General features: G+C 47.4%; 7 protein-coding genes across 20 annotated transcripts; 3 read left to right on the top strand and 4 right to left on the bottom strand.

Moving 5' to 3' along the window:
• Positions 1-19,095: 19,095 nt before the first annotated feature.
• Positions 19,096-38,949, bottom strand: CYP2W1 (cytochrome P450 family 2 subfamily W member 1; the record flags this gene model as incomplete). Its single annotated transcript, XM_082064673.1, has 18 exons — positions 19,096-19,286; positions 20,068-20,209; positions 20,754-20,938; positions 21,323-21,464; positions 22,445-22,618; positions 23,324-23,481; positions 23,571-23,720; positions 25,538-25,733; positions 28,339-28,563; positions 32,332-32,504; positions 32,894-33,035; positions 33,540-33,727; positions 34,271-34,412; positions 34,932-35,105; positions 35,658-35,818; positions 36,087-36,236; positions 36,405-36,567; positions 38,749-38,949. 18 exons carry the CDS (start codon positions 38,947-38,949, stop codon positions 19,096-19,098), a joined length of 3,057 nt encoding a protein of 1,018 aa, XP_081920799.1.
• A 7,278-nt stretch (positions 38,950-46,227) lies between these two features.
• On the top strand, positions 46,228-48,654 carry COX19 (cytochrome c oxidase assembly factor COX19). Of its 2 annotated transcripts, XM_082064602.1 has the most exons (4): positions 46,228-46,734; positions 46,830-46,941; positions 48,121-48,234; positions 48,428-48,654. In XM_082064602.1, the coding sequence occupies exons 1-3, from the start codon at positions 46,440-46,442 to the stop codon at positions 48,206-48,208; spliced, it is 495 nt and encodes a 164-aa protein (XP_081920728.1). In that variant the 5' UTR covers positions 46,228-46,439; the 3' UTR covers positions 48,209-48,234; positions 48,428-48,654. The 2 variants fall into 2 exon arrangements, 1 of the variants encoding a protein (XP_081920728.1); XR_014185314.1 differs by lacking the exons at positions 46,228-46,734; positions 46,830-46,941 and adding an exon at positions 46,962-47,509 and having other exon boundaries at positions 48,121-48,654.
• Positions 48,655-61,157: 12,503 nt separating this feature from the next.
• On the top strand, positions 61,158-114,357 carry ADAP1 (ArfGAP with dual PH domains 1). The gene is made up of 11 exons (XM_082064259.1): positions 61,158-61,489; positions 70,275-70,405; positions 71,999-72,090; positions 81,959-82,041; positions 104,305-104,417; positions 106,484-106,630; positions 109,445-109,528; positions 111,532-111,594; positions 111,986-112,057; positions 112,654-112,882; positions 113,083-114,357. Exons 1-11 carry the CDS (start codon positions 61,405-61,407, stop codon positions 113,109-113,111), a joined length of 1,128 nt encoding a protein of 375 aa, XP_081920385.1. The 5' UTR covers positions 61,158-61,404; the 3' UTR covers positions 113,112-114,357.
• Positions 114,358-115,497: 1,140 nt separating this feature from the next.
• On the bottom strand, positions 115,498-127,108 carry GET4 (guided entry of tail-anchored proteins factor 4). Of its 2 annotated transcripts, none has more exons than XM_082064359.1 (9): positions 126,833-127,108; positions 123,667-123,745; positions 123,165-123,246; positions 122,098-122,247; positions 120,376-120,514; positions 118,340-118,480; positions 118,181-118,256; positions 117,925-117,997; positions 115,498-116,837 (listed from the first exon to the last, which is right to left on the bottom strand). In XM_082064359.1, the coding sequence occupies exons 1-9, from the start codon at positions 126,988-126,990 to the stop codon at positions 116,749-116,751; spliced, it is 987 nt and encodes a 328-aa protein (XP_081920485.1). In that variant the 5' UTR covers positions 126,991-127,108; the 3' UTR covers positions 115,498-116,748. The 2 variants fall into 2 exon arrangements, with proteins under 2 accessions (XP_081920485.1, XP_081920486.1); XM_082064360.1 differs by having other exon boundaries at positions 120,376-120,469.
• Positions 127,109-127,735: 627 nt separating this feature from the next.
• Positions 127,736-158,374, bottom strand: SUN1 (Sad1 and UNC84 domain containing 1). Of its 11 annotated transcripts, XM_082064919.1 has the most exons (24): positions 157,035-157,090; positions 156,424-156,584; positions 150,174-150,270; positions 143,283-143,477; positions 142,765-142,952; positions 142,029-142,055; positions 141,742-141,936; positions 139,956-140,078; positions 138,893-138,976; positions 138,458-138,568; positions 136,978-137,076; positions 136,239-136,332; positions 136,071-136,126; positions 134,736-134,881; positions 134,367-134,591; positions 133,866-133,952; positions 133,465-133,508; positions 132,729-132,867; positions 132,055-132,309; positions 131,804-131,888; positions 131,272-131,387; positions 130,622-130,789; positions 129,816-129,908; positions 127,736-129,386 (listed from the first exon to the last, which is right to left on the bottom strand). In XM_082064919.1, exons 3-24 carry the CDS (start codon positions 150,248-150,250, stop codon positions 129,273-129,275), a joined length of 2,721 nt encoding a protein of 906 aa, XP_081921045.1. In that variant the 5' UTR covers positions 150,251-150,270; positions 156,424-156,584; positions 157,035-157,090; the 3' UTR covers positions 127,736-129,272. The 11 variants fall into 11 exon arrangements, with proteins under 11 accessions (XP_081921045.1, XP_081921049.1, XP_081921050.1 ...); XM_082064923.1 differs by lacking the exons at positions 156,424-156,584; positions 157,035-157,090 and adding an exon at positions 158,152-158,374; XM_082064924.1 differs by lacking the exon at positions 156,424-156,584 and having other exon boundaries at positions 157,035-157,085.
• A 5,385-nt stretch (positions 158,375-163,759) lies between these two features.
• On the bottom strand, positions 163,760-186,285 carry DNAAF5 (dynein axonemal assembly factor 5). The gene is made up of 13 exons (XM_082064875.1): positions 185,751-186,285; positions 184,695-184,879; positions 183,741-183,865; positions 183,212-183,327; positions 180,129-180,361; positions 178,561-178,773; positions 176,314-176,457; positions 172,587-172,755; positions 171,209-171,356; positions 168,191-168,341; positions 166,687-166,843; positions 165,055-165,246; positions 163,760-164,669 (listed from the first exon to the last, which is right to left on the bottom strand). The coding sequence occupies exons 1-13, from the start codon at positions 186,271-186,273 to the stop codon at positions 164,530-164,532; spliced, it is 2,496 nt and encodes an 831-aa protein (XP_081921001.1). The 5' UTR covers positions 186,274-186,285; the 3' UTR covers positions 163,760-164,529.
• A 2,413-nt stretch (positions 186,286-188,698) lies between these two features.
• Positions 188,699-277,008, top strand: PRKAR1B (protein kinase cAMP-dependent type I regulatory subunit beta). Of its 2 annotated transcripts, none has more exons than XM_082064833.1 (11): positions 188,699-188,811; positions 189,571-189,754; positions 198,138-198,308; positions 200,828-200,919; positions 239,409-239,470; positions 240,190-240,236; positions 246,646-246,804; positions 253,178-253,238; positions 257,261-257,382; positions 274,217-274,298; positions 274,723-277,008. In XM_082064833.1, exons 2-11 carry the CDS (start codon positions 189,578-189,580, stop codon positions 274,893-274,895), a joined length of 1,146 nt encoding a protein of 381 aa, XP_081920959.1. In that variant the 5' UTR covers positions 188,699-188,811; positions 189,571-189,577; the 3' UTR covers positions 274,896-277,008. The 2 variants fall into 2 exon arrangements, with proteins under 2 accessions (XP_081920959.1, XP_081920958.1); XM_082064832.1 differs by having other exon boundaries at positions 189,551-189,754.
• Positions 277,009-284,671: the final 7,663 nt, after the last annotated feature.

Raw genomic sequence — 284,671 nt, 5'->3', positions numbered from 1 at the left:
CTGCTGCTTCCTGCTCAGCTTTAATCTAGAGATTTACATTGCGTGATGATTAAGTAGAGCAAGATTTCCTCCGTCATGTATTTTAAATGATGTCTTTTAAATTGTGGAGTGTATAATCAGTTATTGAATTCCTGTAGCTGGTCGAAGCTGTGCAGGAAAACACATTCAGGCACTTTGTTCACTTTGTCATTTGGTCACGTAGAATTTGTAAATCTCAGCAGCAGCGTGTAGCTCAGACAGACAAATGGACACAGATAGGACAGAGTTGTATCTGTGCATCCATTTAAATCAGTCTACCGTGTTAATAAAAGCTGCATCCAAGGCTGGAAGTACCAGTGTGTGCAGACTGACAAATTACATCTCGTCTGCCTGCTCTAATTGTCTTCTAGTCGAGTTAATCTGTATTGTGTAGCTCTGGCTGGAGGAATCCGTATCCTGAGAGAATGCTGAAGTCAGGACTTCTGGGCAAAATAAAGGCACGTTAATTACTTAGAATTGCTTAAAGCTGGAACTCTGCCTCTAATGGAAGTACTAATTACTCAAAATTTGACAATGTACAAAGTTCCTTTTAATCTGGCTGCTGCTTGCTGTGGATTGTGTATCTTCTTGGTTCTCCGCTGTGTGCCCACAGTTTTAATTTGTTATCGCTGTTGTAAAATTGCAGGGTAAATGAATTCTCTGTTGTTAGTTGGAAGGGGCGTGCGGCACTTACTGAATGTGTGGGTTATTTCCTCAGTGCAGAACAGCTCAGCTGTGGTTCTGGTCATTTTAGAGCAGGGCGACTCCTGACTCATCTCCATCATTTCCAATAGCTCTGAAGTACATTGCTTTGCTTTGAGCTTGGGGATTTATTTTTTTAAACTTCTGCCACTAAGGCTGAGTTAAAATCTACTCACATTTCTGCAAATCAGTGTCAGAAAAATAATCATAAAAGAGATTTAAGTTGCAAAACCAAGTGCTTTGAAAATTAGAAAACATAAGTGTACGTTTAATTGTACTCCTTCACGCGTATGTAGTGCGATGTAACCCCTCATTATGTGGTTATGTTGGGTATAACTGATAAGTGGGTTATTCAGTGTTTTCCTGGCAGTTCTGTGCTATTCTTTTTCTCAAAATGTAGGTCTGCAAAGTGGTAACACAGAGAATACCTGTGCTGTGCGGGTTTGATCCTGCGCAGGAGGAATAAGCAGGAACTCTCCTGTTTGTTTGGTGTAGAAACTGGTCAGAGATGTTTCATCACAAATATTCCCTTTCAACCGCGTTTTAATGTTCTGATTCATTTACAGTCAAAATACTGAATTGATGTTACTTAATTTACACCCAGTTGTGTTGACATAAAACTTTCCAGTGGGTTTATTCTGGTTTAGCCTCTGGTTTCCTTTTATGTCTCCCTTTCTGTACAGCTGAATGAGCCGGTTATTTCTGTCCCCGCAAATAGGAATATTAGTTGTTTACAGTGATTCCAGTCATACAAGGACACAATTAAATGTCCTTGCCTTCGCAGGACAAGCTCGTTTTGGCAGTGATTTATAATTACGTTCTATATAAAATTCTTCATAAGAACATACAGAGTCAACAACTTCATACAGTCAAATATATTTTTGGTTTTGTTTTGGTTTTCGCTACCAGAAACAGCGAATACCAACCAACCCAAACTAATGGGTAACTGAACGGTGGGGGAAGGGCAAAGCAAAACAGTGGTTTATCTTTCTGTGTCACAACAAAGCTGAATAAGAAGCTTGTGCTGCTAAGAAAGTCACAGTGGAGTTTCGGACACAGGGAGGGCCCTTCACATACAAACAGCAGCAGTCACACAGCTGCCCTCACTGAGTCGGCTTTTCCCCCTACATGCAGAAAATTGTTGGCATTCCCCAACAAAACCCACAAAAACACCTACGTCGAGAAGTTAAATGGCTTTCAAAATCAAATGCTTAAAGGTCAAGAAATGCCACGTGTGTATAAATGGCCAGAAGAATTCAAATTCTACCTCTATGCGTCCGGCCTGGGGACGGGATGGAGGGGTGTTGTGTTAGAAACAAAGAAGCAAAAACCCCTACATGATGTGAGCGCACAGTTAAAGGTGACCAGATGCCCTTCTGTTCATAGGAAGCTGGAATTACATTTCCTGTTAGCTTTAGTTGTTCAGATTTGTTTAAAGGTTTGCTGCTAATTGAAATGTCGTGCAGCCCTTTGCTGCGCCAGCTTACATTTATTCTTCTCATGGTCCCACTTGTATATTATAAAATCGTCAGCCGTGGGACACAGGATCTGTCACTCTCATTTGCTTATAAATAGCAAGACCCGGCTACAGCACCGTGAAAATCCCCATTTGCTGGTGAGCTCCTTTGGACCCAAAGAAGGATGTGACACCGTGTTTCCCTGTACCGCTCTAGAGCTACAAGAGCCTTTGGCAGCGCCCTTTGTATCAGCCAGGCTTTCCTAAGCTCCATGAAATTGCCCGAATCCGGTACAATGATGCTGCTTATGGAATTTGCCAAGCGAGAGCAGCGTTTTCCGTGGGGCTGCGGGATCTCGGCTGCTTGGATGCTCGGCCCCCAGCTTAACACCTTCTGTCTGCAGCCGCTCGGGCTTGCGACCGTTTTGTTTGTCTGCTTTCTATGGGCTTAATTTGACCGAGCAAACTGTTTTAAAGCTATTTGTGCATATCAAAAGCTTAAGCTGCAGCAATAGTGTTTCTCTGGTAGCACAGATATGTGTAAATAGACTTTATGGATTTCACAGAGAACGTTCCCTTTGTTAGAAGCAGAAGCTCTTGCAGGATCTTGGGAAGGACGGACCAGCACCCTGAGTTACCTTGTTAAATCAGAGCGGTATTTCCGTGAGCTGTCACAAATACATGCTGGCAGATAGACACGAGGACAGACAGCCAAGAAACCATGTATGGGCATCACATACCCGAGGGCAAGGATGACAGCGGGGAATGCAACCTCCTGAAGCGGCCTGGTTAAGGCAAAGTGCCACCTGGCACAGATCCTGGCTGCCATAAGGTTAAAAATAACAAATAGTATCCCTATTACATAAGGAAATCTTTTGTCCTTGTTCAGTGGGGCGCTATGATCTGCTGACAAGAATAAACACGGAGCTCCTCTGAACTCTTCTTGTGGTTAGTGCTGAGGACAAAGCAGCTGGGACACCAGGGCTGGTTGTAGCCGGGCGCCGTGCACCAGCTGCTGACGTTGAGCAGGTGAGACCGGGGTGAAATTCCAGTGTCTGAGCCGGTTCGGCAGCAGCACCAAACCAGTTTACTGCACTGGTGACATCTCAGCCCCACGAAGGGCTTCTAGTCCCTTTTTGTGGTGATTGTGTTACTGTAACATAAATATCCACGTATCCAGAGCGGCCTGCAGACCCTCTGGGTGCTGCAGTCCCTTGGCCACATTGCTGCTTATTGCAATAAAACAGGTAATGGAGAAGCTGTTGAAGTAATTGCGGATGGACTTGAAACTCGGTCCAGAAATGCGATGTGTTTTCACCCCTCACCTCCCTGCAGGTCACTTCCGGGAAGGAAACACCTGCTTTGGTTTCTGTTAAAGAATTAATTTCAAATGATTGTAACACTCAAGTTTTCCTTTTTTTCCTGCAAATCACCTTCTTCTCCTTCTGATCACGCTCAACACGCGGTGCTGCCGGTGACGGAGCTGCACCCCATGTCCAAGCCAAATTCTCCTTTGGAGTGGCAGCTTTGAGAACTGTCAAAGGCAACACTTATTTCCAGTTTGACTGCACAGCTCTGCCTGTCTCTGTCGTCTCTTCGTAGGCGTTGAAGCCTTTCAGGTCAGCACAGCTGTTACTTGCTAACCCTTACCAAAATGTTTTGGAAGCTCGCAGTGCCTGTGTAAGCAGGAGTGTTCATGGGGAGATGGTCCTCATGCTTCCTCCTGGGTCCTCAGCTCTACTCACGCAGTCTCTGAGCACTCAACAAGCTGCTTCCACGATCCATCTTTTTGTGAATAAGTGGTTTCTGGTGCTTGCCGCTTCAGCTTGGAGAGCAGAAAGTATTGTGGATTTAAAGGTCTTGATATATTGTAGTCAAAAGAACCGAATTATCCTTAAAATTCACCCCAGTTTCCTTCAGGATGGCTCTGGATTTCCATCTCCATCAGCTCTTCCCTGACATGTCCCATCCAGCGAATTCCAACCTTACATCTGAACATACAACGTGCTGTTGTTTGGAAGAGATGATGCCCGTCCGAGCTTCATTCCAGGTGGTGTATGACCTGCGGAAACCAAGGGAGATGGCAGAGGTTGTTTAAGCACTTTTAAAACTGCCTTAGATGACTAAAAAGAAACCTTCAGACTGAAGGCCGTCAGTGCTCTGGTAACGCCCGTGAGCATCTGCCTTTCGTTTGGCTGCTGTAATACATGTTGCCGCTTTCCAGCATCACCTGTGCATTTCCCTTCCCTTCCTCCTTGGGCAGTGTCACCTTCAGGAGGATCGTCCTGTAGGCTGTCCCTTCATTTAATGAACACCTATGGCCAAATTACTGAGTTGCTAATGAGACCACCTCGCCTTTGTACACTTGGCTGTGAGGGGACAGTGTCACTTGGGGTGAGGGGACAGTGAAAAGCTGCTCTTAGAAACGACAGTCTCCTCGTAGTTTGCATAGGGCACACACCTCCATCAGAACTCCGTCTGTTGTCAGGTATTTTTGCTGTCAAAAAGAAGAAAACCTTTTCGATAATTTAATTTCCAGTGCTTTTAATGTGATTTTTAATCTCAGAGATGGAAAATCAGCAGTGAACAGACAGCTACATTATTAATATTGCACCAGCATCCTCCTTTCCTTCCTGTACAAGCAGATTATAACGCACTTGAACTGCTACATGGAAAAGTGCAGCTGACTGAATTGGCAGGAAAACAGCTCTTCAAAGTTAGGAAATGCAGCAGTTCACTCTTATTTCAAAATAGGCCGGGTTTAGCTATTTACCTTCTGAGTCTCTGATATTTAAATAAAACTCGTCCAAAATGATCACCTGTGCAGCAATATGGCATGAAACAGCTCGCTGCTCTTTATTATATCGCCTTATATTACTTTTCTTTTGAACAGCCAAACGTATGCGCACAGTATGTGGCAGGAAAACTACAGTGAACTTGACAATGATTTCCAGAGATCGGTTCAGTCCTAGGAAACAGTCATTGTGGGGTTTTCATTATTTTATTTTTTAAAAGGGGTTTCCCCTTTGTTTTCTAAATCCTTTTTTTTATTATTTCAGCTGTTTCTGGACAAAGGGAGGAAAAAACCTGACCGCAGAGAGATCAAGAGTACATCTTCCACGTTGTTTAAGGAGAAAATCCTGCCTCTTGTTGAATCGCCCCGTTAACACAGAGCAGCCGAGTGTCTGAGGTCTGAGATTGGGTTTGGTTTTGGAGGGGTCCCGGTGAAACCGTGGCAGGTGAGTCTGGGTTTGTGCTGTTCCCTGCAGGAGTCCCAGATGGTTCCTGCTCGGCGGGATGTGACAACCCCGTCCTCTGCAAACAGCACGTCCCGCCTGCTTTTCTGCTCTGCTCGTGCCCGCCTTCCCCTTCCTCGTTAAACGAACCGCGGTTCAGCCAGCAGGATGGATCAGTCAACCTTTATTTGCATCATCGCCGTGGCTGTGGGTCTTGTATCCCTCATAAAATTGCTTTAATGGGCACATTAAACTTTTGACCTGCTCTATGGCTGCGAGCCACTGGTGGTTGGAATCATCTGCAGGAATGTTTCCGAGGATGCTCGGTGGACTCGGGCTGGCAAAGGGAACCCAGCGCAGGGAATGGAGAACAGGGGCTTCAGGCATTTTAGACAAGACGCAAATTTCACCGTGACATTGAACTGTGTAAACGCTGATTGAAAACGGTGACTACAGCACGCGTGCCTTGCTGTCAGGGGCCGTATAAGCTGCTGATACTTGGGTTTTGTTGTTTTTATCCTGGGAACCGAAAGGTGTTTCCAGTTCAGCTGCCGACAGGAAGATCATTATCTGTCCCATGAAACTTTTTGCTGCAGAGGTTTGGAAAGGACAAAATACCGTGTCCTGCTGCTGCAGCCCCGTGGATTAAAATGTGCTGTAGCATTTCAGAGTGATTTTTTTAATATTTGAAAATGATAAAATAATTGTCTTGGAGGAAGGCAGACAGATGTCTCAGCTGGCTTATCTGGAAAATCTTGCAATTTCGCTCAGACGTGACCTTTACCTCGGCCATCTGATTCTGTGGTTCAACTAGATGATTATGGTGGGCACCAGCTTGACATACCCTTGAAATGGATTCAAAATCCGGCCCAAGCTGTTTTGTGGATAGAAGAAAGTAAAATGCTTATGGTCCTGTTCCTGATTGTCAGCATGCTAAGGCTATAATTCAAGTCATTAGGCTTAGTATATAAAACCCTTCGTAATCCAAGTCTTAAGAATCTGAAAGGTCACTTGTGGGCCGATAAGCCTGAATAGTCGATGTGACGAGCTAGTGGGGACTGTCTTGATCCTAAAGCACCTCTTAAAATAAATGCTCGTCTCTGCCCCAAAAGCATATGTACGTTATTTCAGCGTGATCCGAGAGGCTCTGCAAAGGATGAGCAGCTCCACTGTTGCACAACGTCATGCAATGCTGGATTTTTTGAAGTTATTTTAATAACTGGACTGAAGGAATAGACAGGAGGAGGCTGAAGGTTTGAAGACACACCCCTGTGCGGCTGTGGTGGTCCAGACCTCTGCTGCACACCGTCATCTCCAAGAACCCCCAAATCCTCCCCAAAATCTGCCAGCGCAGCTGCTCATGTAAATAAAATGAGCAAAGGTGGCTTAGATGACAGGAACAGTGGGGATCTGCTCGTCTCCTGGTCCTGGCGGCAGTGTCAGAGATCATTTGTACGAGAGAGGGCGTTCACACAAGTGACGGGCAGTGGGCGGGAGGAGAGGGTAACATCTGGCCAGAGGTGCAGCAGGCAGGGGCTGAGAGGATCCAGCGGATCCCAGGGAACCGTAGCCCAGCTGTGACCAACACACAGGGATGTGAACAGCAGCGGCTTTGCAGAGCAGCCCAGAAAGCGGTTTGGTACCCGGTGGGACACAGAGGGAGCCGCGGGGTAGTTCTGTGAGAGGGAAGGACCAGTGGCGATGAGGATCCCGGGAGGATGCAGCCACGGGCCGATGGGATCATCTGCAGGGTCAATTCCACGCGAGATCGAGCACGTGCTTTGCTATATCGCAATTAGGGAGCTCAGTCCTGTACCCACCTCCCTGACATCTCCTCAGGAAGAGAAATGGAGGACTGGGAGCACTTAACCATTATGGAGCCACTTGTAACATGCCCATGGGTGCTCCAGGTCCGCGCTGCTGTGCTGCGGGCGGTCGGACGCCAGCCGGGAGGAAGGCTGGATCACTTTGGTTTTCCTCTTTAGTATCTCCTTGCCTTTCAATTTGTTTGGTATTTGGAGTGATTTCATCTTGATATTGTATTTATTCAGCGGTGCTCTGGATATGGTTATTTTTGTGCCCTGAAGGGCCTACTTTTCCATTCCATGCTAACATATAACTTCCCTTACCGTCAAGGCATAGTGCTTGCATAAAGGAGCACGGAATAGCTAAACTGTGCTTAAATAGCTGCGACCCCTTGGCTTTCCTATATGAAATGATTATTAATACTTTGTCCTTGCCGTGTTTCATCGGAGGATGCTGCCACACAAGGCATAGCTGGGGACGTCTGATCATCCCTTTATTACAGAAGGGAAAAACAGAGGGAAAGAGATTAAAAGATTTGCCAGCAACACAGAGCAATCAGCGGCTGTGCTGAAAATAGAAACTAGGCTCCCGATTTCCATTCCCCAAATCTGGCCTCTAGACAACACGACTATATTAAAAATGTAAATGCAAATAGAGAAAATACTTCCTCTTTCAAACCTTCCCCACTAACATTTTGTGTCCTTTTGACTCTGTATTTCACAGAATAAGCCGGTAGCACTTGGATCGAAGACTCAGCAACCAGATGGGCTGCACTCCCTGGATATAGTGGAGGAAACTGGACTGAACCACCAAAACCTCAGAGTGACCAAAAAGCTCATGGCAGAAGGTGGGAGGAGGCTCGTGTCTATTTTGAGACAAAAAAGTATTCAGTAGCTGTAGGCCACTGTTCAAAATACTGTGATTACTGTATTTAAGGAAGCCAAAAGTGATACTGTTGTGACAGTCAGTCCCTCAGCCTTTGTGTCCTAGAAAATAATTCTCTCTCACAATGTACCACAGATATGAAATTGGCAGCTTAAGGGCGTGCAGGCGCTTTAACTGTTTGGTATTAGGTTTGCAGATGATGGGTAGGTCAAACACCATGGAGGTTTGAAATCCATAACCAAAGGGAGCAGTGAAGCGCGTGTCCCCGGGGCAGCGCGCAGCTGCGGGCCCTGGCTCGGCAAGCCGGACGTGCTGGCAATACCATTAATGGGCTCATTCCTTTGGGTTTATCCCAGATTTATTTCTGTTCCCATATTGTTCCTCTGTGCTGTAAACAGGCTTGATGATAAAAAAACAATAGCATGTGGATGCAACCCAACCAAACAGGCAGAGTAAGCGGCACGGGAGACACTGGGGTTAGAAACGCAGCCCTGAGTCATGCCAAAGAGCGTCTGTGTTAAAGGCTTTTGTAAGAAGCAGTTAGAAAGCCATCTCTTTTTAAAGACGCTTCCTTGTGCTCGTTATAGGGCCATAACGCTGCAGATTAGGGCTAAATCCTGCCGGTTTCGCTCTTGTGCATGTCTTTGTATGAGTAGGGTATGAGACGTAGCTGCGCTTGTTCAGAAAGGCCTGTGCTTTGGAGCTCGAGACTATTTTAATGGCTGGGAAAAGCCTGTTCGTAAAAGAACTTTTGTATCATCTTCACGCTCGTAGTTGATATGATAGAAGCAAAAAAGCAGTTTTCATTAGCAAAACTGTTGCTTTTTCCCTTTTTTGCCGGCTTGGGGGAGAGCAAAAGTTACACCGATGAAGACTGAACGTGATGCAGCTTTCAGTGCTCAGCCAGCAGCTTCTGAAGTGCAGCCACATTTTGTGAGGTCAAGATCACTGTAGCCACCGATACTGAATTTTTTTTACTGGTTCAAGACCATATGTCTCTGACCTAATTAGACTTTTACTGGCTGATGGTTTGTGGAGCAAACCTCTGAGGATTCTGTCTGGTTCCTGAAGAATCTCCAGCAATAGGGAGATGAGGTTGGCTGGCGCTGGAATCTTTTTTCAAGCCTGCAGGTTGGTAACTGTCCATGCTGTTAACCTGCTCAGGTAGTGCTGCTAAATTTTAACTTAAACTTACTAATTGGATTAAATATTAATCTGTACCCTCAAAAGGAGCGCGTGCCCCTCTGGCTCGTGATGCAGTGCAGTGGCACGATAGCGTGTCCAAAACCCACAGTTTGCAAATCCCTGAGATGCTTCCCGGGGAGGTCTGGGTTTGTTTAAATGGCTCTGGAATGGAGATGGGCTTGTTCCTCAGCGTTGCCGCTGCTGAGGCTACGGCTTTAAAACCACAGCCTGGAATTTTCAACTGCAAGCCCTGTTTCAGGTGCTCCATGGGTGATAAAACACCCAAATTGTGATAGATTGAGCTACTTTATTATCTGCTGGGGGCACGTTTACTGCGTTGCGCTTTTTCATATGCCCGTTAGTGACGACTGATTCTCCTTGTGTTTCCATCACTGTCTCATGTGGCCTTTAAATGAATCTTTTCCCTTCTCCATCTGGATTTTCCTTCTATAAAGCAGGGATAATGTCCTTTCTTTAGCTGGAGTGCATTTCACGTGCGACTGAAGGATGAGGTGCTGCTGCTGGAGAAGAGCGAGCATCCCTGCCGTGGATCCGAGAAATACGACGGGGCTTTTGAAAAGACAATCTGCACAGGATGGGAGAAGTTTGTATCCCACTTAACACCATTTAATCACTTTAACCTTCCTCTGGCAAGTGCCTGCCCTTCAGCTCTGAACACAAAACCCCAAACCTCTCCAAACCCGGTGAGAGCCGGTGCCCCCGGGCTCTGTTACGAGACACAAGTTTGGGACAGGCAGCTCCAACCTGGAAGCCAAATCGTGAGCGTGGATTAACAACTGAAAGGTGCTTGCTGGTTTTGGGGCCAGCCGCATTTTGGCTGTGCAAGGCACAGAGGCGTTTGGGTGGTGGGTTTGGGTGCCGGGGCTGCCCCGGCATCGCTGCGCCGGGCTGGCACGGCTGTGGGCACGTGTCAGTGAGCTGGAGAGAAAGGTCTGAGGCAGCTCGTGCTGCTTCAAAGGGCCGTTTGGGGGAACATGTATAACACAGCTTGCAAGAAAAATAAATGGAGGAGGGTTTAGTTTGTTCCTGTGGCCGCCTGCAAGCTGCGGCTGTGGAGCGGGGAAGGTGCTGCCGAGCCCACCCGTACGGGATCTGCCCCCCATGAGGGTCCTGCAGCCCCCACCGGATCCTACCTCCAAGAGCCAGGAAGGGACGTGAGTTTGTTAGTGCTGCCCACCAGCTGTGCGTGACAGGGCCTTGGAGAGCACATCCCAACTGTGTGCAGCTGCTCTGCGGGCTGGTGAAGGACATGGTGCTTCTCGAAACGGCCAGATGGTGCTTTGGGGAACAGGTTTACCCACCCGATAAATGTAGTCCTGAGATTTTGCAGGATCCCTCTCCTGCTGATTCCTGCACGAGCAGGGAGGGCTCGAGCAGCGTTGCTGTTCCCGAGGCCCCTCGTTATGCAAAGTTACAGCGGGATCATCCAGAAATGGTGATTGTCACAGTCTGAATTTTAAGCCCACCTGCCCATTGCTGGCTCCGAGGGCAGGTGTGGGGAGGTAGACCTTGCTTTCTGCTCTCTAGTCTGTCCAAGAGTGACTGGTTTGGAGGGCTCAATGTCCAAATAATTATCCACAGCCCAAGCGATTACTTTCTTTCCCAACTACAAATCCACGGGTGGTTCAGTCCAGGGCACTCTGTGTAAGGACTTTTCTTTCTGTGCTTCCCTTTTGTAATTTCCCCTGGGACGCGTGACATGACCCTGCCCTGGCTGGGGAGCTTTTGATTTATTTCTTCTTTTTCAGAGAGATCATTTACTTCTGGATAAAAATTGATTTTCGTTTTAATTTTTAACTTGAATCTCTTAGGTGAAAATGATTTTCTAGGCCGTCTGAGGTGCTGTTGTCTTTGCCCAGATTTGCCTCTTCCACAGTCGCTTCAGCCAGCGGGTAATGAGTAACCTGTCCTGGGCAGGCAGGGCACGGCCTGGGCTGCAAGGGGGGGAAGCTGATTCCTTCCTTTCCCTTCTCTTTGGGAATCATAAAGACATTTTTAGTGCCAGAGGGACATCTCCCTGCCTCTCGCCTTTGGTAATTCTTGCGGCGTGAGAGGACATGGTTCTGCTTGCTCCCTTTCTGCACGGAGCCCAAGACACCTCCACTCACACAAGCCATTGCCCAAGCAAGGAGGCCAGTGCGTGTATCCAGACTCCTGATCTCCTGCTTTTGCCGCAGATGCTGTTGTTTGTAGCGCGAGTGGGTTTGGGACGGGTGGCCGGGGGCTGGGTATGAGCTGAGATCGCGTCTTCTCCAGTCAGTCCGTGGCCTGATGGGTGGGAGTCCAGGTTTCTAATGCCTTCATATGTCCTTCCTTGGTGAATCATATTATATACACATATACTATACACCAAGATGCTGCAGGGAGTGGAGCATCTCCCATGTGAGGAAAGGCTGAGGGAGCTGGGGCTCTGGAGCTGGACAAGAGGACACTGAGGGGGGACTCATTCCTGGGGATCAATATGGAAAGGGGAGTGTCAGGAGGATGGAGCCAGGCTCTTCTGGTGACAACCAGTGATAGGACAAGGGGCAATGGGTACAAAGTGGAACACAAGAGGTTCCACTTAAATTTGAGAAGAAACTTGCTGGGGGTGAGGGTGGCAGAGCCTGGCCCAGGCTGCCCAGGGGGGTTGTGGAGTCTCCTTCTGTGCAGACATTCCAACCCGCCTGGACACCTTCCTGTGTAACCTCAGCTGGGTGTTCCTGCTCCATGGGGGGATTGCACTGGATGAGCTTTCCGGGTCCCTTCCAACCCCTGACATCCTGTGATTCTTCCACCTCTATAACCCGCTGGGCGTACCTGAGTCCAGCCAGCTCAGAAACACAGCAGTTTTATGGAAGCTGTTGGGTTAAACAGACCAGTGTTTATTTGCTTTGATTCCTCTTTCATTTAAGTGTCTTGGGGCTTTATCTCTGGCATCTCTCCATCCCTTCTGGCCACAGAAGGAGGAGGGTTGGCAACTCTTCAGCCACCCCAGCAGGACGTTCCACTCCCACTGGTGACTTCTGTGCTCTGGTTTTTCTTTCCTTCCAGATTTCAGAGAAATATGGCCCCATGTCCACTGTCCATTTGGGTGTCCAGGAGGTGCTGGTGCTCACTGGCCATGAAGCAGTAGAGGATGCCCTTCCGAACACAGTGGCCGCGTTTGTGGGCAGACCAGTTATACCCATGTTCTGTCACATCCAGCATGGGGACGGTACTCACAGGCTGAGAAGATAAGGGTGCGCTTGCTATGCTGTTTCTCAAATGTGTTGTTCCAATTGCAACAGAGAGTCTTGGTCTGCATCCTTACTGTCCGGGGCTACGTTTTGTGGGGCTTGGGGGAAATAGTTTCTTAAGAAACTGGGGATCTTCCTATTTGCGTTATCAGGTTTTTTTTGCTTTTAGTGGCATTTGGGTCACATTTCAAGAAGGTTTATTTTGCAGTGCAGAGGAAAGGAAATTCTTTTTCACAACATGAAGGCTGAGGCCCTTATGCAATCTCTGTCCTGCAGTTCCTGGGAGTTCGGACAAAGCGTGGATCACGCATGACTCATGATAAAGGCTGCAAGAGCTGGCGGGAGCGCAACAGCTCGGGCTGTTTGTACCTCAAACAATTACTTCTGTAAACAGATTTTTGGCATGTTTCTGAATCGCATGTTAAAAAGTAATACATTGCCCAAGAGTAGACATTGAAAAACAATGAAGGGAATAATCCAGGACTGAAAGGAAGAGATTTGGTGATCTAATATGTATATAATGCATACAGAGTGTGGGCTTGGTTAGTTTTTTTTTCATCTTGTTTTTAAAAGTGAGGCCCAGCGTGAGGAAGGGTCCAGTCTGCCGTCTGAAGATACAGACTGTGTTCAGCCCAGGAGCCCTCCTGGGAAGGAAGGAAGGAAGGGCTTCTGCATTGAACCCAGACACCTCCGCGGCCCCTCGGCTCAGCACGTTTTGTGGCTGGTGGGTGGCAAAGGTGCTGCCCGCCAGCCCTGTCCCCCTGTGGAAGACACTGTTCATCCTCTACAATGCCAGTTGTTCAGTGAGATCGTTTGTCCTGCCCATGGCAGGGACAGAGCGGTGTCATCGGCTCCGTGCCTTGCTCTCCCAAACAGCTGCGCTGGTTTTCCAAGGAAAAACAAGTCAGCCTGAGACAAATACCGTGCACAGGGGTTTTTACTGTGCATGGCTGCAAAGAGACAAAGCTATAAACAAGCCCAGCCCAGAGCTCGGGTGTGAACAGCACTGACTGTTCAAAATATTGTCTCCTGAACCTACCTGGGGTGGTGCTTTTCCAAACCAGCACCCCCAGAGCCCCTCAGTCCTCCCACAAGGAAGTCCTCTTCCAGGTTACAGAACACCTGCGCTCCCCGGCTCTGCGTTCTGGTGTTTTTGGGAAAATCCACGCTGCCCCAGCGGACGGGGCGCAGTCCCGCTCTAGGGGTGCTCTTTTCTCCACAGGAGCTCTGGAAGATGACACCAAAGCCACCATGTGGGATCTCAGCGTGGAGAAGCATCCTGGAGAAGAAAGGATGCTTGAGGAGCTTCCTTTTCTCGCTGAGCTGGTCAAACCCTTCAGAGGTGAGCTGGAGATGCCATCATGCTGCTGTACAAAACCACTGTGAAAACCTCTGGGTTGCTCCAGAAATTACCAATACAGTTATGATTTTCTTCCTTCCTAGATGGACCTTTCCAATTATGATTTTTGAATACGGCCCTCACCAACATCACCCTTGCTGTTCTCTTTGGGAGAAGGTTTAATTATGAAGACCCAACGTTTCTCACTCTGTTGAGACTCATAGATGAAGTTACGCACCTTCTTGGCTCTCTGTTCTTGCATGTAAGTTACCTCCTGTGTCGGGATATTCCAGAATCTCATAGCAGTTGGTAGATCAAGCAACCTTACTATTACTGGGTAGTTTTGGAGAATTTTTATGCTACTGAAATATAAGAATTAAAGATGTTTTTTGTTGGAGGGGACCTTCAAAGATCATCTGGTCCAACCCCCCACCAAGACAAGACTCTTTGTCTGGGGTTTTTCCTCCTGTTTAAAATCCGTTTGTGGAGGAGATCCAGCACCACGTGGCAGTGCTGGCTTGAGATGCTGATGTGACGGTGCCAGCAGAACTGATGCGCTTCATTCTCCTACGGCCAGCAGGTTCGGTAGCTGAGGCTTCCAGAGCGGTGGGACTCGGGGTGGGCAGTGCCCAGGAGCATCGCTGGAAATCCACAGAGTGCTATAGACTCGCTCTTTATTATTTTTAGCCACATTATTTTGCAAACTTTACAGTTGATGGTGAGTCGTAGCCTCCCATGAGGAAACAGACCCTAATGTAAGACTGGGATCTGGGCAGCCTTCTGTCTTTGGTTGGAGTGACATGGGGGGAATCAGGTACCTCTTGCAGGGCATGGCCAGAGTGTGTTTCTTTAAAAACATATCAGTGATAAAACTATTGAAATAATGACTTTATTTGTGCATGTGCAAAGAAAAATACACAGGCTCATTCCAGTTATTGTGTGAGCATCCCCAAAATAACTTCTTGTCTCAGGGACAATTGCATGTGTATTGGGGGGTTTTGGTCTCTTGCTGCAGTTTAAGAAACCAGGTGCAAAGTACGGAGCTGCAGACTCTATATACGCACCTCTCGTACCTCCTGTTGTGGCTTTAAATCAACACCTGCTCGACGGAGCTGCATCAATAGAGCATCGCAACGCAGAGGCTCCCACCTGAGCCAGGAGCTCGTGCTGAACTCAATCCCCATCACAAGGAACAGAGTTTTAGTTACTTGAGGTAATAACGTCATTCGAAAAGCTGTTAAAAATAACACCTGAATGAGAACTATTTACAATAGTTACAATTTACAATAGTACAGCATCCCTTTTCTTTTAATCTCTATGGCAGGTTTAGTTATTTGCAAAAAATAGCAAAAATGATAACCGCTTGGCAATAGTAAGAGATTTGTGGATCTTATTCTGCAGCCAGTTTATTTATAACATTGAGAAACGGTGTAAATAACCCCCCTGCACATAAAACGCAGCCGTTTATTGTGCTGTGAAATTTAACGATGCTGAGAACTGAGTGTAATTGATTTATAATTCATGCGAAAGCTAAAAATGATGATCTAACGACTTTAAAACATAAGTATTTTGGCTTGCTAAACAATTGGAGTTTTCTTTGTGTAATGCGTAACACTTTATCTTTTTGCTTTATTACCTCTTTAAATTGTAATTTCATTGTTTCCTGAGTTTACTATCACTTTCCTTTAATTGTATTTTTTAATTCTTGTGTATAGGCTGTGTCTAGACAAGTCTGATGGGCTCCATTCATTTCTGTGCAGAATTTGTAATAAGAGGAAGCATTCTTTTACATTAAAGTATTTTAGTTACCAAAAAAAGAGAAACTACAATCACATGTCATTTGGTTCCTCACATAAATGATTTTTCCATTATGATACTTGACTTTTCCAAGTTAATCGGTGACTTTAATTTTTTTCTGTGATTTTTTTCCCCAGTTTTTTAATTTCTACCCATTCCTTGGATTTCTCCTCAAACCTCACACAACCATCTGATCCCTGGGAGAGACCCTCGTCTGCTGTGCCATGGGGAGACTTCTGTTCGATTCTTCCAGGTTAATGGTGAGTAAATATCTTTGCTCCCAGGTGAATGCACCTTGCCTAGGGGTGCATGAAGTCTCAAGACTTAGCTCTGCCCTCTTTAAACAGCCTGAATTTGGGGCTGGCAGGGCTTTCAACCCAAATACGGACCACAGGGCTGGGCTGTGTGCGACTCAGAGGGGTCGGGGTGCCATCTTGTGGCAAAAAGCAAACAGAAATGATATTCCGCACGATGCTCACTGCTCTGGCCAGCGCGCAGAGGAGCTGCAGATACAAGGCAGCCCTTGTTTTACAAAGCTGTGTGGTTGCTGCACTCCTTGCACTTGGCCATTGCCCCTCCGAGAGCGGGAGCCCCTGGTGCCAGCACCGCGCGGCGCTGGGCTGGGGACGCAGTGTCACCTGTGGCGTGGGCCACAGACACAGCGTGAGCTGGATTTGTTCAGGTCTTACCCTAAAAATGCAGCCACCTGTCCTGCCCCAAGGTGTTTGCCTTTAATTCAGGTCAGCGTTTCGCAAGGCACAAACGTGTTGCAGCTATAGGGAAGACCCTCAGGGCCACTGAAATGGTGTTTCCACCCCTGAGAGCCAGTGTTTTCTCCTAGATAAATACGTAGCCGAGTCATAATCAATGTTCTGCCATCGTTTGGCTGTACAAATAAATGGCGGGCAGGCTCTTGCTTTTCCAAAGATTAATTCAGCAGCCTAATTCAGCATGTTGAGCAGTGATCACTTCCATCCACCTGCTAACACGGGCACAAGTAGGATACGCTTTCCAAAGGAATCAAAGAAACCTGTTTTCCTTGGGTGTTTGCACCTGGTAGCTCACGGCTCCTGTTGAGCACGAGGGTGGCACCGTGTGCTGCCCCTGGTCTGCCCTGCCTGCCCCGGTGCCCTGCAGAGGGTGATGTCCAGAACGAGCAGGCTCTGGAGGCTGCTGTGTGCCTAGCAAGGGATCCATCTCTCTTCTTCAAAGCCAAGAACCCAAGAGCCCACGGCAAGGGGTCAGATCTGAGATTCCACCAGTGAATTGGTGCAGATTTGAACCCGGCCCAGTTTTGTCTCCCGGAGCACTAGATTGTTATTGAAGTGCTGGAGCAGGTCCAGAGAAGAGCAACGAGACTGGTGAAGGGACATGAGCACAAGCCCTGTGGGGAGAGGCTGAGGGAGCTGGGCTTGTTTAGGCTGGAGAAGAGGAGGCTTAGGGGTGAGCTCAGCACTCTCTAGAACTACCTGAAGGGCAGTTCTAGCCAGGTGGGGATTGGGCTCTTCTCCCAGGCATCAGCAATAGGACAAGGGGCCATGGGCTTAAACTCTGCCAGGGGAAATTGAGGCTGGAGATTAGAAAGCAATTCTTTACGGAGAGAGTGGTCAGGCATTGGAATGGCTGCCCAGGGAGGTGCTGGACTCACCGGCCCTGGAGGTTTTTAAACTGAGATTGGACATGGCACTTAGTGCCATGATCTAGTAAACGGACTGAAGTTGGACCAAGGGTTGCACTTGATCTCTGAGGTCTTTTCCAGCCCAGTCAGTTCTGTGATTCTGTGATCATTGTCATACCTGTCTTTTGAATTCACGTTACTTTTGGAGGGGGCTGGAGCAGGAACAGTCCTGACCTCTCTGAAGCCAAATGCAAAAGCCTTTTTATTTCAGCAAGGCCAAGGCTTCCTTCATCCAGTTGATATGTGGTTTCTCCTCAGGTGCTTTACCTGCCTCTCCCTGCCTTCCCTGAAGAAGACCCCATCCCGCTGCCACCACTTCTCAAGTGCTTGGAGAAACCACTCTGCAGACATGGAGGGTCTCCTGTTAAGCTGGTTTTTACTGGGATAAAGGTATGCAGAACGTCTCACCTGTGACATGTAAGTAAAACAATATGATTTGTCACTCAGGACCGAAGATCTACCTTTCATGGCATTTGCTTTTGTGTGCAATGTGAAGTTGGGTGGCAGGCATATGAAATATATTGAAGGCATGGGATTAAAACTTTATTGGGTTCCCATGAAGAGGGAAACGAACAATATGATACAGCACATGATAAGAAAATGCAAATGGAGAAGTGGCAATTCACAGGCAGATAAACGGCTGACATATTGCCTGGGCTATACATCAACTGGAATAAGATTGCAGAATATGATGGCAGATGAGTGCTACAGACAAACAAAGCCAGATAAAGCTACAGAGGAAAGGAAAACAAGCAAAACCAGGTTTTATCTAATCCCTGATCCCAATTCTCCCCGCGTGTGTGCGCAATACAAGCCCTGTGAAATTAGACACCATTTGCAAGGAAATTGCATGGCTGGTTCCAATGGCCAGACCATCCCAAATACCAGAGTGACTGCTCATGTTGGCTCTTCACACCACCCGGGAGGTCTGAGGAGAGGAGCAGTGTTTGCTTCTATTTAACAGTGTCAGGAAAGACAGAGATCCGTAAAACTAGAAACGGGTCTAATTCATTTTCTGTATCATTAGCCTTGTATGACTGGTTGCTGGTAGGAGTCTCACGTGAACTTCTGCAGTGTTGAATAGGTGGTGACAGCACTTGCTTATCTAAACAGGTTTGCAGACTTTGGGGATCTTTCAGGATGCTGTTCCAAGGCAGAAATAACTTTGTCCTCAAATCACATGAATCGATCTGTTTTTTCACACAGTGTTTGACTTGCCTGCCTAGGCTGGTAGGATTTTGCTAGAAGCTATAGGTAATTAGAGAGCTTGGAAAAGTTCAGGAGGTCCCTATGGATGGTTCAAGTGTGTGACCCACAGTGTATTTCGGGCACGGAGTCTTTCCTCAGGATTTTGGGCATATTTCTGTGACATTATGAACTTTACTGCTTCGCCATGGGAACCTGGGTGTCACACCTGCTACTCATGGGCTGCATCCCCTCCACCAGACCACCTGCTCGGTCCTTTCATTGGCTCCATGCACCATCTGTCTTGAGAAGAAGCGTGTGTTTGTCAACCACCATCACGGTTTCTCATTGATCATATGTACCTCTTCACAGCACAGGAGCTAAGAGGGGCCAGCAACCTATGGGGCAGATGTAGCGGTGGAGTGGGAGTGGATGGAGACCGTGGGAAGGGAATGTGAACAAGGGGGATATGGGAAGATGGGGGGTGGCAAGTCCTAGCGTAGCTAAGTTGGGTCTAAGCAGCTTCCCCACTTGTTGGGTTGCTCTTCAGCAAGGCTGTGTTGCTGTGTTCATTCACGCAGGACAGCACAGGTTGCCTGAGGCTGAGGCCTTAATGTGAAAGTCGTTTGGGGGACGGTGAGGTCCAAATCAGACTCTGAAACTCCTGGTTGGGGTTGAAAAGTAAATGTCTGCAGCAACCCTACAAAGAAGACAAACAGCTCCATCTTGGCGAGGCTTTCTCCGATGCAGTTCCTCCGCCCTGCAATGAAAGCAGCGTGTTCACTTGATGGAGAGATCAAGCAAGAATACTTGCCATGGACACGTTAGCGTCTGAGATGCTGTAATGGAAGCAGGAGTGAAACCTGGAAACGCAGCAGGGCGGTTGGGAGCAGAGAGCCCGTGTTGCCGAAGGGAGCTGCCCCAGCCCGCTGTCAGTGCGCCTGCCTGTCTCTTTTGTCACACAGCCACCTGCAGCAGCGTGTCACACTGGGTTATTGTGCATTTAGGATGTACCCTCTCTTCTCCTTAGCTCTTCCAACCCCCTCAGCATCTTTAGCCCTTTATCTCTGAAAAGCAGCCTGATAGCAAAAAGCCACCTTCTCCCAAAGTAGAATGGTTTGTGATTTCCTTTTCCTGTGGAATTTATCCTAACATTCCTCTTGCCTCAAGACAGGACTTGAAGGTGCCTGGATTGTACCCTCACTTTCGGGAGAGCTCACAAAAGCCCATGCGTAGCTCTGCTGGCAGCCCCCCCAGTCCTGGCTGGTTACCCATCTACTCCTGGCATCTTGGAGGCATTTTTCTGCCTTCTTAGGGATGCATCGTATCTCTTTGTCCTCTCTCCTGCTGAACATTTGGGAACCAGCCCCTTCAGTGGTGGGAGAGGTGTGCTCTGAGGGCAGCCATTTGCCTGGATGCAGAATAATTGACTCCATTCAGTCACCTGGTTGCTTATTGACCAATGAAGATGCCATTAGTGTGTATTGTAATAAAATGGTCCTGCCATAGGCTCATCTCTGTGCAGATCAGCCTTTAGTTACCTGTGGAGAAGGGCAGGAAGGCCTCTCTCTTCACAAAATTCCCCTCAGCATCAAGGAAGTGGTTGGGGTTGAACTGATGTGGTGTCTCCCATTGTGTCTTATCCAGCAGCACTGAGGTGAGTGACGGGATCACAATTATACCCTGGGAAAAAAGTACATGAACGCACAAAAGATGGCAAAAGTGCTCTGGTTTTGTTCATTTTGTGACTCAGACTTGGGTGTCCCAGGAGATTTGGAGAGGGTTTTATCCCATTCACCGGTAGAGAGAGAAGTCAGTGCGGTTTTCCCAACAGTGCCAAGGGTTGAAGCCAAACCCCACATGCTGCTGTGAAAACCTGAAGCAGAGGGTCAGATCCTGTAAATTCCCTGGCAGATGCTTCACCGTGAAGATGGCATCAAGGAGGTAAACCAGGGTCACTCAAGGAGTGAGGAGTTCTGAGCATGAGGGAACTGAGTTGAGTCTTATAACACCAGTCTCATAGGCTCAACATAGTCGAACAAACTCAACTATGAAACAATAGTCCTACAATACCAGTCTCAGAGACTCAACATAGAAACTCTTCTGGGGATGGTTTTGGACACCTACTTTGGGCTTCTCTCCTATAATTCACTCCAAGAAACCGATCTCCAGTGGCACTGGTGAAAACGAGGAGGGCGATGGGCTCTGTGCTGGAGCAGTTACGTACCTTGGGGAGGAAGTAGCCCCTGAAGTGGGTGTCGACAGCGGTGCAGCGAGGAACGTGGGGCAGGAGGGTGATGAACCTCTGCACTTCGTGTAGCACCGCGTTGGTAAACGGCATGTTCTTCCGATCCTCGTACGTGGCCCAGCTTCCAGCTTTGACGTTTCTCCCAATCTCCTCCTGCACCTTTTCTGGAAGGAACAAACACAGTTGGATTCCAGCAAGGAAGCCAGTTCCTGATTCGCTTTTGGGAAAATCCTATTTTTCCAGAGTCTGGAGGGAGAGGATTCTTGAGACACCAGCCTGGGTTTCCCCACTCTGTTTTCTAGTCCAGGCACATGGATGGTTGTTTCCCCAGCATCACACTTCAATCTCCACTAATCCTCTCTCCCGGCAAGGCACGGGGACTATTTGGTTATGACTTTGACCAGCACTTAATTACATCAGGCGTTTGTAATAACAGAGAGATGAGGTTCACTTTTTAAGTCAAAAGTGCTGCTGTGGATCTGAGGCCAGGCCTCTCCCCTCCCCACACCAGCCGTGCCATGGATGGAGCGCGGCCAAAAGGTGCTCACTTTGGATCTCCGGGTATTTCATCATCAGCAGGATGGACCACTGCAGCGTCGTGGCTATGGTCTCCGTCCCCGCCATGACCAGGTCAAGTATGGATGCTATTAAGTTGTCATCATGGAAGAGACTGTCTTTCTTGTTTTTCTCCTTGAAAAACACAAGTGGTTAAGAAAATTCTTAAAACCATCAGTCTTAGTCTTCAGCAAGCTTGGAAAATACCGCGTAGCCTACCAAGCTGTTGGCTGTCATCTTGTGTTTGTGAACTAGGTGATAAAATAGGCCTGATCTTGAATGCACAGTGTTCACCAAAGACGGGAGCACCAAAGATGGGGGGTTTGGAGTGCAGTTTTGGTTCGGCGTCCATCTCCACCCAGAAGGAGACTGAATCCCGGGGCTGTTCAGGACACAACCTCACAGGTTTGGAAAGAGCCCAGTACGGGATATTCAGCTGATCCTGGCTCTGAGGGACTTGTCCTGCCCAAGAGCAGGTTTGAATCCCCAACAGCATTCAAAATGACCTTTCAGGCCATTTCTGCTGGGCTTTGGGACTGTACTGACCCTTCCTCCACACAGCTGGCTAGAAAGTGCCCAAGCTTGGCCCAGATCCGGTTGGAAAGATGAAAAAGCTCAGAGCCCAAATATTTTGTGTGGAGTGAAATCAACTGATGTGCAGAGTTGCCAAGTCTCTGCTTAAGTAAGATGCAGGGCAGGGCTAGGACTTGTACTGGTGATTTATCATTCAAGTACTTTAAGTGTATTATTCATCTTGGAGCAACAATATCAATGATTAATTGTTTTGTTGCCATAAAAAGAAAGGCAGAGTCAGCCTTCATGTGAATTCAGGCATTTTCTGCTAGGAACAAGGAGTCAATCTCACATTATTAGCACTGCTATTCCAAGAGTGGACTGAGACAGTGGCTTTCATATCTTAATTTTGATAGGAAAATCCCTGCAGTAAATTACACCAACTGTAAGAGGCTGGCATCTGATATCGGTATCACTAGAATAACATTGTGGATTTCAACAGCTTTATGTGAAGTGACTGAAATCAAGACTCAGCAACCGTATTAGCTAGAAAATGCAAAGGAGACATTGCAAACAGTCAGCAGAGCTAGGCGGTTCAATACCTCTTGTTGCTTGAATATCAGTGCATCGATGTAGCTCCTGACGCTGTTCTCGTTGACGTCCTCCCTGCTTGCCTTCATGTATTGCCTCAGAATGGCACGTACATCGTCTATTTTCCGAAGCATAATCTTGTGGGTTTTGAAAAGGAATCCAAGGAACGGGTAGAAATTGAAATACTAGTGAGGAATTAAAAAAGAGAAGCATTCAGGCCACGAAAATATCAACATGCTGAAATAGCCTCTTCCTAATGCACGACATCTCAGGTGAGTTTTGTGTTGTAGTAATATCTGAGCATCCCAGGGACTTCCCGGGCAGATTTTCAAGCTTTGAGCCTAATTACTACCTAATTTTAAGCATTTATGCTTGTCCATTTAAGCAATTATGCTTGTCCAGGAGCAGCCTGGGCAGCCCCCAGCAGAGCTGGAGCTCCAGCCCACCAGCCGTTTCAGAGCAGCGTGCGGCTTCTTCATGTTTTCCAGCATCACTAATGAAGGACCGGGTATGGAGCTTTGAAAACAAGCAGTTTTAATGTGGTCTGTAAGATCTCACTCACCTGGACATCAACACTGAATGTGGAGACAGAGAAAGCCTAGACGGTGAAATTATGTTGAAGAAGCCAAAAAATAAAACCTGTGGAGCTACAATAACCATAGTTCAGTCCTCATTTTAGCTTCAGTCAGATGTGCAGGATGGATCAATGGAGAGTAGGAAAGGGGAATCGCTTGTGGTGACCAAGGTGGCTTGTGGAACTGTCACATTCTAGGTGTAATGGCTGGCTCTGAACATTTGAAAACCGCAGAACAAAATCCTGTGTTTTGTGTGGTGCACAAGTGTAATGTGCCAGTGTAAAGAAAAGTTAATCAGTGGGACGCGTTACCTACGTTCAAATATGGTGATCCCAGAAGAATCATAACTTCATCTATGAGTCTTAAGAGAGTGAGAAACGTTGGGTCCTTGTAGTCAAACCTGTCCCCAAAGAGCAGGATGAAGGTGACGTTGATGGGAGCGCAGTTGAAGGACGGCAGGCTAAAAGGTTCCCCTGCAACGGGAGGGTGGAAGCGTTGGTGAGATGTGGCAGCAGCGGTGGCGTGTGTGAGGCCGCGCGGCGCCGCGGGGGTGCCAGCTCACCTTTGAACGACTTGATCATCTCAATAAGGAAGTGAAGCTCCTCGAAAATCCTCCCTTCCAGCATCTTCCTCCCCATGCCGAGGTTGCGCATGCTGGACACGGTGAATCTCCGGGTTGTTCTCCACAGCTCCCCGATGGAGAAGAACAAACCTGGGGAGGCCGGGGGACATCGCCGCTGGGCTCAAACACGGAGGAGTCCCACCGCACGAAACGAAACAGGGGACTGGAAGAGGAGGGGTCTCCACAAGGGCTTCTGCTGCCCAGTGTCCCGCAGATCTGGGGACTAAGGGTCTCCCGTTCCTGTGCGCCCCATCCCTCTATCCCCTCGCCTCTGTCCTCCCAGTCTCACTGAGCCCGTAGTTTGGGATAAACAAGCTCCAACCCACCCCAGCCCTCTCCTAAGTGCAAGATTAGCAGGTCTTGGCTTTCAGACCAGGACAGGTTGGCTGTAGAGCTGGGGAGGGATGTTGGTCTATGTCAATCATGCAACTTTTCTGACCCTGTTTGGTTGCAAGTCCAAGGCCTCAAGCAACAACCTTGTGTCTTTGAAGCTTCTTCCTTTCTCCCGTTCTAGTCATAAAGACGTTTTATCTATGTGGGATGGGATAATTCAGTCTCCTCAACCCCAGTCACTGCTGAAGTGTTTTACTGAGACTCCCAGCAATGCTGTATTTTCAGCAGTGGCAAAGCTACTGTCGTTTTGTGGCGGTCACTGAGCTCATGCCTCGATGATCACCAACAGCACCAAGCAAGGACGGGGATTTCATCCCGTCAGAGTGCTGCAAATAGTGAAAGAATTAACTATGTCACTAATGAAAAGGCTGACTGAGGTTGTGTCAGCCGAAGAGCTGGGTTCCAGCACTTCACGTCTTCATCTGGGCTGCGAGGCTTTTAATGCGTCCTGGTTTGGGTTTGTTGTTCAGGGGAAATACTATTTGAAAGCAACATAGTTTTGATTTGGAAAGCAAAGCTTCTTGCTCTGAAAATGTCAAAGCAAATTTTTAAACTTCTTTTCTAATTTTTATTTCCTGCAATTTCATCTAGATCATTTTCTGCAAACAATTTTGGAGTCAGCAAATCAGCAAGAAGTTTAATGGGAAAAGTCGCGGCCATTGTTACTTAACAGCTCCTATGGATTTACAGCTTCGGGTCACCTCTGTGTGGCTCAGACTCGGGCTGAGAGGTAAGTGTGAAAGGACTGATAGTGCAGTACTGACAGTCTCCCACGGGAATATTTGATGTGTCAATTGCCTCTGAAAAATGCTTTTCTCCCCATTGATTCCTTTTGCTTATGTAGCAATAAATTAATCTATTGATATTACGGCTAGATGATTCAATTTCTAATTGTAACCCAAACTTCAGCCTGTGGCCAGCATATAAAGACGCCTTTTGGATGCTCAAAGCTAAAGCCTCAGCTGAAGCAGAGGATGGAAAAACAAGGCAAAAAGGCCTCTGAAATACTAAGGGATGGAGACTTGCCTTGGAAAAACTACAAGCGTTTTCTGTGGGGTGTATTTTTAGGCTCAGCCTATTGCTTGTGCCTGAACCTGTTTCGCACTGGTCCACCCAAGAGGCAAAGCACGGGGCACCGATGGTGTCCAGAATTGTGGCACCCGGCAGTGGGAGAAAGGGAAAAACCCCACAGCTCCAAACAGCCAAACCAGTTAGTCCAAAGTCCCTGAAACCATGGGGAAGGTTTGTAAAAGCCGCTCTCATTGGCATGTTATGGAAATTAACCCCAGAATTGCCACGGTGCTTTTAAAAATCCCACTGCTTACCCTCGAATATTTAGGATATGGATCAGCTCTAAGTGCATTAGCAAAAATGATGGAAAGCCAGGAGGTATCGCATGCAAGTGAGGAAAGCCGAATGTTTTCTGTCGGTTTGGCTCCAGGAGGGTCCAAGGGGGATGTTTAAAAGCCAGGCTCCGGGATGCACGGTCAGGCTGGCCTAAGCGACGCTGTCACCCTCCCTCCCGCCCCCGCTCATCGCTCTAGTACCGTTTCCGTTCTGAATTTGGTCAAATATTGGGATGGATGGTCTGTCTACAAACTCCTCTGTGTAGTTCACAAGCGCGTCCCGCACAACTTCGTACCCGGTCAGGACCACAACTTTCTGGAACCCAAAGTGGAGGGTGAAGATGGGGCCATATTTTTCCGCAAGCTGCAAAAAGAGGCGAGCTGTGATGGTCAGGAAGAGAGGGAGGGAGCACGGGACGAGTGCCCGTTGCTTTCTGAAAGGACATTACGCCCTGGCGTCCTGCTGGGAACGGCTGCGGAGCCTGCAGAGCGGTGCCTGAGCGCTGGAGCTCAGCACAGGCAAACATGAGGCGTTTTTGTACAGATGCCTGACTGGCATCTGTATGGATTTTTGGGCTTCTTGCTATGAAAGAGCCCCCACCGTCATCAGCGCATTGCTAATCTGGTTTTGCTGTTAAGGAGAAAGTAAATGAAAAACAAACAGAAAAACCACGTTGAGTTAAAGACCAGACCTCAAATGGCAACACAAGGTGACAAACTGGAGAAAGGTGAAAACCAAGAAGACATTTCAGAGCAAATAATGCTGCTGCCACACAGGAAAGCATTGGTGCGATGCTCCTCTCGTACCAAAGCGCTTTGCAGCCCTGCAGACCAGAGGAGCCGTTTACCCCGTGCTGGGAATTTAGTTGGGTGACCACAAATAGCAAATCCATGCCCCTCTGCTCAGATCTGGCTTTGGTACCTACAGTTCAGCTGGGCCCAGGCAGGGAAACCCACAGCAGGAGGCTGCGCGAACCGCTGGCTGTCCCCAGCGCACACCAGGTGATGCTCGTTTTGCACTGAGAAGGCTCTGGATTTATCTTGGTCACGACACAGAGAGGCTCTTTCTCTGCCGTATAACCCAGGACGAGTTCTCTGCAGTTCCTCACCAAAGCTGTGCCTTGGTGGGTGGTTTTCAGGGGGCTGAAAAGTCCCTCCAGGAGCGTGCGGTCCCGCTGGGTGTCCTGTGCGTTCCCGGAGCCGCCGCGCTCTGCACAGGTCCCGCTCCTCTTTGCCGAGGAAAGGGCTCTGTGGCAGAGCGCAGCAAGCCGATGGGGGATATCCACGCTTCGTAAGGACCATCGTGTGCGTGCCCGCCGCTACACGCCTGCGTTTTACAGAGGTCAGGCTGCCTGGCCCCACAACCCTTGCCCAGGTGCCTCCTTGGTGCGGCACGGCAGGCTGCCCGCGCCTGCTCCCCCGCTGCGGCTGCATCTTGAAACAGCCCCTGGGGACAGCTGGGAAGGGTTTGGCCTGGGCTGCAGCGAGGCGATGGGAAGCCACAGTCCCACACAGGGTGTACGATGCCGCCTCAGCCCGTGCGGGGTCCACCTGCAGCTTCGGCAGCGGAGGGGGGACCCCAGCAGGGTCCCAGCCAATAAGTTGCTGGTGGCTGCTACTCAGTGCAATGGTGAATTTTTGCTCTCTGTGGGGTGAGATGGAGGGATAACCCCTCTGGAGTAACCCTGAAGTAAAAGCAAACATAGGCAACACCAAATATAGCCCAGCAGGTGATGAAAGCACGCGGAGGTAACTCCAAACCGCCGCTCAGCGGCTGCAGCTACACCTGCCCAGCCCCACTGGGTAAACTGACCCCAACCCTGACACTGCCCGTGACAACACCCGGTGCGGGGAGCGTCCTCACGGAGCTGCCGAGCTCCGGTGCCACCGGCGCCGTGTCGGCACCTGCTCGGGATCCGCCGCCGCCTGTTTGCTCCCCGCTGCCTGACCCGGTGGGTCCCGGGGCTGCTGTCTGCGCGGCGGCAGCGCCAGCACCGCGGCACAGCACCCCGGCACAGCACTGCGGCACAGCACCCCGGCACAGCACCGCGGCACAGCACCGCGGCACAGCACCCCGGCACAGCACTGCGGCACAGCACCCCGGCACAGCACCGCGGCACAGCACCCCGGCACAGCACCCCGGCACAGCACTGCGGCACAGCACCCCGGCACAGCACCCCGGCACAGCACCGCGGCACAGCACCGCGGCACAGCACCCCGGCACAGCACCCCGGCACAGCACCGCGGCACAGCACCGCGGCACAGCACCCCGGCACAGCACCGCGGCACAGCACCGCGGCACAGCACCGCGGCACAGCACCCCGGCACAGCACCGCGGCACAGCACCCCGGCACAGCACCGCGGGCTGCGCCAGCCGCCGCTCGCACCCGCGGCAGTTTGACAGAGGGGTAAGTCGTCTGAATTACGGGTTCATACAAGAGCGTACAGGTTATTCGTTCTGGATCCTTAGCGCAGCTTCTCCATCCCTCTCCCGTATTGCCGTCTAGATTTTAACATGTGTCCCGCTCATCCAGAGGGCAGTGGATTTTGCAACGGGGCATCTGCCCTCTCTGAAGCAGTTTTGGGATCTTGCCGGTTCTCCAGGGCGGAGGGGAGGGAAGCAATTTCATTTCACATTAGTTACATCCTAATGCCTTAAAAGATTTCTGGGTGTCCCGGCTGTCAAATTAATATTTCAAATCCCACAAGCATTATGTACTTCATGTACATCACCACAATTACATGAAGAAATCCCATATTACCCAGAGGTCTTTTTTTAATGGTTGTTCGCTCAGAAATGACATTGCATCAGCACAGGCATTGGCTAGAAGAAGCCCAGAAAAGTATTATAAAGCAATTTTCACACCTTTACAATTTAGTTGGAATTAAAAGAGACAAAGTTTCTCACTGATATATCCCAGGCAGCTTTCAAGTCTATGAGGGTCTGGGTTTGGGGGTTTTTGTCCTACCTTCATTAGTGATTTATCTTGCCTTCTAAGATCCACCAAGTGCAGGTTACCAATGATCGGAAGAGGAGTTGGACCAGGAGGAAATTTAAAAGCTGAATTTTTATAGCCAGCTGAAAAATAGAGTACGGCTAATAATACTGTTGCACACAGCAGGCAAATTAATGTAGGATCAGAGATATATGAAATTAAAAAAGACATTTTTCTAGTAATAATCTGGATTCGGGGCTTGGAAGCGACAGCAGCGCAGCGGCACCGCTCGGGTTCTGCCAGCTGGCGCTCTGTTTGCTCTCTGCGATTGCTACAAGCACTCGATTCTTATTAAGGTTTGTAGAGTACCTAAATAAATACTGCATACTCCACCCTCTTTAAACACCTCAGAGAATGTGGTCTAAGCAGTTTGCAAAGCCTGTCCAGAAGTAAAGAGAGTTTCAAGTTACAAACCCGTGCATGTGTGTGCAAGAACACACACATGGGAAAGGTGCTTGGCATTCCTCTGTAACCTCCTCCCCGGGACCTCAAGGTCCTTTATTCGCAGAACTATGACCCTCCAAACACTCCGCTGACACGGGGAAATAAAAAGGTGTATTTGAATGCTACTAGAAACCTCCAGATTCAGATTTGGGTAGGGTTTGAGTTCTCCGTGTTATTAGAGAGGAAAAATAGTATTGTTACGGGAGATTTTGGCTTTCTCGATGTCAAGTAGAGATCAAAGGTTGTTAATAATGGTGAAGCCCGTGTATCCCTGGGGCTTGTAGCCCACAAACTTCTTCATAAAGTCGGCTCTGAACTGCCCAGAAGGGATGTGAGTTCAGACCTCGTGTCTGAGGTTGAGGACATGTAACAGCTGGCCACAGAGCATTAGCTTGGATCGAGTGATCATGAGTGGGCTCATAAGTGGAATGGAAAGACAAAATTAGATTTGAAACTTCTGGGAGGATTCTTCATTTTGGAAGAGCAGCTTCTAAGAGACAGAGGGAAGAAGTTAATGAAGTTAATGAAGCCAGCGGCTTCGGAAGGCAACCAGGACAGGAGAATGGAATTATTTTAAGTCAAAGATACACAACACCTGGAGCTTGCATCCCTCAGAAAGGTTTAAATCCTGTACAGAAAGAATTGAAATCTACCTGGCTGAATAGTGGTTTTCAGGATATTGGAAATAAACAGCCAGTGGAACAAGATTGTTCAGGGGAAGAAAGAGCTCTCCTACGGGATCAGGAAGCGCGAGGCTGAAGGTGCATTTATCCAAAGGTTAGGTCATATAAAGGCCATTATTCAGCAAAAATGAGTCCTCTGCCTTGCAAATGCCAAGAAGCCGGGGAAGGAAGCGAACATAACGTGACGTGGGGCATCACTCTGGTTAGCCAGGAGCTGCCCGCGCGGTGCGGGATGCAGCGCAGCAGCCGCCCAGAAGCAGAAGCAGCGAGTGTGTTGCGACATTTCTGGGATTTTGTTTCTCTTTTCTTTGTTATTAGTTTCCAAGCAGTGGGCTGGAGGCAGCGTTTTCCCCCCGAGCACGCTGGCTGACTCAGCCTGCCTGGCTCAGCCCTGCCCGCACAGAGCACAAAGGCAGCGGGGCCGTGGAGACGGGCGGGAGGGATCGGGCAGGCGTGGGGTGCGCAGGGTGGGCTCTGCCATGGGAACTGCGATGGCACACGCAGAGTGTTTGTTCCTGCAGGGTTCTGTTCCACTGGCAGCATCCCGCAGCGCTACAGTTACGTGTTGCTGCCGCTCTCCTGGTATTTCATCCATGCCCTGGGAGTTGCTCAAATCATAAAAAGGCCTTTCAGAAAGCGACTTAAATTCTCTCTGAAAAGCCAAGGGGGAGTGTATTGTTGTTTGGTGTTTTTTTTAAAACCAGGCTCTGAGTGCAATGCATTAAAATGACAAAGGTAAGTCAAGCTCTTGTGATGACAAGAAATTCCTGTCTCAATAATGCGTCTGGTACGTGTTTCTGCAGCCGCGCGGCTACGTGCTCCCCGGGCTGAGCACACGGAGCGAGCACAGAGCAGCCGCCAGGCGCTGACCTGGGGCGGCCGGGCGTCCCCGTCCCTCATCCCGCGTGTCAACCCCCCGCCACAGCGTGTGAACCGGGCGGTGCTGGTGAGGACACAGAGCACGAGCATCCTCCATCACCCCGAGCACAGGCGGTGCTGGTGAGGACACGGAGCACGAGCATCCTCCATCACCCCGAGCGCAGGCGGTGCTGGTGAGGACACGGAGCACGAGCATCCTCCATCACCCCGAGCGCAGGCGGTGCTGGTGAGGACACGGAGCACGAGCATCCTCCATCACCCCGAGCGCAGGCGATGCTGGTGAGGACACGGAGCACAAGCATCCTCCATCACCCCGAGCGCAGGCGGTGCTGGTCAGCCAGCGGGGACAGCCGGCCGGCAGAGCACCAGCCCTGCATCCTTTACGTTAACGTAAATCCCCTCGAAATCTCTGTGCCTTCCCAGCCAGTCCCATTCTTGACCAGCGGTGCATCCAGGGCTGTAGCCTCAGGTAATTCCTGCTGCCTTTTAGTTTCTTGAGTTCCTTTTAAGCAGGTGGCACAGGAGTCGCTGTAGGAGGTCACATCAGAGCCACGTCCTGTCTCAGACAGCAGTTGTGATTTGTCCTGAGTTAGAAAGTGAGTTATTTCCTTTGAGCTGTTTGTGGCTATGGGCATCGCCCACTCTTTGCATTGCTGAACATGCCCTGGCTACATGTTGCCCAGGGATCCCTGTGCTCACCTCTCCAGTCTGAGTACACTGAAGGTGGTGCAGCCCGACTCTATCAGTTTGACCCAAAATCAACTTCATCCTGCAACACCAGATAAGGTCAACAGCAACAGAGCAAAATATTTATTTATTAAGTAGGAGATAAGGTCAGGCTTGCAGTAGTTAAACTGCAAATATATCAAGAGCCAAACAAACGTAAGCAAGTGTAGCAGCAAAGGCTTTCCTGTTACATGGCCTGTCAGGCAGACTCCTGGAGATGTATCCTGGATCCTGTACCCTTTGGTACAGTTGCTGTACAGTGTGATACCGGTACGAGGTACAGAACAACTGCTAGAGTGCTGCCTGTAGTTGTGTGAACTAAAGCCAGTGTGAAGAGTCTGTCTTGGCCAAAGACCGCCCCACTTTGTCACCCTTCATATTCTCTTCTTCCTTTCTTTCCTTGCATTTGCAGCACACTTTCTGTGGCTGGTGGTTTTCCGCCAGTTTAGGGATCTAAGATGGCTCGGTAAGGGATCAGACAAGTGCCAGAGCCAGCATGAAGCCAGGAGAGGAGAGGGAGTGGTAGAAAAGCCTTTCTGAGCAGCAGCAGCAAGCTGCTGGATTGGCCTCATCATAAATGGGCTCTTCAGCATAAAGTGCCAAGTGTGAGTTGGAACGAACCCATTTCCCAAACCACTTAGATGTTTTCTGATAACTGTCCTGTGCCTGGCTCTTGGCATCAGCCCATGTTACACCCTCATGTCTAGGACTCTGTAATAAAGATAAGGCAGGTTGTGTCACACAATGGAAGCTCAGTCTGGGGCTGAGCTGAACAACCGTCCTGGGGAGATTTCTAGATCCATTAAGTGTCTGTTGTCTCCATCTGGGCTATCAATAATCAGCTCTGCTATAGAGCTTGGTCTTTGAGCTGAGAAATACCCCGTGGAAGCTCTCAGGGACACCCTCTGATGGGTGACATCTACAGAGGAGGCTTGAAGACATTTCATTCTTTCGAACAGCCCTGAGAAGTGCATCTCTGATGTGCTGTTGCAGGAATGAATCACACTGATTCTGAGAGCGGTGCTCAGGGGGGTCCGAAGGGTTTGCGTTATACAGACACCACAAGAGCTGTTGGAAAGAATGGCATGAATGAGAGAAAACCAGCAGTGCCTGGTGCCTTCCTTCCCCTAAGGCTCAGGTACAGACAGCTTTTTTTCCCCTGTAACTAGACTTACTGCCAAGCTTGAAGCGTTCGCTACTCTAACTCCATGTTGTTTGATCATTCGTAGGGCACAGCACAAACCAGGTGAGGCATGGGGGTCAAGGTGAAGCCCACGTCAGCAGTGAGATCCAGCTCTGACTTATCCACTCCTGGAGCAGGTTGGAAAACAAACCTGCGGAGCAAGCCCGTGAAGAAGAGGAACAGCTCCATTTTGGCCAGTCCTTCTCCAGCGCAAGCCCTTCGTCCTGAAAACAACCAGGAGAGGAAATGGTCAGCACCATGACTGTTAGCGTTGATGTCTGAGACCTTCTCAGCTGGATGCGCAGTCCATAAGAGATGGCTGGTGAGGAAGAAAATGTTTCTTTCCTTCTCTCTGTATATTTGAGGTGCTACTGACTTGGTATCAAACCACACAGGAACCTGGAGGTATGTGAAATTATGTAGTGACTGTGGGTAAACCCGTGTCTCCCCAATCTCCCAAAGAAGAGGTGGTTACCTGCAGCGATGCTGTACAGGAGAAATGACCAGAAATCCCTTATCCTATGTTCTGTGTCCCCAACTTCTATACGTCCCTAGACTTGGGGGACACTGTGCCATTAGCCTAGCCCCAGGGGTGCACACATATCCCTCTCACCTATGGAGAATGGAATAAATGCCTCTCTCCTAACGAAGTTCCCGTTGGCATCCAGGAAGTGAGAAGGGTTGAACTGATCCGGGGTTTTCCAGTGTAACTCGTCCTTCAGAGCGGAGGTCAGCAGTGGAATAATCTCCGTACCCTGAAGGGGATCAGAGAAACTCATGGTAGCTGTTTGGAGCAGATCACTCTCCCAGTGGAGCCGGGCTGCTATCTTTTTGCTGATGTGAAGAGGCAAATAAGACAGAGCCACAGCAAATGGAACTGGGCGATGTTTCCCTGCCCCGCTGTGGCTCTGCCTGGTATCAGTGCCTGCTGCTCTCTTTATGGACCACAAACCACTCCTTTCTTACAGAGTCAGATTGTGCAAGAAAGATGCTGAAGTAGAGACTCCACATTTGACATAAGAGATTCAAACTAGTGATTTAATTAAAGTCTCTGGTTATTCTGGATTCAAATAGCTGTTACAGACCACGGTCCAGCGCACGTTTGTAACAGTTATCCTGGATCCGAGACAAGGGATCACATCATAGATTAAACCACACACATGGCGTCTTTAGATTTTTATATTTTTATATTTTCCTTCTTGTCTGCTTTAAAACTGTGAGAAATCTGTGAGGCATAAGCAGCCAGCCTGAGAGCTCACCTTAGGAATCACGTAACCTCGGAAATTCACATCAGCAGGAGTTGATCGTGATACGCTCATTGGGACGAGATTGGCAAACCTTTGTATTTCATGTATCACTGCGTCTGTATAAGGCATTTTTTTCCGGTCCTCCAACTTCGGCAGCTCTCCTGGTTCAATGACGTGGTTCATTTCTTCCTGAATCTTTCCTTGGAGGGAGGGAGGAAAGGATTAAGAAGCTGATAACCCTCTTATCTTGCAACTGAAATTGCCTCAGTTTGGCTAAGATGAAGTAAAGGGAAAACTTCAAGGGGTATTTAGGAAGAGCGGAAGGGGGTAAATCGGGGCATGGTGTGGTTCTTTCAGATTTGTTGTTGAGCCAAGGGAGCTTGAATAGAGTTACTACAGTTCACCCCATGCCCGATTCTGATTACACACCATTGTTACCCCACAGCCTTCAAGAGGAACCAGATCAGAATCAGCTCCTGAGACCTTCAGTGACGTCAGCCCATAGCCTGCGGGGAACAGCGACGGGGGAGCTTTGCTGTGACCGCAGACGGGCCCTTCGCCTCTCCCACTGCGCTGCGCTGGTTTATTGCAATCTAGCTGAATAAAATTCCTTCATAAAGCCAACGGCTGTTATCTCCCTGAGAGTACTCAGAATCATTACTCTAGACAACACCGAATGAGTTCCACCCCCTTCCACAACCAAAGCCTTAAGTATATTGTACAAGGGGACTTGTCAGCCTTACTCTGGATTTCCGGGTACTTCATCATCAGCAGCAGACCCCAGCGCACAGTCGTGGAAGTGGTCTCAGTCCCAGCGGCAAAGAGGTCCAGGGTTGAAAACAACAGGTTTCCATTGTCAAACATAGTGTGGGGTTTCTTTGATTCCTTCAAAACATACAGGTAATGGCCATAAGTTCTGCAGCAAGTGATAACAATATGTGACTGTGTTGTCAGCATTTTTATCGGTGTTTTAGCTTTTTGTGACTCCATATGCTTCAAGAAATGAAATGTTTTAAAATTTTAGCATTAGGGCCTGTGCTGTATGGAATTTGTCTGGTCCCAAGCAGTTGTACAATCACCAGGTCTAGATGTTAAGTTAGTTAAGATTCAGATACTGCAATGAAGTTTATCGCTGTACCATTCTTGCAGGAAGGTTTGGGATGATCTCCTCCTTACGTGTGCTGAGTGGTTACCTATTCCACCCGTGTGGGACATCTCGCCACCTCTAACCAGCAGTTTCGGTGGAGCTGTGGATCGAGTAGAGCACAGCTCGCCGTGAGTATGAGCTCTGACATACCCGCGCACTGCACAGCTTCTCTTTCCACTACTCCCAGCATCTCACAGATGGTAAGTCCTAAGTCAGAGCTAACAGAACAGAAAGACTTTGAGACTTCTTTAAAGTACCTGTTGTTGCTTCATCAGAAAGGCATCGACAAAGCCTGTTAAGTTATTTTCATTAAACTCCTTTTTGTGCTCCTGGAAAAGCTTCTGGAGAAAAGCGCTCAGTTCAGTGATGTTTTGTAGCACAGTCCTGGAAGCTCCAGAGAGGAATCCAAGCGATGGGTAGAAATTATATAACTGTGGAGCAAGAGAAGTCCTACAGTCAGTTGGCATTTTGAACACATACCGGTATCTCCGCTTACAGCCAGCACAGACCTCAGAAAGATAACTCCACTGGCATTCCAAGTAGAAGTTTTGTGTCAGGAAGGAACAGGCTTATATCAGCTGATCGTTTGCTAACATTGAGTTTCAGTGGCCAAAATAAAAGAAAAAGAAATTGGTCCAAGCTGGTTGTAGGAGAGGCAGAGCTAAGACAGTTACTGAAAGTGTAATACAAGGAGGGAGATTTGAGACTGCACTTCAGGGCTGATTTCTGATAGGAGAGATGTATTGTGCTTCTGCTCGTCAAAGCAGTTCCTTTGTAATTAATAACTTTCACAGAGTAAGCCCAGGGGCTGGGAGTCTGTGCTGTGGATACGGCACCACAGATGTGCTCAGTACAGGCCAGTTGACGATGCTCTTGTTCTCACCTTGAGAAGCAAGATGTGGGAGGCCAGGAGGGCAAACACGGGCAACTGGCTATCCCCCCAAAGACTAACTAAAAGCTAAAATACAAAATCAAGCTCTTACCAGCACCATAGGGGAGCCCAACAGCTTAACGTTTTCATTTAGCATCTTCAATAAAGTTAGAAAGACAGGATCATCATATTCAAACCTTTCTCCAAACAATATAGAGCAGATGACGTTGGATACAGCGTTGTTGAGTATCATCTTCGTATCAAATGGCTTCCCTGTGTTTCAGGCAATGAAAATAAACGATGATGTGATTATGGCTGTTTCAGCCCGGTTTTCTATGGAAATGTAGTCCTGAGCTCCCAAAGAAAAAACTCATAGCAGGGAGCCAGGTGTCAATGCTTTCAGGTCTCAGTTTAATAACCTACTTCAGCATACGGTGAACTTTAACCGTGAGATGCCGTTTGCTCTAAGTTAAACTTTCATTAATCTTTATTGTTCTGCTAGACACGTTTTTTGTCTCTGGATGAAATTCTTGACACTCACCGTGATAGGATTCAAAGTATTTAATGAGGGAGTTCACTTCCTCCAGGATTCGGACCTCAATGGTTCTCTTCCCCATTCCAAAATCTCGCAGTGTGGCCAAGGTGAATCTTCTCATAGTTTTCCATCGCTCTCCATGGCTGAATGCTATGCCTAAAATAAAGGTAAGTTTGTAAGGCATTCTTACACACTGGTGTGAAAGCTGCTTGATACAGCATTTCACAAACAAATAGCGGTCTGTAAGAGGATAATACTCTCAGCTGGAGGAATATAAGGTACATAGACAAACTACAAAAACTAACCAGCCAAAAGGTCATTTACCATTTCCTTGTGTCATTTGCCTAAATATGGGTATTTCTGCTCTCTCTCCAAATTCTTCAGCATGGTTTAGAAGAGCATCCTTGATGGTTTCATATCCAGCCAATACCACAGCTCTCCTGGGTCCAAAATGCACAGTGAAGACACTGCCATATATCTTGGAGAGCTGTCAAGGTGAAGAAATACGTTCATTCGAAAACAGATCTGGACCCAAAGGCTAGCGCTTGCCACCCTGGGTGGTTTCTAGCCCCAAAAGACCCTCCCAGCCCTGCCTGAAATCTCCAGGTGCTGCTGTAACACACCTAACGAGCAGCAGCTATCAGTCGCCAGCATCTCTGTGTGCACCCTGTTTGCACAACAAGGTGTCTGCTATCACCGCTCCTATCAGAGGAGAAGTCAATAAAATGCCACTGCATTCCTGCGGTGTTCTGCAGCAACAGGCCGGCGTAGCGATACGACCGTTCGGAGGCTGCTTAGAAAACGCTGCAGCGGGCAGGCCTGTTGATTTTAATGCTGCTGACCCGAGGCGAGCAGGTGTGCACACATCTTTGGGGCTGAAGCCACAAACACTACAAAAACAAAGCTAAACAATAACTCTTTCTTTCAGAACAGCACTTGTCTCTAATTATGGCAAGGTGGGTAGTGTTGCAGTCATTGCAAAGTTATTTGCTGGCCACCAGAAACTTGAATCCAACTAGGAAGCGTATTCTTGTAGATAATGTTACAGGAGCTCTAGGCTTTTATAGCAAATTAAATATGAATCATCTGTTACATAGACGGGTGGCTTTGACAATCTAATCATTCACTGGGTATTTTAGACTCCGTTTAAACACACTGCAAGACATCCACTCCAAATGTCTCCTTGTTTCCAACGTGCCTGGGTTACCATTTGCTATGCATTAGATACATACCGAAAATTGAATTTCAGATTAGAAGCAGCTCCTGTTATTACACCAGACAAATTGAATTTGTTTTCATCAAATGGTGGTTTGACGGCTTGGGAGATAATATTAACCCTGGCTCTTTCCTCCCCGGCAGGCCGCGGAGCGTGCGGCAGCGCCGGGGCAGCGAATCGCAGCTGTGTCCCAGCCTTCCTTCGGTCATTTCTTTGCGTTAGTATATCTTGGCATCAGCGCTGGTGTTTCTCCTCAACACACGCATTTGATGTGTCAGGCCTGGAGGCTGCTTGGCAGGTCACAGGAAATGAGTCTGGTGCCTTTGAGTGACACTTGTCTCACAAAATCCCCCAGTAGCATCAAAAATAGTTGCTCTTCTACACCGGCATTCTCAAACGTACCTATGGTCAGATGGGAGCTCAGGGCCAGGAGCCCATCAGAACTGTGCTCTGCACAACCCTCTGCACTGTAAATCAGGGCGGATGAACGCTGTGTGACTGCCATAGGAGTTCTGTGCTTTTGCAGCCCAGGATGCCCTTTCTTCTGTGACTAATTGCAGAATTTCAGTGACCGCGCTGTCCCATCACAGCAGCCCTTCAGGGACCTGAAGGAGTTCACTGGGGACTCGGTTTCTCCCGTGATAGTGTTGGGTACATACACAGAGTATGCAACAGGTCACTCACGGCACCTCAGCCATCTCTACAGCAACCAGAGGATTCACAATTAACTGTTCCCATCTCCCTATGGGAGCACAGCAGATACTTTCCAAAACAAACATTGCACCTGGCTTTATAATATTTAAGTATTTTTTTCCTCTTTTAGAAATAAAAGTATCTATGGAGCTGCATAAGGAAAAGCAATTTGTTTACCTAGATATGCAAAAGCCATGCATCAAGTCTTACATGACCCCGGCCAGCGTGTGTGCAGGGGAAGGGTTGGGGAGGCAGAGTGAAGCTTTGCATTGCAGAGATATAACAAGCTTTTGAAATAAACATGTGTATGAGCCCATTTCCTCTGCTGTGGGGATGATACCCTTCCTTCCTTTCTGCCTCCCTCTGTCCTTCCTTGCTCCCTTCCTGCCTCCCTTCAGTGGGAGAGCTCTCTTTCTTGATGGCAAACGGTCCTGATGTCTCAGCAGACTGGCCTAGCTTGGGTCTCCTACCTGCAGCCTCTGAACAGCTCGAAATACCAATAATATGGAGCTAATCGCAAAGCGTGGGTGTCTATGCTTGTGTGTATAAAGCAAAGAGCGTATTATATTTACATATATAAATACATCTCTGTGTGTGCATACCTCTCAAAGTGAAGTCACTCTGCCAGCCTGCCTATATGTCAAAAGTCTCATTTCTGCTCTGCACACAGTGCAAACACAATCGCGTCTCCATCTCCCGACGTATGTTTCTCGCTTCAGGAGCTGCGCGCTCCCCTCCTGCGTGCCGCGCAGGCCCTACCTCTGCCAGCGACTGGAACGGCTTCTTCAGGTCCACCACGTTCAGGTTCCCGATCAGAGGAAGAGGCCGTGGGCCGGGAGGCAGATTGCAAACCGGCTTCTTCGAGCTGGTAAGAAAGTAAAGGAGAGCGGCCAGCCCTGCTGCCAAATAAAACAGCAAGCTGGAGCCCACCATGTGCTGCAGCAAACTCTGTATGGCCATGGCTGAGCCAAGTGTGGCTATGAGCATCCTGGGGTCCCTTTATAGCCCTTCTGTCACTACCCAAACACGCCTTCAGGGGAAGTGGCTTCACACAGAGAAAAGGACTCTCAGGTCTTGTTTTCTTCCATTTAGACCAGATGTACATTTTTTTTCCTGCCAAATAAAGCACCTTATTTTATTCTGAAAAATGGATTACCTTAATCTGGAGCTCCTATTTCATCTACAACACTAGGCTGAGGTGTTTGTTTTCCAGTGAGAATCTGTGTTATGGGCATGTTGTGGTCTCTGTGATTTCAGGGGCAGAATTAAGGGACAGGACCCGCGCTGGATCGCTGTCATGGTGCCAGGTCACAGGGCTCCGCTGGACCACTGGTGATGCAATGGAGGAAGCAGGATGCAGGTGGGAAAGGCCACGACAATGCTTGGCCGCAGGGGCAGCTGGCAAGGAGCCCTTAGGGAAGACAAGGCTGAGCGAGGAGGTGCTGAACGGTGGTGGAATGACGTGCTAATTCAGGACTGCAGATGGGAGCAGGTCCACTTACAGGTAACGGCTCTGCTTCTCTTTGCTTTCTTGCCACTTCAATAAAATCACATCCTTGAGCAATGCAGTGTTTTCATTGCTGACACTGTTATTGATCTTTGTTCCCAAAATGCCCCTGAAACCACTTCAGCTGCTATTTTGCAGGTTGCTGTCCACAGAATGGATGTCCATCTGTGTCTCTGTGTTTGGTGACGACTTCTTCCCTGCCTGTCCGTGAGCAGACACATGCAATCTTCTAAGAGAAACCATCCCCTCCGGGCAGCACTCCTGCCTAGATTGGGAAAGAGATCCTGGATCTGTGTGAGCTGGGAGGAGCCGGATGGGGCTCTGCAGAGGGGGCGGCTGCCGGGCAGCTGTTTTGGGTGCCAGCAGGAGCAGGCGGCGGCAGCGCTGGCGCTCGGGTGCCGGCAGCGATGCCAGGGCAGGTCCTGCGAGCGCCCGCGTGCCCGGGCGGCAGCTCCCGGAGCCACCTGCACCTTCTGCATCCCTGGGGGGTGACAACAAGGCAGAAGCGATCGTGAACAGGAGGCCACGGTTTTAAATGGTGGCTCTGGAGCTAAGAAGCCAATTTGATGCTCTATCACATATTCTCAGTTGGGGATATTTTGCTCCCCAGTGGCAGATTCTGTCAGATTATTGGGCCGTGCTGCTGTTCAACCCTTTAGAAACCTTTAGTTTTAATAATACTTTTGCTAGAATCCTCCAAGGCTCCCAGGTGCAGGCTCCACTGATGGAAAAATGATGATTATTTATTAATAATAATAAAAGCGCATTAGCTGAAGGCAAGGGGAATCAATAAACTCTAACTAGATTGACATGAGAAAGGTGCCTGCATGTCTGCCTGTTCCCCAAGGCTCGTTATCAGCAGTGGAGTTTTGCACAAGGGGGAATTACTGCGTGCAGAAGACGACTAGGCAGGGTGGGCAAAGAAAGGAGGGAAATGGATGGTGATGTCCGTCTCAAAATTTGCTGTACAACTCTGAAGGTCTTGGTCTGTGCCCTTTTCTCTCAGAATTTCCAAGAATATCCTGTTCTGCCAGACTCTCCTCTGAGTAAATGGCGTGACCATTGGGACTATTGAGACAGAGATACAAGAACGAGAAGAAAACCCTACGTGGGCACAGTTGGGTACCGATGGAGGGGATTTATGTTACAGCCAGCAGTGCTCTGTTAGAGCAGAGCTGGCTACTGCCACAGCCAGCACGGGCACCTTCTCAAGGGCCTGCAGACTGTCTCAGGCTTCAAGTTGTACCTGCTGATAGTATAAGAGTGAAATCCTTTCTCGAGCAGTGAGCACATGGACTTGCAGCCTCCTGGAGTGATGCATTCACGGTGGGAAATGACAGATGTCTTCTCCAGTGGGAGGGATTCATTGCAGTTTTAAAGTAAAACTAACATGGTGTCCTCAGCTCCGTTTCTTCCTCCCATACCTTTGCTTCCAACACACAGTCCTGAGCGCCAGCTTGCAGGTGATACATCCCACACAGGACTGGAGAGAAAACCTTGGTCCCTGTTCAAGCGTCTTTGCCTTTCTACCAGCCCAAGCCTGAACCGATACCATCTTCAGGTAAGCAGATTTTGTGAGTGTGGCTCAGGGAAATAATCAGTTCCGCCTAGAAAATGAGCCTGTGCATTAAACAGCCACAGTCATCTAACTCCTGTGTGCTCCTCTGGAGAAGGACATATAATCTTCTAATGGGACACAGGTTAATAGCGCTACAGTAACAGTAGGATAATGCAGAGAAAGAGCTGTTATAAGGCCATAATTCAGTCAATGAGTCCTGATAACATAATAAACCATGAGAGTGAACACCAAGTGAGTGTGCGCCTTGCGAGGCTCTGCAACTGATTTACAACCTCTAGAGATGCCTATCAGCCCGTGCATTGTTATCAGGGACATATAAAGCATGAGCACACCCTATTAAACATTAACATTTTTAAAGACTCAGATGTGTTAAAGCACAGGCTGCTCCTTGCTAATGGATTTTGCTCACCTTGACAAAATAAATCAAAAGCTTTTTGACTTTGACCTCTTTTCATTTTTCATAATTATTGCATTGCTGTATTGGATTACACCCATTTCTTCCCATCCTGCAAATCAGTATTTCTGCAGGATCACTACAGGGTACTCATCAGTATTTCAAGTGTTCTCAGTGCTCATTTTGATACAAATAACTTGTACTGAATCTCTTTTCATTTATCTTTCATATCAGTGTGTGCGGCACATCTACTTTGGAAAGAAAAAGTCCTAAAAATAGTTTTAAAAATCATTATTTTACTGCAAATTTTCACTAAAAGATTCTTTCTTCTCCCCATATTCTGAGCTGGAGGATGGTATGTGACGGGTCCAGGCACTGGAACAAGAAAATCAAAAAGCTGACAGTATTTCCCACTCCCGTTCAACATTTACCCCTTTTAGCAGCAAACTGTTCTCAGAACTTTGTTGCTTTTAAAACCCTTGTTCTTGGACAGAATAGATGTCCTTCCTTTGTGAGTCTCACTCAGTGACCAAATACATGGGAGATCCTGGGATGTGGTGCTGGTTTTGTACTTTATAATATATATATCTATAAGAATATTTGCAAAAAATTCCACCGTGACTATAGGCAGAAGCACCATTTCCAGACCCCCACTTGGGCCAACAGGCCAAGGCAGCCGGACCAGGGAAGGTCGTGCTGAGGAGGTCACGATATGAAGAATCTCTCCTAAAAAAATACAGCTGAGCGGATCAAATGCCTCCACGTAGCTCCAAGGATCCTTCTGGGTCTCTCTCTTCAGTCTATCTCAACACAGTATTGCAAATACTACAGTACTCCAAGGGCAATTTGGGGCATATCACGAAGGATAATTAGTTGGTAGGTACCTAGAGAGCTGGGGTCCCAGCGTCTTATTTTTGGTCCCCCCCGTCTGGATGCAGGTAGAGACGTGGATTTAGATACACCAGAACTGCAATGAGCAATGTAAGAAAAGAGCAGCGCTGCCAATTCTGCCCCACTCCCCTCTAACCCGATGAGGCTTTGGCTTAGTCATAACAGCAAATGAGTTATCATTCTGTACATCTTTATAGAGCACATAAACATACTAAGGCCCTGACCTTACTGGCATGAAACTATGATTTCCCTGTAAGTGCAAAACAATAATCTTTCATTAATCATCCACAGCAGAAATCCCCGCTCCCCAGACTATTCTGGCAATATTCTGCATTTTTGCTTGTCTAGGAACCTGAATTAAAAGGGAGAAAAATGGTTTACAAGAGCCTGTGGCGGTGATGTAGCAAGAGCCCTTATGTAAGAGCCGGCCGGGCCAGGGTGAGGCGGGGAATGGGGGATCCTGGAAGGATGTTTCTCTGAGGCGTGTTCTGCGCCCGGGCTGGGAACAGCCGTCTCAAGGGCACAAATTCCAGCGTCTGAATGTGCTTGGTCTTGTTCAGCTGATTAATTTCTGACATCCCAAGTCAAGCTACAAAATCCCCCAGTACTTTACCCAAAGCCCTTCATGGCTTGTCGATAAAATACTTTCAAATTAAGTACCTGATAATTTGGATCTGTAGGCTCTTAAAAGATGCAACATGGCGAGAGAGAGAAAATAATGGAAGTCCTGGGCTTGACCCTGCCCATAACAAGGAATAAAGGTTCTGCTCTTACACATTATTCAATATGGTGTTTCCAAAATAATGCAAAGTGTGCAAAACCTCCCTCTGAAGACACATTTGCACAACTGACGGATAAGCACCAGCAGTGGAATAAGTTTTCGGTGTGATCTGACAACACTGTAAGAGAGCAAACATTTAAAAAATGTTACTTTAGTCCATGATTAATGACTCTCTAGTTTGTTATAATGACTAACAGCTCTGATTCAAGCAAAGGATTTCTTTTTTAAATCTATCAAGGTGTGTCGCTTGAAAAGGGAAGATCTGAGATTTTCCCTAGTTTGGGGAGCCTTCTAATTTCTGGAGAGGGCTCAGGACTCCAAACAAAAGATACTGTAAAACACTGGATGCTTTACAGTTTATCTGATCTCTCTTGTACAATGGGCACCTTCTTACTGAAAGAGCGATTCCAGACTTCCCCGGTGCCGAGAAAGTCTCACTCCTTTGAAAGACAATACGTGAAAAGCATTTAATTCTGTTTGTGGCGCTGCTCTTTGTGGCGCTGCTTTTATTGAGTTTGTTTGGAACTGGATGGCTTAATCTGCAAATGAGGTTTTCTTTTTCTTCACACTGATTATCTAACGGGGGTTGCATTTGATCTCCTTGGGAAAAACACATACTAAACTACTAAAGCACGTGTGTTAGATCGTAAGACAAACTGGACCTTTAAAGGAAACTCTAGAAGGTACTACTGACATTTGCAATGAAAAACATTAAATAAGCACAACCAAGCACCTGCTACTATACCTGACTTGGGGTAATTACAAAATTTAAGGTTCCAAAGAAGGGCACTAAGTTAATTAATAGGTAATCAAACATTTGGATATAATATAATACAGCAAACTGTCTTAGCCTTTGCATAACATTATCGCTGTCTGTTTGGGAATAATTCCACTGTGGAATCGCTGCGTATCTTTTTCCTTTGATTTCTTCCTTCATCACACAGGAATCAGCAGGTCAAGCACTGTGCCAGAAACTCAGGAACGTAATTCAAGTAGTTTTCTAACATCGAGTGCACAGTTGAACCCGTCCAGGTAACCCAAAGCTGCTTCTCTGCTGCTCCGTGCTCTGGGATCCAGGAGACAGTTTGCTGCGTATCTGTATGAAAGAGGAGCATCTCCCTTTTACTGTTAAGTGTGATAACGAAGTCAAGTGGAAAAGTGCTATTTACCATATAATAAAAAACCCAGCTATTGTTCATAGCCCTGAAAACATCATAATAAATAAAACCTCGTATTTCAGGCTGTGTAAACCAGTTGCTTATGTAATAGGACATGGTGTAATTTTCCATTTAGAATTTCAATACTGTAATAAGAAAGCAATCAAAGCGTGAACAAAGCGCACTTTAAATAGGGCTGCAGGTAATATTTCCATAATGCTGTCCTTAACAATTGCAGCCGTTGCTTTTTTTTTCCCCCAGCCTCAAATTCTTTCTACTTATCTCAGTCATTTAATTAAAGGAAAATCAACTTAAAAGAGATGAAAGACCATCTTAAACCAATTGCAGCTATGGGCAAGGAAGAAAAAAGGCTCCAACAGCGTAATCCACGGTTAACACTCGGGTGGGTTAAATTAACGTCATTTCTCATCCTGTTTTCGGGCTGAGATCTGAGGCTCTGCAGAGAGCGTGCTGGAAACCTGTGGGCAAAAGGGGTTTTGCCTTGGTTGTCTGTCCTGAGGATCTGGACGGTGACCATGTCCCAAGCACCTGCCGGTGACCACGTGGCTTTATCGGCCTCTATAAGTTGGGGAACGAGCTGTTGGAGAGCAGTATAGGAAAAGGGACCTGGGGGTCCTGGGGACAGCAGGGTGACCATGAGCCAGCACTGGGCCCTTGTGGCCAGGAAGCCAATGGTACCTGGGGTGGGTTAGAAGGGGGTGGTCAGTGGGTCAGAGAGGTTCTCCTGCCCCTCTGCTCTGCCCTGGGGAGACCACACCTGGAATCTTGTGTCCAGTTGTGGCCCCTCAGTTCCAGCAGGACAGGGAACTGCTGGAGAGAGTCCAGCGCAGCCACCAAGATGCTGCAGGGAGTGGAGCATCTCCCGTGTGAGGAAAGGCTGAGGGAGCTGGGGCTCTGGAGCTGGACAAGAGGACACTGAGGGGGGACTCATTCATGGGATCAATATGGAAAGGGGGAGTGTCAGGAGGATGGAGCCAGGCTCTTCTGGTGACAACCAGTGACAGGACAAGGGGCAATGGGTTCAAACTGGAACACAGGAGGCTCCATTTAGATTTTAGAAGAAACTTGTTCCCGGTGAGGGTGGCAGAGCCTGGCCCAGGCTGCCCAGGGGGGTTGTGGAGTCTCCTTCTGTGCAGACATTCCAACCCGCCTGGACACCTTCCTGTGTAACCTCAGCTGGGTGTTCCTGCTCCATGGGGGGATTGCACTGGATGAGCTTTCCAGGGCCCTTCAACCCCTGACACCCTGTGACTCTGTGATTCTCCGTGCCGCACAGCAGGAAACCGCCTGCTCGCCCGTCGCTTGCAGGAGGAGTAAAATAAATCAGAGCCGTCCATCAGGTGGGTGTTAAACCGCGAGGATTAACGAGGGATGAGCGCCCAGGCCGCTGCCGCCGCGGGCGGCTGACGGCAGAGTTCGGCGGGGCAGGGACGGCTCCTCCGACATCCGCCTGGATTTCCAAGGAAAGCCGATAGTTCCCGCAGGGGCGGCCCAGCCCTGCCTGCTGCTCCCGGGGCTCCGGGTCACACTGACAGCCCTAAAAAATGTGGTTTTTAAGCCAAGACCCAGCGCTCGGCAGCGACGGGCGAGGACCTCGCGCTTCGTGGCGGAGGGGAAAGGGCAGCCTGGGCTGGGAGGGGCGGCAGAGGCTCAGGTGAGGCTGCAGCTTGTGTAAACTATTTGCTGGCACCAGAATTTTGCTCCTTTTTCCTTCATTTCCAAACGAACACACTTAAGCGGACAAACCGTTTCTGCCAGCCCCTCAGCGGGCAGCTCCCCGTGACCACTGCTCTCCTTCCCGATGGAGAGGCTGGGGGTGAATCAGAAACCAACAGGGTTTTTATGAGAATAAGTCTCTTTATTTCGCACAGGTCGGTCGCACCCGGGGTGCGGGGGAACGGCCCCGCCGCGCGCAACATGGCGGCCAGCGGCGGCGTCTCCATGGCAACCCGCGTCCTGCGGCAGTGACGTCATCGCCCCGCCCTGCGGCGTTGCCGCGCCGATCCTGCTGTCCCCAGGACCCCCAGGTCCCTTTCCCCACAGCGCTCTCCAACAGCTCGTTCCCCAATTTATACTGGATCCCCCTCCGCTCCCGGCGCAGCGCTCGGCGCTCCGGTTCCATGGCGATGCCGATGCCGTTGCCACAGCGGCGTGGCCCCGCCTCCTCGGCGGGGCGGCCGCGGTCACGTGTTCCGCTCGATGCGCTCGGTGTTCGGCTCCCCCCCGCGGCCGCGGTCACGTGTTCCGCTCGATGCGCTCGGTGTTCGGCTCCCCCCCGCGGCCGCGCTGAGACCGGACGGACCGCGGGCCTGTCCCGTCCCCTTCCCGCCGCCATGTCCACCGCCATGAACTTCAGCGCCAAGAGCTTCAAGCCGCGGCCGCCGGACAAAGGCGCCTTCCCGCTGGATCACTTCGGTGCGGTAACGCGGCCCGGGCTCCCCCGCCCCGTCCCCTCGGCCGTCCCGGGGCCGCCGCGGCCCGGCGGTAGCGCGGCCCGCTGTGTGTTGCAGGGGAGTGCAGCGCCTTCAAGGAGCGGTTCATGGAGTGTCTGCGCGACAGCGGCTACGAGAGCGGGGCCTGCCGGCAGCGCGCCATGGCCTACCTGCAGTGCCGCATGGACAGGCGAGCGGGGCGGGCGGGGCCTCCTCCCCAGCAACGAGGGACAGGAGGAGGGGAGACGGCCTCAAGTGGCACCAGGGGGGTTTGAATGGGTATTAGGAAAATATTCTTCACAGAAAGGGCTGTGGGGCATTGAAGAGGCTGCCCAGGGCAGTGGTGGAGTCACCATCCCTGCAGGGGTTTAAAAGATGTACAGATGGGATTCTTAGCGACACGGTTCAGTGCTGGAGCTGGGTTATGGTTGGACTCGATGCTGAGGGTCTCACCCAACCTAAATGATTCTATGATTCGCTCCCCCTTTCCATACTGATCCCATGAGTGAGTCCCCCCTCAGTGTCCTCTTGTCCAGCTCCAGAGCCCCAGCTCCCTCAGCCTTTCCTCACACGGGAGATGCTCCACTCCCTGCAGCATCTTGGTGGCTGCGCTGGACTCTCTGCAGCAGTTCCCTGTCCTGCTGGAACTGAGGGGCCACAACTGGACACAAGATTCCAGGTGTGGTCTCCCCAGGGCAGAGCAGAGGGGCAGGAGAACCTCTCTGACCTACTGACCACCCCCTTCTAACCCACCCCAGGTCCCATTGGCTTCCTGGCCACAAGGGCCCTATGATTGGTTCAAGTGAAAAAAAGTGTTGGTGGTTGGTTTTCCAGGGGTGTTTGGGGTCTGGCGTCGCTTTGCGATGTTTCTGTTCTGTGGCGAGCCAGGGAGCCCATTGGGAAATGCACAAAGCCTGTTATTAGCTGCGCCTCATTCCGTTTGCATGCACTGCATGGGCTGGTGCTGGGGAGGGCTGCAAATGAAACAAGAAGTTGGAAAATCACCACAGCGAAGTAAAATGTCACCAGGAATGTTGCTGTAAGCAACGTCTCATTAAAAACCTGGCAAATGGGACAGGTAACATTTTAGAAAGCTCTCCTGCACTCTGTCAATTACAGATAACCAGGAGTCAGGTCAGTTCCTGAGGAAACTCTTCTTCAATATCAAGTATCAGGAAACAACAATTTTAATTGGAAAATATCCCTGAACGTTGCTTTCCCAAAACTGACATTTCTGAGGCTTTGCTCCATATGGACACCTTGTCCTTCTTTAGAGTAAATAATATGAAATGAAATAGAAAATACTGCTGTTTTCTTGGTTATAGACTGTGTTCTGAGTAATGTCTTTGTTTTATTGTTTTTAACTTAGGCAACTTATGGCTAACGAACCACTGGAAAAATTGGGATTTAAAGATCTGATAGATGAAAAATCAGAAGCAAAACCTGAGAAGTTGTAATGAAGAAAGACAACGTCCCTCCTCGTGTATGGAAAGCACAATTGTTACGTAGTACATATTGTACGTTCTGTTCCTAGTGCAATAGGAAGTGTTTCCTGAAGGAACTTCCCTTCAAAGGTTGATTTTCCTAACATAAGATATGGTTTTAAATGAGCAGAAGTTCTGCCTTTGTCTGTTTTCCACAAGTATTTGCTATCTATTTTCTTTTAATTTCTCTAGCCGGCTCTTAAAGATCCATGAGAACATTTTGCCCAGGAGAAAACAATTATTGCCCGAAATGTTTCTCATGTCTCTGTAAGAACAGTGAAGTCTTATTTTAAAACAAGACAAAAATACCCCTTTATTGTGTAGATCTGGAACTGTAGATTAATCTTATGTGGGCATTAATAATATGCTTGCAGCAATTGCTTGTCAGGTGGAAATAAAGCTATTGTGGCACTTGCAAATTGCTTCTTATCAAATGCTGGTGTTAATCTCCATGTTTGGGGTGGTTTCCTACTCACCCTGTATAGAAAACACTTGGGCACCTGGGTGGGGTTTTCAATCTTTTAACCTTCATAACTGGGAGAGTATTTCTAGGTCCCCACACTAGTCAGGTGGTGATCCTGCTTTTATTTACCATGCCAGCCGTGTTTATCTCCTGTATTTCACCATTTAACTGGGAGTCTTTAATTATGGATACATTCATTTCTAGAAGTAGAGCTACCATATGTTTTCTTAATATCTTTATAGCAAAATCGGTGTGGAGATGGGAACGGTATTCAGTTGTGTTCTAAGTAACTGAACTGTAGAAATAAACATGACGGGACTGTTTTATTCTTTTAAAACAAGTGTTTTACGTTAAAAAGCAGAGTAGAAAGCTAGCTAAGAAATACAGTATTTCACCTCAGAATGTATAGCTGCAGCCCATACATTAAGAAGGGAATGCAGCAGGCCATACAGTAGACGTGTGGTCAGGCCTTACAGGTGTTTGTGTAACTTACCATGAATTATCAGAGCCAGTGGTTTTTCTCTTGTATATACTAATACAAATGAGTCTTTCTTAATGCTGGGTTCATGCCAAAATAATTTTGCCTTTTAGCCCCTTAGAAATTTCTTTTAAGCAGACGATGAATTTGTGAATGGTGTGAATTGTGCGGATGTGTTTTTCTGTTTTCCACTCTGTTTCTTGCTGTGTCCTTGCTCTTTTTTTCTTTCTTTTTCTTTTAAAAGAAATTCAGATGTAGTGAATAATTTCTCTGTGCATCTGGTGCTCACGCTGCACACTTTCGGGTCCGGGCCTGCAGGCAGCGATACACACACTCTTTGCCAAGGTGGTTCTCCTGCACTTTCTCCTTTATTTGGCATGTTCTGTTGGATACATCTCACCTTTCCTGCTCTCTGCTATTACTCCTTTTGCTTCTGCTTCACTGTGTTCCACCGAGATCCAGGAAAGGGTAAAAGAACACTTTCTGCTCTTCATACTGATGGCTGGAGCCAGGATTTAAATTGTTGCTGAGGTCTAATCTGATTGAACAGACTGGAGATAGTGCAGAGCGGGTCCCTGTTTGAAAAGAATGTTCACCTGCTGCTGCATATTTTTATTCTGCTTCATTCTGCTGTTTAAATTATATCCGTTGAGATTAGTACATCTATAGAAGAGAAAGCAGAGGTTTTATTGTTGAAACAGATATTAAAAGACTTTGTGTTAAACCACTGAACAAGAGCTTTCTTTCAGTGATAACTGAGTAAGAATTATTAAAATAATCTCCAGCATCTTCAGAAGAAAGAAATCAAATTTCATGCTTCTGTGCTCCCTGGGCAGTGAGAGGTGAAGGGAAGCCCTGGTAGGTGTGAAAGAACCCACTGGCGGTGGTGGAATAACTGGGGCTGTTACTGTGGTGGCTTCGCCTTTGCGATGTTACTCTGCACACTCGTTTGGCCAGACAGTTACTTCATGAGTTGGACGCGTTTTCTCCTGAGACAGCGGATGGCGCCTCTCTCTTCCAGCTTATTTTAGGATAAAAGGTGAAGTTTTTCAAGTCTGGAGTGATTGAATTTTGACTGTTGAGCTGGTGCGATGGCTTCTGTTTCAATGAGCTGAGATTACACCCCGAAGGAGGGGACGCTGCAGACTCTGTTTATAGTGACCAAGGCCCAGATTTGGGACCTGCTGCAGGAGGGATGGTGGGAACAAAAGCGGTTTCGAAAAGCTCCACGGCGTTCCAAAGTGAATAGTGCTCTGTGCTGCTCGTGGGCCTGTGGCGTTACAGCGATGTTGCCAGCAGGACCCTGCGTTGCACGGACTGTGCTGCTGCGCCACCAAAACGGGCAGAGCACGCTCCATCCTTCACCAAGTGACCGCAGACATGATAATTGGCACCCGAACAGGGAACGCCTCTCACCAACCTGAGAGCAGCCTCCTCCTGCCCAGATCCACGGGCACGTTTCATCCCACCTCCCAGCACGGTGAGTCAGTGTCGCCGCGCTGTCCCCTTCGTGCTGGGACAAGAAAGGGGCTGTGTGTGGAGAGCCCAAAATTTGTGGAACTGGCAAAGGCACAGATCTGGCCGTAAGGCATTAGCTGGAAAGGGAATACGTGTAGTGGAGCTGTAAGGTGAGCTCGGAGCCTGTGAAGGCCACCGGTTGATCTTGATTAAGATCTGATTCAACTGAGAAATGGAAAAACAAGTCATTATTCAATCAGTGCCTGGAGTCAAACAATTTTTCCAACTTGCTCTATGGGACAAGTCCCTGCAATGCTGGAGTTGTCTGGGAGACATCCCAGAATGCTCTTGGATTTATTCCCACCAACGTGAAGATCGTTAATTAAAGCCTTTCCATGTAATCCTCTTTATTTTAGCTTTGTTTGCGGGATCCTGGTTTATGCTCCACTGAAATGACAGCGGCGTATAAGCCAAAGGGAAGCCGTAAGTTCTTGGTTATCTATCCTGTTCCTGTGCCAAGGAGGAACCTTTCCAGAAGCCAGACACCAAACTGGGAAAATGCGTGTTGTGGAAGCGCGGAGCTGAGGCGTGTGCGCTGCAGGGGCGGCGCTTGTCGGGGCAACGGCTTCTTTATGGAGCTGTTTGGAGCCGACGAGCGGCTCTGCTGCTGTGGCACCGGGAGCAAGGTAAGTCCTGCCCAAGCGCATTAATCTTCATGTGGGAAACGTGCCTGCGCCAGCGCTGCGGCGGAGCACCGCCTGCCGACCGCTGCTCCTGACCCGCCAGCGGGAGAAATGCTGCTGTTAAACGTGGCTGTGCTGGGCTGGATGTAAAACCGCCAGCCTGTGCAGGTGTGGAAGGGACAGCCCGGAGCAGGACGATGTGTTGACTGTGTTGAAGATCTATGTCAGCTGTTAACACCATAATAGAAATCGATAAGCGAGGGGGCTGTAGTCGTCTTTCCTGTAGTGTTTCTTCAGCAAAGGCTCTTCACACTGTAGCTCTAGGGACCCTCCTGCTTGGGACCCTGTCCCTGGAGGGCGCTGGATCAGCAGAGCTCTGCATGCCAGCACTTAGAGCTTTGCCCACGCATTCCCCCTTTCCTTGCTCAGATTAGGATCTATCCAACCACAAAGAGCTTAACCTTGATCACTGCGGTTAGTTACAGAAAGAACATTGCTGCAAGCCAACACTCGTTATGTCTTCCTGGGAGACCTTGAGCTCTAGGTGTATCTCTCCAAACAACCGCAACGACCTGCAGAACAAGGAAGAAAGGCTTTAATCAACATTTCCAAGGCTCTGAGCGTTTTTTCATCGAAAAGCCTGTACAAAGCCTCCTGTGCGTGTGCTGGAAGTGGGCCATGGTCCAAAGTCCTTTGCAGGAGCACGACGAGCCTGTGCCGCTGTGCTGAGGAAGGATTGCTGCTGCATCTGCAGCCTGGATGCGGGATACCAGCTGGTGCAGAAGGGTTGTGTCTGTAGGCACCCCTGAAGTGAATGTTTGGGGCTGTGCACAGGTTACACACAGCAGAGGCTGTAGCCAGCTGACCCCCGCGCTTGTTCTGCCCCCGAACCCTCTTCCGAAGTATCTCCCCAATTTGTCCTGCCCGCCTCAATGCCACAGATGTCTTTGTGGCTGAAAATCACACAGTGAGTAATCCCCCACTTGTTTTCCTTTGGAGACCACGGAGTTACTGACCTTTGCTGATGATTAATTGCCCTTGCAGCAGAAAACAAAATCGCTTTCACTTCCTGCTGCTTTTGTAGGTTGGGCTTAACCAGCGCTGACACTGGGAGGGCGCTGGGTCGGTTGGAGCAGCTCTTGCGTGTCACCCCGTTGCTGTCCCGCTCCGAGCGGGCCTGGGGAGCGCCGGGAGGCAGCGCCGTTCGCACCGAGCTGCTGGAACTGAACCTGGGTACTGCACCGATGCAGCTGGGATCGGAAAATACTGCAGGCAGGATGTGAGAGAAGAGCAGCAAAAGAAAGTACAAAATGTACGAAAAGCATCCATTCCTGCTGTGGGCTCTGAAAAGTGCTTTGGGTGTTCTGGTTCCACTGGAGAGCAGTGTGTTCCTACATTTCCAATCCGTGATTGTGGGAAGGGAATGGTGTTTCTGTTAGTACACGAGAGTGCGGGCTTTTCTGGTCACATATCCAGTGACCCCAAAGGAATTTAGTTACTTTTCTGCCTGGAGGAGCTGACTTGCAGAAGAGATCCTCCTGCTAAACTGGGTGTGTGCCATATTGTGTCAGTTTTCCCACAAAAATCAGAGCTCTGACTCATATTAATTAAAAAAACAAAGAGTGTTTGGAAGGGCACATACAAGGGTCCATTTCCCTGCCATGGAAATTGGATATTGATTAATCTTATTCTCGTTCTTTTTTCTTCTAATGATTCTGCTTCTGTGAGTAGCTGGCAACGTTGCATCTGTCAGGATGCCGCAGATTTTCTAGCTTACCAATTTCAAGACAAAATGCCTTCCTTGTGGAATGAAGGTGCCATATGGCTCGAAATGCATAATTGATCACTGCTCAAAATAGGAGCTTCATAGAAAGTCACCTAGAAGTCCAATCAATGTGTGTGCGCAGAGGAACTGATAGACTTTGATGCCTATTTTTTTGTTTCCTGGGACCGGTGATGGCACGGGGCAGATTTTTGTTGCTCTTCCTGGGGGCTCTGATGCTCGCGCTCTCTCTCTAGCACCACACGGGCTGTTTCAAAACTGGATTGTTTATTCCCATTATTCGAGGAGATCTTGGGACTTGGCGTGAGCAGGTGCATCAGTCTTACACTCGCTGATTCCTCCTGGCCTTGGTTGGGTGAAAAACACCCCGGCCAAGTCTGGCATTTACCAAATAGCTCAGGAAAGGCCGCAGTTACCTGTGTGAGTGTCGAATGGCTCAAGTGCATCTGCTGGGCTGAATCCAGTCCTTGCTGTCCCGAATCCAGTCCTTGCTGTCCCGAATCCAGTCCTTGCTGTCCCCCGCGTTCCCGCTCCCCAGCTGCCGGCCCAGCTCCCACACAGGGTGAGGCAGGTTCCCACCGACACGGGAGGGATGCTGTGGTCCATCTGGCTGTGTGTCCCGCTGCCTGGTAAAGAGCGATACCATAAAGCACCTGGTACTGTAGATGCTTTTCTGGTCAGGTCCTTATAGAAAACTCTGGTAGGAGCAGCGGTGGGAAGCAGCCCTGCAAAAAGAGAGCAGGGGGTGAAGAAATCAGGGAGATGGCTCAGCCTGACCCAGGCTTTTCACTTCATCTTGGTGGTTTTACAAAGCAGGCAGTGGGAGCCGTTTCTGCAGCCCCTTTGGGCAGCTGAGTCCTTTGACTGTTTTAATAACCTTCTAGGAGCTGAAGCATTTCTAGTTTCCTCAACGCCAGCAAGCCCTGCTCAGCAAGGACCTGCTCACACACCTGGGCTGATCTTGGTTGCAAAGCTGCTTCTTGGGGCAGCAGGTGGGAGGCAGGAGATGCTCTGCAGGACAGCTCCAGTTTGTTTGCTCTGTTTGCATTTCTCTGTTACCAAACTGCGTTCCGTATTTCAGCAGCCTTTGGGGGCACTGGGTGTCCCCTTAGCGGACAAGGCAGGAGAACAGCAGCGCTACAGAACCTGGGACACTGGACTGTCCTGAGAACTCGATGTGACGCCGTGCCTGCTCAGGTGAGCAATCCACAGTGGGGTTTTCCCTCTGGGTCGCTCCGGCAGCCCCATGGTAGCGTGGCTCGCTGGGGGGCTACAGGGATTTCACCGCACCGAGGAATCCAGGTTTTGGGTTGGCAGACCCACATGGGGAAAAAGATTCCTGCTGCCACTCAGAAATTGCAGAGAAGCTACAGATCAGATCAGTGCTGAGAAAATTGCTGGTAGCTCAGGACACCGAACCAAGCAGGAGCAAAACCCCCCATTGATAAATGAGCCTTCACCTCCCCATGAGCAAGTACCAAATAGGCAATCCCAGGGTGTCACGAGGCTGGCTGCTTCCATCGCCGGGGTTGCCTCCCTCGGCTTCTGCTCTGTAGTGTGGACGTGGGAGCTATGCCGTGCTGCCCGTGGGTTTAGCAGGCTGTCCTTAACCCTCGTCCTCGCCACCAGCGCTGCGACCCAGCCCCTGTTGTTCAGCACATCTCTGACACGCGTGTGCACGCTCGGAGCGGTTGCTAAGGCAGCATCAGTCTGCCCCCCTCTCTCTGCGTTCAGATTTCTATCTAATCTAAAGGTATATGTATATTTGGTCCATGCAGCCCAAGGCCAGGCTGGTATCTGTGTGGTGAGAGCACAGATGATGCCGCAGATCAGGTGTGAACGGTCTGTGTGCACAGACACCGGTGTGAATGGTGCAGGTGAGCAGAGCGTGGGGTTCAGTTCCCCCTCCCCAAACTGCGCTGCAGCATCCGGTGGAAATAGGGAATTTCCACGGCCACCTACAAGGCTGCAGCACGGAGACGGGCATCCCTGGCAGGAGATGTGGCCTGGCCTCCGTGCGCGTGTGCCCGTGCAGCACAGAGGTGTCACCAGAACCAGGTCACCGCGGGGCTTTGGCGACAGGGGACGTGTGAGTTCTCAGAACTGCTGAGTTCACCGGCTGCTGGTGGGTGAAAAACGAGAGTGCGTTTGGAACATCTACCTCCAACCCTTCAGCATGCACAGCAGGAGACGTGCAGGTGTGGTGGAAGGATCCGTTCTAGCAGAGAGATGTCTGGATTGATGGCTTTATTTCAGCTTATTTTAGCAAGTAATGGGCAGGTGGGGTGATGTTTATCACCAAAACCAGAGCTGGGTAGTACTTTAGATCACAGCTCTAATCGGCTGGACTGACTCAGACAGTAAATCACTTCAGCAGCACTAATAACACAGAGCGATGGGTGTAGTAAACCTCCTCTTGCAGCAATAACCTGCTCCTGCTGGTTCTTTGACTCAGGTTGGTGCTTTTGCGCTGGCTTATTTATTAAAACTCCTTCACAAAAGTCACCTGGGTGGTTGCTCTGCCTCCGCCATCGAAATGGCTGTTCCCTCGTCATTCCCCAACCTGGCTTGGGCTCTTTATATAGCCTGCAGTAAAATTGTTTATTTTTGTACCAATGTCTAAAGGTTTTTCAGCCACAGGAGTCTCATGATGTTGTTTTCATGGCTGCTGGAGCAGGGTTGCTCTGTTGTTGCTAGAAATAATTGCTGTTAATTAATTCTTTGCTGATTTTTCTTTGGCAAAGCACACTAAAATAAACAAATAAGTGAGCAGCACGCTCTGCATCTCGATGTCGTGGGAGCTTTTAGGAGGCATTCAGTGACATCCAGACAACCACATCGGCAGCCAGAGGAAGGGTCGGACATGGTCCTCAACTTTCTGCGGGGAAAGTTAATTGGGGGGAGGTTCAGTTACCACCTCCGGCTGTTCAGCAGCTCCCTCCAGGCCATCATTTCTCATCGCTTTCTAGAGAAAAACCACAGCTTTGTTTCCCTCTAATGCTTCATTCAGATCACAGCTGAGCAATGTTACAGAGAAGTGATGTGGTCTCAGATGTCTGAGCCAGACCAGCGGCTCAAGGCAGCAGCCTGTGACACGAGACCGGCTGCTGGGACCTATAATTGCACGGTTGTCTCTTTTCCTCTGTGTCCTTTTCAAATGACTTGGCTTCTTCCTGAGGGACTCGAGCTCTGCTGCAGAGGCTTCCAGAGCAGGAGCGTCAGGCCCCTGCTCGCTGCCCTGTGGTCCTGCCGGCAGCGTCTCCATCCGCGTCTCCATCGCCCGCTTGGCACGGGGTCCCTGGCAGCCGCCGGTTCCCAGGTTGGCCGCTCCCATCTCCACCCCGCAACGGGACCTCGCGCAGCCCCGTCTGCCGCTTGAACGTCTCCAAGCTGTTCCTGGAAGGATGAGACATTTGAGCCAGGAAGAGATTAAATTATTGGAACCGAGCAAAGGCAATTTCAACTGTAAGTGCTTGCCCTGCGGTGTGCGCGTCGAACCTGTCCCGCTGATGTCTCTGACTCAGACTGAATTGGTGGTGGCTCTGAATAAGCACTTTGACTTTTCTTGGAGGAGCTGATACCTGACGCGTGAATCTCTTCACGTGTATGTTGGCTTTCTCCATACAGAGCTTCCCCAGGTCTACGTCTTTTAATGAGCATAAATCAGAAAGAATGCTAAAAGCAGTCGTCTAGCACTGGTGCAGGTGGATTATTGACTTCATTTGTCTAATTTCATCTTGTCCGAGAGCAGAACAGAGCCTGTCATTAGGCTGTAGGAATCAGCATAGCTCCAGTTGGGTGCCTGGGAGCTGCCGTGGAGCCACTTCCCCCAGCCGCCCCTTCCACATCATGTTTTACATGGTCTGAAATGGGTTCAGTAGAGCAGCAACAGGACTGCTGCGTTGAGATTTTCCCATGTGCCGTAGAGCAAACGTACAAACATCCAGCATCCTCAAGCCATCGATTACTCCCGTGCTCTCCAGGATGTCCCCTGGCTCCCAACCACCCCATCAGAGCAACCAAGCAGCTCCTGCGACCGGGTCCTGATTTCCAGCCCAGGCCGTTGCTGCAGCAAGCCCAGCACAAACAGAACGGGCGTCCTGAGCGCACCACAGGTGGACTCAGAGGAGTGGTTGGAGCTCCTTTCCTTCCCTTTCCACTGCGGTGCGGCCAAAGAGAGCAGCTCTCAGCTCCAGGCTGCTGCACAGGCCTGAAAAATGGTGTTTAAATCCATCAGCAGAGAGATTTTGCTCTACACCCTTGTTTGTTCTCACTCTCCCCATCTCTCCTCTTATTTTCACACCAGTAACACTGGGCTTTGCAAGAGTTAACCACTATGCAAATGCAGTGAAAGCCTGGTCTGCAAATTACTCCGCAGCAAGGCACTTGTAGAGTTGTACAACACATTTTGTTCCTTGGGGGCAGGTGCAGGTGTTATTTCTGTTATTTCTGCAGCCTCGCATGGTTTTCTCTTGCATCATCCTCTTCCACTCGCCCGACACATGCTAACCATGCAGATGCAGTGTGTGCTTTGCCCCATCCTACAGGAGAAAATCCCACAGGGCCCATAAGGCAATTTGCTGAAAATCAGAGAAAGTTGGCTTTTTAGTTTAGGATTTTTAGTTGGATTTTCAGTTCAGGAGGTTTTCATTGTCCTGGTCTGAGCTCTCTGCTCTGCGGCATTCCTCCCTCCCAGCTGCAGCCACTCTTCATTTAACTGGTTAACCCAGAAGATAATCTTATTTTTAATTATTTTTTTTAAGAAAAACCTCTAGTATTTATTTTTCTTTCTTTCTTCTGAACAGGAAACCATAGTTCAGTGGAAACTTCAGCATGGGTGCGGGTGGCCAGCGCTGCGGCTGGTTCGCACGAAGCCCCGGCTGCAGGAGCCCCCCCCGCAGTGCTGGGGAGCCCGAGGGATCCAGCCCAGCCTCCCACTGCTCCAGAGAGTTTTGCTCGAATGCAGTTGCAGTGGCGTGAATTATTGATGCTTGTGTCCGGGTTTGCTGTTCACGCAGGAATTTGGAACGTTTCCCCACGTGATGCTGTGAATGTGCTCCTGGGTCGCATAAGGGGTTGAGTTTAACACCCTTTTGCTTGTGTGATTGTGACACTGATTTAGCCATTTCAGCACCGGGGATGCAAAATTAACTGAAAACCGGTGTAAGCAGCTCTTTCATAACGAAACAAGGCAGCCTGGGGGTGGAAGGAGCTAATATGGAGGGGCAAGGAGAAGGTGTCGTTGTGAATGGGCGTTTTCAGGGCGTCACGGCAAAGATGATGAGAAGATTTCCAGGAATTTCGGAGCATCCTTTGCCCCGACCTCGGCGTCTGGCACTGCCAGAGGCTGCCCTGCTGCCGATGAGCTCAGCGCCTCGGGAAATTGCATTAATAGCATCCGTTTCTAAGGCAACAACCTTGCGATGTAGAAAAGACTGAGTTCAAAGTGTGTGTGTTTACAAACAAACACGTTTTACGCATAAATATGTAAGCATTTCTATGCATAAGTATAAAAATATTACATCAGACTTAACAAGTCACTTAGCAGCGGAGAGACAGAGAGCATCTGAAGGAGGGCGATGTATGAGAGTGACAACCAGTGTCCGGAGAGTTTGACCAGAGACTTTGAAAGAAGTTGGAGCAAATTCATTAAGTGTTCCCTGACAGGTCGTACCCGCAGAAAACAACATGGGGAGAACCGCAGGCGAGGTGTCGGCTCCTGCGGGCACAGGCTGCGGGAACGGTGTGACGGGGACAAGCCGGAGCAGCGATGCCCATTGGCCTCCAGGAGCCCCCAGCGCCCCGCCAGGGCCACCTTCCCTCGTCCATGTGAGGTTGTATCAAGCCTTTGGTTTTTTCCAATTAACAGAAATAAATCTTCAACTCTGGCTCACTTAGTTCCAACTTCTCTCCCCCTCTCTCTCTCTCTCTCCGTGTCCCCTCTGCCCACATAGGCTGTTTGTTTCCTGATGTGAAGTCTGGAGTAACAGGGATGGGACATAGCTGCTGAGGATTGCTTTTGATCAAGCCTGGCTGGCCCTGCTCTGCTCCGCCTGGCTTTACACAGCACTCCCCTCTCATCCTTGACAACAGGATCTGTTATATTTGATTTGATTACAAGATATAAATTTCTGTCTGCAGCCCTGGCTTCCAGCAGGCAGAGGAGAGAGAGGGATTGCCTAGCAACCAGGAGAACAAAAAATTAAGAGAATCAATAAGTCTTAATAGAAAGCTAAACAGAGACTTTAAAACCAATCCCCCGCCCAGCCCTGTCCTCGGTGAGTTGGTGATGATGTGCAGCACCCTGGCTATTGCGTGAGGAATCCAGCGAGTGCACATGCTGGAAAAGCCAGAGGGCTGGGGGATGTGCTGTGATTGAAGTGCAAATGGAAACCTGACCCAGCTCGGACTCGGGTAAAGCTCTGATCTTGTAAGGTTTACACTGACAAGCAGTCCCACAAGCCTGAATGTAGCATGGGTTTGGAGGATTAGGGCTAAGACACTGTGCTGGAGGTGTTTTTACTCAGTGGATGATAGAAGTCAGTGCTCTGCTCCAGGTTAATATTAGTGACTTGGAAGTTGAAGGTGAGGGTGTGGGTGCAGCAGCTCCACTTCTCCACAACAGGCCCGTGAGTGGGATTACACCTTTGGTCAGCATGGGAATGAGTTTCCAGTCATCAGGAACCAGTGGACCCCAGCGTGGTGCATAACGCTGCACAGGGTCAGCAAGGAACAGTCCCGTGTCAGTTTAAAACCATCAAAAATCAACTTGGTTACTGTCACTTCTCTGACAGCACAAACACAAAGGTCATTTAGGAAAATGTATTCAAGGCAAGGGGGGCACTGTAAATGCACCAGGTCATGATTCTGCCCATATTTAAGGGCGTGTGTTATTTTCTCCTGCGAAGTGTTCCATGGAACCTGCTCACATCTACGTTTGCAGGGTTGAGGTGATTTGGTTGTGGGATTTTTCCAGGAGCTACTGGTGCCCTCCTCCTGCAGCCACTTGTGCGCGGGCTGAACCTGGTGGGGACCATGAGCGGTGTGAGCTGAGCTTTGCAGGAGGGTGCTCTGCTCTGGTGGGGGAAGCAGAGATGGGTGCTTTGAATGGGGGATTTGCTTTGCAAAACCAAAAACGTTTCTATAAGCAGAGCTGTATGAAACACAAACAGGCCATAGCAGCATCGCAGTGCCTGTGGCTCATACCTGAGAAGGTTTCAGCAGGTGTTAGGGCAGCAGCCTGCGAGGCGCAGCTCTGAACCCCTCCTTGGCCAAAGTCTTCCCGCATCACCCCTCTGAATCACTCTCTAGTCCTTGTAAAACAAGGACAGAAGCCTTGACCCATAGATGACTTGAGACACATGGGTGGCCACAGCTCTCTGTCCCAGCAGTAAGGCCGTGAGATGACATGGGGAAGCTGTGACTCTGCCCCAGAGGTGTCTTCTCTCCCCGACAGTCCCTTGGCACCACGGAATGGTGTGGAAAGAGCAGGAAGATGCTTGGAGAACAACCCTGCCAAGATGCAGAGATGGAAGGTGGTGGTAATAGGTGCTTGGAAGGACTGGGTGAACTGAGCGTTTCAGAGCACAGGTGGGTACCAGTTACACGTTTACAAGTACCCCCAGAAGATGCTAATGTTAAAGAGATGCCCCCAAAACACCGTTCATGAACCCACCAAGGCGCTCGAGCAACGAGGCCTCTTCCAGTGAGGGTTGGGGTGCTGCGAGCCGCTACCTCCTGGAGGTGAAGACCCCTGGCCACCCCCTCCCCACTGCCATGCTGGCTCCTACCCCTGGGTGTGAGCACCCCAAAATCGAGCAGCGAGGCAGCAGCGTGGCACGGGCACCCCAAATTAAACCTGGGACAGCATCGCTGGGGGATGGGAGAGCCCTGGGGTGGGGACACCCGAGGGGATGTGATGCCCTGATGGTTGGGGACCCCCACGGGGAGGGGGCTCCCCGGCGACGAGCGGCCGCTGGAGGTCGCGGGCGAGCGGCGCTGGAGCCGCCAGCCCCCCGGGCCCTGCGGAAGGCGGAACCGGCGCCTTGCCCGGGCGGGCGGCTCCGGCGGCAGCAGTGGCGGCGGGGCGAGGAGGCGGCCAGGGCAGAAACCGCCCCGGCGCGTCCCCTCCCGGCGGCGGCATCGCGGCCCCCCCGGGCGTTCACCTTGCGCGGGGCGAGCGGGGCCGCATGGAGCAGCCCGGGCGCGCCGCCCGCCTCGCCAGCGCCCCCCGCCCCGCGCCATGAACCGGCTTTAGCCGCGGCGGAGCCCAGCGGAGCCCCGCACCGCCTGCCCGCCGCCCCCATGGCGAAGGAGAGGAGCAGGAAGGCGCTGGTGGAGCTGCTCCAGCGGCCGGGCAACGCGGCGTGCGCCGACTGCACCGCCCCGGGTAAGAGCGGGGCGAGGCGGGGGGCGCGGGCGGCGGCCGCACCTGCCCGCACGGCACCGCACGGAGGTAGCGGCGGGGCGGGGGGCTCTGCCCTCTCCGGGCACGGCGGGGACTGTGCCCCGCTGAGGGGTGGCCCGACCCCGCATCCCCCCGTACCCCCAAGGGGATGCAGCGGGGATGCTCCGGGGCAGGGCGGAGGGATGATGGGGATGCGCGGTGGCGGTACCCGCGGAGCAGCCCCTGCTGAGGGACCCCCTGCCAGCCCAGCCCAGCTCCTCGCCCGGCCGTGGCAGCGCTGATGTCATCCCCGGCAGGTCCCCGCGCTCTGCAGTGCAGCCCGGGTGGCGTTAGCCCGGCTGCATGGGGGTTCTGCCCGGGGGGTGCCCTGTGCTGCTGGAGACGGCTTGTCCTCCGTGTCCCCTCGCGAACAGGCTGACTTTTGTCACTGCTCCTGCCCTATCAGCGAGCAAAGAGATGGGGGGAACCAGAGGCATTGCCGTGGGCATCCTGCCCACCAACCTTTGACCGGTGTGCCATCGATGGGTGCCTGCCTGCTTAACGCTGTGCAAGGGGATGAAATGAAATGTCCATAGTCATTTTTATATACAAAGAGGAGAGAATCTGAGCTGTGGGCATCTCCCTCTCCCTTTGCGTGGTGATTGTTGGTCTGGGTGTGAGCACGGGGAAGCCTTTGCTCTTGCAGAGCAGGGTCTGTGTGCTGTGGCGGGAGCTGCCTTTGCAAAGAATCCTAGAAAATTGCATAGCAAGTAACTTTCCTTTTAAAAAAACAAATAAAACACCAACAACAAACAAACACCCTTTGCCCACCAAAAAACCCAGAAAACCAAAACAAAAAAACAAAACAAACCATCTAGAAACGCCTAAATTTGTATTAGCTTGGGCAGGATGACTCTGAAGAGATGCAGAGAAAGCGTGTCCTTTTCCAGCTTCTGTCATTCTATAGGTTAAAGTAAACCCAACACTTCGGCTGAGCCTTATTTTTCTGCATGTTGATTTATCTGGGATTTCAAAATCTATTGGATACCACCATCCAGGTCGCACCGTTACCGATGGTTTTATGTCCCTAATCTGCATGTCGGGACACTGCAGTTCACTTTGGGATGTGCTGTGTCTCCGGGTACCTGGCTGGAAAGGACAAAGAACTTTCTGCATAGTGTGAGCTGCTTTGCAGCGCTGCCTGTGCCCACCCATCGGGGCTGTGGTTGCTGTGGAACTGGACCAGCCCACCTCGGAGGTGCCTCGCTGAGCACAGCTTGGGTTCAGCAAATAGGTGCCTGTCTAAATTATTCCTTCCCAGAGAAGAATTTCCAAGCCTGTGCCATTCAGATCCATGGGGTAATTCTCCCTTGCCCTGTGTGTTAATATATTTTGCAGGCTCCCCCTGCAAAATGGGAAGTTTCTCAGCGTCAGCAGGATGGAGATGAGGCTGTAGGTCTGTAAAATAGCTCACATCAGGGAATGATGGTTGTTGTTAAAGGGTCCAAATGGGCTTGTAAAACAACAAAACTGGTTTTTGCTTTTGGTGACATTTGCATGCAGAGATGTCTTAGTGAATGTGAAACTCGAAGAGGAGAATTTGGGCCAGTGTCTTTTGTAACACAAGATGTGCTATATTAATGCCATTCAGCCTCTTTTCTGAACTGTCACGGCATCACTTCCCTGGGACTGGATCTCTGTTCATCAACCCAGTTTCTTTAGTGAACTACTTATGGTGCTGTAATCTGTTCATCTGCCTGGGAGTGACAATGAACTTGAGATGCCCTGGGCTACTTAACATAAGATACATCACTTCTGTCTGTACATCATATATAGAATATTCAGCATGAATTCTGATATTCATCCTGGGCAGGTGTGACAGGTCAGGTCTTTCTGGGTATGAGATAACATGGGATATGCATCCAGAGAGCCTCCGGAATGGGGTGTAAATATGTTCTTTGCTGAAAAGTGGGATGCACAAGAAGACAAAGGTGACAGCTGGAGCTGGGTGGACAGCTCTATAGAGGAAAAGTACCAAAGCGGAGAACATAAAGTGCAGATGAAAGAAGAGGGAGGGTGGGAAATGAACTGAAGATGAGAAAAGCAGGGTGTGCTTGTGCTTTCCCACATGTGTGTATTGTTACATGCTGACCTGGTACAGCTGAGGGTAAGCAAAAGGTCAAGGTCCCTGATTTATTGTTACTGCTTCTCAGGTGGGTGTATTCCTCTCCCTGAAATCCCCAGTTAGTTCAGGATCCAGCAGAAGAGGTGGCCATTTAGCTCAGGGGTAACAAAGGATAGGATGGGTCAGATATATAAAGGTGAAAATCCTGTGTTAGTCACTTTAATGTGTGTATTTGGAAGCTAGCTGGGTTTTCTTTTGTTCTTGGAAACATTTGTTTCAGAAATTAGCCAGTCAGTGGAAGTTTGGTTTGTTTTCCTTTCCTGCTGTCAAAACCAGGTTGTTTTCTTCTGTCACTGCTCTGGCCTTTGGGGGAGGCTCAGCAGCCACGGCCCTGGACTAACAGCTTGGCCCAGGTATGGTTTGCTGGTGTAACAAAAGCTCCAACTCCTGATGCCAAAGGGCTCGCAAACTTCCTTGTGGCTGAACTGTGACCATGTGAAAATAAAACCCCAGAGTGGACCGGGAGCATCAGGGGAGGTGGTGCTTTTCCTTTAGGGCTGTGGAAGTGACTTTGTCCCCTGTAGGGTCATTGCATTGGGGGTCATCTAGCCAAAACCTGCCAAGTTCCTGGGTCTGGGCAGAATTTGCCACCTAATTGTGATTGAGGATTAAATAATAAGTGGCCGAGTCCTACGCGCAAGTCTGCTGCCTTCGGGACGCGTGTGGTTTGTGCGCTCGCAGCTGGGCGGACCGTGGCGTGGAGTGTGATGGTCAGGAAGGTCAGAGCTGTGTCTGCCCGGGACCGGCAGGCGCATCTGGTAGAAAGATCTTGTGCAACAGAAGAGCTTCCAAAAATGCTCCCGGCTTTTGGGAGGATGTCTCAGGTAGGGGGAACAAGGCTGCTGGTGGCCCTGGCCGTGGCAGCTGGGAATGCAGAAAGGATGCTGAAGTAGAAACTGAACATCAGAGTGGGGAAGAAAAAACCTGAGAGGTTACATTTTTCACTTGTAGGTTTTGTTTGTTTTTATTTTAAAGCTTCTCATTAAGTTTTTTGTTAACTGTATCCTTATAAAGCCATCATTTTCAATGAAAGGTTATTTTTGAACATTAAAAAAAATGTTTAGGTCCAAAGATGTCACCTGTCTGTAATGAATAATGAGGTTGCATTGGCTCCATCGTTGAGACTGCGTTGTGGGGCAGGAGTGGCTGTAATGAAGTCGTCACCTGGGACGCGATGTCTCCTGTCATTACACGCTGTGCTGGAGTCGGGGTCCTAGATGCTGCTTTGCAGTGTGTTTGTTTTGGTGGGTTTGAAGATGTGTTTGCACAGCCAGGACAGCATGGTAAATGCTAAAGTGCCAACTGAGCAATCTCGCTGAATTGCTGGCGTGTAATGGCTCTCAATGTATTAGAATAATCCTTTTTTCTTCAAGACTAATGTGGCAGTTCAGCCTTCTCTTTCTTTTTCCTAAATGATCCTTTGTCTCGGGCAATCTTTCCTCTCATCACGAGACAGATGGTTATCTCGGGGCATAACCAGACCTTGAGCATTTCTCTCTTCACTCCATTTTTCTATCACTTAGGCTTGTGTTTCCACAGAGATGGTTTTACATTGTAGGAGGACAGTGAGGCGCTGAAGATGGGAGTGGGAATCCCATCAAAGCCATCCTGCGATTTAAACCCTCCAGCAGCAGTGCATGTGCCTTGTGTTTATTGTTTTCCTCTTTCTTATTTGGGATGCACCGCTGGGACACAGACCCCGGGTGACATCGGCCTCTGTGCCCAAGGCTCGGGTGACGTGGGATGGAGGAGGAGCAGAAGGCGCGATGGAGGGGAGGCAGGTGTTGGGGCTTTGGGCTGCAGAACTGAGCAGATTTGGTGTTTTGGTGTAAGTGTGAGGGTGGGTGGTGTGTGGCGGAGGTGGTTGTAAACACCACCCCCACAGGCCCAGCATCATCTTCTTTCTAAAGCAGGTGAAGCTTTTCCATCCCCTTGACTTCATGAAGCGAGGGTGATGATTAGAGGGAAACACAAGTGCTGGGGGATGGCTTGATTTGCTCAGGATTAAAGAGGGCACGGAAAGGAGTTGATCTCAACCTTCTCATATCTAAACGCCGGTCCTAAAAGCACAGGCAGGGAGGACAACCGAGCCAGCGGGCCGTGCTGGTGCTGTCACCCGCCGCGGCGTCCCCGGGAGCGATGGGCTCAGCCTCGCACCGCGCTCTTCGTGCCCCCACTACCTCCTACTGCAAAGCTGTTCCAGAGCTTCGTCGCTCTAATGGCGTGAAACGGGCTTTTCGTTTTCGAGCTAAAAGTGGAAACTTGTTCCTGCACCTCCATTGTCCTCACACTTAAATATTGTTGGTTTGCTTTTTGCCTTTTTTAATTTCTTTTTTTTTCCCCCGGGGATTTGTCAGCCCTTCTTTCTGGGTATAAGCGGAGTGGAGGAATAAGAAGGGTTTTTTTCCCCATAGCAGCCGTGTTTTGCTCGATGCTGCTTTCTGCAGGGAAAAAGGGCTTTTTGAAACAAAGGAGGTTTAATGCGCTGGTGTTTTCCGCTCAGCCCGGTGCCCGGGCTCGGCCGTGGGCTGCAGGCAGCAAGCAGAGGGGGCTGCTGAGACCTGCAGCTGAACAGAGAGACCTTGGCAACCTCAGTGCCTCCACTGAAAAATGTTCCTACTTAGAGAGGAGTGTTGGTGGGAGGCTGTTTGGCTTCGGTTTTAATGTCTTTTATTGTTATTTTTAGACATGCATGACCAAGGTCTGTTTATTAACCTCCTAATCTTTCCTCAAAGTAAATAGCAACAGAACTTCAGTGGTGAACATGAGGTTCTCCTGGCTGGGGAATTTAGGAAATCAGCTGCAGCTGAGCGACAAGAGAAAAGGCTTTTTTAGCTTGTGTTGATTGCACAGAATCCTTATGATTATATCCCGTGTCCTAGGGCACGAGTTACCTCTCCAGTGCAGGGTCAAAAAGGTTTTGCCTACCTGGAGGGGTCCTGCTCTCCCCTCTAATGAGTCTTTATCAGCTCAAACAGGGGAGAGTGATCAGGATTTGAATTGGGTAGTGGGGCCGCAGCCAGGCAGCTCATTGAGGGTCTGGCCGTGGTTTGTGTGCTGGGGATGTATTGGCGATGTTCTTGTGGATATATTTGTCTTGGTCAGCATGTCCTGTGCTGTATATGGTGATAACTGCGGTTTGAGGCAGAAGGTGAAGCTGGGGCATCTGAGTAAATGTTGGGACTCTGAGCTGTTGCCTTTGTTTTGTGGCTACTCTGAGGCTGCTGCTGCCCTACAGTATGTGATTTACTTGGGTTGGTGGCATCTAGGGGTGTTCAAACTGAAACCTTATGTTTATATTCTGGATACGGGAATCCAGAATATAATATATATCCATCTCACCTTCAATCTTCTCTTAGTTTGGTTTGTATGAATTGTCCTATGTCTTACGTTGATCCTTCTTGTTTATTATTTTTCCGGGTCCAGCCTTTGTTTTTCCCTCCGTGGGCTGTTCTTACTCTCGGTAACGCTGGGTTCAAGCTGCAGAGCTCATTATTCTCTAGGCTGGGTTTCCTGGGGCTTGTGATGGCAAAAGGAGCTGGGCGAGGGAGTTAACTTCTGAATTTTGTAAAATAAAGTTGCATCAGGTTTTTATTTCCAAAGTCATAATCTGTTTATAAGCGACTAGAGGTCTCTGCCATGTTGAACAGAGAAGGTTGGTTGTTCTTGAGCCATGATGCCGAAGGATAAGAGAATTTCTGCACTCAGAATGGTGTATTTGGTTTAAAATTCCCCTTGTTCCTTGTTAGTTTTTATTCCTTCTGGCTTGACATAATGCAATAAAGCCATTTGTGTGGAACTTAGGTGTGCTGGAAAGTTTTCATTAGGCTTCACTGCTGTTCACTTGAAACTCTGGAGGTTTAGGAAAAATCATCTCTTTTGGGCAATACCCAGATTATGATATATCACCATTTTGGTGCACTTTTTTGGCCCTGGCCAGATAGAACGGCTTAAATAAAATCACTGAAGTTCTCAGCTGTCCAGCGCAGAGAGCGTGCTCCAGCTGTTGGAGTGTCTAGCAGCAAGGTGGACCTTGCTTGGAGCAGATCTCATCACACCGGGAAGGTTTGGAGCTGCGCTGAGCTCCGGGAGCTGGTGGCCGCGTTAGACCCGGCTCCAAACTTTGCTGCCATGGCTCCCTCTTCCTCACCGCCGCTGCTGCTCCGTGGTCGCCCTTTCCTCTTGACCTTCTCACCCTTCTTTGTGCCTGATTTTCTGCATGGAAGTCAGAGATAGATGTTTTTGGCAAGACACTTGATGCTTTAACCTTGCCTGTCTTGCATCCTTTGGTCCTGGGCTACCATGGAGCAGCAGTGCTGTACCTTTGGACTATTAATATTTTTGTAGTAGGAAGTTTGGCAGGTCCCAGACCTTGGTTACAGCCACGTGTTTAGAGATGGGAGAGGACAACGCGAGGAGCTAAAGCACAGAAATGTGCATGGGCGTGCAAAACTCTGAATTTTTGTTGCCAATAACTGACAGCAATCTTTGGTTTCGTATTTGCCAGGCCTGAGCTGTAGTCATCAGGGTCTCACAAAGATGGGAGACCGTGTGAAACAGGAAAAAAACACCTTTATTTGCAGCTGCTGGTCCCAGCTCCTGTTGGCTGGTGGGGCTTGTAACAGCTTGGGAACTCGCTCCTCTGTTCGCTGGGCACCCAGCCTCATCTGATGAGGCCATTCAGTTACCTCTTGGGTTCATATCTGAACACAACCACCTCTGGGGAACTGAACTGGTGTTCCCTGGGGTGTGCTGGGCGAGGCTGGTGACAGTCCCCACGGGCAAACCTCGGTGCTCCACGCGAGGAGCTGCATCACCCCACGCCAGCCGGCTCCCGCTGCACCGCCACAGCCAGGCCATTAAATATGGATAAGCAGGAGAAAACATGTTCCCTTGCTTCTTATAAATAATTGCTGTGCTGTGAGGAGCGAGCGTTTAGTGTAATTACTGCGGGGGAATAAACAGATTATGGTGGTTTGCAAGAAGGGGAGATCTGCCCTTACCCCTCGACAGCCCGATGTGATGGGGCGGCCGCGGGTTCGCACCCGTGCTGTTTGGGGGAGGGTGGGCCGAGGGGACCTCCGTCTCGAGGATTTAGTGGCTGAGCCTGTGACTTGCACGGAAGCTCTTTCTGCTGGGGCGCAGCTGGAACAGCAGACGCTGACATTTGCTAGTCGGAGTTCAAACAAAGATCCCTGTATGGGCTTTATTAGCGAGGCAGCGCCAGGGACACTGGTGGATGTGTCCTGCCCCTGCCCTCCTCCGGGTGCTCCCCATGTCCCCGTCCCGCAGGCAATGCCTCTGCCCAGGAGGAATTTGGAGGCGAAGGGCTCGTGTTGAAAGTGCTTTGTGCGAGACGTCAGCTCGGGGCTGTAAACAGCGCGTGGTTTTGCTCAGAGAAAGCACAGAGCTGCCACTGGCAGCGCTTTGCCGTAAGGCCGGGGCTGGAAACCTCCTGGCACGGAGGATGGAGGGATGGAGGGATGGAGCCTGTGCTGCTGGGCAGCCGTGGTACGGGAGCAGAGTGCATCTGTGGAGCATTCCCACTGTAAGAAAAAAAAACAGAAAAACAACACACCACCACAACCCAACCCCAAACCAAACACCACCACAGCCCAACCCCAAACCAAACACCACCACAACCCAACCCCAAACCAAAGACCACCACAACCCAACCCCAAACCAAAGACCACCACAACCCAACCCCAAACCAAAGACCACCACAACCCAACCCCAAACCAAACACCACCACAACCCAACCCCGAACCAAACACCACCACAACCCAACCCCGAACCAAACACCACCACAGCCCACCCCGAACCAAACACCACCACAACCCAACCCCAAACCAAACACCACCACAACCCAACCCCAAACCAAACACCACCACAACCCAACCCCAAACCAAACACCACCACAACCCAACCCCAAACCAAACACCACCACAACCCACCCCAAACCAAACACCACCACAGCCCACCCCAAAACAAACAACACCACAACCCACCCCAAAACAAACAACAAACACCACAACCCAACCCCAAAACAACACCACAATCCAACCCCAAAACCACACCAAACCAAAAATCCCCAAAAACCGAAAACCAACCAACCAAAACCAACAAAATAAACCCAACCCAAAACATAACAGCAAAACCCCACAAAAACCAAACCAACCCACCAAAGCCCCAGAACAGCAAGGTAAGGGAGCAGCGTAGTGGTTTCCATGAGCTGTTTGTTTCAATTCTGCAGTTTCTCAGTGCTTGGGTGTGATTTGCTGATGAAAGGTGGACTCTCACCTCTTCTCCTTGGGTGAGCATGGGGTGAGTTTTGGAGGTTTTGGGCATATGCAGTTGTCTGTATATTTTGTTTTTGTGAATAACTGCTGCACTTGAGGTTGCAAATCTGTTGATTTTTAGTGTAATTGGCATAACTATCAGTATAAACTAAGTCCTATCTGTATTTTGCTTGTGTATTTATTTGATACCTTTAGAACCAGGGAACTCTGCCCTGGTGAATGCTGAGCTGGCCCATGTCTCCCTCCTCCCGCACTGAATCAATAGAGCAGTCAAGTGCAATTCTCTCTTTGCTTCTTGCTTCAGAGCCGGACTGGGCATCCCACAGCCTGGGGATCTTCATCTGCCTGAATTGTTCAGGAATCCATCGCAATATTCCCCAGGTCAGCAAAGTGAAGTCTGTCCGTCTGGATGACTGGGACGATGCTCAAGTGGAGGTACGTGCACCTGAGCCTTGAAATACCAGCGAGTTTGGGTCACTGCGTTTTATCAGCAAAGCTGTAAAACAGGGGCCGTGCTAAAGATGATTTCAGAAAGTATGTCTAGAGAATTCCCGACTCGGAATGAGGTCCATGATGCCAAAGGAAAAATGGAGGAGCCATTTCATGAAGAAGTTGCGAGGGTTTCCCCCACACCTGTAAAAACATGAATTAGAGTGTGTAGAAATTACTGATTTTAAATGAATTGCTTTCTCTTGCTCATGTTACCTCCAGCCTAGACTAGATGGTAGACTAGACTAAACCTCTAGTTTGCCACCCCTGCCCGGCTCAGCTATTTCTGGCTTTGTTCCACTTCGTGTTGAAGACTCTTGAACTTGCATGTTGAAGAACTGAACCCTCACGGTATAAATTCCCTGTATTTATGCAACAGCCCTGCCTAGGTTTGCGTGATGTTGCTAAAGACAAGGCTACCCAGGAAACCCGTACGCTTTGGTTGGTGTCTTCATAGGCATGAAGAACGATACCAGTCACTGATCTTTATCTTGGATGTTGTAGGTTTGAGGTTTGTCTGAAAGCCGCAGCCCATGGAGTCCTGTGTGTTACGAGGAAAGGAAACCTTTGTCTTGCATGGGCTTTTCCTTCTGTGATTTTTGTTTTTTAAATAGATTGAATATGCAAACCAGAGAAGCTCAAAACCATAAAAATAATGAGAAGTAACTGAAGGGTCAAAAAAAATAAAGCTTAGCTGTTTGTTATGCTTGTGAGTTTGGCATTTGATACAAGATAAAACATATTCAGTGTGGCTGCCTGGAAAAGGATAGGGGTTTACCCTTGTGAAGTATTTTCACTAAATAAAATGCATGAATAGGGAAATACGTGGTTTTGTTTGCATTGTTCTCGACTGGCCGTTTTTATAAGAGCTCAGAAGGAAAGGAGCACACAGAATTTAAAAAAATCTATCTATTTATTAGTTTCTTTTGAATGCTCCTTTCTGAGGCGGCTGGCTTGGCTTTGGAAAAGAAAACTATTCTTTTGGAAAAAGTGATGTGATCCAAAGCAAAGGGCGTATTGTCGGAGACTATTACCTTGCTGGAGCCGTAACACACGGAGATTTCAAGTTAGCGTTGGGTTTTGCCTTCTGGTTGGAGATTTCAAGTTAACGTTGGGTTTTGCCTTCTGGTTGGAGATTTCAAGTTAGCGTTGGGTTTTGCCTTCTGGTTGCCCAGTTTCTGTGCGGGAATCCCCGAGAGGCACCTTGTCCCCGTGCCTGTGAGTGGAAATGCCACCGTGCGCTGCCTTTTGCTGCCGTGGGGATCGTGCGCATGCGACCGGGACACAGACCCACGTCCCCAGCACCGTATTAAGCTGGGGGAGCCCTGGCAATAATAATCAGTATTAATTTCTGAGCCCTGGGTTGCAGGCACAGCCTTTGCAGCATCCCTTCTGTGCACAGTCCTGGGGAAACCCCAGTAAGAGAACAGAGGCCGCATCCCAATAACTTTTTTACTTTCAACAATCAGAAGAGGACAAGGGAAAATACTGTTAACATTGTAAATTCTTTTTTCTGTTTTTTTCCTCTTTTTTTCCCAGTTTATGGCTTCGAATGGAAACAATGTAGCAAAAGCAAAATATGAATCCAAACTGCCACCGTTTTATTACAAGCCAACATTTCTCGACTGTCAGTAAGTAAATACCTTTGCTGGTAAACACCATTTATTTTTTGTGCAGCTGCAGCGTCTGTAATCCTTTAATTTTAGCACGATACGTATTTTATTTTAGCCACAAAGGAGGTTTTGTTTATAAAAGGCTCTGAAAAATCTTTGTTCTTCTGCACACATATGGTAGAGCTTATACTGCATGTGGGTTCCTGTTTAATCAGCACGGTTGAGATGATGCAGGGAAGTCAATAGTTTGTCTGTTCCCCAGACTCTTCCAAGTTTGTAAAGCTACAAAAACCTCAATTTCTACCCATTGATTTCCTCTGCCTTTTCAGATGCTCCTCCGTCAAAACAGAACTTGTTTATCTGCTGTGTGAGGTGCCAGGTTACTTGGAATACAAAAATACTGGGGTTTAGTGCCAACATGGTGGATTTTCTTTTTCTTCCAAAGTGGCAAATAATATCCTCTGTGAAGATGAGGGGAAAATATACTGTCTCTCCTACAGCATAAACCTTCCAAGTAAGCTGGGGCAGACTTTGAGGACCAATGGAGCTGCATGAGATACAAGCCTTTGAGTAGGAGGGCTCTGCTGTGTTCCCCAAATCCCAAACAATACTGAAGGTGGGCCAAAGGGGTCATGAATACAGATGCTAGTCCTTGAGATGTCTATCTATAGTTTTTGGTCTTCTTGTAATAGCTATTAGGAAGAGTTATTGTCTTCCCGCATCATGCAAAAAGCCTTTTATAGTAAAGACAAAAGACCTGAGTATTTGAGTATTTGAAAATACTCAAATGGTAAATCTGGGAAGGCCCAGGTGTGAGCAGCACTGCCTGGCCTGACAATAAAAACCCCATCTATTTATGCAGTGTTCCCAGATCTGGGTTTTAATCTAAAACGCCTTCTGGCAGCGGCTTCTTCACTTCCTGCGAATGCAGAAATGATTTGAGGAGTGGCAAAGCCGCTGTGTATTGTGGAGGGGCGCTCCGAGTGTGTCGTGGTTATTTTGCTAAGGTTATTTTTCTCAAGGAAAAATGGGGTCTCAGAAGTGGTTGTGCGGATAAGGATCTGCAAAGTCAGGGCTGTGATTTAGTAAGGACTCATGGAAAAATGATATCTCAGACCTGGAGGAGGTGGCCAGGGGGACTGGCCTTGTGACAGTCAAGGACAAAACCTGCTCCTGTCTGTCCACACCCAGATGACACAATTGCTGTTCAGAGGCTTCTGACTTTCCTGCAGCCTCTGGTGTGACATTGACCCACCCGTCTCCATGCACAGAATCCTGCCTGTTTGTGCCCTGACCAGCAGAGCAGGCAGTCCAAGGGCACATCACCCCTGTTACTGCAGGATTGGGTGGCCAGTTTCATGATGTGTGTCTCAACATCCCCATGGGTGCCCCTTGCAGTTGGCTCTAGCATCCTTCTCATCCCCCTGCATCAACTGCTTCTTGCATCTTGCTGAGTAAATAAGTTGCACTTCTTAAGATGGTGCATCTACAGAAGGAAAATCACCGATAACGTCTCTCTTTTGGCAGAGAGTTATTCATGCTTATTTCCTTTGCCATCTCCTTAGCATCTCGTGTCCATCTCCTTAGCTTCTTGTGTCCCATGTTCTCTCCATGCTCCCCAGGTGGCCGGAGGAGTTGCTGGCTCTGTCAGCTGCTGGGAGGTGGATGCTGCCCGTGGTGAACAGACCATCCTCCTGACCTGTCGTGGTCCTGAGAGGATCCAGTACCATGTTTATGTCACTGAGCTCCAAAATCCCAGCAGTTGGCTGTGCCGTTTTGCGACTTGCATGTATTTGTGATGTTAAGGATGGAGAAGCAACATTTTTCACCTCATCACTGGTAGGAGAGACACTGTCCTAGGGGTTTTTAATTTAGTTTACTTCTAAGTCACAGTTAAATTCAATTAGATGTTGAACTCCAGCCTTAGCTGCTGTTTTGTTTTGTCCTTACAGGGCAGAGGCCTATCTGATAGCAAGGTGTTTAAATCTTTCCCAGGAGCAGACTCCTGGCTCTTTTCCATGCCCCGTCCTTGCTTGTGCTGGGGAAGCCCGGTTGGAAGTGGGGCAGGTCCCTCTGCAGCGTGGGGGCTCCTGAGATCTGGGCGCAAATCCCACCCAACCCTCCTTGCACAGCTCAGGCTGAGGGACAGCGAAAGCTCGCCCTGCAGCTCAGCTTAAAAACCACAAGCGTTTTCATTTCTTCTGCTGTTGGGCTGGCAGAGATGTCTGTGGTTCGCTCTGAGCTGGGCTGTTTTGGCTTCCTTTGATAATGCAGCTCAGGCTTTGCCGCTGTGCTATTTCTCTTCCCGCGCGGTGCAGTGGTGCTCCGGGGAGCCGTGCCCCGTGGTGGCCGAGCTCCGGACACAGCCCTGGGACCACGCTGGCACTGTGGCCCATGGTGGCCGAGCTCTGGACACAGCCCTGGGACCACGCTGGCACTGTGGCCCATGGTGGCCGAGCTCCAGCCGCAGCCCCGCGGCCGTGGGCACAGAGGGACCGCGCTGGCACTGGGGCGGCCGCTCCGTCCGTAGCCCTTCCCGATGCCCAACTGAGAGGCTCATGGCTGGGCTTGTAACCAGGACTGGGAGGGTTAAGGTTCTTTTGGTTGTTGTTGTTTCTCTTTTGTGATTTATTTATTGTTTGGGAGGATAAGGCAAGGCTAATCTTCCTGCAAGTGGCTGGAAGACCAATTTCTGACCCAATTTAGAATCATAGAATGTGCTGGGTTGGAAGGGGCCCACAGGATCATGGAGTCCAACTCCCGTCCCTGCACAGGACACCCCACAGGTCACCCTGTGTGTCTGAGGATGTTGTCCAGTCTCTTCTTGAACACCGTCAGGTTGGGGCCGTGACACCTCCCTGGGGAGCCTGTTCAGTGTCCAGCACCTCTGGGGGAAGAACCTTTTCCTCATGTCCAACTGGCCCTCCCTGGCACATCTTCTGCCATTCCCTGGGCTCTGTCACTGTCAGCAGAGAGGAGAGTTTGGCACCTGCCCCTCCTGCTCCCCTGGTGAGGAAGCTGCAGACCATGAGGTCTCCCCGCAGCCTCCTCTTCTCCAGGCTGAACAAACCCAGTGACTATATCCACTTCTCATAGGGCTTCCCCTCCAAACCCTTCACCAAGTTGTGGCTGTTTTGCACAGGGACAGTTTTCAGGCTGGATGCCCTGATCTGGGAGTTCTCGGGCCGGCACTGCCAGGTCTCTGCCACGGCAGCCGGGCGCACCGGGATAGACGTGACCCTTGCAGTAACAGATCTCCAGACTCCGCTGCAGTGTAAACAGCTGTGGGTACATTGTGTGTTGGGAACGTCTCGGGGATGATGTGCCAGGTTGTATTTTTCTTTCTCTGGTTAGAGGCTCTCTGTGCCTTTCAACAAATACACGCTAAACAAGAGCAGGGGAGTGCTGCTTTTTAAAGGGATATATATTTAGCTTTCTCCCCGCCTCGCTGCAGTCCAGTCACTGCAACAGCACGAAGCGTTCCCAGCTCTCAGTCCCGGGTAGCGTGGCGATGGATGGCACCTCCGGTTACCGCTGGCACCGTGCCGTTGTGTGCCGACCCACGTTCTGCAGCATCAAGAGGTTTTGGTGCTTCTAATTGCAAGCACCAGTGCTGGGCAGCTGCAGCGGCGGGGCACGCGTTGTGGGAGCTGCTCTCAGACTTGGCGTGGCAGGATGCTAACGTACGAGCTGTCATAAGGACAGGCTGCTCGGTCATTCGAAGCATCATTTTATAATGCTTCATACGGAATCCCTCTGCTTTGGTTGCTTGAAGACCTGCGAAGTTTAGAGCAAGGGGGAAGAAGCGCTCCAGTGCCAGCTTGTCCTTTTTTCTTCTTGCTTATGGTGTTGTGTTTGCTTGGAAAATATGTGGTGTTTGCCTGCTGCATCTGGCTTCTCCATCCTCCAGAAACCCCATTGTGGCTTCTTGGCTCTGTCAGACACTTGGCAAAGGTTATAGAAGTTGGAGGGGTGCTCTGGAATTGCCCAGGGAAAACTTACCAGCTGTGCATAGGCAAAAAAAACCCTAACAAAAAGAAATCCCCTTCTGCCCTCTCCTCTCTTCTCTTCTCATCTCCTGTCTGCAGCAGCTTGGCCTGAGCAGCAGGAGCAGCGAGCAGGGCAGCCAAGCTCCGCACCGCTGGGGAGTCCCTGAGGCTGAGATGAATCCCAGAGTCCGGGATGTTCCTGCCCCACCACAGTGTTGGCCCGAAAAGCCTTGGGTGAGGCACTTGAACCACAAAAACCCTCTTTGGATGGTCCCGGCCCAGCTTTGTACACCACGGCAGCCGGCCGAGCGCTGTAAACCAGCCTGTTCTGGGGCAGATACTCTGCAAGCACAGGCCTGAGGGTTGAGTCACCAGCGAGCAACAGGTGGCATCGCTTTTGAGTAAAAGCAAAGGAAAAAGGCTTTGTTCAGCCGTGTGCTCGACTGAAATCTGATAGAAGAAGATGGAGACAAGCCCTTGCTGGGCTTTTGCAGGACTGGAAGTACATCCATGCCCCTGCCCAATAATTAATGTTATTTTCTGTTGCCTTTTACTTGATTCAGGAACACAGAGCATCATTCTGCAGAGCTGCGTAGGAGCTGCAGTGCGTTGCTCTGCTCCCCTCTCTCGGCCTGGATAAGTGGGAGCTGCATCTGCTCCTTATGCAGAACACTTAAATATACTGACTGCCAGTACATTTGAGTACTTTGGTAGGAAAATTGGGGCAGAATGAAATCGTATGAGTTGTACTGGGTGGTTGTCTTATCTGGAATGAGATGAGGCATCAGTCATAGACTAAGATTGTATCCCAGTGAGGTTCACATCTTGGAAGAGTCATCTGTATAGTCATCTGAAGAACAACAGTTATTAGCAGAAGTGGCTCATTGTATTGCAGTGTGATTAAAATGTGCAGAGAGAAAATTGTGTAGTAAATCCCTGGATATTTTTTTGCGTACTTTATCACTTAAAGTTTGGTTCATTTGGTAGAGGAGATACCAAGCCCACCACCTCAGTCTGGTGTCTGAAGGTCAGTCTGGCCACCTCCCCTCCCATGCACGGGGCATAATAATGGTCAAGGATGCAAACTTCTCACCTATCTCCTCTGTTTGCTGGTACTTTATAGATAAGCTCCTTTAATGCTACATGTCCAGAGGGGTAAGGTTAACTGTTCCCGAGTGGTGGAACCTCCTGTGGTGGCTCCAGCTGGACACACAACCCTGGGAGGTCTCTGCCCAAGCATCTCTCTGCTGTCAGCTCAGTGCCTGAGATCTGCCTGCTCCTTCGGTCCAAACCACCCGCGGGGTCTGCTCTGCTTGTTATTCATTTTTAATTTGTTGTTAGCTCATAAGCCTGCTAATTCATATCAATTCCTTTAATTTTCAAAAGAAATTGCTACAAGGTTAAGATAGTACCAACACAGGCTGTTTCCTGCGTGCTTTTAATCTGTGTTTAACCATTCTGAAACAGCGTCGTGGTGGACTGGACCATGCATGTAAAACAACCAAACAAAAAAGGAACTGATTAGTGTTTTAACTGCGTGTGTTGTGATTTCGTATACTCAAATTCAGCTTTAACTTAAAAAAATCTTGCGTTATGGATTTGAATATGCCTTGACAGCCCCAAATCCTGCCTTTTTGGTCTCCTCCAGAAGCCTTTTGTTGGCCGCCGGTCTTGGGGGGTGTGTGGCACATAGCTCCCGGGGCTCTGCAAGCCAGGGCGATGCACATCGCACTTGGAAGAAGCCCCCCAGTTGCCTTATGCCTCCACAAAGCCTTTTAGAAGCAAGTCCTCACAGCCAGGACTTACGAGATAGGAAAACATGCGGAGGCAGGGCGTGAAGCTCGATGGGCTTTTAGTCCGCGCCGCAGTGGCCCTCCTTGCAGTCTGAGCAAAAATTTGGTCTTGGACTTAAAATTTCCTTAAAATTTCCTTAAAACGGTTGTTTGACAGAAACTTGGCATAGCCGGGTCCGCAGAGCTGCCTGTGGAAAGCAGATTGTTTAGTGCTGGAAAAACCTCTGACAAATTCCAGAAGCTACAAATTTGGGTTTTGGAAATGGTGCTCCTGGATGACATTAATTTCGTTTCTCTTTGTTGGATCCGATGGTGGCTCACAAGGATGCAATCAGAGGCTGGTAGCCGTCCGTGTTTGATGTCTTTTGGGCCACTTTCACCTCTGGCTGGAGCTTCTTGACTATCGTACGTCTCCAAAAGCCATGTACCATTGGTGGGGTGTGCGCTGTAGTGAGCCCCAGCAAAGCCAGCCCAGCTGAGGGTCTTGGGTAACAATAAATTGGAGACTATAGATTTTCTGGCCAGCACTCCTCCATAGAGTGTGATGGAGCCATGCAGCCACAGTTTAATATTAAACTGCTTGAACGGCTTTTCCCGTGGTGTTTATTGTTGCCAATGAAGGGCTTTGAGTACATGGGACCAAGTTAAAACTGGCTTCTTCTGAAACCTTTCCTGCTGGTCCTTTGACAGAGAACACTTGTGTTCATGTGGGTGGCCAGGCAAGCAAACAAGTACCTAAAATGAGCTTTGGAGCTCTTGGTGTTGGCGGCGCTTTGTCAGCCTGTGGACCCGCAGCCTCCGCAGTGCAGCCCCGTCCTGTTCCATTCGGAGGATGAATTTTCCCTTTTCTGTCGGAAATATGTTTTTTCCTTAGGGTTTTATTTCTTCATTTTTGTTTGGTTGGTTTTTTGGTTATTTTATTTTGCGTCTAGATTTTTATCTTGATAGTTACAAAGATGGTTCTGTTCTAATTGCTAAAAAAATGACACATTCCCTGTAGCCAGCAGCCCGCCAGACTTTAGGTGGGCTGTTAAAGCTTTTGGAGTGGATCCTGAAAGCTGTGCATCTCTGCAGTTTAGGAATGATGCACTTATATTTTTCCGACAAACGCAAAAGGTGTATTTGCTACATTATCCCATCACTAGAAATGCAATAAAATACTGTAATGTTATTGCCACTGTCCTTTCTGTTCACGGAACTCCCGTTGAAATCGAAGTGGGGGGGTTTGATGGAGAGTCCTGTGTTCGGTGCATGATGTCCACCCCAGGTCATTTGCACACATATTCACCTTGGCAGAATTATAGCATAATTTCAGTTGGAAGAGACCCTCAGGATCGAGTCCAACCATAAATACACTTCAGCTAAAACACAGCAACAGATATTTAAAAGCCCTCTAAAGGCATACTTCAAATGAAATGGAGATCAGACCCAAAGTCCACCGAAAATGGTGGAGAGGCTGTAGGGTTGAGGGACCTCTGGATGGGCCCTGCTCTCAGATCCTAGAGACACCAGAGCAAATTCCTGCTCCTGTTTAAATTCATCCACGCCATGCCAGTGAAACCAGGTGTAATCCCGGACTCAAAAGCAGATTTTAGTGGCAGGATTGCCTTCAGTCTGTGATAGTGAGCGTGGTCAAGTCCCTGCTCAGCTTCTCTGTTGTGTGGAGGGGAGATGCCGGACTCCTCGCCATCCTTGTTGGGTTTTTGTTTCGATTTCTTTGCTGGAGTCGTTCTGCTTTCTATAAATAACCACTGCGGCAGAAGCTGCAGCTACCGGCCTTGCACTGAGTTGTCCTGAGCGTGGGCTGCCCTTGCTGTATCTTGGGTTTTTTGGGAAATTATTGCTGAAAAGCCTGCGTTTGTGATGCTGAGGAAAGGGGAAGAACGTGTGAGCTGTCGGAAAGCGCTCGCTGTGAGCTGGGAGAGCGGCACGGCTGGGGTGCCGTCTGCTTTTGGAGCTGCCATCGGAGCCTCGCGTGGTCTCCCAAACGCTGGGAGAGGTTATCGAGAGCTTTTTGCATCTTCTCAGGATTCTCTCCTGGGCGAGGCACCTCACGGCTGCCTGGTTTGCACTCTCTTGCACAAAAGCTGTGCAGATTTCGACCCAGCGCTGTTGCCAGCATCGCAGGAAACGAGTCACTGTGGAGCGGTGTCCCCAGGGTGAAGACCAGCCGGGTGTATCTGTTGTACTATCTGCATTATACAGCACCAGTGTTTTCCCACTGCTGCACGCAAACCTTAATTTACACTGTATTTAAACATTCTTGCTGGAAGGCCGGTTTGCAGAGACCCAGGAGAGCTGCAGCTCCTGCCGAAGTCAGCTGGGGCTGGGCGTGATGTGCATTTGCTTCCTTCTCGTTAAATTCCTGGTAGTCTTGTTTAAAAGCTCCGAGTTTGGCTGCGCTGCTAACACGCTGTAGTAGCCAGGCCAGAAGAATTGCAAGAAGGGTAACAGCTTTAAGTATTCTTGTTGATTTTGTGGTAAAATTTTGGTGGCTTTGAGGAGTGGCAGAAGTATAGAAACAGGCAATTAAGTGCTACCTTTCGGGTCATCAGTCTTCTACATGTGCAGGCTACTGTGTTGTGGATGTCAGATGCAGAAAGATCAGGTCCTGCTCAACCCAGAAGAGCCCCCTTGCACACTTCTGCAAAGCACATCTGAACCACTGGAGATGGGCTGGAGATGGGCTGTACCCAAAGCAGAGTGTAGCACGGGGTGATGACAGAAGGGCGATGGGTGCTCATCCTCAGAGTTCACAGTCAAACTTGCAGATGTGTGTGTAACAGCTGAAGATCAGCCATGGAAACAGGAACAGAAGGGGGAAAGGCGGAGATGGTGCATTATTTCTGTCACAGCAGAAGTTCACGGTTGGGTTTTGGGCGCAGGGAAGCGATGGGGCTCCCTGAGCCTTGTGGGAGAAGGTGCCTCAACCAAGGAGGTGAAACAGCGGGTGGGACAAAATAGATGTCATTATTTCTTCCTTTACTGCCAGGAAACCAATTACAACCACAGTTCTGCTTGGGCAGTGTCTTTTACAAATGTGTTTGCTGTACCTGCAGATGAATTTTCATAAGCAATATTAACAACATTTCTGTGAACGTTTCTGGAACGTGTCTGCTGAGAAGACAGGGTTAAACCTGCACACTCACACATATATTCAAGCATATCAACAGTTTTCATTTGTGGAGAAGTTGACGTGTGGAAGTGTGGTGGGTTTTACAGAGCACCCCCGATGCTGGGAGATCTTCTACTGTCATCAGTGTAGGCCACTTCTCAACGTCTGCTGTGAAGCTGGGGTGGCACATGCTTTTATTTCTGTGATTTCTGCCTACTTGGGCTATTTAAGATTCTAGGGCGATTAAGAACTAAGTGCAGTTAAAAACTATTTGAAGCAATTTGTAGCATATTCTAGGTCTAAACTAATTCATTAGTTCCAGCACTCATGCTAATATAAACCAGCATTTATAATCTTTGGGGTAATTTTTGTGGTTTTTGGCAGCTAAGGTCTTGGTGTGTAAATCACCCCTCCTCGGACGGGGCTTCCTCGCCTTGTCACAAGTGTCATTTTAACCTGACACATCACTGTGTGTTTTAATAGCTGCCCATGCATGATAGAGACAATATCTCTGCGTCTTTGGCTGCCGAAAGGCCGTCAGGTACGTGCATCACACAAGGCACACCCAGTTTCTGCTTCCATATTGATATTTTCAAGGCAAAGATTTTTCTTTTGTATGCAGTTTGTTCATTGTTTTTGCTTTTAAACCAATGCCATTTACTGAAGAATGGAGTGTGAGGAAATTAGCTTCAAAATCATTCAAATTCTGAGAGAATTTTGCACAGAGGCTGATTGGGTGGGTGGGAATGGGCTATTCTGCTAAATCTATACATTTTATTTAATAAATTTCCAATAAGACTGGATGTACAAGGAAATAATTTATTGTTGTCCAAGAGTAAACAGAAGAAGCCTTTGTCTCCAGACTGTAGAACGCAAATTTTGGAAGACTTTAACATCATACATGTATTTTGATTGAAGAATGAATGATTCTGGATTCTTCCTTAGCATATCTTGCACCATGTCTCCTTTTCTGTATCTTTTTTTCCCAGACTGCTGCGGGAACAGTGGATCAGAGCCAAATACGAACGGAAAGAGTTCATTCACAGCGAGAAGCAGGAGCCTTACTCTGCAGGTAGACACTTCGGGCACATAAATTTATCCATGTCCAGCACCTTCCATATTTTTCATCTCTGTTTATATGTTCTTTATCCTGAGTGTTGCTCATGTCACTAAGTACGAGGAGAAAGTGTGGTCTTTTGGGAAAGATCCCTCCTGTGTATTTGTTTGGGAATATTTGGAATGTTAATGCCTGATGGAAATAAATAGGTTGTCAAGGTTCTCTCTGTCTTCCATGGGTTGTTCACCAACAGCAAGTCAGATAAAGTACCAGTGAGTTTGTTTCTGGTAGAGGGAGGCAGGAAGCTGCGTTGAAATAGAGATAAGGGTGTTTGTCTCATCAAGGTGACTTTTGCTTTGGAAAGATGAAGTAGGATTATTAGCATGGTTTGGTTAATGGTAGATAAGCGTGCCTGGTCCTCCACTCTTCCCAAATCTCCGTCTTTCCACAACACTTCAAGAGTGACGGTGGCCTTGCCAAGGGCTGGTTTGGAGGAGCAGAGGACTGGACAATTTTCTTGCAGAAGGCCAGAATCTGACGAGGAGACACAGGGCTTGGCCGTCTTCATTGTGTGGCTGTACCAGCATAAGGACTGGCATGGAAGTTCATCAAATTAGCTGGGGTTTTCTTTACTATATGTAAGTGGCATTTAATTTTTTCTGCCTTTTAAGTAGTTGACACCAGCTATGTGCTTGGATGACTCTGGGGTAATTTCATTAGCAAAGACCGTGTTACAGATGAAAGGTTAAAATATTATTTTCGTGCCATTTTTCGAGACTAATAATAGGCAGGTAGCTCCAGCAGTTTGCTGTTATTAAAACCACAATTAAAATCTGATCTCATGTATTCTCAATTTCTGTTTAGAGCATTTCTGCTCTTCTATTTTTGTATATATTGAGGCGTGCACACAGTGTGTCTGTGCTATCCATATTCATATATAATACAACGTGCACGTTTTTATTTTACATTTTCAAAGTGGTCTGCTGTAGTCAGACATTTTCTATTAAAACAAAATAGTTTGTTTTCTTGGATAATTTTGGAACATATCTGCCAATGTGTGTATAGTGCTCACCCAGGAATTACATTTCCAACTTATACCGTGCAACTTCTAGATATAAAAACCCAGATTCCACTAGGTACTTCAGACAAATGTGTAATTTTAAGCACATGATTAGTCCTTTCAGCTCCAGGAAGAGTGTGTACCTGGTTCAAGTGAAGTAGGTGCTTCAGCGCTGTGTGGGAAGAAGGGCAGCGTGTTCTGAGCTCTCCGGAAAATATTATAGGAAGAGTTCAAATGAGCATTTATTTCTAGCACTGTGTTTTGTAGGTGTGCTTCAGTAATGTGGCTGCATAATATTTAACTGCGTGGTGAAGCGATAGGGTTTTCTCCCTTCTCTTTGAAGTTGAAAAGCTGTTAAATGCCGAATAGAGGAGAGTGGGGTAAGCCGTGTTAATGAGCAGTGCTCTCGAGGGGAGGGGAGGCAGGCTGGTGGGCACCTTGTAGGTTGTTTATGAGTGCGTTTGGGTTGTATATGGTCTTTGAGAATCGTGCCATCATTAAAATCCTTCGTAGGAGCTGTGCAAATGACCTGTGCAACCGGGATGTGATTTGTTGGTTCTTCTGGACAGTAAATTCAAAGGGGAGCTTTGGCCAGGTGGTTCCTCCTTAGAGTGACCAGGTTGGTGTTGCAACAAAACAAAGCTGGAGGGACACACACCGAACTTCCCGTGCCAACTTTTTCCTTCTGCTGAACCACGACGGTGGCTGCACACCCGTACTTCACCCGCGACAAACCGTGCTCCTTCCTCGGGTCTGCATGATGGAACTCGGTTGATGATGCTGCTTTCAGATCTTGGATTGTTATACCAGCAGTCGGTTGTTTCCCAGGGTTGTGGCTTGAGAAGGAAACCCAGAGAAAACCCTGTGCCTTGGAGAAAGCAGCACACATAGATCATAGAATCATTTAGGTTGGAAAAGACCCTTAAGATTGTTGAGTCCAACCATTAACCTGACATTACCAAGTCCACCACTACACTATGTCCCTAACAGATGTTCCCATGTGTGTTGGGACAGTTCTTGTACCGCTGGGGTGAAATGGGGCTGTTCCATCACTGTGTCGTACATGGTGCTGGATCTTTTCCCAGCTGGTGCAGACCTGTGCCACCAAAGCTGGTCTGCGCCACCCTGTCCATGAGCCCTCCAAGACAGCCTTGCAGAAGCAGCTCAGCCACCCAAAGTGTCCCGGCTCTGCCCTTCTTGCTGCTTGCAGGGGTCAATACCACTTGCTGGCCACACCAGTGGCTTGGAGGATGGGGTGGACCTCCATGGCTGGGAAGCGCAGGGGATCTGGGCCATTGCTTTCCAGCTCCTGAATGCACCGAGGTGGGACTGACACAAGGATCCTTCCTGCCCACCCAACATGCCGTTTGTGTCTCACTGGAATGTATGTATATCTCTTTTTCTTTCTAATGCTTGGACCATTTTTTTTCTCACCATTCTGAATTCCCTGGAGGGGTGTTAGATTACCAGTTTCTAAGCATGAAACGTTTTAGTGCTAATAGAGACGTCAGCATCCATTTTCTCATGTTTGAAAGATTTAATTCCACTTTCCAGTCTCAGGGGCAATTTTGCATTCTGATATTTGTTCAATAATTGCATAAAAAATAAGAAAATGCTGTCTTTGAGTAGTTTCAAGCAACAGCCTTTTCCAGGCAGCCTGACGAAACCCTGGTCAGAAATTCACTGTCTTTCAACAAATCCTTTGGGGAGAGACTGTCTGGAGCCTGTAGATGCCAAGCAGAAGCTATCGCAGCCCAGCTGACAGACTGAGGAGAAATGAGTCTCAGGACGGAGGTGTCAGATGTGCGGGTCAGAGCCAGGGTGGTCACACAGGGAAGGAGGATGCGGCAAACTCTTCAGCTGCTGGCGAAGAGTATAGATATCATATAAATAAGAGACGGGGAGAGGGATGCAAAGCCAACAGCCGCCCCCCGAACTGATGGGGAATGTCTGCCTGGTGTGACAGGGCGTGATGCAAGGGAGCAGAACCAGAACTGGGAAACAAAGACACTTTGCGTGTGCAGAAGGGCCCAGTGTGGGCAGTGCTGAGCGTTTAAGCTGGTTCTTGAGCCTTGGTCTGGAGAGGAGCTGTGGTCATAGATCCGTGGTCCTGGCTCGGTCCTTGCTTTAGCTGTCCTCTCTCGGGGATGCTCTGTGATACACGCAGTCGTGGCCATTCACCCTCGGTAGAAGATTGTAGTGGAGGTTCCTGCAAGGGAATTTTGGTAGGTTTTCTTGCTCCCCCAGGAAGCCTTGGAGCCCAAGCCCATCTGCTGTTCACAGCTTCCAGCTCCTCTGCCCCCAGTTAGTTTTTCATACTCTGATGGTTTCATTCCTCCGAAAGAGCCGTCGTTAATAAGTATATTAGCACCATTGATTTTAGTGCAAGGAGTCAGTTTTAGTTCAGATAGTGCAGGGAGATTAGTAAAACAGTGATTAAATGCTTCGTTGATCCACTATCCATTCTTAGATACACCCTTTTATACATTTGAGCTCTTAATTCAGCTGTAGTATGAGCTAAATAATTTGTTCTCCCTAGCCAGATTTTATGTAGCAAAACATTATTTACACCCCAGCAATCCCAATTAACGCCATGGTCCGTGTCCCGCTAGCAATGCGTTTGTTTCACAATGGCACAGAATAATACCGGTTTTAAGACCCTCACATTAACATGTTTCAGGTTGGCTTTTATCCTTTCTGATAAATGAACTGGCTAAATTACTGTCAGTCTCCAGCTAATTATCCCTTTTAATGGAGTTTGATGGGACACGGGCACTGAATTCTCGAAATGGAGGATGGTAGTAATTGCCATCAAAGTCTGGATCTGGATCTTGGGGCAACGGAAAGGTTTGATAATTTTTAAAAGGATTTTGATGAATTTTAAAAAGCTTGGACATTTTCCCCTGCTGTTGATAGGCAGCAGCTACAGCAACGCTTCCTGCTGAAAGTTAACTCATTTGGGTGCTTTTAATTCCTCTTAATCAAATGGATTTATTTTAACCAAGGGAGGCGTGGAGGAAGCAAAAGGAAACAGTGTTTGCAGGGCTGGAGCATTATATAATTATAAACCGGTCAAGGTACAGCCGCTCTAACGCGTCTCGGGCCACAGACGGGAGAACGGAACATGCGTGTGGCCAAGAGAGGGCAAAATGGAGTCGTTTGCTCCTTGAACTTGACTTGGGCTCCTGTCGACCCACCTCGTCACCGCCAGGAGGAATCGAATCGGGGCCCTGGGACGAGCTGGAGCCCAGTTTGGGAGGAGTTGTGGGCAGAGAGAACGCATCTTTGGGTCTTTGCTTTAGCGTTAGCAAATGAAATGGGGGAGCTCTTAAGAACAGGGTGTTTAATCTCTTAATGCTCGTCAGGAAAAGTGGCTTAACCTCACTGTTGGGACACGAAAAAGCCTGTCCATGGGGTGGATGTGACGGGTGCAGTCGCAGAGCGCTAATGGGTGTCTGCAGCAAGGGACAGAGATGCCAGGCTGTGCAAAAGCAGCTGCCACCCCGTCCTTGAAAGCATCGCCTGCTAGTTCAGCAGTGATTTATGGGCTCTCAGACCAGGGTGTAGGTGCTTTCCCTCAAGGCACAGGATAAACTGGGCACAAACAACAGCTTCATTGAGTGCAGCTTTCTGCAGCTTTGCTGCAAATGCCGCCGCCTTGTGTTTCCTATAAATAGGCCAGTAAATCTTATAGCTGTTAATTTATCAGATGGCAGAGGAGCAGTCGGGAACGGGAGAAGGTTCGCGGTAGGGTACAGCTGATAAAAGGTGCTGCTGCCAACTCTGCGCACCAGTGCAATTCCCTTGCAGTAGGACTGGGGAATAGTGGTTTTCCCTTGCTCACAGCAGATGCTTTTGCACCTTTCATGGTGAGACATTTGCTTCCCAAAAGCATTTAGGATGGGAATGCATCATTTGCAAGGGAGAAGGATAAGAAATGCCAACAAACATCACTGCTTTCATTCTCAGTCATAGGAAGCTGGAGCTCCCCAGCTGATGTAAATTGTCATACGTCCCATAAAAACAGCAGAGGAATGCAGATTTACACCAGCTGAAGATTTAAACGCTGTCCTTTGGGGCGGAAGTTGGAGAAGGCCGTGATTATTTGATTGATAGTTATATAGCTGGGTTGGATGGACTATTGGACTGTAGGGTGAGATAATATGGTGTTAATGCAACCTTAGGTGGCCTGAGAGCTTCCACTGGAGCAACTGAGAAAGCTAGAAGATGCAGGCAAGGTTTTGGGCGTATTAACAAAGTCAAAGATGCTTGAGGCTTTAGCTTCTGTTGGCTTGTATTCCTGTGTTTATACGACTATGGACTAGATGTTATTGTCGTTATTCAGGGGAGCTCTAGGTTTACCCAGGTAGTTACAAAAGGCAGTGCTTGTCCGAAGGTGCCTATTTGCTTGTACTGTCTTCTGTCAACACCCTAAAGATTACTTGGCTTATGTGTTGTTTTGTATTTGTCTGCAAATATGATGGCAAAGAAATTATGAGACATGAAAGAGTACCCTAAAATAGTAAAATCTGTTAATATGCACTTTCCATTCCATGTGGTTCTTGCATAAATTGGGCAGCATTCTGAATTAATTTTCCCCTGCACTTGCACAGTTGGAAGGAGCTCTGGCTGCAAAGCACTAGAGAAAATGCATGGGACATAAATATGTTCTTTCTCAGTGTTAGGAAGATACCCTTATTAGTTCAGTCTGGCCTGCAGTGATGTAATGCAGTTTATTTTGGGCCTGACCAGACAAAGCAGTGAGCAGCGTTGCAGTTAAAACTCAATTGCTTTAACGGCCAGACTTCATCCTTTGATGTCTCTTACCCCATTTCAGGACCTACATGTGTCAGAGTGACACCAGCTCTGCTGTGTGTTGGGTGTTTTTTGGTTTAGGTTGGGTTGGGTTGGTTGGTTTTCGACCTCAGAAGCGAAGCTCCTTTCTCCTGCTGCACATGCTGCTGAATTACAGGGCTGAGCAGCGCCTGGAGAACAAGCCTAAAAGGGCACAGGTTTTATTGCACATCAGACATCCCATAGCACAGCAGAGAGCCTGCCAGGCAGCCGGAGCGAAGAAATAAAGCATCGGCTTAAGTGCTCCTGGTGTTGTTTGGTAAGGGGTTGGTGCAAATGGTCTTCGTAGTTCCAGCAACCCCAGGGAAGTTCTCCTGGCTTTCCCCAGGTGAAGGTCTGTGGGTGGCGAAGGTGCTGCTGCGCTGGGCACCACACAAATGCAAAGCAGGATGGCGGCGCAGCTGAGTGTGAGGCCAGAGCAGGCAGGCGCTGGCTCCGTGGAGAAAAACGGGGCAGTGCCACTCCACAGGGGTGGCTCTGCAAAAAGCAGGGATCAGGCTGAGTGTGACACGTGTAAATTATCCCATTGCTTTATAAGCAAGAAAGTGTAGTTTAACAACTACAGGGAGCTACATCTGGCTAAAATTGTCTAAGATGCTAAAAAGTCAGAGGAGGAGATGGACAACCAATGCTCACGTGAGCTTTGGTTCCTTAGGAAACGGAGCTCGTGAGAGCACTGAGAGCAAAAAACACATGATAAAAGCAACTATTTCAAAGCTTACCAGCAATAACTCGCTGGGCTTTGTGTGTACCATAGGACAGAATGGTGGTGCAGAAGAAGGTCACCTGTCCGGCTTGCCCCTCGGCAGCTCGGGCGAGCTCGGGGTGCACCGGAGCCTCCCCCTGCCCCGGCGGGCATTTGGCTGGTTTGGGATTGGTGTGTGTCTGAAATAACCTGCCGTCCTTTCCACGCTGTTTGAACACCGCTGTGGCTGCCGCTGCGGGGGCGGCTGCGCCTGCCCACGGTGTAACACACCACCTCTCCTCACAAGGTATAGAAATCCTTCAGCTTTTTATTTTCCCACTTCCACCTTCTCTCCCTTCCCCCCGTCCCTTACACGCTTACAACATCTCCTCGTGATAAAAACAGCCTTTGGTGTCCACGCGGGGCTGAGCGGAGCCGCCGGGGCTCCTCCTGCCCTTTGTTCCCGGGGCTGCGGCACAAACCCGGGCGCAGGTCCCGGGGATGTTCGGTCCCCGAGCGGATCTGCTGACTAACGTGACCGGCTTTGCAACAGGGGCTGGGAGCCGTTTGTCACCCGGCCAGAAGCACTTTATTAAGAAAAATCAGTTTATAATCTCCGCTACCCATCCAGTGCTTTAAGCGGTGGAGAAATCACTGCAGAGCAGTTGCAATGGTTTGTACTAATGTACCCAAAGCCTAGGGAAGGCCATGGAGGCATTTCTGGTGACAGCAGCGAGATTGGAAATGTCGCTTTATAAACAGTAAGTTACATTAGACTCTGGTTACCAGAATAAGAGATTTGGAACCACATAACGCTGCAAAGTCATGTCACCTTTAAAGCCCAGCCTGAATTATGTGTCTGTAAAGTGAATAGTACCATACAAATAACAAATTAATTTTCTTCTCATTCTGTTTTTTTACTGGCAAGTTTCCCATAATGCCAGTGACTTGCCTCTTGATTTACACCATATATAGAATTTCAGAAAAAGCCTAATTATAACTGGCTCTTCTGACATTTTTTGAGCTGAACTTCTGAAAACACTGGCTACATGTGTAATCTTGATCCACGGATCTCCGTTTTTCAGGAGTTTCTGTGACTGTAAATCTCTATTTAACCTCAATGTGCATATGGCTGATGCACAGAGCTGTCAAAACCTTTAGCAGGCCTTGATCTTAGCCCATAGAGAGGAATTTTCAATATAAAGAAATCAGTTAATTTATTTCTACTTATTAGCCTCAAAGAGGAGCTGCTGCTTTGCTCTGACTGCTTTTTAATGTCACTGTTATCTGATGCTAGTTGTAAAATGGATTAAATCCTCTTCTGATGCTTGAAAGGCTCAAGTATTAGAGCCGGGCTTTGAGGGGAGCTCCAGCGTTTGCTGCTGCTGTCCCGCTTTGATGGGAAGTGCTGCTTTTTGTGATGCGGGTGCAGCACGCGGCGGGAAGATGCAGCTGGTGCGGGATCTGCTGAGCATCCCTTGCTGTGACGGGCTCTGTGCTGCTGGCGTCTCAGCTCCTCTCCTACCCCTGCAAGCAGATCCCTCGCAGCCCTAGAGGTTGAAATGAAAAACAATAGTAGTGTGGCTAAAAAGCAGCAAAAATCAGAGTAGCCCAGTGTTTGGTTGAAAATTGATGCAGAACTTGGCGAAGCAAAGGTTTGGATATGAAAGAGGAGATGTTTTGTGGTAGGAAGTCGTGACACCAGTTCCCTGCAGTGTGCTGGTGCTTGGTGTGCACGCTGGGATTGCATCACTGCTGCCTTCTGTTAAATCACGGTTTCCAGTAATTTCCCAGCAGCCGGTTCCGGTATTTGGCTGAACCAAAGCACCAGGTTTGACTCTTACCGGATTTCGGCAAGATTGTGTTATGCATCTCAGTGCTCGAACCTGCCCTTGTCTGTAAGGTCTTGGCTGCTCAATCCCAAAGTCTGGCTGCATTTTCACTCTCCCCAGCTGAAACAGCGAACAGTTCCTCTGCTTGGTGCTGATACCCCCTTGCAGTTGGTGTTTGTACCCGGGGGAGCTGGAGAAGGTGGCTGGATTTGTGTCTGAATGAGGAGCCCAGGGCACAGGGATGCTGCACCTCTTTGGCACGGACATCTGCCCCATCTCAGTGTCCCAGGGTGTTAAATGATTTGGCACTGCAGTGTGCAGGGAATTTGGCTTCTTGGCTGAATTTTGCAGCCTGCTGGGAGCTTGGTGCTGTGCAGCTTTGCCGATGCATCTCCCATGGTCATTGGAACAGCAGGGAGCGTGGCGGGGGGGATGCGAGCGGCCAGGCTGGGTGGTAGCAGGGCTGTAGCCCTCTCCGAAAAGGCTGCAGACCTCATCGCTGTTTGCATTTCAAGCGAGTATAAGAGCATTTTTTGCATTTCAAGGGTGTGTAAGATCGTTATGCACGGATTGCATCCATGCTCAGACTGCTGTACCAAAAGTGGAGAAAGAGCGTTTAGCAGAGAGGCGGGTACGTGAGCGGATGGAAATTGCAAATGCCGAGTGTCTCCCAACCCAGTATCGAGGTAACAGGAGGCCGATGTGCAGTTGCCAGGAGGGGGTTAAATCATGAGCATCCCTCCAGGAGCAACCTTGCAGGGCACAGAAACCTCCTTCTCATGCTGCTGGGGCACAGAGAGGGCTCTGTTCTCCGGGCGCTGACCTCAGCCGCCGGCCGGGACGTGAGTCATGCGGGAGCCAGGCTCGGCGGGCGCTGCGCCCCGCGCTGCCGCCCCGCACCCCAAACGGGCTCCACCGCGGCCGGGGAGAGCTGTCAGACACCTCACTTAGCGCTGGGGACGGTGCTGCTCACAGCACACGTGGCTCTGGAAGAAAAATGAGATGAGTGAAGGAGGAAACTCTATGGAGAAGTGTGTTCAGCTGAAACAGACAGGACACTGTTTGCTGATGCTCAGCCTCCTCTTCATGTCTTTCCAGTATAATCCTGCACTTAACATTACACAACTCCCTGTCAGGACTTGCTCCAGGAAACCTTTCCCCATCCTCTCCTTGGAGGTTTGAGGGAAGTGGAGTCATTGCTTTAAAACAAACGGCTACTTCTTCCTCCTCCTCCTCAGCAAGCCCTGACAGCGCTGCTGCGGGAAGCGGGTGGCGGGTGATGCTTTGCAGGTCACCTCCCCGCAGCCTCAGCCAGAGCAGAGTGAAAACTCACAACAGCCTGTCTCCAGGGTGAATAAATATTGAGCCAAATTGCCTTGGAAGGAAAGGGATACGCGTGAAAAAACCCACTAAAGAAACCAGCAGCAGATATAATCCCAGCCGAGTGTCGGCATCTGCTGCAGCATCAGCAGTGGAGAAGGTGGGTCCTGCTCGGCCCTTGCTCCAGGTAGCACCTTTGCAGTACAAATGATTTACTCATCAAAGATGGGCTTTACTGCAGGAAAGACAAGGCGCATCAAAGAGCTGTTTAACAAACTGAGCTAGGGAGGAGGATGCACCTGGAGGTCACAGTGTGTTTGTCTTCTTACTGTTTCGTCTCCTGCAAGGGGCTCAGCCCGTGACAGGGTCCCACGTGTGGCATCGTTCCCGTGCCAGGATGCGCTGACGTTTCAGCGGGGTGAGGATCGTGTGACCAGGACCCCGAGCAGCCGTTGGTGCCTTCCAGGAGCGTTTGGAAGCGCTGATTCAGACTCAGTGCAGCCCTCTGAAGGACTAATGCCCCCTCCGGAGCCTCCCTTACAGCCCAAAGAAGACGCTGTGCTATTTCCCAGCCTTGCTGAGGAGACACCACATAAAGTTGCCACTGAAAGGCAAAGGAAAAGGCTCTAAATGCAAAATCTTTCCTTTTAGAGATAAATTTGGTGCATTTTTTTTCTCCCTCTCTGTGCTATGGCAAGAGCCCAGCCACTCCTATTATGCTCTCCAGGAAAGTCATGAATGTTGCAGTGACGAAGTGATGGGGTGGTGATGGATCTTACAGATAGCTGCTACAGGAAGAAAAACATCTAGCAAAGAGAAATACACTGATGCCTTCAGCTGCCGTAAGGTGTAGGAGCATTTAGGCAGCCAAAAATTGTGGACAAGGACCTGTGTGTCCGAGCTGGAGCGGAGGAGGAGGAGGAGCACGCTGGGGAGGGGGGTAGCAGCACCATGACCTGAAGCTGGATGCTCACAGCTAGTTTAGGATCCAGCTGTAATTTTAACAGCTGGTTCTGTCAAGCTGCCTTCAGCACAGCCCTGATCCAAGCTGCTATAATTAGCCAAAGAGCAGCAGCTCTCATGCGAAAATCAAAGCAGCAGCAATGCTGGAGGCGGGGAGGCGGAGTGGTGTGAGGGGACCTTGCAGGAAGGGAAACGGGCTGGCCCATGAAATTTTAAGTAGTTGGGGTCTGGTCTTTTTTTAATCCATCTAAGCACTTTGTGCAAAATGTTTGGTTAGGTTCTATCCCCTCAACAAAGCACACCTAAGAAACGTCGTTTCATTTCGCATCATCCTTAACGGAAATACCTACATTTGTCAACCCAAATCAAAAGCGTTTCATTTGTGGTCAGCCCGAGGTCAGTCGTGTTTGCTGAACTTGCGCAGTTTCTCACGGGGAGATGGTCTGACCCCTGGATTCCCGTGTGGCTGAACGCGCTGCCCGTGGGTTGGGATGTGCTACGGATGCTCCTTGGAGATGCCCTGAGCATCTGAGGGTCAATCCACCCAGTGAGTATAGGCTATAGGATCAATAAGTGTGTGAAACACCCCAATTATAATTAGCATGAGTCACTCCCGTCCCTGAGCTTTCCTTATTTGAGGTCAACCAACTTAAAATGCTCTATTTCAATATTGCTCAGGCTGCCTGTTCCTGTAACCTTGGGTTTTTACAGTCAGTAGATGGATCTGTACTAATTGGAGAAAGCTAAACAGAAGCATGAGGCTGGTTCTCCATGTTTTTGATAACAAACATTTAGGGGGAAAAAGAGGGCAACCATCCCTTTCTATTTCCGATGGGTTATGAGGGTAGTTCTCGGTGTCCCGGGTCTCCTGGTGTTTCTCAGTGTTTTTATACCGTGCACGTTCACGTTCCCTGTGCAGTGACACAGGACCAAAAGGCTGGTGCATCTTTCTTCTGCTAATGAGCGAGTGACTAGGAAGCAATATGATAACAAAGCACATGGAAAATGCTGATTTCATGGCAACGTGTCCCAGCTTAATTAAATTTCTGTTAAAGAAAGATCCGTTTAATGTTGGAGACCTGCGCAGGGCCAGGCAGTTTCTGTCTTTCACCAGATATATAGTCGTTTTCCAGAGCGAGGTCATGTCTTTCTCTGGAGTTTGCTGAAGATGTAGCTGAGCCTTAGATCAGCTTTGACCACGAAGCACAAGAGTGTGCTGATCCCTCTTTCTGACTGACACCAGCCTGTCTGCATCTGCATTTTCCCCCTGCAGTGAACTCGCCTGAGTTTTCACCTTGCAATGTGATGCAGCAGCAGAATTGTCCGTACCCCAGCTCTTGGCTGCTCACGGTGCGGTTGGGCTGCGAGGTGCCTCCCAGCTGGTTAAATAGGACTGATTTCAAAACTTCGCTGCGGTTGAGGTGCAGACACAGCAGCCAGGTCCATTTTCATAACCAGGGCAGCCCTTCAGGGAAATTATTTGTTGCTGACACACTGCATAACCATATATCCCCAAAATACCTAAAAGACGAGGAGGCTGCTCAGCAGGGAGAGCAGAGGCTGGAGGAGGAAATTTTAGTATAGCAAAATCGATGGAAGTTTTGGTCAACGATTTACTGGAACAGAATTTCGCCTTGATTTGTATAATTAGAGGAGTTCGTAGAGTGGGATTGTGCTGCTCCAGGGGATGGGGGGTGATAGTTTTAGAAAACACAAGATGTGGAAATGTCCTCGTGCAACCAGGGGGTTGTGGCTGCGCTGCTGAGTGTCCTCCCTCCACAGCACAGCTGCCAGCGCACCCCACACCAGCTGATTTCTGCTGCAGCTGTAAAACCAGCAGCCAGGAGAGGAGCAGGTCCTAAATGGAAAAACCTCTCCTTTCCCTGCATAAAGCAATAGCTTTGGCTGTAAATGTGTTGAACACTCCAGAATAGACGATCAGGAGCTGTTAGCACCACAGCAGATGTGCTCGAAACCATTTGGATTTCTCTTCAAAGCAAACAAAGAGAAACGTTATGTGTGTGTGAGGACGGGTTTCCGTGATTTATGGCTTCACGGCAGTGCTGCCTGCGTGAGGGGAACGCTTTATTCCGGGATGCCCCAGAGACAGGGTCCTAAACCCGTCTGAAGTCGCTGGTGGACTTCTCTGCTGACTTCTGTAAAGCTCTGTTGGGGGATTAAATTCATCTCATCCTTGCTTGGATCGATCTATGTGAGCAGCTGCCCAGGCTGAGATTTTAGTTTATTGGTGTAGCTAAGAAACCCATCTAAAACCATTTTGAGCTCGAAGGATGTTTTAGTCTGATCCCATAGCTGTGGCTTGAGGCTCCGCAAGCTGCCGTATGAAATCCAGACCTTCAGGTGGTTCTGGGTGCTTTGCAGTTGTTTTGAGCTGAAAGCTCAGCAGCCCGTAGGTTGGCATTGCCCATCTGCAGTGCATGTTGAGAGCGAAAAGGCTCCTCATCCCCATGTCTTTTGGGGTCTTGCTGCTTTGCTTTCTGTATAGAAGTCGTCGTGGTGGCAGCAGTTCCTCCAGGTGCCAAGCGAGAAAGCTGCAGCTTTTGCGTCTGTAACTTGAAATGGCTGCGGTGAGGACTCTTTGGGGTGGTTGTGTCTTGCTCAAGGGGGATCCTGGTCTCTGGTTTTGGAGTAGTTTTGCTCTCAAACTTCAGCTTCTGACAGCGCAGTTCTGCATGGATATTATTATGACTTTGTTTCCTCGCCCAGCTTTTCAGCCGGATCAGGCTCTGAGTGCATTCAGTGCTGCTAAGTGGGATGAGCATCACACTGGGAGCCTCTCAGCTTTTATCTGCCTTTCTATAATAAGAGACTGGCTTCAGAAGATCCAAACCTGAAGGTTATTTACCTGCAACTGGATTTCTCTCTCTGAGCAGCCGGCAGCTCCCAGGTGGGGATGCCACTCAAAAAGGAAACTTTTGATTTCCGAGTAAAATTAGATTCCGCATCCAATTCTCAGCAATGCAAGCGCAAGACTTCCAGTAAAGACATTTTCTGTAGCAAAGGGTTTTAATGTCTCCCAGCAGATACAATCGAATTGCACTGCAGCATCCAACGATTATTCTTATCTTTAATATGTAAACACTTGCTCAGTAATTAAGTTACCATGGAAGTTGTACTGTATCGATGGTCAATTATAAGATAAACTGATAAAAGGGAGGATGTGGCTGTGTTCTCTACAGTGCACGCAAAACCTGGTATGCCTGCAACAGTCAGGTGAACACTTGGGAATGGTGTATTTTGATGTTTTCTCCTGCTATTGGTTCCCATGCAGTGTTTGCATGGGCGGTGAGCGCTCACTGGGAAACCAAGAATCACTCTTTTAAAAGGGGGTTTCTTGTCTGCCGAGTGTCCCTTGCACCACCTCACGTGCAGTTGCTCGCCCAGCAGTTGTCACCTCCTGCTACCTTGATTTCCCACCTTTCATCCCGCTGACGGCTCCGCGGAGGCATCTCTGTGTCTCATTTCTGCTGCACTTAGTGCGAGGGGCAACGTGATTCCATCCAAGATACGATAATACAGTCATTCATCCTCCCAGAAGGTCTTTGTCACCTGAGAGCTGCTCCGTAGGGAATCATAACATGTGATTAAAGAAAACACTTAAAAACAGCTTAGGAAGCTGGATTAGGTACATGATCTCTTATTATGGCTGCTTTTAGCTGACAACCCAGTGAAAGAAGGGGGGTCTGGATTACATGGGGAAACATCAGACCTGACGGGAGTGTTTTCTGACTGTTAGGCTTAGTGGTGTCATGTACGATTTTAATCAGATTTAAATAGTGGCAAACATCACAGGCTTAATGGATTTCAGCTTTATTATTGGGGCTTTGCTTAGAAGCAATTTGGATTTTCAGCTGTGAGCCAGCACTGTAAGTGTATTCACGATGACATTAAGAGGGACTGGAAATCCAGGGACCAACCTTGCATTTAAATACCACATGCCTATCTGAGTATGGGGACAGACATCTTCTTTCTGTCAGCCTCAGGATCTCGATGTGTTGTTGAGCTCAGCCCCATGTTTTTTCCATAGAGACGATGTATTTGGCTCCATTTCATGTATTGATCCCAGCAACTGAGTAGCTGAGCAAATAACTTTTTCCATTTCAAAGGCTTTGCTGCTGAAGATGAAACAAGATGACAACATATTTTTGCAGTGATCTGGATAGTTTGTTTTCCATGCTTGGCTTCAACCCTGAAGTTGTCTTACACATGATCTAAAATGGTCCCTGTCCTCTGGTTTAGGGGGCCTGGGTTGCTGTCCTTGACCTTCCCATGGCAACACTTTGTCTTGGCTGTGCTGGTTTGGGGTGATTTGTATAGAGGAAAAACAGTCCCTGAGACACTGATACGTGTATTTCTGCAGAGCCATGGTGCTGCCTCCAAATCCGGTCGTTTTGGGTGGCTTTTTTAGCATTGTGGGAGAAGACGCCTTGCAAGACATCAGTATTGAAGATGGTTTTGTAAAACACGTTTGCCTTTTCTCAGAGGATTGGTAACAGGAAACAACCTTGTCCATCCAGCACCCAAGGACTGACTCTCTAGAGCTGTCAGGGACATGAGTTACCATTTCATGATGGTGCTGGAGGTCTGTCCCGCTGGTCGGTGCTCCCGGTCCTGCATGAGCAGAAGATGGGAAGAGGGGAACATCGATGCTTTCCAGGTTCCCCTTAGGAGTAGCTTGTGGCAACGTTCTCCTTGTTAGTAAAGGAACCGTATGTGTTCCAACTTCTCTGTGTGTTCTGTGCCACCTAAAAATGACTGACCTAAGGTTTCATCTTCTTCCAGCTCTGGGCTGGATATTGATGTTTTCCCTTAGAAGGCCAAGGAGATGTCTGTAAGGTGTTATCTCAATCATCTACTAAATCCTGGCTTTCTGTCTGATGTAGCCATTCAAGCGCTAATTGCCTTTGATTAAGTCAATCATTTGCGGAGTGAGTGGGTTAATTGGGTATTGTGGAAGCAATCAATTTAAACAGCCGCTTGTATCCATAGCTGAGGCTCTACAATGCAGCAGGACAATAATTGTTTCATGAGCTCCTGGAAGGCAGCAGGGGCAGATTGGGTGGCAACAGGAAAGCCTTCTCTGCAAAATAGCCTTTAGGAAGGGTAATTTGCATGCTAAGTGCTCATTAGGAGAGGACTGATTGGTTAAGAGCTGGGAAATTCTCTCCTTAAAAACATGTGCTGAGAAAACGGTTGGTGTGGGTGTGGGTGTGGGTGTGGGTGTGGGTGTGGGTGTGGGTGTGGGTGTGGGTGTGGGTGTGGGTGTGGGTGTGGGTGTGGGTGTGGGTGTGGGTGTGGGGTGTGGACACATGGCAGAGCTGGGGCTCTGTTCCCTGGTTGGGTTGGTGTGAGGAGCATGTGTTGTCTTGGAGGGGGAGAGAGTTGTCTTAAGGGAGGATGGAGGGAGATCACAGTGAGAGTGTGACCTGGGCCGTGCCGGGCAGCCACCCTGACCCGAGGTGCGCCAGGAGCTTACCTGCCAGGTGTGCTCCTAGGGGCAGAGGGGTGATGGTTCTAAACTATGAGAGGGGAGGTTCAGCCCAGACATGAGGAAGGAATTGTTTACAGTGAGGGTGGTGAGAGCCTGGCCCAGGTTGGCCAGAGAGGTGGTGGATGAACCATCCCTGGAGACATCCCAGGCCAGGCTGGACGGGGCTCTGAGCAACCTGAGCTGGTGAAGGTGTCCCTGCTCATGGCAGGGGGGGCACTGGATGAGCTTTGAAGGTCCCTTCGACCCAAACCACTCTCTGATTCAAAGAGGCTGGTTTGCAGGACCGCTAACCGCGTTCCTGTTCGCCCCAGAGGGAAGGATGCCCATCTCGTCACCAGCCTCTGCCGTCCCCTCCGCCTCCTGCATGTGTGGTTGCTGACATTTCCAATCCACCTGTATCTGCACCGCTGAACATGTAACGAGCAGGAAGCGCGTTTACCCGGAGACAGCTGCGGAATCATTTGTCAGGGCGCTGTGAGCTCCTCAGCCCGGCTGCAGACAGGGAGGAAAATCCTAAGCAAGGTCCTGGTCCTGTGCAGGGGAGCAGCTGAACCTTGACTACAAGCTCTAAATTGTTTGACCAACCTCAACACCACTTGCAGGGTCCCTTGTGTATGGGAAGGGTGAGTTTGTCTCTGGACGGTGATGTTTTCACTCCATGAGAAAATTCAGTATTCCTTTTTTTATGATTTTTTTAAACTGGAATGCAAACGCTTAACAAATTCAAATGGAGCTCATTGAAATGTTTTGCTTTGGTGCTGGTGGAATGCTGCAGGGAGAAATATTACAACGTACAGCAATCAAACCAAACAATTTACGCTGACACAGCCAAACAAAAGGTGTGCAGTTCTTTTTGCAACACTATTCAAAGTCCAGTCCATAGGAAAACCTTAGAATATGCCGCCTTCTCCATCCAGCCCTCTGACTATGGGCAGTGTGGTTTATTTCAGAATAAATATCTTTCAGACTCTGTTTTAAAAGGAGGTTGTGACATTGGTGTCAATGGTGACGCAGGATGTCAGGGATTTGCCACTCAGCTGCTCCAAATAATTATGCAATTCCTTAACCTTGCAGGAAAAGCGGGCACATCATCTCCACTAAGTACCTATTTACCGTTCTGCTTTAATTAACATCTTACAATGTTAATATAGCAGACTACTCCGCTTCTGACAATCAGAGAAGTGGTGATATATACCCTGCAATTTTAGCAGCAAAGTTGTACAGTTATATTTAAATCTTCTCCAAAGCTCTGAATTGGGGTCAAAGCAGTTTAACTGCTTAGTGGAAAGAAAATCTACTTCTAAAAGTGGAGCTGCCCTGCCCGAACTCTAGGAAAATGTCATTTTTCTTGGGTTACTCATGCAAGTAATTTTTTGCTCCTATTTTAGCCTTTCATGTTTGTCTTGCAGTGAGACATGGGGGCACAAAACAACAGAGTCGTGCATTTGGGCTCAGGTGTCGTGTTGGCTGTTGCTGTGCATGGTTTTGGATACGCTAACGTGTTTCTGCTGGAAGCCTTGGACCAGGCCTGGTTTTACCACAGGAAAACAGGCAGCTCTGATGCCTCTGTCAAGGTGTAATCACAAAATAAAGCACCAAAGGTACAAAGAGCAGATGTGGCTTAATGCCAAGTTTATAATGCTTTATGTAGGATGACAAAAACCAAAGTCCATACACTCTTTTATTTTCTTTTCCCCTCCAAACCAGTGGATCTGATTGTCCTCCTTGCAGGAGAATATTTTCTTCTCTGAGAACAAAGGCTGAAACTGTAAGAGTAATTTTGGGTACTTCTTATAATCCACATTCTCAGAGACCAAAACCCCCATCTTTAACTAAGCACGGTAAGGGCTTTCTGAGGTGGGGAACTAACAATATCCCTCCTCTTCAAAAATGGGGAACTTGAACACATTGCTGGCGGAAGTCAGAGGGAAAGACGGTGTCTGCGTCAGGTTGTCTTGATAGAAAATCCTCTCCCATGCTTCCTCTGTGGCCTCTTGGGCAGCGAGAAAGTTGGGCTGGAACAGCACCCAGTGGGTCCTGCTGGTTTCTGGGTGCCTGGCTTGGAGGAGCTCCCGACACCAGATCGACGGAGCTGGCACAAGGCCATGAAATGCCACCTTTTGGTAAACCAATGTGGTGACCCTGCTTTATTTCCCCTGCAGGGTTTTAGCTGTGGTGACGAAGTGAGTGTGGAAGTTCCTTGTTTTACCTTGGAAACTACGTAATGGGTCAAAAATACCCGTTTGGTCCGTGTGATTTCAGGTTATGTCGTATGCCATTTGTTGGCTAACTTTGTCACAATCACTTGGTGGGTTTTGGTGGTGTTTTTTTTTCAGGTGTCACAGGTTGGCGCCAGAATTGCCTATAAAAGCAAGCAATTGGGTTTTCTTCTTGGCAGGTGGCTGAAGTGGTGCAGAAAACTTGACAATTATGTTAGGTGATGTTAGCAAGGCAAAAGTGGTATTTCTAAAAGGTACCCATAGGTGCTCTGCAGCAGGTCTTCACCACGCAGCCCTTTCTACAGTCATGGTTGGGTGCTGGTGATCAAGCAGGATGATGACAGGCAGCCACATCCCTTGTTCTTCCCCTTAGGAGAGGAAGCAAACGTGTTGGTGACACGATGCTGCGTGGTCCAACACCAGCCATGAGCACGTGTTGTCGGGCTAGCGGTTGTTTAGCTTCAACATAAGCAGAAGAGCCCTCGTGGAGGTCTGGGTTTGGCCAGACACCTCTAAATATGAAGCTGTTACTAAGGCAGTGCAGCCCACAGAGTTGAGGAAGAGATGGTTTAGTTCTCCGATTCCAGGGCCCTTGGGTACGAGATCTGTTCCCTGTTTGGCCTCCTGCAGTTCTGTTTCTCAACACCTTCTCCAGCTGTTGTCACGGTCCTTTAGGTCACGACGTTGGGGACACGTCTCACCCATGCGCTGGTTGCCCAGGGAGCCTGGGTGGGTTCACGTTGGGTTCATGGTGTTTCGCACCGATCGGTGCTGACAGGGGTGTGGGCAGCAGGTTGGGGCAGAGCAGAGGAACAGGACCTGAGGATGCAGCCCCGGAGGAAGGAAGGAAGAAAAAGAAAACAAGAAAACAAAGGATTTATGAAAACCCATAGCGAAGTACAGTGACGTTAGCAGCTGGTTTGGTCGGAGCAGGCAGACGCTCTTTTGCTGAGGTGATTGGTTGGGGAAGAGCCGAGGTGGGAACTACAGACAGGGATAACAGTATTGTGTTGGGTTTTTTAATTCGTCCTTGAAGTGGAATTTGGATACTGTGTTTTGGCACAAAAGGTTGGATGGAGAAGATCAAAAGGGTGAAATGTCCCTATGTAAGAGCACGGGGGAAGCTGGTTTCCCAGCCTGGCTTTGACACTGGCTCACAGGCTTGTCCTGGGCAGCTCACCAAACCTCTCTGCGCTTCGCCCTCTTTGTATATGACCCTTATGATGCTCATCTGCCAGGGGTAAGCATTAGGTGGACTTCACAAATTTGCAGTTATTTGAGATCCTCTTTGGGGAAATGCAGAGTAATTTTATTTTTCACCCCTTAAGTGTTAAGGAAGAATCACAAAAAATGTGTTGTGGAGGTGAACAAGTTTAATAAGGAATGCCTGCAGCATCCTTCACCATTCAGCTGTTTGTCATGAAACACTCAACGAATGGATGAGACCCACAACCAAGACTCATGGGGCTGAGCTGCTCCGAGGTGGAGCTGCCAAGAGCCGAGCTCCATGCCCAGTGCTCTGCTGGACCCAGCAAACCCCAGCGGGGATTTCTGCAGGAAAATATCACCTTTCCTTCAGCATCACCCTGTGTTTGCGTTTGGAGATGTCCATCTCCATCTCCTCTCTCTCCTCCTCTTGTTTGGCATCACCATCCTTTCCTCCAAACCGAGCTCTCTCCAGCCCCCGAGGAGATGTTGCTTGTCCCCAAATGTCAGGCATGGAGAGGCTCTGAAACTGTCTCTGCTGTTCGGTGGAGTGAGTGGAGATGGCTTTTGAAGTACTCTCCTGTTGCTCCAGCTGGCTCGGTGTTAAAAATCAGCACCCTTTGGGAGCAGAAACTGCCTGTCCTTGGTTTCTAAAAAGCGCATTTGGAGAGCAAGCTGCTCAACGTTTTGCCATTCAAGAGAGCAATCAGCAGCCGCCAGCCGTCAGAGCCCCGGCAGCGTCTCTGGCTCACGTTAAGCAGATCTCGCATTTCATAAATGTATCAGCCGAGCATCACCTCCTGCCTGGCTGTCTCCTGTCAGAGAGACATTATTCCTATTCAACCCGTCGTGTTCAGCCCGCTATGGGGTGTGAAGCGTTTTTGCTGATAGGAGCCTGGCAGGTAGCAGCATCTGACTCTGAATCAGCCAGAGCTTCGGTTCCCTGGCAATTAATTCCCATTGCAGCGGTGATACCAGCACATCAGCCGGGCCCTTCCCACGCCGCTGTCAGACGTGGATGCCCTTGGCTGGGTTTCGGTGGCTTTCTTGGCTGCTTTGCCTTGTTCAGGCTTCAGGTAATCCTGCTTCTTGTGGGTTCTTCTCCTTCTGACACAAGTGCCCTCCAATGGGTTAGCTGTGTCTTTTTGCTGGGAAAAGTACAGTGCAAGCCCACAGCTGGGATAGGATTGAACTGATGGACTGGATTAGCTGGTTCTGCTCGTGGCTTTGGAGAAATCTCTCCCAAGGTGGGTGGGTGGACCAGGGAAAGAGCTTTGGGGTCGTCATTCCCCTGATGTATCTGGTGTATCTGGGCTGGTGTACGTGGATACAGGTGCCAGTGCACGTGGGTGATGATGCTTCGCGGGGGTGGAGAGGGCTGGGAGGTGGAAGGATGAGGCGGACAGTGCTGGTTTCTGTCTGCATCCAGTTACCAGCCCGTTTGCAGGCCCGTGTGCCAGCCATCGGATGCATTGGTCAGGTTTACGATGCTCTGGTTGGCGTTCAGCGTTTGAGCAGCACTTTGCCATTGCACTCATTCGTTCATGGCAGGTGTCGATGGCTTTGCCCGGTGTTCAGTAAAGTCTCTTTGAGGACCCAGAGAAAGTATTTGGTGTAGGATTTTGTAAGTCCACATGTAAGTGTGTGTGTGTGTATATGTGCATTTTTTCTTGCTTTAGGTTTTTATGTCATGGGAATATTTCTATATCGCTTATACCTGTAGAGTCAGTGCTGAGGAGCTGGTTAAGGGGTTTTTCTGCACCTTTTCATCTGTGGTTAAATCAATCCTCTATCAGGATAGACAAGTGAAGAAGCAGATTGAATGGGGAATGTCTGCACACCCCTGGTTTGCAGCAGGCAGGTAGGGAAGAGGCTTTTAATATGCTACTGGACATATTAAAAATAAAAACGTTTAGCTACTTATTTGGAAGTTGTTATAAAACATACAATTTTTTATTCTAAAATCCTGCTCCTGTGAGCCAGTAACAAAAATCAAAATGGGTGAAACTAAGAGAGAAAGGGATCACACTTCCAGTGGTACTTTTGTATAGTTATGACTTAAATGAATGGGAGATGCCCATCCACCTCCTCTGTTAATATTCACAAAACTTGTCTCGGACAGTTCTTGGGGTTTCTTTGTTTTGAAGCCTTTAAAATAAGGGCATCAGTCAAAGTTGTTGGAAGATAAGCTGAGCATTGTGGCTGCTGCAGGAGGTGCTGGCAGCCCCCAGCTCTAAGTGTTTCTCTTATTTCAGGAGTTAAGATTTTTAGATTCTTCTTTTTTCTCTCTCTCTTTCTGGTTCTTTTGAGCTGTAGATAAATCACATGTATTTTGAATAGTGTTTTGCCCCCCCGAGCAGCAAATCTGCCCATGGGGCTCATATCCAAGGAGAGAGAAGAGGAAAAGCAGCAGAGCGGAGCAAGAAGGGCAGATCTGAAGGAGAAAGCCTGTCTGGTTCAGTCTGGAGCAATCCAGCCGCATATTTGCTCTGCTTCGTTTTGAAGCCAAAGCTCTTTTTCTTTTACCCCATCTCTTTGAAGTCAAAGCTCCTCTTTTTCTTTACTCATGTCTTTTATTTAAATACAGCGTTTTATCCCTGGTGCTCAGCGATTGCTTTCTGCTGCAGGGTACCGAGAAGGATTTCTGTGGAAGAGAGGACGCGACAACGGGCAATTCTTAAGCCGAAAATTCGTATTATCGGAGCGGGAAGGCGCGCTGAAGTACTTCAACAAAAACGACGTGAGTACCCGGGGTCGCTGTGTGCAGGTGAGGGGTCTCAGCTGTGAGAGCGTCTTTGAACAGGTCATTGCTAGGCCACCATGTTATTTATGCAGTTTCCATAAGCACCGAGTCCCCGGTTGCCCCAGGACAAGGGTGCCGGGTACAGCTCACGCTCTCTTTGGTAGGGTTTGCTCTTGGTCCACCACCACAGTCATGGTCAGACACCCCAACTGGCCATTTTACACATTCCTGCTCTGTTGCCCTTTAAGGCTTTTCTTAAACCACCACCAGCAGAGTTTCCCTCAGCTCTGCATCGCCCGGCTGACACGTTTTGTGTCTGGCTGACTCGAGATGAGGCATCGCCACCTCGCCGTGGTCACGGGGCTCTGAACCCTCCTTTGCGCGGCATGGCAAGCAATCCAGGAGAAGACCTCCCTGGTTTCTGTTCCAGCATCAGGGAGTGTGCAAGCATTTGTCTTTCTCCCCAGAGCACATTTCATTTATTGTAAGTGAGAAATGGAGCTATTTCCATGAAAATTGCATTTGTGATGAATGGATAGACGCTCTACTATTCTGCACCACGCAATGGAGGAAGCCGAGGTGTTTTCTCTGACCATTTGAGTCTCCCCTGAACATCGTGGTTCAGAGCAGCACAAACCGAGCCCCCAGCCAGTTTTCTCGAGTAGCTGATGCAATCGTGGTGTCATGACAAACCACGCTGTGCAATGGAGGGGAACATCCATCCACACTTCTCCATGCCCAGCGACCGACTCTGGTAGCACCGTCTTCTCCTTCAGCATGGTGTGCTATGGTGCAACTGCATCTCGTGGACAGGAGACAACCAGTCATCACCGAGGGAGAAGTGAAAGTCCCAGCCGCCCCCATTCAGTGGCTGCTGGCTGCTCCGGTAGTTTAAAGCCGCTTTGCTTCGTCGTTGACCGTAGCCGTGGTGGGAACAGCGCTGTCTAGACACGTCCTCTCGGCTGGGGGTTCCCTGCCGTGGTCACTCGCAATGGCTGTGTGTCCATGGCAAGTCCCCAAGTTCCCAAAGCAGTGTTGGCATCTCCACCAGCTCCGTGACCTCCACGTGGTGCTGGGGATCATGGCACCGCTGCGTGACCTGCTGGCTGTGCCCTAAACCCAGTGTTACCGAGGGCCTAATCTTGATTTGTTTGGATGTTCTATTCATGCTTGCTGGTTCGCTTCTCAGTGCGGTCCTGAAAGGGTGGAAAACTTCTAGAGGTATTTTGTAGGAAGACAAACCGTGCTACAAATTTCCAGTGTCGTGCCACAGTGGGTGCAGGTGGGATTGGTGCCTGATCCAGGCTCAGCGTTGGGCTAACCCACCCAAGAGATGGCCTGCAAGGTGAATATTTGTCCCTCTGAAAAGAAAGTTCCCTGTTTGGAGGATATGGGGAGGAACAGGGTCAGGAGCCAATGGCTCATGTGAGAGGACGGGACGTGTGGGGACATGGGCATGGTGCCCCTGCCAGCCGAGCACCCAGGTCTGAAGGTGGCAAGGGGAATAATCCTCCATCTTCTTGGGCAAGGATGAGCTGTCTGTGGGTATCTGAGGTGCAGAAAGCATCCTGGCCTGGTAGTTAGCAGTCTGCTGTTTTGTTGTTGTCTGGCTGAATGGTTTTCTTTCTTCTTTGCTGGTGCTCACCTGGTGCACGTGCTGGTTACTTATCCTTAGGTAGAGGAGCTGGAGGAGATCTAGGGGTCAGGAGGCAGTTGAACAGAGGCTGAGCAGGAGGCGTGGGGAAGGTCTTGTCCCTATAGCACAGTATCCTGCTGTGAGACTTGGCTTGTGCATCTTGCCTCTGGGCTGAAACCTTTCTCCCCTTGAACTCTGCGAAATTTTGCAGAACAGAGCATTTTCCCAGGCTGGCAGAAAGCTCTCATTGCTGCCTGAGCAAAGTCTCTGCTATCCCATCACCAGGCAGTTTTGTGGGCTGGGAGTCCGTTTTTGTCGGGTGTTTTTTTTTAGCTAATGGCTAAAAAAAGGTGGTTTTTTTCTGACCAAGTGAACTTGGTTTGAAAGCCAATTCTCCAGTGTTTGCTCACTCAGCTGTGTTTTCCAGGCAAAAGAACCCAAAGCAATTATGAAGATCGAACATCTAAATGCGACTTTCCAGCCTGCAAAAATTGGGAACCCACACGGACTGCAGATCACTTACTTGAAGGACAATAGCACAAGGAACATCTTCGTCTATCATGAGGATGGCAAGGTGAGAGCGTGGCGGTGACAGGAAGGGATGGGTCGCGGTGCTGGGGGTTGTGCTGCTCGGAGCCAGCACACCCGGTTCTACCCGAGCTGGGAGCTCTTGGGGGTGTGGAAGGGATGGGGGTACAGGATGCTCCTGAATTTCCCCTCCATCCGCTATTCCTGGTGGGATATGTAAGTCCTGTCACTCTCAGGTACCTCCCTGGCCACAATTTAAGCTGAAATAAGAGGAAGCAGCTCTTTCCTGTGAAAGCTGCATCCCACCGTCGTGCCCGTGTCTGTGGTTGGCTGGGCTGGGGTGTCCCGCCTAGCCCAGCTGCAAGGAGGTTTTACTGTTGCTTGGTTTTTGGGTTTAAAATGCTGAGCTTTCTGCTGGGCGCTCGTGGAAGGAGCAGCCCCGCAGGTCTCATGGTCTCATCTTCCCTGACACTGGTCTGTCCTGAGGGCTGCGAGGAGGTGACAGCCCCTGGGGTCATCTCCTGCCCTTTGGGACCAGAGGTGGCCCCAGGACTCACCTGTGTTCCCCCACCGCCCTTTGCTTCTCCAGCAGCCCCAATGTGTCCCCTTGTCCCCCAGAGGTGCTGCCTCTCCCCAGTCTGAAGCACTCGAACCTTATTTAGGCTTCTGCCTCATATTTCTGAGGTTTGATCCCTCCTCACCAAATCCCATCACCAGTCTGGCCTCCCACCAGGACAGGATTCGGGGGGTTGTGCTGGGGGTCTCGGCAGCAATCCAGAGCATCACATGCTGCTCTGCACTTGGCTCTTCTGCTGCAACACCCCAGAAGAAAGTGGCTCATGTCTTGGGTGGGATAATCCCATGTGTACTATCAGCCCCTAAAATGGGTGGGAGAGCCCTGCCGCCCCGGTGACATTTGCTGGAGTAAAGCACCCCAAGGGATAAAAGACAGATGGATGACGCGTGTCACCATGCTGCCACCCCAGAGCTTCACGGGGTGGGACATCACCTTGTGGCTTGTCTGGAGGGGTAGCTTTTGTGTGACCTCAGCCTGGTGGCTTCATCAGCTCCTCGGTGTGTCCTGATGGCAAACGAGAGACTGAAACCGGCCCCAGCACCCTGCTCGAAATGGGAAGGCCTGGGTGCTTTTGTGCTGGGGGTGTCTAGTGACTGTGGGCACCTGGGGGGGCAGGGCAAGGCGTGTGTTGGGCTGCGGCCATTTCAAAGGATGTTCTTGTGGTCAGTAGTTGACATGTACCCACCACCAGCTGGGGTGAAGGTGAAGCACCGGTTGGGGCTCCAGATTGATGCGTGGGGTGACTGCTCCATGCGGGCTGCCTTGTGTCCTTCCCACAGCCCCTGGAGACACCCGGACTGGTGCTTCTTGCCAGGGCCACCCCTCCCGTGGGCACAGGGCTGGAGCCAGGCTTCGCCTGTCCCCACATCTCCACCCGGGAGGTGGGGAAGCTGCAAAGTGGTTTCCCAGCACTCTGCGCAGGGCTGAAGCTCCCTCTGCAGGGCTTCCCCCGGCTCAGACAGCGGCAGTGCTGCTGCCGGCCCTGCTGTCCCCATCGCCATGGGGTGCTCCGAGCTGGGCTGGGTCTCTAGGAGGGACCATCCCTTAGGGTGAAAACCCAAGATCTTTGGGTCTCCTCTGGGCAAATCAGAAAAAAGCCCTTTCCCGGTGTTTCTCCTTTCCTGAGAAAGGAAAGCGTAGGGCAGCGCAGGGCAACAAAGATGATTAAGGGAGTGGAGCACCTCCCTTATGAAGAAAGGCTGAGGGAGCTGGGGCACTTTAGTTTGGAGAAGAGGAGACTGAGGGGTGACCTTATTAATGCTTATACATATATAAAGGGTGAGTGCCACGAGGATGGAGCCAGGCTCTTCTCAGTGACAAACAATGACAGGACAAGGGGTAATGGGATCAAGCTGGAACACAGGAGGTTCCACTTAAATTTGAGAAAAAACTTCTTCATGGTGAGGGTGGCAGAGCCTGGCCCAGGCTGCCCAGGGGGGTTGTGGAGTCTCCTTCTCTGCAGACATTCAAAACATGCCTGGACACCTTCCTGTGTAACCTCATCTGGGCGTTCCTGCTCCATGGGGGGATTGCACTGGATGAGCTTTTGAGGTCCCTTCCAATCCCAAACATGCTGCGATGCTGTGACCATCAATCAGCAGCAGGAGCTGCAGCAGAGGGGCCCGCGGGGCTGGAGGAGCAGGCGGCGCGGTGAGCAGTTGTGTCTGTCGCAGGTTGTGGCTCTGAGGCCCCCACAGCCGTGCGGGTGGCTCTGGGCAGGATGGAGGGGGGACACCGGGTGGCGTCTGCGGTGGCCCCGCGGCAGACGGGGAGTCGGGAGCTGGCAAAGCCGCTCGCAAAGGTGCAGCAGTAATTCATTTGCTCTGCTTGCTGCGAGACATAAATCAGCGAAGGGAATCTCTGCTAACGAGCTAATGAGACGACACCTTCCCATCTGAAAGCACTGAGATGTTTAATGTTGTTTTAATACATCAGATACAATCTCCTTACTCTATCTGCGGCATCATTTGTAATTAAACACACAGAAAATGTTTGACTACTGAGTTCAGCGTCACAAATTCTGATTTGATGGTGATTTTGGCAGTAACCCGCTGCAGAAACCCCTGGGTGCTCGCGGGGCTGCGGAGCCCCGTGCACGTCCCGCAGCCCAGCGCAGCGGCTGGAAGTGCCCCATCCATCACCCATTCTCTGCTCTCTTTTATGTCTGTATTTTATGTTTTCTGTCACTCGAGACAAAGTGATGGGAGAGATGAGACACAGCAGAATCAAGTTATTTTATGTGCAGACTATGTTAGTCACTACGCTTTTCTTTCTCGTTATTAGGAAATAGTGGACTGGTTCAACGCCATCCGGGCGGCACGTTTTCATTACTTACAAGTGGCATTCCCTGGAGCCAGCGACGTTGACGTGAGTTTTCCTGCAGTTTCGCTGGGTTTTTTCCCCTCTCTTGCTCATTTTCAGCGTCTCGTCACCGAGCTGGGAGGTTTGGGGAGCGCTGCATCCCTCAGAGCGTTTTACAGTTACTGGTCTGAAGTGATTGTGGTGGCCGCAGAGCCCACGAGCAGCATCTGTCACCAGCACCTGGCCTTGGAAACCGTGTCCGTGTTCACGCTCAGAACAGGAGTCGTGCGTATGAGCAACTCCCGCTCCGCCAAGTGCACAGAGGCCATAAGTGTCTTTCTCAAAGATTGTCACTATCATATTAAAAGCCAAAACAAAGGCTGGAAGGTTGAAAAGATGGAGGTAAAAGAGTGTCAGTGCTGTACCCAGGGCGCTGGGATGAGTTGGTGTGTGCAGGTCAGTGCAGCCTGTCTTATAAATCTCTGCCTTGGATTTTCCGGGCGCTGGGACAGCTAATTGCATTTTGTTTTGCTAATGTAATACTAGAGGCTGTATTAGTGCAACCTGACTGTAAGTACCTTGTATTGCGATTGCCATGTAACGTCACTGGGTCTGGACTTGTTGGTTGCTTTGATACCTCCTTGGCAAATACAAAAAGCCATAAGAAAAACCTCTTTAGCCGGCTATAGTAGAATCATAGCATGTCCTGAGTTGGAAGGGACCCACAAGGATCATCAGTCACTGTGCAGTGTATACTTCCCTTAATAATTTCTCCCCCTCTCTGTATTCTCTACTTCTGCTGAAGCTGGTTGAACTGCCCAAATAACCCCACAGACCTCAACAGCGTTGCCCTTTGTCCAGCAGTGGGTGGGAGTGTTTGTACACTGCACCCCTGGCAGTGTCAATGGGCGATCAGCTAGTTATATTTTTACTTGTCATCTCCTTCTCATCAATTACTCTGGGGGAGAACAAGTGTAACGTTTAGTGAGGTTTGATTTATGAGCTCAACCTCTTGGACCGTTCAACTTGGGGACAACTCTGTGGAGGTCACCTCATGTACGTGAGGGAGCTCGGTCCTGGGTGTTGCCATCGTTTGCTTCTAATTTGCGGTTGGTTTTCCCTGCCAGAGCGATGAAAAGGTGTTATATTTAAACAGGAGCCAGGTTAAATGCATTAGAGAGGTACAAGTTGTTCACACCACCCTGAGGATGCTCAGGCTGCCTCTGAGGCTCCCGGGGAGCGAGGGTCTCCAAAGCTGCTTTGGGGACCCATCCGCAGGGTGGAGGAGCCTCTTGGAGCTGATGAGCAATTTACTCAGCGAAGTGTCCCCACCCTGTCCCAGCAGCCCGATCCGCGGCTGTGAACGTGAGGAACTGTCCGAGATGATGATGCTCTGGGATGCTGCCAAGCAGCTGGGTGATTCTTTGGGCTGTTGTATTTTGGGGTGTCTTTGCCCTCCAAGCCCACGCCTGCTTGACCAGAGTGGGGTGCTGCGGGGGCGCGGTTTGGCGAGCGGAGCCGTTATTACCCGTTAAAATGGAAGGCGGGGGCAGGGGGGTGTTTTGGTGAGACTTGTCCTCTTTCAAGAGGCTTTGAGAGGCATCTGCAAAGATCTCGCCTTGTGCTCTCTAAGCAGTGTTACAAATATCCCTGGGGCTGGGAGCTGCTGTCAGCAATATCTGCAGGAGGGGAGCGCTCAGGGAGCCTGTTCATGGGGTTTTACAGGCAAATCGTGCTTAGGGCTTGTGTGAGGAGCTCCGGCTGCGGCTGGTGGGGAAGAGGCCTCCCCAGGGCGGACCGGTGGGTGGGATTTGGCCCCGGGGGCTTCTCTGGAGGCCGGTGGCTTTGCCAGCAGAGCGCTCAAAGGTGCTTCGTGTTTGTGCACCCGCCGCTCTGGGCGCTCGGGGGGGCGGGGCCGCAGCGCCCGGCCGGAGCGTGGGGAGGGTTTGGGGTGAGCTGGGGGGGGTTGTCCTTCCACTGACCCCCAGCCCTGCCCCGTGTGCCCAGGGACCCCCAGCTCCCTCCGTCTGACCTTGGTCTCTCCTTTCTCTCCTCTTTGGTTGCTGCAGCTGGTGCCAAAGCTCTCCAGAAACTACCTGAAGGAAGGGTACATGGAGAAAACGGGGCCAAAGGTAGGATTGAAACATTTCTGCAATCCCTATAAACACAAGTCTCGCTCTGTACGGGGTGAGGAGGGTCCACTGGTGCGACAAGCCCACCCTTGCTGCAGAGGCAAAGCCTTAGCGCTGCGAATGCATTAATGCACGTTTCTCACCTGGAAGCAAACGTTAAAAAATCCAGAACTACCTCACAAACCAACCACGTCCCCTCTCGCTGCCCCTTCCCGCATCCCCGCCTGGTAGAGCTGGCCCAGGGCCGGGCTGTGGTGGCTCGTGGTGGCCCAGAAGCCGCCTTGTCCCCAGCTGCCCCGGCCCATTGGGCTCCTCTGGGGGCGCTGATGTTGCTGGGTCAGGGGGGCTGCGCGGCTCTGGTGTGTAACCCCGCGTTTGTTCGGCTCCGCAGCAAACAGAGGGGTTCAAGAAACGATGGTTCACCATGGACGACCGGCGGCTCATGTATTTCAAAGATCCCCTGGTAAGATGGAGGTGCCTGGGCTGTTGGGAATTATTTGCAATGATGAATAAGAATAAGAGAATAAGAATAAGAGAATAAGAATAAGAGAATAAGAATAAGAGAATAAGAATAAGAGAATAAGAATAAGAGAATAAGAATAAGAGAATAAGAATAAGAGAATAAGAATAAGAATAAGAATAAGAATAAGAATAAGAATAAGAATAAGAATAAGAATAAGAATAAGAATAAAGAAGCGGTGGAGCTCAGGCTGTAGGGAGAGCCAAGAACACCCTGAGCCGTCACTGGTAGGTGACCTGCCTGGTGTCCAGCGTGCAGAAGCCCCATGTACAGATACTCACCAAAAGTGCTTCAGAAACCCTATGGACCAGCTGCAGATCTTTCTGCAGCTGAATTTTCGGTCCCTGGTGCGCTCGTGTATCGTGGGTGCCCCGGGAGGAGCTGGGGTGAGGTTGCGGGGGGGCTGGTGCTTTGGGTGTTTGGCTGCTGCGCGTTGCTGGCGGATGGGACAGGGTGAGCGGATGGACAGGGTGAGCGCGTCCCCGCCGCCCGGGGCGCCCGCTCCCCTTGGCCACCGCGGCTCCCGCGCTGTCTCCTAGGACGCCTTTGCCAGAGGGGAAGTTTTTATTGGGAGCAAGGAAAACAGCTACAAGGTCCTGGAAGGGCTCCCGCCGTCCACGCAGGGAAACCACTGGCAGCACGGGATAACCATCGTCACCCCGGACCGGAAATTCCTCTTCGCCTGCGAGACCAAGGACGACCAGCTGGAGTGGATCACGACTTTTCAGAAAGTTATAAGCCGGCCGATGCTGCCTCAGGAATACGCAGGTGGGTTTGCGGTCGGGACGGACGGAGGGGCCGGGGGCGCAGCCGCGTCGCTCCCTCCTGCGCGCCCGAGGGGTGATGTCCGCGCTGCTGTAAGGGTGTCGGTCACCCACACATAAAGATAATTGGACCACCACCACAAGCCACCCCCAGCGCTTGTCCTGGTTTTAATTCCATTTTCTCTTGTTTTGTTTTTCTTTCAGTGGAAGCCCATTTCAAACATAAACCTTAGCTGGGACTGGCTGGGTACACCTGAGGAATGAGCTTCTGTTTACAACACAACGTGGTTTTATTTGACATGTTTAAAATAACGAATAATAATAATAACAGTAACAATAATATAATACTTCCCTTTCCCCTCATCATTCACTTGATCATGTCGGAAACCAGGAGGGTGGCAGTGGAACATTGGAGGAGATGCTGATCCAGCCTGAAATTCAGCTCTGTGGGATGCGCTGCTGGGACGGGTGATCCCGATGTCCCCATCACCCCACACGTGCTGGAAGGGATGTCCCACCCGGCTTCCACGGGATGGCCAAGACTGTTGGTGGCACATCTCGGGGGAGATGGGGCTTTTCCCCGCAGGAGATGGAGCCGAGTGACCCCGCACCCTGGGCTCCCCACCGGCCCTTTCCACGGGCTCTGCGGGTCCCCGAGCGGTGACATCCCCGGGGGACGCGACGCACCAACCTGGGAACACCCGAAACGGTGACGCGCGAAGTGGCTGAGCCTCCCGGCGGCGTCGGGGAACGGGAAAGGACATCAGCTGGGAGCAGAGGTGATGCTGCACCTGGGCAAACGGGCTTTAGAAAGAGACAAAATAGGCCTCATCAGCCTCGTTAATCGCATTAATCGCCTAATGAAGGACACAGAGGAGGGGAGTCCGGTGCAGGCGGAGCCGTGTTGTCCCCACCCCTGTGGCCCTGCAAGGAGAAGAGGCTGGGGCAGCAAAGCTTTTGGGGTCAGGGCTGTGCCCCCATCCCCACTGCTCCCACTGTTCACGGGGTTTCACCCCATTTTGGGAGCCCAGCGGGGGTTGAGCTTTAGGCGCAGTTTTGCCAGCCCAGCCCAGCCGGGCAGGCGCGTCCCCCGGCCCATCGCGTCCCTCTGGCCCCTGACACGTCGTGTCCCCACATTAGTGGGTGCACTTTTTTTTTTCAATGATTCTCTTAGTTTTTTTATTTTCTGTTATTTTTCCTGCCCAAAGCAGCCGCTTGCCGTGCCGTTTCAGCGCTGCGTTGAACGCTGTGGTTCCTGCGGCCGGGGCGGGCTGGGACCTGCACACCCTGTGCTGGACTTTTACCCCCAAAAGTGAGATTTCTGGGCTCTGCTGAAGCAGCAGCCGCGGCCGCGGCCCCGTCCACCGCGCTCCCCACGCTGCCCTGTGTACGTGATCGCATCTCATGGGCTGTGCGCATTCGTTCTGTCGCTGGTAAGACAACTGTGGTACTAAATGTCATTCGAACCAATAAATTATGATGATGTCAGAGCTGTGGTTTTGTCGTGCTGGGGGGGGAGGAGCGAGATGGGGTTAGAAACCAACAATTAAAGCCAAGTAGGTGATGGGGCTGCAGGGCATGGGGGTCGGGACGCCCCAAAACCATCTGCCCCCGGGGCTGCTCAGCCAGGGGGGAGCGAGGAGCTGCGCGCCAACAGGTAAATACATTTAATGTAAACTACACATATATTCGTGTTATATAACACACTAGATATTATTTGTGTGTATTACGCATAGTGTATATATTTAATACTCATATTTTACGTTTATGCACATACACAAGAGAGATGTATTTCTCAGGAATATAAATTCTATCGAAGTGGTGTTGGATATGCACGGACACAGCTATAAAGTATGCACAGTAGCTATAGTGTAATATATAATACACTTTTATGCGTGTATATCAGCTGAATATACTTTATATGAACACATGGATGTATATATGTAGCTGTCATTACCAGCAGACATATATATTTGTAAATGTTTAAGTTAAACGTATTCCCTACTCTTCTGTGTATGCATAGACACATTTTTATAATGGCAAGTTTATAAATTAATATGATATACATGTGCTTGCTTTTTATGTAGGTATAAAGTATCTTAAATTTACAATATAAAGATATATTGCATATAAACATACATACCCCCATGCTTAACAATAGGTAGATATTTAATTTATATTGGAAGTATCTATAAATATATATTTTAGACACACAATGGTGCGCACATGAAAACGCAGGGGTGCCAGAAGGCAGCCTGGGCGAGTCGTTTATAGCTGTAGAGTGTTTGTGTGCATCTATCGTTAAGAATAATAGTATAAAATAAGTGCCGTACACTTGTTTAATTATAGTTCTATACACAAAAGGTCCTGGCTCTCACCTGGGCCAGCGTCCCACAGCGTTATTATCACTACACGTCTCCAGCATCAGGGGGCTCTTCCCTGCAGATCCAAGCAGCCACATCTGCTCCAGATGTGACAAGTCCCGACTAAACCCGAGCTTTGCTGTGCAGAGTTAGCACTGAGGTGCAGACTATCCATATATACGCAGGGAAGGAAGAAAACAGCGCGGCACAGAAGATTTCTGCTCATAAAACTCTTAGAAAGCAGCGATATTGCACATCCTGGTATAAAGTGTTTATTTGAGACTTCACAATTAACACAAAGTCTTCCTGTCAATGCCTGTTCTTTTTCATACAGTCAATAAATGGCATTACTCCCTCCCTCCCCCATGCATGATTGCTGTTTATTAATCTAAGTCTTTTCATTTTCATCGTGAAAAAATAAAGCGTTTCCCCAGTGTTGGCTGTTCCACCGCCACCGCTGTGGCGTGTTGGAGATGGAGAGCGGCCGTGCCTGCCGCTGGGGCCAAGTTACGCCGTTATTTATTGATTTACTCTTTTCTTTTTACAGAAAGTGTTAAATGAATCAATCACCCAAGAAAAAAAATAAATATATCATAAAGAACCAAAAGTTCTGCAGTATATCCCTTTTCCTGACATGCGGCTGCAGTTCAAACACATACGTTGCTCACGGCAAATCACTGAATTCTCTATAACGCCATCGCCGTTACGTATGGTTGTGAACTTAGGCTGAAAAATAAGCATCTGTTCCCAAGGAGCAGAGTCAGGAGCTGAATTTTTACACCTGGGCAAGAGAGATCCAGCATGGAAACCAATTACCTCTGCTCCACTGATTGGCTTTTACTCAAGAGCAATCCAAGCTTGTGCTTTTCAGGAAGCATCAGCTAAGCACAGGCACGGCCAGGCCCAGCTTAAGGAGAGCAGAAGGCCGGACCAAAGGTGTGCGTGCCACCCACGGCACCGGAAGCGAGTTCCTGGTCTCGATGGCTCTGGCCGCGCATCTCAACCGATGCTGCTCGGCTCCCCCCGCGGTACGTTTGGCACCAGCCAAATAAATTGAATAAATTATTCAATTGCTCACCTGCCTTTCAGCGCCTCCTTGGAGGCGGCAGAGGCCACGGAGCCTTTTCCTAACTCAGGTGGGATTGGGGAGGCCATGAAGTACAAGACCCATCTTTATGTTTTATTGAATTACTGTGCAAAAGGGAATACTGCATCAGAAACCGTAGAGGACTATATTTCAATCAAAGTCACCAGCCGCTGTGTCGGAAACCTGCTAACAATTGCTCCGATTGGTTCATTTGGCTACTTTTTGTTGGTTTCTTTTTTTGATTTTTTCTTTTTTTACATAAATAATATAGACCAAACATTATAAACATTTCAGCAACCATTTTTAAAAGACCAGAGGAGCCCTTTTAGGCGCCAAGAAAGAACTGCAGGATTCAAATTCCAAGACTGTCTTTGGAGTCATCGAATCATGGGGTTACGCGGCGTCCGATGACGGTGACACTCAGTCGAGCTCGATGGGGCTGCTGTCGTCCTGCCTGTCGTCTGCGTCGTCGTCTTCTCCAGTTCCCATCAGACTGTTTAAAAGATTTCCTACAATAAAAGACAGGACAGTCAAATTCGCTCGTTTTACCTTCCCATCTCAAAACCTTTTAACTATTCGACTACCGTCCTGCTAGGGTGCAGATTTCAATAATAATAAAACAAAAGAAGAAGAGGAGTTTGATGTAAAAGAGTCTCAGCAGGACATTAGTATTCCCACAGTGATTTCCATTAAGAATTTATTGATTTGGGGAGCTGTATTTTGATACTGTTCCTCCTCTAAGAGTACACTTGGAAAAAACCATCCAGGTCACATACTTATGTCCTCTAGTTGTGCTCTGAGAGGGGAAAAAGATCCAAAACCAACCAGATGAGGAAAGACGGCTCCAGCAGTGAAACTCAAAAAGCTGCGGCAGTCTGCACCACACTGTACACAACCCGGGTCATGCTCCAGGCCATGACGTGTTCTCCCTGTTTATGCAATTAAAGATGCGCGGATTGCTGAAAAGCTGTTATTTACATCAAACTTCGGGTATCAGTGAATTGACATTTGCAGGTAATGCTTCACGTCAGTTCACAGAGAAGCTCAGTTCTTAAGGACAACAATTCGATTTTACACAATTAATCCAGGTCAATTTGCTGACATTTCATTCCAGAGCAAGGAAACGAGGGCTGAATTTCTCTGTTCCCTTTCAGGTGTTGTACAAGGCCACTACTAATTTCAGAACTTCTACTTTGGGAACATTCACGTTATACCAGGACTGGTTAGACCTCTACTGAAGTCCCAGGCTTGACTCAAAGAAAATCAGCCACTGAAATCTGAGGAAATTAAGCTTTAACACAAGCAAGATGTTTCTTTACCTTTGCAAGTCACACCATACTGTCAAACATTAACCGTAAGTGTCATTTACATGCTTCTCCCCTCCTCAAAGATGAAAAGTCTACTAGCTTCACCAAATTAATTTCACATGCAACCAATTCATCTTGTATTCTACAGCAGAGACAGTTCCTACTGGCTATGAAAAAGCTGCTATATTCATTAGAACAAATGATCTGTTTCCAGCACATCCATTCTATAGAAGGCACCGCTCTGAAAAGACCGGCGATATCTAGAAACAACTGTCGGCACAAACCTTACCTAGTAACCCTCCGTAGGACGACGTCTGCTTGGGCGGAACACCAAAGAAAAGCTGTCCTATCCTGTCTAGGTACTGAAACGACACAAGATGAACAACGTCAGCTACTTGGTTTACAGGCGGAACCATACGGGCAGCAGTCACCCCACACAAGCTACATCACTGACTCCTACCTACAGGTCACAAAACAAGAGACAATCAGCTATTATTTACCTAATTCTGTATGTTAAATCCTGGTTACAACGAGGAGTAACTCACCTCATTATACATGGGATCTCTTTTCAGTGAAGGCTGATACTGTTCACACAATACGGTAAATACTGTTAGTTTTCCTCTAGAAAGGAAACAACAAAAAATGTCATCTCAGTAACAACTGAAAAAGAAACCAAGGCCAACAGGGTTCAAATCAGACTGTACCCATCGACTGCCAACAGCAGAAACCAGATGAAGTTTAGCAGCGGCTGAACGAAGGGCGGACCCTTTTCTATCGAAGGATGTTTCTGTGTGTATGTCGTAAAAACAACGGATGCGCTGGTCTTATTTTTTAAGCAGAGAAATCTGCAAAAGGAAAAAGAACAGGGCAAGTTAAAAATAAAAGGCAGAGAAGCAGTTTCACATGCACAAAGGGAAAAAGGAAGGCAAAATCTCAGCATTCTGGACTCAATTTCTGCATAGAAGCCATCTCGGGCTCAAACTGATGGCAAAACCAAACTGGTAGAGATGTACATGTCTGCAATGATCGGGCTGTCAACTGAGGAAGGGGAAAAATACCACTATTAGAGCACATTGTGGAATAAGCAGGTTTGGAGGGAGAACTGACATTAAATATTAAAAGAATTAGTTTAATCAGGACCTAAGCAGATTGTATACAAGACAGTTACTAAAAGAGGACATCAACTAAATCAAAATGTGGAAAGACTGGCCATCATGTAAGTCGAATTAAACACGATATCGCATTTACTGGGCCAGAGTTTACTATGCTGAGGTAAAAACTGACTTAAAGAGCTCTCCTGGCCCCACCCGCTCCTCACCACATCTCCTCTCAGCAGACACCCACCAGCGTCCAACAAGGCTGTTATTTTATCAGCACTACCGCAAAATAACACGGCGCCGGGACCACTAATACGGTTGACACACATGTCTCAGAGTCTCATAATAAAGCTACACTTGGACCTCCCAAGCCATTTGTCACCAGGTAACAGATTGATTTCCCAAATTGATCAAATCTTTGTTCGGGTCCAGTTAATTTAACTGGCAATCTCTGCCAGTCCCACAGGCCTCACAGGGGCGTTATCTGGGACAAACGCTGTCGGCGCTCACTCCAGCAGCCTCAGGTTTGCTCGCAGACCGACCTCCAATTCTGCACCCTCACACATGCAAGGGCATTGGGCTCCTTTGCCTTCCTGCTGAACAAGGAGCTGCAGTTATTTTCATTAGGGTGTAAACTGCTAAGTAAGAGGATTTAATGCAGTATTTGAGACATAAGCCAGTAAAGGATGCAGTCGCAGTGCTGTATAAATACTGAAAAAATAAGCTCTTAACGGGTAACTTCTCCCCAGAATTTCCTCCCCTCCAGAACAAACCCCATAAAATTGTCTAAGTCCTGCATAGCCTGGATTTCCATAGAGGATTTTCTACTGCTCAAAATCACTGCAATCTGTACCAACCAGCTACGGAAAGCAGGACAAATGCGACGTGACAGCGCACTGCTGCCAAACACAGGCAGACGTGCTCTCACCCCCTCCCCCCGCCCCAACACCCACTCCCCGCAGCACAGTCCTGTCCCACCTCCTCCTCACACTCCTCCAGGAGCTCCTTTCCCCACCCAAGAAAGCCATCAATCAGCTGATTAAACACAGCAAAATTGGCTTTGTCAGCCTTAATTGTGTGTGAGCTCTGCAAAGACACAGAATAGCCTGCATCCCCACCTCCTGCAACATAAATGCCTGAAGTAACCGGAAGCCACCAGCGACTCTGTCCAACCAAGAACCATCACGCTCCTGCTCACAGACCAGGGCGACCCAAGACAAACTGTCTCTCAGGACAACGAGACTGAGAGCAAGTACTAGGCTAAAGGTAAATATAGAGACTACTTAGGTCCAGTCTTGGTAAGAACATCAAGGTAAGCCCTAACTAGACATCAAGTGGCCTTAACAAAGCTGAGAATTGTGCTTTCAGGGTTAAACAGATTACATTAATTCTTCAGGCAATTAACATTGAAATATCAGGTTTTGACCTTAAAACGCTGGGGTTTTTTTTCCCTCTCCCCAGCGACTGATTCAAAACATCAGTTTTGAGATGTTTTTCTCCTGTTGTTACCACACAAGGTGAGTTTCAGAGCTCTGGCCAGTTTCACAGTTTCTTTTGAAAAGGATGCATGGTTAAACCCAGAGTTATCACAATTCAAACACAGTGACATCTCAACAAGACGGTTAACAAAAAATAACACCTACTGTAGTACAGCCTGTGCTACAAACATGTCCACCTCGCTGCGGTATCCCCGGGACGAGGAGTATTCTACTAGCATATTTGCACATCCTTCGCCATCTGTGGAGTGCAAGAAGTGATACCGAGATTCACTATAGTTTTGCTCTACAAAAGGAAAAAGAAAATGGCTTTTAAGAAATCAGTTCATCAAACCTGAACATAAAAACAGATTGGTTAGGCTTGCACACTGCAGCTGGTAAAAGAACAAGAGCTGCACACATGGTATAGAAACAAGACAACTGGCAAAAATAGCGTGGGCTTTTTCCTTTGTAAGTTACAGACAATTGATAAAGGGAGATAGTAAATATGTTATCCTGAATACATCTGAACAGCTGCCATTAAATACAGTTTATTCAATGCCACCACAAAACACAGCTGCCACCGTTCGATCGAATTGCAACCCTGACACCTCGTGCGCTACCAGCAGCGCTTGGGAGAGGAATCAGTAAGTCCCAGGTTAGACCAGGTGCACCAAGACGCCAACCAGCACCTTCAGCAGCCTTTTTAATAAGTGCACAGAAAGAAGGCATCTCCTATTTTTAGCTTAGCCCACTCTCGCTATCAAAATTGAAATTGCTTCCATATGCTGAATAGAACAGCAACTATACAGAAAAAAGGTGTAAGAAAATACAAAGATTTGTTAGAACTTAACTTGAAGCAAAGGATCACGCACAATCAGAGTGATGACAAATAAAACTGGAACGCTGGCAATCTGGGGGATTTCAAAGCTTTGTTTTCAAAATCAGAGCATTTTCTGACAAAACCCTCAGAAACTACAGCGTAAGGAAATGTACGTGTTTTGCTGTTAAAAAGAACAGCAAGCAGTTGGCTACAAAACGGGGATTTTTACTTTCAGAATGCAACTGTTTCTGGTCCCAGTCGTATTTCAGCCTCTAATTTAAATGCCCTGAGGAAAATCCTCCCACGAGCCCCGCGATGGGCTTGTGTTTGGTACGAGGCCACGAGCTGGAACGCTGACCACTGCGTCAGGATTGGTACAGGAAACCACCATCATCACTGCAGCTACCGAACAAGTGAAAATAAACAGTTATCCGGCACCCTTATTGATTCACGAGAAACCACAAAGTGATGGCAGTTATTCAGCTGTTCTCACTAAGCTTGGTACGTTTTGAGCATAAGACTCTAAAAAATGACTAACATCCACAATGAAAACAATTATTTAGTGCATTTTTGGTTTATCTTGTATCCCATTACGAGTGATAAAGTCCCAAATAAATCAAAGGTAACAGCATTCACTCTGGAATAACCTGCTGGCCAAAGTCTCAAAAAGTACCTAATTACAGATCCAAAGACTGGTTTGGATGCTCGCTGATGTATTTCAATCTTTGTCATGTTTATCCACGATATAAAAACAGAACAAGAGAACAGCTTTTCTCCCCAACACTTTCTTCCTAATGACTAAATCAAACCACCTCAATGTCCAAAGGGTCAGGGTTCCATTTAGAGAGAGCTTCACAGCAGCTGTGTTTTGCACTAACACAAAGTTACAGCCCCAGGTGTTTATTGTTAGTAGCAATAAGCTGAAGTTATTTCAAAAACCAAGTAACAGAAGAACTCAATCATTTCTATCTCAGCTTCCTTAAATTATTTCCAAAATATATCTCTTACAGTATCATATTTTCAACATTTTCAGGGCAAAACACTGAAAAGCAGGTGATTTTTCTTACCTTTCCACAGGGTAATTGCTAGTAACTGGTGTAGTTTTGGATGTCCAAGTTTTCCTGATCCCCCGCTAGACCACTTGAGTGCTCTGGATACGAAAGCCACTCTTTCGGGAGAATTTGGATCCATTAAACTAAACAATTTAGCCAAGTGTTCTAGAAGCAATGAGATTCACAAATATTTAGCATTAACAGAAATAGGACGAACTGCTGCTTCTAGCCCATCTATAAGGTACAACATTTACGTTACAGTGCTACTGTGGCTCTAAGCTCCCTTAACGGCCTTCACAAGCCACCTTAAAAAAGAGTGACTGAACTGGAGACACTTCTCATACATCAGGTCAATTCTGCATCTCTCAGCCTGTGATATTCACGTGACAATGTCAGCTGGTGACAGCTTCTCTGTCTCAGGGGCTGGGACGGACGTCCCAGAGGACCACGCTGTCCCAAGGATGGGAAAGGCTGCAGGGAGCTGGGAGGGACACGGGGCGTCGTTCAGAAAAGCAGCACCTGAAGTCATTGATGGGACACAAAATGTTAGAGCTGGTCTCAGTAAACTAGAACAGCCTCTGTTCCAGCCCCCTGTCCCTTCCCTCTCCAGCCACAGGCCGTGAATAGGGGCGGTTCGCCCGCGCTGCAGCACTAGTCTGGCCAAGCAGCTCTTACGAAGGTCTCTCTGAATTGTCTGCTTAACAAATCTCACAGTCAAACGAGAAAAATTGCCTTGTGAACAGCAAATAATGTTCACATCACCACACTGCTAGGGTGGGAAACCACCATCCACCAAAGCGCTGGGGCACTGGAGGCTGTGCAGACAGCACATTACTGCTGCATGGAATAAAGGACAACGCCATGAGACGGTAAAGTTTGTTCTGAGCATGTCCACATAGTTACCAGGAATCCATTATTGTCTACTGAAGTTTTCCCCCGGTCCATTTCTGGGATGGTGACAATCCGTATCCATGCGGGAGGGTACACAAAAAGGATTTTGGGTTTCAAGACTGTTAACAACAGTCACTGTGAAGTGAAAGCAGATCGGAACACCATCACACCCAGCGCAAAGGTCACCTCACCTAAAAGCTCTTCTTCTACTTTTGCATCCGATTTCTCCAAAGACTCCAAAACCAGCATGGATAGATCAGCAGCACTGTTTTGCTACAAAACAGACACATACTGGTAATGATGAACAGATCAGTAGACAAAAGAAAACTTCAAACAGGATTTTGTCAGAGGCACAATTAATACTTTTATCAACATCTACAGCTAAGGCACAGTATCAATTTTCAACCTTCCCTCACAAAAATATTATAGTAATTTGATGGCATCAAAAGAGAAGCCTCCAGGAAAGCAAACAAATGAGGTTACGATCATTGTTTGGATGCTCACAAACGCTTCTGCTCTATGTTCCCATTTGGCACAATCCTTCTTTGTGGAGAAAGGCTCGACAAGGAGATAAAACAAAGGATTACAAAGCAACCACCTCAAACATTCACCATTGAGAATTCACCAGTCACCCCTCAAAATATTGGAATAACAAGCCCCCCACCCCAACCACACACAAAACCAATGACTCACCTGGTTATGACTGAAGAACAGCAAAGCCCCTGAATACATTAGTTCTCTTGCTTCTGCGTGTTTTCCTTGTGACATATACCTGAAAATGATAACAACAGCCAATTTGTGTCAAAAAGATGTCAGTTCTACCAGGCTGCTTTAGTATCTGCAATATTGGTGTGTCCTCTATGACACCTGGTGGGGCTGTGTCCAAGGGCCCCCCCATACAGCACATCTGATGCACCAGCATTGCCCTTGGGGTAACAGAGAGGGGTCGGTGGTCCTGGGAGTGACGCAGCGGAGCGGTGGGACAGTGTGGGCATGGAAGGGCTCACACTGACCGGGGGAAAACCAGCACACAGCAGATCCCAAAAGCCTGTGTTGCAGGTGAGATTCCTGTCACACCAGCAGTCCCAGGGACAGGTCCCGCCAGTAAAATCACATCCCAAGCAGGGGAGGACACAGTCCTCCCATCCTGCTCACTGCCTTCCAAAAAACTCCAAGATCTACCCAAAAGTCAGCAGAACTGTAATAGTGGACGGCACAATGGTGATTTTTTGCAATAAGTGCCCTCAACAATTCAGATTGGTAACCACCCTCTGCACATTGGTCAAACAGATCAGCAGCTCCAACTCTTTATAGTTGGCCTCATGTGCAAGTTTGCTCCTGCACATTCGACTCCAAATCTCAGCATGGATCCGCTTCCATGGATTCTGCTCCCAGTAGATTGCCAACGCTATTTGGGAGCTCCTAATCTGGGAATTATTACAGCAGCTACCAAAAGATGCTGAAAACAGCTGTACAATATAAAATACACTGAAAAGGGGGTTGTGGGGTTTTGTCTTTTTCGTTTTGCTGTTTTTTAATTGGTTGGGGTTTTTTTGTTCTTTTGTTGTTTAAGGGCTTTCATTAAAAAATGAATATTCATGACATTGACCTAAACGGCATTTAGAACAAGAGAAATCCTGAAACAGATTATTCATATCAGAAAAAGTACCTACAGAAAACAGTGCAACAGGGATGTTAAAGTTTGACTCAATCTGCAAACCGTGAACAGAGGAGAGTTCAACCCAGCCAGTGACACCGGCCCGGGGACTCGCCGCTCGGGGTCAGGCAGGAACAGACGTTTTCCACCCGCTCTGTGGATCACAGACAGGGATAAGAAGTCTGCAGGAGGGAGGCTTATGATAATCTTTCCTCCTCCGCGTCTTCCCCTCCTCCACCTCCAAATACAACTCAGTTTATGACTTCTGAAACTCCCAGTCAGGATCTCAAGTTTAACACGCAACCCATGACAGATGTTTTACAAGCTGGTGGTGTTTAAAACGAGTAAGCACTGGCTATCCCAATTACAATTCCGCAGCTGAGATCATCTCACTCCGCGTTAATGTGTCTCTGGAAAACTGTTGACATTTAACACACATTTTACAGAGGACAAACAAGACTATCCAGGACTCTTTTTTTGGCCTCAGTGATTTTCCAAACAAGTTTCACAGTCTCATCACATCTTTTTGCCTATAAGGAAACTCTTTTCCTAGCTATGCAAATGTCACCTTTTCATTTAACTGAGCACCTTATTTCTCTCACATTTGAAATGGAAAAGGCAGGATCTTTGATTCTACATTAATTCAGGAGGTTTAAGCAAAGCGAGTTAATACATTCAGAAGACTGGATCAGAAGTGACCTGCTGGGTCAAGTCATCTTCTGTCACTGTAGCCATCACATCACATAATCCCTACTATAAAACAGGCCACGCTTTGTCTTAAATTCAGATTTATTCTCACGCACAAGTCTTAAGGCCTAGATGGTGCCCTTGCTGATCCCATCAGAAGGCTCCAGCAGAACACAGCTGTTCAGTTTAACGGTGCTTGGCAGGGCAGGTTATGTCATGCACTGTGGCACCAGGACTACGCACCAAGGACTCTCTTCCCCACACGCCCGGCTGCTGTTTTTCCAGCGCCTGCTCCCGTTCCAGCTCAGGGGAACCGTGGGGCCAGCTGACACACAGTGCCCAGGTCACTGTTCCCACCTGTCCTCCCCAGCAGAACCACCGGTACACAAAGCCGGGATCAGCTGGGGAAGCCCCTGAAGAGACACCTGAGTCTGTGCCTCTGAACGCGAGGGTCTGCAGTTTAAACTCGAAGAGAAAGGGCACCCACCGCAAGTTGCAGTGGATGTGAAAAATCAATTTAAAAAAAAAAGGTTAAAAAGTTTGCACCAAGTTTTTAATGACATAACAGGCAGCAGTAATATTTCTGAATAAACGCCCAGGCTTGCCCTACTTAGTCATTGTCACGTACACACAGATTACATCAAGAAATTCCTCCGTGCGGGTGATTCTTGCCATTCTGAGACCTGCTCCTTCCTACAAGCGGGAGCAGAAGGTGAGCGACCACCACACAACAAAGCAGTCTTGATTCTTGGCTGAGTGATTATCAACCCTGAAACAATCTACTTCAGGCTGACGTTTAAAACAAGCTGGCAAAGCAGGAGTTGTTAAGAAGGCGTCTGCTGGAGGAGCTGATGAGTGGCCCTGGGATGTGTGAAGGGCCCATCCGCAGGGATGCTCGGGGGGACAGAGCGAGGCCACCCAGCCAGGCAGGCAGCCCGTCCTCGGGACGTGAGCCCGCTAAGGGACGCTTAGGGACAAAATCCAGCCCTGTCCGTGCCCGCTGGGCAGTGAGGTGAAACAGGGCCGGGCCGGCGCTCTGCGGGAGGCGGCCCCGGAGGCCCCGCCGTGCTGAGCTGCGGCCGGCGCCCGCTCCCCCAGCCGGGCCTGCGGGTCGGGTCCAGCCGCCAGGCCCGGGTCGGCGTTCACCTTCAAACCGCGGCGAGCAGCGGCTCCCCGCGCCGCCCCCAAGCCCCCTCCAGGGCCGCCGCGCCCCTCCGGCGGGGGCCGGGCCGGAGGGAGGGAAGGAGGCGGCCGGGCCGGAGCGCCCCGCGGGCCGCCCGCTGTCCTCAGGCCGGGCCCAGGCCCCGCTCGGGCCGGCGCCGCTCACCCTCCGCGGCACGTACCCGCCCCACCCCGCCCCCCCACAGCCCAATGAGAGAGCAGGAGACGAAGATGGGCAGACGGGGCGACCAATGGCAAGCGGGCGTGGGCGCGGCGGGCGGCAGCACGGCAGAGTGCGTGGGAAGGCTCTGGAAGGCCGGGCGGGGGAGGGGCAGGGCGGCGGGCCGGCCGTACCTGAAGAACAGCGTCCGGTACATCTGGTGCGCCTCGTAGTAATCGCCCTTCTCGACGCTGGCGCGCAGCTTGCCCTCCACGCGCTGCACGCCGCCGCGGTTCCTGCCGCCGCCGCCTTTCGCCGCTTCCTGCTCCGCCGCCATAATCGCCGCCGCCATCAGCGCGGAGCAGGGGGACGGGACGGGAGGGCGGGGCGGGCGCAGACGCACGCAGCGCCGGAGCGGCGTCGCGCTTCGCCGCCCGGCTTCCGCCCGTTCTGACGGCGGCCCGCGAGGCTCAAGGGGCGCGGCTGCGCGTAGGCGGCTGCGTCACGGGGGCGGGGAGGGGCCGGGTAACGGCGGTCCCGGGGCTCACTGGGCCGTCAGGAGGGCGCCCAGCCCGGGGTTGTAATCGGAACAGCCCCGGATAAACAGGCTGGTGGTTGTAAACAAGCCCCGCCGAACGGGGAGGTGCCGGGAAACGCTGAAAGATTGATGCCCAACCAGCCAGGAAGCCCAGGGGAAAAGTAGAATATTAAAAAAACAAACAAAACAAACTAGAAAGGGTTTATAGATTTCATACACCACGGCTCGGGACATGGGCAGAGCTGAGGAAACAGGATTTAAGACCAAACGAAAAGCCAAACCTCCCCAGCATTTCAAACCTGTGCTGCACACAGCTGGAAAGCATCAGGCAACCACCAGCTGCTGCTTTTCTTCCAAAATGTCAGTGTGTTCCAAACAAACGCTGGGGGAGAAGAGCCCAGGGGTCCAGCTACTGACCCCCAGCTCCGGGGGTCTGGGGCCCTTCCCCGGGAACAGCAGCACCAGCCCCCAGTGCCCCCAGGGAAACCCACCCTGGCAACGGGCATTTCTTGTTAATTCCTAATATCCTCAGTTATTTAAGCAAGTGATAATAATAAAATACAGAAAAGCAGCTTTATTTCTCATTTCAAATATTACATGCACTTTCAAAAATTAAAACTCTTTTTATTTAAACATCTCAATAGCATCTTGTCAGTTTGGAGGCAGCAAAGAATAACAGACATCTGGAAAAGCATTTACAAAAATACATTGCACAAAGTCCTATCTTGCTTTTTTTTAAAAAATAAGTTAGTGTTATTCAAAATATTCCCACCCTGCCTACCTAATTGCAATTTACACAGGATAATTCTAGTTTTAAATATGAAAACACCTGTACATGTATAACGTAGCTCCTCTGTGTAGGCCATAGGTTCTGTCTCTAGTTTTTCACGTGGAGACTTGTATTTTAAACATTCGAGGACTGTTGTGCAACATACGTAACTCTCTTCAGAAAACCCGTCAGCAGTTCCATTGTTAACAGTTCATGGGTTACTATAAAATGCGTTATAACAGCAAGATACATTTCAGGAATCATTTCTGAAAAGGTAGTTTTGTGTCTCATCTCGTTCTACGTGGAAACATCACTTCTGAGAACAAGACATGGCTCATCTTCTTACACCCGACTACAGTTTCTGGGGTGATCTAAAGAACCCCTGAGTACTCCAGTGCAGAAATCCCTCGTGTAAACGTGGAGTAGCGAGGTTTTACTTTAGGTTTGTTTCCCACACGCAACATTTACCGAGTGTAACAATGAACCAGCCTAAGGAATTCTTGTCTCAGATTTTTGACAAATTAAGATTAATTGCTGTATACTAATGTTTACTAAGCAATTTAGCAGGCTTATCAGCTCCGATCCCGTCAAGTCAGCACATCAAGGCCGATTTGGAATTAACACTAAAGAACAAACTGGCCACGTTGCTATGGTAAAAACCCTTAAAATAACTTCAGTTATTTAAAGTTATCCCTGACTTTGAGAGCAATTCATGGCCACAAGTTACAGTAAAGCATTCTGAGTCGCTGGTGTTTAAACGAGTTTTGGTTGTGTTCATTCCCTGACGGTAATATTTATCATATTCAATGTATCAAAGCCCTTTTGGATCCACCAAAAAGGTCAAAAGCAAGGGTGGAGTGAAGGACGCCTTTAGCCACAGTCCGTATTTAAAATGTCCCACAGGCTCTGGCCTGTGGTGCCAAGCTAACAGAAATAAGCAGTCAAGTCCTGGATTTTAAGAAAAACAGATTCCTAGATGCAGAAAGTGTGGTTTATTCATTTAAAAAAACCCTTATACATTCATTTGTAATAAAGTATGTGTCACCTGTTTGCCAACGGGGCTTTATGAACCAGAGAAGTTTGCATGCAATATTTCAGCATGGACACAAAAATGTAAAGCTAATGGCAATGACAAGCTGAGCATTACAGCAAATAAGTTTTTAAACAGTTCTGCTGACAGTCTTCTGCCTGTATCAGAGGATGAATAGTTTTGTAGTATCTTGTATCCTTGTCCTTTGAAGATTCCAGTGTTGTAGGCTTTCCGGTATATACAAACTGATAACGAAATGTACAACAACAAAAACAACCCAAGCTGTAGTGTAGGAGGTTATTCGGCAGGTTTCCCATGCACTCTGAACCGATAAAGGCAAGTATATTCCACATGTCCCCAGTTGGAGAAGATTCTCAGTTCCACGACCTGGAATGCGTTTTCACTCTTCTCCTGGAGAAGGGAAAAGCAAACACACAAACCAGTCAGGTTTCTAGTATGAACTGGTGCAACTCAAGTGGCTGGCCTAGTTTCTTACAACTACCAACTATTATTAATATGGCACTTTGGGAGCTTTCTGCCCCTTTGCACAGAACCTTCCTTCCTTACAACTGGTTATTTGTGAAGGAGTCAGAAGCAGCATGAAGCTGATTCTTCACGTTTAGCATCTTCACACCATTTGTGTCCGGATGGCACAACCTTTCCTCCCCTTTCATCTGTTCAGACCACAAGTTTGGAAGCAGAAGGGCAGATACTTTCTGCCTCAGTTTCTGCAGTGGCCAACAGAGAAAGGGGCCTTTTCCTTCACTGCTTGTTGCAAACAACCACAGAAAATACGAGTCCCTTTCTCCTGACACTCTGAATCTTATTGTCCAGACTCACCATCACTGGAAACGTCTGCAGCGGTTCTCCAGCTTCATCGTAGACATACCGTCCCAGAAGCTTTCCTTCTTCTTGATATTCGTCATCTAGGCCCTAGAACAACAGGATAAAGATTTTTGCTTCTGTCAAGTCTCAAAGCAAAGCAAAGCCAGAAGCAAGTGTACGTAACTATCAACAGACAGCATTCGCAAGTCTGTCAAACCAAGATCAGAATGTTTCCCATGCAACTTAACGCTAGTTCAGGCATGGCTCTGTGTTTGTACAATATATACTGTACAATATAAACTGCTCAGGACAAACAAGAATGAGAAAACATCAAGGTTATAAACAAGACTGAAGTCGAGATTCAGATGCTTGCAGATGACTGCTCAAGCATTTAGAAGAGTTGGACAAAAAGTTTTCAGATGCCACAACTACGTGATGTAGCCTGTGGTCTCCTGTTCTGCACTCATGCCTAAGCAACTGTGGTGCTAGTTAAAATCAATTAAAAAAAGATTTAAGGCACATCATCAATAAGGTGAAGAGCTAAAATGGGGGGGGGGCGTGTATGAAAGAGCTACACCAAATTAAAAACCATTATCTCCCCTCCAAAATGTCTACTACCGTATAAAGCAAGAGAAAAACTCCCCCAAAATTAGTTGCAATCCTTATTCCCAATCTCAAAGCTTATTAAGAAATATAAGCAATTTTAAGAACAATGGAAATTTTTCTTAGCAATCCTTCCTCAAGCTATTATTTTCCAAGCTATGTAACACAAATATTCTTCATGCATACAAACATCAGCTGAAGCTGAGAGACAGACTTACATATACTGCAAAATCCTTAAGAGCACTGGTGATATTTCCTGTTAGTGCAACTGCTTTCGGTATGTGCTCCAGTGTAAAGGCAGTCGGGTAGATTTTGATTGCAAGTCTAACTACAAGATAGCCCTGGGATCCTTTGAAAGCCCAGCAGTTTCCTGGATACATGTCCGGCTAAACAGGAGAGAGGAGGAGAGAACAGGATGGGACACAACAACAACACAACCACAAACACCTTGTAATTTATTTTCTGTCATAAAGCGCTGTAATGAATTCTGAATTGTCAGGGACAGTCTTAGTAAGTGGCCTAATCTATCTGGCAGAACTTTTTGGGAAGACACCACATCCACCCCAACCACCCGCAGGGTTTGGAGACCACACCTTGAGATTACTGCTCACCAGGGGCCCTCCCAGCGCTCCCCCTTTGCAGGGGCACGATGCACCAGCCAAACCCCCTCTAAGGGTCTTAATTTTGCTGGAGTGGGACTGAAACAGTGCCCAGGAACTACCAGAAGGATCCCACTGTTGGGAACATAGTTGGAAGTGCCCATGTTTCCCAATATATTATAGACAGAAACATCCAGCACTTAAAAAACAACCCAAACCACTCCCCACAACATAACATTGCTGAATTCATTTACTCAGCCTTTAATTACCTGAATCACTACTCTGGGCGACTGAGAGAAGTACCACAAAGGAATTCCAAAGAGGCTCATCAATGCCGTTTGGGTCTCGAAGGTTTCAGAACAGCGAGTGCTCACGATGCTGCCACCTCGAGAAAGATACATCAGGTTAGCAGAAATGCTCTTTCCTCCCTGAAGATTTCTAAGGCAGAGATCTGTACAAAGCTTCATGAATATACCAGTTCTTTTCCTCAGAAGAAAAGCTATTAAATATATTGTTAAATTCTAATGATTTTCTGGGGGTACAAGCTTCTATCAGGTACAATGTTATTTTAAGAACACATTAAAGGTTTTTCATTTAAGAGGGCTGAAAATACCCATTTTTTCCCTAGCGAGATCAGTGGTGTGTACACCCCATACAAACACACCTGCAGTTCTGTTATCCAGTCGTACACAACATGCATCAGGGATGCTCTTCTAACCTTTAGTGTTCATTTAAAGATTTTTACTAAATACTATAAATAGAATGGAGAGTAAAAAAATGTGGTTTTTTTCTACTATTTACCTGCAGACTCCAAGGCATAATCCACCATACCAGTCTTGTCTTGAGAGTAGAGTTTCAGTGCATTGTTCACAATGACGTGCACTTGCTACAGATGTACACATAGAAGAGAATGGAAAAACATTTTAGTAATATCTTACTGTTCCCAATATCTCTTAAAATCATTAATGTTCATACTGACAGTCCAGCTCCACAAAATGCCTATAAAAGGGCTCTTTACAGTTTTAGTTGAACTCTTGAGAACTTAAACTCACCTCCTCTGTGACTCCAGAAATCCCTGCGTTAGTCATAGCGTTTGTTACTATTTCAGATGTCGGTTTTTGGTTTGTAACAGACACACGGAGAGTAATATCCTTGAGGATCCGCAGCTCTAGATCTCGCAGTGCAGTCTGCAGATCAGTCTTGCTCACAAAACTGGACGTAAGCCATTGCAGAAGTGGTTCAGGAAAGTCTTCGTGTTGATCACCAAAAAGCATTAGCCTGACAGATTCTTTGACCTGGGCATCTACCTAGTAGAAGCCATTTACAAGAGAAATGATCAGTCTTTATAAACCATTGAGTAATACCGCATATGTAATAGGCACACATGGAATCAATACATACATTCCATACTACACAGAAATCCAGATTTCACGTGTGTTTTAACTACACTGACTAATCTGAAATAACAGACCAGCCAGGTGTGGTATCTTTAATTCCAAAAAAATCTGCCATTGTAGAAAAAAGCCATAAACTCTTGTCTCGTAAAATGTTACACACTAATGGAAAAATCCACAGTACCACTACAGAAACCACCACCCCCAGGTTACTTATTGCAGTGCATTTCATGAACCTTACTGAACAAAAACCAAAAAACACAGAAACCCAAACCAACCAACCAACCAAATCAAGGAGTGCCAGGTTTGACTGTGACAGTTACAGAACCTACTTTCTGGTGAATGACGTCTATTTTCTTCTCGCAACTAGTCCTCGCACTTTCGCCAGTTAAAAGCTCCAATCTCATCTGAGAAAACTCCAGTTCCAGCTTTTGAACTCTGGACAGAAGTTCACTATGTTCATTGTAATCTCTGACAAAAACAAAGAGTCAATAATTAGGAGTGTGAATCATTCCATCTGATTCCAAATGTGCGAGAACATACTTGTCTAATATAAAATGCTTCTCCAGTTCAGTTATTCAGTGTGATAGACACTGTGAGCTTGTGCTTCAACTTGAGACATACTCAGGATTAATCTACTCAAAGCAAAGTACTTTGAAGGTGTGAACAAATCCAGCAGTGATGACTTCAGAACATCACCAGGCTGACAGATTAATAACTCCAACATATATAGAATTTTGGGAATTTAAGGTTTTTGGCAAACCAGTCAATTGATATGAAAACTCTAATACATTTATAAGACAATGAGAAGTCACTCATTCTCCTCTGCTATATAAGCAGCTCTCTCTAATAAAAAATGTAGCTGTAGGACTGCCCAGACAGTGCAAGTGGGCCTGGTGCTGGTGTTCAGCATCACAGCTGCAGTCGAGTGTAAGACAGAAGTACTCTTGCTGACAGAACGACTCGTAAGGTCAGTTAACAAAGGGAAGGATCGTTGTGTTTCAAGTAAGAACGGGTGTATCACCATCAGTATTGAAAAAGCAAAACATATTTGAAAAGGGCTTATACCTCATTGTTTTTGCTTTGGCTATGTCGAGCTCCTTCTGGATGTCCTACAAAATACAAAAGTGAGTTGTAACATATACAAAGAAACACAAGTGACAGAAGCAGGATAAAGAATGTTACATGAAAATGACACATTTTAGCACCACCTACACAAGACTGACCCCACACTGTACAAGATCTTATTCCAAACAGCACCTGCCTCACTGGTCAAGCGAAGCATCTTTAATCCTTGGACTGAAACCCCTCCAGGAAGAGGGAGCAAGAAGACAAACAGGTTTTGAGACTGAAAGAACTGTAATAGCTACAAGTAAAGCAAACTGGGGTTTTGTATAGCCAACAACAAAATAATCTATTTTATCAACGGGTTACAATAGGAGTGAGTGAGCAAAGCTGACTTTCAATACCTTGGATTCAGTAGAGAGTTTTCCAAGCAGATCTTCCAGCATCAGGATGCGCAACTCGTGTTCTTTATGTAAAGCCAGGAAGTCAGTCTTAAAAAATAGAGAAGAAAAAGGTGGTGTATTTGCTTTTGGAGGACAAATAGCAGAACTGAGATTTTCTACAAAGTGAGTGCTTAAGTGACTTATCCTGCAGGTAGGGTGAGAAATCCCAGAATCTGTAACACATGTAAAGGCCTGATTCAGCAGCAGCAGGGGTTACACACAGTTTGCCACAAACCCCTTTCTGTCACTAGTCCTTCCTGCAGTCGTCTTTCTCTATAGACCATCTACCTGGAATTAATTCTTTGTCAGGAGGAACAAATACCAATAACCACTCCCTGGCACTTATTACCTATCAGTTAATTCTGTACCAGAAAAATAATCCTAAAGCCAAATTGCTAATAGTCTGCATTATGAAAACAGAATACTTTGACCAATATCAGAAAGCACCGATAACTATCTCACCTTGTCCTCTGATTTCATATCTTGAAGATGTTGTCCCATCACGTTTTTTATTAGCTCCAATGTTTCACTTTTATCACTCATCTGAGAAACCTGATCTTGAAGATTTTGAAGCAGAACCATCACTTTGGTATATTCTTTATCGTGGAGATGGTATTTGTCAGATAAAAAGGACATTTGCTTTTCCAGTTCTCTTATACGACCAGGATCGAAGATGTTGATGGTATCCTATGGTATAAAGATTGCTTTTAAAATTATACAAAAAGCAAGACATTTATTTACATTAGCCTTGTGTATGAAGTAGTTATTGCAAAATACCGAATACATGGGAGTTAAGATCTGACAGTTTTTCCCTAGACTGCTCTCCCTTACCTGAGGAGGTTGCACCGAGTGAGAAGAATCAGCCAGTGGTTCAGGAATACGAACAAAGCCATCTGTTCTCTGTACTCCATCCATTTTTGTCCAGTTCAGTGAAGGTAATAATGAAATGAAGCCATCAAAGCCCCAAAAACATATACCTAAATCATAAAGAAAAAGCAAAAAGGGCGTTCAAGAGAATTCTCCCATAAGACTGCTTATGTCTAAAAACTGTCCTGTTAAGGACACAATCTACCTTAAGTTTGCAAGGCAGGTGTCAGAGTGAACGCTACTCCAGCCTAAATCAGCACGAGTCAGCTTTAAAATTGCTAAGTCAAGCACTTCAGAATATTAGGGCACATCCATCAGTACCGCTCACGTAAGGCACGCGACTTGCACTTATATATCGTGGTACGCCCTTAATCTCATACTGCTGCTTCCCCAGGACCTAGATCTCGTTTACTGATTAAGACAGGCCGTGCTCACTGAAGGCAGACGTAAATACTGCTTTTTATCTCAATGGAAAATATCTTGCCTTATAGCCTAGTTACTACATACCGTATTGCATAATATCTAATAAAAGCTGGAGGAAACTCAGCCTTGCATGGAAACAATCCAGTGTTTCACAAAGATCACACATATTTTTTGCAATATCTTGGTGAGAAGCAACAGCATTTTCTACACAGGGTAACTCCTTCCTTTCTTATACTCCCTAGTACAGAGGACTTTGAATCCTCACTAAGTTTCCAAGCAGTTTCACCTCCCCCAAGTAGCTGCGAGGCTTTTTCAGACACACACAGACACAAAAGTGCTTTTCAGAAATGGTCCAGCACTGTCAGTGATGTTTTAAACTGACTTAGTTTCTTTCACAGCAGACCCCTGGCCTGGAGCACTGCCACCTAACCAGTCTAAATAACAGTATTTGAAGCAACTAAAGCATGGGCTAGAACAAAGGAAAGGCTTAGGATGAGTTGGTAGAATAACTCAGCCACACTTTTATGGAGATTGACAACCATCAAAGCAATCAGTACACAGCCCACTCTTCATGAGCTCATTGCTGTTCCCATGAAGGGAGGTAAAGGAAAAAGCCTTTAGTGCATTTACTTACCCACCCTCTCAGTGTAAAGAGCTCTACAACATTAAAACAAGGGTATTCCTCCATGGCAAGGGGAAAGCTCACTGACTCCTCAGTACTTTGAAATCCTGAATTACTGCCCTGGTCACAAACAAACTGGGGTTTTTTTTGTTTCTGAATCTTCTTCATAAACCAAAAGTTCAACTGGAACTGCTATTTCAGAACAGCTGTAGTAAGTGTACACCAATTTGTATTATACTAAACGATTCACGTACCTAGTAGAAGCAGGAGTGGGATAAACAGTAACAGCTTGTGGCACTTTGGAAGGCATCTAGAGGAACAGAGAGGGAGGTTTACAAGAAACAATACATTTATCACATTCTATTGTTTTAGAACTGGGTAAATAATTTGTTCACAAAAGACTTTTTTTAAAGGATACACACCTTTTTAGAAGAAACACCTTGAGCAAAGACATCAGAGTAACAAGTTGATACCACCCAGTTCTAAGCAGCCTTAGCATGCCAGAAGCTGCCCTCCCTAGAAGACAAAAAGTGGTGGTGTGAAATGGAATTACTGCGGCACACGTTCAAAAAGCCAAGCAGAGGGACATGCAACTGCAGCCAAGAGCACTTTGCACAGCAGAGAAATGCATGAGTACAGGCAACACATGCAGATTCTTAACATCTAGATATTACGAGTATGACAGCATAGTAACATCGGCTACTCGGCAAAACCAATAGCCATGCAGAGACGAAATGCTCGTTCGCTATAACAATACTAGAAATTCAGCGTTAGTGCTTGAATCCACGTTACCATGCACCAAAGACATGAGTATGCTTCAAGAAACGCACACATTAGCAACATTGGTTTTTGTTAAGAGGAACATCACGATAGGAAACTACTACCAAACCAAACACACCCCATTGTTATTGATGCCCCATATTCTATGCTATTCACACACTCATTCCAGCATGAACCAGGTTAGTCTCCCGTTTTGCCTGTGAACAGAAATATACCCTCTTATTAAGCATACTTGGGTCAATAGAGGGAGTGAAGTAGCACATGCATTTCAAGATCCAAAAGCTACAGCATAAGCGCAGTTGAATGAGCACAAGCCAGACGCTGCAGTTTCCTAGTTTGTCCAAAGGAACAGGCAACACACACACGGATCAGGATAGTAACCTGGAGCAAGAACGGCCAGCCAAAGTAGAGACAACACCTTCTGGGACACCAGCCATCCTGTTTCTCCCACCGTTCTCAACACGTGAAGCATAAAGTAACCTAAATTATAACAAATTAACTCTATGTGGTAGCATAGCTTACGGTTCTTTTGCAGTATGTGCAGTAGAACAGACTCAATCCCCTGCCCATTACATGTTCTGCATAATTTCAAACCATACCTTTCAGTAATCTACAAACTTGGTTCTTCACAACTTAAAAGCAAAGTAAGCCACTAATAAATATGAAGCCAAGTAAAAGAGAGACAATCTAGAAATAGAATTCTCATGTCTAAAGATAGAACGATCAGTAGCACCTGTGCAGTTACAATATCACTTTCCAAAATCAAGTTTACATTTCGCAGCATGTTTATCTAACAATGCCATGCTACGTGTAACAGAGAACAGCAAAAGTACTACCATAAAAAAATAAGTTCTAAGCACGTGCTACTTGAAATGCATCTTATTTGTCTGGAATTATAGATCAAGTTTATTATCTAGGCTCATGTGTAAAAAGAGGGAACAACTGAAAACTAAATCCCAGTGAAAGAATTAAATAACAATGTCTAAAAAATACTGATAAATAATAGAAGATATTCCTTACTAAATGTTGCAAGCGATACATTTTCATTAAATTTAATGTTCCCAAGGATCTTTGGTATGTCAGTTTTGAGTCTCTTTAAAGAAATAAAACTGAAAACACACAAACACAACAACAAAGCGACCCCAAAACTACAATGCACTATCACAAAATGCTCTAATCTAAAGCTCACTGAAGCCAACAATTACTAAATCCAACACTAGGACTGCTCGTTCTACAGAACAAACTAGGTAGTATTACATTTAGAAAGTAATCCTACATTTTTAGATTAGCAGATATGTCTGGGTTAATTTGAGGGATTATAGATATACCAACCCAATATTCTGCAAAGCATTTAGGTGACTGAAGAGTCTCAAATAATTTTCTTTTGCTGAATAAAGAGCACTCAACAGATCCTTGATGCCTTTGCCATTCAAGCTAGAGAACGCTCAGCTCCCAGGGCAGATTCTACCCCTATACCAGACTCCTGGAAAAATTGACTATCACTAGAACAAAAATAAAACGTTAAAAACCCTTTATCCAAATCATCTGCATCCAAACACTGCACACCTTGCTTTCACTTACAGGCAGCTTTTCAACCTCGCTACAGACTTCCCCAAAAGTGCAACAGATGAACAATGTGACTTGCTCTAACACAAGGTGTATTCTGTCCCTACACCTTGTTTTTACTCATAGGTGAGCAGTCTGCCAACCTCGTACAAAAGCCAGTCATTTTCTAGACACTTTACAGTTTTTTTTAATCACTTTGATAGATGAAGATGAAAAAGAAAAAACAAAACAATATGAATGATTAACAGTGCGAGATTGCGATGCAAAATAAAAGCAAAAAAAGGTCCAAGTCAACCTGCATAAGAAAAGGTGTGCCCAACGGTCCTTGCTACCCTTTTAGCCCATGAGGATTGCGTGTGGTCTGTGGCGTACATTTCAAGATGTTTCTTCCCCTTACAGTCATCACCTGTTGGTTGCGGTAACAGTGGATTAATGGGACAAAGCCAGGATCAAATCAAGATGTTTACAAGGTAATTTGAACAAGTTTATTTTGTTATATCAGTTATCAAACAACAAATACCACCACTAAGCAAGCTTCAATAGAACAAAACGTGCTTGGTGAAATACAACAGTACACCAGGCAATCACCATTCTCCCCGCTACATCTAAATTGCAAAATAAACATTTACTTTGTAGTTTCCACAGAGTCATGGGCATCTGATATTATTATTACAGCTACAACCTAGTGTACAGCCCAAGGCTAAAAGACAATGTAAAACATTATACTCACATATTGTCTCCTCGATTACTCCAAGACGGCTGTCTGTTTTGTGAAACTCCCTTAAGTTTGTGCCTCCATAGTAGACCGAGTGAGCTGCAACACATTCAAAAAGTGTACCTGGAATGTCGTTCTCAGGTTCAGAGCCTCGCCTACAAGCAGATTTTAGCTAAACTGGCTTGGTTCACTACTAAAGCCAGGTTACTCACAGGAAACCTGAAAAGTGAACAAGGTAGAAGCCTCCTCTGTGCAATCTTATGTTTCTTCGTTAAATATCAGGGGGCCTTTCGGATCAAAAATCTTCCTGCTTGTTTTCAGATAGCAAAGTTAATTTAAAAAACCCTAAGTAAGAACTCAAATTGCAAGTCCCTATTCCCACCCTTCTGTCAAATGGCCCAACTGTCACATCTCTGAGTTGCTCTTATCAGAGATCTTAAGAGTGAGAAGAGAGCATTAAGCAAGTTATGAGGCACCGAGGCAGAGAGAACGGAAGAGAATGAGTTTTATTCACACACAAGAATCAGTTACCTTCTGCCTATGGCAATTTAACTTCACTCGCAGAGCATGTATTAGGGAAGAGAAAGCACCCAAGAATGAAGCATTTCAGGGAAAACAAGATACGCTTTCGAAGAGCGAAGATGGCAGAGCGAAGATGGCAGTTTTAGTTTTGCAAGAGAGATCTAATGAAGCTTTAAGCACACAGTGCGCTTAATGAGACAGTCCAAACCTAAAGACATTGAGAAGTTAGAACTGGACACTATCACACCAAACAATTTTTAAAATTAACTTAAGTGTCTCGATTTAAACATCACCTTGTGCTGCTTCCTAGTTAAAACAACCACGTGAATCTGCACTGTAACACACATCTCACATGTGAATCCCGGTAATTCCAAACCAGAGGGAAAGTACAAAAAAGGTAGCACAACTGTGATAATTAAGAATAATAATAAAGGGAGAGAGACATAAGCCAGGCAAAAGACTATAGAAAAAGAACACCAGAGTGCCCAAGATGAACAAACCCCAACACACACACTCGGCTTTGTGTGGAGACCAAGGAAGACAACTGAAAAGGTACCTTTAAATTCATAACCCAGCTTCAGCAAAACCATTTGAAATAGTTGCACTAATAGTGATGCAAAAGATGCTGCAGCATGTTTGACCACTCGTAGGATCTTACTCATGTAGAAATAGGTTCCTCCTATTGAAAAAAAGTGTGAATACAAATTATTCACCTACACCAAGATGCGCTTCTATTCTCTGGTGACCATTAGCGTGTGGAAGGAAGAGTGAGGATGAAGCTCGGAAAGCCTTTATTTACTCAGGAGTACAAAACTTAAGTGTGGTTTGAAAATTCTGGTTGTTTATTACAGTAAAGCTTTTGTAAGAACTACATATCCTAGGGAAAATGCCTTCGAGACAGAATATGGCTTCAGCAAGAATATCTTTTCTTAGTGAGAAATAAGAAGTCTAAATAGCAATGAAGCCCTTGCTTCCAGAACTCAGGATTTGTCAATGATGTGAGCTGTTGATACTGATTTTGTGGGTCTACTACACTCTTATTTTGGATCTGAAAGGGTGAGGACTTTCCACCGTCTTCTCCACCTTTACATGAGAGGAAGTTACTACAATTCTCTGCCTCGAGTGCTAGAGACAACAATTCTCCTTCAGCCACCACTCTGCTGCTTTCCTGGAATCAGCCACATTCCAAACACCTGCCATGACTGGGCCCCTTTTCCCTCCCCAAGTTTAACCCAAACTGCTGGTCCAAGGGAATGTACAAAGACAAGCTCCTTGTAAAGTCTTCCTATGTGAATACAAACTCAGGAGTACAAAAAGCAGTTTTCATTGGTGTCACTTTACGTAGTTCATCGTGTCAAGCCAAAAGAATTCCTGCCTGTGCTACATGTTAAACAAAAATACCTGACTCGAAGCATTTCAAGTCACAGCTTAAGAGTCCAAACAAACAGATTTCTTGTGACTGAAAACATACTTAATTCAAGAATAATGCACCTATGAAATCTAAAAAAACGGTTCCTTCCTAATTCAAGGCCACTCAAGAAAAAAGTTCTTTGTGGTAACTGCAGTCTACCAACAATCAGGAGATTCGAGATGCTACAGGAGCGGCAGGCACAGTCCAGACACCGAGCACAACCACCCACAGAATGGAAGTTGCCTTGGAAAGGCAGAATCTCATTTACAGCAGATCCGTTTGGCTTTGAGCTTTAGGAATACAGTCACTAGGAATGCAATTTGGAATCAGTTTTCTCCCTTTGGAGTTCAATTTTTCAGGTAGTTGAGGTTTAGCTTCTAGAAACAATCTGGTAAGCTGCAAGGTTAAATGAGGAGAAAAAAATACAGCAGAAAGGTATCTCTCAGTGATTTCCTGGACAGTAAAACTCTGCAAAGCAACAATTCTGCTCAACCTTGGAAGTTCAAACCATGTAATGAAAAAAAGAAACATCAAAAAACCGAACACAAACCTGCACAGAAGTTTGTATCTGAAAACCCTGACCAAAAACTCCATTGACAGACACACATAGATCTGATACCAGGTTAGGAGACCTACGATCAGTGCTGACTGGAACTACCCATTGTGTTCCAAATTAGTTTGGAAATGTAACTTGTCAAGATACCAGAGCATTTTCATTTTGAAATTAATTCAGCAGCAATGTAAAAGAGTTAATAATTATATATCAGAAGCTGACAAGTACAAAAAGTTTCAACTGATGTAGAAAAAGCTGATCTCTAGAATTTAGTTACCGGTCAATTTAGCAGAGTAGAAAGATTGAGCTATATGGAAAATACATTAACAAAACTACATGATTCTTCTATGCAGATAAACACCAGAGAAAGTAACTTACTAGATGCATGCTTCTGGCTCCTGTCCCTGGAGTAAATTCTGGAGGATGGCCCAGGAGAAGCGGAGTAGGCGGTGAGCACCTCCTTCCGCTCAGACAGCATGCTGCAGGCGCTCGAGGGGTAGCCGTTGATCATCGTGGTCTGTGTCTCTGCTGTTGCTATGTTGCCGTTGCCCTGTATCAGTGCAGCGTCACCACCTAGCAAGCCAAGGGTAAAACGCTCAGTGCATTGCCACCACTAATTCCCATTACACAGAATGCAAGCGGAAGGAAAAGGAAAGTGCATTTACCTTTAGGGTCGCCTTCCTCATCAAGACCTTTAAAGAACAAAAAAAAAATTGGTCCCGAATACAAGGAAGCCTGTAATCAACTATGATATCTGGCATTAAATCAAATTAGAAGTCCCACTAATTTTAAGACTGCCAAGAAAATCCACTTCATGTTTAGTATTTAACGTATTTTGCAGTCCACCACATTAATAGATCCATATATTCAGACATTAACGTAGTAGGGTAACAGTTAGCGAAAAGCATTCTACCACACAAGTGGCAGACAAAATATGAACGACAACGACACCTTTTCTTAGCTCCCATGTGACTTTAAAGCAGCTAATGACAAGCTTACGCTGTTTCTGTTGCTTGGTAACTACTTTGGTACTACTGTATTTTAAGATCATGTTTTAAGAGCCAGGTAATCTGAAGTTTAGAATGTATTCTACTAAGACTGAAACAATTCTTTACATTAGGACTCTGGGAAGGTCACAAAATTGTGTTTGCCTGTCATATTAACTTGACTGTGTAGCATGCCCTGATGCTGACTGTGCCAGTACATCAAGTTTACACACTGGACTGTGAATTTCCAGTAGAGTCCTTAGCAAGCAAACATCTACAGTCAAAGTGTAAGCACAGGTCTATGTTTGGGGTCAGGATGGACTAACGGGTGGGGAAAAGAGGAAAGAGGTGATATAGACACCAAACTATAAGCAGTTTTCACAGTTTGATACAAGCAATAGCAATCATTGCCTACCCCAGAAATGATCAACTTCTGTCCGTTCTCGAATCAAAGACTCGTCCAATACAGTGGACACCATTGACGTGTCACTGGCATGGCTATTGAAACTTTGGTTAAGAATGGCAGAGCTGGATAGATTCTTCCTTGGCGATTGCCTCGTACTGCCAGATTGTTTGTTTGTACTTTTCCGTTGCCTCACAGTCCTAGGAAATAAAGACAAGTAAGATATAGCACTAAAGATGCCAATTTCTTAGTTTCCAATTTTATTAAATGAATATACAGTCAAGGTATTTCAACACTGATGTGACCAGACAGATCAAATCAGGTTTAAAAGAAAATCCTCACCTTCCAGCATCTACACTTTTACAAAGACTTTGTTGCAAACCACATACTGAACACAATTTTCAAAGTATGGCACTAAGCACTAAGAACAAAGAATAAGAGCAGGCAACCTGTGTTTGTAGTACAGCATTCACACAGGAAGTCTCAAGACTCCAAGCAATAAATTAACTTGTAATAATAAAAACGCTCACCTAGAGGACTGCTGGCTGAAGGACGTGTTCCTGGCGTACGAGCTGTCGCGAAGGTTGTCGTTTTGTGCATCATCTGCCCTACTCAGGGCGAGAGCAGCTAACCGTAAACTACGCCGGGACATTCTCGGCGAATCAAATACAGGATCTATTTTGTTTTCAGTCTCAAAATCCAAAGCCGATGAAGAATAACTTGAACTGCAGCAAAATAGAAACAACAAAAGTTACCAGGTTTAAGAGAAAGTTCCCCTAGCCACAAACACGCCCTTCAAGCCAGTCTATGTTTCTATTAAAAGCAGTTTATTCAGTCTTATGGAGTAAATCCCACAACATACACCATGTAACCCAAATAATTTAGAAGTACATAGACATTCAAGGTTCTCTTAAGCAATTCATATTACAAGTCCAACAACTGAAAGCAAATCACAGTTAGAAAGAAACAGCAACCATGGAAACCACGTTTGAAGTTTAGCCAGAGCAAGTATCTGCTACACAGGCTCAGACACACAGATCTTTTGGGACCAATTAGCGAGAGGAAGCCGTTCATGACATGATTTCATGATTTCTTCACCACGCCCAGCAGCAAATTAGAAATCATGATGTGCTTCCAGTTTCAAGGTAAAAAAAATCGTCTAAGTCCAAGTTTATTTTTGTTTCTGTTTGCCAGTTCCTTGTTGTGAGAACCAAAGATCCGTATGCCATGCCACTCTGAATTTCCATCTCCCAACAAGCTGGAAATTCTCCTTTTAAGATACTTAAAGACTTCCCTACATCAGCTACATTAGTTTACCTACTATTACTTGGGAAAAAAAAAGTGGGTTTAAAAGACTTCTTAATTTAAAGCAAATCATCATAAATATTTAACTCTGAACAAGTAAAATGCTTAGAGTCTTTCATCCTCTTTGCTCAGTTTTATCCTACAGAGGCAAATTTACATGTAGAGAAGCTTCACATCGTTACCACAGGAACTCTACTCCACATTTTTATCCTCAATTCTCCCAGAACCTCTGTGAAAACCTACAATGAAGATAAAGCAGCAACACAAGGCAAGCACAAACAGATTAAACAGAAATTGGTAAGAAATACATTCGCTAAACCCGAGTTGAGCCCAAGGCAGGATACTCACGCTCCCTCCAGCCGGAGGAAACATTCTGTTGTGGAAGGAGCAGAGCCGGTTGCTATGGGGTCCTGCAGAGGGTTCTAGAACCGCTCAGAACTGTGACCCAAAGCAGCCCAACAGGAAGCGCCCCAGGCCGCCTTCCTGCAGGGCCTGTCCCCGCTGCAGCAGCCGGTACTTCAACACTCCTGGGGTTTTTGTTTGCTTCTTAAAAGAAGAGCTGAGCAAGGTCCTGTTAACTAAAACAGCTACTTCTGCCCCAAATCTCAAACAAAACCACCAAGCAAACTAGATCTGAATGAGCAGACTCTACTGTGCAAAAATCTGTATTTGAAATGGAAGCTTCCCCTTTTAAAAATACATATAAAGAACTAATAAAATATATTGTGCAAAAACAATTTAATGGAAATTATTTTCTTACGCAATCATTAAAGCTCCCAGAACATTACAAAGTAGCGATATGATATGTATTGTATTCCTTTGGCATACAAATCAGTTAACATCAGAAGGCCTGGTAGCTACGCTGACAGTTCCTGACAAGGGGCGTGCTTTTGAAGTGAGTTTCTTGATTGCTCCACAATGCAAAGTAAAGCACATAGACGGGATGTGTCAGAGCACACAAACTGCATTTCTTCCAGCTAAAAAAATCTACCCAGACAGTGCACCGCAGGAAAACCACCAGTTGCTTCAGCAGCAAACGGGCCCAGACGAGCGCTTGCCCAAAGGAGCATCCTTGGTTGCCCCCCGGTGCGCAGATCTGCCTGCAGGTCTTTGGCACCACATGCTCGATCTTGCTGCTCTGCCAACGCTGCCACACGCAGCGCGACCCTGCGCAAGGCAGGAGTCTAAGCACAGCTTAAGACAAACCCAGTTTACGTTACTGCATTTATTACGCTTTTCATCCTTGCTGATGTTCGGGTGGAAGGGGAAGAGGAAATAAGACAGAAGCCTACTCACGTGAAAATGGATTTAGTCTGCATTTGACTAGGTACACAAGGATATAATTTTACAGTTTTCAAAAATATTAAGTTTAGATAGCTTGCATTCTGACAAACGTGAAAGGACAACAGGGGTTAAACACAGCTCCTCTTGTTGTTCATTGTGAGAGGGTCAGAGCCACAACAGTTTACTATGTAGCTCCTCCCTAAACAGTTGTTTCAGAACTCAGTTTTGCTATTTACACTTGCCAAGACGCATTTGCTTTTCCTCATCTTCACCCAACGTTTCTTACAGATACTCAATTCACAAGAACACAAAGTACACAGGACAGGCTGACAGCTGCAACCAGCCTCGGTTTGTTTCTGTTTGTGAACACTTGCTGTTATTAACTATCTCAATGAGCATTTATGTCAATTTGGATTGAACACACAGCTCGGATTTGGGCTCTACTACCTTAAAACACAAAACAAAAAACAACCCCCCCCAAAACAAAAACACCACCACCACAACAGGGATCTCCTCCTCTTCAAACAACAAGATAGCTTCTCTTGCTTATGCAGAAAAAAAATTCTCTTCACATTGAAGATGAATTATCCATCTTCTGTTGCCAGGTCAGTATCCAGAAGTCTCCTAACTTGCGATCCCACTTTCCACACCTTGCGGAGCAGCCTTCTTTCTTCTACAGAAAAGACTACAGCAAACAGAAAAAGGCCCTGCCTCTCCTTTCACAAGACAGAAACAAACCTGCACATTGATGGTACTCCTATCCAACACCTATGGCTAACCAAAGAACACCATAAAGGTGGGATGCCATCAGCCTCCGCTCCTGGATAACCCACCCGCACAGCGCAGACTCCGGTTCCTTCCCACGGCTGTGGCTGATCTGCCGGCTGGACCCAGTCCTACATCTGCAGGTTCTGAGCTATTACCTTGATACACCCTCCACATGAGCTTCAACAGAATAAGAACGTCCTAGACTTCAGTGGATTGATTATCAAGTTATACAAGTGGAATGAGAACAAGGTCTGCCCATTTTGACACACCTATAGTTTTGTCTGGAGGACCTTCAGTGTCATTTTTAAGTATTCCACTGAATGAAATGGGCAGTAACGTTCTTGATGATTCAACATGATAATAGATACATGCAATGCACCCAGAGAACTATAGCTAAACAGACAGCTTCTAACGGGGACACAGGCATATCATCAGTGTACGAAAGTTCAAATGCTTTCTGACCAGAGCTTTACTTGTATTAACTGACCAAGGACACCACTTCGAGTTGTTTAGCTATTGCTTTGATCAGTCCTAGAACATGTATTAAAAATTGAAGGATTTTATTCAATTATTTTGCATAAACTTACATACCGATTTAATGCTCTAACACAGAAAAAAAAAAAATCAAACCAAATTCTTATCAACTTAATCCATATTTGTGAAGAAAAAAGATGTGTTAACAGTAACTGAATTGACAAAAACAACACAATGCAAAAGATGACAGTGACTAAAAGCAAGATCAGCCTGAGGAGGGGGTGCAAATTACATATTGACAAGTGGGTAAGACTGACAAGTTTGACTTGCATTTTAAAGAGGATAAAGGTTATGTAGCTATATCAGTTTCAGGCTTTTCTCACTAGGGCTGGAGGAGTAAAAGCACAAAGTGCTACAAACAGCTATGAGCACGCAGTAATCCCAGTGAGTATTAATATACATTCTATTAATAGGTCACAACCAACTCTATCATTAGCTTTGTGGTATCTAACTTCACTGTACTCTTTCTGCAGTGCTGCACGCACAAGCCAAGTTCTTTAAAGAAACTCACAGACAGATCTTGTAAAGATTGAATTGTCAAAGGCAGAACAAGCCAGATCACAGAATCCCAGAATGTCAGGGGTTGAAGGGCCCTGGAAAGCTCATCCAGTGCAATCCCCCCATGGAGCAGGAACACCCAGATGAGGTTCCACAGGAAGGTGTCCAGGCGGGTTGGAATGTCTGCACAGAAGGAGACTCCACAACCCCCCTGGGCAGCCTGGGCCAGGCTCTGCCACCCTCACCGGGAACAAGTTTCTTCTCAAATTTAAGTGGAACCTCTTGTGTTCCACTTTGTACCCATTGCCCCTTGTCCTGTCAGTGGTTGTCACCCAGAAGAGCCTGGCTCCATCCTCCTGACACTCCCCCTTTCCATATTGATCCCCAGGAATGAGTCCCCCCTCAGTGTCCCCTTGTCCAGCTCCAGAGCCCCAGCTCCCTCAGCCTTTCCTCCCACGGGAGATGCTCCACTCCCTCCAGCATCTTGGTGGCTGCGCTGGACTCTCTCCAGCAGTTCCCTGTCCTGCTGGAACTGAGGGGCCACAACTGGACACAGTATTCCAGGTGTGGTCTCCCCAGGGCAGAGCAGAGGGGCAGGAGAACCTCTCTGACCTACTGACCACCCCCTTCTAACCCACCCCAGGTACCATTGGCTTCCTGGCCACAAGGGCCCGGTGCTGGCTCATGGTCACCCTACTGTCCCCAGGACCCCCAGGTCCCTTTCCCCTAGATCAGAATATAAGCGAAACAAATATGGGGCGGGCGGGGGGAGAAGGAATGATCTTCAGCATGAAAATGTTTCCAGTGGGCAACTCTGCCTAATTTACCCTTTCCTCAGGTACTTCAAATATTGCTTGACCCCAGGTAGGAAGGGCTGCATCAATAAAACATGATATTCTGCACAGATTCAGCAAGCAGACATGCAGCAAGAGTCTGCTCACAAGATTGTAGTTTACTTTCTTGGCACCCCGAAAGCAGAAGGTGTACCAAGCAGCTCTCCCCCATTATTTCAATATTTAGGGCTTCACAGAATTTTTCAATAGGAAATTTTAAAGAAAGTGCTTGCTAATCCTTTCTATACAAGGAGGAATTACAATGAATTAATGTCAACCTAGTTTAACTCCACTTGCCTTCACTAAATCAGTTATTAAACTTCAGCTTGTCCAGCTCTACCCATTTCTGAATACCTGCACCTAATATAGTTTAAGACAACAAAATAGGAGGACATGAAACCCTCCCCTTCTATTATACAAAGGCCTCTACACAAACACTCAGTTTTGCAACCTTTGTTTAGGTAGGAAGTCAAACACTCCAATTGCCTTCTACACAAAACTCAGAGTCATTATGAACTACCCTCTAGACTTCAAACAGGATTTAGCATTGTGCATCATCCTTTCCTGGCAGGTCCATCTTGGCTCCTGTGCTATTCTTGTTTGCTTCAGTGAGAAACAAAGCTCCTGTCTGAGAAAACAGTGGGCAAGAAGAAAAACCCAGCTCAGAAGGGTTTTAACCCCAGATCAGTTTAAGCAAGCCCTTGAACGTCACTTTGCTAATACTCTTGGAAATACACATAATAGGAAAACAAACAAACAAAAAAGAATCATCATTTCTTAAGTTAATACTAAGACCTACTTACTGCCTCTTGTCTGCAGGAAAGATTAGTTGCTGAAGAGAAGATTGTACAGTAGAACATACTAGTAGAATTTCAGACAAATAACAGCTAACGAAATCAAATCAGATTACAATTTCACAGCTTATTTTAAGATATGCTCAAGGAGACACACACATAAATCACTGTCTAAACAACCTGAAGAATCAAAGTCGACTTTAACCACTCACAGTAACGAAAGTTATCATCTGTAAGAGTTAAAATATTTCAACCGATCTCTAAGGTACACTTGTAACATACAGCTATCTAAAACTACTTAGTAACGTAGTAGTGAATCTGTTGACTGATATAAAGCACATACATCACCTTTCATTGTCCAGCATTGCCTCTTTGGAAATTAGCAAACCCACTTATGTTTAACCAACATTTTACCCATGTTTTTCTAGACGTTCAGGAAGAGTTGCAATTTAAATGGAATGCGGTTTATGTTGCAGTAATTATGCAACACCGCCGACATCAGAGTATAGCTAAAAAACCCAAAGACCCCCAACAAAAACTGGTGATGCTACAGTTTGAACACACAAAAGCAAGAATATTAAGTTAGTGATCTCTTAGTTCTAGTTTTGTCCTCTTCTGTTTTACTGACAATATACATTAAATACATAATGATTTACAGGCATAGAATAGAAAAGCAATCTCATACTGCATCCTAACTGTACTTTTTTTAGACTTAAAACTAGCTAAACCAATAAGTCAGGCTCACTGATGTATATTTGCTTCAAAATGCATCTACTAACTCAACAACAGGAAAATCCAGATAGATCAAACCAACAGACATGATCTGCTCCATTAATATCAACACAATTCAGACATTACATTTATTTGGAATACATAATACAAAAACTAGCAAACATACTACAAAGTTATTTTTAGAAAACTGAAGTGATTTAAGGAAAACAATCTAATAATTGTCAGTTTAATAAAAAAGACACAAGAAAAGACAAGTTCATTAGAATCAAGTCACACAACAAGCGGTTTTGCCTAATTCCACACTAGTGGCAATGAGTACATATCAGTCAGTGTTTTAAAGCGAAAATGATGCCAAGTCACAGAAGAAAACACATATAAAAGTTAAAAGACATAGAAAACATCTAAGAATTTTGATGATGTATTATAGAAATACAACAGCAATTGTAACTAGGCGGAGACTAGTTTTTCATAGCAACTAGTAAACACTGAGTCATTGTCCTGTTAGTTCAACATGTATTCTTTCTCCATTTAGCACACGGCAGTTACTTGCAAAGCAGACTAGATACAGCATGCTTCTTCAAAGAGCCCCGCTACTTACCATGAAAGCTGAACTCCCCAGCATTAACAACATTCAGAGAACATAGTTTCTCTACAAGAAGAAAAGAGTTCTCACCTGAGTGCATATGTATAGCCAGTGTTCTCTGGCAGACACTGGGGAGGAGTGTACGTGTGTAGACGTGAAAAGTCCATGTTGACTGTTTCAAATCATACTGTAAAAGGTGAAAATAGAGTAATGCAATGACTTATAATTACGTAAAGTCAATGTCAGAGCCTTTGCATTGTTCAGCCTGTGTTACGAAGTACTGAAAGAAAAACAGCTACTGTTAACGAAATATGGAGCTCTCAGTATTTGGGCAGCACTGCTGCCAGTGCTAGATAGCCCTTATCATCGCTGCGGGAAGCTCGGGGTATTTCTGACTGCAATTTTCTCTATGATACTCTATTTTCAGCAACTTCCGAGTTCTCAGGAACATTACTGTTATGAGCCAAGCTCTTATCACAACTGCACTACAACACTTCCACAGGAACTAGGTTTCGCTAGCACCCCCAAAGGCTAAGCACAACCATGTAAAAAACGAGGCAGACGGCCTTTCCAAGATCTCCTCACAATGAGTTTTGCTTTGAAAGCTCATTAAGTAAAGCACAGGCTGTTCTGTGCACCAAAAAAGCATGACATGGTGAAATTTGAGAATGTTTTTACATATAGTCAAATCATCTTAAAACCTCTGAACGTCGTCTGCGAAGCAGCAAGGGAGTTTCCTTCATTTGACATAAAATTGTCATGTTTGGTATTGGTTAATTTATTCCTATCATAAAAAAATGCTCAACACCCCCCCAGCAGAAGAGCCAAGTGCAAAATGACTCACATGGCTGGCATCAGGCACATTTTCCAGAACGCCATCCACTTCCAAAAAGCCCCAAACTAAACACCAAACCAAACACACCCAGCTGACACTTTAAAACTTTCCACTGGGTCTTTCATAGGTATTATAGCTTTAGGAAGAGAAGAAAAACTGATGCTGTCCTATCAAGGAACTTGCAGAGCCACACAGGTGATTTATTACCTGTGATATTATATATTATTTGACTTTCAAGTTCAAAGTATTTGCAGAAAAACCTTGTGCCCTTCTCCATTTTACTAGCCACAAGAAACGTTTTGCTTTTCTACAGAAGATTCTTTGATAGTAGCTTATTTGTGGTTAACAAATAGGGATGTGACTATCTTGGATTTGCATGGTTAGCAATGCAGAATCCCGGCTATTTTCAGGTTACCTACAGCTCCTGTTTCAGCTACACCACAGATACACCACACAAGTGCATTGACATGCCTAAACTAAGGCAGAAATAACCATGACTACGCTTTAATTCTTACAATCAAAACATCAACAAGTATCTCATTTGGGGGATGCACTTTGCTATGTTGGAATAAGGGTTTTCATTTGTGTAGCTACAGATACATAAGAAATAGAGACAAAAAGCACAAAGTCATGGGTGCAGGTAACAGCAGCTCAAAAAGAAATCTCTACATGTAACATTAAAATGCTCTTAGAGCACCTGCAGCCTCCACATCCTGATGTCAGTAAGGCAGGAGGGTATTTCCATTACTACCGAGGACAGAGTTTCCTTCTTGTTTATAAAATCAAAACTTAAGAGGCCTAACCATGGCAGCTTTCCAAATGTAAGCACCTCCCATGCATTTGTGGGGTTAATGAAAAATAAAGTCTCACTTCTGCTATTTACATATATTTTAAAAAATATTGTAGAGAAAGCATTTCCACTAAGTGATTCTTCTCTACACTTATTCATTTGTTCCAGAGCCATAATGCTTTCTCTGGCTTGTTTACACAATTTGTTCCTTGGTTAGAGGAAGCTCAAATGAGTAGTGCGCAAGTTCGAGCAAAGCAGTCTCATTCTTTTGCTAGAACAAGCAGCAAATACACAACTGCTGCCATACTTCAACAACAAACAGGCGCTTATTTTAGAACATCGGAAGTGGGAACCAGAGACTAATGATTCCCCAGTAACGAAAGTGAAAATATAGTGAATTTCAGGATGTGGTACATTGGTAACATCTGATAGAGCAGGTTTGCAACAACACCAAAATAGACTTTTCAGACATACGCCCACTGAAATTAAAAACTATGATTAAGGTGGAGCTGTTTAAATTGATCCATCCCCACAGAAATATTTTGAAATCAGAAGCTAGAGAAACCTTTGTTTAGTTGCCATTGGAGCTGATCTTGTCTGCTTAGCTCACATCATTTTGTCAATAAACCCAGTTTTTAAGTGGCAGCTCATTAGCGGCATCGTGCTTTGGACACCCCGCGGTGTTTCCTCCCACCGCTCCTGCCTCCCTCTCTGCTGCCCGAAAAACAACATACGGGCTCAGCTTCTTTCCTGCTCTTCTCCCTTTGCCCACCAGTTCTCTCTTTACTTGATTTCTGAACAACTCAAATGGTAGAATTCACATCATACTTTGTATTCAATTTGAAACATATTGTTAAGTTAGTATCGGATAGAGTATGTACTTGATACTGGCACTGCTAACTGAAAAGCCTTGAGGGTATTTATGCGTAGGTCTATTAATAGCTGGTTTTCATAGTAAAGATAACGTGTTTGCCATCTGAACCCCACACAGCTAGAGAAAATTTAGGGGTCGGGTTTGATTCACTGTTTGTCTGATACTCTAAAATTAATTCAGACTCGAAGGGAAGAGCCTTTATTCAATTTTTCAAAGCAACAAAGCAACCTTAACTGACTTAAGCAGAACTTGAAAATAACCTTCAGAGATAACCACCACAATTTTCAAAACCAGGCATTAAAAGTTTACTATGAAACGGGATGTTTTTTAAAAGCTGGGTACTAGTTCAACAGCTTAATTTTAATTATCCATTTCTTCAAAATAAACCCCATAAAACAAGTGATCAACCCAATTTATTCAGAAATATTCTACATGCTTATGATAGCAGAAATTTTAACTCCAGAATAGACCACTGGTGGGCGGAAGGCAGGAACTCCCTCTAATTTGTTCTCTCGTGTGTAACAGCACTCCACCTTTCACGTATTAGTTCTTGGTTATGAAACTTTCATATGCAACTTCAACAGAAATAGATACGCTAATAAAATATTTTGGAAATGTAAAAGCCACAAAACTTGGCAGAGGTCCTGGGAGGCAGACATAGTACTTGGTTCCAGTTTAAACTCTCTGGGTGCCCAACAGATTTGTGATTTCCGTATCACCGATCTGTCTGGACTCAGATTCATGTAGGTTTTTAGTATCAGCTTTATTACAAGCATTACTGGGCCCAAACTTTAAGTAGCCTTTTTTCCTTCTTCAGAAGCCCATAAACATCTATTTCTAAGTACTAAGGGATGTAGAGTGAATGATCTAAGGAGGCTGCTAGATTTAAAAAAAGTAATAAGAATGCATTTGTAAGACAAACTAAAGGCAGTCAAAGAGAAGCAAACATTTCGGGTAGAATGCAAGCAGACACTAGATGCGCTTCAATCTACAAGCTGACTTCCACGTCCCTGCAGAGGAGCCAGCGGGATTATCTGCTTTTTTTGGGGGAAGCAGACAACAACAATCATCTCAAGTATCATCTCTCCCTCGCAATTCAACTGAATCAGTGTCCCACTAAATCAGCAGAACAAAAGGGCAAGAGAAGACAGATCCTGACTTGGCCAGAACACAAGGAAGCGAAGGGCCTCCTGTAATCAGTGCAGCAGAAAATACCTGCACACAACGGCCCTTGCCAGTGCCCAGCGTGTGCACTATGAGCCGTGCGAGTGACACGAGGCTGCACCGCTACCTTATCAACACGTTGATCTGGAAATCCCTTTCGGTGTGGGCCGGCCCCAACCCCTGGTTCTGCTGCAGCCAACGTCCTGGCTTTTTGGAAGGGGAGGCGATGCTCTGGTAGTGGCACAGAAGCGTCACAAGGAGGGGGCAGCACCAAATACACACCGTATATACACTACAAGCACCTGACAAGGATGAACCCCCACCTGTATCTTTTGGGGTACACAGACTTCCACAAATATACTATCTAGGCATCTCCTCACAAACACCCTTTGTGACAAGTGGTAAACTGGCATTTCACAAGTGGGACCCTGGCAGAGTAGAATATTCACCGGGAAGTCTGTCATAGAATGAGAACGTTTGCAGGAAACCAGGTCTTAGTTCTTACACTACAAGAGGTAAAAAAGATTATGCATTTAAAGTCTTAGAGATGTTAGCACTACTACTTCAAGTAGAACTTGTTCTATCCTTAACTATTAAATAAAAAACTAAGTCATTATGATTTAACACACTAATGCTACAAAAGCAAAACAGACTTTTGGGCAAATTATTAATAATGATGAAACTGGAGTATGCAACCCTATCAGTTCCTGAGAGCAAGCCATTTTTTTACTCAGAATTTCAATTTTTATTCATTACTATTATTCAGAATAATCAATAAAATTATATTTTGGTAAAAAAAGGGTCAAATTCCTAAGTAAATATACTCCATGAAGAATGTTTACACATACCAAATTGACTAGTAGTTTGAACAGGCTGAAGAGCAAAGAGCTCCAAGCTAAATCGACATTTTATTAAAACACAGATTCTTAAAACATTAGTATTCATTTAAGACAAAAAACACAAAAGCAAGCAAACACAAAAATCCCAAGTAATGAAATTCACATTTTAATTTAGATGTTACCATTGAGTATTGGCAAAGATCCCCAAACACGGGTGTCAAACCAACGTTAGTAACAACAGAGGAGGCTCTTCACAAAGCAGCAATATTGCATATTCACATCAAGCACCCGTTCAAATGGCGTTGAAATGAAGGTTGATGGAAAGCAGTTACACATTCCGTCCCGGAGAGACAATAACACGGCAGCTCGCTGTTTACACACAGGACCTGGCTACACACTGACTCACTTCACAAACCCAGGACCTCCGCATCGTCTCCAACTAAACACACACAAAGGCCGCGGCGCCAGCCCCACAGGCCTCGGCATTTACAGACACTCAGCGCCTTGCTCAAGGCCTCCCCCGCACAACCCACAGAGCCGGGGGGGTCACAGCTCTGCGGCGGCTCGCCCGGCTCACCCCGGCCTGGCGGGGGCGGCCGGTTCCCGCCCGGGGCTCCGCGGGGCCCGGCTCAGGGCGCTCCCCGGGCGGGCCGCGCCGGGCCGTGCCGCCCGCTCCCAAAATGGCTTCCCGGCCCCGGCACAGCCCGCGGGAGCAGCGCGATCCGCCCCAGGCTCCGGAGCGCCCTTGTCACTCAGCGGCAGAGTTTGAACTGAGTGGCCGGGCCGCCTCGGCCGGCCCACGGGTTTAACCCACGCGTGTCCGTCCGCGCACCGAACGCCCACGGCACGCCAGGCGTGTTTACTTTAACTACAGGCTCACTGGCACATAGCAAAAGGCATGTTTTACTTCATATCTCGCGTTCCTAGAACGCTCCACTTGCCCAATAAAACAACCTTCTTATCATTGTCTTACAAAATTATACCCGGCCCAACACCTTACACTTTATAAACCCCTGCACCTGAGTGCCCAAAATGTGCACAACTCCTACAGCCACCAAGTCACACGCCAGACAAGTAGCACTGATTTAATGATATATACACTAATACACCAACGGGGAAAGCCTACTGAGCTGGTCACCGCAGCCCTCCATACAGAACACTTGAGCAAAAAAGCCTGCAACGCACTTTCACAATATTATTATGAAAATCAGCAAACAGTAATACACCCCCATGGTGAGAGGGAGAATTAGACATTGACTTGGAAAGTCAACAGAAGCATCAGCCTGTAATAGTTGCAAAGCACTACCATACGTTTTCTAAAAAATAGCAAAGATTTAACTTCCTCCTTGTGCAATGTTAAACTGGAAACCAGAGGGTGGGATACGGGGACCACGAGTACTGCAGAAACACGGAGCCTGGAATTCGCTAAGAGTTCCCTTTCCTATAGCGTATTGTAAACAATACCTTTTTAAAATAAATAAACATGAAACAAGGCAAACCAAATACTCTTTCTTTCCAGCAGCCATGAAGCTGCTTGAGGCTGTCAGAAAACAGGCGCTGCCCCTCAACAGTTTCACATTTCAGACACTTCTACCCCTGTGGCTACCAAAGAGCAACAAACGCGATCGCATCCAAACGCAGCCCTACCAATCCCAAAACGAGCACGACACTGAAATACCATATTTTGCAGTAATATTACAAGCAATCGCCAAACTCTTTAACGCTAAACCCCTGTCTGTTTGGAGACCCTTTGGGCACAGAGCGGCTCATGACAGCGGCCGCCCGAGGTGACAGCCAGGACAGGTCCGGCTCCCCGCACACCGACCCCAGCGCGTTACCTTTGCACCGCAGCTCGGCAGGGCGGGCGGCGCAGCACCGGAGCGCGCCTGTCAGTCCAGAGATTCGCCTCTGTCCGTCCAGCCCCAGCAGCGCCGATCGCAGCCACTCGGGCCCTACGGAGAGGTCAGCACTGGGCCAGCCGATCGCAGCCACTCGGGCCCTACGGAGAGGTCAGCGCTTGGCCCAGCGGCCCCAGCAGCGATGTCCGCCCGCCCCGCGGCCTCCCGGGGCTGCAGAGCCCGACCTCCCCGCGAACCCAGACACGGCGTCCCCGGGGCTGCAGAGCCCGACCTCCCCGCGAACCCAGACGCGGCGTCCCCGGGGCTCCCCCGCGCCCAGCGCGGCCCCGGCCCTCCCGACGGGAAGCGGCGGCCGCCAGCCGGAGCGCGGCGGAGCGGGGCTGCGGGCCGGCGGGCAGCGCGGAGCGGCCCAGCGGAGCCGTTGACCCCCCCGCTCCGGGGAAGGGCGGGGGAGACGCGGCCTGAACGCTGAGGGAAGGGGGACCCGCCCGGCCCAGCGCGGCCGCGGGGAGCGGGAGGCTGTCCCACAGGGGGCGGCGGGGAGGGGGGGCGGGCGCGGGCCGGGGCTGCCGGTGCCCGGCGGCGCTTACCTGGCGCGGGGAGCGGGAAGCGAAGCCGCCGGCACCACAAGCGGCAGCGGCGGCTGAGATTGGCCGCGCCCCGCCCGCTTTGCCGAGGCCGCCGGGAGCCCCGCCCGCCCGCGCGCGCCGCCTGCGCCCCCAGCGCCGCCCCGCCCCCCGGACCGCCCCGCGGGACCGGCCGCGACACGGACACACGGACACAGGGACAGGGACACACGGACACAGGGACAGGGACACACGGACAGGGACACAGAGACAGGGACACACGGACACACGGACACAGGGACAGGGACACACGGACACAGAGACAGGGACACACGGACACGGAGACAGGGACACACGGACACGGAGACAGGGAAACACGGACAGGGAGACACGGACACAGGGACAGGGACACACGGACACAGAGACAGGGACACACGGACACACGGACACAGGGACAGGGACACACGGACACAGAGACAGGGACACACGGACACACGGACAGGGACACACGGACACGGAGACACGGAGACACGGACAGGGAGACACGGACACACGGACACAGAGACAGGGACAGGGACACACGGACACAGAGACATGGACGCACGAACAGGGACACACGGACACAGAGGCAGGGACACAGAGACATGGACACACGGACAGGAACACACACAGAGACATGGACACACGGACACAGGGACATGGACACGGACACAGAGGCAGGGACACACGGACACATGGACACATGGACACACGGACAGGGACACACGGACAGAGACACACGGACGGGCACACAGAGACAGGGACACATGGACAGGGACACACGGACAGGCACACACGGACCATGACACAGGGACAGTCACACAGGGACAGTAACACAGGGACCGTGACACAGTGACAGTCACAGGGAGACCTCACACACCCTGCGCTCCTGCAGCCCCCTCCCTCCTCCCCGGCACCGCCACATGGCGGCTCCCCCGGCACCCCCGGTTCCCCGGCACCCCGCACCCCCAGGCCGCCCTCCCCCGCCCCGGGCTCTACCCCGCAGCCGGGCCCGCTGCCCGCCCAGCCCCGGCTTCCCCGCTGCAGATGGAGCCGCGGTTGCCTTTGGCGTGAGAAACGCCGAAGAGATGAGGAGAGTTACCTCTAATTTTCACTCTGTATCTTGGATCCTCCTTGCCTTCCCCAGTACCTCCGTGTCTCCCCGCGCTGTTTCCCTCTCACTCAGTTCTCGCTGGATTCTCTTTCACCTGCCATTCCGCTCCGAGGCTCCTGGCGCTCGCCCGGCACACCCGGCTCGGTGGGGCTGAAGCGCTCGGGTCCCCGCGCTGCGCTCGGGGCACGGAAACCACTGAAAACCGCACGGGAAGGAGCGTCACAGGCCTGTTTCCATCTGAGCTCGGGCGTGAAACAAGCCCTGCGGCTCAAATACTCGAGAATGCACGCTAGGACATCCAGTCCGGGGCTGAGTCATGTATTGTTAAACCTTTCCTCTCCCGAGCCCCCAGTTATCCTGTAAGCAAGGACAGCGCGAGCGGCAGTGAACAGAACTGTGTCACTGGGAAAGGGCGAGCAGGCCCAAAACGGTTAATTACTTGTGCATGCAAGAGAAATGAGTCAGCTCGCTGGGAAAGACTGGGTGATAAATGCATAATTATCAAATAAATAAATAAACCTGCGTACTTGTTTGGGTACAAAATGGGTAAAAGCACCTTATCCTTAAGAAACAGAGATTGTTCACCCAAGGCGGGAGCTGTGTCTGTGCAGTGCTGGCTTCAGCAATTACTGCTGATTTTAGAAGAGCTGTGTGAAAGTTTCGAGAGGCTGCAGCCCCAGTGGAGCTGACCCAGTGACCCTGGAAGCCAGAACTTCACTGTAAAACGTGCGATGCGGTGGAACTGCCTGCGGCTCAACACTGGGCAGGAATCACCCCGCTTTTCTGACCGCTCCTCGCTCTGTGCTCACTCCACACCCACTTTCTTGTCTTTAGAGCAGAGAACGTTGGAGGATTTAAGGGGAACTCGGTCGATTGTTCCAGTTCTGTTAAAAGAAGCTGGTGTATATTGGGGGGTTAATTTTTCCCCCCTATATGCTTGGGACAAATAAAAATTCTGTGAAGGTTTTTCAGCGTCCAACAACGAGCTCTGGATGTAAACCCAGCTCACTCTATTGTATTGGCTAAGCCGAAGTCGGAGAAAAAAACATCAATGAGAATAAAAATAGACCCTATGGAAAGTGTTTCAGGTTTAACTCTCTACAGTTAAGAGTTTAGACATTAAAAAAGCTTTGTTAACTGACATCAGGTATCGGGAAAGTGCAAGATGAGCCCAAATCCATCCAAGGTCCACACATCTCTAGTCCTGTCCTTCCTTTCCCTTTCCCCTTTCCTTTCCTTTTTTTCCTTCCCTTCCCTTCCCTTCTCCCTTCTCCCTTTCCTTCCTTTTCCCTTTCTTTTCCTTTTCCTTTTTCCTTTTCCCTTCCCTTTCCCTTTAATTTTTCCTTTTCCTTCTCCTTCTCCTTTCCTTTCCCCATACATTCCCTTCCCTTTTCCCTTTCCTTCCTTTTCCTTTTCCTTTTCCTTTTCCTTTTCCTTTTCCCCTTCCCTTCCCTTCCTATGTTCTCGCTTCCTTCCCCTCCCTCCCATTCCCATTCCCATTCCCATTCCCGTGCACTCCTGCACTCCCACCCTGCAAACCTTTTCTGCTCGGCGTTCTGGCCCTTGCTATAAACCAGGGAAACGCGGGTCCCCCCAGGGACTGGAGGGACGGACTGAACGCGGCAGAAACCGTGCGGCACCACGTTTCTGACCAGTAACACCGGGCACGAGGCTGGGAAGGGTGAAACGTTGCCCGCAGTCCTGGGTGCTCAGCGCCACGGTGAGCGGCGCAGGGGTGCCCAGCAGCTGGGCATGCAGGGAACCGCGCTGTGTGACACGTGTGACGGGGCAGGGAGGGAGCACGTCACCGCTTCCACGGCTGAAGGTGGCGGGGCTGGGGAGCGCGGCCGTGGGTCACAGGCAGCTCAGGACGGCCAATGGGGCCAGGATTGGGTCACAGGGAGCTCAGGAGGGACAATGGGGCCAGGATTGGGTCACAGGGAGCTCAGGAGGGACAATGGGGCCAGGATTGGGTCACAGGGAGCTCAGGAGGGACAATGGGGCCAGGATTGGGTCACAGGGAGCTCAGGAGGGACAATGGAGTCGGGATGTGGTGGCAACGTGTGGCAGGGACACGCCAGACAAGGGGGATGCTTGTGAGGACACGTGGCCTAAGGGTGGGGAGATGATCGTATATATGCATCAGTATGAAGAACACCTGAAGTGGGGAGACAATCATATATATGCATTAGTATGAAGAACACCTGAAGTGGGGAGATGGTCATATATATGCATTAGTATGAAGAACACCTGGAGTGGGGAGATGATCGTACATATGCATCAGTATGAAGGACACCTGAAGTGTCTGCACGTGTGATTTCTTGCTCATTGAAGTTCCCCAGCGTGTGGATCACACGTCCCGGCTGAGCTCCCGAGGGCCCTTCCCCTCCGCGGCGCCGCTGGCGGCCCAAGGTGATGGGCGCTCCGGCAGCACCATTGGGAAGGGCTGAAACGGGCTGCGAGCACTTCGGTTCCACTTTGCCGCCAGACCTGCCATTGTCCTGACTCACAGCGGATTTCAGACATTAACAAGAAAAGCCGATTACACGCTGGGCTCGGCGTCTCACAGCCCTCGTCTGCTGCTTCAGCCCCGTTACCGCTGGGGATTGAGCTCAGTAAATGGACGCAAGCCTGTTAACTGTCATTTTTCTGGATCCTTCAGTTGCCTAATAATGAGGATTGTTTTGTTTTCTTTATTTTTCTTTCTTTTCTAACCTGGTTAGAGCTTCACATGAAGGGCTGAGGCACAGAGTGCTGTGTACCCACCGCTGCTCCGCTCCCCGTGCGGGGATCCTGACACAGGCCCTGCCAATGGAACAGAAACCTGGCTCCACTCAGACCAGCAGGTGACTTGCACAGGCCAAGATGTCACTTTATACCTGGGGCAACCCTCTAGGATGTTCGGATTGTGCAGACAAGGGACTTCCCGCAAGTGCGATAAAGCCTATAAAATAATCTATATAGAGACAACTGTAGCTATTCTAGTATAACAACTGAAATACAGTCAATAAAGTAGTAAGTAAATAAAATGAATTATAGCGTAATGACTTTCTGGTTATAACTATTGTAGTATATCGTATAGTTTTACTAAACTGTACTACCCTGTTTTCCCTGAAAATAAGACCTACCCCAAAAATAGGCCCTAGCATGATTTTTCAGGATTTTTGAGCATGCTCAACTCCAAAAGTAAACCCTGGTTACAGTTCATAAAAAAGTCAATTAAATAGAGTTCAGACAGCTATACATGTGAAAAACTAAGTATCTTTTGGACCCAAAATTGTCTAAGACCCCGTCTTCTTTTTGGGGAAACAGGGTATAATATGACACTGCACAGACGGGCAGACAAGGTGCATCGGTGCATTGTCACCTTGTGCGCAGGGGACGCGGGGACACCCGCGGACAGACTGTGCACAACCTGCCCAATGCGCCTCCCGGGGTCCGCAGGTCGCCTGTAGGAACTCGCGACACATCTGGGCTCACACGTCGCCTCCAGTCCCTCCTACAAACGCTCTCTCATGTAGACGTTCTCTCACAGTCCTGGTGCCGCATTTGACCTGCTCTCCCAATGACTAATTCATTGATTCTACCGAAGGCAGTCAACAAATATTGAGAATATTCTATACTGGGCTAGACAAGTGCATGCACTTACCCAAACCTTTATTTTGCTGAGAATCCGAGTTCCAGGTTCCTCCACAACGTGTCTTCTGGCTTACGAGGCCGAAGGCAGAAGCGCATCTGTTGGCCACAGAAGGGCCGGGCTGACACCTGCTTATCTCCGGAGCCTGGCAGCCCCAGATAACTATTTTGCCCCCCAAAATTGTCTTTGCTTAAAAGTTACGTAATGAATATGATCCTAGTGACATTATGCAATGCAAATGCAATCCAGTCCATGTGATAGCTGGTCTAGCAAAACGGAAAAAAATGCATATATTTCAATTGCGTTCCTGCTGGTGCAGTAAAAGGTTGAGGCTGAGAAAGCTGATTCTCAAAGATAAGAGCTTTAAAAAGCAGGCTCAATCACCATCCACAGGAACTCAATAATAGCACTTCTTTGTAGAGGGGTTTGAGAAATTCGAGGTATGAGTTGGAGTATGGTGAACTATAAGCATGGTCAAGTCCTACGTCTGGAGCATTTTCTAACAAGAGAAGGCAGTGGAGGATGTCCAGCCCGTCCCACGGGCACAAACAAGTCAGGCTGCTGTTGACCACGTCTCTAGAAGCACTGTTAGAATATTCAATTCACAAAGCTGTCCTGGCTCTGAAGAGAAAAGCTGTTTCGTTGCAGGATGCGGAGATTTTTCTCTGGGAGTCACCTCACAAGGGGCTGTTCTGGAAGATAACAAAGTGTTCAGCGTACGCAGGAAACCACTCCCAGCCCACCAAAGGTATCGAGCTCGATGAATGCTGCAGCTTTTACTGTTTGTGCACCAGCTCCAGAGCGCATAGAAGAGCTTGGACTACATTCCACCTCACCCAAGGTTCCCATCTTTAATCCTGCATTTGAAGTCGGGTTTTCAAATGCTTCGTTAGCTCACAAGAATAATTGGAAGTGCCTGCGCAACAGTTGTACTGATGCTACCATGAGGTGGCAGTGGGTGGTAAAATAAAAGAATCTAAATTTTGCCAGCATGGGAAGCTAAAAAAATAGTAATGTCATTGAGCAGGATTTATTTGGTGGACTTCCAAGGGAACTTTACAGTAAGAACTGTGTTTAGGTCAGATGAACCTGCTGCTCTGCAGCGCTTTGAAACAGAACAGTGTTGAGTGAGAACTCCAAGGATGGTCTATTTCCAGTCTAATTAAGTTAGCTGCTTAATAATGATTAGACTAAGGAAACAGTTTAATGGAGTCACAGAATAGTCGAGGCTGGAGAGCCACGCGGGGGATGGTGCAGCCCAGGGCCCGGCCCAGGCAGGGGCAGCACGGATCCCAGGCTCCGCTGACTCGGGTTCCGAACAGCTCCAAGGCTGGAGACTCCAAAAGCTCTTCATTCCACGTCTTCTAGGGATTTCTGTTTCACTCACATTGTGCTCTCTATGAATTCCAGCTGACCCTCCAGCTATAGCGAGTTAAACAGCTGACAGTTCCTGATGCACTAAAATTCTGCTTAACAGAGGAACGGCCAGGAGTTTGCATGGCTTTGCTTTTAAACTGGGAAGAAGACTTGTGTGTGTGTGTAACCTCTGTCAAATGGGTCTCTGAGAACACAGTAGATTTTGCTGTAGAACAGATGGTGCTTTGGTTAACAATTGCACCACAGGGCTGAGAAAGTGGAGTCAGGTAGGAAGGATAAAGAAACACGAGGCGTACAGCACAAGGAGAATTAACAAACCCCACTGAGCCCGGCTTTGGGCTTGATACAAAATCAAGGCATTTGGAATTAGAAGCCAAAGAGCACTTTGTCTGTAATACAGATAATGAAAAAAAGCAGCAGCAGCATCCTGCTTTTCCATGGTTTGTGTGTGCAACAAACAGCACACTGCCCCACAGTGACCGGGATCCAGGAGTTCGCTTTATTCCATCGCTGAGAGCAGAAGATGACACAAAACCTCACACACTACAAAGGTCTTTTAAACAAATAAATCAAGCTTTAACCTAATGTTGGAGAGTTTAATTTCTAAGCAATATGCAAACAAATGCTGCTTGTTTTCCAAGGCACAACAGTGTAAACACAAAAACTGCAGCTGCAATATATTTAATACAAAAATATAAATCCTGTTAATACAAATGACAAACCAGCACATTTCCTCCCGTGTATAAACCTTAAGTTAAAAAAGTTCGCTTTGTTCTCAGTCATGAGATGAACGCAATGACAATAAAAGCCATTCCCTTAGTGACACCTCCTCGGAACATGTCCCTCTTACAGCAGCATCGTGAGTACTCAGAACATTATAACAATTCTGCTGCGTTATGCAAGAGAAGTTTGGGTTTGTTTTCCTGGTAACGCTGACCCTCACTGACCCGACACTGCGAAGCCTGAACAGTATTCAGAGCCCAAAATGCTCCTTGACAGACCGAGTCCTCACTGAATTGCATTAATAGCTTTGACATGAGACTATTCCTTTGTTAAATAAATTACTTTCTCAATGAATAAATAGTGTCAAAACCCACTCCCCTCCTTTCAACCTTGTATCTGAAAAACTTTCAAAGCAAAGTGAATTGAAACATTGTTTTATTGCTAAGAAACACAAATAACTGTTCAAACACAAAGAACTGTGCCAATGTGACTTTTCAATAAGCTAATAGTGAACTTACAAAGAAAAAACAATCTATTGCCCAGCCTCTCTTAAGCAAATGAAAATAGGAAAATAATCCGGATCAGATAGATTTCACCTTCAGTTCACTACAAGGAATTTCAGCATCGATTCATGAACCTGGTTCTTGGATGGACTGAATGTGGCGCAGCAGCTGGTTACAATAGGCCGGCGTCCGATGCTTGTGCACAACCGCTCCGATCTCTCTGACGAGCAGTTCTGGATGTAGAATGCTTCCTTCCTTTAGAACTTCTGTGAAACAAGAATGTTTTATAAATCATTAGCTGCTCTGCATCTCTCTAAGGTCCCTGAAAGCAGCTGAAACCGAACCTGGAAGCTGTTGTTCTACAAGCTGTGCAGTCACGACAACCCGGTTCCTCTCTCATTTGTATGTTGACATTTCTGTGCTTGAACATGGACCAGTACACCAATAAATCCTAAAGAATCCACCAAGCAAGCTGGGATACAGTCACACCCCGCAACGGTTTGTGCCTGTGCTCCCTATCCAGTTACCATCTCTAAGGTGTTCGGATACACCTGACGCTGATATTCCCACTCGGGAATGCTGGATAAAGCATATTTTCATATTACACTTGACAACATGATTGTTAAAAATACATAAGTCTGGAAGTCTTACCTAGGATTGCATTTTGGGTGTTTTCATCTGGGTCATCAAGATGTACCAACAGTTCTTGGTACAGGAACTCAATGTGATTTTCCATTGAGGATTTCACGTCGCTGTCCTTAAAGCATTGAAACCAACTGGTCAAGGCGTGAGCGGCTGCCAGTCGAACGTCACAGGAAGCGTCATCCAGACGCTTCAAAACCTCTGGAAAGGAGCAGGTAGGCAAACAAACAGCACTGAGAACAGTGGAGTCACCTTTGCACTTCAAAAATCCCAAACGTATTTGTCAACACTGAAATTACTGTTGCGTTTGGGACATGTTTCTGTCTTTTGAACACTGCAAATACGTGTCGTATATTGTTCCTAAAAGTGCACACAGTGTGTTGTTATTAGATTGTTATGTTGACAGAAACGTCCAATGTACAAAATTTAGATGAGTTGAGCATTCTCTAGCACTCTTCCCAACAAGGTGCTATCAATGTCTGTTAACACATTACAGAAGTAGTATTTCTATAAAATATTTCTGCTTCAGGAAATGAGTGCATTGCAGACTCTTTGAATGTCCAAGATGCAAAGATACACTTCGACAATTGTCTGATTGTGTATTTCTCCTAAATAAAAATGCTTGTTGTTAGATTTCTACTGTGCCACGTAAGGAACAGTATCGGTCATTAAGACACTTGGTTCGGGAAAGTCTGATTTATAACCTCAGAGAACATAAATCCTGTTACGTAGCATAGACTGTACTTCTCCTGATTAATGGTTTAGCATTTAAACATCATCCTAAGGAACATTATAGACGATAGCTCTATCTGGCATTATAGCACTCTAGATTAGTGTTTTCTTCTTCCCCCTTTTTTAACTAAAACCCGCCAACCCGCTCCCTATTCAGGTCTATTTATGGCACAATGGTTTGCTCTTGGCACTCTGGAACACAGCAAGGGGAACAATGTGACTGCCATTTATATAATGCATTACTGCTCTGCTTTCGCTATAGTTAGAACATTATTTCACATAGTCTAAACTTGGAAGCAATGCAGATGAAATCCTGGCAAGCCTTGCAAACACTGTAATATTGAGTGAAGTTCCATCTAGTGGCCTAATGCATAATATCAATGGGAATGCTTAGTTCTGCTTGGCCGGGAGCATGGGCATTGCCAACAAACATTAACTTGCCTGCCACAAAACACCTTAATGAAATGTGTTAGAGTGTTAAAAAGCTGCTGCAGAAAGGCCTTGCGAGAAGCCGTCACTGTTGGAGCCCCATTCGACAGCCCCCACTCGGCTGTTTAACACCTTGATTTTCTAAAATGTATATGTGTACTTCATATACCTTGAGCAATCCCACCTGCCGGTTTAAGACCTTGTCTTAGACTCTGCAGGATTACGACATTAAATTGCCTCTCATACACAAAAATGCTGCCAACAGTGTGATTTTGTGCAGCGCTTTTTCCATTTCCTTCCTATCTCTACAATTACCCTGGGGGAGCGCTACCCCAACAGTTACAACACAGAGTCACATCCTGCTCCAGCAGGATGCTTTTCATCCCTAAAAACTCAGCTCTGATACTTCAGGTAACAAAGCAACTGTAATTCTTCAACATGGAGATCTTGATTAAAACAAAATTCAACTTTTACACCTACCTGTGTATGTTTTGGTAAATTTATCTTCATCAAAATGCCTCCCACAGGCTTTTATAAGAACACCAACAATACGACAAGCCATCAGTCGAGCAATTTTAGAGTCTTCATCCATGGCGGCAATAATTTGGGGCATTAGCTCATCTTTGACTTTTAAGATCTGCAATTAACAGGGAAAGCATAGAAAACGCACAGCTTTTCTGTCACTGTAAGCCAAGATGCTCCTTGGTTCCATCAGTCACCATTAGGCTTGGCTGACACTGCACTGCTTAATTCAAAAAGAACAAGTTAACTGTATAAGTTCACCTAAAATTCCTGAAGTTACACAACTCTATTTTTGCCTCTAAGCAAACCTGGGCAATGAAAATCCACCAATGGATCATCCAGTTCATGAACGCTCAGTACATACGCAGCTGAGCTTTATGTAACTTGTAAAAGCTGTACATTCACTTGGCTTTTTATCTAAAAAAAATTATTGGCAGGACTTTAAGCAATTTGGAGATGAGGATTATGTGTATGTACCAGTAGATGGTGCTCTTACTCCAAAAGGAAACTTTGAAGTAAAGACTGTTGTGTTTTAGCAAGTTTCATAGTTTGACTTTAATATGTGCATTTTGTACACATGAATTACAAGGCATGAAGGCATTGATTCAGAAAAAATGTTTTACTAGAATAGTTCTCTCTGATGTAAATGTTTTTGTATATGTGAAATCAACCACTTCCATGTGTTTAAGCACTTCGTTCAGTTAAAGGCTGTTATAAAGACTATGACCATCTAATAACACTTTATTCCATTCATTTAAAAAAATTCACTTATATTTAACGTATTCCCAATGTATCATTCCAAAATGACATTTTTGTTAAAAAACAAGCTTCAGAACCCCGAGATTCAATAAATCCCTAATGGCTGTGCTGGGTAACATTTCTCTGAGTGAACTCCTTGTTAGCTCTGTTTCTCCAGATGCCCTTCAAGTTCCATCTCAAGTTCTCTTGCCTTTTTCAGGAATCTTTTAGGTTTTCTTTTCTGAAATGGACCTGTGGGCTCCAAGGCAACCAGACAACTTGTCTTCACCACATCACCAAGAGCACGTCCTGGCCAGCCCCGGTGCTGCTGCTCACAGGATCACACAGCACCAGGGATCGGAAGGGACCTCCAAAGACCAGGGTCCGCTAACGTCACGAGCCCACGCTGCTGTGCTAACAGCGGGTCGTACTCTGTGTCACAGAACTGATGTTACGCTAGAACAAAGATCTGCAACATTTGGCGATGGTGAATCCTACGTCTCACCGTGTTGCCGGCCTCAGGTCTCTCAGCTGGACACCATCGTCCCTCCACTATTGATTGTTTCAATTATTAATACCTGATTACAATTAATACATTTTATCATGAAAACTACACCTCCACTGAACTTATTACCTTTAATAAAGATATTTTTCCCCCTTTACATTTATTTTGTCTCCCTACCTAAGATTTCAAAGTCCATTTGGTGAGCAAGAGAGCCTTTACCTCTTGTGGTGAAAGCATCTGTGAGCAGACGAGGGCGCCCAGGCAGGACACAGCCGTGGTGCGGATGGCGGCCGCTGTTCTTCCCGCGTGCCACTGCAGGTTGGGAGCCAGGACGTGTTCTATCAGCGCCTCGAGGTGGCTGGGGAACAGCCTGAGGCCAAAAACAAGAGAGCAAAATCAAGGTTCATGGGAAAGCGACAGAGAGACTGACAGGAGGTAAAGGAGAATTTTCTGTCATAGAAACACAGGGAGAAAACAGGAAAAAAAAGACTTAAGCCAACGTGGTTATAATGTATGTGATAAGCTTCTCATAACTTAATTTTTCTAGATAATATTTAAACAAATACCTAACATTCATGGAAAGGGGAGGTTATGCTTTCTCCCATTCCAAACGATGGCCATGACTCAGTGTGTTATCTTAGCAAACTACTTACCTGCTCTCTGTCTCATTTTCTCCACCTGTGAAATGGAAAGAACACCCCATACGAACGCTGTGAGGATTCATTAATATTTGTAAAGCCCTCTGAGACTGTCCAGTAAAAAGCATTTATAACGTGAAAAGCATGAATGCTATTGATGAGACCCCAAATGCTGCTATTGCAGGAGCCTACACAGAACACTTGAGCTCACCCTTAGCTCAGAAACTTGTCCCCTCAAGGCTGGGAGGTGGGGAGGATTTTCTGATGGTGCCAGTCCCAATGCTACTTTATTTTCATTACGAACACATAAATCCGTTCTATTTTGCTGACGTTTCTTCCTCCTCCTCTACTGAATGGGCTGTTATAATGCTAAAAGTTGTTGCGAGAGTCAGCAATTGCAAGAGGCAGTATTCCCTCACACCCATTTAATTTCAGCTCAAATAATTTTCAATTAAAAATTTATACAGAAATTAAAAAATACTTCTCTGCATCAAGAAGCCGTGTGCCTGGCCTGTGACTATATAACTAAGGCTCTGGTTACTCACTGTGCCTTAAAAAAGCAGCTGCAGCGCGCAAACAGATTGACAAATAACAGGCTGAATCCACCTTGAGTCGTGTCCCGCAGAGCTGGGCTGAGCGCAATCCAGCCCAGCCCAGCCCATCCCCACCCCGGTGCTCAGCACAAAGGGAGGGAGCTGTCGCTGGCTCTTCTCTGAAAGTCCCACATTTCCAGGGTGATTTCCAGGGTGATAAGTGGCTGCTACGGAGCCGTGTCAAACCCCAGGAGGAGCAGAATGGGGAGACCTCAACAACAAACAGCTGTCGCTAAGTGCTTTTAAAAAAATCCCTAGGAGAGCAAAACAAAATCATCCAGCCATGCTAATCCAGCAATAAAAAAAACCCATAATAATAAGGTATCAGTTTAATAAGAAATGTAATTGGCCAAGGGTGCGCAGTGCCCAAGCCAGAGCGCACCGCTGCCCGTCCAGCAGATGGCACCTCAGACCCAGCAATAAACAGAAACCTGACCTCCCATCAGACATCCAAACTGCTCAAAACCTTTCAGATTCACTATTTTAAATGTGTTTTCGAGAATGATTTTATATTCAAAAAGTTGCCAGAAAAAAAATGCAACTAATGGTCACCACCATTCCAAATTTCCTTCTAGCTCCAAAGCTAAAAAAATGGCTTTGTGTTATCTGATCAGCTGCCTCCAGTTGTAATAAAGCTTTCTGTTAAACACTAAAGAAAAAACACTATCAAAAGATAAAGGTAGATTCCGTCAGTGTTATGTTAACCATAATGCCATACTATTTGTGAGAATATTTGTTCTAGCACCTTGAAATAGAATCAGTAAAGCAATATCTGGCAATTATCTGACTCAATCATGTCAGACTCAAACACAATCAGATGACCACACAATCCTGTATTGCATAATAACTGAAAACCTTCCTATCCAAACTGTTCGAATGCTTTCCAGGAGCTAAATAAATTACTGACAGCAGTGAATGTGATTGTGTAACCAGAACTTGTTACTACTTCACTACACTACCTCTCATTACCATTAAGACATATTTTTTGCTGTTGCTGATGCAATTAAATTCTTCCTCTTCCCATTTTCAAATGTTACTGCTCTAAATCTATGTAACTTAATTGTCAGAGCGAGTCACTTCCATGAAAGAACATCCGCTGTGCTATTTGTATTTACAAAGTAGAGAATTTTTCTCAGCTGGATATGAAATAATGGGATCTGTGCATACAATACTACCAGCTCTTATGCAGATATAAGGAGCAGACCTTGGGTTCACATTAAAACTGCTACCACCATTTTACAGACTTATATACTCAAACTTTTGTTCCATGTTAATTATATTTGATACCTTTTTCTTCTGGCTTGGCTCCTTTAGTGCCCGTATGGCACTGCTGCCCTTGGCTCTATACGCTTGTGGATTGATTGAGGTTTTTTGTGTGTATGTTTTTGGTTTATTCCAAACTTAATATCCTAAATCCAGGTAACTTGAAACAACATCAGATTTGCTTTACAAATCAAACATCCAAAAATGTTTTGCAAACAAGTCTTTGAACACAAAAAGCTTATGCATAACTTCACACATTAAAGCATTTGCTGTGACCACGGAAGCAGGATCACAAATTCAAAGACTCCTTTAGCTCCCTCTACTGCTTTTTAGTTTCTGAAGATAAATCTACCAGTAGAATTCATGGAATCGCTGTTGTTCTCAGAGGAGAGAGCACCTCACTATGGGCCCGACTGGGCCACCCTCAGCCAGCGCTTGTTCTTCTCTTCCTGCAAACAGGTCCATTGAGCTCGCTGGATGTATTTAATCTCGACAAAAGGCTACAGTGGATAAAGTCCAAACTTCAATTTGTTTCTATTTTTTTTTTATTATTGCATTCTGCCCTTCTAAGCGCTGCTAAAAAACACAGAAAAGAAATGCCACGGAAGATGGTGGGAAAGTCTTTCTTCTTCCAGACACGCTAACATGGACACAATTATAGGAGTTAAATAACTACCATGCTCATTACTTTCTAATGCCACTGTAGCATTCAAATAACTGTGTGAAATTAGAACTCGGCTTACCCCTGGGAATTGATGGTTTCACTTGGTTGCTGGAGCAGCTCCGATAAAACAGTGAAAAGCTTTAACCGCATCTGGGGATCTTTGTTTGGCTGAAGACATGTCTTAAGAATGGGAATGAAGTTATTTAGAGCTTCACCTATGACGGGACCTAGAAAATAAACATGTCAGACTTGTTTCAGAGTACTGGTAAGTTGTATTTAGACGTTTAATATGCGAGTGTGTTAATATTTGTAATATGCCCGGTATTAAAACAGTACTGAACTTTCCACTCTTGCACGGCAGCTGTTGATGTGTCCATGTTACACCGTATTTCACGGTGTACAAACACCCAAGCGACCTCTCTGTGGGCTCGGGAACCCCCATGGAGCACTGTGGTGCCCCCCAAAGTCTGGTTTGTCCCCACACCTCAGTATTGCTGGGACCAGCAGGACATTTGACATTTTGGGTGGACTAATGCACTTGGAGGGGATTAACGCCGTTCACTGTGCAGCTCTGCAAGCTCGAGGCTACGCAAAGTTCCCGTTATATTGAACTCCATGGAAAATTACACTGACTCTGGTGTGACTGTGACACCGCTCGGAATAGCGCCGTTAACTCTGCTTTTTCTTCATCCAAGTTTGTACAGAATCACAGAATCCCAGAGTGTCAGGGGTTGAAGGGCCCTGGAAAGCTCATCCAGTGCAATCCCCCCATGGAGCAGGAACACCCAGCTGAGGTTACACAGGAAGGTGTCCAGGCGGGTTGGAATGTCTGCACAGAAGGAGACTCCACAACCCCCCTGGGCAGCCTGGGCCAGGCTCTGCCACCTCACCAGGAACAAGTTTCTTCTCAAATTTAAGTGGAACCTCTTGTGTTCCAGTTTGTACCCACTGCCCCTTGTCCTAAGTACTGTCACTGCATCCCTTGCGCGCAGATGCGACCTGGAGAGCTGTGCTAGAGGAACGGTCACGGTGCAGACCCCAGTTTCGGTGGAACGTGTGCCAAAGTGTTTCACTAATCTATACACAGTGATGTGCTGACGAATGTGAGTGAGGAAATGTTGGTACAGACACAGTGTCTGTGTGACTGGCCAATAGATGGAAAACATAAATATTTGGACACATAAGCTGCATCAGTTCGTCTCCCCATAATCCTTACTGGTTTCATTTACTGAAAGCCTACTTTTACATAAGATCTTTCCATATGCTCCTTGCAGCCAAGGAGTCTTATGGAATTTGAGCTGATTCAACATTTTCAGCTTTGCTTTCCTTCACATTCTTGTCAAATTTCTGAATATGGCACCATTTGTTATAAACCACAGTGTGTCTGCAGGCTACGGACACCCTGACTCCACTCTTGTAGAGCTGGGCGAGCTGTCACACCACTAAACAGATCGTACCGGAGTGGGTTGCGATGACATCTAACTGCAGTACTTCTGGAGAATAGCATGTCCAGCAGTCACAGGACACCGAGAGCCATTCCATGAGCTGAATTATGTGCTGTTTGTAGAGATCAAGAAAACTATCGAACTGCTGCACTTCGGCTAATGAAGACATTGTTTCCTCTACCTGTTAAAACAGACAGGATACTTGATCTTAACTGGAACAATATGAAAAATAACAAAACACTTTTAAAATTCAAAATCATACTATAAGAACACAAAGGACACAAGATCACCACGGTTTCCACTTGGACAATGCAGATTGTTACTTCATGTCTGCCTATACTACACCCATTAACTTTAAATCAAAGTAAAACATTTGTCCTGATTTCAAAATGAAATCGTAAGGAACACAGCAATGTAACAGCAAAATGAAACAATCGTTAATTGACATGAAAACCTATCCCAAAACTAACCACATCATAAAAAAGCTCTTATTAGTTTTAAAGACATAGTGATTTCCCTCATTTTAAGAATCCTTTAAAACGTTAACATGGATGGAATTTGCCACAATCCCACCTGCAGGCTACGGCAGCTTCCAGAAACTATTGCTGTTGCAGCTCAGAGGAGACGCAGCATTTCCCCTCACCCTCAATGTTAATAATGCAAGATACTCTCTCTTTAAAGCAGCTGGGCACGTTCCATTTGACATTCTCAGCTTCGAAATACCAAAATTCGCTGTTGCACTTGAAACACCTTCATATTTACATTGAGACTATTCCACGAGTCAGGCAAACAAAAGGACAAAGGTTATTCTTAAAGGAGACTTGTCTGCTCAGGCACAATAGATTTCTCCTTTCTAGAAGCATTCTACCGGCCGGCCAAAACAACTCTGAATAACTTACATGTAAATTGTTCATTTATCTGTAAATTAATCGGAACATTTTACACGACAGATTGTGTCAAGACAGAAACTGTTCCCCATTATTAACCGCCCCACAATATGCAAGATGGTTTTTTCCATTGAAAAAAAGAGATACAAAATAATACATCATTCATAAAATCAAGTAGTTTCAAGAATGCAATTAAAAAAAAGAGAGAATAAATTGAATGTGCCAATAGACCGATGCATGTCTTCTCATTAAGAAGTGTCTCACAGCTAAAAAAGCCCCCAAAAAAACACATGAAGCGTCATTTTCTTTCCTGTATTTGAAAGTTAACGCGTTTAATAACCAACAACTGCTGAAAGAAGAGCCAAGATAGCACAGGCCACTGATAATAAACCCAAATGTTATCCTTAGGTCAGCAGTGAAACCACTGAGAACTCAACCCATGCTGAACGGACTCAGTGTGTTCGGGGCCGTAAACCACCCTCCGAAAGGCTCCACTGGTGGGCTCGATATTGTTCCTTAGCCCCAAGCAACCAGGAACAGAGATGAGCCCAATGCCAAGGGGCCGAAAATCAAGCGAGCAGGAGGAGCAGCAGCACTCCCAACCAGGTCACATCACACACGGTCTCTCATATCTCTGTGATCTTCTGTTCCCCTATAGTAAAACCTGAATTGAAGCTCTATAATGAGAATTTTTGATTAATTTATGTTTATACTAAAAATCTTTGGATCCTGAATACAGATGTCTTCTCTGAACAAAAATTTGTACTTGCCAAGCTAGTTGTAAAACAGTTGTTCTATATAATCTCAAGCTATTTGAACAGGGACTCCTTGCTTTCTGCAAGCTGTGCAGCTCATTTCCATGTTCTGGAATCGTCGGTAACCAGGGGAAAAAATAAAACAAAGCCGTATTTGTCTTTGTGACAAATCTGAAACATTGCAATGATGTAATCTCAGTGCCAGATTCCCTGTCTTCCTAGCTGAAAGAAAGGCTAATGAGAAAAGGATCCTCATCCAAAGTACTGTCAACTTTAAAAATCGTCTGTAACTGCAGGAACATCTTAAAGGTTTAATAATCTTGGGAGATTAACTTTTCCATTTATGAAAATCGGGCTTTATCTCCATGAAGCTGCTTTCTTTGTAGCAGTATTAACTTGTAATTTGTTAAATGGACATTGCTGACTTTACAGACCACTGCGGGGCTAAACAGACAAGATACTGCAAACTGCGGCAGACCCGTCTGTCTGAGGCTTGGACGGGCTGATAGTTGAAAACAAACCCCAACAAACCCCACTTTCCCCCTGCCTCTCTCTGAGAAGGCTCTTCAGGCCATACATCAACCAGCCAAGGCTTTTCAAGATTTGTTTCAAGCTTTGTTCTATTTTACCTCTTTGGGAACAGTTTTGTAAGCGGCAGCCTGTCGGCTCCCGGGCCATAAAGAGCGGTGCTGCGCGGGGCTGAGGAATGCGCACCATGCCCGCCAGCAAGGGAGCAGGAAGCAGAAAAGCCATCGCATTCAAGGTGTGTGTTTGAAAAAAGACAACTTGGATAGGTCACAATTGTGGCACATGGGGATGGTTTCCTGATTTATTTGATATTTAGCCTGGGGAAGAAAGAGGAAGGGAGAAATAAGGGGCTGAGATAATGTTTAGCCAAAAAAGCTCATCTATTATCAGGGTATCTACAGATGTCCTTGATTTTAAAGCATTCCTGCAACTTTTAAACTTTTGGTTCTGGTGGGGAGGTAAAAAGGTCAAATACTGTAAAATCAGTCTGATCTTTGTCTAAAGGTAAAAGAATTGATTATGAAAGGATCACTTTATGGTTTGTAGTGCTCTTGATCTATAGGTGAATTGTTCTTTAATAGTCAGGAAATGAATCTGAGTGTTCTCCTGGCCTCTTGTGTGCTCCTGTGTATAAACTAACATTAACAATAATCCAGTGACTCACATCTACCTGAAACGTAAGCATCAACCAGCACAAACTCTTGAACACTTTCTGTCCCAAAATGTTACTTGAACCATGGCCCAGTAATTAAAACCCACCCAAGTAAAGTGTTCTTCTAGAGCAACGGCAGCCCTGGTCCAACTGGGAGCTCCCCATGCTCCAGCAATGCATTTCAAGCCATCTGTTCTGAAAACTAATGTCAATACTCTGCTCCCCACTGGCACAGCTCACAGCCAGTGAACAAGCCTTACACGATGCAGCAATAAGGCCAACTCTTAAGTTTCTTACCTGAGTAACATACTCTTCTGTTATGTCAGCCAAACTCAGATATTAACCAGATTTCTGCAGACCACACTTATGTAAGAGTCAGTATTTGCCTTAGAAATGTCAGTGTCCATTCTAGACCTCATAGTGCTTGCAAGACGCGACAGACCATTCAGCTCTTACGGCACCACTGTTGCCCCAGACTTTAACCTCAACTTTAGTCCCAGCCTAATCCTATCACAGAATCACAGGATGTCAGGGGTTGAAGGGCCCTGGAAAGCTCACCCAGTGCAATCCCCCCATGGAGCAGGAACACCCAGCTGAGGTTACACAGGAAGGTGTCCAGGCGGGTTGGAATGTCTGCACAGAAGGAGACTCCACAACCCCCCTGGGCAGCCTGGGCCAGGCTCTGACACCCTCACCAGGAACAAGTTTCTTCTCAAATTTAAGTGGAACCTCCTGTGTTCCAGTTTGAACCCATTACCCCTTGTCCTATCACTGGTTGTCGCTGAGAAGAGCCTGGCTCCATCCTCCTGACACTCACCCTTTAGATATCTGTAAACATAAATGAGGTTTGGACAAAGTGTCTTATCAATAGTGAAAAACAGAAACACAACAAAATATTAAAGCAGCTCACAGTTTACCTTTGCTTTAAGGTGCTGAGAACACGGTGTTGCCATTACTGTCACCAACACTTTCATTAGCTGCAAGCTGATTTCTTTGCAGTCCTCCTGGCAGACTTCAATCAGCGCTTGTACACAGCAAAGCAACTGCTCCATATAAAGGACCTGGTTTTTAATACAAGCATACATTTATTTTAATTTTTTTTTAGAAAAGATAACTTCAAGGGAGAAACATGGGAAGTGACATTAATAAAATCTGAACACTGTATAATCATCTAAATTGGTATTAGTGAAATAATGTTAGTTCTGACTACCTGTGTTCGACTTTTTATAGAATACAACATAGTCTTCCTCCCACACCGTTTGTATTTACCTTGTCCTGTTACAAAAAGAAATGACCCTGCTCTTACTCACACAACTGCTCCACTGTGAATAAAGACTTCAAAGCATTTTGGAATGCTTACTGATAGTACTTTCTCATTCTGAAGTGCCATTTGTTAATCAATAACATATTTGGTACAACTCTTTCAAATATTATTCCATGTTTGACTATTTTGAATGGAACAATAATGGTTAAATACATAAACCAAGAAAACTCGATGGCTGCTTTTATCTCAGCCAGTTTATCTCATTTGATGCAGTATAATGCACGTTATCTTGATCCAACTGATACCAGCTGAAGTCAGTATTGTTGTCAGTCAGTTTGCAAGAACTTCTATGATAAAGTGCATCAGATATTCCATGAAGTTGTCAGACTGCATTCAACGAACAGAAGGGGCCATTGTTACAAATTTACTTCAGAAAAAGAAATCCAGTCTAGGAATAGGTTAGCTATAAGCGTTATTAATCTCATGGACATGGTCAATCCTTAGCTAAACAGTGTCTATGCAGCATTCACTGTCTAAAATAGAGAAAGATTGTTTTCCAAGACCAAATGCTAGTCCAATTCTGACAAACGCTTCGGCTGCAGATGGATGTGTCACTGCACCTAATGCCAAATGGAAGTGGTAAGCTTAAGACTTCAGCAATTTTGCACATGTACTTCAGGGAATTGTGATTTGAACAATCAGGTTACAGTGCTTCCATGTATACGAGTTCCTAATCATCACAGGCTTCGTGGGGATTAAGGTTATTTCCTGCATCACTGGTACATTAGGGGAGAAAATTAATGAAGGAAGAACTTCAAAAGTGTATCTTACATTGGCTCAAAAAGACAATTATACTAGATTCAGTCTACACACATGAATAACTGTTTCAAAGGGAAGCCTGTATCGGACATGAAGTCAGAGATTTCCGCAGGCACAGCGCTGGTCCTTTGTCGGTCATCTTAAGAGCAGAGGCCTAATGAATTCTGGTGGAAGGAAAGCTGGGATTTCATTTTGGGGGGCAGGGAAATTGTAGGGATTCTTCTTGTGCATCCTTAACAGATCTATTTCCACATCTCAGCAATTGGAGGGGAAACAAAAAAGCTCAGAAGTTAAAACACTCCATTGCACATTGAAGAGATTCTCTTGTCTCCTTCTATAACAATTGATAAATATTCTTCAAATGCTAAAATGGAAATGGTCTTCAGGCTCAGCTATTAGGTACGTGCACACTGGGAAGCAAATTTCTAATTTATAAAGGTCTTCCTCCTCAATTCTCACTTAAAGAAAAGCAACCAGGCCCAACAGTTTACAAAGGATAATCCTAATGTACACATAAGCGTTCTGGTATCTTCCTTTTAAAATGGAAAACAAGAATAATGCCAAAACAAAAAGACGATTACACTAAGAGGGAATCTTTATTGGGAAACCTGACATACCAATTACATCGGACTGTGAAAAGCTTTCAGTCATTTTTACTCCTGAAGATCAAAATACATGATCTTGTTTAGATTGTGAACACAAGGCATTTCAAAACCTGGGTTAAATTCTGGTAGCCAAGCTAGTCCTATATTGGTACCGTACATACTAAATGGATTCTTCTCCCCGTTATGCCTTTTCATTTTCCTTCGACTCTCTGAAACCTTACACAGCAGTTCTCAAACTCGAACCCACAGAGGATGGACTGGTAGGCAAGATTTTGGGAATAGCAGATTTGACCAAGAGAGCACAACACAGCTCAGGGAGGGCAGGGAAGCTCAGACACACATCCACAAATGTACCCTGGGATCGGGAGGGGTAGGTGTGCAAGGGAGGGAGAGCAATGGGACCATTTAGGGAGAACAAGGGAAAAAATAAGTTGGAGAACCACGAGTCTAGAACTTTGCTCTGTTGTGTATTTTACCTCTTCAGATTGTTGACAAACTGCAGGTTGTGACAGTGTGTTGCCAAGATCGGTCAAATGAGGCTGTAAGATTTCCTTCGGGCTACCCCGAATCACTGCGCTTAGAACCATCAGACAAGATGGTTTCGGTGTCTTCCTGAAGGCTGACGTGATTAATGTCATCCACACCTTAGGGCTGACAAACGTTCCAATCAATTCTGCTGCTTTCACACACTGAAAAGAAGAACAGGAATAACTTGAGGATTTTCCTGAAAACACCAAGACCATTCCATATATCATGGGCTTTTTCTTTTTATGATTCCAGCTGTTATTTTAAATTCTTCAGCAGTTGCCTTGTAGGCCTTTTCCACTCACTCAGTAATGATTATATGCATGAAGAAATTTTCTTGACATGTGTTCAGTAAGCACATAATAAGGCATGCAAGCACTCTTCTCAGCATCAGACAAACTGCCATGAGAAAGTAACGCACAGGAACAACGTGTACAACTTCCAGGGTAATAAAGTCTCCAGCTCAGAATAACCAGATGTTGCAGATTTACTGGTTTAGCATTTTGTCCTCCAAATGCTGTTCCGAGGAATGCTCTCAACGCACCCAACACCCAACTATTGAAAGCAACAATTAAACCCTGGAAGAGGAATTTGCTTGTTATTGTACTATATTTTGACAGCGACGTTACAGATGTGGTTTAGTGTGGAAGCACTGCCGTGGGGGAATCGTTTCGATCTCTTACTTCAACTGAAAATGCTTAAATTACCGTGTATTCCCCATGATGCTCAGGCTCTCTGATCCCACCTCTGCCTTGCACGCACATTGGTGCTTTGTATTCCGCATGAAACACCATCACACCAGAGCTGACCCTGACTGACGGCAAAGGTTTACAATCAGGTGCATGAATAAAAACACAGTCAACTCCTGTGCCATTACCGCTGCAACAGCAACATTTCTTCCTAACCCCTTTATTTAATGGTTGGGTCATTTCCCCTAACATGAAAGCTTATTTCCCCTTGTATATAATTTTTAGTCTAGTGATTTAGCCATGGATTTTTAATTGCACCTAGTTAATACTTGCATCATCTTAGTTTTTCAGTCTCAATGGAAGCACGCAGCCATGAATTCTATAGTTTAAACCTGCACTATATATGGCTGTTATGTTTTGCAGGGGTGAAGACTCCAAACAGTTACAACACAGTCTATGTAGATGTGAACCCTGTGCTCCTCCCTATTCGCCTTGTTGCCCCAAGGCTTTTACACTGTAATCTACCGCTTATAATTTTTTAAGAGATCATTATCAATGCTTCATGTACTTGGCATATAAACTAAACGGTGTTTAAATAACTGAACCACTGGTCTTCATACCAGTAATACTTACTATGTTGAAATAAATGTATTCTTGTAAGTTAATGTTTCCATGTTTTTAGCATCCACAAAAACCTGAGCCTGATCCTTCAGTCATGGGCAATTCCCAGTGACCTAAGGTCAGGTCGGTCCTCAGGAGACAGACTCAGGAGTATGAAGGACAGAGTCTTTATTCAGTGTACAAGAGACATTTTAACAGATCAAACTCACATTTTTAACCACATTGCTTTCTTCATCCAAGCACGCTTGGTACAAAGTTCTAAGCAGCAGCTCCATGTGTTGGGTTATGTGATCCTCCACATGCAGCAGTAACGTGTACAGAAGCTGGGACGCTTTTATTCTTGTGCTTTCAAGCCAGTCTGTTATATCATGACACAGACCTGGAAGAATTTTGGAAAGGTTTCTGGACACGAGCTCCCGGCAGCCCAGTCCTGGCCGAGCCACTGCAAGGGAAAAAGAAACAAAAGAGAAACAGAAATATCAAAGGAAAATCCAGTGCACATTAATCCTTACACAGGTTTCAAGCTCCGAGATAAGAGCTACGGGTGCCCGCTTCAGCGTGGAACAAAATATTCCAAATGCTGCTGAGGAATTGACATAATGGTCACATACTGTTTTAAGAAAGAAACGTTTTTCATTATGAGGTGCCAAAAACATTGAATGCGCAAGTACGATTGTTATTTCTCTACAGAGTCCTCCTGCAAATGCTGAGACAGGAAATGACAGTTTTCTCAGTATAATTTTCCTGCATCGGTCTTTGTAACTACAAATGCTAAAAGGAAAATAGACTGAAGTAAATGGCCTGAAGAATGCAAAAGGCTTATAAATAAGTATGGAATACCTAGGGCAGGAAAAAAGCAAAAATTCAAGCATCGGGACATGAGTTGCTGCTTCTTTTGTCAATGGAAGGTAACATTTTGGATTATGAAAACTGACACTGAATAGCAAAAGGTCAAATAAAGAAATCAACCTGAGACAGCAAATACAGACTGGCATCCTATGCAACCCGAGGCAGAATTTTGTTGAAAGAATTTAGACCGTTCTTTATCAGCAGTTCCTTCATTTCAGATGTTCAAATGCAGGCATTTATCCCTGTAGCTACTCCTGTCAAAGGCTGCCCTGCTGTAAACTCTGCACCTGTGTCCTGAGGCGATGACTGCTGGGGCTCAATGAAAAGCTGCTCGCTGGCTGGATGACACCAGGTATGAGCTCTAACCCTGCTCTTCCTCCGACCCGCAAGATCTGTCATCCTGAGATCAAAGCACAGAGGGCTCATACATCAGGTCCATTATCCTGACAGTTGGGCAAAGATAGTTAAGGAAAATGTACTATAAAATCACAGTTGTAAAAGGATATTTCAGCATATAAGTCAGAAGAAACGGCAACAAAATGTCTAAATATGTCATGATAATATTAAAAAACAAGTGGAGGGGAAACAGAGAGGAAGGACACACATACTAATAACTCATCCACATAGAGTCTGTGGTAAGACACCACAAATTACTACTTGAAACGAAGGTATACTAATGTCTTTGGTAGAGTACCTGTAAGATGAAGTAGCCAATCATCCCTTGATTTTTCTTTTGCCTGACCTTTAATAAGACACACAATCTGAAAGTAAAGATAAGCAGCAGCAAAATGCATCCCAAAGTCATAATGAAGTTGGGACTTGAGTTGAAAATTATGAGGTCACTTTTAAAAATGTTTGTTCGTTGTGTGTATGTATACGTGTATGTGTGTGCACATATGTCATGTTCAAGCCTTAACTGCATCACTCTACCACGCAAAATGCATGAGAAGTCAATTAAGTGCAGGGCTGGAATGTTGCCCAAATTTGTGAAGCATGTTTGTTGTGCTGAGAAGATTATTTCAGGAAATACATAGCATTAAATTATGAAGTAATTGATAGATGTCCCTTCCTAAAAACAAAACACAACAAAAAACCCCCACCAGTGTACACACACACTAAACCCAACACACGTCTAGAGAGAAGAGAACACGACAACAGTATCAGCAATATGAACGGTAACAACTGCTTCAAAGACCAGCACATGAAGCCTTTTATGACCTTCACTATATCATGGTCATTACAAAATAAGTGACTGGAGCTCAGACACTCAACTTCAGCAGTTTATCTATGTTAAAAAATTCTCTGACTGTCAAAAAAAGAACTCTGTTTCTGCCACCAGTGCTGGAAGGAAAAGCATTCTGCACCATCTACAAACGCCTCAGGTAACACTCCACATAAAACAAGGAGGAAAAAAAAGGGAAAGGATAACAGATCAACTTGACTGCCTTCAAAGCCAAACAGCTCTGTCAAAGCAGTCACCATTATGAAGCGCTTCCCCTTTCATTCAAGCATTAGAGTAAAACAGCTTTAAAAAAAAAGGTATAATTTCAAAGAAGAAAGGACTCCGGAACCCACTGTCATGGAAAGGATTTTGCTGCTGGGTATTCTGTGATGTGCTTGTCAGGTAGGCACAAGTCAAGCACGAACCTGTTCTTTCACACTGAGAGGTTTTGTTCTGTTAAATATGAGTATAGAAATCAATAACTGACCCATTTAAATCCTCTCTCTCACCAACACCCATATGCATATTTTTAAACATTAACTTTATGAACCTGAGACAGGAAACAAGCTTCAAGCTACTGCAAACATACAGTTTTAAAGCTACCTATAAATCACACAGTACTAAGAAATAATCTACCCAGGCTACATATTTTGGGGTTTTGTGTACAATAAAGGAAATTATTGTTCCTGTTCCCACATTCTTCACGTACACTGGCGGATTTCAGTTCACATGCCAGTGTCTCACAGGAAGTTTGAAATAATTTCACTGCAAATTTTTCTTCCATGTCAATTCTGTGTGCCATTAATGCTGTGTGTAGCTGTCACTACTCAAAGACTCAGCTCACAGGTTCTTCCTTTCTGCTCTGCTCTATGCCCACTCTTCCATTCTTCACCTGCTTGCTGGCTAATGTAGAACGTTCTGCTGCTTCTGCATCACTGCTTTACCTCTTTTCAGCACAGGCATTTTCATTTACTCTTTCTCCAAAATGCATTTTGGGATTAATGGAAAAAAATGAATGTAGTTACTGAACAAACTTAAAAATAAAAATTGAATATAAACAATTTAAATAATTTTATATACATACGCGTTGTATATTATATTTATATATATGCTACCCCTATACATTAACTAATATTACACATCCTGCTCTGCTGTCGTGACTGCACTGCAGCTCTCAGGGATTATTCAGGAAGCGAAAACCACTTCCAGTGCACCACTTACCGCCTTTGGGATAATGAGAGGGTGGGACACTGAAATCCATCTTATCTTTCAGATCTTCTTCATTCTCTTTCTCCCACTGCAAGCCTATCTTCTCCCAGTAAGTGCAAGCCAGCTTCCTAGATACAAAATAAAAGTCTTATACCATCATGTCCCCAAAAGAAAAACATTCTAAAATGAGACTTCTGGAAACCCTGACTTCTTAAAATCAGCCGGAGGGAGGGGAAGCATTCCTGCCATTGAACCTGGGCACACTGAGAGTTTATGCTGCTTTGTACTCAGTGGACAGAGGTCACCTCTTCCAAAGGATAATTCTATCTCCAGCTCTGTCTTCATCTCTTTCTTATTTAGTTGAATGTAGTGTAAAAGGACAATGTAACAAAAGATACTGAAGATAATGCTGTCATTTTAAAGTTCAGGAAAAAGAAGTGGGGTTTTCCCCCTCCAAGCGATACATTGTGAGAACAGAAACACTTCCATCTATGACAACTATTTAGGGAGGAAAAAGAAAAAAAAAAGGTGTCCTGCTTACATGTTTTCAGGAATTTCATCAGTAAAGCTGCCAAGCAGCAAAGGGATCAACTTGTGAAAATATGAGTATCTATCTCGTAGGTGCAACAACCATTCTCCAATGACCGTTGTTACGGCATGCCGAACCTACACAGATACAAAATGATTATTTTGAATATGTCAGAAAAATACAAAACCAAAAAATAAGTATTTGCTTTTGGTGTGTATATATATATATGTAAGACTTGGTAAAGTGCATCAATAGTCCCAGATGAAATGACAAGTACCCAGGACTTCCTCACTTGCAGCAAGCATCTCAAGCAGTGTGCAAGCTATCAAGCTCCCTCTTGTGTTCTCACTCGGGCTTAGTTAGTCTTAGACTACTTGCTGCACAAAGCACATCTCTGAGGGGAAGACAAGATGTAGACCTCAACAAATCCTCATGGTTAATACCTCTCTGAGAATGCAAGAAATGTACATTTCTCTGGAATTTGAAGCCTTCCAAGCACATCTCCAGAAGCCAAGTTCTGCTTCTCACTATAAAGGAAGCCTAAGTTAAATAATGTGAATACATCCACTCAAAAATTAAAATACTTTAGTGAAGTTGCACATTTTAAAATTACTGCCTGAATTGCATCTTATGAAGGGACCAATACCATAAGTGTTTGCTAAACATGAGAAAGCCACAGAATGAAGTCCCAGAGAGAGCTGACAGAAGAATTTCAAACAGAATTGAAAGTACCCATTATAATAAAAAGGTGCCTACAAGCTTCAAGAGCCTGCAGAATTAGGCAGCAGCTGACCAGGTCAGCCACCTTCACTTTGGATAGCTTACAACTGATGAAGCCTGTATGAGACCTATTTACATATCTCAGTGAAATGACTGGAATTTGAAAATTGGTGGGGAAAGGGAAAACACAAAACAAAACAACCAGATTTTAAATAATCCAGAAATAAAAAAAGAAGAAAAACACACCTTGGGAATCTCATCAAATAATCTCTGTGCCAGATGAGACAGAACATCATCCACAGACTTTCCATTTCCATACTGTATCACTGTTCCAGTAGCCTGAATGACATCAACACGAACTCTGTAGTGCTGGTGTGAAATTGTCTGCATTAAGGGTTTTATCAGAGATTCTGACTGCATATGGAAGTGTTCTGTTAGGGCAGAGAGACAAACACACCTTCAAACATGCCCTTTTTGTGGGTGATTGAGCAACACGATTTCTGTAACACTACAAACAGCAGCCTGATTAGTGGTGCTACATTTATGTAGCGTGCAGATTTAATTCTATACTATATTAGAGCTGAACACTAGCACACATGCACTCCACTAGCCCTGGCCTGATTCTTCTCTAACAGATACTCCAAGGCCTGCAAAGTGCACTCTTAGTGTGTGTGCAACTTCTCAGAGTAGTTTGAGTTGGAAGGGACCTTCCCAGCTCCCTCAGTGCCACCCCTGCCATGAGCAGGGACATCTTCACCAGCTCAGGTTGCTCAGAGCCTGGTCCAGCCTGGCCTGGGATGTCTCCAGGGATGGGGCATCCACCACCTCTGGGCAACCTGGGCCAGTGTTTCAGCACCTTCATCATTAAGGGTTTCTCCCTCGTGTCTAGCCTGAATTTCCGCTCTATTAGTCTGAAACCATTACTCCTTGTCCTGTTGTAACACACCCTTCTAAAACATCTGTCCCCATCTTTCTTATTAGGTGTCTTTTAAGTACTGAAACAATACAATAAAGTCTTCTCGGAGCCTTTTCTTCTCCAGGCTGACCAAGCCCAACTCTCTCAGCCCATCCTCCCAGCAGAGCTGTTCCAGCCTTCTGATGATCTTGGTGGCCTCCTCTGACCCCTCTCCAAGAGGTCCGTGTCCTTCCTGCACTGAGAGCTCCAGAGCTGGACCTCCCATCCTCTCTCCTGGTTGCATCCCTGTCACCTCCTGCTGCCCCCAGCTCGGGCCCTGTCCCGCCAGGAGCCCGCAGGCCCATATCAGCCCCACCACTCCCCTCTTCACCCACCCCGGGCCCCACCTGGCATGGCCTGGGCGCAGGCTGCGGCGCACCTGCAACTTTCGCGCCTGACCTCGGCATAGCTGTCGAGGAGGGTGGCCTGGAGGGTGCGGATCACCTCGCTGAGGTAGGGGACCATGGAGGGCCCGCAGCGCCGCAGCAGCAGGCCCAGGAGCTGCACCAGGCCAAGGCGCAGCTCCTCGCTGGGCTCCGCGCCCTGCGGCGGGCACAGGCGCTGCGCCAGGGCCGGCAGGAGGACGGGCAGCGCCTCGGCGGGCCGGTCGCCGTGGCTGAGCCCGTGGCAGAGGAGCTGGAGAGCGAGCTCCCGGCAGCGCTCCGCCGCGTCCCCCGCCAGGCAGCGCGCCAGCGGCCGCAGCAGCTGCGCCCCGAAAACCTCCTGCACCACGGCGGCCGAGAGCGGCCGCTCCTGCACCTGGGCCCGGATGGCCTCCAGCGCCCGCAGCCGCGCCGCCCGGCCGCAGTCGGGCTCCTGCAGACAGCTCAGGGGCCGGCTCAGGGCCTGCGCCACCTCGGCCGCCGCCATGCTCTCGCCGTCGCCACGGAAGTGCAGCGGCATTGCTAAGGACGCGCGAGGCTTTTACGACGGCGGGCGGGCGCTTTACGGCGAGGTGGGCGGGGTCTTGTGGCGGGTACCACAGCAGAACAGCGGGGAGGCGGGCGGTGGTTCAGCGGGAGAGCGGCCGGTTATTTGTATCACACGGGAAAAAAAACAGATGTAAACGCGAGAGAAAACCACGAGTGGCTGTAGGCGGTGGAAAGACTGAGGGGAAAAAAGCGGACCCCACAGGGCAGCCCAGCTGCTGGGATGAGCGTGTCACTGTGTGGAAACTTCCACATGTTACTTGTATTGCTTTTCCTTTCTGTTTTTTCTCTGGAGGGATTAATACTGCAGTGGCCACTAGTTTCTGTAACAGCATTATGTATTTTTTAGTGTTCATTTGTGTTAGTTAATTCATATTTATACTGGTTCCATATTGCACTTATATGTGCTTTACACAACAGTGTTTTATGTGCTTTTCTGGTGACTGTGCAGCCAACACACATGAAACCAAAAGGGTCGCCGGAGTCTTTTTCTTGACTAATCATTCATTAATTTAAAATGCACTAGACTACAGACCTAATTCAAATTATTCTTTTAAAATAGCCTTGTATTTACCAGCAAGGAGTTTATCCTCGTTATGCTGCTTGTAGCTTGACTGTGAAGCTTTGAACTCTTCATTCACCCTTTATTCTGTGGGGACCGCGAGCGTGAATTCCCTGGGCACGGAGGAGACATCAACCATCCGCCAGAGCGTTCCTGGCAGCGCTGGCACCCGGCCCAGCGCAGGCGCTGCGGCTCGGTCCCAGCTGTGACCACGCTCCTCACCAGCCCTGCAGAGCGATGCTCTGGGTACGACGTCTTCCCTTTCATCACCCAAGTGACTGAGCTGCCGAGCCGCCCTGCCCAGCCCCGTAGGATGCAACAGGTGCCAGAGAGCGCGGGGGCCGCTGCGCTCCTGCCTCGGCTCAGCAGCTCGTCCCTCGTGCTCAGGCCACCTGTTGTGTCCAGGCGGATCTCTGTGGCCAGGCCATCCTTCCTGGCCAGCCCCATCCTCCACAGCCGGGCTGTTGTCCTGCAAAGCCACGTGCTTTGTAGTTATGTCCATCCTTCATGGTCAGACCAGCTTTAATGGCCAGCCTGTCCTTTGTTGCCAGGCTGTTGTCCTTCATAAAATCATAGAGTTGTTTAGGTGGGCAAAGAACATGAAGATCAAGGAATCCAACTGTTAACACTGCCAAGTCCACCACTAAACCAGGTCCCTAAGCACCTCCAGTGATGGTGACTCAATCACTTCCCTGGGCAGCCGGTTCCAACACCTGACAACTATTTCTGTGAAGAAATTATTCTTAGTATCCAATCTAAACCTCTCCTGGTGCAACCTGAGGCCATTTCTTCTCATCCTGTCGCTTGTTACATGGGAGAAGAGACTGACCCCCACTCGCTCCAACCTCAGGTTGTTGTAGAATCATAGAATGTGCTGGGCTGGAAGGACCCACAAGGATCATGGAGTCCAACTCCATCCCTGCACAGGACACCCCACAGCTCACCCCGTGTGTCTGAGGACGGTGTCCAGTCTGTTCTTGAACACTGTCAGGTTGGGGCCGTGACACCTCCCTGGGGAGCCTGTTCAGTGTCCAGCACCTCTGGGGAAGAACCTTTTCCTCATGTCCAAACTAAACCTCCCCTGGCACATCTTCCTTGTAAGAAGTGAGAATGTCTCCCCTCAGCCTCTTTTGCTCCAGGTCCCTCAGCCGCTCCTCACAGGGCTGGTGCTGCAGCCCCTTCCCCAGCTCCGTTCCCTTCTCTGAACTCACTCCAGCACCTCAAGGTCTTTCTTGTCATGAGGGGCCCCAAACTGTTTGTCCCTCATGGCCGGGGCTGTCCATTGTGGCCAGAGACATCCGCGCTGGCCAGGCCCCTGTCCTTTCCGGCCACCCGTCTTCGTGGCGGGGCGGCCGGGCCGGGCGGGGCAGCGGGGCCGTGCGGGGCGGCCGGGCCGTGCGGGGCAGCGGGGCCGTGCGGGGCAGCGGGGCCGTGCGGGGCGGCCGGGCCGGGCGGGGCAGCGGGGCCGTGCGGGGCAGCGGGGCCGTGCGGGGCAGCGGGGCCGTGCGGGGCGGCCGGGCCGGGCGGGGCAGCGGGGCCGTGCGGGGCGGCCGGGCCGGGCGGGGCAGCGGGGCCGTGCGGGGCAGCCGGGCCATGCGGGGCAGCCGGGCCGTGCGGGTCGCTCCGCTCGCTCGGGCCGGCCCCGGGGCTCCGTTCCCGCGGAGGCGGCGGGGAGGCCGCGCCCGCCGCTGAGTGACGGCGGCGGGACTTCCTGCGGCGGCGGGGCCGGCGCCTTGGTGCGGGAGCGGCGGGGTACGGAGCGGGGTTCGGGGGCAGGGTCCCCGCGGCGCCCCGCGGCCCCGAGGGGAGGAGGCGGCGGCTGCAGCGCGGATACCGGCAGGGGAGCCCCTTCCTCCGCCTTCACCGCCGGGGAACGAGAGAGAAGCCGCCGCCGCTCAGCCGGCTCCAGCCGCCCAGGTATTGACGGGCCCTCCCCGGCAGCGCGGAGCCCGGCGGGCGCAGGAAGGGCCGGCCCGGCCCGGGGGATGCGCTGCCGCGGGCGGCGGGGTCGCCTGGCCGGCCCGGGGCCGCCTCCTCGGTGCTCTCCGGGGCCGGGACCCGCTCCCCGCCGCCCCGGGGCTCAGCGGCCCGGGCAGCGCTGGCTGGGGACCCGCGTTAGAGCTGCCCGCGCCGGTTTTGCTGTGGAACGGAGCGCTGTGTGCTCGCTGGGGGAAACCAAGGGGGGTTTGGGGTTGTTTTCTCCCAATTACCAAACTTGCCCTTTGAGCAGCTCAGCCCTCCTCATCTCCCCCGGGACCGGGAAGGCTGCTCTCTGTACAAAGGTTGGATGTTAAAATTGACCCAAAATCCTTGTAGAAAACGGGCTTTGTGGTGATGGGGAGAGAGTCCCCAGGGGAATGGAAAGGCGAGGCTTCATTTAATAGCTGTCTTTGAAACCCATGGCCTTGTATGATTAATTGCACCGTTATTTCCAAAGGCTGACTGTTGTCTAGGAGTTAAAATGCTCTTTCTGTATGTTGATTGTACAAAGATGACACAGCTCAGCATTTCCACATACAACCCCAGAACAATAAAATGTTCAGGATCAATAGCTCTTGAATAGGCAACATTAAAATGTCTTTGCTCGTTGAGATCTCTCTGACACGGGATTTGGGAACTGTCTCTTATCTCTTTCTTGCACCATTTTCTTACCTAGGTCTGTTTTCTGTTTACAAGCCTGAAGATGGCTGCTGCTTCTTCCTGCAGCGTGGAAGAAGACGAGAGCCTGAAGGGATGCGAACTCTACGTTCAGAAGCACAACATCCAGCAGATTTTGAAAGAGTGCATTGTAAATCTTTGCATAGCAAAGCCAGATCGACCCATGAAGTTCCTCAGAGAACACTTTGAAAAATTAGAAAAGGTCAGTGATTCTCCGATGGCTTATAATTTTCCATTTCTAAACTGAAAAAGATGGATTTGAAAATTTCAAATATTTTGGTACATTTTTCCTTTTAAATTTTAAATTATCAGGCCACTGTTAATAAACAGGCTATTAGAAGAAAAACCGCAACCCTTTATTTGCTGATGTCTACTCTAATATTGGCTATTGTATAGAATTCTTGTGCGTAATACCAAGATTATAATTTCTCATCAAACTGCACTTGTTAAAAATGACCCAAAGAATTATGAGCGTGCTTTGTGTGACGATGAATGCTGTCCTGAAGTTTCATCTATGGGAAGAACCTGTCTGTGAGAGCAGAAGATGCTCTTCCCTGGTTTTTCCAGTGTCACATGATTTCAATAAGTTTTAGCCTGTTTTTACAAGATATTTGTCATATATAGGTACTCCGAAGAATCTTTAATTGAATTATGAATTTAGCAATTGCCCGTTACAGATTTTTGTATGTGGATGAGCAATACACTGATGTGGCACGTTTGCTATTAACTGCTTTAATTTTGGTCCTGTGTAGGGAGAGGAGTGAAAATCTTTGGGTTTAAGCACGATTTTCTAAACAGAGTCATGTGTTTTTCCACCGAAGTGTGGTATTTTGGAGTTATTTTCCAAAGTCATTAAAATAGACAACACGTCCCACTGAGGAGAGCAGTAGAATGACAGTGTATCTGTCAGAAAATCATGTGGGCAGTTTAGAGATGAAGTGTGGGATGTTTTTCAAGGGGTTGGAAAGGGATCTTGTGGAAAGCGTAGACCTCCATCCACATCAATGTGCTGCAGCTCCCTCAGCGGCGAATTAAAAAAGTAAAAAAAGGTTATTTCATTTTGCTAATTCTTAACTACATCTTATACAATCAACCCAGAAAAATCAAGATTTATTATCATATTCAGGATCAGACCAGATCATAACTACTTTTAGCCTTCTGATGGCATCAGGGTGAGGGATGTGGGCTGTCTTGGGCTTGTATTCAGGCCCATGGGTGGGCTATTTTTCACTTCACAGGACAGACATGGCCTGAGAGGGCTGCAGAGTGAAAACTTGAATAAATACTTAGGAATAAAGTGCTGGAGACTGAGGTTTGATGTTCGATTCCGCATTCATTTTCAGCTGGAGAAGTGCCAAGGTTAAAAGAGCCACCTGATGCCTTTTAAAGTTTGCGTCTTATTTGCAGCAAGTACAATATTCAAAAACATAAATCTGAAAATATTTGTAAGAGATATTTGTAGGTATTTTTCTGGTCACGTAGTACTGGCAGGGCCTGCTTGAGACGTCAGTAATTGCCAGGAATCAGCCAGGTTTCTATACGGGGCAGTTTGCACATCGCTTTTCAGATGCTGCGAGGTACCAGCTTGCAGGTGGGATCTACTCTGAGCACATTAGCAGGTACTGTGTAAAATCTCCAACATTCCGTTGAGCACAGGAAAGAGTTGAAAACAGTTCAGATACCTGAGATTTTAAAAATTATGGAATGTTTTCTTTGGAATAATCTGTTTTATGTTTCCCTGTCACTGTACAGAACTTGGTGGTGGTTGGGGTCCTGTTTACTTGAGGACCAAAGAAAGCAGAGCAGAAAAAACCCAGGGAACCCATCTTTTATCTTCAGTTCTTGCTTTATGTAAAGAAGTTTATTACTAAGAAGTTATAGGCAAAGCTTTGTATTTTCAGCCATACTGACACAGTTTCAGAGCAGCCTTTGCCAGCCGAGCCAGGTGGTTTTTGCTGGTACCTTGTGGACCTGGGCTCTCTCCTGGTCCCTTGTGTTGCTGCTGCACACCATCAATACTGTCTTGCACTTGCTGAACTTGCTCTCTGGGATTGCTGTGGGTTGGCAGTGGTTTTATGGATGCAGGCTGATGCTGTGTGTCTTAAGGTACCATCCAAAAAGAGAGTTTTAGAAAGACCTGGGCCCTACCTATTGTAATTAAATAAAGCAAAATGATATTATCTATGTAGCTCCACCTGGTGATATGAGACAGCATCGCACACAGACCCGATCAGAAAAATAGAAGCATTTGTGTGACAGGTTTGCTGTCAGCTAGTACTGAAAAGAAAGTGTGTAGTAAACCACAAATTCATTCACTGCTAGTAAAATACAGTTTATTTATTTATCATAAAGACTTTCAGGACCAAAAGTATTTGAGCATCAGGCTTTTCTTCTGCAATAGCCGTCTCTCCCAGTACTTACATTTTGTCACAACAGATTTTTCAGTCAATGACTTCCACCAGAGCCTGGCCAAGACAGTGACATTCATTCTTTTTAGTGATTATGCTAACTATAACTTCTTCCTTTAAGATAAGCTGGGAGGAGTTTTCTTGGAACAGGTGGATTTTTAAGGCCCCTCAGGCAGCGTTGCTAAATGCAGGAGGTTTAGGGAAGGGTGGAGGATGAAGGGATAAGAGTGGAGTTGTTTTCCTAAGAAGTCAAATCAGCTGTAAGTGAAGCCGCCGTGCTCTTACGAGCTTGTGCAGAACATGTTAGAGTGGTGCTGAGCTCCCTGCTTGCTTTGTGAGTCCACAAGTGTGAGCAGCTTTCCTGGTCTCGAGGTCAAAAACTAGAAAAAGATGGAGCACAGTGGTGGAACGAGAAGGGAGCTGTGTTTGGGTGTCATCTTTGTTTCACATCTCAAGCTATCATGTTTTACATTGATCAGGATACTTAATCCATGTTAATCTTTAAGCATCTAAGTGGCTTTAAAGAAACAGGTTCATTGGTAGCTTTAAACACCTGAATGAAACACCTTGCCACATTTCAGTTCGCGACGGGGCCGGGTCAGGCGCTGTCTGATGGCAGATTTCACTCCATCACTATGGACTTTGAGAAAGCTCTTGAAACTGATGGGCATTTGTAGCTGGGAACAGGTATGTACACATATTTGCCCCCAGCTGACTGCAGCCTTTTATAGGCTCCCAAACATATGTAGGGGCCTTTAAGCCCGATTTTACTAACTGATTTTTGAAAAAGAGTTTGTCCAGGCTTAACTCTGTCTGTGTTGGAGTCCTTGGGTGCAGAACTGGCTGCGTACCTGACCCCTGCTCGTCTGCAGCTCCATGAATCCCACCACCCATCCTCTGAGGGGCCTTTAGGACTGCATAGCAACTCATCCCAGCTGAAGCAGAGCTCCCCATTCAGGGATGGGGGGGTTTTGAGCTGTGCTTCTGTGATTCCTCCTCACTCTTCTGTTTTAGAACTGTCAGAGCATGGGATGGAGCGCTCTGGCAGCTGCTGACCCTTTCCATTGCCGCTGATTGCTCAGCCAAGGTGAGGCAGGAGCCTCACCTAGATTGGCCTAGATTGGCAGGAGCCTCACCCAGGTTAGCTTTTCCTAGATTGGAAATTGGGAATGAACTGATTGACCCGGTGGATAACTGCGGAGTGGATAAATATGTTAGTAGGATGGGTGGATGTTAAAGATATTTCTTAGCGATGCTGTAGAAGAGGAGGTGGCATTTCACATTGGGAAGGCAGTGGAACCATGGTTGGGATTGTGTGAGTCTTTGATTACAAGGCTGGACAGTCATCAAGATAGTAGAGTTGTGCAGCGTGACAAAGACAGGACTGGAAAGGACTTTAGGACCTCCCAGATTCCTCCAGCTTTCAGCGATGGCATCAGTCAGTCCTGCGCTTCCGACAAGCAGAGTGCTTCGCCTTGGGCTTTTATTAGTTGCTGTAAATCATTGTGTCAGCCTCCAGGAGCGATGGGGCGGTGTTAGAAACCTTCCCGTATTGAGAGCATCTCCTCTGGGTCAGTTCCAATGCAAAGGCACATTAGTTATGTGCGCATGAAGTGCGCTGCACATTTTCTGTGAATAAACAGAAGGCGGATTCCAGGTCTGTCAATTCGAAAACTTTATGAGTGAGCCCGAGGAAAAAATAAGAAGACAAAATATTTCATTGAGAGTGTACTTTGTGTTGTTGCTTTTGAATGCAATGAATGAATTGTAGGAGGAAGAGCAGAGATAGTGAGCAGCGATACTGAGCGGCTGACCTGCTTTTAAAAGTCTCCTTGGGATGTTGTTGTAAAGCTGCACCGTGATTTGGAGCCTCCCGAGCTGCTGTCCTTCCTGCAGCTGAGACATCTGACTTTCAGGCGGTGACAGAGCCTGGAAGGAGAGACCGGGAGGGGAACTGCTGGAGGTGCATTTCTGTTTGGAAACGCTCTGGCTGCTGGAGGCCGTTCCTGGGTCAGGAATGGGTCACGGCGGTTGTATTTATTGGCTCTTCTTTCTTTTAATTTGAGGCAACAATGGTATATTTTCTTGCTTTTCCAGTTTATTATCACTGAACTCAGTGATGGTATTCTAGTTTCACCATCCTCCTCCTCCAGATATCCCAGGAAAGACTTTTGTTCACAACTTTTGTTAGGTTTTTGACACTGACAGCATAGTTTCAATAGAAGTAGGATTGGATTATGTATATATGAAATAGGGTGTTACGGTTACACAGCAGTATTGGTTTGTAGATTTGGGGGGTGTTGATACATCATTGCATTGGACCGTGGCAGTGACGCTGGAGGCTTCATTCAGCAGCACACACGTGGTCCCCAGTGCTGTTTAAGACTAAATGACATGTGATGTCAAGCCAAGCAAGGTCACCCAACAGAGCACTGGCCTTTGGACAACTGGGCCAGGCCCTGCGTGTCCTACAAGTCAGGAGCGTTTCCACTGAAGTCAGTGCAGATACGGGTGTGAAGGGAAGAACAAGGTGCTCCCTGGGGCGTGTTGCTCAAAGGCAATTACACTGTTTTGCAGTTGTGTCTTCCATGCGTTTTCTCATTTTAAGGTGGACATAATTGGGCAATGTGATTGTGAATTATCTCTGCCATCCGACTGGGGAGTGAGATCGCTTGTTGTCATGACAACAAAAGATGGTGAGCTGTTTACTTGAAAGTGAGTTCTGCACAAGCATCCACATCAAGCTGTGTCTGAAGAACTATTCTTCAGACAGTCCATTCCTCCTTTAAAACCTTTGCTGTGTTTGTGCGGTTTCACCCCAGGATATAAGGAAGATGTCTTTTTGAAAGCTTAAGCCAGGACAGAGCATACGCTTTTGTTTTCCAAAGGCACTCCTTAGGTCAGTAATGGAAATCCTACCTAGACTACAAATAGCAGCATATGGAAAAGCCAGCCACTCAACTATCTGCTGTTTATATAAAAGGAGTTTGTAGCGAAGAGACTTCCTTTTAAAATGAATCATATGGTAACTCACTTTTATAATCCTTTAATATCTTTGTGGCTTTAAAAGGTATTTGGGTTTAAGAGCATGCTTTGTGATATTCATTTTACCTCGCTGAGCTTGCTTTCTTGTATAAATCAGTGCTGGGGCAGAGGAGATATTATTTATTAGTTCCTTGGAAGTGCCTTTTCTACAATGTGTGCTGAAAAATAAGTGTATATTTGATATTCAAATGGGACTGACTACTGCTCTTGTCTATTAGTAAATATACTGTCTATAAAAAGAACAGTTTAAGTGCTGCATACCATTAAATAGTTACCTGGCTGCTTGTTGTAGTTACCTTTTAGTATACTTTCTGCTTAGTGTCCAGAAAGGTGAAGCTTTGGAACGAGGTGCATTTGGTTGTGTTTATTTCATATAAACAGAGAACGTTATCACTATTAAAGAGGTACATAAGCTGCAATAGCCAGTAATATTATTTGGAATTCTTCAGTCGGAGCTTTGGTTTTGATGGCTAGTTATTAAGTATAATGCTAATATGTAGCACACATACTTTTATGTTAAATGTTTGTATTTCTACAAGTGCATAACTGTAATTAAGGGAGCTAGAGGCAGTTAGAGAGGAATCGCATGTGGGGAAGAAGTTTATGAGGATGCTAAATAGGACTTGCAGTTCTTGCACGATGGGAAAATGTAGCTGAGTCATTTTTTACATGTCCAGTGCCGCTGTTTGAAATTTGCATTGGAAATGAAAAAGTTCCAGGAAGGATTTAACACACGTGAACTCAGGGTTTTGTCAGGTTTTGTTACAGCCGCCAGCTCAGCCGTGTTGCAGCCCAGGAGCTGCGCTGAGCCCAGTTTTAAACAGCACCAGTCTGGGAGGAACGCGGCACTTCTGAGGCAGGTCAGGACCTTCGAAGGTTCAGTCGTTAGCCAGCCCTCTGCATTTTATCTCTTTGCTCATCTCTGGAATATTTCAGTAGTCCCTTAATCAAAACTAGAATGTGTGGCTTGTTGCCTTGGATTCTGCAGCATGGGAAATACTATTTAGTTATTTATTTCAAATAGCAATAATACATCAAAGATGGGTGTCAAAGGCTCCTTAGGTTAATGAGAGGGGCAATGTCAGTGATGGTGAGGAAAGAAAGTGGAATAAGACCAGAAAAGACAAGTGGCACAACTGGATTTGTCAGACATTTGTAAACATCAATGGCAAAACATACCTTAATCATCTGTTTTTCTTGCAAGCTTAGAAATGGTGAACTTGAGCCAGTTTTCTGTACCGCTGTTTTCTGGTGTCGTACCTGATGAGTTAACGATAACTCATTTCCTCTCTCAATGAGACCAACTGGTTATGTTGGTAACCTGCCACGTGGCTGGTGCTCCCAGATTCTCCCTCCTCCACCAGCTCCACGCTTGGCTCCGCTTGGAGAGTCTCCTTGGAAATTAATTGTGTAAGACGGTTGGAGCATGGAGGGGTTGGTCTCTTCTCCCAAGTAGCAAGTGATAGGACAAGAGGAAATGGCCTCAGGTTGTGCCAGGGGAGGTTTAGATTGGATATCAGGAAAACATTCTTCATGGAAAGGGCTGTGGGGCATTGAACAGGCTGCCTGGGGCAGTGGTGGAGTCACCATCCCAGAGGGGTTTAAAAGGCGTTTAGATGAGGTTCTCAGGGACATGGTTTAGTGCTGGAGTTGGGTTATGGTTGGACTCGATGATCCTGAGGGTCTCTGCCAAGCAAAATGATTCTATGATGCTGTGATTCTTCCACGGCTCTATGATTCTGGCATCCTCGCCAAAGGAATGTTGGTTTTATGGGGTGCGCAGGCTTGTCAGCGTTACTGTGTTTTCTCTTGGGTGGGCTGCAATGCTGCTGATCTGAATTGTCCCAGAAATATCGGAGTTGTTCGGGGAGTCACGGACTATGTGTGCGTTGATCAACATAACCCTGAGACTATCGGGTGTGCGTTATGCCTACGGTAATACAACAGGCAGCAGCAAATAAAATGACTCGACTGCTGCGTGAGTTGGCTTGCCTCCTCACTGTGCTCATGGCTCTCCTGCACGTGCCCTTGGGGTTCCTGTGTCAGACAAGCCGAGGACAGGACGTGTGGTCCATCCCGTCTCCAGTTCTCCCCTGCCCTAGGGGGGGTCAGCAAAGAGAAGGACCCAGCTCAGAAGGCGCTGGGGAGGTGGCGGGGGCCGTGTGGAGCTTCCAGGGGCCAGAGGGTGGGCTGGGGGTGATAAAACCAGCCCCTGTTCCTTTGGCTGATAGACATGGGTGATGCAAAGGGAATTTCACTCCTGTGTGCTTTCCCTTGGAAGAGGGAGAGTAGGAGATGGGGTCTCCGAAGATATAATTATAGGTAATCTTGTTTGTCCTGATTCTTTAGAAGTCAAGCAATTCAGTGCGTGAATTGACAATGTCTTGCATCTCTGATGTCCTTTCTTGAAGGTTTTCTATACTGTCTCCTGCCCTTGTTACTGTCTCTTCAGGGATTCCCCTTTGTATTTTATTTTCCATGCCATGAGCGTGAAATGTGGAGAATAACCTCCCTATGGGCAGCTGATGCTCAGCCAGCCATCGTTTTTCATAGCTCTCTGGAGCCCACCTTGGATCTTACTTGCTTGGACGTCATCCCTTTGATGGTAAATCTGTTACATGGCAGAAATTCTGGAGCAGGGAGCATCTTTGTTCTTCCTGGTGACGGTAAACCTGCGATGCAGAGCAAGGTGAAGAGCCCCATCTAATATATCGACACGTGAATTCTGAGATGTTCTCTGCACAAGAGGCAAAGATACGTACAAGCCAGCTGAGAAAATAACGGCCGTGATGTTGAGGAGTAAGCAGAAGAGGCTTGTTCTTTTGCTTTCTCAGCCACGAGCAGCTGCAGAGACGTCTGCAGTTTATAATACATTGGTTTCCATTCTGTGCAAGAAAGAGTTGACCAGGTCAAGTAATGGAGCGACGATAGCTGTACACACATTGTAGTTAACATCACCCTTCACACTGCTCACGTGAAATTGGTATTTTTCTTTCAGCAGTAGACATGTGTAAATTGACAGTTGTGTAGATGTAGAATGGAAGGGGTTCCTGAGAGTTGTAAAATAGGAGTGAAGTGTATCCAGTTGGCTACAGGGTAAGAGAGGTTTCATGGTCTCTTTTTGCCTTGCAGGAGGAATGCAAGCAAATACTGGCGCGGCAGAAATCCAGTTCCCAGTCTGACTCTCACGACGACGAGATTTCCCCTCCTCCTCCCAACCCGGTGGTGAAAGCCCGGCGCAGGAGGGGGGGCGTCAGCGCAGAAGTGTACACGGAGGAGGACGCTGTTTCTTACGTCAGAAAGGTAACGCGCCGCCATCCATCGATTCTGAGATGTGCAGGACAGTTGAGTGGCTCACAGTTTGAAATCACGGGTCAGCCCGTGGGATGGTGTCCTTGTGCAGCATGTGTGCAGCTTGACCATCTTCACACTCAAGTTCTTTTGCTGCCTCCTTGACTCAGCACCTTCCCCATCAATGTTGCTTCAGCATTCTCTGTTCTTCCCCTTTTTGAGATGTGCTGCTGATCCGTTTCCCCCTTTGACAGGGTGGGTAATTCTCAGCCATTTTCTCGATACCGACAGCTTCTGAGTTGTGTCAGAACCTCACGGTTTTGGGAAGCAGCCTTTTCTCTTGCTGTGTTTTCTGCTTTTTTTCCCAAAGGTCACTTCTAGTTCAAGTTTTCCTCTAACCTACATCATTGAGGTTCCCCAGATGATTCAGGCTCATGTTGGTTTGGTACCACTTGGGTTTTCAGAATTCTGTTGACCGTACTTGGGCAATTTTATGTGGCATTGTCTTTGAAGAAATGCCAATCCTAAATTAGGTCATTTCTTCAGTAGGAGCACTAATTTGGGCTTATTTTTGTTAGGTGCCTTTTTCACAGCAATATCTAGTGATGTTATATCTTTGATATCTCTTAATAACTCCGCATTTTTTTTTTAAACTGGCCAAAGCTTTTAAGGTTATTAAAAGACAAAAGGTTATTAAAGACAAAAGGTTATTAAAAGACAGACATGACAATAGTGTGTGTCATGTTTAGGGAGCTGGACTAAAAATGCATTTCAGAAGGCTGACAGATGCTACTAATGCGCTTTTGTGCATGCCTGGAGTGGATTGAACCCAAAGAGCTTGTTCTTTATGGGAATACGTTTGTCAGTCACTGGTTTTTGGCAGAATACTTTTCACCTCTGCAGTCAGATGTGCTTTGTCATCTGCTCCCAATACAAGCTCACCGGCTGCTCTGGGGATTTCTTTCCCAAGAAAGAATTAAGATAGTTTCTCATCCTGAAAACAAGTATGGAAGAGTTTTCTTGTGGCAGTTAACTAATACTTGCAAGTATACAGTGAATTTTAACACCACTGTGGTCCAGCTGTTAATGCACTGCACAGCTAAACCCTTGCATGGTATTTTAAAAGCCACTTCCAAATCCTTTTTTCTGTGCAGTTTGCAGTATCCCCCTTAAAATCTTCCACAAAGATCACATTTGTCTCTGCTTAATATGGGCTCCATCTGACTCTTCTGGAAACCAAAGGAAATACTCCTTCCCACACCCCTGAGTAATTCTTTGATGTTTATAATGGAACCTGGAGTTAACTTTGTTTTCTTCCTTTTTCAGCAGTGATGCCAATAAGCCCTGACAGTAGCATGGGTAGGCAGGAGCCATAAGAAGCAACACTGATCATATTCTGTGTGTTCTATGACTAGGGCTGTTATGATTTTAATTTATTTGGAACTGACTGGGCATAAATAATAATAATTTAGGGGATGGTTTCTCATCAGGCTACAGATGCTGCAAGGAATGTAGAACTAGCACTGGGAGGGTTGGTGTCAGTGCTTTGTCTTCTGCCATCAGCAGATAAATCCCATGGTGAAGCCCATGGATGTGTGTTTGTGACAGAGGTTTCTAGAATACAGAAACAAAGAGTGACTCTGAAAGGACAAATTACTAAACTAATTTGAAAGCGTAAAAAGCAAGGCAAGGGTTGTGTTCAACTATTGCGAACAGATGGATTTCCACATAGTAGCCAGGAAGAGCCACTGGCTTGAATTCAGAGTAGGATAGAAACACATTTGGGTCATAAGCCAATGTGAAGGATCCCTGGAAGGGGCGGGCTGCAGGATTAGTGCCACAGGCAGTGCCATGAGCTGTGTCACTGGAGGGGAAATCAAAGGAGGTTGAGCTTTGTGGTTTGAGCGCGGGGGGATCTCTGTGTCAGGCTGTTCTGTTGCTCCATTCCCGACACCAGAGAGAGCAGTATTTGTCAACACGTCTGACATAACACGCCGTTGCCAACTAACAGAATAAGAATCTTGCTGAAAAGAGGGCTATTGGCTGGAATTCAGTGATTGCTTGGAAGCGTGGTGTAAGAAATGGCCAAGTGGTTCTTCCTGACGTTTGATTTTAGTCGGACGCCTGGTCACTGTGACACCTACAGACGCTGCCGTGTCCCTGCCCAACACACCCACTGCGGTCTCTGCCTCGCGGCTTTTGTTTCCTCAGTCCAGGAGATTTAAAAGGAGACTACGCGGCTGCCAGTACCTGCTAACTATAGTATTTTATGGATGTCCTTCTCCCCACTCACCCCAAATCTTCTATTTCATTTTTGGTTGTCATATTGAGAACGTAAATTCTTATCCTCACATTATCAAAACTGTGATTTATTTACTTTCTTGTTGGCTTCATGCTATAGCCTAAACATTTCTCAATGTTTGAAATCAAATTGCATCCATTATCTTGAATAGTGGCATCTTCTATACATTTCAAGATCTATAAAGAAATACAACCAGGTGTGTAATTACCCTTCATTGTTTTCTCTACAGGTTATTCCGAAGGACTATAAAACTATGACTGCCCTGGCGAAGGCCATCTCCAAGAACGTGCTGTTTGCTCATCTTGATGACAATGAACGAAGGTATGAGGTGCTTTATGATTTAAAGGAATCTGTAGCTTGACCTGAGGACAAGAAGTTATATTACATTTTATCTCTGAGATCAGAACTACTCTCACTGATGCATTTGAGTCTTACTGGGTGCACCCTGACACACACTTTATGGTTGTATGGCAGAGAATAAAACCGCAAGCTAAAAAAGGGCAAGAAACAGTTAGAGTGTGTTCAGACCTATTTAATATTTTCAAATCAGCTGTGCCTGATGAACTTAATTCCTTAAGGAACTGGCTAAAGCAGTGTCAGAAGCATTTGTAGTTATGTCTGAGAACTCAGGGGAGACAGGTCAAGTGCTGGAAGAGTGGGAAGTAAAAAGCATAATGTCTATAAAGAGGTAAAAGAAAATTACAGGTAAATTATTTTGTTCTTTGAAAAACTGGAACAAACAAATTATGTGTAAGCACCTGAAAGAGACCAAGGAGTTCAGTAATGCCAATGTGACTTTGAAAAACGTGAAAATATCTTCCTGGAACTGAGTAGCAAGTCTTGTAGCTAGGGAAGGCTCAACAGAGGCCAGACTGCTTGACTTCTAGTAGTGTTTTTGACAATAATGTGTATGGAATCTATACAAAATGGATTGGATCGCCATCCAAATAACAGTTATCAATGGTCCATCATTCTAATGGAAAGATACATTGAAGTGTGGGAAGGGTTGGTCTGGTTTTCATCGTTGTTGTCATTAATGACCTCACTGGTGGAATAGGGTATGAGTGCTGAATTTTCAGATGACATGAAGATGGGAAGGGCTGCTAGAGCATTGGGAGACACAGCTGGAATTGAGAATTGTGCTGACAGGCTCAAGAAGTGCTCTAGTAAAAGCACGATGGATTGTCACTGAGCCAAGCGCAGAGAACTATACTCAGGCGGGAAGAACACCTTGATAACTGTAAGACCATTTTGCAGTTTTGTTAGTGGATCATGGTCTGGACATTAGTCACTAGTGTCAAGCTGTTTTGAAAATACTTAGGTTTTGCTGGAGTAGCTGACCAGGAGCGCATGCACGGCATGTCCTGGTGCTGCAAAGGTTTCAGCTGAACACAGTGCCCGGTTTTGGGCACCGCGCTTCAAGAATGAACAGTGGGAGGAGGTTCAGGGGAGAGCGGGGGGAACGATCACAGATCTACAGAACATCACTGCTGAAGAAAGAATGGGATTGATTGGCCTGCAGAAGGAAAACTCTGGGGCAGAGGGACATGATCAGAGCTTATAATTGTGTCTGAATAGTGATACGTGAGGAATAACTGCTGTGTGCGCCAAAGGGTAAAGAATAACGGATTCAAGATGCAGCAGGAAAGAGTCAAACCAGATACTAGGAATGGGTCTCTGACTGCTTGGGGAGGTTGTGGAGTCTCCACCTCTTCAGGCCTTGAAGAAGAGACCAGAGTGCACTCTGCCAGGAATGGCGGGAGTGGAGTTGGTCCTGTCTTGCAGCAAATACATTAAGCGATGTCGCGAGGTCCTTGCCAACCCTGCCTCTGTGCTTCTGTGGTTAGAAAGGACAAAGACTGTGTCTACACTGACCTTTTTGGTGCTGGCAGAACATAAGCACAACCGTCCTTTGGTGAGGCTGTGCATGCGTGTTCAGTCCAAGCACGTTCCACGTGTGCAAATTTTGCTCCCTCTTGCAGGCGTTTACACAGTTTAATTACTTTGCAATCTTAATTATTATGGCATTACATTAGCATGCAGATTTCTGGAGTAATTAGAAGAGGATTAACTTTTCACGTTTCTTCTAGCTTTTTCACCCACAGCGGAGAATTCTTGTACAGAACTGCTATAAATCCTAATTATACCGTTGGCTCGCTAAGGTGACAGGCACTGGAAGGGCAGGTTTTTAGGGCTGGAAAGGGGATGTTTTGATAATATGTTATCAAAGGAGGGTGAGAGAGAAAAACTGAAGAAGAAGCGTGTTTTTCTTGCACTGTGTTGATGTACATCATGGTCATGGTCTCTCCTGCCTGTCCCCATGTCCCGTTTACCCCTGGGAGCCAGACTGTCCTGTTGTGGATGTGTTAGGAGTGACACGATGCGCACAGCTCCCCGTGTGTGTGCTGCGCGGGGGTTGTAGACCATCTGCTTTTGTACGGCTTGACCAGGTTCATGCTGCCTTTGCTGGCAAAAGATCTAGAAGCGTTTTGGTTTCTGGGTTGAGCACCGGAGCGTACTCAGCGATACACCATCTCCCTGCTCAAAGGATGTGTGTAGGTGTGTTATTCAAGCCTCATGACGAGCACAGCAAGCTATTGCTGACACTGGAAAAAAACAAAGGAACTCTCAAAAGGACACAGATGTTCTGCTTTTGTGGACAGGATTGTGATGAACGAATAGATTGTTCTCCCTTTGCATGTTACTGAGGACACTCTTGACATTGTGCTGTTGCCCTTGTCTGCTTTCGTTTGTCAAGTGTGGAGAAGTCAGCAAGTTGGAACGTGCCTTTGCCATCACTCCCAGTTTGCATCTTGCCAAGGCAGGTATAGTAAAGTAAGTGGCGTATGACTTAATTTGGGTTCTGTCCTCTTGGAATGGTGGAAAGCGAGGTGACATTTCACTTTCTGTGCTGCAGTGGTGGTGTTGGTGGTTATTTGCCTCGGTGCTTTTCTACACTGAAGACAGTGTCATTGTTTCATTTAATTTCATGGTTGACCGTTCGCCAAGATGTAGAAGGTGTTCAGGTGGGGGAGGATGGATGAGCAGGACTTAATTCCTCATTTATGTTGGATGACTCTTAGATTTTTTCTTCTCTTAAAGATACTTATGTTAGTTTGCTGTGCGTGACTTGTGCTGCATTTGCTGCTTGACAGCTGTGGAGTTCCTTATGTCTGACATAAACTCTTACTTCTAAAGGCAGTGTGTAGCATATTGTATGTGTCAGATGTTCCATACGAATTATTAATTGCACGACAAGTCATGCTGAAGTTAAGGTGAACCTTTTGCACTGGTGTCTGAAATGCTTTTGTTCAAGTCTTATTTTAGAGAGCGTCTTTTCACGTGCCGTGCTTAAAACAGCGTTGCCATCTATCTCAGGCGTGCACACACACACACGCACAGTCTCTGCTGTAATATTATACTGAAAAGTGCAATAAAAGCAGAACTGTACCTGCATCAGTACTAAAAGCAGTAGAGCTAGTTAAGAGCAACTTTTGACAAAATTTTCATTTCAAGCGTTGCTAATATTATAAAACCATTGTGGCTCTGCAGAGCGGCACGGCCGGCCACTGCTTCCCCATGGGGCTGTTCCCTTGGCTTCAACAGCATTTTGATTAAACTCTGAGTACGGTCTTGTTTCTCTCAAAGCCAGTGGCAAAATGCCCATTATCTGAAGTGGAGATGCGTGTTTAACTGTTAGAGACCTGTTGTTCTCATTCACAAAATAAGGAATGTGTGGCTTTTTGATTGTGATTCTGCATTGTGCACCCAATGTGTATTTCCTATGCGTCCTCCTTTGCCTGGAGCTGGTCTGGTACCTGCTTGCTGGCAGCAAACCCTCCAGGTTACGTGGGTGTATCACATACTCATGACCCCACATTTTTTTGAATTGGTGAGAAAATAGTTGTAAAAAAGTTGAAACAACATCAGGGCTTCACAAAATTAATTTATTCTTGTGTTTCAATAGCTGCAGTTTGATTTTGATTGTTTATTACAATATTGCACGTCTAACAAAACTACCAGACTAGATTAAAAATGTCTGTCAAGTAGACGCAGGCAGGTAAATAGGAGCTGTGGGGAACAGAGGGATGTTAAGGGGGTCGTGGGTTGTGAACTAAACAGCTCAGTGAGTTGCAGAGAGAACATGAATGTGTGTCCATGTCCCTACCTTTGTTTCTTGTCTTGTTATGAACCCAAACTCAACTACAGTCTTCTCCGAGTAGCGTTATCTCGTGTGCTTTGATGGGCTTTGCTTCCCTGGTTGGGATGTGTGGCAAAGCCATTTCACTTTGCTCAGGCTGGATGTAGCTACTTTGCGGTTGGGATGTATTTAATTTCTGGGTCGCTGAGCTTGGATTTTGATAGTGCTGCTGTATCACCCCGCAGGTCCCCAGGCATGCGTGCTCTAACTTCTCTCTCCTTTCCCCCACCCCATATGATGACATCTTGGCTGGCTTATGTCCATATGGGGGTTTTCCCTTTGTTCTGTGTTTCTTTGCTCCGCTTCCTTCGTGGCTCCGCTCGACAGCTCTTGGAAGAGTCGGCTCCGGGGGCTGCAGTGAGTGAGCAGGGGAGGCTGTTAGTCAAGCTGAGGGCAGCAGGGTGTTTTGGAAGAGCACAGTTCATGCTGCTGTGCAAACACCGTGCAGAAGCTATGGAGATGTCCACCCACAGGACAGTTCCCCAGGTGCTGTGCAGACCCGCTGGTTACGGTCCCTGCGCGGTCAGCAGCTCTGTGCCTGTCTGCTGTGACCTGGTGCTACCGAAGCCTCACGGACACACGCACGGTCCTTCAGGACAGCTGCTGGGGTGGCAGCTTTGAAAGAGCCCCTTGCAGCACAGATCCCGTCTGGTCCGGAGGCAGCGCTGTGCAGGCTGCGCACCCACGGGGATGAGGAGCTGCTCCGCAGTCTGCTCAGGGACGGTCGGTGGAGCTGGATCTGCAGCCAGGTAAGGGCCATTCTCCCTCTCCTTCGTTGTACCTTGGAAAAGTGAAATGGCAGCATTAACTGTGAGGGATTTTTGCATTATAAGCATAAATTTATTTTTTATAGATGATGTTCTTTGCAACAGCTTGTCTTTAATGTCAGCTGAGGGCAGAAGCCCTCTTGTTTTTCTGCTCTTCATTCCAAGGGGAGGTCCTAGGAAAAAGAAAATCCTTGATTATGGCATTTATACCTAATAAAAAGAACTCAAAGATGAAATTACAGACTTTGCAGAAGTGCACATTTCAGAAAGTGCATCTGCCTTTGTAACGTCCCTCCAGAATGCTGCTGGGAAGTTACACGTAATAACATTCAAGCATTAGGTGGCCTGGGCTATAGATCCTAATGGCTGAATCAAAGAGTTCCTTGCTGACCTTATTGCTCCCGATCCCAACTGATCCCATGCTTCAAGGCCATTCTGAAGGCGATTAAGAGTTTGCATAAGCTTTCCCCTTTCTTTTGGCCTGTGACACTTGAGGGTTTTGCAGCCGGGGAGGTGAGGCGGGCGGGCCGTGGAGCTGGTGCCCTCTCTGCTGCTTCGCCTGCGCTCGCTCAGCAGGCACTGAATGAATTCTGGCTCTGCAAAGATAGAATTACACCCATACCTTGGCAGTGTTTTATTTCCTCTCCCACTCTTGGATTTCCAGCAGATTAACATCCTCTAAGGCTTCCTAGTTGTGAAATAGTGCATAAAGTCAAAATTGGTGACAAGGGGTTACTCTGATTGTCCTAATCTCTTCTAACCTGCCAATGTAGTAGTAAGAACTTTTGTCAGTTCAGTGTGTAACACTGGAGCAGAAGTACACCCCCTTGGCTTGGCCACGTTGTTGAATAGTAAAGGAGGAAAAAAAAGGAAGAGATTGTTCATTTTCCTTCTGTGGATAAAAATAAAGGATATTTTTTCATCATGTCGTTGACAGGATGTTCCGTCTCTGCTCGACGGGAGCGACACTGAGAGGGAGACACAGAGGAGGCTCAGAGGGGCCCTGCTCTGCGAATGGAAGCTGAACCCAAAGCAGAGAGATGATTGTCAAGGAGGAGAAGGAGACAGAGGTGAAGCGCAGCCCCTGGGTGGGACAGCGGGACCGAGAGCAGCACGAGGGTCGCTCTGGTGCAGGGTGTCAGCAGTGCCTGCCCGCTCTGCTGGGCGCTGGAGCCGCGTCCGTCTGTCCCTCAGCAGAACCTTGGTGGCCTCCTGACCGCATGAGGAAATGATTAAATGTTCACCATATCTGTATGTAAATGCTACGTAAAAGCTTTGTAAAGCTTGTTCACCAAGGAGTAAAGAGAGTGGATAAATATTTAACATGCACTTCCAGACTCCATTTTTGACAGTTTAGCTGATATCATAATGTTTACAAGTGTTTATTGCTAATGTACAGGCAGCTGTAATGCCTGCAACAGCTTTCAGAATACTGTGTACTTTATTACTTGGATTAATAATAAATCGGTTTGTTTGAACAGTATACTGGTGTGAAACTGCTTTGGAAATGAGTCAGGAAACTGTATTTAATGGATTTACTAAAATATTGATCTCTTACAAAGGCACAAACCAACTAAACAGTAGATCAAACTGCTGTATTTATTACAGCAGCATACAGTGTTACATTTACTCCTGTGTGTCGCCTGCATAGCAAAGGTATGAGAGTAAAGGGCATTTTTTATTTTCTATGCTTGATGGGGCCAACATGTAACCCCTGTTCTGCAGCTCGGGCAGCTTTGTGGGCCGTGGTTGGTGGCAAAGTGGGGTCCTATAGGGACGAACATCCGCTATTTGAAAGACATTAGTGTCCAAAATGCGACTTCTCAGCATCGAGACACCATCATGTTCTTAAAATGTATTAAGGGCTGTCACAGAGGGGACGTGAGTCACCACGTACCTGAAACCCCTCAAGACAAACCATCAGAATTAGGCTGAAATTGTACAAGATGGATGTAAACTAGACGCGTGGTAACGATTTCTAGCGGTAAGGCTACTTTGTAGAATCTCTAATTGTTAAGAACAGGTTGGGCAGGCCTCTTTGAACACAGTTTACTTTGTTCTCTGTTTGGATGGGAGAAGTGCCTTAGCACTATTTTTGCAGTTCTTGGATCCTCAGTAGCAAGAAACCAGTATATTCTTTGTGTATACATTTTGATTTTCTCTTTTTTATCTATATGAAGGGTTACTTTTATATAACACGTCTTTTGTTTCCTCAGTTAGATGAATCTCATTCTTCCATCTCCCTTTGCAGACCGGGTTCCTCAGACCATTGACCAGTTTGTTGTTCTCAACTTTCCACCTCTTTCTTATTTCTTTATCTTCTCCACAGCAACATGATATTGTTGCCTCCGGTTGAACATGTAATCACTGCAACCATTGGATCCTTTCCTGCAGAAATGCGACCTTGGCAGTGAATCTTTGCCATGGATTTATGCTGTTGTGTCTTTATTGCAAGTATATCTATTTTCTCAAATAATTTCTTCCATTTGTAATCGCTTTACATCCTATTTTTTTAGGTGCTTGCAGCTCCTTTATGGCTGGATATTGTCTTCAGATTCAGAATACACACTCCTTATCCAGGCCAGTAATGACTTGGATGCTTTTTTAACTACAGGCATAATCAAACATGAGAAAAGTAACTAACAGATGAATTTGAATTATTGTCCTGTTGATCTCATATTAAAATATTCTTGAAACTTTTGGTGTTTAGTGAATTTCAAGGATGTTATTATTGCTACAAGCTTTATTCACCTCTGCATAATACCACGTTTTATGGAAGCACTGGCTGCAGGCCAGCTGGAAAGCCTCATATATGTGGAAGAAACCTAAGACGGCACCATTCAGGAGCAAGATATTTTCGAAGCAGGATGCCACAGCGATGACATATTCCTTACACATCCTGTATTTTCCTTGCATTTGTAACTTAACTCTGTTGGTAAGAAACAAACACAGATCTGGCTTCTGCCTGTGCTTCCTATGTGCCTGCAGCATGCAGAACAGCGCAACAAAAATGCCCTTCCCATGATCCTGTGGCAGTATTTTGGTATCTTCAAGCGCCCACGTTGTGCTAAAACCACAGGGATGTTAAGGAAACATATTTACTGTGCCCGCCGTAGGTGTCTGAGTTAGCTGGTGCTCATGACACCTCAGTTTGGAGCCTCAGGTTGTGGTTTCACTGTTGATTTAACCCAAATTCTGAGCTGGTGCCAAAGGAAGAAGTAACACGGTGAGTGTCTGACCTCGGCTGTGTGTTGCTGTTGCTCTCGTGGCCGCAGTCACCAGGTGAGCTCTCTGAAGAGCGATGGTGCTCCCCCTGATCAGTCAGATCAGGTCCTTCCTCCACCTTGTACATCATCTACATCTACATTGGCATCTGCATCTACATCTACCCATCTACCATCTGCAGTGATATTTTTGCTGAGCAAAGGGAGGTGGTGGAGCTGGGAGCAGAGGACAGGGCAGGACCTCCCCTTCTGGCAGCATCAAGGGCCAAAGTCAAACTAAATGATGGCGAAGCTGTACCTTAATTTCCCACAGTAATCGTTGGAGAAGGAGGATGGAAATAGATGACATGAATACCCCTGTTACGAGCAATTGTTCTTTGCCAAGAATGCTCTGCTTAGAAAATGAGAGATGATGGGGGTTCGTAAAGGTGTGAATGTCCCTCCTATGCTGGACCCCAGGAGAAGGTCGGCAGACCGTGGTAACCGGGGCAGAGGAGATGTGTGTGTGCAAGTTCCGTGTATGCGGAGCAGCTTTGGTACCCAACAGACTGGTGCAAAACCTTGCTGTGTATTCTTTGTGAGATTTTTTTCTGGTGATTACTCATATTAGACGATTAGCCTGGCCTTTGAATTCTACTTGTAAGCAACTAAGAAGAGGAGACGGTCGCTCAGATCAACCGAGGCACGTTAAACAAAGCTTTCTCTCTTTGGATAACAGCAAGGGCTTTTCCAGGTAACCTGCCTGGCAATCCAGCTTTTCTTTGTGCCTTTTACACCTTGTTCGTGGCCTTGGTCCCGCGTGGTGTTTGAAAGAGCATCTGAGTTGTTCCATTGACTTGCTACGGGTACCAAAGGAACAATTTGTGTGTTTAAATGGAAGCACATTCGGTCCTGCTGACTCGGAGCTTGCCAGCGAGGAATCCTGCTTCAACCAGAAGGAGTTATGGGTTTTGGAGACAACAGCCATCTGGCAGCAGAGGTGGAAATGAAACCAGGTAGAATTGCCCAGCCGTTTGGAAAAGAAACGGTCCAATTCTCCATTCGAGGATTAGCCATGAATTTAACAGCGACTTTATTTTCCAGTACCTCCAGCTCGTCGATCCGAGAATTGTTGGTTTTAATTACCATTGTGGTGCTTGCAGGCAGCAGGCTCTCCATTAGTTATTCGAAGTTCAGCTCTCAGCAGTGTCCGGAGATCATATCTGCTTTGGGATCAGTCTGTGCAACAGCCTGACAGCCACAGACTTTGTATAGGGATGTACTTTTTGCGGTGTCAGTTTTTGGCCTGCCAAATAGGTTGTTCTCTTCAACATAACTAAAAGCACACACATTTGGTATTGATGGATATTTTTATCTCGGAGAAACAAATGCTGTCAGTTCTTCGCTTTTTAGAGGTTGTGATTCACCCTCAGTGTTTTGTTAGACGGTTTATATCCTTCATCACAAATACTAGCGGCGCCATTCCCGGTGGCAGTTATTTTTAATTCTCCATAAAGTAGTGGTTCACATATGGGCAGTGTGGCACCCGTTCTGGAAACAGAGTTGAAGCGGAGATGTAATTGACATAAATCCTTTTTAGATCTAGGAGAAAAAAAAAGCCAAATAGTATTCATGCATGGTCATGAAAAAATCTTGAGTCTAAACCTATCTCTCTATATATAAAATAGAAAAATCAAGACCACTGCTGAATTTAGCAGACCTTGTAAAACGTTTCTGCTACTACAGTCTGGATGACCGTGACTTCGTGAGCTTCTTTACACAATTAGCTGGCAGCAGAGCTGAAAATGTGTTGCTCAATGCCAAGGTTTTCCAGAATTAAACACAAAGGTTGAATCAAAGAACATCCACTCTTCTCCTCAAGTCTTTGTCTTCTGCTCCAGAGCAACAGGCAGCTTGTTGGGAGCAGTGATTTGTCTTCGTGCATGGACGAACAAGGGTGTATTTCAACTAAAGTGCTTTAAAATGATGCTTCCTTTCCTTTTGTTTCGTTTTTCGTGGCAGGAGGGCTGTGGGTGACCTGTCAGCAGACACTCCTGCTCTCATACGTCTTCATTAGGGGGCTGATTCTGCAACCTGGCGCGGCTTTGGAAGTCTGCGTGTCTGCAGGCGGGAGTACCGGCCGTGCCGGGGCTGGAGGATCAGCTGCATGATTAAGTGGCTTAGTTATGCATTTAGAGGAGGATGTTCAAAGAGCTTAAAGGAACTAGATATTCATGTTGATTGATATGGAGTGGGAAGTGAACGTTTAACTCCTGTAAGGTTCTCTTGAAAATCCCCCATTTATATTCTGAATGGTTAGAGCTGCGTTTTTCCATTACGAGATGACATCTGCTTAGTAACACGGTGTTTGGAAAGACAGGAAGAAATCGACCTTCAAGCAAAAGATAATCTATAATACTACACGGTTTAGTGGTGGGTTTTTTTCCTTATAGAAAGAGATGATTCAGCTCAGCAACCAGATGAAATTTCTCTGTCATTCCAGTGCACTTAATGGAAATACCAAGTGTAAGTTATTTGGCTGTTAAGCCGCTAACTCTGTTTTAATGAAGCAAAATCTGACAAACCCAAACAATGATTTAGTTCTTGCTTTACAAGTTCCTTACTAAAGACTTTGACCCGGAGTGCATCGCGTCCTGTGAGGTAACAGCTGGTCTGACATTGTCCTCGGAAAGAGCAACGGTTGCTACGATTGCAAGAAACAAAGCTGGTCTTTGAATCAACTGGAACAGCTGTAAGAGACCAACACACCATGCGCTGTCAGCTGCTGGACTCAGATATCCAGGCTGCCGAAAGGCGATACTTTAACCCTTTGGCACCCTCGGATTCCTCTTCTCTCTTCTTTTTTTATTTTATTTTATTTTATTTTATTTTATTTTATTTTATTTTATTTTATTTTATTTTATTTTATTTTATTTTATTTTATTTTATTTTATTTTATTTTATTTTATTTTATTTTATTTTATTTTAAGCCAGAAAAAATCAATTGGCTTTCCATGTTGCCTTTTGCTTCCAGAAATTTAAAAAACAACCTCACAAACCCATCACTTTCTTCGTAGAGATTTTATTTTTATATTGATTCGACTTTGGATTTTTCAGCAATATGAAGACGTGCTTGTTGAGAGGCTAAATTTGCATTACAAAAGTATAACGCATTCCTCCGTGTGACGCATTAAATAGAAAATATCACAGTGCACATCCAGTAAACTGCATCGGGTGCTGTTTTAAGGCACTTGGCATCTTCCAAGTTTTGTGTGTGGAGAGTGTGTTTGGTTGAATGAAGCAGAAAGAAGGTGAATGGATCATGTCTGGAAGAGGAGGGCGGGTGATCTGTAATAGAGGCCTGTGACATGCAGAGCTGGTGGCTGCACTTGGGCACGCTCAGACTGGAAAAGTTTAGGTTCTTTTCTTTTAGAGTACTCAGGGAACTGATCCATAATCTGAATTAGCTCGGGATGTGGCAGATTTTCCATAGGGTGAGGTCTCCAGCTCTCGCTTGGCTCTGCGCTCTCCATCGCTCTTGCAGCGTTTGCTGAAAAGTCCTCCAGAATGGTATGGTTTTGGTTTTATTTTTCAAAGATGGCAAAATATGATGACATGAAAATTTATTTCAGTTAATGAAGATTCAGCAGCCATCTCTTGTGAGCAAAACGCTGGTGTGGCTTTGGTAGCCGCGCTGGTACAGCTTGGAGCCCGGCTGGTTTTGGAGGCCTGAAATAGGCACATAGTGGGTCTCTTGCTGAACGATTGTTTTAGTTCAATTCCAAAGGATGGGATATTACTCTGAGATTTTGTAGTCTGTGTTAGTATCAGGAAAGCTGCCTTAGCATCTCTCCGTGGGTGAGGTCTCGGTGCGGCACAGCGTGGCTGATCCTGTTCTCATCCACATATCACCCACTTTCTCGTGCCTTGTGTTCCCAGGTCCCCATCCTCTGCCATCCGAGTAACTGAAAGAGTGGCAATTATCAGCACTGTGGGCACAATCAAGCTCAGTTTATTCTGTCTGGGGACATGACAGCCTGAAAAAGGCAGATTTGTATCCTGAGCCCGGAGGATTTGGGAGTTGTTTGCTAACGTGAGTGAATGTCCTGGAGAAAGGCTGAGATAAACAGAATGATTTTCCAGATGTGGTGGCTGAGTTAGGCAGAAAAACTGCGCAATCTAAAGCTTTGATTCTCATTAATAGGAAAGCACTTTACTGTCCTGATAGTCTGTTTTATCTTTACAGTTACGACAAGGTCCATGTAAAGGCTGAACCTCCTGACATCCCTCTGTCCATTTCCAATGAAAGACCAAGTTTGCTGTCATTAAGCCAAATTCCAGCTAAGGTTTCCCCGTCTTTGTATTTTTCGTATAGTCTGTTAGATCTATTTGTCATGATCAGTCGAGGAGAAACAAGAGAAACAAAACAACAGGTTTACATGTTTTCTTAATTAATTTCTGTCTCATTTGTTCTTTATTTAAAAGACTTGTAGGGAGGCTGCTGCTGCCTTTGAAACTCTCACTCCGCTCTCCCTAACAGAGTCATATCGTGGTCTTACGAGGTGAATGGTAATTACTACTTAATATCCAGAAACAGGCCTTGGCCTTTTGGCATCCCAGTAATTCCCAGAGTAGCCAACTGAGCCTTCACCACGATAGGCTGGATTTGCTGTGTTCAAATACTGTTACGATCCCTTGATTCCAAGCCCGGACCGTTTCATCACCACACTCGACCCATGCTCCTTCTGGAGCTGCTTTCTGCAACGTGGTTACAACATCAACGCACGTTTTTCTTTGCTTTTAGAAGTTTGGTTTAAAACAGTGATTTGGCATAAGTCGCGTTTCATGCAAGTTGACTTGCTGTTCCTTAATGGCATGGCCTGTCATGTTTCCTCTCTTAGTTAATAAATCCCATGCTTTTACTAGAACTTATTTCCAAGAATATGAAATTATTGTTCTATTATTAGAACACAGGGTTTGATTCCTTGACAGGTTGACAAGAGCTTTGCAGCACTTTGTGAGAACAGCCCTTCCTAATCAAAACTGTCCTTGGCAGCCTCGAGTCCGTTTACCCTGGTACTAAAATACAGCTGAAATAAAGCTGCTTAACCGCTTGGGCAGCGTGTTGTGGCATCTGGGACTTAATGGTCTCATTTCACACTCACCTCACGCTCTGATACCAACATCTCCAGAGCAGGAGCCATCAACACACACCTTTTAATGTCTGATCCCGTCCTAATGGAGCTCCTCACAGATGCCAACATCAGTTGGCTGTTCTTGGCCATGGTATAGCGTATAGGCTCATGGTTATCTGACTTCTGCCGTTTTTTGGTAATAAGTAAATTGCATTTAGGCTAGAAAGATGATAAACCTACTAATGTGGTGCACCTTGGGATCTTCCTTATGTTGAAGGGTTTTTTTTCTGTGGCTTTGGAGTGTTTTTATTTACTGTGCCTTTTGGCTGTGGGGCTTCCTTCCTCAGCACTTGAGATCTGATCTTCAGTATGTTGGATACAGATTCTTTTTAATTACCTGGGCTACCTCCCATTATGTCAGAAAACTTTGACTTCTTTTGCTGTGGCTTCTTATTAAAAGAGTTGTCTGACAAATACGGTTTTTGTGCACGTGGGTGGTGCACATTTGCAAGGAAATCTTTCATGGAAAACAAGGTTAAATTGTGTGGGAGCAATGGAGATTCTGCAAACAGCTCTACTAGGTTGTTTCTTTCTTCTTTCCAATACTTGTTGTTAGAAATCTTATTAGAACTCCAGAACCACGTTTTTGAAGCCCACGGGCGAAATGATGAACATGTGAAGGTTACATAGGGCTTATTTCTGCTAAACTTCTCCACGTTTCTTCTTAATGTTGTATTGGTTTAGTTGCTTTGTTCTTGTGCCGTGGTGACACCCTCTGGCGATGGCAGGACAGGTGCGGTGCCACTGGGCAGGTCTGCTGCTCACTGCGGAGAGTTTGGCGCTGCCTTCCCTCTCCAGCCCCAAAATCACACCCGTGAAGTTAATTAATGTTGTGCACCAACACAATGGTTAATTGATACGAATTAAAGTACCATGTAATAAATAGCGTTGGGCAGCTTTTTTGTTTTGCTTTTTGGTGAGCAGCTTGAAAAGCTTCACTTTATACTTAAATTAATTTGTTTCCACCAGCTCCGAAGCACGTTTTCCCCTTCGGCAGCGCAGCCTCTGAGCAGCAGCACAGGGCGGACTCACCGGTCTGTTCCACCTGCGGAATAAAACAGGGTTTTAAAGATGGAAAAGCTCTGGTGAATTGTCTGCCTACCGTTAATTTTGTATTTTGCATGGATAATGCTTTTTGTTTGTGCTGGTTTACCCTATGGGTCACAAAATGCAAACTGATTGCAACTGGATTTTTTTCCAGGCAGTGTAATGAGAAAAACCAGTGAGCTGGTGAGGCAGTTAACAGCCAAGTGGGCCTGGAGAAAGCCATTGAGATGCCCAAATCCTATTAAAACGAAGGTGTTGAAGAACAACTAGCATTTTTTGTTGGATCTAGATCAATGTCTCGTTTTGAATCATAGAATGTGCTGAGTTGGAAAGGACCCACAGGATCATGGAGTCCAACTCCCGTCCCTGCACAGGACACCCCACAGGTCACCCCGTGTGTCGGAGGACGGTGTCCAGTCTCTTCTTGAACACTGTCAGGCTGGGGCCGTGACACCTCCCTGGGGAGCCTGTTCAGTGTCCAGCACCTCTGGGGAAGAACCTTTTCCTCCTGTCCCACTGGCCCTCCCTGGCACATCTTCTGCCGTTCCCTGGGCTCTGTCACTGTCACAGAGAGAAGAGTTTGGCCCCTGCCCCTCCTGCTCCCCTGGTGAGGAGCTGTAACCGCAATGAGGTCTCCCCTCAGTCTCCTTTTCTCCAGGCTGAACAAACCCAGTGAAAACAGCTCGGTGCGTGTCTCCCGGGCGGGCTGGTAGCACAGAACCACCGAACGGTCGGGTCGGTGCGGCGGTTGGAAACCGCGCACAGCGGGACGCGGACGGAGATGCACGCACAGACAGATCGTGTTCAGGAGGGAGCGCCGAGCCGAGCGGCGCCGAGAGCCGAGCCAGGCTGAGGCCTTCCTTATTAGTCAGTGACAATTCATAGGATTTATAGGTACAGGCCTGGACTAAGATGTTACATAAGAAGTTTTTCCAATAATTGTTATTAAAAATACACCACACCGATGTTATCTTTGTTTCAGTTACGTTCCCACTCATTCACAGACCAGGCCCAATGACGTTCACACATCATACATATGGGGGTGGTTTTCCGACCCGAGATATTCTCGGCCTGGGCTATCACTTCTTACCCTCATAAAAACCATATTGTGTATAATCTGTGCAAGGCCCTTTAGCTGGAGCTGCTGTTCCCCCGGGTCAGGGCAGAGCGGCTGCGGCGGCGCGGGATCCAGCGCTTCAGGCTGCGCTGGTAGAGAAACCTCCACACACAGATAGGGAATGATGGCTCTGAGATGAAAACCGTCACACGCCCTATTGAGCGACCCCCCCAGTCCCATAGCAGGGCTGAGCGCCCTGGGCGGGCGCTGGGGCCGCGGGTCCGGCCAGCGCGCTGCTCAGCCCGGGGATGGACGCCGAGCTCTGCGCAGCCTCCCAACGCAGCCGTGGGTTTGTCTGCCACCTGGGGTCACTGTGATCACGGGTATTAAAAACCACAAGCGTAAAGTAACAAAGAAAATATAAGCAGCAAAAACCAGACTTCCAAACCCTAACCTGGAGGCTAAAATGGATATTGCCAGAAGGGTGCACATTGCTTGAAATTTTATTGTGTGCGAAAAAACATATCAGCGTATAAACAGAAATCTGCTTTAACAAATCAAGAGATAAGCTAACACAACAAAAGCATTATCTGCTGTAGACCGTTCCTTATTGCATATTCTCTTAGCTCTTCTACCTGTTGGTTCATAGAGTGTATTACAACTGACTTTATGGATCTTTGTAACAGTGTAGTTGCTTCAGAAATCTTCAGTGGTCTTGATGCTAATCTTTTTTTACACTGGAATTACTGCACGTATCTCAGTGGCTTTTCGTATTATTTACACATGTGAGACTATAGGTAAGTCTAGTACATATTTGGAGTTTCACCCATCTTACAGGATCTCCTAAGTGTGCTGTTATTTAATCCTTCGTCTCAGTTAACCCCGCATGATGTATTATGGACCTGCAGTACTTCTTAAAAGCACTTGAGCCGAATTTTCAAGCTGGCTGGGCTTAAAGTTGTCAAAATATGTATTTATGTTAAAAATCCTCAGAACGTTGGACGGATGTGAATCTTGCTCTGGCTCTTGCATCGTCAGAGAGAAGAGGCTGGGAAAAGAGCAGCTCCAGAAACCCTTTTCCCACTCTCTTCTGTTCATGAACCTATAGGTCTTTATAGGTTTTATAAAGACCTATAGGCACCCAGAGCACGTGTGGCTAGTGGGTGGCCGTCATCAGAGCTGAGGAAGGTAACGTACATCTATTTAGTGCGTATTTTTTATCAGCTAAATATTGGTGAAACTTTTAGATAATGGGGCTATACGAGACGTAGTGTGGAATTCAGACTGTTCTTTAGTATGAAAAATGTATAAATCATTTGACTAATTAGAAATGATGCGTATAATGAATGCTTTTGTTGACACGGGTGACCTGTGGGGTGTCCTGCACAGGGACAGGAGTTGGACTCCAGGGTCCTTTTGGGTCCCTTCCAACACAGGACATTCTGTGATTCTGTGACATATCTGTGCATTTAATGAGATAAGTACTTCAGGTACATGTATAGTTAAAGGAGAGTAGGATGGTGAAACAGCATTGCACGTAGGACTGGTTCTTCCATAGCTCTTTACCAATGGAATTCATCCGTTCTTTGCAGTATTGAAAAGTTATATAGTTAGAATTGCCTTACAGCTCTAATGAACTTAGCATCACTGGCACCACCTCCAAATAATATTATTTAGCATCTTTGGTAATTACCTGATCTTTAAAGCATCTGTAAGGACCCCATTTTAGTCCTGTTACAATCAGTATTCTTTGGAGTAATTCACTACTTACATCATCATGAGGTCAGCATCAGAACATTATGTTTTCATCTCTTGTAGTGAGATAGCTCCTCATACAGGGGGTCACGCTGCCGTACACATAATTACTGCTATATGAAGAATATAAATTAACATGTTAGTTTTGATGGGAATGTTGATGAGCTTGGAATGGCATCATTAATATTCTCAATAGTGCAAAATAATACTTTTCATTTTCGCTTCCTTTGCTTTTCCTTTCAACTGGTGGAGCTAAAAATACGGCACAGCTGCCTTCCCTTTACACGTGTGGAAACGTGCGGAGGGTGAAGTGAGGGACAGTCACAGCCCTTTCGGTGCGAAAACACGACGTTCGGTGCTGAGACACCAGCTCCGGCGTCTCATCGGCCGGTGGCGGGAGGGGGGGCCTGGCGGGGCCGCCGTGGGCTGGGACGCGTTGATTATGCTCAAGATTAATTGCCAAGTCCACCTGGAGCTGCCAACTGCACCTTTTCCTTCTCCGTGGCCTGAGTTGCTTTGAGCGCCGTTGAACCTGAGCAGGCCCTCGGAAGCACAACGTCTGGTCCTCAGTTTAGTGGATCAGATAGAGGATTAAGGCAGGAGTGGAGGATCCTTCTGGATGTAAATCAATACTTAGCAATGACATCCGACTGCGTGAAGTCTCGGGAGAGAGGAGAATCCAGCCCTAGGATCTGATCTGGAGCTTGATAGAAAGTCTGCGGGAGACCATTAGAAGGGATGAATGGCCGTGGAAAGCGAATGATGGAAAGCTCTGTGAAGTATATTTATGTTAATAACAACTTACTCTTAAAAGGTGCCCTTTGCCTGTTGCGCTTTGTTTTCTTTATTAAGAGGGGTAAGTCGCCATTATCTGTGTTGAACACTTTTGGGATGTCCTTTGCGGTTGTGGTTGGTGAATACAATTACAGAGTGAGTGTCTGATCCTGAGGGTGGTTTGTGCAGACAAGCGCTCGCTACCTGGAGCAGCTCAGGGGATACCAGGATTAATTGATATTAAATTGACGGCAAAGGAACATTAAGTAAACGAGCTGCGGACTGGGAGCAAAACAACAGAAAATAATGGTAGGAGAGAATTAAATTGTGCTCATAGATAAATCTTTTATAAAACTAACTCAATCAGAAAGTCACTAATTAGTTTTTACCAATTCTGGGATTGGTTTAAACTAAGCTGCAGTTACAGGAAGTCTCACATAAAATAAAGTGTAGCTCTAATATGATCAAACTCATGTTTTCTTGTTACTGCCTTTTCCTTTCCTTATTTTTGTTGATTTAGTATGCAGGAGTATAATATTTCATCAGTGCAACATTGCATAGATTGCAAGTGTATGACTTTAATATGAGTATATTTTCCTAACTGTCATTTTTGAAAGTTTCTGCTTTTTCTTTTAGTTTTTTAGTGTTTTTTGGTTCTTTTCTCCCCGATTCAGCCTCTGGGTAGTGAGGTGACCCAGCGGCATGAAAAATTACCATCAGAAAGAGTCATCTATTAAAGCGACTTTATAACAGTTTGCTTTTAAAAGAATATTTGCTACGTATGTTGCTTGGCAAAAACCATCTATTGAACTTGGAGGCTGGGTGATTGGTAGGATATTGTGTTATTTTTAACTCACCGGACACTTTTAGGTCCTGACTTATATTATTGCTGATATTTCTGGTGGGCTCGGCCTCTCGCCCTGTCTGCGCCCCCCGGTCCCAGCGGTGCCGTTCTGCCTTTTGTTCTTAAACCCATCAGTTCGGGTCATTTCCACCCCTCCTGCCCTGGCCGAGCTGCGTTACATCCCTCTCCCCCTCCGCAATTTCTGACTTATTGCTGGCAGCTGATCAGTTGCAGAAAACATGATTCTAGCCCATGAATCTCGAAAGACAATAGAAATTCAATTTTTATCAACATTTATCAATTAAAATCTGATATTATGGAGCCTGTTTATAAATAACTTGGCTATCCCAAATTGATGTTGGTAATACCTTGTAGCATTCAATCCATATATTAAACACTCTCCTATGGCAGAGGAGGAGAGATGGTTCTGTGGCACTGTATATATTTACAAGTACAGGAGTAAAACCCACTGACTACACCGCACTGTCCCACTCGCTGCGTGTCGCTCACACTTGTGTGTATAAATTGTTTGCAGGGTGAACTTGTGTATGGATGTCTGATAAGATAGGAACCCGGAGGCTGAAATCGGGGCTGATCTCTTGCGTTTTGGTTCAAGGCCAGATTCTGGAAAATGATTTGAGTTCCGATTCAGGCAAAATCCCTTGAATATGTTTTTCTGGCAATATTGTTGCGAACAGCTGATCTTTTCACATTTTTTCCATTGGGTTAGGAACCTTAAGAGAGTAACCAAGACACCGCTGAAGTTCTGCTGTCTGCTGCTCTGAGAAAGGAAAATGCCACCCGTACACACGGTGCCATCGTCGTGGCGTTTTCCTCCGGTGTGTCTCAGAGCTCTAGATGATAGATAACGGCACTAAGGAGAGCGAGTTCAAGTTAATTGCAAAGCATTGCTTATTAGGTTTGAAAGAGAGATAATCGCAGGGCATTCTAATTTCTTAAGACACTGATTAATGTAGCAGCTACAGAGGAAAAACTGGCAGTGAATATGTTTCTAGGGAGTTTGCAGGATTGCTGGTTTATGCATTTTCTTTTACAGCCTACACAGTTGGAGATAATTCAGAATCTTACTGTTGAAGAGTAAGCCAAGTATCTGAAATCTTGTGACCATATTTAGGGGTGGATGAAATGTTTTGGTTAAAATAGCTCACGCTCCCTTACACATGCCCATGTTGCTCTCTGCTCCTCAGGCCGGTGAAAGGAAGAAGCAGGGAGACCTCAGAGGTTCCCTTTGCTTGTCTCCTGGAAGAACAGGGGGGAAATTCGGAAGATACGGGAATTACAGCATTATTTGGGTTGGCACTTCTTGCCTTGCTGCCCACTGGTACCGACCTTTCCCGGTGCTGTGGTTCCCCGGCCATCTGGCGCATTTGGCTGCATGGCTGCTCGGCTGCATCTCCGGCGGGGACGTGCGAAACATGGAGAGCGCTACTGCGGTTTAAAAATAGCGTTGATGAGCAGATAGATTAAAGGGTGGAGAAGGACGTTTGGTGGAACAGCGAGAAAGGCGGCCCCAACCTACATCTGTACTAACGGAATTCTTACAGTAGTCTCGGACAATCTGTTCCCAGTGTGTACCAGGACATCCAGCTTTACCCATGTGCCAAGAGACTGAGCTCCGCACATCCGATACTCAGTAATTCAGCACAACACATGCAGTTCTACGGATCCTTCGGCTCTGATTGAAACCTAGAGGATGCTCGAAGGACTGCTAAGGCAGGCGGGATTAAACGGGCTCCTGCTATGTAGGAGGTGGATTCTGAACGCTACCGGTGGCAAAGTGGAAGGTTGTTTTTGGAGAACGAGATGTCCCGTTGCTGACCCCGTCACCCTCGGCGCGGGCCGGGGGGGGCACTGGGGCCGCTGCAGCCGGCGTGCTCAGCACATGGCCAAGGCTCTGCTTTCTGTCCAGCGATACTCAGCCTTGTTTATGAAGGCAAGACGTTATTGTTTTGAGTGTTTGGCACTGCCTCTCGTCTTTTAAAAAGCTGAGAGGAACAAATCTGATGAGGTTTCCAGCTATTTCATCTGGGTTGCCAGAGCAGGCTGTCAGGAGTCAGTGCATCTTCTCTGACACTGATCCTCTGCTTGTTTTATTCTTCGTTGACCTGCTAGGAAACATCTTTTTGCTTGTCCTTGGGAACACAAGCTGAAAAGGTTCTTTTGAATCATTGAGTCCGGCCATCCAATACTGTAGAAAACCAAGCCATAGGATCCCTGAATCAAGAGATTTTTATTATCTCCAGTTTATTGGGCTACAGTTGTTGGAAAGCTGCTCCATAACACTGCGGTTCCCATGGCATGAGAGCATCTCATTTCCACACTAAATGTTTAGATGTGTTGATTTTTCATGCCCTCCTTGTCCATTAGTTAAAATAACTCTTTTGCAGCTCTGATGTTCACCCTTGCCTCTCATCTCTATGTATTAATACATTTAAATGGTATCTGTTCTCTACTTATTTTACTACTGTAAATGGTTCAAACTCTTTTCTTCTTCTATAAAAGACAGGCTCTCTGTTACCACCCCACAATACGTTTTTCTGCATCCTTTTGAATCAGATGCATCTTGTTTCTTTGGCACATGGTTGATTAGAATCATGCACGATATTGAAGGGAGATCATTTACAGAAGCCGTTTTTACAGTGGCATTAACGCTTCCTTGCTCACTTGGAAGTGTCCCAGGTTACGCTGATATTGGGTGGGTTTGCTTTTTTTCCTGGCCAAGGGTGATTTAATAAATTCAGATTAAAGTAGAAATGGCTGCTCTAACTTCGACATGCATGGCCTTTCATGTTAGATTGCTGAATTTCTTTCCAGCTTTATTACTTCGGTCATCAAAAGGATCCGTTTTTATCCCGATCCTTTGTGCAATGCCTCCCGACACAGCATCTCCGCCTCTGAAGACCAGGACTTGAAATATTCCTGCTAAAACGACCTTTGGGCTTTTTCTTCCGCTTCCAATATCAACTGTTGTTAATCTACCTTAAATAATTGCCTTAAATGCATGATGGTTCTTCTTCCTGCTCAAGTTGCCCATTTTAACCAGCAGTGCACCTCATAGCGCTGAACACGAGGTACCAATTGGATTATTTAATCTAGAATATTGGTTATCAAATACAAGGAGAAAGGAGATATTGCAGTGCGTCTCATTTTCCAGTCCCCTCTATGACTTTCATTAATCTTGCCTTCAAAGTTTGTTTTTAAGCCTCGCATTGCTGAGCTTGGACTAATGGTGAATCTATAGCTGCACAGGTTACCCTGGCTGACATCGATCTGTAGCCATCAAAGGGCCTTTTAGTTCGGTCTTTCCTGAGTCGATGAACAGAAGGTCAGACATTCCCGCTGCAATCGGATTCCACATCAGGAAAAACACACTTTCCTGAGCCTTTTGGAATAAGAATTTCAGACTGCGGCATGTCCAGCAGGTTTAGTTTTCAGCTGCGTGGGAACTCACTACTCGGCTGTCTCCCCTTCAAAATGCTGGTGAGGTAGATGGTGTTTGTAGAGATCTCCATTTCTAATTAAAAAAGATAAAGCGGAAAGAGACTGATGTTTGTCCGTTTTCCCCAGCAGGTCACCGAGTCACTGCCGCTCTCCACATCTCATCCAGAACTTGCTTCGTTATTTCCTCATCATCTTGCATGCTGTGAAATAATTACCATATAAACGTTTCACCATGTAAATGAGTTCACTGTATAAAATATCCACTGTATTGCATGAAGAATACATAGTGGGTCTTCACAGCAGCCAAAGGAACTTTAATTTTAAGGGGAAATTCTTGGCACCATTTCAAAGTGAATGTGACGTGAAATGTGGATATTGTGGATATTGTAATTGCTCGTCACTGATAGTCCCTTTGCTGAGCATCCTCCCAGGGGTAAATGGGTCACAAGAACCACCTGTTGAGGACACAGCTGCTCCTCAAAGGACACGCCGATGCTTTGACCGAGCATTGCAAAGTCGCGCGGATCAATCGGGTCTATTTTGGCACCATATTTTCATGAGCAGGACTGTCCTGAAATCACCAGTTCTTCTGAAAACCCATAAACGTGGATTTTTGGCTTCTAGTTTTGAAAATCTTGGCAATAAGTTTTATGTAGCAATTTCGAGAGAACACTTAACCTGAGACCTCGTCTGGATTTAGAAGTACAAAGACATTTTATCTTTGGCTTGTCAGTTTATGATCTTCCTTCCACCTTCTAATTTTTGTGTAGTTGAAAATCACTTTTCCTTTCTTTGCGAGCTGAGAAATACATCCTGCTTAGAGTGCAGCCATTCTGCCATCCCTCCAATTACTGACAACATTAATAAAATGTAATGAAATGCAAAGCGTCCGTATTAATGAGACTTCAGAGGCTTCTAAAATATGAGGAGCAATAATATTTCATGGATTGTTTTGGATTTCTCTCTGTAGAGGTCCCGTGCGGTGTGATCTCTGGACCTGTGGCTGTACTGTAGCCTTGGGAAACATGTGTAAAATAAACCCCATCGCTTGGATAAAGCAGAACAGGCAGAAGGAAGCGGGGGCAGCACTACACGCCACCCAACACCAGTGCCAGAAGAGGGGCCACTCAGACAAACGGTATCAATGAGCCTATAAGACCGGCAGGGTGATTAATGCCTGTGGTGACAAGTGGGAGGCACAGGAGGAGATTGAAGATGAAGTTAAAGGTATCAGTGCTAACAGGCCTTTTCCTGCCCTGCGCTTCTCATTGCCCTTCCCTCCCGCACAGCGGCCGCAGGGCCTGCGCCACGGTGCTCCGGAGACCTCTGAGATTTTCAGAGCACTTTTTCTGTCTTTTCTTCCTTTTTTAAATCTTTTTCTCTCTTTTTGATCTTTCTTTCCTGTTCTGTCACCCACTGTGTGCGGAGGAGGAAAATCAGCCGTCGCTATTGGCTTCAGGCAGCATCCTGCACTGGGACGTAGGGGTATGCTGGTCCACAGCCTCCCCACGGGTGCTGTTGGCAAAGGAGAGGCCGCCAGGAGGCACAGGGCGGGATCGCACGTTGCTCTCACCCGGCTTTCCAAAAGCTCAAAGAACGAGAAAAACCGAGCGCATCAAAAAGTGCGGCCTCCCGAACCATTAGGGCTTAGCTGGAGCGTATCTACTGCCTTATTTGCAGAAGGTTTTAACACTTGACCCGAAAAGTCAACAAAAGAATCACCATCTCCCATCTTAATAAATTAAGTTCTATCTTCTCTAATCACTTCCTACAAACACACAAAGTCATCTGTTTCCTTTTGGCTTAGATCTGGTGTACTGTTTGGAGGAAGAAGGTCTACTTTTGTCAGCACTCCTGTTAAATTTATTTGCTTTTCTAGTTCAAGGAAAAAGCCTATAACTCTGAGAGTCATCCCATGCCTCTATTTATTTATTTTGCTCCGTTTGATTGATACGTCTTTGTTCCGAGCCCGTACGGTCCTGACCACGACGACAGTACAAGCGCCTCTTGCTGCACCACTCGCAGCATCTCCGCGCGTTCAATCCGCGCTCGCCCCGCGTGGGGGAAACTAGACCTTAGGCGATGGTGCATTGAATTCCAAGTGCTCCATCAGGAATCTTTCTGGCTGATAAGCCCAGAGCTTGGCAGTTATTCAGACTCCTTTACTGTGTGTCACTCTGCTCCTGAAGTTACAAGTGTGGGTTCTCAAGCTAAGACGGGAACAGGGCAGGGAATTTGTGAGTAAAGGTCCCGGCTTCGCTTTGTGACTCGGAAACCTCTCCCCAGCGCGGGGGGCAAAGGGGGCACCCGGACAAGGAGAAACGGCACCCCGAGATACCATCAGTGCCGACGTACGCAAACAGATGTATCCAACGCTAGCACAGCGTTGTTAGTTGGTTCTTTCTAGCATAATTAAGAGAATAAAAATGATGCTGATAACCATTCTTCCAAATAATTTGTGTACATATCTGTTGATATACTTGTATCTGTCAATGTATATATACATATATATTTATTTATTTTGTGTTTTCTAGACCACCAAGATTTATTGTCCTTGGTAGTAAATATTGACCTTGGATTTATCTCAGTCAATGTTTACCTCTTAGGCCAATAAATCTTGAGGTTCACCTTAACACAAGTCAATATCTGCTTAGTGTTCAGCTCCATCATTAATATAAATATTTTCGCGACCTTTGCATGGATTAGTCTATTTTTTAAAGTCAACTTCATGTCACAAATCCCGTGGCACGTTGGCCGTTGATTTTTCAGATCTGTTTATTAATTTAAGGGGGTTTTTTTAATACCCTCTGATATTCCCACCGAGGTGTTGCAGAAGCCGGGCAGCGTGTTTGTTGAGGGGAATCTCAGGAATGTGAGAACCCGCACGTTGCGGGTTCACGTGGAGAGGGAGGTGGCCCATGGAACCAGTGTGTATTTGGGTGGTTCGCCATGGATTCATCCACTCTGGGGTACCCGCGGTGCGTTGATAGCTGGCTCCTCTCTGGTCCTTTCTCAAGACTTTCTTTGTCCAGGCAAATCTTCCTGAGATCAAGTGTTTGCTTTTCTGTCTCTCTCACTGAGTGCAGGGTCAGCAGGGACCTTCAGACCAGCGACTCTGACCTTTTATCCCCTGCCACCTTTATCTTCTCTATTTAAGAACCACTTCTTGCCGCCTTCCTCCTCCCGTCTTTTGACCCTCACCACGCTGAGATTTCTCTGCAGTGTTCTTATTGAGGTTTTCTTTTGAAACTGTGCTTGATTTGGTGTGATAACATCTCGGTCTAGACCCAACTGGAGTGTCCCAAAGTCTGGAGTGTGGCTTTGTGCGTGTCCCCCGGACTCATCTATTGCCTTTCCTCACTGTGTTCTTAGGCATGAGCGTTGCATCTGAATGTTGTGTCATGGGTATGGTCCCTCTCCATGTCCTCCCCCTAGAAAGTGAGATGCAAAGTGGGGTTTAAACACCTGCACCTTCCACCTCCTCTGCCTGGAGGAACGTGCAAAGGAAGCAAACGATGTGGGTCCACACGTTGTTCAACCCTCTCTTTAAAATAGAGCAGCCTGGAGGATCCAGGACAGTTACTCAATTCAGGCACCGAGCTCAAAATTGTCCTCATTGTTATTATTATTGCATAACAAAGCACAAATATAGTACTCATGGGTACAAGCCCCTCACCAGCACAGATAAGAGAGATGTTCTTCATCCCAGGATGTTCTTGCTCCAAAGCCCTGATTCTACCGCCCCCTTTTCATTGAATTCCTCCTTTTATTTCAAGTGCTGACTGTTCGCATGGAGAGCAGCTTGCAGGGTTAACCCCTTTGCGAGCCTATAGAAAACATATTGTGAGCATGCAGAGGTTTCTATTATTCGTTATAAAGGTGCTGTTGGGGTAAATGGTTTAAAAACGTCTTGCTATGGAGAATTCTGATCCCTGTCACATGAAACAGCATCAATGTCGGCCCGGGGATTTGTATGAATATTCCTTGAAGAGAAGCAAAGATGAGGAATTAGTTGTTCTCTTGTCCTATTTATTCCCTTTAATTGGATTTATTTTTAAGTGGGCTTTAGTATAGAAATTTCTTCTTCATTTCTTTACTGTATTTGGGAATTTCATGTCAATTACATGATCACTTAAGACAAAATGCGTGTATCGTCTGATCTGAGCGACCTCTATTTCCTTCTCCCTTGAATTAGTGGAGCTGTAAAAAGCGAAGGGCTTGCCCTACATTAAGAATATACTTCAACCAGCAGAGATGTGTTCCTTAAACAGCAAAATCTTCTGCTTTTATTGAAATGTAACGTGAATCAGTTCTGAGCTTGCAGAGTGTTCAGAGCAGCACGCTCAGCCAGGATTCGAGACTCGGACCAGTTCAACCTGCTGATCCATCGGGTCTTTGCCAGAGGACGTGCAGCGGTGGTTCCGGAGGGTCTGTGCGCCACGGGCCACACCGTCCCTGCTCGAGCATCAGACCTGTAACTCTAGAACTACCTGAAGGGCAGTTCTAGCCAGGTGGGGATTGGGCTCTTCTCCCAGGCATCAGCAATAGGACAAGGGGCCATGGGCTTAAACTCTGCCAGGGGAAATTTAGGCTGCAGATTAGAAAGCAATTCTTTACAGAGAGGGTGGTCAGGCATTGGAATGGCTGCCCAGGGAGGTGCTGGACTTGCCGTCCCTGGAGGTTTTTAAACTGAGACTGGACATGGCACTTAGTGCCATGATCTAGTAAACAGACTAGAGTTGGACCAAGGGTTGGACTCGATGATCTCTGAGGTCTTTTCCAACCCAGTTGATTCTGTGATTCTGTGGTTCTGTGACCTGGTGGAGCATCAGAGCGCTGGCCTGTTCCTCGCCGCATGCCTCCAGCAGACCCAGAGCAGCTCGCTGCTGTCAGCGCTTGATTCATAGAGTTGTGCAAATGGGCAAAAAATTCCTTTCTGTCATGCCAGAGGCCAAATTAAACAGAAATCTGCGAACTGGGAGGGTGATTTGGTTGGGAGGAAGCAATACGAGTCGTGTGATCGTGTACTCCTGCAAGTTTTTTCACAGTTTGTTTCGGGGCTGAGTTTGTCCTGGGTTATTTAAAGCCATAAAATGCAATTCTCCCTCTTGAGAAATTGCTTGGAAGTAATAGCGGCGTGAAGGCAAACATGAGCTTAGCAGAGCCAAGCAAAAAGCACTTGAAGGCTGGGACTGAGCGACCGCAAACGTCGGCGTTAACGCCGATCCAGCAGCCTGCCCCGCGAATTCTTCATGTTCCCTTTCAACCAGGCATGTAAAAAATGCGCGGCAGATATGCAGGAAGGCATATACAACATCGCTTTTCCCCTCTCCCATCGCAGCAATGCTAATGAACCCCGGCATAGCTGAGATTTCCAGATTTGCTATCAGCGTGGAGAGATAAAAGCAGACCTGTGCGTTACGTTACAATTTAACACGGGGCGCTCGTGATGTTTTCCGTGTTTGCGGCAGAATGCAGAAGGAGATTAGTGACGTGTTTGTGGGCAGGTTTTGGGAGACACAGCAAACTGCTGCGGAATTAGCGCCGTGAGGCTGGAATTCGCAGGTGTTGCTGCCAGGAGTGTTGCTGGGTGTCTTCGAGACACCTTTGATGTGCATTTTAGTGGTTAGTGAAGATTCGGAAGGAGAATTACTAAGAAAGATGGAACAAAGTAATATAACCGCGTCTGAACTTATTTATATAGGTATGAAGAACGCACGCCCTTAGGTCTGTGTTTGTGCATCTGTAGATTTAAACAGCTCTTTGTACTAAAAGCTCCTTTTCCTTCCGAGCCCTGCCAATACGGATCACTTAAGACAAAATGCGTGTATCATCTGATCTGAGCGACCTCTATTTGCTTCTCCCGTGAGTTAGTGGAGCTGTAAAAAATGAAGCTGCTTCATTGCGATAGTTTACTAAAAAGCTCCTACAAAAGGAGTATTTGTTGTCTAGGGAAATTTTATCTCTGGTTTGTTTTGTTGTAAAAGATTCTATCTCAGAAATGCTCTGAATCAGAGATGAAGGGGAGTAATGATAAACTTAGGGGAAACAGAAGGAAAACGTGTGGGCGTAGGAGTTTGCACGTCTGTAAGCCATAATAGATATGCAAATAGAAAAGCAAGTGCTTGTGGACATTTTATTCATCAGCTGTTTAACGCTAGATTTACACACTTTACAAAAATCATTCTGACTCATTCTAGAGAACCTTTATCAGCTGTTTTATACTCATTTCGTTTACTGATCCAATTACAAACCAAACTGAATGCCGTCCGCTAACACAGGTTGAAATGTTTCCATGACACGGAGCTGTCTGATGTCTCCAGGTGTGGGCGAGCACCCCGCAGGGACGGGGATTAGTGAGGCGGGATGCGGGAGGTGCTCACAGCCGCACGTTCTGCGCTGGGCAGCCGGGGGGGCCGGGTGTCCAGCCCCGATCCGCGGCACAGCCAACCACCTAGAGACACACACAGCACCAAAGCTACCCCGGCAATTTCCTGCCGTACCAAACTATTTTACATGAACGCGATAAGAAAATCCCCCTCTAACTGCATTCATATCGAGCGCCGTATCATTCTTTAGCATCGTGTCATTCTGCAGCATCAGCATCTTAAGCATTTCAGCATCCTGATTTTTATGATCACGGCAAGGGCCACCAGGCACGGAATGGAAAAGATTTTAACCGAATTCCTGATAATTCTGATCTATTTTTGTGCTGGTGCAGGTGCTGTCTGGTGCTGCTCAGGCCTTTCTTGTAGGTGCAGAAGCTGCAGTCATGCAGATAGTGCGTAGGAGCAGTAAGTATATGATGCGAAGGAACAATCATAATTATCCAATACAATTTAATTTTTCTGTATTTATAGAAAACTGCCAGAAGTGATTCTTGCACAGAGTTAAAAAAAGTGAAATAAAATAAAATAATGAATATAAATTACTCTCCTTAATGTCCTGGTCCTGCGGGACGGGTGAGGAGCGGCAGGAGCGGCTCTGGAGCTTCCTTGGGATAGTCCAGAAGAGGGAGCTTGAAATTAAAGAGTGAAGAGATTTAAAAGTACCAGAAGGAATAAATTGTTCAAATATGGGCACTTTGTTATGATCACCCTTTATCACTGGCAGAATTGGCTTCATATTAATAACAGCAGAGGCTCGTTTTAGGGATGATAATTATTCTTGTGATGGGGTGTTTCTGCCGCAATTTTCTTTCAGCTATTAGGTTAAAATACTTATTTTTCCAGTGTGGTATCAGCCATTGCTTTTCCAGAATGTTTGAGAAAATGACAGGTAATTCATTGCATGGAAAATATAAGTCATATATGCTCATCTGTGACTTAAAGGGCCATCCCTCTCTCCAGTCAGCTCAAGTGCAATGACCCGGGTTTGGTGCTGCCGGGGCTGAATCTGTCCCACTTTGAAGCACACGGTTCACCAAGCGCTTCCCCAGGTCACTTCTGCAGGGCCAACACATACGAACGACGCCTTTGACTTGGTTACAGTGCCCTTCTGTGCTTCTCATAAGAACGTGTTAGGAGCTTTCTCAAAGTAGAAGTTCCGTAGAGTATGTGAGCAGCAACCTGTGTTCTTACAGTAAATAACCTCCAGAAATCTTGGCGTTGGAGTCCGGTACCTGCCGGCTGAGAAAAGAGTCCGTAATCACTATCCCCTACCTACAAAAGCAGAAAGAAGCCTGTGCAGTTTAGTATGTGTGCTTCTCTACGTGTGTATATATAGTAATATATTTGTACATCATAACCAGGTAGAAAGTATATTTTATTGACCCGAGTTGCTCTTTTTTGTTCGCTTGTTTGTTTTTCTTCTGTTATTCAATATTTTTACCCATCTTGACTCTTAGTCCCCAGATTGAAATCTCTTGATCTCTGCTCACAATCAGAAAACAGGCAAACAAACGTGATTAATTGTCATTGAAATATAATTTTCAACAATGTCTTATTTTGATTTTAACCTTTTACTAAGAAACTTTATTCTGAAATAATTTCATAGTGTAAAGTAGATCCTCTGAAGATACCACGGTAGGACATTTAGATGGGTTTCAGAACTTTAAAAAGCATTTTAAGTGGGAAATGACATCAGCCGTTCTCCAGAGGAATCTTCAGTTGATTAAACTATTATTTTTCTGCAAAACAAAGTTACCTAGTTTCTAATCAAAGCCTCCTGCTCTGCACAGACTTTGTTGATGAGCAGGGTTTATAAGCGAAGTTGGGACGCGGTCTCGCTGCAGTTATTCGTGCAGAAGAGCGCGGATACTCCTACCCAGTGCTCAACCAGCACATTTTCCATGCGTTACGGTGGGATCGCGTCCAGCTGGCCTCCTGACTCACTCCCCGGTGTCTGCGGCGCAGGGCAGGACCAGCTCACGGCTCCAGGACCAGCTCACGGCTCCAGGACCAGCTCACGGCTCCCGGACCAGCTCACGGCTCCAGGACCAGCTCATGGCTCCAGGACCAGCTCATGGCTCCAGGACCAGCTCGCGGCTCCAGGACCAGCTCACGTCTCCCCGGGAGGAGCTCGGTGCCAAACCCGCGGTCCCGGCGGGTGGAGGCGGCTTCCAGAGATCCCAGCTCAAAGCAAGTCCGCTCAGAGCTGGCTGCTCCAAGCAAGAGCCTTGCCCAGTTGGGTTTTGGAACAACCTCCCTTCCCTGGGCCCCTCTTCTGGTATTTGACAAACCTCATAGTGAAACTGTTTTCTTCATATCAGGTGGGAATTTCCTCTGTTCCCATTAGTGCCTGTTGCCTTAACATCCTAAGGAGAGCCTGGCTGTGTCTTCTCTACACCCTCCCATTAAGCACAGCAATGGGATCTCCCCAATCTTCTCCCACCCTCTCTGATCTGCTGTGTGCTCAGGCCCTGGACCACTTTGGTGTCTGCTGTTGACTGGCTCCAGTTTGTCAATGTCTTTCTTGTATCGGGGAGCCCAAAAGTGGCCATGGTGCTCCAGGCTGTCTTACAAGGGCTGAACAAAGGGAAATAATTGATTTCTTTAACCTGCTGGCTACCCCCGTGTTGATACAGCCCAGTCTGCAGTTGTCCTTGAACTGCAAGCTATGAAAATGCATGGACTGGCCTGCAGTGCCTGACTCAGAGCTGCGTGCGTGCAGCCGGCTCTGCCGGCAGAGCTGCCGCGGGGCAGCGGGTCGGTGCTGGCACAGCGGGACGTGTGGCTCCGCGTGGACACTGCGTGGTGTTCTCCTCTGCCTCCCATCGCGTGTCGCCACAGGTCTCCGTACACACAGGCTGATGGGTCACAGAGTCACAGAGTGTCAGGGGTTGAAGGGACCTGGAAAGCTCATCCAGTGCAATCCCCCCATGGAGCAGGAACACCCAGATGAGGTTACACAGGAAGGTGTCCAGGGGGTTGGAATGTCTGCACAGAAGGAGACTCCACAACCCCCCTGGGCAGCCTGGGCCAGGCTCTGCCACCCTCACCGGGAACAAGTTTCTTCTCATCTTTCAGTGGAACCTCCTGTGTTCCAGTCTGCACCCATTGCCCCTTGTCCTGTCACTGGCTGTCACCCAGAAGAGCCTGGCTCCATCCTCCTGACACTCCCCCTTTCCATATTGATCCCCATGAATGAGTCACCCCTCGGTCTCCTCTTCTCCAGCTCCAGAGCCCCAGCTCCCTCAGCCTTTCTGGAACTGGTCTTTCTGGTCTGGAACTGGGATGAGCTGCAGGAAGCCTGGCTCTTCCTCAGCCTTGGGAAGGCTTGCCTGGAGGTGACAGTAAGAAGTGGCCCTGAGTTGCATTTCCACCAGGCCCAGCCTCGCGGGCAGGCTTGGCACAACCGAAGCCTCGGCAGCATGACTGCCATGAACTGGTGCTTCTGAGGGGTGGACAGGAGGTAAAGAGGCCCAGGTGAAAGCGTTGGGTGTGGGTTGGCCCCCACAAGGCTTGGCCCCTTTCTCAGGGGTCCCCCTCTTGTGTCAGTGGGCCATGGCAGATGGTTTTCCAGATGATCTCCGCACGTGCTCTTTCTTTTTCAGAGCTATTGTTAACTTGTTGATGTGAACCATTGACAGGTAGATGTGTAGAGTCTGTAACATGAATTGATGCTCTGCTCATAAAGTTTCATTTGGTTCATTCAGTGTAATAAGTCAGGAACCTATAAAAGAACTTCATAAGACAGTAAAAATGGGAATATTTCACAGAAATAGAAGATGACAAGTTTTTATTTCTTTCTCTTTCACATGCCTGTTAGTTGTGTGGACTCGTGACTTAATAAATGTTATGGAATTAGTCATGGACGTTAATTTTGACCTGCCATTCAGAATGGCTTCACATGTCTGATTTCAAAGACTTATATGGCCATTATAGTAAAATTAATGTATGTCTTAATTGCAGTAACACCTAAACATTGGCCACTATACTGAAGTAATTAAATATTCTCAAGTGTTAATAGCTTTGTATGCTGCTGTAATTAATTAGTTGGTGTCCTAACAGGAAAAAAGAATTAGAGAATTAGATGGGTGATGTTTTCCTTAAGGCTTCGGTACCAACTCTCCCTCTTGGGTACGCGCCTGTGACACCGTATGTTTGATTATAGCCATTGTAAGCTTCGGGCTGTTAGTTTTAAATACCTCTAGAAAGGAATCTTTTATCTTACCTGTGTGCATTCCTTTTATTCTCAATAGTCAGTAACCAGCAGTGATTGTTTGGTGGTGGTTTCGGTGTTGGGAATGAGCAGGAGCCTTACGCACAGCACAGGCCCTCGCGCTCATTCAGTGCTCAAGTACCGCGTTTATTCCTTCACTACGTAGATGTTAATTGAAGCCAGTTGTCTTGTTTAAGTTCTGTGCTCCTCATCCGGACGTTAGAACGATTACTAGAAAGTCGTTATCTTTTCAGGAAATGAATCATAAGAAAATATCAGACATACACAAGAGGAGACACCTCCCCCCAACTTTAGAAGCCTTAAAATAGTACCCAGCTCCGGGAGCTACAGCAGGGCTGCCGTCAACCATCTTTACTAAACGTTAAAGATGTGTCAGTAGGAAAGGTTTGAAACACTGAGCCCTGCTAGGGCAGCCTTGCTCCCAGAAGACGCTCAGAGTCATTTGTTGAATGATGCCAGAGCAGCTACATATCTTTAAGGCTGTCCCCAACAGCACAGGCTGGCTTTGTTGTGCTGGAGAGACAGCCGAAGAGGAACAAACGCGGTACAGTGCGCACACGGGGCCTTTCTGAGCCTGCCCGCACAGTGAAGCTGTTCCGATTGAACTCTGACAAATTATAACCTGCAGGTATAACAAGGATTTTCCGTTTTTGCCTAACACATATACATTTTGTCTCTTCCATTTTTCCTTTCCTGCAATGCATTCAGCACAGCAAGGGCTGGAAAGAAATCTGATTGTGAAACTGATAAATTGTTTTACATAGTTTCCCTATTTTGGCCATTGCCATGGTCTGGGTTTGAAAGTGCTTGGAATCCTCCTTCTCTCGCTTTGTTTTAACAAGCTGCTTCTTGGTTGCCCATTGCCGGTGCTATATAACCTACGGTGCACGTTATATTTTAGTGTATCTCACGTTCCACGTTGGCTCCGAGCAGCGTCGGTGTGAAGGCAGATGAGATGATTTATTTTTGCCCCTCATTTTCTCTGGCGGGAAGGAGAACCCCTTGGCCCTGCCCTCTCTCCTGGCTTCCTCTTAGCACATCTTGGCAAAAGGGGTCTAGAAAACACTGCTGAATTAAATCTGCAAAGTGTTTCATCGTATTTATTTCGTAACCTCTGTGACAGACTCTTTGCTGCTCTAAATAGACGCGGTCTCATTGATTCAGTGGGGTTTTCCTTCTTTGCACGTCCCCGTCTGATCGCAGTTGTTTGCAGTTCTCAGTACACTCATAGAAGACACTTCATGTGTTAAAACTTGCTGCGAGCCTTTGATATCTCTGACCTTTTAAAAAAAGCCTTTTAAATTTTTATATTCCCTAAGAAGACAGATGGGTTGTTTTGTTTTTTTTTTTTTGATGGAATAGATAGAGATTTCATGTCGAAACGCATTTCTTGGTTTCACTTTATTGGGCTAGCTCACTGCTCTCTCTGTCTTGTGCTGCTCACAATCTTGTCTTGTAATTAGTTTTTGAATGACACTGTAAAAAAGTTACAGAGAGTTAAACGTGCAGAAATGCCCCTGGAAAGGATTAGTAGCGTCCTGCTGGTGTCTCCCTTTGCATCCGCGTGTGAATATCCAGGTACATCCAGTCCCACCTGCAGCAAGCCTTCCAAGCCAAAAGCTGCCCTTGAGACCTTCTGATTGGAACAAGCGTTCAACCATGAGTAACCAGACACGGATCCTCTGTGAACGAATGGCGAAGCGTGTCGAAAGCCTTGACTTTGGCGAGGGGGGGAAGGAGCCCTGGACCCCCGCGGATGTGCTGGGCGCTCCTCGCAGCGCTGCCGGCCCGTGGAGCAACACCGAGACACCAACACCCGAGAGACCAACACCCGAGAGACCAACACCCGAGACACCAACACCCGAGAGACCAACACCCGAGAGACCAACACCTGAGAGACCAACACCCGAGACATCAACACCCGAGAGACCAACACCCGAGACATCAACACCCGAGAGACCAACACCCGAGACATCAACACCCGAGACACCAACACCCGAGACACCAACACCCGAGACACCAACACCCGAGAGACCAACACCCGAGACACCAACACCCGACACACCAACACCCGACACACCAACACCCGACACACCAACACCCGACACACCAACACTCATCTTCCGTCATCTGAGTGAGCCCTCTGGAAAGAGGGCAGATGATGTATTTTCAACGAAATCAGTAAACCCCTGTGAGCAGTTCTCGTCTACGGCACAGTCGTTGGGATGATGGCGTTGAGATGGTGGCGGTTGCGCACGGCATCGCCGGCACGGCCGCTCTCGCGTTCGGCGCTGGCGCGGGGGCCGACAGAGCCTGCTGTGTCCTCCCTGAGCGCAGATCCCAAGAGGAAATCACGGCACTTCAGCATTGGGTGAAGGCTTAACTAGTGATTTTCTGCCTTTCTGTTTACACTGGAATCATGAAAAACATGTGTGATTGTTGGGAATCCGTGTGTGTGTGTGTCTGGCACTAATTAGTTAACAAAATCTCCCAACCCGAGAAATACAACTACCTGCTTTTGCGGAGCTGCGGCAGAACGTGGCTCCGGTCTCTGCCCGATGGGGAGATGGGTGCAGCACTGGATTTCTAAGTGTTTTTTTTAACCATAATGGTCAGAGGGTGATTTTGAATGACTTAAAACCAGGTGCATGGTACAGGAAAAAAACAACAGGCCGTATTTTTGGCCCTGGCCGTATTATTTTTGCCTTTAGCAAGTGCTGCTTCTTAACTTGTTCAGTATTTAAAGATCTACTTGCGTTCTCTGTCTGCATATACAGACCCAGCACACATGGCTGAGCTGAATATGGAACATAGGACCTTTACTGGGGAGGTGGAAAGTATGCTTGCTTATTGTAGTTTCAGATTTTGGCTTAGGTTAGGAACAAATTTTTCAAATTTTTGAAGTATTTTGGCATGTTGATCCTTGGCACATTTTAGTGTTTATTTCAGAGGCTGCGAGTAAAGACAGTACGAGAATCCTGCTCTGAGTCTGAATTAAATCAAAAGCCAGATTTCACACAGGGACCTTAAGCATTTGGTGCTTTAGGAGATGATATTTTGCAGAGGGTGGTTTTCTTTGGTGGTGTCTCAATGTCCCAGTTTTGGCTGCCGGACGTGTAGATTGAGCAGCTTTCTGGCCGCCTGCTGGTCCGTATCGTCTGAGATCTGAGCCCGTTCACAAACCTCAGGCGCATCGTCCAAAAGCAAAACCACTGCGAATCATTAATCACTGTGAGAGATCTTGGCCCGGCTGTATCCATCAAGACCAGTAGTTCCTCAGTGGAGAAGAATCATGATGCCGTGTTTCCAGTGGCAGTTGTGATATTATTGGTCACTTGCTTTAATTTGTGACAGATAAGCCCTTGTTTCACTTTGGAAATGTGAATCAGCATCTCCATGACTTTGGATCCCTTGTGTGTTTGTATGTGTTTTAGGTTTATGTTTGATGACATGTCCTTCAGAGGTTGCTCTAAAGATCCAAGTCTCGGTCTAATAAGATGGAGACTTTGCTGAAGCACAGTGGTAGAATATTTACACCAATATTAGTGTAAAAGTGCCGACGCTGCTCAGGGCTGTTTGTTCCTTACGCTGTGCGCTGCAAGTTTTAGTCTGTGAGATGTAAAGAGGTTTTTGAAAGAAACTAAAAGGTGGTGTAGAAATGAGTTGTGGAACATCTTGGAGAAGGGTGCAGTGCTATACATAATTTATTAGGCACTGTTTGTACGGTCAATTGTTAAGTTATAAATAAAATACAGCCTTAAAACAAAGGTGAAAGGCTGGAACTGTGGGCAGTTATTTCCTCTGTATTTCTATTTAAAAAAACCCAAACGTTTCCAGGTTTGTTCAAACAGTCACATTTTGGTTTGGTTATTTGGATGTATCGCACTGAAGACCTTCGTCTTTGCCGCGCGGAGTGACCTTTCTCCAGTGAATCCTCCGCAGGCTGTGGGACAAGTTCTAAAGCCTGGGGGGTGTCGAGGGCAGAGCGCGGGAGGCACATGGGCCTCTGTCACACGGGTTCCCACGTCCCAGGGCTGCTGGGGGACAGGTAGATTTGCCTCATCGATATAAGGTCCCTCAACCACTTTCCATTTTGATTCATTCCGTTTGGCACCAACCATCGCCGGCCGTTCCCCCAGCCCATCTGAGCCTCGGCTCCCGCTTCCTTAGGCTGGGCTTGCACAGGGACCAGCCCCGCAGCCCCCGGCACACGCTGCTTCTGTGCCCACAGCAAAGAGATGCTGAATGCATGAGTTCAGTGCATTGAAGAATACAACCCATATACTTTCCGGAATTATTTATTATATATCTTCGCATTGGTCTTCCGAATGAGGTGAGAAAGAGGTTTCTCCATAAAAACCTCTGAGCAGGGGTGGGTATTTTCTGAGCGTGAGCAGGAGCAGCACGGGTGGGCCTGATGGAACAGCAGGGGTAGAATGTAGGATTTTGTGGCAGGTGGCGGTCTGAGCATCCCCTGCAGGTACTGCGGAGCACCTTGAAATAGGGGTTTGAAATCGCCCCGTTCTCCTACAGCGGTGCTGACGCAGCCCCGCGACACCGAGCAGAACCGTTCTGGCTGCCGAAGAGGAAAGACATGAGCAACTCGAACTTAGGAGTGAAACATTTCCTACAACTAAGCCTGAATAAATTCTGGAACAGCTGAACAGGAAATAAGCTAATAATGGGATTTTACAATATGCATTTCCCATATAAGGCATTGAAATGTAGCATGGGTTTGTTTGCTGATTCTCTGGCTATTTTGCTGTAAATTTTAGGTTTCTTCTCTGCCTGCAGTGGGTTACGATAGTGAGGACTTTGCTGCGTTCTGGGCTGGAGTGTTTCATGTCGCTGCTGTCGTCAGTGGTCCCTGCGTGGACCGTTCCTGGACCCGACCACGGAACAGACTCGTTAACAGGCCCCCCTTGCTGCCTTTTGTTTGTGTCGGGGAGCTGTTTCCTTTGGCCCTTGAGGCTGATGCATGGGAAGGGGAAGAGAGGTGGGCAGCGCCCGTCTCGCCGCGGTTCGTGCTTCTGAAAATAAGCTCCCCAAAACGCGATGTGGGGAGAGGAAGCCCTGGCTCCAGGGAGCCTGCTGTCTCCCTCAGTAAACAAAGGACTGCATGTGGGCAAGCTGCCCAAAGCGTTGGTGCAGGGTGCGCTCCCGGCCGCGCGCTCTGCCTGCCCTTTTAAGGATATGTGACAGTATGCCGGAGACCACGCTAAGGTGTGTAATTCAGGGTGATTAATGAGCGCAAAGCTCTTCTGCAGCTTCGGTGTTTCTGTAGCATCGCTCAGATTCCCTTCTCACGGGTAACTCGCGAAGATTTGCAGCCTCTGGCCTGTTCTGCGAGTGCGATCTCTTGCCAGCTCTTGCACTGCATTATTGTAGAGCCGTCTACCTTCCCAAACGTGCTCTGTATTGCGGAACAGGTTTTGCTTGTGAATGCGCGGCCAGATGTGCAGGAGAGGAGCGAGCTCCTGTTCAGGCACCTCGCAGTGACTGCTCACAGCTGGAAACCTCAACCTGTCTGCTCAGACAATGAAATACCCAAGCTGGCTAGTATGTGCTGTGCTATAAGAAGCGATCTATATGCACTATATATAAGAAGTGGCCCATATGCGTATAATTCGGGAGTTCTTTCAAAATAGCATGCACTGAATCACGGTCTCAGTTTAAACCACAGCTTGTGCCAAACGAGTTGTTTTGATTTCTTGCCCAGCAGAGTCTCACTGTCCGGTTACACCGAACATCACACCTAACATCTGCCTTGGCTTTTTCTGCAAAAATGTGTTAATGAAGGCCGAGTGAAACAATGGAGGTCGGTCTACTGGCTGGATAGAAATAGATCAGATTCACCAACCAATGTTTCTTTTCTTTTCCAGTGACATATTTGATGCCATGTTCCCCGTCACACACATCGCAGGAGAAACAGTCATACAACAGGGTAATTCTTCCCCTCATTTTTGCTCTTCTATGTTTGCTGAAATTGTACAGTTCACATCTCTCTGTCTGAGGTTTTACCCTCTTTGCTTAGCAAGAAGAATAACCATATTCCAGAAGCTTCTAAGTGTGCAGATCTATTACACGCCCATAGATGCGGATCTTGTGCGACATGTGCAGAGATCCACAAAACCACAGCGGTGCATCTCCAGGGTTTCAAGGTGCTACGGTTTGATGTAGATAAATAGCATTTTGGATTAAAATATTCATTCCTTACCTGGAGACAGTCAGAAAGTAAAGCGCAGCTCCAAATGCAGGAGGTGGCCCAGGCCAGCTGAGAGCAATTAGAGATGGGAAGTGTTTCTATAGCTGTTGGGGATATTGAGGGCTGCGTTGCGCTGTATCGCAGTTACCGCTCTTGGCAGTTACCTGTGTGCCTCGTGTGTTGTGGAGAGCTCCATCGCCCTCCGGCTGTGTTAAAGCCTCTCGCGTGTTTACACTGAATGCAGCGTTGAATCAATCGAAAGAGATAAATGAATGCGATTGAAAGATATTAATAGGAAGAAACCATAGTGATATTTTGATTTGTGAAGGCAAATAGGCAAGGCTATTTGAGAAGATGAGTCTCTGCGTAGGTAACCTGGAGTACAAACCCATGCGAATATGGGGCCAGGAAATTATTGAATCTTCAGGAAACAATCACCTTTTGTATTTTCCTTCCAGGTGATGAAGGAGACAACTTCTATGTCATTGACCAAGGCGAGGTGGATGTAAGTACGCTCCTGCGGCATAGTATTAAGTGTGAAGCTCCCCTGTAAAGTCGTGTGCTCTGGCACGTGGCTCGGTCCAGCGCTGTGCTGTGTTCTGCCTCCCTCCTGCTTGAGGCAGACTGCGCAGGATTGCTCTCGTTACTGTGCCTTTGTTGTGTGAAGTCATTTGCGCGTTATTTTGTAATTGGCGTGTTTTACATCCCCGCTCATTTGTCCGTTCCAAGCAGGAAGATATGGTCTCAAACTCGTGCGGATGACGTTACGTTCCGAACCCGACGCGCTGGGGTGCGCAGTGTTGGCAGAGCAGCCCCGCGCTGCAGCGCCCCGCGGCAGCTCCATCACTCAGCTCAGCGCGGCTGCTGCTTTGGGTCTGGTTTGCCTTGTTTGTTTTGTTTTTCCAAATCGAGATACAGCCCGAGGCAATGAGTTTAATCTTAGAAACCTTAATTTGCTTTTAAAATTAGGACCAAGTATATGAACAATGCTGCGTATTAATAAAGCAAGGATTATTGTAAGTGGAAAGCTATCTGTTAGACCACAAAATGTTTACGGGAGTATGCGGTACTTGCAGCAGCAAAGCTTTGAAGAGAAGCTTCTTTCTGAACCTGCTTTCCAAGCCGCAATGTGTTCACCTCTTATCTTCTTGTCCCAAATGAAACTCACCCTTTTGCAGTTTTGCTGCCAGTTCCTGGTTTGACTGCATTTTCCGCACGCCCCTTACGCATCCACAGCTGTCGGACAGGGGCTTGCTCATCAGCAGCATTGCTCTCCACATGCCCAGATGAGTTTTGCTTGGTGTATTTAAAGAAGAAAGTGATTTATTTTGAACCTGGGCAGGAGGCACACAGTTATTTTAGTGAAAGTTGGCTTTTTTAGCAGCCTGTTTGTGTGGGGAGACCATCTAATTGGTATTGTTGGGAAGCGAAACCTCACATGGTGCCGCTGCCTCTGGAAGCTGCTCCTCAGGAAATCCGTCTGACTCACTGTTCCTATCGGTCGAGGCTCCCAGGAGCAAACGTCGCCACATCCACGGGGCCGGGGAGAAAAGAGCTGTATTTATAGAACAGTGCTACAACTTCGTTTTAAAAGAACTGCTTAGGGCCTGATACCGAGCTTAATGAGTCCACTGGCTTTGACTCAGACCCGCGAACGCACGCAAATGCGCACATTGAAGTTATAGATTAATACTCTTTAAAAATAATTTGTCCTGGCTGAGAACCTTCAGGAAACTTCTCCAGCCCTTGGCTCAGGGGTGGCGGGGGACCAAACGACGTCAGGAAACACTCTGCGAGACCCTTTGCAATTAATGACAAAGATTATCATCTTCCATATGCACATATTGCTCTTACAAGGCAGTGATAAGAAAAAAATAGGCAGTTTGTGTATTTTTTATAAGTGTTGGTCGCCACTAATGGCCAAAGTGGCTGTGGCTCTGCAGGCGTGGAGCAGGACTTGCTTAGGCCACCCGGTGCTGTGCTCTCTGTTGGGTAAGAGCATCTCATCTACTCATCACGTTACTGTATATCAGAGGCTCTCCTTGTGTTTTTATGGGAAGCTGAAATTCTTCCATCTTGCCCACAAGTAGCCGAAGAAGAGACAAGTGTCCAGATCACTTTGCATTGATGGTTTCTTGGGTTCATTAAAGTCTTATGCAGAGTAATCTTATCTTTCCCAGAACTTTTCAAGGGCCTTTGAGGTTTCTGAGATAGGATATGGGGTAGATTCCGAAAAACTGCCCCAGTGACTAAATGCCCTCGGTGTCACTGCAGTGCAGTAACACACAGGCTCCTAAGCTGTATAAGTGGTTTTGAACATTTTATCCCAAATCCCTGGTTTGATACGCTGCATAAGCACCAGTGGGCCTTGGAGCATTAGAGCAGTTCAGTTGACTTCAGTGGAAGCCACTGCTTTGCTAAAGGCAGAGCACAGCGCACAGCTTTGTATGCTGGTAGAGTTGAAGGCAGAGGTTTTCTTTGTATTCCGAGCAGTTTGCAGTCCTCCAGTCGTTTAGGTATGATATAGGATATACCTTTTTCCTGCCTTGTCTTTGAGACCTGCAACAGCAGATTTGCTGAGGAATGAATGAAATAACTGGGTTTCTTTGAGTAGATTGCAGCTTCGAATTCATGAGCATTCTCCATTGCCAAAATCAGCTTGTATCTGCTAGGGCAGGTCCACAGTAACATCATCCTGATGCTTCTCACGCACAAGTATGGACGGTTTTCTGACATGAGCTGTGGCACAAATGCATCCTAACAGGTCTTAAGAGATGTCGTTTGGGCTGAGCTTATTCCAGGGGCAGCCCAAGCTCATGACCTGTGGAAGCTTTGGAAGTGTCTTCTGTGAGCAGCTCTCCCTTCCACGTCCCCGTCCTTCATCCTGCACCCCACCGCGCGCTCCCCGTCTCCTCAGCCGGGTGCTCCCTCCTTCCTAAGCCTGCCCTTTATCTTCAGCCAAACACACGCTGAATTCCTTTGCAAGGGACTGTGCGAAGCGCAAGAATCGTTCTCTCATCCAGGAGCAAGTTGCTACCACAGCCTGGCAGCTGCAGAAGTTCCCGCCGCTGCTGCGGAGCTGCAGGGAGGGGACCCCGATTTCCCCCCACGGGGTAAAGTTGGTACCAGGGCAGTGGGTGCGGAGTAACTTGCTCCTGGATGAGGCAGCAGCTCCCAGCCCCGCTGGGTGTTCACCGTCACCCGTATTTAGTGCTGCCCAAAGAGAGTTCTGCACTTTCCGAGCAGCAGTGCTTAAATCCTTCTTGCCTGAAGAAAACCCAGGCCGCTAGTGAGCGAGCCGCAGCTCATTTAAGCCTTGCCAGAGAGTTTTTTGGCACCCTTCCACCTTTCTCCAAGAAAAAAAGTGACTTGGAGAGTAGGCAATTGACCCCGAGACTTAAAGCCTCGAGCCATTTTCTGCCTAGTTCAGCTGGTGTTGGCGTGTGCACCGAGGCTTTGAAGCCCTGGCCCGGTGAGCTGCTGTCGTTGTGTCCCCAAACTGCTGTCATTGTGTCCCCGAGCTGCTTCCATCGTGTCCCCACGCTGCTTCCATCGTGTCCCCAAGCTGCTTCCATCATGTCCCCAGGCTGGGAGAAGCAGCAGGTGCACCAGGACTGGCGGGTTCAAGGAGCAATTCGCTCTAAGAACATTGTGGCTGATAAGCACCTGGGTTTTCCATGCGCATGGAAAGAAGGTTGCAGTTGCCACCGTCAAATCCTCATCCTCTGGAAGAAAGTCATGGCAAAACTCAGAAAAAAGAATCTCTCAACCAAACAACGGAAACCAAACAGAAACCACCAACAAAAGCAGAGTGTGGTGTTTTAAGCCTAAAGAACCCCAACATTTAATGGTAATTTACTGTTATTTGGCATAGGCACCCCAGACAGTAAGTAAGATCATTCTAATATTTTCCATTAGAAATAGTGTGAGTGAAATTAGAAGCACAATAAAACATTTTAAAATATAATAGCACTGTATCCTCTACTGTTATACTTCCTGAGGGTATAAACAAGCCCCATCCATAGAGTAAAGTATCTGTACATTTCTTGCCTGGTGTGACTGTGGGCAGCCAAAGCAGAGGCAGCACCGTGGCAATCGCACCACTCACGGACCGCGAGCGAGGGGCGCAGATTGTCATACCTAAATACCAATATTCAGGAATCAGGAAGAGGTAGGTCTGGGAGAACCATTTATTTTCCTCCAATACCATATATTCTCCAAACCGGGGATAATTCAACCAAAGCAGGATGGGAAGGGTCAGGACGGCATTCTCAGCCTCCCCGTGGCCGCTCAGGTTGGGGAGCGTGGGTGACTCGTGGCCCGGCCCTGCAGGTCCATGCGGTTTAGACCAGGCAGGTGGTGGCACGAGGCTCCACGTCCCAGAGGCCGTTCGTTGTGTGCTGGAAGCGTTTCTGTCCGACCACGGGTGCCAAAAAGCAGCTGGCAGGACTTAAATTATAGTTTCCAGTAAAGATGTTGGAAGTACCTGCTGAAGTATGCGCCTTGCAAAAATCTCTAATCCGCATTTCTAAATATAAAATTACTTCCTGTTGATTATTTTAATCTTGGAACCTCACATTTTTGACTTTAAAAAGCACCGTCAACTGCTCTTTTAAAACAGATTTATTTTTTTTAGACTCGGTGACTTCCAATTCTATTTAATGTCACAGTAACTTTTTCTACAGTCGTTCTCAGGTTTTCTTCTTGTCAAACAACAGCAGCCAAACTATAGTATGGTGGGAATCAAAATGAGAACTCTTCAGGATTTTTTCTTATATACCTTCCATTTTTACTATATAACATTATATTTGGAGCTATAAATTAATATTATGGTCAATAGATACGATTATTTTTGATTGTAGGTCAAATCTCCTTGATGTCCGTATTTGTATATACGAATTACCTCATTTGTATATACAAAAAAGAAAATTACATGGTGGTTTATGTGAGAATACTATTGGATTTTAAAACTAGGTATATTTTACTGTTAGATTCCATAGATTGCTTTTTATTTGAATTCTTCCGTCGCGAATGTTCCTTCTCATTTCAGAAGGACGCTTTTTGAAATTTGAAACAGAACGTTTTAAAGTTCGGACTTTTTCAGCTGGAATTTTTAAGGGCTCTCAAGGCAGTCTCCAAGTTCATATCTTTATGTTGAATAAAAGCGCATTCACACTACAGATAAAGCGCTGGCATCATTTTTGTGCTTTCATTCTTTTCCCCCCGAGGACAATCGAAGGTGGATCCAGCGTTCGGTGGGATTTGCTTTGCGCGAGTGCAGAGTCGGGGAGGCAGCGCTGTCGTTCCTCTGTGTTACTCCCCGTGTGAAATCCATCCTGCTGCGGCCAGCACACGAAGCTGCAGCTTTTGTGGCTCGACCTCTTTCTTGGCATTTTGCTCCCACCTGCCTGTTTGGGATGATTTTCACCCTTTATTTCAGATGCCCGTCCCGCTCCCCCCAAGCCGGTACCCGAGCGGCGCCGCTCCAGCCCAGCCGCTCCGTGGCCTCATCCATCCCCTCCTGAACCCCGTTCCACTGACCCCACTGGGAGCTGGATCACATCTTCATTGAATAGCGGGAAGATGAATTGGGATTGGTTCCAGCTGTAGTTCGTAATACGCCTTTTCATCATGAGATGAAGACAGAAGTGAAATTAATACTGGCAGTTGGTTGAATTTTGACCCTAGTTCATTTATTTTGGTCAGTATCTTTTCTTGTGCCCAACTCGAACAAAGCTTTAATTCATATATTTGTTAAAAACTGCTGGTCTCTCAGTAACTGGCCGTAGGTTATGGTCTTGTCCTTTACCATAGTTCCCTGCTCAAGGTGAGAATAAGTGCATATTTTCTTCATATTGTTCTTCACAGAGGTTCCAAGGAAATGAAATGAATTCACGTTCTTTTCTGGTGTTACCGCTCTGTAAGAGATCAGAATCTACTCTGCAGTGGGTAAACGCACACGGTCTTTCCTCCCTCTGCGCTCACAGACACATGAACAGGGTGAAAAGGGTTTATTGTGCGGGTTTGTAGCAGCAAGCCCACAAGCAGGCTGCAGATACACAACCCACCGCGGGTCGTGTCTCAGGAGCTGCATTGGGCAGCGAGGACACAGCCCCCAGGGAGCACCCGCACCGGCTCCCGAGCCAGCAGAGGCTTTACATAGCGCTCGAGCGCAGGAATTCTTCTCAAATTAGATGTCATCCAGGAAAAATACTGTGGTGGCGGGATCAATCCATCCCGCGGGTCAGAGGACATTTATCTAAATAGCCTGCGGGTCAAACGCTGCTTCCTAAGTTCTGCAGAGCTTATCTGTTAAACAGGACCGATAATTCTGCACAGAGCTTCTCAAGTCCAAAGCACTTAGTAGTCTTCGCTAATGGAGAAAGACGTCTCACTAGTTAAATATAAATGCTCGTTGGAGGCACTAGGCTTAGGGAAGGAAAAAATGTTCCTTTTCAAAAGATGTTTCCCTGTTTTGACTGGTTTTCATTTCATGGCCCTGGTGCCTTTCAGCAAACCTCATTTACACGTATCCACAAACCTCCTTCCCTTCAAGTTTGACAGTGTTAATAAAAAGCCAAAGTTGTGACAGTTCTGCTTGTTGACCGTCTGAGCCTTGAACACAAGAGGGAAAACACGATGCCAGTTATCCACGGGAGCCGAGGGCGCCGCGAGTAAATACGGCCATTGTGCTGGAGCAAGACGACTTGAAATTCTGTGCACAGAGCGGGTCGCTGCCCTCTTTGGGGACCGACTGCGGAAACTGTTACGCTTTTGTTTTCTTTCTGTGTCCCCAGCATTGGCGATTAGAAAGGAAATCACTAATGGCTTGGTAGGTAACTGTCAATAGGAAGAAAACTGCCACTAAGTGCCCAAACTGGTTTTGCTTCTCGTTTTGTCTCGTGCTGTGGTAGGTTTATGTCAACGGGGAGTGGGTCACCAGCATCGGAGAAGGAGGCAGCTTTGGGGAGCTGGCGTTGATCTATGGGACACCCCGGGCCGCCACCGTCAAGGCCAAGACAGACCTCAAGCTCTGGGGCATCGACAGGGACAGCTACAGGCGCATTTTAATGGTAAGTTCATGGAGAAGGGCTCGTTTGTGGAGTTGATACATCTACTTTCTCCTGTAGTACCAACGCTTCTATTCTTCTATACAAGTATTCTTAGATAGGAGATATTTCAGGTAGCATGTGAGTTAATTGCTGCAGGTCTAGAAGCTGTCCCATGTTGAGCGCTGCCCACGGTGAGTGCCATTTACCCACCCAGACTGCTGTCATCTTTTCATTGATTCCCAAGAGCAGCGTGGATCGTTTCCTTGCTGTAGGTGAAATGACCTGTCTCGGTGCGCTCACGTGAGGGCAGGTTGTGGTGGCTCCCTGCTCGTTTCCTCAAGCCTAAGAATGAATGACCTCACGTTTTGGTGGCTGTGTTTCATACCCAAAGCCAACCCCACCATTCCGGGCTGGTTTTGCTGGGCTCAGCTTCAAGATGTAGCAGCAGCTGCCTTTTGAGTCCCAGAAATGTGGTTTCCTGCCCTTCAGCCTCTAACTTCATGTTTCTAGAAAGCTGCTGGATATTTTGGATGTAGAAATGATTCCACCTTTAAATAAGAGGTAGTAATGCTTAGAATATCTTTTGAAAAATATAATTTAGGGTGGTTTTAAAACCACCTTATTTATTTTCTCATTGTAAATTCTTTTGTCCAAGGGGTCAAGGGCCTGTTCCTCTCGCAGATGTGGGTTTCTCCTCCATCACCCGAGGTGGTTTCTTCTTTCGTCTCCATTCCTTCCCAGCCATGACCAGCCCCACATTTTCTCTGCCTGGTGTTGAAATTTTATTCAAGTTATAACTATTTATTTGCAAATTGTCCCTGTTGGGTTGGTTCTTTGTGTCGGGATGTGCGGTGGAGCTGGTTGGCTCTCGCTGCAGCCCTCTACAAAACATTATGCCATGAGATTCGTTGTGCTAAATGGATTACAAGAGAACACTTCAACATATTCCCACCTCAGTACACTCACAAATTATCTGCCCATTTGTGTGTTCCATTTATTTCATAGAATTATCTGTGCTGAGTTGCATACTTCTCACTCCGTTGCAATTTTTAATGTATATGTTCTCTGTGTGCACACTCAAGCACACACACACATTTGTGTCTGTATGCTGTATTTATTTACTGAACATTCTTAACATTTACTTAACACTTCGCATACTTCTGGGGGAGATGCAAAGGAATCTTTTGCTATAGGATTCTCATGTAATTTAGTTACTGAAATATTGCTGTTTTCTTCTTTGCAATTGGGATTCAAGAGCATCACGGAATGGGGAACATCCCAGGGTAGTACAGTGTTTGTATTCTAAATATAGCGAATACCACAAATACCAGAGAAGCAAATGTCTGTATCCCAACATCAGATTGATCCCCCAGACAATTCAGTTCCCAGACTGAGGAAATTTGAAGTATTAATTTCTTGGAGTTTTTCTGAAGAAGGCTCGATTGAGGATCATTGAACCACCCTCTGGTTCCCATGGCCCGAGGTACCTGGCTGGGGCAGCAGCGTTGCCTGGGCTACTTCTTGCCTATCTGGCAACTTGGTTGCAGAAAGTGAGTTGTAATATTGGGATGGAAGTCATGACAAATCAAAGTTACTCCGTTCCTGATGTTATGCCTCATTTTACTGATGCTATTTTGGCTTTGTTTTACCACCTTTCACAGCTTTAAACCTAAACCCCAGTTCTTTAACAAGTGCCTTTTCCCAAAATAGACAAAATAAACCAGCAAGACTTTGCGTTTCTGTAAAACTGAAGTTGCGCGGTGGCCAAAACTTAAAGCGAATGCAGCCTGCGATCCGTCTGACACCCGTGCGAGGTGGCACCGGCGTCTCGCGGGCTGGTTTGTTCTCATGGCCGGTGTGCACGGTGACTCTTTCATGCTCTGTAAGAATGTACAGCCAAAGCGTCACTCAGTATCAGGTTTACACGGGGATTAAGCGGGGCTGGAGCAATCCAGAAGGCCGCTCCGCTCCGCACCTCCTGCCAGCACAACTCTTTGATTTGAAACTTGAGCCGGGCTTTGCCCTTTGGTCGCCGTTGGTTTGGCTCCTTCCCGAAGGTGGGGATTTCTGGGCAGGACCTGATCGACGGCAGCGCAGCCCAAGACATGGAGCAAGAAAGAAGACGTGAGGAGTGCCCGAGGGACAAAGCGGAGAGGGAAACAGAGAGCAAGAGAGACCGGACTGAGGGAGAGGGAGCAGAAAATGGAAGAAGGCAGGGAAAGCGAAGGGGCGGTTGGAAAAGAGATAACAGTCCTATTCAACAAGACCTGTTCTAATCTCTGGGGCATTCACTTTGCTAAGCCTGGGTATTGCTTAAGCTGAGCCTAGGGTTTGCTGCATTTTTAAGTGGTCCTACAACTGGCTTTGAGCTCTTTCCTGGGTGAATTTGGCAAGTGCAAGCGATCGTGTTGCTCTGTGGGACTCTTTCAGGGGGGAGCACTGCAGAATGTTAACGAGTCTTCGTAATTAGTGGGAACCACTGTCTTGAAGAAGAGCTTGTGCATGACAGCTCAGAATGGGGGAGAAAGTGAACAAAGGAAAGGAAGGAGAGGGAGAAGCAGCGACTATTGAAATAAGATATTAATAGGTTAGAAAAAGCAGAATTAATAAAGACTTTTTAAAACATGTCATCAAGAGCCCTGCCAGCGCAGAATTATTCATGTACATTTACTATTGTTTTTATCTGGCTCAAGCAGTAAGATTTCTCCTGCTTCCCTTGGGAAACGTTCCAGCAAGAGAATCATTCCTAAGTTGGGAAAACTTTTTTTGATATTCATCCTAAATTAGATTTTCTTCATTTTCTCCTGTTACTTTGAGTTATGTCAAGTTATGCTGTACTGAATTGCCTTCTCTTTCTGGCATCGATCTGTAGATGGTTATCGCTGTCACCCTTGCACCGATACACTGTGATCCAGCGTTGAAGTGACCTGGACAGGCTGCTGTTGCAAACCAGGTCTCACCTGCTGTCTGTAAATCCCGCTCAGCTCTCCAGCTTCTTCCATTTGTCAAACATCTGTGCTTAGGATTCTTTTTTCCCTTGCATTTCTTAGCTACATTTTCCAAACAGAAGCTCGTTCTATTATGTTCTACTCCCATTTATAATGTCTCTAGGTCCTTTATTTTTATTTCCACGACCTGGCAAGCTTTCATAGTATCTCCTAGTCTGCAGATATCATTACTGTTTGATTTGTTGCTGCTTCTAGGAGATCTGGGAAAATGTTGCATAAGAGCAGGCGTAGCAGGTGTCCCAGGGAATGTGCTGCTTGATACTGCAGAGGCGGCTTGAAGAGGTTATCATGGTGTTCATACCGCAACCATTTGGATAAAGCGACTCGACCAAATAAAACAAGTATAGACAGGACATCAGGTGTCAGAGGTGGCGTGTGCCAGGGGAATATGAGGCTGATCAAGGGCGGTGGGAAATAGGCGTGTTCTCTCTCTGTTTCATGGGGAGGAAAATGATTAATACCAATGGAAATAAGTAAATGCTTTGGTTGGTTGTCACATTGCTGCTGCTGCATTCTTTTTGGCTGATATGAGTGTTCTCTCAAAATCTCCTCCCCTCGCTCTGCTCGGGAAAGGGCAGGAGAACGCTCAGCTGGAAACAATGTGCGACGAGCGGAGCTGCTCCTTCCCGGGGAGACACTGGGGTCTCGTCGTGCCCATCGGGATCCAGCTTCATGTGCTCTGAAAATGCAGAGGCGGCTTTGGGGCAGCTGTGCTGGGGTGGCTCGTGCTGGAGAGATGGACGGTTGGATGGAGCCATCCCGCAGGTCCGTTTGTGAGCCGTCCGTTGGGCCACGCTGGCTTTCAGCGCACGGGAAATGGGACTCTTAAGCCTCAGCCACTAGTTGGTGTTCTCCCTCACCTTTGTGGTATCGTTCTGAGGCGTGGGATGGTTAAGACAGTGAAGTTCTGCATTAAGTGGAGGTTCTAGATACCGTCACTATACAAAAAATGATAATAGGACATTTAATTAATTCTTTCCACTTCAGTTTTGCTTCGGCACTTGTCTTCATGTTGAGTTCTGTACCGCTGCCCTGGCTTAGCAGAGCCAAGAGCCAGCACCCCCATCTTTCCGTGGGCAGCGATGGGCTCCCGCTCCCCGGCCGGGCGGGATGCGGCACTTCTTACCTTCCTGGGCCTTGTCTGCGTCTCTAAATACTCGAAGCTGTGGTCGGGCGTCACTTACGGCCACTGATTACTGCTTCTTAAAATTCATCTGTGTCCGCAGGTCATTTAAAAAGCATTTTCCACATCTGTCCCTGGCTGCCCCAGCCCATCAAACTAAACCACCAATCTGGTTTTCCACAGCTGTCAATTTTGCCGGTCTCGTTTCCACTGGATTGCAGGGAGAGAAGCAACAACTGCGCGGTGTCCAGTTCTCCGTCCTTTGTCTGGCAGCGAGCTGTCAGCCCGGCCTGCTTTGCGCAGCCTCCTCCGTTTGAAGTTCTTGGTGGTTTTTGCTTCTTTCTGGCACTTCAAATGCTCTCGGGGCCCCGAGGTTGAGAAGCAGGTCTGTCAGACGGCGAGGTCAGCGCAGGGTTACGACGCTGTCGCCGAGAGGTGAACTGTCAGCACCAGGCTCGGCAGCGATGAACGGGGCGCGGAGGAGACCCCGGCAGCTGCTGCTGCGGCTGATCCGCAGTTCCCTGGGAGCTGTGCTGCGGCTGTTTCGGAGCAGGGGTGGCCCAGAGAGGGGCGCGAATGGACCCGTCCCCGAGCAGAGCGCCCGGTGGCTTCTGCTGGTGCTGGAGCCCAAGGCTGGTGGTGCTGGTGCACGGATCCGCTGCCTTGGTGGCTGTGGATCAGCCCCCACCTGCACAGCACGTGTGGGAAGAGGAGCAGTGTTTAATTCTTAGATCATTGTGCTTGACTACACCAGCCTTTCTCATTTTCATGCTTTCATACTTCCTGCTCTTTCAACAGCACATCATCAGTCGGGTAAAACTAACCCGTCTCACGACGGTCTGAACCCAGCTCACGTCCCTGTTAGTGGGTGAACAATCCAGCACTTGGTGAATTCTGTTTCACAATGGTAGGAGGAGCCGACATCGAAGGATCAAAAAGCGACGTCGCTATGAACACTTGGCCGCCACAGGCCGGTTACCCCTGTGGTAACTTTTCTGACACCTCCTGCTTAAAACCCAAAAAGCCAGCAGGGCCGTGAGGCTCCGCTTTCACAGCCTGTATTCGTACTGAACTCGAGATCAAGCGAGCTTTGGTCCTTCTGCTCCGCTTTGACAGCGGAGGGTAAAATGGTTCTTCTCCTTTTCCTTTGTCTATCCCCATTTTCTGCCTCTGGAGAAGGGGGAACAGAGAAATGGCTTTTTCTATGGCAGATACTGGCATTTGCTTCTGTCTTTTCTGCCAGACTATAAGGAAATGCCGTCTTTATTTCCCCTTCTTCAGAAGATGAGTGTGTGATCTCTGTGCTGTGCTCATAGATCTGGCCAGGAGGCACCGGGCAGCTCCGGCGGCCACTGCGACCCCCCAGGCAGAATGACACGGGCTGTGTCCAGCAGTGCGGGAGAGACCGCGCGGGGCCAGCGAGCACCTGGAGCTCCTCCTTGGGCCCTGAGGAGGTTTCATCTTCAAGCCATTTGTGTCACTGCAGAAGGAGTTAAGGATGAATTCGTTGTTCTTGTGTTGGTGAAACCGCGTTGTATTTATTCACAGCTGAATCTCTGTTCGAAGACACGTGCTGGAATGGCTACGAGCGGTTTCTGCCTCTGGTGATCAAACAGTATGGAATTAGAGGGTTTCTCAGTAATTTATCACACAATACGATCTTACTGGAGTGGGGATGACTGTGGTGGTGGCTGCACATGCATTGATGGATTGTCCAGAATGCTTGAATCTTCTTAAAATATTAATACGAATAGGTTGCTCAGCAGTAACAATACATACAACATTACAGAATATAAACCAGACTTACAGATAAATGCTCTTGGCGTTAAAGAGGTTTTACCCTAAAAGGATGGGACCCGTGAGGGGGACAGTTCAAGTTTTTCTTGCTTTGTGGTTGTAAATTCCCTTCTCGCAGGGCCTCATTGGTAACAAGATATATATTGAATTAGCTGAACAGTTAATTGATGAAGCTCTGGCTGTAAAACAAGTGCCTGTAAAGAATGGATACAGTTCATCGGCCGTGTCCGTAACACCAGCGGAGTCAGAGGAGTGACACCGGGGTTGCCTTTGGTTCCTTCCGCCTGTGCTGCTCAGCGATACAACTTGCCCAGACACTTTATGGGGAAACGTGTGCTTTGGGCTGTTTGTTCTGGCCGTGCTTGAGTTGGAAGGGGCGGGAAAACAAAAGAGCAGCTGTAGGAAGAAATCACAAAAATACTTTGTGTAATGTTCTGCCTCCTCTTTCTCTCTCCTTTAATAACAGGGCAGCACGCTGAGGAAGCGCAAGATGTATGAAGAATTCCTGAGCAAGGTCTCCATTTTGGGTCAGTTGCCCTTTGCACTCGAGTGTTGTTTCCTCTGTTATACGTGTTGGCGGAATGAATTTTGGTCTTTGATGGGAGCGGCGGCGCTCAGACGGAAGGTCTCATGGTTGCCTCATTTCCGAAGGAATGAAAGTGTAAAGGGCCCTTTTTAGGACCTGCTTTTCTCAATCTTTCCTGTTTGAAGGGCAGATCTTTCCTTACATGCAGGAGCAGGGTGCACTGGTCACCTTTGCTGGGTGCTGTTGCACTAGGGATCACGGGGCTGAAGGAGAGAGCAGTGCAGATATGCGTTTATTATAAGGTCTCGTTACATCCTTCCAGGTGACAGTGAGCAGCATTTCCTGTGAGAATACTGTATTTATGGGCGCTAAACAAACCAACCTCACAAATCAAAACAGCCTGATATTTTTCCTCCTTCTGTGTATTTTACAGCCCCTGTCTCACATTCTTAAAACATCTGTTTAGCTTCTTGCCCGTGGATTTTGTTTCCCTTTGATTAATGCGATAGCCACGAAATTCGGACATGTTCTTGATGGCTTTCGGTAGGGAAAACAACAAACCCATAATGCCTGACCCATCAATCACCATTAGGAGAACAAAAGCTTCTAATAAGGAGGACAGTGTTAGACAGGACAATGAAATGTTGATGCCGTAGGAGAAACATCATGTTTCTGCTGAGGCTATTTTGGACGAAAAATACCCAAACAAACAACAGCCTATTATTAACTTGCTATGTAATTAAAATACTTCTATTTAAACAATCTTATTTTATTGTTTATGGTGCTCCTCTACCATTTGAGCTTGTTTAGCTGAGCTATGAGACTTGAACTTCTGAGAGCTGCTATGCGTGACATTTTCAAATACATTTGTATGCTTAAAGTAAGGCCAAGTATTGCTCACTTATTAATGAAGTTTTCATCATTTAAATGCCTTATTTTATGCTTAATTTAAATCTTCCTAAATTAAGAGCACGAATTACACCAAATTACAATGAGTATTTAAAGAAGAAAGGATCTCTGCACCTGCACTAATGAGAAGCAATTACAACAATGAGACATCTCAAAACAATTTCAGAGTAGAAAGGTTATTCAAAGATCTGTTTCCTTAAACATGCGGTTTGAAATATAATTATATGCTAGTTTGTAGTGCGGCTTTTCAATCTGGGGGAAAAAAATGAGGCAGGACTTAAAGATTTGAACCTTTTTTTAAGTATGGAAAAGCACCAGACGAAATGACGCATCATTTCAGGAGCATCGGGAGTTTAGGTGCAATGTCTAAGACCCTGTTTCACGTGTCTGAGAAGCAGATGAGAGCTGGAACACAACCAGGTATTTTAGACATCTCAGCACAGGCACTGGGAAGTCAACTTCATCCCCTAACGTGGTCATACCTTGGTGATTTCATGGTGGAGAAACCTCTGCTCGCTTCTTAACTATATATATTTTCAAGGCTTGCACAGTGTCTGTAGCGAGCCATGGAACTGCAAGAGCAATTTACTTTTTATTAATCTAAGGATTTTTTAGATTATAGTGTATTAAACAAGCTAGATGAGAAAACCAATGGTTCAGAATCTTCTGGAATGGAATGAAATGCAAACCCATGAATTGATACGTACAATTCAGAGATGGCGAGAAGTTGCGTGTGCTCTGCTTTATTTGATGCTCGACTTTAACTGTGCAACTGAAACTTGAGGAGTTCCATCCCGTACAACCTGCTCTGTTTGCAGGGACCGTTACGGGTGTATTTGTAGGTACAGTTCCACAGGCAAAGGGGCGACACGTCGTGACTGCAGCTGCAATTAGCTGGGAATGTTTCATGAAGCCAACTGAAGGAGTTTCAAGAGACCTTTTCTTTTCACTGTTAATTACCGTGTTCTTTAAAAAAACAAAGAAAAAGCCTGCTCTAGTCTGTATGAAAGAGCTTTATGCTTGATTTTAGTCAAACAGAGCACTTCTGGAATGTTGCATTGACATGATGGGCTTGGTCGTTGGTGTTAATGCTTCTGCAGCAAAAGCCCCGATTACCCAGGGAAATGCATTAGTGGTTATAGGTGAGGAAAATGTTAGAAATAATCATTTCCCAAACATCAACAGAAAGTGGCATAAAAACATGAGGATGTAAGTATGTTAAGTAAATCAAAACTTACCTTTGGTGCATTAATCCCTTGGATCTGGTTTTATTACCAGACTTAGTGTGCAGTTCTGCGCTCAACCAAAGGGCTTTTTGGCTGTGGAAGAGGAACTCTTTACCCTCACACGATACTTCTGAGCAATATTTTGAACAAAATGGGAAAACTAGAGCCTGAGAGAACAGCACAAACCTAATCCTGGTGTCAGGAGACGTGTCTTGACGATAGTTCAATAATTCATATTAAGTAAGAATGAGCAGGGCTCTAGTACATGAATTTTAGCCCAGCTCTTTGAGGCATGAAGGTTATATTGTTGTATTATGCGTTTCTTTTAATAACTGTGACACCTGTCACCTCCTTCAGTCAGATCTGATAACAGTTCAGAAGTTCAAGTGCGATGCATCGCCTTGAATTCTCCTGTGAACAGGTGGAGGAGAGAGACACAGGCTGGCACCTTCCCCGCCCCAGGGCAGGACAGGGGGCAGGAGGAGGAGGAGCAGGAGGAAGGCAGCGGGACAGGGGGCAGGAGGAGGAGGAGGAGGAAGGCAGCGGGACAGGGGGCAGGAGGAGGAGGAGGAGGAAGGCAGCAGGACAGGGGGCAGGAGGAGGAGGAGGAGGAAGGCAGCGGGACAGGGGGCAGGAGGAGGAGGAGGAGGAAGGCAGCAGGACAGGGGGCAGGAGGAGGAGGAGGAGGAAGGCAGCAGGACAGGGGGCAGGAGGAGGAGGAGGAGGAGGAAGGCAGCGGGACAGGGGGCAGGAGGAGGAGGAGGAGGAAGGCAGCAGGACAGGGGGCAGGAGGAGGAGGAGGAGGAAGGCAGCAGGACAGGGGGCAGGAGGAGGAGGAGCAGGAGGAAGGCAGCGGGACAGGGGGCAGGAGGAGGAGGAGGAGGAGGAAGGCAGCAGGACAGGGGGCAGGAGGAGGAGGAGCAGGAGGAAGGCAGCAGGACAGGGGGCAGGAGGAGGAGGAGCAGGAGGAAGGCAGCGGGACAGGGGGCAGGAGGAGGAGGAGCAGGAGGAAGGCAGCAGGACAGGGGGCAGCCCCGGAGGAGCTGCTGTCACGCAGGTGCCACAGGACTTTTGTGGCAGCTGCAGTGTGTCCCGAGGACACCACGCCCGGGCTCCAGGCTGCAGCAGCTCCATCGCTCATAGAACACAGCAGTGATTTTTTCTTACTTAGGTTTACTTTGAACTTTTATAACTTCTGTCCCTAAGCGGGGGAATTCAGAGGAGCAGAGTGGTGCCACTTTACATGGTCCTGAGCCGCCGGTCCCACGGCCCCCCCGCTGCTCCTGCCGTTGGTGTCACCCACAGGGAAGAGTCACCCGTGCAGTGTCAGTCCTGCACCGCTTGTCGGGCAGCGCATCGTTGGTGTCACCCGCAGGGAAGAGTCACCCGTGCAGTGTCAGTCCTGCACCGCTTGTTGGGCAGCGCATCGTTGGTGTCACCCGCAGGGAAGAGTCACCCGTGCAGTGTCAGTCCTGCACCGCTGGTCGGGCAGCGCATCGGGAACCAGCTGAGAGCAACTCGGACCAAAGGCAGCAGGACGGGTCTGACACCTGGTGTGCGTGTGGTGGGGAAGATCTCGGTGCCCCCATATCTCCAAACAGCTCCAGGGCTGCTCCCACTGCTGTGGCACCGGGCGGCGGAGCGGATCGGCCTGGGGAACCGGAGCCAACCTTTCCTGTCCAACTTTTAAGATTATTATCTGGGTGATTACTAAGGTCTAAGACACAATGAATAAATACATTTCCCAACTGGAGGTTCGTGCGAAGTGCCTGGATGAAAGAAATGTTTCTGTTATAACAGAAGCAGGCACAGCAGAGCTGTCAGTTTAGATCTTCAGCCAAAGTTAGAGCCTTTTTATAATAAAGCTTTATGATCTTCACTATTTCAGAGTCGCTGGACAAGTGGGAGCGGCTGACGGTGGCTGATGCGCTGGAACCCGTCCAGTTCGAAGATGGAGAAAAAATTGTTGTGCAGGGAGAGCCCGGTGATGACTTCTTCATTATTACAGAGGTAAGATCGGCATCCTGATAAGCTCTATCATTTCCTGGTAAAGACCAAGACCTTGTATTAAAGGCACTTGGGTTCAGTTTAATCTCTGCAGCATAAAAAGTTGCTCCAAATGCAAATGAATTTAGTCACCGGTTCCATGGAAATATCAAGCGGGATGATCCCTGATTTCCTGTAAATCGAAGGCACAGGAATTTTGAGGTGTGTCTGGTGTCTTTACCATTTGAAGTTTGTTTTCTACGTGAGATTTTTCTTATTGAAATCACCGATACTTTAACACAGCTGCCCAGCCACCCAGAGCATTGATCATTGTTCCCAAAGGGCCTCACAGGGGCCATCACAAATGAACATCTGTAAACTGGACCTGATCTGAAAAGGGATAATTTGCTCTTTGTTTTGCCTTAAGCTCAGTCCCAGCGGCTGAGCCCTTTCCTTGTTTACTCTCAGCCCGCAGACGAATCCGACAGGCGCTGGAAACGCTGACATCTTTTTGGGAGATTATCTGACACTTCGGTCCCGCCATCTCACTTCTGCAAACAGATGCTGGTGGGGTTTTTCCTCTCTCTCTGACATAAATATTTGGATCCTTGGTATCTCACACAAATAGGCACTGTGATATTGCGAGTTATAAAAAGGAATTAGAGAGACTCAGACTATGAATAACAGGCCGGCATTAGGATGTGGTTGTGTATGTATTGAAGCAGGAGCTTTTCAGCGCCAGCTGTGAGCGTTCATACACGAACCTATAGACAGAGAATGACCAACATCTGGCTGTGCGGTGACGGCCCGAGCGTCGGATGCCGCGTTGTGCTGTGATTTAGGAGGAAGGAGACCCTGCACCACTCGGCTGATAAAGCGGTTGTGCAGCACCCATTGCGAACAGCTGAGAGCCCAGCAGGTTTCCTTTTGCTTGCTCCTTATCTGTGAATTTTTGGGTAGGTGCCTCTATCCGAGGCAGCCAGAGTTTGGTTCATAATCCATATCTGACACTTAAAATTTCATTCTCTCTTTCCTCTGGGCTGCTGGATGCGGGTGCTGACATACATACGTGATTTGTGAACACCGTTTCTCTTCTGATGCTCACAAAATTGATAGTGCAAGTAACGGCGTCTGTATATCGCACAGCTGGACACTTTAGGAACTTTAAATACATGACGAGCAGTGCCCTTTCAATACAATTATGTCAGAATAAAAGAGACTAATACTAGATAGGGATTTTTTTCATTAACAAGATATGTAGCATACAAGAAAAGAAATATCTCTCCTGGAGTTATGAAGTGTCCTGTTATTCTTTGCAGCAGCAGCAGACTGGGAAAACCTGATTTTCTTAGCCATCGAATCCCATGTGGAAAATTGGCAGCTTGCTTGAGAATTACCAAGGGCCTTTTTCCCCCCCGTCTTGATGGAACAGCTGTTGAGAATTGAACGGGTAGAGGAGTATTAACACTGCGTAATGCGTGATCATAAAGTATCTGCTCACCTCACCCTTCCACCATAAATCTAACGTAGTTATTGAAGAGTGAACATCCAGTATCAGCTATTTCTTGTGCTGCAGTAGTAGTTGTGCCTGCTCCACACATAGTCTGAGCTTTGTGTTTTAAACCTGATATCACATGAGTTTACATCTTTGATGTTAAACTTCGCTGCTGATGCGAGCTGCCAGGAACACATTATTCTACAAAGTGGTTGAAAGTAGTTTTGGCTGGTTTGCTGTCACAATACGTTGAGGAGTCATTAGCTTCTTTAATATGTTTTTTGATGTTTGCGGCCTTGTAATCAAAACCACTCAAAATGCAGCCAGTTTGTTTGGCTGCTGTAAATGCAGAAAGCGTTTTGTGTAGCACCAGCGTGCAGCGTCCTTTGGAGCACCCTGTGTCCGGGCGTGCAGCGCTAAGCTCTGCCGTGCACTAATTCATCATAAACCACAGTCATCCCTGGCTTGCACACTCATCCATGCCTTACACAAATCACTTCCCAGTTCACAAAGCTTTGGTGCACCGGGGTCACAAATACTGGTTCCAAGTGGGATCTTGTGACTCCTGTCATACAAGCTTCTCTAAGACACCCAGGACTCGCATGGATTTTAAATCGTTAGCACAATTTTGCATGAACTTGTTAAATGAATTGTTCATTTCTGATTAGCCTGCAAGGCTGCCTTCCTCTGTGCCATCCTTTGGGATACTGGCTTTAAGCAGATTGGTCCTGCAGAAGGTCGTAGCCTGTAAGCGAATTGGCACCCTCTGCGTTTTCAGACCGAAGTGCAACCAGTAAACCCTTTGACAAGGGAGTTGTCACCCTGGTGGTGACCAGAACAGCAATTCCTGCTTTAAACCAGGACTGCCATCCTGGTTAGTTTGGACAAGGATATTTGGCCTCACCTTCTGTCAAGCAAGCGCGTTCACCTTTTCTCCTTTTTTCTTAGTATAACCTCATTTTGGTGCCTTTCTGTCCACCATCATGTCTCAGCGCGGCACATAGCGGGGTGTGTGTTATTTGGGGTGCGGTGCCCCATGGAGAAAACGTGCCCAGAGAAGAGTCACGGGAAACCAGGGCTTTTGAAGTTCACTACCTGCAAAGCTCTTTATGGTGCATTTCTTGTTAAAAACCCCCGTGATAAAAGTATTACCCTGAGATTCCAGGGCAGCTACAGGTTTTTTGCCACCCCAGATCTTCACGTGCACCAGTGAGATGTTCACTTGCAGTAGGTTGGGTGCTTTTCCATTTAAATTTCAAGCAGCCTTCAACAAGATTTAGTTTTAGTATTTAAAGGCTGTGATTTTTTTCCAGAGATAGAATCATTTTAATGCTTATACCATATTCTTTAATGTGAAGATAGGATCAGAAGTGCACGTCTGCTCACAAAAGCAAAGTGACCGCTCCTGTGAGGTTGATTTACTGCACTTGAAACTGGTCATTAAAAACAAAGAAAAAAAGCAGCAGCCCTCCAGTTTCTGTATTTTCAGATATTTCCAGGTCTTATTTTCCCACTCTGGTTTTCACACAACAAACTGGGGCTTTCCCAGACCAGACAGATGTGGAATGTATCTGCTGGATTCCAAGGTCATGGAATTATCCCATATGAGATTCCTGGCACAGAGGTGAAAAACTTTAAGCACCATGAAACAATTGTTGCCATAAAGAATTAGATTTTGGCAAGCGCAAATCATAACAGATGTACAGTTTCTAACAAATAAATTTGCAGTTGTATTGTGCGCTGCCACACTGTGTACCCAGCAGCAGGGAGGATTTATTCATCTGACTTCAGATAACGCAAATATTTTTAGCTAGCATTTTAAAATGGTAGCAAAGGCATGTGAGCTTTGCAGAGTTAAATAGCCCAGCAAATCACAGAACCCCAGGGTGTCAGGGGTTGAAGGGCCCTGGAAAGCTCATCCAGTGCAATCCCCCCATGGAGCAGGAACACCCAGCTGAGGTTACACAGGAAGGTGTCCAGGCGGGTTGGAATGTCTGCACAGAAGGAGACTCCACAACCCCCTGGGCAGCCTGGGCCAGGCTCTGCCACCCTCACCCCCAACAAGTTTCTTCTCAAATTTAAGTAGAACCTCTTGTGTTCCAGTTTGTACCCACTGCCCCTTGTCCTGTCACTGGTTGTCACCAGAAGAGCCTGGCTCCATCCTCCTGACACTCCCCCTTTCCATATTGATCCCCAGGAATGAGTCCCCCCTCAGTGTCCTCTTGTCCAGCTCCAGAGCCGCAGCTCCCTCATCCTTTCCTCACACGGGAGATGCTCCACTCCCTGCAGCATCTTGGTGGCTGCGCTGGACTCTCTCCAGCAGTTCCCTGTCCTGCTGGAACTGAGGGGCCACAGCTGGACACAAGATTCCAGGTGTGGTCTCCCCAGGGCAGAGCAGAGGGGCAGGAGAACCTCTCTGACCTACTGACCCCCCCCTTCTAACCCACCCCAGGTCCCATTGGCTTCCTGGCCACAAGGGCCCGGTGCTGGCTTATGGTCATCCTGCTGTCCCCAGGACCCCCAGGTCCCTTTCCTCTACGCTGCTCTCTAATAGCTCATTCCCCAACGTACACTGGAACCTGGGGTTGTTCCTGCCCAGATTCAAGACTCTACACTTGCCCTTGTTCTATTTCATTAAATTTTCCCCCCCCAGCTCCCCAGCCTGTCCAGGTCTCTGATGGCAGCACAGCTCCCAGTGTCACCACTCCTCCCACCTTGGTGTCACCAGCAAACTTGCTGATGGTTCACTCTATTCCTTTGGATCTACTTGTCCTGAGCGAGCGCCACATACGGCACACGGATATTGTCCCGGGACCCACCGACTGCGCCCAGCGAGTCTCTTAATCTCAGCTGCACACCCAGAGCTGCCTGAACTGCTGCCATATGGCCCTAATGCTCCATAAAGTTTGACATGGCTTAAGTAAAAAGTGTGCACGGACACAAACACACGCAGGTGTGGGAGGAGAGAGCAGCAAAGGTTTATCGTAGTGCCACGCCAGCACAGCTCGTGCCCGTCCTTTCGCTGTGCTCTCCGCACCCCTCGGCTCCTCCGAGGACGGTTCGGTGTAAGTGGGTTTAAGTGGTGCAGAAAGCAAAGAAATAAAACTGCACGAGAAGCAAAACATTTCCAATTAATAGCTGGTCGAGCTGCCCAGCGATAGCATGCCGCAGCCTAAAAATAAAAGACCTAAAAATAGCTGATAATTCACAGGAGAAAATTCAAGGAGAAATGGAGCCATTGTTTCACACTGGGTTTTTGGTTTGAACTTAAAACAGTAATATTTTTAATTGCAGATGAATGCTAAGTTACAGGGAATAGTTGCACCTTCCTCTGTAACTCCTTTATGGAAAGCACAGCGAAAAAGCTGGGGATTTGTGTTCTTTATTATTATCCTGCTGGTTAGAGAGGGGGCAGAGTCACGGCCTCTGGTTTTCAGTCTCGCCTGTGTTATCAGTCCGGTCTGTGGGCAGGATATTACCCTCCCTGCTCCCCACCGCTGGCAGTGAGTCTAATAATACTTCATGAAGGTGAGAAGCAGCTTCATGGGAAAACGCATAAAGTATCCATTAGTACTGAAAGCAGGCACTGAGAACAGCAAACCTGACAAGTGAGAGAGAAAAACAATCCCTGATAGTGCAGGAGTCCTTCCAAGATTGATGCCTAGAGCTGCCCGATTGATGAAATTAAATCAAATTAATTTGTCCAGCGCTATTCTTGGCTGATCACATCCAAAGCAGCCCCGTAATCCTCGGGGCGCCGTTCGCTTTCATTCCGCTGTTGACATTTCAAGTCAGAGCCGCAAACTGGTTCCAGTCTGGGCAGGATCCGCTGCGAGTTCTTGCTGAGAGCGTACTTGAGATATTGAGATAGTGTCCTGTAGGTGAAATCAGTGTTTCCAGCCCCGCTGACACTCTTGGCGCGCTCGGGAGCGTCTCTGCTCGGAGCCCGGTAGGTGGAACAGTGTTTGTAAACTGTTGGTGCCATGGTAACGTGCACCGGCCGGGGGGGTCCTGGGGCCGCTTGGAGCCGCGCTCTGCTCCGCGCAGCCTGGGCCTTTCTGCAGGAAAACTCGGCTTGAGGCTTAAATAGCCCAAGGAGCATCTCAAGATTTATGATTTAAAAGCTCCTTAACAAGGAAAAGACAAAAAAAAAAAAAAAAAAAAAGGAAAGAAAAATAATAGCCTGATTGTTTCCTGCTCTAAATTGTTGCTCTTTGACTTTCTAACCCAAGAGAGACCCCTTTGGCACCCACCCCTGCGACAGGCAGCAGAACTACAAAGTAAACTCCTTCCGTATGGTTAATGAAGTCACTGCCTTAGGCACACTCTGCTATCGCACCCGATAATCTCTTTAAAAACACAGTGTGATTAATTATTAATTAGGAAGATGAATGTTGTCTAGAAAAGGAATTTCAAAGGCTACAATCCAAACTGCTTAGTGTTATTAGGATTTTGTTGATACCGAAAGTGTTTGTCAAAGGCAGTCTGCAGCGACTCCTGCTATACCTAATGAACAAAATATACCAAATAATCAGAGCCGGCCATCGCTGGGGGCTCTGCACTGTGCTTATTTTTACCAGCAGACGTCGTTTCCCGTGGAGCTGTTACAGGAAAGGTACATTTCATTTTCTTGATATCACCTTGTGTTGGAGCGCGAGCGTTTCCATGGGCCCTGCGGCAAAGTTCGGCCGTGCCCAGGACGGCGTTTTAATGGGCGCCCGACGTCAAAGGTGCAGCTGAGCTGTGCGATTGGGTCCCATCCTGAGCAGGGTTCGAGGTGAAGTGTTTTGCTGAGTCACAGGGACTAAGACGTCAGCTTAATCCAGCTCTCGTTAAACTCGGTTTACCCTTGACTTCTGTGGGCAGTGGCTCGGGCTGCATACACCTGCAGTATCCGTATACGTGTGATACGGAGCATTTTCTTAACAACCTTTTGGAACTTTAGATTAGCCAATATTTATAGTCTATTTTAGGACTTTGCAGATTTTGTTCCTCATTTGTGGCAGAAACCAGGACAACTGTATGTAAATTCTTTGAGTTGCTATGAACCCGGAGACTGCAGAATAATGTAAAATAGTTTTAAAATGTACAGTTAAAAAACCACTGTCAAACCCAGTTGACTCAATCTTGAGTCCGTGATCAGAATCAAGTCCTCTTGCATCGTCCTTCTCCAAGACCATTAAGATCAGCTGGTTTTACGTTATGAAAATGAAGCTTTTTTAAAAGGAATTCTGATGGGTAGCAAAACAATGTAAAAGCAATGTACGCAGACCATGGCTTGTTATGTGAAAACCTGTCACCTGCATTGGCACATCCATGCACCAATTTTGGGAGTCATAATGACCGTGGTATATAACATATGTAACCGTTTAAGCGGCTTATTTTATCTTAGCTACCTACCTGTCTCACGTGAACATCTCATGAACTTTGTGGGGTTTATCCTCACTATGCCGGTGTGATGGTGCGTGAAGCAACCTCCGTGTTGCACCTTGTGGGCTGAAGCGCAGGCACAAGAATTAAGACAGTTCTTGATTCCTGCTGGGGACAATCCCAGGGAACTGGGCACTTCGAAGGTCTGGACCTTCATGGCATCACTCACAGAAGGTCTAAGGCAGAGGAGCAGTGTTACCCCATGGACAGGATCCCATCAGCTGCCCATCCTTTTTCCTTTATGTTCAATTTAACCACCCAAAACGACAGTGGTATTTTCTGACTGACTGAAACGTGTTCGTTTCTGCCCTTGTTTTTGTATCAAAGTCTTCCAAATAACAAAAATCCACAGGCTAAAGGAATATTTGCAGTGTCTTTGGCTACAGAGCTCAAAGGGTTTGTGTTCTCTTGGAAAGCAGCCCTAGAGCTGCGGATCCTGAGCCGTAACACAAAAGCCGTCCCCGAGTGATGCTGCCAGCGGTCCCGGGGCTGAGATGGCGCTGGGGGGGACACGCTGGTGCTTTCCAGGACGTCGCGGCAGAGAACGTTGCTCATGCAGGACGTCTGTGCTACCCCCTGTCTCTGGGACACCGGTAACCTGAGGTTTTGAAGCAAAACCACCGCGAGGACGCAGTGTAGCCATAGAGGCTTAACAGTAGTTTTCATAACCTCTATAACATGTTATACCCAGCGCAAAAAAAAAAAGGAAGAAAATTATTAATGTTTCCTTAGTTCACTTGTGACATGACAACTTGTGTAGGAGTCTCCAGTCTCACTCAGCTGTAATTTAAAACATCTGATTTTTAAACCCATAAAATGGAAGTTTATGCTGGAAATACGGACACACCCTGAGCCTCTCACCGCTGCAGGATACGTGGAAAACGGGGAGATCGTTTGGTGTGCAGAGAAGTAAAACCTAAATTTAGTAATTGACAGTTTCATTCTTCATATATACACGCTTCATTTGAATTTTTGTAAAAATCGGAAGGCTAGGCTTTCTCGATGTTCAACAGGCTGTGGGTTTTTATTTAGCTAATACTTGCTTTAATGTGGGGTTGGCACTTTGGCTGGTGTCTCTCCAGCCTTGTCCAGTGGTGTCTTCCTACCACGGGGGCTGCAAAAGCGCTGGAGGCTCCAGCTCTCCAAACACCTCGTGTGAGCAGGGAGAGCAGAACAGGGTTCCCAGGAGGTTCTCAGGATCCTTGTAAGCTCTTTTGGCATTGAAAACTGAGCTCACAGGCCCTGATTCGAAGCACTTAGTCAATGTGACCAAGAATTTGATGGCCTGAGGCATGTTAATCTGAACTGAATGAAGTGCATCTGCTGTCCCAGGAGCTGGGAGCTCCGTCCCGAGGCTCACCTGAGGGGTGTTGCTCTGCTTTTTAGCAAACATACTGCAGTATAAGCCAGGCATGAAATACAGTGGTGTTCAACCCGGTGGAAGAGAAATGGAGAATTTGGTAATCTCTGCTGGAGTTCAGCCCTTTCTCTGCATCGTGTTTAGATGTCCCTTGCTGGGATGGCTCTTGTCCCTCCTCTGCACAGGTGCTGTTGAGAGAACTGCAGATTTAGTGGCAGAAAATGCCCGTTAGGGCTCGTTCGTCAGCTGTGCAGGGCGGGTTCTGTGGAGCGTGGGGACAACCTTCAACACGCTTTCCTTCTGAATTGCAGAATGTGGTCCTTTGAACACAGACGATTCAACAACTGATCCCGTGGTAAACTCCCCTCTCTCCTCGCGGTTTGCTCCCGGTTTCCCTCTTGCCGTGGGGGGCACAGCACTCGGTACGAGACTCCGGTGACGATGTCTGTCTCAGCCTTTTGCTTGGTCTGGTTACTTCAGCATCTACAGAATGTTTTCACAAAGAAGCAGATGGTGGTAGGAGTAATTGGGCCATAAGACAACATTAACAGCTAAACCCGACTTTCACCGGGAGGGATTTTGCGGGCAGGGTGAGGGAGGATCAGCGCTGTTTCCTTGTTTTCCCCCCGTCCGTTCGGCCCCGTCCGTTCCGCGGGCGGCAGCGCAATGCGCCGTCTGCTTCCAGGGGATGAGCCCGGTCAGGTCACTCACAAATACGAACCCTTGATGAATAACCCATTATGGAGTCACTTTTATGTTGGCTCTGTGGACGTTTCCTGGCTTCAGAGGGAGTGCAGATAATGGCTGGCTTTGTAGAAAGAAAGAATCTCTAAAATGCAACATTTTTTTCCTTTGTGACTTTTATTGCTTTGTGTGCTGACATGTCTGAGGGAGGAAAACAGCGCCTTGTTGCCAATAATCCACAGCGCTTGGCACGGACGATCTTTAAAATCTGGCACCGGGATGAGTATTAATTCAGTTGTTTTCCCACAGAAGCTGCTGATTAGTCAAGGCCAAGTGTCACCGAGATGATTCATTAAAACCCGGCATCTGAGCCCACCTTTGCTGAGCGGATCTGCTTTCCGTCACCGCTCTGACAGGTGGGCTGAACGTGTGATAAAAGGGGCAGCTAAAACCCTAGAACGGAGCGAAGATAAAAAGGCAGAGGGACCCTGGCGGCTGCTCTGTGGTGCAACCGCCTCCCGGTTTCTGGGCGAGGAGCCAGGACAAACTGACACCCCGGGCAAGGGGCTCGGAGCTGGCGCCCCCGTCCCTCTGTCACCTGCCCCTCGCTCCCAGGCTTCCCAGTCCCGCTTGGCAACTGGTAGGAGGAACTGGAGCACAGGTGACCGTGGTGCCCACCACGGCGTTCCTCTGGTGATGGGGATGACGGTGACGGTCACTGCAGTCTCGAGTCCCCCGACGCCTCGGCAGCCACCCGCCCGCCCTCCCCGATGTGGGCTCTGCCGCGCTGCCGTGCCTGAAGTCAAAAGACCACGAAACTTCATGTTGTGATTCCGAAAAGCCCTTCAACTGAAGAGGCTTAATGAAAAAAACCCCAACTTTTTATTCTTTGTGCGAAACCCACTTTGTTTTGCCCAGGTGTTGAAGGGCTCTCCATGCACGACGTAAACGGCAGCTGGTATTCTGCTGCTTCTGGCTTTTCGCTGTGTTTACTGGTCTGTCTCTGCCTGAATCTCGTCTTCTTCCATCTAATAACAACATGTCCTTTACTCCAAGGGGAACGCATTGGGTACAGCACAGGTTCAATGCAGACTGCATCAAAAAAGCACTGAGGGGGAGGTTGTCTGAGATGCCGCAACAGGAGGGTGAATAAAATGACTGGAAAGGGCTTCCGCTGTCAGACGTCTATGATTTTAAATACTGAACGATCAAGGCAGAGGCGTTTCCTGGTGATTAATGACGGGCTGGGTGTAGTCATGTCTGGGCCCTAACCCTGGCCTCTCGTCTGTCCCGAGGAAATGCCCTGTGGCTCGGTCGTTTCTGCTGTTTTAAGCTGCGCTGGGTTTATGATTGATGGTCATTTTTAAAAGCACCTTTACGTCTGTGGCTATTTTAGTGGCTGCTCCAGACAGCTTTGTTCCTGCTCTCTGGGCCGGGTGCTATTTCTGAACTAATCTAAATGTGGGTAGGTAGCAGGAGCGGTGAAGTTCGGGTTGGTGCAGGTTGATAGCGCTGGTGCACGTGGCGAGCAGCCGATTGATATCGAGCGTGGCTCTAGCGCTGATGTACAGGATCCGTGCCAGCCGGGCAGCGGTGTTTGCTTTCCGTCTCCGCTGGATTCCCGTCTGCGTTAGTGGTGCTGAGAATTACAGCCAATAAGAATATGATGCAAGGAGGTTACAAGGTTATGATGATGAAGAAATGATAATCACGCAGTGTCCCTGTGGCTGTGGCGGTGCTGGGGCGCTTTACCCAACACTGCTCGCCCTCAAGGAGGTTAAATGGGTGCCACGATGCACCCAGTATTACTCTAATGTTGCATTTTGAGCTTATTTAACATTGCACTATTAATCCTAAGGATACTCCAAGGTGGCGCCTTTCTGCAAATCCCCTGGAATCAGTGGCACTCAAGATTTCCAGAGTCATGGCCAAATCTGAAAAGCTGCATGCATAAAATGTTATATATTTGTTGTCAAAAGCTCTCGGTAGTTCATTCGTTTGGGAATTGTCTCACGCTGTTGATCTGCAGTGAGGCCGAATGGATGCGGAAAAGAACTCACTTGCTAGAGATAAGCAAACCAAACAAGCACCAGTTTTTGGGTCAGCGCAAACCTGGGCCTGGCCTTGCAGCTCTCTACCCATAAACAGCGCATCAGGAACGACAGTCAGGAAGGTTTCCCATCAGCCAGCTGAGCTGATTGAACTCATCACTTTTTAAAGCGGAGGGGGACACTTCAGCTGGCGGATCGTGGCAGGTCTCACGGGTTCACCAGGCGATCGCTGTTTCCAGGAGCAGCATCGGGAGCTGGAGCTTTTGACTCTCCTTGATTTAAGGTCACGATTTGGAGACGCTTTATGAATGATTTAATCACGTGCATGACCCAGTAAGCGGGCAGATGTGGTCAAATAAGGTGGAACTCATCACAGGTGCAGCTGTGATAGGTGAAGAACGTTGCCCAGACGGTGTTTGTAGATGGTTAAATGGTATCTTTTATTGGATATATCCAGAGAAACAGGCAACTTGGAGAAAGTTGTTCCCTTTTCTAGCTATGCCAGTTGATCTAATAAAAGATATTACTTCCACAAACCTCGTCTTGCCCGCAATTAAATAAAATACTCCCAGCTCCATACTGTGCGGAAGATCTTTTTATTTCATTTCAGATCTGCTATCGCTCTCATTAAACCCACCAGGAGTCGGTACATCCAGTCCCATTGTGTGAACAGGAACGTTTTAGACCATTTCACAGCTTCTCCCTTCATCTTTTGTAGTAACTTCACAAAGATTTAACAGCCACATATAATGAGGGTTTGTGCAACTGTGGAGTGAGGGGAAACTTGTCTTTTGAAAGTGTGAATTATGGAGTGTGCGGATTAACAAAGTGAGGAAGAGCAAAGGTATGTTCATAATAGCAATTGATAGAGTTAATAGCAATAGCACATGGATCTGTCTGACCTTTTCCATTCCAGTTCTATGGGCTGTACCGCTCTTTTCGAGCGGATGGTGAAGAGGAAAACAAAATAGGCTAGAAAAAACTTTCTAAGCTCAAAACTGGGATAAAAATGTAGCACTTGGAGGGCATGGGGAAAAAACTGCTTTTCTTTAAAAAAGCAGAAAATAAAGTATGAAATAAAAATGGGAACAGAAATCGTAACGTCCTGCCTGTGAAAACTTAAATTGTTTACTTAAAAAGCAGAAATTTATCCTGTGTACTTAGTGTATGCAAAGAACATAGACATGGACTTTGCATACACTCGTGGGAGAGTAAATATTCTTCAATTTTGATCATGATAAATACGTCCTTTATTATATCATGAACATTTGCCTTTTGTAGCCACACTGCTTAGGCCAACTGCTGGCTATAGGATTCATAATCAGATATAAAACCAGGGCTGCTGAAGCAATTAGTGCTTGTAAGTACCTGCAGGATCAGGCCTGGGGGCCTCGGTGTTCCTCGGATGGGACACTGGCCGCACAGTCCCATGGGTTCAAAGCGGAACATCTATCAAAGTCTCATCACGTTGGGGAGGGTGGGAGCTCATGGATTGTAAACCTTAATTTATTTTTTATGTCTAGGCCATAATTTGTTACAAAACAAACTGCTGATGCGTTTGAAAGAGTTGAATAAATACTCGTAGCACCGTGACGGGGCAGCAGCAAGGGAGCGGGTGGGTGGTGAACACGGCAGAGGTGGGGATGGCACTTGGCTTTGGAACCACCGCTCCTCTTGTTTTTGCAATAAGATGCTGGTATTTCCTCGGAGGGTTGGAGAGAAGGTTAATGGTACCGCTTCCTGGGGATACAGGCACTGAAAGGGAGTATTCCGGATCCACGGAGGGTGGTGGTTTCACTCCCGAGTGTCCGCTAGCAGAAACACAGACCCGTCTGCTTTCAGCTTCGTATCATCGCAAGGTGCTGATTTATGAGATGGTGTCAGACTTCCTCACGGTCTCTCGGCCTTTGCTCCGTGGGTTTTGCTTGGTGGTGCAGGAGGCTGAAATGGCTCTTGGTGGACAAGATGCTGCTTTAAACTGAGCAGCACTAAATAGCCGGATCCTGCAGATCTGGGGTTGTGCTGTTTGTTTCAGAGAGACTGGTCTTGCCAGGCTTTGTGTGCCACGCAAAGGGAAATCCTTCCCACCGAGACCAAACGCTTTTGGGAGTGAGAGTGATAAGCCCCTTGAACCCTTCCTAGATAATGCTCGTACCTCCCGGGACGGGGCTCAGGGGATTTATTCAGTTGTATCATTTATAAGAGGTCGGGTTTGCTAAAGGACAGGAAAGCTTAAAACTGCATCAGAAAGATTTGACGAAGTAAAATGAAATACAGCCATGAAGGCTGTGATGGGTGCAGGCGTAGTGGCCAGCACAGAATTCATTTAGTATGACAACTTCATTAAGTGTCTGGGTTACACGGGATTGTTTCTGTATTATTTTATTTTATTCTGTATTATTTTTGCCCTGGTTACAGTGATTGTGTACAATTGGGCTCTTCCTCTAATCCAGTCACAAAGCATTGTTTCCAGAGATAAGATACGTAAAGTGAAGATAGAGAATTATAAATACATCTTTGTTTCGTGGCGTGGACGGTCTTCCCGTGCAGGTCACTCGGACAATGCTCCAGGATGAACTCGTGGAAGCGGTGACTTGTGCAGCCAGAGGCCGAGCGGCGCAATCAGCTCTCGCAGCCGGGTGCTCGCTGTCAGGCCCTCAGGAAGCGGCTTTTGCTCCGGGATAGACCTGTTGTCACTGGGCAACGGGAAAGGCCTCTGTGACTGTTCAGAGTGGAAAAAGACGTATCTGGAATATGCATTGCTTTATCCTGCCAAGCCAAGTGTTTGTTGTGGAGGCCAGACACATCTGTCCTCCTCCAACAGATATCATGGTGTTTCTTGGATTAAAAAGGCCGACTGTAGTGGAACAGTGGAAGAAATTGCTTCAGAAGACTGACTTATTGGAGTCCTATATCACATGGACCCCGTCAGAAAAATATTAGCCACAATAAAAGCCGACACTTGGGGAGATGAAAGCAATATTGCTCAATATTGTGAGTAGGTTTACAGCAACACGCTCTTGGTGGGCAGCGGGGAATCGAGTCCTTTCTTTGCTTGACCTGGGCACTCGATATGGTTACTTTGGGGATTCTTTTTGTTGTTTTATGTAATAAAACATCTGTAATAAAGGGGTTTTTTTTTAAATAGATTTGGGAAGTAGACTGGAGACATGGCCTGTGGACAGCTATTTGGGCGAAGGGGTCAGGGTTTTGCCAGGCTCCAGATGCGGAGGAGAGGAGGACACGGGCTGCAAGTGGTTCTGAGCTGATCCCATATTGCACAGGGAACAGGAACAGCATCAGTGTAGAGAGCTGCACCCGAACGGACATTTGGCAAGAGAGAGGTCGATATCCGTGCGGGGTATTTCTGGGAGCGCTGCTTGTGAATGCGTGTTTCTTCTGAAAACTTGCAGTAAGTGCAAATAACAAAACTCATTACACTATCTTTACATTTTCATGCCCTTGAAGATTTTCTGGAAGGTCTTGGAAAACAGCAGCTTTGGCGGAACAATTTAGTTATATCAAGGATAAGGAATTCTTGCTGGAAACTCGACAGGCACCAAATCACTTTGTTAGATCCAGTTCTTGCAGTTACTTCTGCGGATAGCGCTGCACTTGCTGTGGACAGTTTTATGTGCGTGGCGTGTTTTAATGGTAGATACAACCCCAAACAAACACCACAAAAGACTAAAACCAACCTTCCCTTGTATGTTTGGCTTATTTTGAACAACCTTGCTCAGCTCAGGTGCCCTCGCTCGAGCACCTTTGCCACGTTCATGTTTCTGTATGTCCTGCCATCGGCTGCCTGGCACATCGCGAGTGCAAGAACCCACGCCAAGAAGAGTGTTGCGATTGTTTTCAAACAGATCTGGATTTACGGCCCTGGTGTTTCTTCAGTATTTTTGTGAGCCTGATATGGTGTGTAGCTGATGGGGTGGAACGGTAAATTGTCATGAACAATGTAACGTGTTGACAGTCTGATATCTGGGGATTTATATAATACAGGTTACTGCGAATGGGCAAAATGAGGAACTATAACTTTGGATGTGCCAGATAATTTGATACACATCCAAGTCCATATAAAAACCGTCAGCTGCTTAGCGTGTATAAAACAATACTTGCACATCATTTGAGTTTTGTTTCTGGTTCCTGGCATCAAAAGAAATAAGACTTACCTCTTCATTTATACAGCACATAAGTTAACCTCGGGGGTGGCCCGGCAGATTCTAAAGTGTATGGGCTTAAAAATAACCCGGTTATGAAATAGGGCATGATGCAATACGATGGTATTACAGCAGCTTGTTGTGCCGGGGTGTTTCAGGGTGCTCGGTGTCTCCTCGAGCCCCGACTGTACGTGTGCGCACACAGGTGGAGTGTTTGCGGCTGCACCGGTGAATCCACACTGAGAGCTGCAGGGGGTTTGTGCTCCGAGCCGGGGTGGTGACAACCCAGTGACACCGGACTTGGGCGTTCAGCTGCAGAGTCAGGGCTGGGATGGTTTCCAGTAACTGGCATCAATCCCTTGAGCACAGTCCACGTTACTGCGTCTCCTCCCCGTCCTGCTGGGACAGGACCAGCCCTCACGCGTTACCTCCCAGGCTGAAAGTCTTACCATCGAAACACCAGCGCTCTGACCGCGCTGCCTAAACGATGGCTCTCCAATCTATTTAAAAATCTTGGCTTTAAGAAAAATCTTGTAAATTTCAGTTAAAATAAAAATATGTTAACATTTTGCCTTTCCCTACGCTGCTGGTTTGGAGTCAGAAGATAATTTCATATGTTACTGTAATTTTTTTCCAGAAGAGCAGATGCCTTCTCTATCCCTCTACAAAAGCTTAATGCCACGATAATTTAAGATTTCCTCCAGGTTAGAATATTTGTACATGTAAAAGCTCTTTGAAGGTTTAAATAGACTGTAACTGAGTTTTGACATGTATTAGCATGTGTTAAGTGCAGCGGTTATTAAGGGTAGAGGAGAGCAGACACATTCCATCTCGCAGCGGCTGCCTCGCAGGTGTCTGTGTCACCACGGGCAAAGCCCGGCAGAGCCGCTGGAAACAGAGATCACCCTTTGTCGCAACAGCATTAAAAACTCCCTTTACCGAGCATTTCAGCAATGGATCCAGAGAATGACCAGCTGAGGACTGAGCTCTGCTTGCCGTCTTGCAAAGTCCTGGCCCAAAATTGTGACTGCAAAAATGCCATTTTATTCCTTTTGGTGTAAATATTTTCTGCATCTCTTGTAAGGTTCTACAGCCACCCAAGAACATATTCTAGAATTCTATTCTATTCTATTCTATTCTATTCTATTCTATTCTATTCTATTCTATTCTATTCTATTCTATTCTGTTCTGTTCTGTTCTAGTTCTTGTTCTTGTTCTATTCTATTCTATTCTATTCTATTCTATTCTATTCTATTCTATTCTATTCTATTCTATTCTATTCTATTCTATTCTATTCTATTCTATTCTATTCTATTCTATTCTATTCTATTCTATTCTATTCTATTCTTGTTCTATAATTCTAGTATATTATTCTATTCTATAATTCTATTCATGCCTACATTTGCACAGCATGATGTGCATTAGTTAAATAGGAGTTACTGAGTTCTGTTCCTCGTCTGTATCCAAACAATTCATTAGAGAGAAGTCATTTGCCATACTGGTAGTCATTTTCTTATCCTTTAATTCCTTTCATTCCTATATAAGGGACTGATTGAAATTGTCATCTCTCCCGTAGCAGAACTAAAGGAGTGTGCTGTGCAAAAGGAAAGTACTCGGGACTCAATCTGTTTGAACGCATAACAAAGCCGCTGACTCTCTGCGCTTGTTCTCGCAGGGCACAGCTTCGGTCCTGCAGCGCCGCTCCGACAACGAGGAGTACGTCGAAGTTGGGAGACTGGGGCCCTCGGATTATTTCGGTAAGAAAGTTCAGCCTAAGCGCGGTTCAGAAAGACGGGCACGTGGGGTTGTATCAAGCAGTTATTGTTTTAAATAGCGTTCTGCTCTCTCGCGAGGGGGGGTCACGCGTGGGTCAGCGCCGCTGTCAGCGACACCGAGACTGCAGCGGAGCTGGATCCGTTCTTGGTCTGCACCCGCAGAGCTGACAGGAGACAGATCCAGAATCAGCACGGCAGTCTGAAAGCATTTGTTTTCAGAGGCATTTTACACGCATGCATTATGCATGTGTAATGCATTTGTACTGTCAGCAGAATTATGTAAAGTGTCTATCAGGAGACATGTGAAGGGAGATGTTCCACCACCAAACAACTGGATGGTGGGTTGAATATGCACCCTCTGCAAAAGAGGCCGAGGGGTGTGACAGCGTCTGCGTCCCCGTTGCAGGTGAGATCGCGCTGCTGCTCAACCGGCCCCGAGCGGCCACGGTGGTGGCGCGGGGGCCCCTGAAGTGCGTGAAGCTGGACCGGCCCCGCTTCGAGCGCGTGCTCGGGCCCTGCTCCGAAATCCTCAAGAGGAACATCCAGAGATACAATAGCTTCATTTCGCTCACCGTCTAAACGGTTCCTGCTGCAAAGCTGCCTTTGTGTGACCTCTGCACTCCAGTTTGCTCCGTGCAGCTCCATGGCTTGACGAAGAAAAAATAAAAGATGCGCATTTCACGTGTACTTTTCTGTTTGTGTCACGTACCGGGTGTCACGTCAAATCTCATGTGTCATGTAAGTAGGAAGACAACTGTTTGGGTAAGACTGGCTTTGGGAAGATCAGGCTCTTGGCTTGCAGGCGAGACTTTTACCTATTGTTGGATCATAGAACTTAAAACTGTGTTTTTAACTATTTAAAAATCTTACAAATTTCTGTTTCACTTATTATCTTTGAAGTCGGTCTTACTCACCTTTTGTCACGCTGCTTTGATCAGACGATGCCCCTTTATCCGTCACTTCTAGAAAACTCGTCACTGGCCGTGGACTCGAGGTTTCCAAATCCCGTGGGGTGAGCAGCAGTTGTAAGAGGGAAGATCTTGTTCATTCCAGCGAGCCCCCGAAAAGTAGCGCTTTTGAGTCATTTTGTTCATGTCTTAGAGCCAGGGGCCACACTCCTCCAGGTTCCAAGCCCTCGGGGTCTGCTTGGCAGGGTTCGCTGAACCAGCCGGCCTGCTCCAGTCCTCTGGGGGAGCGGTCGAGGGATGATGTTTTGTAAGGACCCAAATGGAGCCTTTAGGACCCAAGCTACTTGTCCTCAGCTTTTTTTTTTAAATGAGGGTTTGCATTAAATCCCTTAAGAGTCCAACGGGAACTTCTCTGCTGAATTAAGTGGGCTTTGAAACATTTATCCGTGGCAGAGCATCCTCTGAATATTATATGAAATGCTGAGGAGGTGCCAGGTGCACATTGGGAGCTCAACAGCAGGTTGTTTTTAATAAGGTCAACTTAGTTAAATCCAAATGCCTTTCTTTTAGAATATGACTAAATTTTAGGATTTTTTAGGATTTTCTGAAAACCAAATACCTGCTTCCAAATGGCGCCTGTCCTCCACAAGATGTTATTGCATAATGAACAGCACAGGAGCTGGCGGCCGCTGCGCTGCCCAGATGTGGGCACCTCTGGGACGGAGCTCGTTGCAGATCCCGGCCTTCCTGTGCTGCGCAGCCCTCCAGGATGAGATCACTTGGGTTATTCTTTGCGAAGCTTTTCCTTTGAAGGAAAGCTCGTCCTTGCCAGCAGCAGCAAAGTCTGCATCTCCGCTGCCCTGAGCAGCACTGCCCGCTTTTCCTTGTGCCAAAACTCTCTTTCTTCCTGATAACATCTTCCAAATTAAACACTGACTTCCTGTACCTTTCACCTGCCAAAGGTACCAGTGAACTGAGGCAGCGGTCTCCCTGTTGAAACTAGAGGTGTTGGTGAGCCTGGCTAAGGTTATTCCTGCTGCCACGCGATGTGCTTGCTGCTTTGGAAATAACCAAAACTGACTTGGGACTTACCCGGAGGGCCCAGCGGTGCAGCCGCTGCTCGGGGCGTCAGGCTCCTCAGCACCTCGGGGGGCGTCATTCAGTTCGGCACATTCGCAGTGGTCCTCCCAGCGTGTATTCATCACTGCTATTTATTACCATTATGTTCTCCTTCTTGCACGTGTTGCAAAATATGACTATTCACATTCTACAGCCTCGCAGGTTTTATCGTGCACATTTATATAGGCAGACTCCCGTTATCTATATATATAGATAAATGTATATGCATTTGCAAAACTTTTTATTTGCTTCACTGTTTTTGTACTCTCTCTCGTGCGTTTTTTAAAAGAAACACTTTTTAAAGGTTGCGAGTCACTCCTGTATGTTCTTTTACCTATTGCACCTCTGTTGTAGTGGGAAAAAATTGTGTTTCGTGTAATATGCAAGAAGCATCTCTTGTTAAACACCAAGTATTAGCCACACTCTTTACAAGTCACTCACATGCAACACCGATTCTTTGCTTTAAACCTTTACAACTCATGGAAAACCCATTTGAATTATGGTTCTGTTCTAAGTAATCTCAAGAGAAGTGTAACCGTTTAACACCAGGATTCCTATGCTTTATTTGGAACAAAATGATATTCAATGACATTTTCAAGATAATTGTAATATTTGCAGTGGATGATGGGACACGATTGCAGTATGAATAAAATTCTTCTACGTTACGTGCGGCCATTGTGGGTTTATTAATAATGGAAGTCTGTGTGAACAGAAGTCATGTTCTAGTTAAAATCTGCGTATCATAAAAAGTTTGAACTCTACTGAAAATAATCAGATGCAAAGGGACAAAAAATAGAGTGAGAATCGCAGCGCTATATATAGTAATGGGAACCAAACTGGTTTTCTAGATGATTAGCATGAAGAAATAAAAAATCTGTTTAAATGTAACCATATATGTCTATATGAAGAAGTGGGGGCTCAAGGTGTCTCTCGGACCTTCACGTTGTTGTTGAGATGCCACTTCGGCCGGGCATTTCGGCGCATGTGGAACACGGAGAACACGAGCTGGCTGGCTGCTCGTAGGGACCTCGTGTGGAACTTCGCACCCCGGGACTGCCGGCGCCTCTGCCGCTCTCTCCCAAATACCGACACTGCTCGTTTTCCCCCGGTATCGCAGACAAAGCCCATGGCCACCCCGGGGATCTGTCCCAGCCGTTCCTCTCGCCTCCTGGCCGCGCACCGGAGCCGCGCGGCTGCCGTGGCTCCTGTCTGCGCAACGGGCTGGCCAAGAGCGGCCCGAGGCCAGAGCTCTGGAGAAGGCAGAGCCTGCAAGGAGCCACCCGGATCTCGGGCACCGGGGTGAGGGCCTGGGCCGAAGGTCAGGACAGGGCGGCTCTGGGTGAGGAAGAGCTGTTCAGGTTATAGATGTCACAGAATGTCCTGAGTTGGAAGGGACCCACAGGATCATGGAGTCCAACTCCATCCCTGCACAGGACACCCCACAGGTCACCCCGTGTGTCTGAGGACGTTGTCCAGTCTCTTCTTGAACACTGTCAGGTTGGGCCGTGACACCTCCCTGGGGAGCCTGTTCAGTGTCCAGCACCTCTGGGTGAAGAACCTTTTGCTCATGTCCAAACTAAACCTCCCCTGGCACATCTTCTGCCGTTCCCTGGGCTCTGTCACTGTCACAGAGCAGAGTTCGGCGCCTGCCCCTCCTGCTCCCCGGTGCGGAGCTGTAACCGCAGTGAGGTCTCTCAGCCTCCTCTCCTCCAGGCCCCGCACAGGAACCCTGGGCGGCTCCGACATCCACGGGCCGTCCAGCTTTCCATTTTTGGAGCGTGTTATTTTTCCCCCTTCGCTATGATTCAGGCGGGAAGGACTCGTCTTTCCAGAGAATTACTCACGTTATGTAGTAATCAGAAGTGACCGCTCTCTCTGAGGCTCTTCCAGAAGGACATTGCCAGCCCACGCTCCCCAGAAAAGAGCAGCTCACCACTCCTCATTGTCATGCTTTTTCCGCTCGGTTTTAATTGTGTCGCAGCCATTTCAGGGCTCCCAAGACAAAAGAAAATACTTTTTCTTTGTTTTAATAGGTTCTAATTGTACCTCCAGGTGTTTTACGAGGCTCAGGTGGCTTCGCTGTGTGTATGTGGTTAGTCAGCTCTCCTCAGCATTCCCGCCACTTTGTGGCAACGGGCGCCTAAAGCTGTGGAGACACATGGACCCCGTGAATCCCCGACCCTCAACCAGCGCGGCCCGACCACGTTACTGCTGCACGTGTGGGTGGGAGACAAAGAGCCATTGTAGGTAACCCCAGTGCACACCAGTTCGGTTGTTGGCTGCTGGTTGGTTTGCTTGCGGTCGGTGGTCGTCAGGAGCGGAGTCAGCACACGAAGGGTGACGTTCCTTCTCTTGTGAAGGTTGCACAAGGCCTGTGCATCGCGCTCAGTTTTAAGTCTTCACTGACCTATTTATGGAGGAGCTCCTGGTTGTCCCTTGTGCACCTGTGTATGTAGCAGCTGGGAGAGGGAACGTTACCTTGTGCAGAGGCAAACTGTGATGGTCTCCTTACAGACAGCCAGAGACCCCCTGCCTGCTGTCGGTGGCGGTGCCACAAGGACGTGCCGTCCCGGCGGTGGCCGCGGTGTCCCCACAGGGGATGTGTCATTACACCGCTGACCCCATGAGCACCAGCCAGTTTAAAAGCTCACACTTGATATTTCAGAGACCAGCTCACCATTTAGAGACCAAATCATCTATTCTTACATTCCCAGGCATGTTTTTTTAATTTGTTTCTAATGATTTGGCAACTCCGCCTGGAGCGCATTTTCGCCTTCAAATGCACCCGGCTGCTCAGAAACTCGTGTTTCCGCAGCCAGAGTCGCTTCTGTAGGTCCCACTTCCCTCTGGGGAAGGAGAACATATTTGGATATAAGCGTATGAGTGGCCTTGAAAATCCGATGTTACGGGAACGCATTGGCTCCGATTGTCCTGGTCCTCGCAGGGTTTCCCTGCGGCTCCTCGCTGCTCAGCAGTTTGATCCAGATGCAGCGCTCGCACAACATGCTGGCTGAAGGAAGTGCCATCTGCAGCCAGCCGGTGCCTCTGCGAAGGCCGAGGGTGCTTTTTGTGCTTGATCAGCCTCCGGTGCCAGAGCAATTCTTCTGATGTCTAAAAATCTGGATTCAGCTGTTAGGAAAGGGGCTGCACTTTGCCTGGGAAAGGGAGACAAAGCACGAGCATCTCCTTGGGCACACTCGCACTCTTATCTCACAAGTGCAACTTTCACTTCCAAGTGCTCCAGCCACTCCCCAGCCGCGGTTTAATCCGCGTTCTCAAGCCAGAAGCATCGCAGAGAACCTCTGCTGCCCAGACAGGCCGCAGCACACGCTCATCCCGTGCTGGGGCCACTCTAAGTGTGCAGAGTTCTCTTTAACAAAAGAGTCGTGAGCTCTCACGGAGGAAAATCATACTCATTTTACCCAAGAAGACTGCTCCTATTCCAGTACAAACCGTCTCCAAACATGGAACAGCGCCGTGCCATGTTGCCGCACGGGCCAGCAGCGCTAAATGAATTGGCAGATGCTGCGCCGCTGCCTGATCTCCAAATGCTGCTCCTCGCTACTCGTCGCTCCGGTTCGAAGCCAAAACGGTTGATTTGCCAAACAAGTGCCCCTCACCCGAGCCCCGATGATAAACGGAGCCTCGCGCTGCCAGGACCTGCCGGGTGCGCCCTCCGTGCCCATGGTGGGTGCTGACGGCCTTTGCGAGAACGGGCGGTCGGCGAGGGGACGTACAGACCGAGGACGAGGTGGGGATTTCTCAGCACCGCTGTTACTGGCGCTCGGGATGTTCACGCTGCTGGCTCTGGGGAAATCGAGCCTTTCTGGGAAGTGGCTACTCCCTATCCTCTTTATACAGAAAATGTATTGTTATTATTTGAAAGCACTTTTGTGTTGCCTTTAGACTACAAGCATGGCGATTGTTCCATTAGAAGACATCATGGTGCATAGCAGTGAAATACGATGTACAGTACCATGCAGTATGTATTTTCCAGATAAACTGGGAAAATAGTGGCATGGATCTGCAAAGTGGGGACACAATAGCCGCTTTGCGTTCCTCCATGTGCGGAATTTATACGCGCTACAGAGTGACTCTGTTCCGTGCCCATGTGTTTACGATGATCGGGTGATTAGTCGTATTTCTCAGCTGGTTTCATTTTCTCAGTTGTATTTGTGGGCCAAGCACAAAGTCGCAGCGACTTCAGATCGAACGCGGCGATGAATTAGTGCTGGCTAAACCCTCCCACCATTTCTTTCCACTACGGCAGCGAGAGAGAACAGACTTAGCAGCTGAATAATACAAGAGATTATTTCTCCTCATCATCCAGGGGCAGCTCAAGCAATTTGCCAGATAGAAGTAGTTGGCTGCGTTTGCAGACTCTGGGATATTCGATTGAGACTTTCCAGCCCGAGGTGCATCCCTGCACCCGCCCTGCCCGGGCGGCAGCTGCGTCACCGCTCGGTTTAACTTGCGTAAGGGCGGCTGCGGGAATCGCTGCCAGGGACGAATCCGCACGGCGCAGCGCCGGCTCCTGCAGGACGGGAAACCCCCGGTCCTGCGTCGGGAGGAAGGAGTCACGGCCTGTGCACGGCTCGTACGGCTCCTGGCGGGGCCGGAGGGGTCTGGGAAAGCAATAGAGCTGCTCCGCAGGCCGGCAGGGCTGTTCGGCGCTGCTGACGGCCACCGGCAGCACCGCGAGCTCCGCACGTGCTGCCACGGGCCCGATTCCCGTGAGATGGTAGGATGGTGCGGAACCTTGACACGCATCCAGTAAAGCATCACACCCGCTCCTGTTGCCTTGCATTTCTGGCTTTTAGCCTGGGATTTGGCTTTTATCGAAATATAGGAGTAGTTGAGGAGGGATTTTTAAAACTTGGATTTGCGGGGGGCGGGAGAAGGTACCACAATGTCTGGAGGTTCCTGAGGAACACAAGAACCAGCCCAACAAAGGCGACCTTGTGCAAGCGGGGAGATGCTGCAGAACCTGTGTCCAGATGAAAGCTGCCCTATCAAAATAGCCATAAACAAACCCATCTCCTCTGCTACAGAAAAGCTGTTGTGCCAGGAGCATATTAAATTGTATATGCTTTTTCTCAAGGCAAAAGAATTGCAGCAGTGACGGCAGCTGTGCGCGCTGGAGCTGAGCCACCGTATTCAACTAATGAAGGCCTCGCTGAGGACGGGGTGGGGGAAGGACTGCGGATGAATGTTTTATTCAGAGGGACCCGCACTGAAATAATCTACCGGCACCGGGGAGATGTGGTAGGGGAAGGAAAAGTGCCAAAAGCAGGTGCCTTTGCCAACAGGCAGCACAGGTGACGGGCCGGATGCCCCCGGGCCGGCTCCGCGGTGCCGCGGGCGTTGCTGCTTGCAGGATGAGGCGAGATGTGTTCTGCCCTCTTTCCCTGGGGAGGCTCTCGGTCCCAGCGCCCGGGAGCAGAGCTGGGCTGGGCTGCGCTCACAGCTCTGCCCCACCGGAGCCGGGTCTGGGGGGGTGCCCGGCCTGCCTGGCACGGGGTGCAAGGGATTCAAAGCCAGAGGGGAGCGGGGAGATGTGGGCAGCCCCGTCCTCCACGTCACTGGGTTCTGCTGATGGCCACCTGGTCAGTCCCAGGTGTGGTGGGTAAGTGGGAGATAAGAGGCCTCATACCCCCAGGGGAGGTTATTTCAGCCTGTTTTCACCCAGCAGAGCTGCTCTTTGCCTGGTTTGTGCTGGTCTCCTGGAGATATGGGGTGCAGAGGGCTCAGGACTCCCCCAGCAGTGAGGCCACCTGAGTGTCCCCACACCGGCGACAGGGCTTGGAGGGATCCCTCTGCAACCTGTCGTTGCATTGTAAACAGCCAGGAAAAGGGATTTCATCACCATTCACACTATCTCAACCCAGTGCGAAATGAGCTTTGCCACCCAGGTCGTTGCTTGTTTGGAGGAGGATCTCCAAGCCTGCTGCCCAGGCTTTGCTCTTAACTCCTGGGGCTATGGAGGTCGGAGCCTGAACCTCGTGGCCCCCGCATGGAGGTGACACACGTGGGAGCCCAGGTCAGCCGGACGCCTTCCGTGAGCTGTGGTGAGTATCTAACATCTTCTTCCACCTTGAGCTGCAATTCCCTTCTGAGCAAAGCTGCATTGGGAGTGACGGACATGGGATAATTTCCTAGTCCTCCCAAAATTTAGAAACATCAAGAAAACCAGCAAGATGCTTTGCTTATTAACTCAGGAGCGCGCTAGCGTAGAGGCACCTTATGTAGATCCTCCCTGGGAGTGAAATAAAGCAGAATAAATTCAGAAAGCGTGACTTCTGTGCAGACACCTTGCAGGTGCCTCATCAAAGATCAGTTTATCCCCAGGCGATGTAGTTCAAACGCTGCAGTGAGGAAATGGGGTGGAAGAGCCCGACACCCACCTCAGCTTAAATTCGGTCCCTGCAGCTGTCCCCTTCTCTAGGGCAGAAGAGGAGATTTATGGCTCTCCTGCAATGCGAGCGACGCTCCGGGCGCCCGCCAGGTAAATGCCCTTTTGTGCTCGAATCCGTTCCCTGCCTGGAGTCTCTGCGCACACGGGGCTAACGTGATTCACTGAAAGAAACCCACTTGGGTTGCTTTTTAAGCAGATTACAGCAGATTAGCTGACTAATCTATATGGAATCCCCTCTCCAACAGTTTCAAACTGTAAACAAATCCAGCCACTTTTGTATTGCATATAAATATTTACTGTGGATTATATGAAGATTAACTTCAAATTATATTTGCAACAATGGTTTTATTTTGTGATTTACTACCTTTGGTAAAGTAGAACCTTTTGAAAGAAATATACCTTCAACAAAGAGTGAATTTAAGGCCTATCAGCTGTACAATGTCACGTACCAGAGCATGTACACAAACAGAAACTGAATACATTAGCACCCACAGATGAAGGAAACTGAGAATAAAAGCTACTGGTGCAGAATGAAAATGCCTGGGATGATCATAACGTGGAAGTAGAATCTTCCCTGTAAGGTCTGACTTGGTGTCAGTCGCTGACACCTCCGCTGCTACTCACAGTTGGTTTTGGCAGAAAATAATTGTGCGTGGTTTGATGGATGTTGTTTAGTGTCTTGAGATGTCACTGTCCTCGGGGGTCAGTGTGAGTGATGCTTTGCTGCCCAGGTGGCTGGTAAGAAATGAGGCACCTTTATAATGAAGCAGTTCATCTTCCTGAAGCTCCGGGGGTTCCATTGTATCTCCAGCCATACGGAGAAAGCCAAGAGCCACCAGATGGACTTTGGGGGCTGCTGCTGACCCCGGTGAGATCCCAGCAAGCCCAGTGACTCGTGGTGTGAATGTAAAATGTCCCGGGGGGGCTGGGGGTTGCTGGTGGTGCCACGCAGCTCCGCAGAGCGGGGAGGGAAAGGCTGAAGACGTCTCTGTGCCTGGGGCTGGATCACGGCGGGAGGAACCGGCAAGTGGGGAGAGAGGAGGGTCCGCGTGCAGGGGGTGCCCGGAGCAAAGCGCATCCTTCCAGAAAACAGCAGGGCAGAGGCCACCGGGGAGGGACCGTGCACCCCTACCAGTGCAGGACCGGGTTTGGCAGCACATCCGAATGGGTGTTGGGGGCAGGCGGCACCAGCCCACCCGCACCCACAGAGAGCAAAGCCGACCCTGCACGGCGTTTGGTTGGGACAGGGGAATGTTGTGTCTACCGGGCCAGCGAAGGAATGCTCAGTTTACAAGACAATGGCTTTTTAGGAAGCCAGAAAAAGTTAAACAGCCTTCCCAGATGGCAGATTGTCCCATTCCACCCTTTGTGTAATTAGGGCAGCTTCATACTCCTATAAAGAGACAATCTGTTTAATATATGAGTTTTCCAAAGTCTGAGCAAATGAGTATCTGAGAACTGGCTTCTGATGTGGTTTATGTTCTTTTTGATAGATTTAGGTTATGGGAATGTTGGTTACAGAGGCAGTGAGTGATTCATGCTGAAACCATGCGGTGCCATCTGATACACGCTGTCCACCCAAAGGTAGAGGGAGGCTGCTGCCTGGCTCCTGTTAGTGCCTGCAGCTGAAGCTGCTCAGTTATAATTAAAGCAGAGAAAAAGCAAGGCCTGCATTTTGCAGAAGAGAAGTAATACCAGATCACCATTTCCATAGCAAACTGGGGTCTTGCAGTGATGCCTGGAGACCTCAAACTCAAGTGCCCTGTGTAAGGAGCAGGACCAGCGCCTTAGAAAAAGCCGGTGGCCCAGTGGAGCCTCCGGCCACTGCTTTACGAGCCCAAAGCGACGCAGACAGGAGCTGATTGCTCTGTGCTTGCTGCCACCTTGGAGCCGCCCTGGGAAACATTCTTCCC

This window comes from Streptopelia decaocto (genome assembly GCF_964273445.1).
Source record: "Streptopelia decaocto genome assembly, chromosome: 13".
NCBI classification, from domain to species: Eukaryota; Metazoa; Chordata; class Aves; order Columbiformes; family Columbidae; genus Streptopelia; species Streptopelia decaocto.
The sequence above is the reverse complement of the archived record's forward strand: the minus strand, read 5'-3'. Positions and strand labels throughout refer to the sequence as shown.

Excerpts from the sequence above, each read along its gene's own strand:
- COX19 (XM_082064602.1), top strand. The coding sequence starts at position 46,440 with ATGGCGATGCCGATGCCGTTGCCACAGCGGCGTGGCCCCGCCTCCTCG. Across the intron at positions 46,735-46,829 it reads CTTCCCGCTGGATCACTTCG|GGGAGTGCAGCGCCTTCAAG; the intron begins GTGCGGTAACGC and ends TGTGTGTTGCAG. Across the intron at positions 46,942-48,120 it reads CTGCAGTGCCGCATGGACAG|GCAACTTATGGCTAACGAAC; the intron begins GCGAGCGGGGCG and ends TTTTTAACTTAG.
- ADAP1 (XM_082064259.1), top strand. The coding sequence starts at position 61,405 with ATGGCGAAGGAGAGGAGCAGGAAGGCGCTGGTGGAGCTGCTCCAGCGG. Across the intron at positions 104,418-106,483 it reads AGTACTTCAACAAAAACGAC|GCAAAAGAACCCAAAGCAAT; the intron begins GTGAGTACCCGG and ends TGTGTTTTCCAG. Across the intron at positions 111,595-111,985 it reads TGGAGAAAACGGGGCCAAAG|CAAACAGAGGGGTTCAAGAA; the intron begins GTAGGATTGAAA and ends TCGGCTCCGCAG.
- GET4 (XM_082064359.1), bottom strand. The coding sequence starts at position 126,990 with ATGGCGGCGGCGATTATGGCGGCGGAGCAGGAAGCGGCGAAAGGCGGC. Across the intron at positions 123,247-123,666 it reads TGTTCTTCAGTCATAACCAG|CAAAACAGTGCTGCTGATCT; the intron begins GTGAGTCATTGG and ends TCTGTTTTGTAG. Across the intron at positions 116,838-117,924 it reads GTCCTACGGAGGGTTACTAG|GAAATCTTTTAAACAGTCTG; the intron begins GTAAGGTTTGTG and ends CTTTTATTGTAG.
- SUN1 (XM_082064923.1), bottom strand. The coding sequence starts at position 150,250 with ATGGACTTTTCACGTCTACACACGTACACTCCTCCCCAGTGTCTGCCA. Across the intron at positions 136,333-136,977 it reads GCTGGCCGTTCTTGCTCCAG|GGAGGGCAGCTTCTGGCATG; the intron begins GTTACTATCCTG and ends TTTGTCTTCTAG. Across the intron at positions 132,868-133,464 it reads GCCAAAGCAAAAACAATGAG|AGATTACAATGAACATAGTG; the intron begins GTATAAGCCCTT and ends TGTTTTTGTCAG.
- DNAAF5 (XM_082064875.1), bottom strand. The coding sequence starts at position 186,273 with ATGGCGGCGGCCGAGGTGGCGCAGGCCCTGAGCCGGCCCCTGAGCTGT. Across the intron at positions 183,866-184,694 it reads TATTTGATGAGATTCCCAAG|GTTCGGCATGCCGTAACAAC; the intron begins GTGTGTTTTTCT and ends GTATCTGTGTAG. Across the intron at positions 183,328-183,740 it reads GATGAAATTCCTGAAAACAT|GAAGCTGGCTTGCACTTACT; the intron begins GTAAGCAGGACA and ends TTTTGTATCTAG.
- PRKAR1B (XM_082064833.1), top strand. The coding sequence starts at position 189,578 with ATGGCTGCTGCTTCTTCCTGCAGCGTGGAAGAAGACGAGAGCCTGAAG. Across the intron at positions 200,920-239,408 it reads CTTGATGACAATGAACGAAG|TGACATATTTGATGCCATGT; the intron begins GTATGAGGTGCT and ends TTTCTTTTCCAG. Across the intron at positions 240,237-246,645 it reads TTGACCAAGGCGAGGTGGAT|GTTTATGTCAACGGGGAGTG; the intron begins GTAAGTACGCTC and ends GTGCTGTGGTAG.